The sequence below is a fragment of the Macaca fascicularis genome, chromosome 2 (genome assembly GCF_037993035.2).
Source record: "Macaca fascicularis isolate 582-1 chromosome 2, T2T-MFA8v1.1".
NCBI classification, from domain to species: Eukaryota; Metazoa; Chordata; class Mammalia; order Primates; family Cercopithecidae; genus Macaca; species Macaca fascicularis.
Window position 1 is genome coordinate 99,275,988 of NC_088376.1, and position 202,210 is coordinate 99,478,197.

Consider the following 202,210-nt stretch of genomic DNA (forward strand, 5'->3'; position numbering starts at 1 on the left):
AGTTAAGTACTCTTGAAAAACAAAACAAAACAGCCCAGAAAAAAAACTCAGTAATTATATAAGGCAGTGGTCCCCAATCTTTTGGGTACCAGGGACCTGTTTCATGGAAAACAATTTTTTCCTGGGGGTGGGGCTGGGGGATGGGGAAGGATGGTTTGGGACAATTCAAATGCATTATATTTATTGTGCACTTTATTTCTATTATTATTGCATTGTAATATATAATGAAATGATTATACAACTCACCATAATGCAGAATCGGTGGGAGCCCTGAGCTTGTTTTCCTGCAACTAGATGGTCCCATCTGGGGGTGATGGGAGACAGTGACAGATCATCAGGCATTAGATTCTCATAAGGAGCACACAACCTAGATCCCTCTCATGCCTAGTTCACAATAGTTCCAGCTCCTATGAGAATCTCACGCCACAGCTGATCTGACAGGAGGTGGAGCTCGGACGATAATATGAGCCTTGGGGAGCAGCTGTAAATACAGATTAAACTTCCCTGGCGTGCCAGAGATTCACTTCTTGCTGTGTAGCCCGGTTCCTAACAGGCCATGGGCTGGTACTCGTTTGTGGCCCAGGGGCTGGGGACCCCTTACATAAGGTGTTCACTATGAGATATAAGAGGACTTAGCCCAGGTGTTAAGGCAGTGTTCCAGGCCCCACTTTGGCTCTAATACATTTAGGGATCAGAATATGGACTCTCGAGAGCAGGTTCCCCCTATTATTGCTGGAAAACAAAATTTGCTAAAACGTGGAGATCAGCATATACTGTTAGATTCTGATGCCTCAATGTAAGCAGTTTCAGATGATACCAAAGGTACAGCATGCAAAAGTGGGTTGCTGAAATTGGACCTGAGGATTCGCAGGCAGCCAAACTTCGGGTTTTGGATAAATGAGGCACATAAACATTAAAATCTTGTAGGATGACTGCAGGTGTTAGGAGTAAATTTGGACTCATTAGGAATCTGTGTCTTCCACTAGGCTGTGAAATCTCCAAGGCCTGATAAAGGTTTCTGAATGAATTTGTGAAATATACGATTTCGGTGAAGAAAAGAATAAAGCAGGTGTCCAAACAGTTGAGGTTTTACGGTATTGGCATAAAACATTTGGACCCCTGGCGGCCGGTATCAGGGACTTCCCGACGCTGGAAGAGTTCCGGGAAGGGAAGCGGGCCCCTCTGGAACCGAAGACATAGAATCCTAGCTACAGCTACTAAAGAAAAGTACACTATCAATTAGGGCCCGCGTCAGGTTCTCTGGATCTCCCCTTCTCCCATCCTGGAAGCTCATCCCTGTGTTCTTTGCAGTGGGCCCGTCGGCCCTGCTGCCATCAATAGAAGCAGTACTCTCCCCGTCTGATTTCGCAGGGCCAAAGCCCAGGTGAGAGTCAGTGTGGTGTTCAGACTAGCCCTCGCTCCATTTCTGAGCCGCGAGGGCCGCACGCAACGAAATCAGGCAGCCCCGAACCTTGTGTCCTCCAGTGCAGTGAGTTCGGGAGCGACAGGCCGAGCGCGCATGTGCAGGCCCCGACATTGTGCTTGTTCCCTCCGGTGCTCCGTAGTTAGCCTCGGAGAGCTCCACGTAGGCGGCGCAGGCGCCCTTGGTGCACAGTTCACCTGCTGCCGTTGTCGTCGCCGCCGCGGCTCCCGGGGCTGGATGGGGGCCCGAGGCCAGCCAGTGGCACCCGGAAGAAAGAGACGCGGCGGCGGCGACGCCGACATCCTCAGGACGAGTGTCCGGACTTGCCCGCAGGCTCAAGGAGGAGGCGGCGAGGCCGGGTCCCCGCGGTCCCTGGTGTAGAGAAGTCGCCGTAGCCGCCGCGGCCGGGACTCCCCGGGCTCTCGCCCCTCAGGTCTCATTGACACTCAGGACCCTACGTACGCTGCGCCATGTTCAAGAAACTGAAGCAAAAGATCAGCGAGGAGCAGCAGCAGCTCCAGCAGGCGCTGGCTCCTGGTCAGGTACGATGGCCGCAGCTTTCCTCCCCTGGCTCCCGATACCCCTTGAACCAGCCCGCGGACGAAAAAGGCGGGGGGAGTGGGGCGTTCTTCCGTGACCTTTGACCCCTAACCCTGGACTCTTCCGAAACTCCGGATCCAGAAGGAGCTCCGGGCGGTGCAGGTCGCCCGTAACTCCTGACCTGGATTTTCCCATCGCAAAACTCCATCCAGTAATGAGTGGATGGGGGTGGCTGGATCCCTCGTGACGTCCCATCTCCGTTAAGAGTTTTTCCTTAAGGCCAGACTCCGAACTTACCTGATTTCTGATCCGTATTTGAGGTTCCCCCGTCCATCTGAGACCCCACGCTGGGAATGAGGGCGGGGTTGGAAAACCCGGGTCCCTTGTGATATCTAATCTCTGCTCGAGGTGTCCCCCTCTCTCATGCCCATCGTGAGATTTTGTGTGAAATGGCCAGGATCCCGCACAACTGACCCTTGACGGAAGTCTCTTAAATCCAAACCCAGGTCTAGGGATTGAAGGCTGGGGAATAGAGCCATCCTGGGTCAGGCTGCTGGTAGGAGCGGTGGGACATGAAAGAGGTGGCGGCGTGGCCGGCGTCCAGCGCCCGAGGCTGTCACGAGTTAGTCACTTCGCATAACTTGGTTGATCCGGGACTGGCGGGCGGAGGGGGAGACACTCTCCCTGTCCAGAACTCTGCTCTGCTTTTTGAGTCTTGTTGCTCTGCGGACAGGGTTATGTTTGTTTTTCAGGAATGCTGTTGCTTTAGGAAATGCGTTTCCAGGGGAAAGGAGGCGTGTTAGTAGTATTAAAGATACAGTTTCCTAAGCGTTAACTGGAGATGTTTCGATGCTGGCAGCACAGGGTCTTAACAGCGAAGATGATGGTTTCTGCTTAATTTCTTCCCAGCCTTTTTGAATTGCAACAGATTGAGCAGATCTGTCCCTTAATTTTCGGGTTTTTGGTCTTTGCTTGTGGTTGCAAGAAAAGCTGAGTTTTGACTAACTTGGAGGCATTTCCAAATTCTTAACATAGAACGATTGCATTAGGTTTATTCGGAAACTATAAATTGAAGTTATTATTTTTAAATTTAAAGCTCATGTGTAGTAAAACAGTGCTTGAGAAAAACATCAGAACACAGCACTGAAGGGTTGCTTCATTTCTCAAGTATAAATGGTGGTTAAAATTTAAGTAGTAAAGATTGTCCTTTTCATACCATTTACTGCAGTCTTTTAAAATTTTACAAAACACTGTTAATTAAGAAACAAAGATAAACTTTAAAAGTGAGGTGGAGATGAGGAATGTGAGGAAATGGGCATGTTAGTGAATGTAAGGCACTTCCATTTGGGAGTGTATAAAATGTAATTGAGCCAGGATTCCATTTCTAGAAATTTATTCTAAGAAAATTTAGGATGTATTAAAGATTTAGCTCTATGGATTTTCATGTCAATGTTGTTTTAATAGGTTAAAAACTAGCCAGAAATGTCCACCAATAGAGAATTGGTTAAATAAATTTTATCAGGTAGTTAGTTTTGCTTGATAGGTTACTATGCAGCCATAAAAAGTCAGCATTTACTGTGTCCTTAGTATGTACCAGACATTTTGCTTAGTATTTACGCAGATCATTTTATTTAATCTCACATAATCCTGTGAGGTAGAAAATACTATAATTCCTCCTCTATAGATGAAGGAGTGAGGCTCAAAGAGGTGAAGTAACTTGCCTGATGTTACGCAGCTAGTGTTAGAGACTTCAGAAAAGTATTAACACAGAAAGATATTTGTGTTAAAAGACAGAAGCAGCAGGTAAAATGTGATCCCAGTTTTGGGGAAAAGAATCTGTATGTAAGTGTATTTATATATACACATGGTAAAACTAGTTTAAGAGTAATATACTTTAAGGTGCTGGTGAATTACTGAGTGTGCTTTTTCTTATTTGTAGCGTTTAGCTTTTCATGAAAATGAGTTGTTTTTGTTCATTAACAAAGAGGTTGTTTTTAGTAATAAGCTAGTCACAAGCTAAGATGTAAGAGCTCTGTTTCTATAGCTTAATGCTTCTGGTGAAACAGGGCATCTGGATCAAATAAAATCACTTTGTGTACAAAAGGTTTAAAATAATCCTTTTGGATTATATGTATATTCACTGTGTTGGCCAGGCTGGTCTTGAACTCCTGACCTCTGGTGATTGGCCAGCCCCGGCCTCCCAAAATGCTGGGATTACAGGCGTGAGCCACTGCGCCTGGCCATTCGTGGTCTACTTTTGATAGTTATTTTGTAACCTTCCTTTCTGCCTGCCATATATCTTTCTCCCTGCTTGTGAATTGTTACGATCTTAGAAACAAAAAATGTGGCCTGGTATGGTGGCCTCACACCTGTAATCCCAGCACTTCGAATCACTTGAGCTCAGTAGTTCAAGACCAGCCTGGCCAAGATGGCAAAATCCCATTTCTGGCCAGGCACCGTGGCTCACGCCTGTAATCCCAGCACTTTGGGAGGCCAAGGCGGGTAGATCACCTGAGGTCTGCTAAAAGTACAAAAATTAGCGGGGCGTGGTGGCGCACACCTGTAATCCTGGCTACTCTGGAGGCTGAGGCAGCAGAATTGCTTGAACCTGGGAGGCAGAGGTTGCAATGAACTGAGATCGTGCCACTGCACTCCCGCCTGGGAGACAGAGTGAGACTCGGTCTCAAAAAAAAAAAAAAAAAATTACGTTTTAACAACAAATATCTATTTTGGATTTTTAAACTCCTTGCAGAACTAAGTCAATGAAAGAAACATTAAGAAGTAATACAGACATTGTAATTTCTTGGGATATATGAATACAATATTTTAAAACATTTTTAGCCTTTTCGAATACTGCTAAAACTTAAAAATTATAGAAGTACAGATACAAAAGGATGAATACATGACTCCACTTAATTGAGGTACCTAGAATAGTCAAATTCATAGGGACAGAAAATAAAATGGTTGTTGCCAAAGGCTGGAGAGAGGAGAGAATGGGGAGTTACTGTTTAGTGGGTACAGAGTTTTAGTATGGAAAGATGAAAATGTACTGGAGATGGACGGTGGTGATTCCACGACAGTGTGAATGTACTTCGTGCCACTGAACTGTATACCTACAAATGTTTAAACTGGTAAATTTTATGTTATGTATATTTTATCATGATAAAAAATTTAAGTTAAAAAAATCAACATATGGGCCCCTCCTTACGCCTGCAGAATCATCCCTTATTTTTTTCCCTCAGCTCAGAGATGGCTGCTGACCTCACTCTTTTAGAGTGAGACCGCAAAATAATAGTTTATGTGATACAAATTTAAAAAACAAAAACAAAACCAGCAAACAGTTCCACAGATAACAGGGAAAAGAGTCCTTTCTGAAAGGACATAGCCTTAATGTAAATCCAGGTTTACTAAATAGTTTCAGTCATGAAACTGGGGAAAGCATGAGTCCCAGAGAAAACATTTAGATCAGAAGGAGTTTATTAAGAACATGATGAAAGGCTTTAATAAGTTTGGTACCTAAAATATAAAGGTTTATTTGAAGAATTAACCTTGAGTTACTTTGACTGCTCTTTTAGAACTGGGATGTCAAATTGGTTTGGCAGTGACTTACAACAGTGCTGTGATGAGGATTCAACGGCTATGTCTCTGCCGTGACTAATCCATAGGTGTTGCAGGGAGAGTGAAATGAACCAGATATTAGTTATGAATGGTGAATGCCTAGGCCCTCTGCTGGATGTTGCATTTGCTTTGAAGGGTCTGTGTAGTCCCTACACAATGGAGTTGTGAGACAAGTACTTTCAGTGTAATGGTGGTATGTACAGGGTGTTGTGGTTGTGCAAAATAAGGCATTTCTGGAGAAGATCAGGGTGACATTTGAGTAGAGCCTTGATGGATAATGAAAAGTCATGGTATAGGGACAAGGGATTCAAGACTTCCTCCTAAGGATGACTGGATTAGTTTTCTAATGTTGCATAACAAGTTACCACAACCTTAGTGCCTAATAACCCAGTTATTATTTTATAGTTCTGTAGGTCAGAAATCTGGCGTGGCATAACTGGGTTCTCTGCTCAGGGTCTTTTTTTTTTTTTTTTTTGAGATGGAGTCTCTGCCACCCGGGCTGGAGTGCAGTGGCCGGATCTCAGCTCACTGCAAGCTCCGCCTCCCGGGTTCACGCCATTCTCCTGCCTCAGCCTCCCAAGTAGTTGGGACTACAGGCGCCCGCCACCTCGCCCGGCTAGTTTTTTGTATTTTTTAGTAGAGACGGGGTTTCACTGTGTTAGCCAGGATGGTCTCGATCTCCTGACCTCGTGATCCGCCCGTCTCGGCCTCCCAAAGTGCTGGGATTACAGGCTTGAGCCACCGCGCCCGGCCTGCTCAGGGTCTTGCAAGGCTAAAATCAATATGTTGTCCAAGCCGCGTTCTCATCGGGAGCTCAGGACCCTTTTGTATGCTCACATGGTTGTGGTAGAATTCAATCCTTTCTGGTTATAGGACTGGGGCCTTCATTTCTTGCTGACCACTTTCAGCTCCTAGAGGCTACCAGCAGCTCCTTGCCACGTGCCCGTGTAGGCATTTTGCTTTCTTCAGAACAGCAGAAGTACATCTCTCTGCCCTCTAGACCCATATTTGAAGGGCTTATGTAATTAGTTTAGACCTATCCAGGTAATCTTTTGATGAACTCATAGTCAACTGATTAGTAACCCAGTAACCTTAAATATGCCTTTAAAATCCCTTTGCCCTGTAATGTAACAATTATGAGAGTGATATCTCATTATATTCACAGGGCAGGGGTCATTTGGGGTCATCTTAGGATTTTGCCTGTTACAATGACTAAAATGGTTTTTCTTTTTTTAAGTTTTTGTAGTCAGGGCCTTACTGTGTTACTCAGGCTGTCTTGAACTCCTGGCCTCAAGTGATCCTTTTGCCTTGGCCTCTCAGAGTGTTGGAATTATAGGCATAAGCCACTGTGCATGGCCAAAATGGTTTTTCTTATACTGAAATTGAGTATAACTGTGGTCAGTTAATAATTAGGTAGTGAGCAATAAAATATTAATTGTGGGTCTGGATGTAGCTGTCAGGTTTTTTGGTTAGCAGCTTAGAAAGCTGACTCAGATTTCTTATGGCTATTGCAATTAATCAGCTCAAGTTTGGTTTGAAGGAACCTAAATCCCTTTATATCTTGAAGTGAGGATAGCCCATTAAGGAACCCGGCACCTGGGACAAATGCTCAAGTAGTTAGTTCTTTATGCACTGTTTTATACTTTATACTCACATCCATTTTCCCGTATAATCCTTACTCTTACAACTCTGGAGGAAGATCAACAAGCCATCAGGCCACGTTTTGCCACATAGTACTACTTTTCTGGGGAGAGTATGTTTTAGAACCTGTTAAACTTTGTAAACCCCGTTGTTTGATTTTTTGTCAGTTTCTCCAGAGCTGATGAGGCTCTCAGTTACTGATTAGAACATATGAGGCCAAGGTGTAAGACATAATGCCAGTTTTTAAGATTTGCAGTGAGGTATACTTTTAAAGCAGTTGGAAGGTCACTGTCTAAGGTAGCCCTTTCCTGGCATCTGGATATTTGGAAAGCTGAATTAATAAAAAAGCTGAATCTTAGACTTGATGGAATCACAACAGAGTTGATTAGTCAAGAGATATTTCCTGTAGTCTAGTAGTACTTTTCTAATTACTTTTCTAAGTTTTTATCACCCAGTGACCATTTTATTAAAGGAGTTCTTACATATAATCATTTATAAATACATAGATACAAAAGACTGCCCCCATAGTGGCAGCCTTTGAGGCACCTACAGCCTTTGAAGCTGGCGCTGGCAAGGTTTGCAAATTATGGCTCTAGGTGTGGGAAGGGTTTACTGAATTTATCTCAGCTTTAATGAAAGCTATTTCTGATGTTCTTTGAACATTTGTAATTTGAATGTGGTGTTCAAGGTAGGCTCAAATTATCTCCAAGACTGAGATTAACACTACACAGTGACTGTGCTTTCCCTCGCTGTTTTCTAAATGGAGTGTTGACTTTTAGTCACATATTTTCTAGACATTTAAACCATTGATAAGGCTTCAACTTTATTTCACATTCATTAATTTTCTTGTTTATATACTTTTTTTTTTGAGATAGAGTCTTGCTGGGTCACCCAGGCTGGAGCGTAGTAGCGCAATCTCAGCTCACTGCAACCTCTGCCTCCTGGGTTCGAGCAATTCTCCTGTCTCAGCCTCCTGAGTACCTGGGATTACAGGCATGCGCCACCACTCTTGTTTATATTTTTAAGTCCTTATTCTTCCTGCTTTGTCTTTGGTGGGAGAGGATATCTCATCCCTGAAAGTGACTTCTGCACATAGCTAATTTCATCTGTTGTATTGATTTTTCTGGTTCATCTTTTAGAAGGTGTTTGAGTTCTTACTTGTAAGCAACAAAAACGTAGTCAATCTAAGCAGAAAAAGAATTTATTGAAGACTCTTTTGCCTACAGAATTTCCTTGAGGTCCTAAAAGTCTGAGCTGATTGCTATGTTCAGTTATACTGGGGAGACTGCTCTGTGTTGCAGCTGCTTCATCTTGGCACCGGCATCGCGTCTTTCACTTCACAGCTTATATCTGCGTGGATGCATGAACTTCTGTCTCCATTGTCATCAGATGATGAACTTTATTCGCATGTCTGTTTTTTCACATCACTCACTTATGACTCGAAGTCTCATGTGTTTCATTGGTGGAGCTCAGGTTACCCTGTCTCAGATAAAAAGAAGATTGGGTTAGTAAGTTTTCTGAGTTCTAACTTATGGACTTATAAGAGCTATTTATAGAAAAAAGGTTATTAAACTTTTGTCATATTTGTAGATGCTTTTCCTCACCTCCCAATTAAACTGCTGCTTTGATTTGTTTTTCACGTAAAAATCTCTTTCCCATTCAGAGTTTGTAGAAATAGACTCTTGTATTTTTTGTATTTCAATTTAAAAAAACTTAAATCTTTAATATAGCTTAAATATGAAGAATCTGATATGTGTGTCTTGCCCCATATAGATGGCCAGTTGTCCCAACATTTATTGAATGTCTATCCTGATGCAAAATGTTACTTTTTTTTTTTTTTTTTTTTTTTGAGACGGAGTCTCGGTCTGTCGCCCAGGCTGGAGTGCAGTGGCCGGATCTCAGCTCACTGCAAGCTCCGCCTCCCGGGTTCACGCCATTCTCCTGCCTCAGCCTCCCGAGTAGCTGGGACTACAGGCGCCCGCCGCCTCGCCCGGCTAGTTTTTTGTATTTTTTAGTAGAGACGGGGTTTCACTGGGTTAGCCAGGATGGTCTCGATCTCCTGACCTCATGATCCGCCGGTCTCGGCCTCCCAAAGTGCTGGGATTACAGGCTTGTGCCACCGCGCCCGGCCGCAAAATGTTACTTTTATCATAAGCTAAATACGTATGTCTGTCTAGATGTATATATGTGTATATAGAGTATGTGTATATGTGTGTATATATGTGTATATAGAGTATGTGTATGTTTGTATACTATTCCTCACAACCTCTCAGTTCCACCCTAGCCACAGCAATTTGTGCACAGATACGACCGACCAGAGTTCCATTTGTTTATTCATTCATTCATTCATTTATTTGACAAATATTTATTAACTACCTTTTGTAAAGTGCAGACTACAAAAAGAGGTAAGGTATCATGACTCATTCATTTCTCAAAATAGAGCTGAGTTCAGATCTATTTTGCTGTGGGTGTAGGGGGATCTCGAAGTTTTGGTTTTATACTTCTAGGGTTGTTTTTAGGTCACCTTAGAGTAGACCCCAGACCCCTAGTTTAAATTTTGAGCCGTTTCTCCTGAGTTGTTTTGCATTGAGGATTATAGGAGTCAGGCTGTCAATTACAGAGCTAAATGGAATAGCATCTCAGTATTTAGCAGTGGTATTCAAGGTAGGCTCAAAGCAAGGCCATTAATTAGGTGGGCAAGTGCTGTTTATCTGCATTTCATACTATTGAATGTTAGAGCTAGAAGGTAGAAGGGATCTTAAAGATTGAATTGGCAGCCTTTTTTTGATGAACTTCTAATTTTGGAATAATTTTGGTTTACAAAAAAGTTATAAAGGTAGTGCAGAGAGTTTTTATGTACCCCTCACCTGGCTTCAGTTTTCTCTAATATTATCATCTTACATTAGTATCATGACTTTATTTTATATATATGGAGACACATAGTCCTCAAAAAGTTCATGTAGCTAAGATCATAGTTCTAGTTGGTGGCAGAGTTAGGCCAGGGATCTGGTAGGTAGCCTGGGTTTTCTAGTTGATTATTTGTTATCCTTTTCTGCTTTTCATGTTTTTGCTCTTTTCCTTTCTTTCACTGAATTCTTTGGGCATGGACTGAGAGAAGGACTACCTAGTACATAGTTCACTAGTCAATATAGTCTTGCTAATTTGTGCAATAATTTTTAAATCTAGGCTTCCTCCAATTCTTCAACACCAACAAGAACGAGGAGCAGGACATCTTCATTTACAGAGCAACTTGATGAAGGTACACCCAATAGAGAGGTAAGTTTGGAATTATTTTTCTAGTATACCTCTCACAATAAACTAATTAATCTAAAATGTAATGCTGTTGATAACAAAATGGGAAACTATTTTGACAAGTCAGCTATTTAATTCCTAGGTAGAGTTATTAGTAACACAATTAGTCTTTTTTTTCACAAATAGCAGTTATGATTTATGTATGTATGTATTTATATATGTATGTATGTATGTTTTTGAGACTGGATCTGGTTCAGTCACCCAGGCTAGAGTGCAGTGGCACCATCACTACTCATTGCAGCCTTGACCTTCTGGGTTCAAGTGATGCTCTAACTTCAGCCTCCTGGGTAGCTGGGACTATAGGCATATGCCACCATGCCTGGCTAATGTTTAAATTTTTTGTAGATGGGGTCCCACTGTGTTGCTCAGGCTGGTCTTGAACTCCTGGGCTCAAGTGATTCTTCCAGTTATGCTTTGTAAACTTGGTTTGTTGAGAACCTTAATTTGAGAGGATAATACATTCTGGATTTAATAGTTGAAGTTTTCAGAATAATTTGATAAATTTGTTCAACATAGCATCATTTTTTCAAGCTGGTGAGTGGAAACTGAGAAGTAACTTATTGAACTTATTCCGTGTAACCAGCAGCTGGCATTAAAACTCATTATTTCCAACTTTGTTTTTCTGTGAAGTGTAACACATGTACAAAAAGAAGGTAAAACATAAATGTACAGAGATCAGCAAATTAATCATGAAGTGAATCCTCCCAGGTCAAGCAAAGGAACACTGTCAGCACTGTAGTGCTCCCTCTTTCCCCCTGAAGGATTACCACCATCCTGAATTTTTGGTATTTGCTTGCTTCCTTTTTTTTTTTTTTTTTTTAAAATAGTTTTACCTCTTAAATATGCTTTCTAAATGTAGACATTGTAGTTAAACATTTGGGTTGTCCGCAGGTTTTGGCTACTATGAATTAGGTTGCCATCAACATTATTGTACATTTCTTTTGGTGTACATGTACCTGCATTTCTGTTGGTATGTACTTTGGAGTAGAATCACTGCTCTATTTTAACACTTAAGAAGATAATGCTGATGGTTTTCCAGAGTGGTTGTAGAAATTTAAATTCCCACCAGGAGCTTATGAAAGTTGCTTTTGCCCTATATTTTTGAGAGTCTTTATTTTTCTACTCTGTGTAAATATGCTGGAAAACAGTCTTTTTCATTTCAGCTGTTCTGGTGGTGGTCTTTCATTTTAGTTTTAATTTGCATTCTCTGATAACTAACAAGATTGAGCATTTTCATCTGTTTATTGGCCATTTGATGTCTTCTTTTGTGAGTGCTTAAGTCCCTTGCCCATTTTTCTGTTGGATTATCTTTTTTAAAAATTGATTTGTAGGAGTTTTTAAAAAATATAGAATACATAGGAGTTTTTTGTTGAATATATATCTTGCAGATATCTTCCCACTCTGGCTTGCCATTCATTTTCTTAACGATGTCCTTTGATGAACAGAAGTTCTTAGTTTTAGGCCAAGTGTGGTGGCTCATGCCTGTAATCCCAGCACTTTGGGAGACCAAGACAGGAGGATTGCTCGAGTCCAGGAATTTGAGACCAGCCTGGGCAACAGAGTGAGACCCTGTTTCTACAAAAAAAAATAAAATAAAATTAGCCAGTTATGGTGGCATGCACCTGTGTGGTCCCAGCTACTCAGGAGGCTAAGGCAGGAGGATCACTTGAGCCTTGGAAGTCAAAGCTGCAGTGAGCCATGATTGCGCTCGTCTGGGTGACACAGTAAGACCTAGGCTTACTTGAAAAAAGAAAAAAAAAAAACGCCTGGGTCCCATCTATGTCCCATCCCTGACAGTACCTTCTATCTTAGAAGTTTAACAAAATGAGAAACCAGATAGGGTGGAGGGAGATGATAAAAAATTAATGTCCTTTTAATAAAAAACTTTATATAATTGAAAAATCCTTTATTATAAAATAAGTTGAAGTAAGGTTTACATTGCACTCTGTGGTCCAAAGTACCTGTTAAAGTTGTCAAAAAAGCTTAAAAAGCAAGGAGATGAAGTGATGACAATGCTTTGTCATTCTATCCGAAACCATCTCTTAGCTAGGATTGTTAAAATTTAGAAAGAAAGAAATAACCTTTAGCTGACTTGATCGATTGTAAAAGAGTACTAAAACCAAATCTTTCAGAAATAATTATTTTGTAACAGTATATTCAATTAAATTGTTTTAAAGCATCCTAGATTTTTAAAAAGTATTTTTAAAAAGCAGTGGTAGCCGTCAGCCGGGTGCGGTGCACGTGCCTGTAATCCCAGCTATTTGGGAGGCTGAGGCAGGAGAATCGCTTGAACCTAGGAGGTGGAGGTTGCAGTGAACTGAGATTGTGCCACTGCTCTCTAGCCTGGGCGACAGAGCGAGACTCTGTCTCAAAAAAAAAAAAAAAGCAATGGTAGCAATCAGCATAATTCTGCACTATTTTCAGTGTTTCACTTTATTGTATGCAAACTAATATACTATAATGTCAATCAATATGCGGAGTATAGAAATGATGCCATTAATACTGATTGCAAAAACATTACAACTCAGTACTGCAGCTTTCATTCGAATTGGTTATATGTATAAACTGAGTTCAACAATATTGTATTTGAAATTGTAAATGCAATAACGTAAGTAATGCTTAAGAAAATAAGATCTCAGGAGACTGTGTATATACTCTGTACTTTTATGCAACTTTATCAGATCATTTCAGTATATGCACCAAGGATATAACGTATGTGACAAGAACTTTGAGTGTAAAAACTGTACTATGTACCTTTTGTTTATTTTGCTCTCAACATCTAAATAAAGGTGTTTTGTTTTGTTTTTTTAATTGTTTTAAAGTAATCCCCATCAGGACAATTTGTATGTATTTTTACAATTTTTTTTTTTTTGAGACGGAGTCTTGTTCTTTCGCCAGGCTGCAGTTCAGGGGTGCGGTCTTGGCTCACTGCAACCTCCGCCTCCCAGGTTCAAGTGGTTCTCCTGCCTCAGCCTCCTGAGTAGCTGAGACTACAGGTGGGCGCCACCACGCCCAGCTAATTTTTTGTATTTTTACTTGAGACGGAGTTTTACCATGTTGCTGAGGATGGTCTCAATCTCTTGGCCTTGTGATCTGCCCGCCTCAGCCTCCCAAAGTGCTGGGATTACGGGTGCGAGCCACTGTGCCGGGCCGTATTTTTACAATTTTTAAATTAGCTTATACCCTATTATCTAGAAATCCCATTTCTAGAAATCTGTCCTGTAGAACAATAGCATTTTAAATGTATATCCGCAAGGCTTATTGTAGTAAGCTATTTATAATACTAAAAAGATGATAAAGTTTGATTTGCAATGTTAAGTTTTTCTCCAAACTAATCTATAGACTCAGTGCAATCCCAGTCAAAATCCTTATAGGTTTGTTTTCTTGTCATCATCATCATTATTACTATTATTATTTTTTGAGATGAAGTCTCACTCTGTCACCCAGGCTGGAGTGCAGTGGTGCGATCTCAGCTCACTGCAGCCTCCGCCTCCCAGGTTCAAGCAATTCTCCCTGCCTCATTCTCCCGATTAACTGGGATTACAGGCACCCACCACCATGCCCAGCTAACTTTTTGTATTTTTAGTAGAGACAGAATTTCACCATGTTGGCCAGGCTGGTATTGAACTTCTGACCTCAGGTGATCCACCTGCCTCGGCCTCCCAAAGTGCTGGGATTACAGGTGTGAGCCACCACGCCCGGCCTTTGTGTCCCTTTTATAAAGAAGCCTAAGGCACTCCAAACAAAGACAGATTTATTTGGGTTTATATACAATATTTACCAACACAGGAAAGTAGACATGTTAGTATTTTCAGCAGTAGAGAAAAAGGCAAAACCTTTTTTTAATTGACAAGGAAATTAACTTAATGAAACCATTCTACTACCTAAGCATTCTAGATATGTAGACCTTACTGTGTCTACTGTTGCTATGGACAAATATTTATGTTTTGAGCTAAATTTCCACATTTTTCTTCCAAAAAAAAAAAAAAAAAAGCATTTTTTTGTCTTTTGAGACAGGGTCTCACTCTGTTGCCCAGATTGAAGCGTAGTGTCACAATCTCAGCACTCCACAGCTTCAACCGCCTGAGCTCAAGTGATCCATCCACCTCGGCCTTGTAAAGTGCTGGGATTACAGGCATGAATCATCACACAGGGCCAAAACAAACAAACAAACAGAAAAAAAAACACTTAACACTTAAAATAAATCCAAGCCAGGCACAGTGGTGTGCACCTGTAGTCCCAGCTACTCAGGAGGCTGAGGCAGGAGGATCCCTTGAGCCCGGGAAATGATTTTTCAATATGGTGTGAAGTAGGGATCAAGTTTCATCGCCTCCAATATGTTTATCCAGTTGTCTCATCTTTTTTACACTGCTTTACTGTTGTACATTTTTTCATTAATTGTGTCCATATGTCCATATTTGAGTGGCTTTGTTCCGGAGTTCTCTGTTCTGTTCCATTGTTCTCTTTGTCTTTGATACCACACTGTCTTAATGAGTATCGTTTTACATTCACGCTTTATATTCATGTCCATATTTGAGTGGCTTTTTTTCTGAGCTTTCTGTATTCTGTTCCACTGTTCTCTTTGTCTTTGATTCAATACCATACTCCCAGCTATTCGGGAGGCTAAGGCAGGAGAATCGCTTGAACTCAGGAGGCAGAGGTTGCAGTGTGAGCCGAGGTCGTGCCATTGCACTCCAGCCTGGGCAATAAAAGCAAAACTTCATCTCAAAAAAAAAGAGGGACATAAAAAATCTATTATTATAAACATTGAAGGCAGAGGAGAGTAGACTGAATTTGCATTGACTCTGAAGTCTACGTAAGTCTACTCTGGGTACTCTTCTATCCTGCGCAAATGACACATCTGTCTGTTTGATCATAGCACTCTCTACTGGTGATCCTAGGCATAGCCCCACTATCCTCAGAGTAGGGCTTCCTGTCCTTGTTGTTTGAGGTTAATCTTTTTTGCTTTCCTAGGTCTGGGTTGCTTTAGAGCAATATGTAATGTAGGATCCTGTAAGGGATTAACTAGAGCAAATGAAGCTAACATCCTCCTATCCTCTGCCCCACTCCAGATTGGACCTGGACTTTTTCAGAGATAGGGTCTCACACTATGTTGCTCTGGCTGGCCTCCAACTCTTAGGCTCAAGGGACCCTGATTTTTTTTTTAATTGAGTTTAAATTCATATAACATAAATTAACCATTTAAAGCAAACAGGTAGCATTTAGTACATTCCCAGTGTTGTACATTCAGCACGTCTATCTAGTTCCATAACATTTCCATCACCCCAAAATGAAACCCCACGCTGATTAAGCAGTCATTCCCATTCCTCCTTCCTCCAACCCCTGGCAACCATTAATTTGCTTTCTGTCTTAATGGATTTACCTTTTCTGGATATTTCATATAAATGGAATCATTTGATATGTTACCTTTTGTGTCTGACCACTTTTTTTTTTTTTTTTTTTTTTTTTTTTGAGACGGAGTCTCGCTCTGTCACCCAGGCTGGAGTGCAGTGGCCGGATCTCAGCTCACTGCAAGCTCCGCCTCCCGGGTTTACGCCATTCTCCTGCCTCAGCCTCCCGAGTAGCTGGGACTACAGGCGCCTGCCACCTCGCCCGGCTAAGTTTTTGTATTTTGAGTAGAGACGGGGTTTCACTGTGTTAGCCAGGATGGTCTCCATCTCCTGACCTCGTGATCCGCCCGTCTCGGCCTCCCAAAGTGCTGGGATTACAGGCTTGAGCCACCGCGCCCGGCCTGTGTCTGACCACTTTTACTTAGCTTAATGTTTTCAAGATTCTTTTGTGTTGTAGCATGTATCTACTTTCTTTTTATAACTGAGTCTAATGATTTTTTTTTAAGGGAGTAAAAATCTATATACTGTATTAGTTTAGAATAAGACCTGGAATAGACTGATGAGGAAAGGATGGTTTTTGGTGTTACCTGGATTCAGCCTAAGTTTACATCCTGGCTTTGTCATTTGCTGACCGAAAGATTTATTAAAGTTAACTTTTCAGTCTCAGGTTTTCTCATTTGTGTAATGAGAAATTTGTGAAGTTTTGGGGATTATCAGTAAGATGGCATGTAAATCTCTAGTGTGGTAATTTGCATATAGTGGGCGCTAAGTTATTAGGGACAGCCTCGGAAGAGGGGAGGGCCTGCTCTGCTTCCTCTTTTTAGGGGAGGGGAACAGGTGGACTTTATGTGGATTAAGGTCCTAGGCATGTTATCTCTGTGTCGCTTTGCCTATTGAATTTGTGAAGGAAGGATTGATAGCTTCACTTTGCCTCCTATCTTGCTCTCTCCGGTTTGCTGTCTTCCTGAGACACTTCCTCATTTATTAGGGGCCATAGTAAACGTGTCTATTGTTATCCTGGGGACTCATCCATGAACAACTTGCATATTGTTTTTAAATTAAATTCCAGAATTAGGTGTGTTTTCATATACATACATATATATCTCTATATAATTTTTATATGTGTATGTATGTATGTATGAGATGGAATCTTGCTCTGTCGCTCAGGGTGGAGTGCAGTGTCATGATCTTGGCTCACTGCAACCTGTGCCTCAGCCTCCTGAGTAGCTGGGATTACAGGCATGTGCCACCACGCCTGGCTGATATTTGTGTTTTTAGTAGAGATGAGGTTTCACCATGTTGGCCAGGCTGGAGTGGAACTCCTGGCGCTCAAGTGATCCACCCACCTTGAACTCCTAAAGTGCTGGGATTACAGGCATGAACCACCACACCTGGCCCCAGTTTTTGAGCATTCTTAAGCACATTTTAGAGATTTATTTTATGTTTCAAGGCTTATATGGCTTAAAGGCATCGTTTTAGAGATTACTGGGAAGTATCTTCGAAGTAGTACATGAGAAACATTCCTTCCTAAATCCTTTATTATATTGAATGTCGTGTTAATTGGTTTTCAGAGGTTAAATTAACCATGTATTCCTGCAATAAATGTCACGTGTTTCTGGTATATAATTTTTTTATATATTACTGGATTGATTCATTAGTATTTTGTTGAGGATTTTTTTGTCTATATTCATAAGAAATGCTGGTCTGCAGTTTTCTTTTTTTGCGATAACCTAGTTTTTGTATCAGTAATACAGGCCCCATGAAATGAGTTGGAAAGTGTTCACTTCTCTTGTATTTTTTCAAGAGTTTGTGAAGAATTGCTGTTAATTCTTCTTTAAATGTTTGGTAGAATCTACCATTGAAATCATGTGTCCTGGGCTTTTTTCCAAGGGAGGTGTTTTGATAACTAATTCAGTATCTACTTTTTATAGCTCTGTTCAGATTTTGCTTCTTCCTGAGTGAGTTTTGTAATTTGTGTATCTCTAGGAATTTGTCCATTTCATTTATCTCATTTGTTGGCATAAATTAAACTAAATTTGGCCCGAGGCTACCTGTATATCTTGAGTCCCTATGTAAGGAACTGTAGCCTAACTTAGTACATAAGCAAACTGACATCCTAAATTAGGAATGTAGTTTTTGTAACAGCTCCTGAGTCTCAGGCAGTCACAGTAGTCAAGTCTGCCAATTGCAGGCTGCTAACTAAGCAGCCCATTCTCAAATGAGGCAAAAACCTTTGCTTTTAACACATAGTATAGCTTTGTAATCCTTTTCTGCAAATTCAGGGGTAATTTCTTCTCCTTCATTCCTGATTTTCATGATATGAGTCTTCTTTTTTCCCCTCTGTCAGTGTAGCTAATGGTTTGTCAATTTTGTTGATCTTTTGAAGAACAAACCTTTGGTTCCACTTTCTTGTTGCATATGCTGAGTATTTTCGTAATTGGAGTGGAAAGCTGATCTTTCATAACTTATTTTACTTAAGCCTGAGGTGTCTTGGACTTAGCAAAACTTCCTTGAATCTAAATTACATCTTCTTTCCTGGTTTCTGGGCTGATACATGTTTTTTCCTATCTTATATACCCTTGGTCTTTTCATTGGCGATTAAGACTAGGGAAAGTTAGTTACCTTGTCCTTTTATGCTGTCATTTTGTTTAAAGGCTTTCTGTGTAGTAAAACTATCCATATAGACAAAATAGAGCCTTGAGTTGTGATCTTGAATTTGATCAATATGATTTACCCACAGTCTGTACTGGATATTTCTTCACCTGCTGCTACTGTAAACCATTTTATTCTTGTATCTTCTGTAGAGTATGTTATCACAGGTACTTTTTATAGGGATGTCCAATCTTTTGGCTTCCCTGGGCCACATTGAAAGAAGAATTGTCTTGGGCCACACATCAAATACGCTAACACTAATAATAGCTGATGAACTAAAAAAAAAAATAAATAAAGTCTCATAATGTTTTAAGAAAGTTTATGAAGTTGTATTGGGTCTCATTCGAAGCCATCCTGGGTCACAGATTGGATGAATTTAATTGACCCAAAATCATAAGGGTTCTACTAACAGTTGTACTTAACAGTATCTGAGAAGATAGAAACAGGACCATCTGCCAGGCGTGGCGGCTCATGCCTGTAATCCCAGCACCTTGGAAAGCCAAGGATGGTGGATTACCTGAGGTCAGGAGTTCGAGACCAGCCTGGCCAATACAAAAAATTAGCTGGGCGTGGTGGCGCGTGCCTGTAATCCCAGCTACTCAGTAGGCTGAGGTGGGAGAATCGCTTGAACCCGGGAGGTAGAGGTTCCAATGAGCCAAGATCATGCCACTGCACTCCAGCCTGGGCAGCAAGAGTGAAACTCCGTCTCAAAAAAAAAAAAAAAAAAGAAACAGGGCTATCTGTCTTTGAGGAAGAGGGATTTACACCCTTACTAAGACACTAAACTTTTTTGCTAAGTCACTAAACTTTTTAGGCCCTTCCCCCAGTATTATACATGAGAGATGATAATCAAGCCTTTGTTGCCTATGAGTAAAAAGGAATCTAAAAATCACTGAAATAAATAAGTTTTTCAAGGAATTTCAAAGAAGTTTTTTCACATGGGAAAGGACTTCTAGGCTGGATGTGGTGGCTCACACCTGTAATCCCAGCAATTTGAGAGGCTGCAGCAGGAGGAATGCTTGAACCCAGGAGTTGGAGACCAGTGTGGGCAACATAGTGAGATCCTGTCTCTACCAAAAAAAAAAAAAATCAAAAAAATTAGCCACATGTGCTGGTGTGCACCTGTGGTCCCAGCTACTTAAGAGGCTGAAGTAGGAAGATTTTTTGATCCCAGGAGGTCGAGGTTGCAGTGAGCCATGACTGTGCCATTGCACTCCACCCTTAGTGACAGAGCAAGACCCTGTCTCAAAAAAAAAAAAAAAAAAAAAAAAAAAAAAAAAGGCTGCTGGTTGTTGTTGGAAATAATCAGTCACAATGGCATGCTGCCTAACATGCTAAATCCTCCCCAGAAGACTTCAGGACTTTCGGTCAAATCGTGCTGTGATTTGACCCTTGAGGCATCCTTGCTGTTTTAGTCACAGAAGTAGTAGATAAAACTTAAAAAACATTGAGACATGTATCTGAGTTCACAAACAAGGTAAACATCTCCGTGGGCTGAGAGGGAGTGAATCCTTGGTCCTAGAGGGTTTGGGGTTGGGACAAAGGCAGCCATTTTCAACTAGGGTTTTGTGAGAGAATTAAGCTCTGTGGAAAATGATTTGAGTAACTGCATTTTTTATTCTTCCAAGTATTGTATGAAACTATTACCATGCTATATATACATAGTAGATACATTAATTCATTGTATGCAGGCATTTGGATTTAATTTTCTCTTTGAACTCTGGTTGAGAAGGACTGGAGATGTTCTATACAGAGGAGATTTTGTGTTACAAGCTGAGAGCTAATGTGGGGCTCCTACCACTGGTGAAAGGAAGTTGAAAAAAGCTGTTGCTAACTGCTGCCTAGTGCACTCAATTGTCCATTATGGGAAACTGCTCTCCTTAGGGAGGCCTCATGACCAAGAATTGAATCCAACCTCACATTAGCTTAGTGACTGAGTTTGTGATAACCCCTATATTGCCATAAGGTAAGAAACCCGAACCAAGGCCTTGGGTATCAGATTGGCTGGATAAGGAGGGATGAGCACAGGAGGAAGGACAAAGATAATACCTTTTTCAAGATGAGCCTGTAAATGAAAATTCTAAAATAAATGTTAAGAGGGCAACCAGTAAAAACAGAGATTAAGACATATTTACTCCAGATGAAATTAAAGTAATACAGCAGTCTGGAAATTACTTTAAAACAAATTTCTTCAGTAAGGAAAAGGAAGTAATAATTTTCTTAAAAAGAACAGAAAATTGTGGGAGAAAAACAGGCCAAAACAAAACTAGACTAGATGGATATGAAAAAGAACTAATTAGAAATTCTGGAAATTGGCCGGGCATGGTGGCTCATACCTGTAATCCCAGCACTTTGGGAGGCCAAGGCGGGCAGATCACTTGAGGCTAGGAGTTCGAGACCAGCCTGGCCAACATGGCAAAAACTCATTTCTACTAATATTACAAAAATTAGCTGGGCATGGTGGCGCATACCTGTTACCCCAGCTGCTCGGGAGGCTGAGTGAGGCAGGAGAATTGGTTGAACGCAGGAGGTGGAGGTTACAGTGAGCCGAGATGGCGCCAGTGCATGGGCGACACAGACTCCCATCAAAAAAAAAAAAAAAAAGAAAAAAGAAAAAAAAATCCTGGAAATGAAAAAAATTGATGTAAACATGTAAATCACAATAAAACTCAGACTGATGCCAGTTACAGAGAAAATTATAGAATTCAAAAAGAACACTGGCTAGGCGTGATGGCTCATGCCTGTAATCCCAGCAGTTTGGGAGGTCAAGGTAGGTGGATTGCTAGCACTCAGGAGTTCAAGATTAGCCTGGGCAACATGGCAAAACCCTGTCTCTTTATTTTCATTTAAAAAACAAAAACAAAAAGAATATTGAGTAATCCTACCAAAACCACCGAGATTAAGGAAAAATATATGATATGCCTCATAATGATGTTTCGTTCAGTGATGGACCGCATATATGACGATAAGATTATAAGATTATAATGTGTAGATTTGTGTAACCTCCCTCATCAAAAAATTGATAGATTTGTGTAACCTCCCTCATCAAAAAATTCGTTCTGATTATAATTTATTGCACATGTAATTCATGATTGTCAGTATTTTGGTGTGTAGCATACAGTTTCTGAAAGAAAACTAAAGCACAGAAGATAATATGTACCAAAAGCACTAGTGTAACAGAAAATGTCTTTAAACTTATTATAAAGTTTCAAATGTTTCTTCTGTACATATTTTAGAGAAAAATAATTATAATCTTTGTCTCATAAGATTATAATGGAGCTGAAAAAGTCCTATCGCCTAGTGACATTTAGTTATTGTAATGTGTTTGTGGTGATGCCGGTATAAACAAACCTATTGTGCTGCCAGTGGTATAAAAGCTCACAGTAATGTCCTAGGACTTCACCTTCACTCACCACTCACTCAGTGACTCACCCAGAGCAATTTCTAGTCCTGCAATCTTCATTCATGACAAGTGAGTGCCCTATAGAGTTGTGTCATTTTTTCTTTTTTACTGTAGTTTTACTATACTTTTTCTATGTTTACATAGATACTTACCATGGTAGTACAGCCGCCTGCAATATTCAGTACAGTAACATGATGGACTAGTTTGTAGTGTAGGAGCAATAGGCTCCACCATGTATCCTAGGTATGTAGTATGCTATGCCCTCTAGGTTTGTGTAAGTATGCTTGTCCAACCCAGCTTATTTTGCTGCTGTTCTTGTTGTGTTTTGTTTTAGTCTTTTAGCAGCCTAAAGGCATGGTTTTTAGTTTCTGTCTCTAGTGATAAGTGGAAAAGAGGGATGAGGAAAGGTCCTTACTGATTCAACTAGAAACAGAAACTAAGAACCCATGACTGTATTTTCTACCTTGGACACCCCTCCATGATGTTCACGTGACAAAATGGCCTAACAGTACATTTCTCAGCATGTATCCCCTCCCTGTTGTTAAGCAATGCATGACTGTATATCCTCCACGTCTCACACTCATGTATGTATGTGTGTTTATTTAGGAAGGAAATAACAAGGTCAACAAAGACTCCTTAGGGTTTAAGGTGGCTGTCAATGGACACTAATTTTGATATACTTTTATATATACATGCATACATATATGAGAATATGAGACATGGAGGATAGATTGAAAGCCTTCAATGCATATCTGCTGAGAGTTTCGGATAGTCTTCATGAATGTTCAGACACATATAACTTCAGTGTTGGTTCAACTGATGGCTTCAGTGGGGAACCACACAGAAGAGGTGGATTAAATCCTTAGCAGAATTGCATCTGAGTTGGTTTTCCATATGAAGAGTTTGAGAGATGGAGTTGAGACAGAATCTTAGTGAGAATATTTAGAGAACTATTGCTTATGAGACTTTTTCAGGCATAAGAAGGAGATAACAAGGACAACAAAGACTACTTAGGCTTTGAGGTGACTGTCAGAGGACACTAATTTTGATATACTTTGCTTTTGCTAGGGTTAGAGGTCATAGTGTACATTTTTGTTTGGCAGCATCTTTTGAAATGGTGGCCATTTTTCTATGCTGGACATTAGCTTTTTTGTTTTTCTCTTAAAATTTCAAATATACTCCTCTGAAGTTTTGAATTATTTTTTAATGTGGACAAGAGTGACTTCATTACAAAAATTAACTTTGGAAGTCTAAGAAGAGTGAATTTTTTATAGCCTTTAACTTAAATTTAACATCCATTCTAAGGATAATCTGAGTTCCTGGGAGAGTAAGATTTTCAGCAGGAGTAGAAACTTGGATATGATGATACCCTAGAGTCAAAGAGGCATTTAGCATATTTTAGTATACTACTAATACTAAAATTAAGAATTTAGTGTAAATTGCTGAATCCTGTCCAAGAAGTACTAGTTATTACGTAATATAAAAGACTTTGAAATGTTTTTCCTATTTATAATTATGATGGTCTCTAATGTAGGACCAAATGAACAGTTAGGTAAGGCTCTAGTTAGTATTCATAACTCTACAGTACTGAGATGAAAAGTTTATGTTCTTAAGCTTTTGCAGACTTTTTTCCAGATATTTATATATGATATAATATGTAATTTATCACCATATTAGATAATGTATTAACTGCCGAATTCATGTTTCAAAAAAAAATTTTTGAGGCAGGATCTCACTCTTTTCCTCAGGCTGGAGTGCAGTGGTGTGATCACAGCTCACTGCCGGGCTTAGGCGAGCCTCCTACCTCAGCCTCCCAGGTAGCTGGGACTACAGGTGTGTGCCACCATGCCTGGCAAATTTTTTGTATTTTTTGTAGAGACGGGGTTTCATTATGTTGTCCGGGCTGGTTTTAGTTTTTGTTTGGAAATAATTATAGATTCATAGGAGGTTCTGACATCTTTTGTGGGGGAGACCCTATATATGCATCACCTATTTCTCCCCAATAGTAACACCTTATATAACCATAGTACACTGTCCAGACAAGGAAACTGACATTGGTAAACTGTGACATCCATAGAACTTATTCAAATTTTACCAGTTTTACATGCTCACATCTTCTCTGTCTCTCTCTGTGTGTGTGTGTGTGTGTATAATTCTATACAATTTTATCACGTGTAGATTTGTGTAACCTCCCTCATCAAAAAATTCGTTCTGATTATAATTTATTGCACATGTAATTCATGATTGTCAGTATTTTGGTGTGTAGCATACAGTTTCTGAAAGAAAACTAAAGCACAGAAGATAGTATGTACCAAAAGCACTAGTGTAACAGAAAATGTCTTTAAACTTATTATAAAGTTTCAAATGTTTCTTCTGTACATATTTTAGAGAAAAATAATGTGGTCTGTAAGTACAAATAAATGATTAAAGTGTTTTATGTTTTATTCTCTCCATGTGTTTTCATGCTATTTTTTGAATATGTAAAAATGAATGGGTCAGTATTTATAAATGTTATTCTGAGATATTGTGTTCTTTACTATGCATTTTTAAGCCCACTTTATTGAAGTGTGATTGACATGTAAAAAACTGTGCATACTTAATGTATACAATTTGATGAATTTGGTGATAAGTATACACCTGTGAAACCATCACCACCATCAAGGCCATAGGCATATCTATTACCTCCCAAAGTTTTCTCCTACCTCCACTGTTACTATTTGTGGTAGGAAGTAACATAAGATCTACTTTTCGAGAAAATTTTAGGCCAGGTGTGCTGGCTCATGCCTGTAATCCCAGCACTTGGGAGGCCGAGACAGGTGAATCGCTTGAGCTCAGGAGTTGAGACCAGCTCGGGCAATGTGGTGAAACCCCGTCTCTACAAAAAATACAAAAATTAGCAGGCGTAGTGATGTGCGCCTGTAGGCCCAGTTACTCAGGAGGCTGAGGTGGAGGATGGCTTGAGCCCAGGAGGTTGGAGGTTACAGTAAGCTGAGATTGCAATACTGTGCTTCAGCCTGGGCGATGGAGCTAGACCTTGTCTCAAAAAAAAAATTTTTTTTTAAACATTATAATACAGTATTGTTAACTGTAGGCACTATGCTATAGAGAAGATCTCGATAACTTACTTAGCTCACGTGTCTGAAACTATGTCCCGTCATGTGTTTTTTTTGTTGTTTGTTTTGTTTTGTTTTTTGAGATAGAGTCTCACTCTGTCACCCAGGCTGGAGTGCAATGGCACGATCTCGGCTCACTACAACCTCTGCCTCCCGGGTTCAAGCCATTCTCCTGCCTCAGCCTCCTGAGTAGCTGGGACTACAGGTGCGCACCACCACGCCTGGCTAATTTTTGTATTTTTAGTAGATACGGGGTTTCACCATATTGGTCAGGCTGGTCTTGAATTCCTGACCTTGTGATCTGCCCACCTCAGCCTCCCAAAGTGCAGGGATTACAGGCCTGAGTAACCACACCCAGCCCTGTATTGTTGTTAATTGGTGTTGATTTTTATAACAGAGTACCAGGCACTCTGTGTGCAGTGGTTCCTGTTGCATATATCATTTGTATGCCAATAAGCAAGTTGTTCATAGGTTGGATTTTGAGATCCTAAACTGATCACTCAACTCCATTCCTGATCTTTTCTAGCAGCTTATTATTTCTGTGGGTGGGATGGTGGTGGGGTGGTGGTGGTGATGGTGGTACTGATGTCCATTATAGTGTTATGCATGCTGCGTGGTGAGAACACTTTGCAACATGCCATTATGATTTGTTTTTCATCATTTGTTTTATTTTTATACTTTTGCTTATTACACTGAATGAGACAGCTACTAGCCGGGATGATAGCAGAGCCTGCTTTTCTCTCTGAGTATACTATCTTTGCTTTGGATTCCTCCAAACATCCTAAAACACAGAGTGACAGTGTGGTGAGTCCTTCCACCGCTTTCTGCATTCCCTTTGTGGGGAAGCAAAGTAATTTGGCAATGTAGAAGCAAATCTCATGTTACTTGCCACTTACTATCTCTCAAAGTATCTTCAGTGTCCTGTTGCTAACCCTGCTTTAAAAAAATCAGAGAGTAAATTGCTGAATTCTGATGGCTGGTGTGCTTCCTGGTAGCTTTTTAACTGCAACAAAAATAACACTGTTTTTGCTAATGTAGCTACTTTAGTAATGAAGCTGCCTTCACTTATTCTAACCTCTTTTTTTCCTAGGGAATGTTTGTTCATTAACTAAAAAAAGGTATGCAGTGCTAGATATCTCTGTTCTACTATTGATGGGAGGTTAAGAATATTTTGAAATATGACTTACGTTTTTAGGGGAAAAATTCGTTGTTATGTAAATCCATAATTAAACAGCATTGAATAGGTGGGTAGATTCTACTGTAACAGATAATTGCATCTTATTTCGCAATTACCTGTTTTTTATATATTAAACATCTGAAAGAAGAGAATTGTCTCATTTGTTTTCATCTGACTGATGTCACACGGTTTTGAATCCTGTATGTAATTTCATCTTAGGAAAGTGGATATTTTCCTATTGAAAGTATCTGGTAAGCTCATAATTTAGCAAATTAGAATTTAGAGATGTTTGCCCAGTAAGGATAGCCTTTGGTGTTAAACACTGACTGAACTGGGATTGAGATTTTTCTTTCTTTTTTAAAAAAATTGTTCCACAAATCTATTAATTACAAAAACAGAAAGTTTACAATGGAGAAATGTGGCAAACACCATCAGATTGAGGTTTTTCTAAACAATAAGAATTGATTTAACTTATTAGGTAGCTGGTGATGGAAGTAGTACATTTCTGTACTTGAACCATGTAGCCAGTAAAGACTTGGTATGCATATGGCCAGCAGCAGTCTTAAATTACTTCGTAAACTCAGTTTTAGGAAAGAAAGCAGCTAGGGAGATAATGGGATTTCTAGTGATGCCTTAGCTTGGGTCTCAGGGAAAAGTGGTCTCTCCTTGGCTCTGGCTACAAGTAATATCTTATTGTTTTTAAAAACTGATTTGGGAGGGAGTCAGAAGTCCCAGTTAGAGAGACTTACTGTTTTGTTTATTTATGTATATATATTTGTTTGTGTGGGGTCTCATTCTGTTGCCCTGGCTGGAGTGCAGTGGTGCAGTCATAGCTCACTATACCCCTGGGCTCAAGCAGTCCTTCTTCCTCAGCCTCCCAAGTATGTGGGACCACAGACATACACCACCATGCCCAGCTAATCTTTTTTTAATCTTTTTAGAGAGACAGTGTCACAATATTGCTCAGGCTCATCTTGAATTCCTGGCCTCAGGTGATCCTCCTGCCTCAGCCTTACAAAGTGCTGGGATTACAGACATGAGCCACTGTGTCTGGCCCAATTTACGTTGAAAAGCATAAAATGATATTGCTGTATATTTTCATGTAGTAGTAATAGAAGCTATTAAAGAGAAAAAAAAAACAGAAAAGGTTCTCCTAGGGCTACTTCCATAAGTACATAAAAGTAATTTGTATTGAGTACTTATTCTGTTGTTGAAAATGCTATTAATGTTAAAGTGGAGGCTTTAGAACTTTTTTTTTTCTTTCGAGTGAGAGGGTCTCGCTCTGATACCCAGGCTGGAGTGCAGTGGCCCGATCTCGGCTCACTGCAACCTCTACCTCCTGAGCTTAGGTGATCTGCCCACCTCAGCCTCCCAAGTAGCCGGGACCACAGGTGCATGCCACCGTACCTTGCTAACTTTTCTCTTTTTAGTAGAGATGGAGTTTCGCCATCTTGGCCAGGCTGGTCTCGAACTCAGGCTCAAGCAATCCACCTGCCTTGGCCTCCCAAAGTGCTGGAATTACAAGCTTGAGCCACCACACCCAGCCTAGTCAGAAGCTTATTTCTCCCAATGGAACAAGGGAAACCATAGCATAGCCCATATTAGAATAAAAATTTAGTGAGGGTCTAATCCCTTATAGGCTCACTAGGCACTGACTTTTCCTTAGTTAAGTTTTTTGAAAAATGCAGCTGTTTACCCAAATTCTAAAATTACTGTAACCTTGGTGCTCAGCAGTCAATACAATGGTTGTTGAAAGATTGAAACAATATGTAATTGAGGACAAGCCTGGCAGGGAACCTGTGTGTGCTTTTAAGTTGAATATACTTTAAAAGAGTTTTTATCTGATTTTCCCCAGTAGAAAGTATTGGTGAGTTTTGAGTATTGACATGTATTGAGCTAGTTCTGCAGGCACCTCCCTAGGAGAAAGCCTTCAGAGGAAGCAATTGCATAAGGATTTAATATACATTTGTTGAGCCCTTACTACTAGTCAGGCAGAATATTAGGTCATGGGGACTAAGATGAAAATGGTCGCGTTCTCACCATGGGACACGTATACCTGTGTAACAGACTTGCACATCCTGAACATGTACCCCTGAACTTAAAAGTTGAAGGGAGAAAAAAAGAGAAGAAAATGTAGGGCTCTGTCCTCTGAGAGTTTATAGTTTACTTTGGAGAAAAACATGTCAACATACACTGAAAGTACAAAGGAATTAAGGCTTCATAGAAAAACACACACACACACACACACACACACACAGGGATAAGGAATGTGTTAACCTTCCAGGAACCATATAAAGCTTCACATACAGGGCTTCACAAAATTTGAAAGCTGAAAGATGAACAGAAGTTTGGCAGAAATGGAGAAGGCATTACAAGTAGTGACAGGTCTCTAATTTTACTTCTAGAGATTCCTAATGTAAATTTACAGGGCAACTTAGGCCAATACTTTTCATAAGCTATCCTGCATTTACTTAGATATGTGGTTTAATACAGAAATTGAAATACATATGTGGGGAGAAGTTTTTAAATGTTGTTCTCTGTGTGTTTAATAGGGTGATATTTCTGACAATTGTAGGGTAGCTGGTTTTTTGTTGTTGTTTTTTTTTTTGAGGCGGAGTCTCGCTCTGTCACCCAGGCTGGAGTACAGTGGTGTGATCTCGGCTCACTGCAGTCTCTGCCTCCCAGGTTCAGGTGATTCTCCTGCCTCACCCTCCCAAGCAGCTTGGATTACAGGCATTCGCCACCATGCCTGGCTAATTTTTGTATTTTTAGTAGAGACAGGGTTTTGCTATGTTGGCCAGGCTGCTCTTGAACTCCAGACCTCAGGTGGTCCACCTGCCTCGGTCTCCCAAAGTGCTGGGATTATAGGTGTGAGCCTCTGAACCCGGCCAGTGTAGCTTTTTTTTTTTTTTTTCGAGGTGGAGTCTCACTCTGTTGCCCAGGCTGGAGTGCAATGGCGTGATCTCGGCGCATTGCAGCCTCCGCCTCCAGGATTAAAGCGATTCTCCTGCCTCAGCCTCCCCAGTAGCTGGGACTACAGGTGCATGCCACCACGACGATTTTATAAAAAATATAATTTTTATATTTTTAGTAGAGACGGAGTTTCACGATATTGGCCAGGCTGGTCTTGAACTCCTTACCTCAGGTGATCTACCTGCCTCGGCCTCCCAAGGTGCTGGGATTACAGGCATGAGCCACCGTGCCAGCCCAATGTAGCTTTTTTGTATGGACCACAATCATGTGTCAAGTCATTTACTTCAAACAGAATATGGACTCTTGCCGTTCTTCCTCTTAAGCTAAATATTTTATGGAGCCCCTTCATTTCCTTTCTCCATAATTGGTCCATTAATTTTCTATATATTAACTGACCAAGAGAATTGATGATCTCTATAAAGTATGTTTTGTATTTTATGCAGTTGTCGCCAACCTTTTTGGGACCAGGGACTGGTTTCATGGAAGACAGTTTTTCCATGAACTGGCGGCACAGGGATGGTTTTGGGATGATTCGAGTGTATTACATTTACTGTGTACTTTATTTCTGTTATTATTACATTGTAATATGTAATGAAGTAATTATACAACTCACGACAATGTAGAATCAGTGGGAGCCCTTAGCTTGTTTTCCTGCAACTAGATGGTCCCTTCTGAGGGTGATGGGAGACAGTGACAGATCATCAGGCATTACATTCTCATTAAGACCACACAACCTAGATCCTTCGCATGCACAGTTCACAGCAGGGTTCACACTTCTATGAATATCTAATGTCATCACTGATCTGATAGTAGACAGAGCTCAGGTAGTAATGCGAGTGATAGGGAGCAGCTGTAAATGCAGATGAAGTTTCGCTTGCTCACTCACTGCTCTCCTCCTGCTGTGTGGCCCCGTTCCTAAAAGGCCATGAGTTGATACTGGACTGTGGTCCAGATATTTGTGACCCCTCTTTTATAATGTGTAGTATATTATATTTTTAGACCTAGAAGGCATTCATTGTGATGTTACATGGATAGATGCCGTGTATACAACTGGAAGATAAAAGTTAATTCCTATGTTCTCCCAACCTTTCTTCCCTATCTAACTTTAAGGAAATGTCTTAGACTGATAAAATTTGAAAGCTTTTTATTAGAGGGAAGAGGAGGTACTTAAAGTTTGTCTTTATTAGGGAAAAGTTGAAACATATTACAAAAGTGGGGATAGTGTTGGTACAAGAACCCCTCCCCATATCCATTACCGAATGCCAATAATTAATAACTCATGGCCATCTTGTTTTATCTATTACCCTAACCCCACACTTCCCTGACCACACCACTACCATCTTGCCTACTTGTGCAGCTCCCCCTGGCTTCCCCACTCCCACCCCATTGGGTATTTGAAGCAAATTTCAGAAGTTCTGTTCCATCAGTAAATATTTTGGTATATATCTCTAAAACAGTGCTTCCCAACCTCCAGGCACAGGTCCGTGGCCCGTTAGGAACTAGGCTGCACAGCAGGAGGTGAGAGGCAGGCAAGCAAGTGAAGCTTCATCTGCATTTACAGCTGTTCTCCATCACCCGCATTACCACCTGAGCTCTGCCTCCTGTTAGATCAGTGATGATATTAGATTCTCATAGGAGTGTGAACCCTGTTATGAACTGCGCATGCGAGGGATCGAGGTTGTGTGCTCCTTATGATAATCTAATGCCTGATGATCTGTCACTGTCTCCCATCACCCCCAGGTGGGATCGTCTAGTTGTAGGAAAACAAGCTCAGGGCTCCCACTGATTGTATATTATGGTGAGTTGTATAATTATTTATTATACATTACAGTGTAATAACAATAGAAATTAAGTGCATAATAAATGTAATGCACTTGAATCATCCCAAAACCATCCCTGCACCTCTGGTCTGTAGAAAAATTGTCTTTCATGAAACCCGTCCCTGATGCCAGAAAGGTTGGGGACCACTACTCTAAAAGATAAAGATGTCTGGGCATGGTGGCTCACGCTTGTAATCCCAGCATTTTGGGAGGCTGAGAAGGGCAGACCACCTGAGACCAGCCTGGACAACATGGGGAAACCCTGTTTCTACAAAAAGTACAAAAATTAGCTAAACATGGTAGTGCACACCTGTAGTCCCAGCTACTGAGGAGGCTGAGGTTAGAGGATCCTTTGAGGCTGGGAGGTTGAGGCTGTAGTCAGCTGTGAGCATGCCACTGCACTGCAGCTTGGGCAATAGAGCAAGACCCTGTCTCAGAAAAAAAGGATTAAAAAATTTTAGCCACAATATTATTTATCACACCTAAAAATTAGTAATTTCTTACCATCAAACTACCTAATCAGTGTTCAAAAAGTAGAAAACACCTTTGCAAAACTGCAAAATGCAAGATGTAACTACTGAAACATAGTGGCTGGCATTTGGTGGAATGGTTTTGTTTAAAACATGGAAGTTATTTTATCATGAGTTACTTCTATAGTTCTAACTAATTTTAGTTAGACAGTGAATTATAAATGCAATGTAGAATTTTGAACCTCAAAGAATCTCATCTAGTATCATGAAATCTATGCTAGTATGATGTAATCGGTAGAATGTTGCTTAACTGGGAGCCTTTGGCATACCAACAGAACAGAATAAAACAAAAATCTTTCACATCTGGAAGAAGAGGTTTTTAAGTTCTTCTGAAAATTATTATTTCATTTAGATTGCTAACTTCAAATGAATGAGTCATTACCATTTCTTGCTGTCAATATATTTTTCAGAGCTTAGCCCAAATAATTTTGAGTATTATTTTATTGTAGGAAAAAATTGACATTACTTACTTTTCTGGATAGTTTTCTGTTTGAGTGAGATTTGTTAATTGATTCCCTGATGTTGATTTTTGTTATGGGGGAAAAACTGGGGACATAATGAGAAGAGGTATGTGACTAGCTTGAAATAGGTTTTGCTACATACTAATCTTTGCTGTTGAGTTCTATGTATTACAGCAAAATGAATTTTCTAAAATACTTACCATACTACAATAGTTTTGCCTTGCATGAAAACATTCTAATAAATGAACAATTACTAATTTTGTTTAGTAGATAAATGTATCTAATAGATCTTGGTATATGGGCTTTATTCTTAACAGTTTTAAACCTTTAGTTTTTTGTTCTTTTGCTTTACAATGTTTCTTTCTTTTTCTTAGAATGCATCTACTCATGCCTCGAAATCTCCTGACAGTGTTAATGGAAGTGAACCAAGCATTCCTCAGGTCTGTTACTAATTGTTATTTTAGAAAATAACAAGTCATTTCAGAGTGTTGGTCAGTCTATATTAGTTATTAGCATTTGACTTCACATTGAAATGGCGATGTCCAAATATTCAATACAGTGTATATGGTAATACGGGTTTGCTCATGGTTTCTTGGAAAAAGTTTTAAATGAAAGCAGGATTGTATTATTTCTCATTTTAAAAATTAATGTGAAGCCAGGCACTGTGGCTCATGCCTGTCTGTAATCTCAGCACTTTGGGAGGCTGAGGTGGGCGGATCACTTGAGGCCAAGAGTTCAAGACTAACCTAGCCAACATGGTGAAACTCTGTCTCTACTAAAAATAGAAAAAGTCAGCTGGGAGTGGCACATGCCTGAAATCCCAGCTACTTAGGTGGCTGAAGCATGAGAATCACTTGAACCCAGGAGGCATACGTTGCCGTGAGCTGAGTTTGTGCCGCTGCACTCCAGCCTGGGCGACAGAGTGAGACTCCAAAAAAAAAAAAGGATAATAATAATTATGAGAAAGTAAAAACTTTTTGAAAAACTGTGATCTGAGTTTATAGTTACAAAAGATCATGGAGGTAGCCATATTGAGAGACATACTGAGTTATATAAGGTGGAAGGGGAATATAAAGGAATGAGATCTTTTAAAGTATTCTCTACTTTAAAGTGTATTTTACTACTAGAGTTTAGGTTGTCCTTGATTTTAAAAAGTTATTTATAGAGAGGGGCTCAAGTCTTTTTTTTTTTTTTGAACCCTTCCAAAAAAGAAAAAAAAAAATCATTGTGATAGCAGGCTGGGTGCGCTGGTTCATGCCTGTTATCCCAGTACTTTAGGAGGCCAAGGTGGATGGATCGAGACCGGCCCAGCCAACATAGCGGAACCCTGTCTCTACTGAAAAAATACAAAAATTAGCTGGGTGTGGTGGTATGCGCCTGTAATCCCAGCTATTCAGGGGACTGAAGCATGATAATTGCTTGAGCCTGGGAGTGGAGGCTGCAGTGAGCTGAGATTGTACCACTGTGCTCCAGCTTGGATGACAGAGTGAGACCCTGTCTCAAGGAAAAAAAAAAACCTTGTGATAGCAGTGTTGGAGATGAACATTTGTTTACTTTGGTTTTAGTGATGACTATTGTCATTATCCTGTCTGTTCTTAGTAGTCCCTAATGTAAAATAGTAGTATTTCTAATTCTGCGAACCCAGGGCATGAGTCTAGACAAGTTGATTTATGAGCTAAATGATTCGTGAACTAAATTACCTAGACAAAACATTCGGAAGTATTGTCTAACAAATGTTTAAATGAGCTTCCCAAACTCCGTGGATGGGTGTCATGTGAGCTTAGATCCTCATAACTGTCAGTGAGGCTGGTCAGGTTCTGGGGACAGCCCAAGTCCCTGGGTCTGTTAACTCTGGTCTTGAGCAGCCACTCCAGTTAATCCCAAATTCTTTACAAATACATAATTTTCTATAAGTTCCATGAAGTAGGGGTAAAATATTGGGAGGCATCAGTCTAAACAGCACTGTACTGAACATATCCAGTGATCTTTAAATGATACTATTACAGAGTATGATTTAAAATGTATATTTTCTTTTCTTTTCTTTTGAGACAGAGTTTCACTCTTTGCCCAGGCTGGAGCGTAATGGCATGATCTCGCCTCACTGCAATCTCTGCCTCCCGGGTTCAAGCGATTTTCATGCCTCAGCCTCCCAAGTAGCTGGGATTGCAGGCTCCTGCCACCACGGCAGGCTAATTTTTTGTATTTTTAGTACAAACAGGGTTTCACCATGTTGGCCAGTCTGCTCTTGAACTCCTGACCTCAGGTGATCCAGCCGCCTTGGCCTCCCAAAGAGCTGGGATTACAGGCATGAGCCATCGCACCCAGCCTGAAATGCGTATTTTCTTCTCTCATGGAGTAGTCCAAAAAGACTATAGTTATGAATGCAAAAACTTGAATGAGTTAACTTTATAACAAATTCAGAATTTTAATTAAGACAAAGAGTGAATGTAGGTGATATTCAGGAAATAAGCTCACTGAGGGCTTTGCGCTTTCTTAAATATTACAGATATTTTCTTAAAAAATAAAATGGTATTTATTGTGTACTGTGTATTAGACATATATGAAACATTTTACATATATGATCTCATTCATTCTCATAACAAAAAGATGCCTTCCCTCAGTTTTTTTTTTTTTTGAGACAGGGTCTCTCTCTGTCACCCAGGCTGTAGTGCAGTGGTGCAGTCATAGCTCACTGCAACCTCAAACTCCTGGGCTCAAGCAGTGCTCTCACCTCAGCCTCCCAGGTGACTGGGATTACAAATGTGAACCATCACATTTGGCTTGTTTACTTTTATTTTAAACAAATTTCTGAAAAGTTGATTTTGGGTTTAGCAAATTAAAAACTGTATATACACGAAGCGAGGGGGAAATGCTTACTGTATTTGAGCATATTGACAGCAGCAGGAAACCATAGTTCACAGCAAGGTTGAAGACATGGTAGAAAGCACACCCTAGAGTTCTTAAAACATAGCAGCCTGTGGACCCTCTTATGTGTGGGGCAAAGTATCCTACATAGATTGAACATTCCTAATCCAAAAATCTGAAATCCATAATGCTTCAAAATCTGAAACTTTTTGAGTACCCACATGATGCCACAAGTGGAAAACTTCACACCTCACCTCGTGATGAGTTGGAGTCAAAACACTGGCGTACAACATAGTTTATTCAGTGTTCCCAAGGGGAAAAAGACCCTCCCCACCCTCTAGCTATAAGATATTCTTTTCCAGGCATACCCAGATTCTCTCATATGAGTATGTCCACAAAGGGTTACACAGTGGCACATATGCAAGCCAGATGGCGCCAAGGGCAGGTTCCCCATGATGCTCCACATGGTTCCAAGACTTGCGTGCTTTACTTGCTGTTTTTTTTTTTCCTTCTTCTCTGCTCTGTTGTATGAAGATTTGTTGAAAATGTCAAAAAGGCCTGCAGAGGCCCAGCGTGTTGGCTCACGCCTGTAATACTGGCACTTTGGGAGGCTGAGGTGGGCAAATCACCTGAGGTCAAGAGTTAGAGACCAGGCCGGCCAACATGGTGAAACCTCCTCTCTACTGAAAATATAAAAATTAGTCTGGTGTGGTGGCACGTGCCTGTATTCCCAGCTACTTGGAAGGCTGAGGCACGAGAATCACTTGAACCTGAGAGGCGGAGGTTGCAGTGAGCTGAGATCACGCCACTGCACTGCAGCCTGGGCAACAGAGCAAGACCATGTCTCAAAAAAGAAAAAAAAAAAAAATTAAAAAGGCATCCAGCAGAATGCCTCCTCCTCCCTAGTGGACCCATTTCCTGGTCCCTCAGTTGCTTCTGGTGTTTCTTTTTACGTTAAAAAAAAAAGAAAGTACAGCGTAGAGTAACTTTTCAATCAAAACACAGCATCGTAGATAGAGACTGAAAGCTTACCATTGTTTGTTCTTGCTGTTGCTTAACAGCTATTACAGATATTCTGATGTTACTACTGTGCTGCTTAGTTACCCTGAACATGGTTTTTTTTTTTTTTTTACTGTGTTAATGGTATGTCATATATATATTTCTTTTACTGTGAAGTACTTATGGGTGAATAAGCGTAAGAAAAGTATTGCTTATCAGTAGCATGTAAGTTCAGAGTCAGGAGTGATGGTGGTGCCAGACAACCACAGATTGTATTTGTGGCTGAAATTGTGACACCTTTGCTTTCTAATGGTTCAGTGTGCACACTGTTTCATGTACAGAAATGATTAAAAATATGATAAAAGATTACCTTCAGGCTATGTGTATAAGGTGTATATGAAACATAAATGAATTTCATGTTTAGACTTGGGTTTCATCCCCATGACATCTCACTATGTATATGCAGATATTCCAAAATCTGGTTCCAAGGTTTTTGGATAAGGAGTACTTAGTCAAAATGAGTTCACAATATACATATTGTTTTATAATTTGACCTTTCCCATTTAATAGTATATCTTGAACTTGTTTCCATATATTATTGTTTATTTTTAACTTTTTTTTGAAAATACTTTATAGCCCAGGACATACTTTTCAAGTTGCCTTGGGGAGTGCTCTCCATATACTATAATTTATAAACTGTATCCTGTAATGATAAACGTTTGGGTTATTTCCAGTTTTTACTCTTTTAAACCACCTGTGATATATCTGGGTGTCTGAAGGGCATGGGGCATATTATCTGCTCTTACTCCTACCTTGCCTAGAGTATTATTAAATCTCTAGAATCTGTGAACAGAACATTTCTGTTTTGATTTTTTAAACTCTAGACTGAAGAGAATCTTTTTTTTTTTCCTGTGTTTTTTGCCTCCACATGATGTCAGATTCCCTGGAGTATTTCACTCCTGGCACCTTTGAGATCATACAGTGACCCTGTTGTTAGCTAATGAGAATGAGCTTCTAGGAGACATCGTTGAATATTGACTGCTGTGACCTGAACAAAATAATACTGCTTAGAACAGTTAGTTGAATTAGGTCATATTATTTTTCATTGTGACTAAATTAATTTGTTGTTATTCCACTTAATTAGGAGGACAGGTCTTGCTTATCACTGTCTAACATTGGAGTTACTGATCTGTGCAGAGGGACTCTAACTCAGACCTTTCAACTGTCCTCCATGATTTGTTAATGCCTATTTTTATTCCTAGTAGACAAATGGTAAGTAGAGCAGAGTTGGCTGTTACTAGTCAACTCTGCCTCACGTTCCCTTATTAAACAAAGTGGATTCATTACATATTACCCTCCCCCTGCCCCAGTTCGCCTCTTTTCTTGAGAATGATCAAGCATCACTACATCCATAAAGACCCTCCAGATAAAGCCCACTCGAGTTCAGTTACACACTTCACATTTCATGGTACATACCTACATTTTAGACACTGGATATGCAGATGGTCACTACCTTCAAGGATCTTACAGTTTAGTGGATGAATCCTCACAATACACTTGTGAAGTCAGCTTGGAAAGTACTGCTTTTTTCTTTCTTACAGATGTGCAAACTGAAGGAGAGTGACTTACTGAAGGGCATGCACCCCAGTCCTCTGACTCCAGGTCCAACAATTTTTCAGCGATAGCCAAGTGTCTTGTTTTTCAGAAAACAATGTATTATGTAAAATGTCAGGAATATAAATTCAACTTGTTAGAACTTTTATTAGATTATTGCTGGTGATAGGGGTAATAGAAGTCTAAATGTGTGTATTTTAATCCACCCATTCTGTTGGGTTTTGGTTGCAGTCAGGTGACACACAGTCTTTTGCACAGAAGCTCCAGCTCCGGGTGCCCTCCGTGGAGTCTTTGTTTCGAAGTCCAATAAAGGAATCTCTATTCCGGTCTTCTTCTAAAGAGTCTTTGGTACGAACATCTTCCAGAGAATCCCTGAATCGACTTGACCTGGACAGTTCTACTGCCAATTTTGATCCACCCTCCGATATGGATAGTGAGGCTGAAGACTTGGTAGGGAATTCAGACAGTCTCAACAAAGAACAGTTGATTCAGCGGTTGCGAAGAATGGAACGAAGCTTAAGTAGCTACAGAGGAAAATATTCTGAGGTAGGAGCATGATCTTTTTGCCTGTACAAAAATTTCTTCCGCTTGTTCTCTCATTCACATTACTGTATTGCTTTACTCCTGTGATTGGCTAAACTGTTAATTCCCTAGATATATCCTGGTTACTAATGGTATGTAGTTTGTGGCAATATTTAGTTAAAGACTTTCAATATCTAGTTAAGTAAAGACAGAGGCCCTTTGGCAAGACTCTTGGTAAAAGTTTGGAAAAGATTGTTGTCTGTAGCCTTCTGGTTCTTATATTCTGTTCCCCTCTCCTTTTGTAGTCCCTCTGTTCAAGGTCACTTGAACACCCAGTGTGGAGTTCATCTTCTGTTCTCATATCCTCTCCTTTATTCCTCTCTAACTGATGCGACTCCAAAATGACCTCATCCTGCCAATGAGGTTCCCATTATTACTGACTCTAAAATTGTTTTAGGTAGCCTGATTATCTGACAGATTTGGTTTGTTCTCATTGTACCTACATTTAAACCTTTGCCTTGGATCAATCTTTTCATTGCTAAACCCGTGAGAATGACACTCCTTGTTTGGTCTAAGGGAGGAAGGAAGTCAGTGCTAGTCCATTTCGCTTTTCAATCCTTTAGGAATGTAGCATCTTCCTTTCAGACTAAATTTTATTTGTTGCCCTCCCTCAATTCCCTGTGCATCCTATGCAGTTAAAACAGTTCTTTCTTAGGAAAGCCTTTTTGGAGTAAGTTGTCCATATCTTTTTGTTTGTTTGTCTTAAAATGTGTAATGTCTTATGGTTTGTAAATCACCATTGTAGTTAATTTTAATTAATGAATACTAAAGTTCAGAGTCAGTATGTTAAAGATGGCTGTAACTTCTGTTTCCAATTATGACTATGAGTAATTTTATCCTACAACCAAAAACAAAACAAAAACCCAAATGAAATATACAATATAAGATATCTTTTTAAACTATGAAGTGCTGACAAAATAGGAAGCAATTATCAGGCTTAAATATATAGGCTGGCTGGAACCCACCCAGAGATATAAAGAAGGCATTAAAGCCATGTATGTCATGAGGCACTTGTAGAATCAAGCATCTTTTTCCTTTACATTTTTTTAACTTTTATTTTTAAATTTCTACCAAAGTTAATAATGGTCATGAATGTTTAGTCTTGTTTCTTCACTAACTTAACCATGGCTTTTAGTTTGAAGCTGGGGTAGTAGTATTTAAATATGCTAGACACTGTGTATTTTATATTTATTTGTTGTTGTTGTTTTTGAGACAGGGTCTCACTTTGTTGCCCAGGCTGGAGTGCAGTGGCTCAAACACGGCTCATTGGAGCTTCAACTTCCCAGGCTCAAGCGATCCTTCAGCCTCAGCCCCAGCCCTGTCAAGTAGCTGGGACTACAGGCGCAGACCACCACACCCAGCTAATTTTTGTATTTTTTCATAGAGATGAGGTTTTGCTATGTTGCCCAGGCTGGTCTCGAACTCCTGAGGTCAAGCGATCCTCCCGCTTCAGCCTCCCAAGGGCTGTTCTTATAGGCATGAGCCACTACACCTGTCCTGTATATTTTATATTTATAATGTCATGTAATATTGTACCATTCCTATAGATGTTAATTAGCTCAATTTTGTAGAAAAAGAATTGGAGAGTCATAGTAACTTGCTGATGTTGCCTGGTAACTTGCTTATGGTCGGACAGGTTGTAGTTGCAGAGTCTGGATTTGATTTTAGGTCTTTCTGGTTGTTTCTAGTATTCTGTGCTGTCTCAGAGTCAGGCAGCTTATTGGGATCAAAAGAACTCATAGACTTTGTCTCTACCTCTCTTTGGCATTGTTAGTGCCTAGGATGAAATAATGTTGTAAATGACATCTGATTCTTGGGTTACTCTTCCACACACACCACCCCCCTCCACCCGTTTTTTGAGCACCATTTTTCTTTTTCTTTTATTTTTAGTTCAGGGATACATATTCAGAATGTGCAGGATTGTTACACTGGTAAATGTGAACACCATTTTTCTATTTTTTGTGAGATGGAGTCTCACCCTGTAGCCCAGGGTGGAGTTCAGTGGTGTGATCTCGGCTCACTGTAACCTCTGCCTCCTGGGTCCTGGGTCAAGCAGTTCTCCTGCCTCACCCTACAAGCATGCGCCACCATGCCCAGCTAATTTTTGTGTTTTTAGTAGAGAGAGGGTTTCACCATGTCAGCCAGCCTGGTTTCCAACTCCTGACCTTGTCATCTGCCCACTTCGGCCTCCAAGAGTGCTGGGATTACGGGCTTGAGCCACCACGCCCGGCTGTGACCACCGTTTTTCTGTGTGGTGTTATGATAATAGTAAGCGGAGAGTCCTGGTCTTAGGCAGAATTTTGTTTTTTATATTATTTGTTGCTAGACTCACCTTCCATTGCTGCTTTTTTTTTTTTTTTTTTTTGAGACAAGGTCTCACTCCTTCACCCAGGCTGGAGTGCAGTGGTGTGATCACAGCTCACCTTGCAGTCTTGAGTTCCCAGGGTTAGGTGATTCTCCCACCTCAGTCTCCTGAGTATCAGGGACCACAGGCACACACCACCACGCCTGGCTAATTATTTTGTATTTTTGGTAGAGATGGCATTTTGCCATTTTTGCCCAGGCTGGTCTCCAGCTCCTGGGCTCAAGCAGTCGTCCTGTCCTGGCCTCTCAAAGTGCTGGGATTACAGGTATGAGCCACCATGCCTGGCCCTATTGCTGCCTGTCTTTTGATTCAGGATATCACTAGTGGCATTTGGGGGACGCAACAGCCTTCCAAGGTAAATGGCAAAGCTCTAATAGGGGATGCTTCCTCTTAAATCTGCAGCTTATCTCTTTAGCACTTCCAAAGTAGGGTCGAAAGAATTCACTGGAGCCATGTACTTAGCCTTCAGATGAGTAACGCTTTTTTTTTTTTAAATTATAATAGAGACAAGGTCTCACTAAATTGCCCAGGCTGGTCTCGAACTCTTGGGCTCAAGTGATCCTTCTACCTTGGCCTCTCAAAACGTTGGGATTACAGGCATGAGCCACTGTACCCGGCCCTAGATGAGTAATGTTTTATAACTTATAGGCTGAAAAGATTTGTTAATCCATAATTTCATCAGGGTGTGCTAGAATGTTTAAATACCGTATTTAGGTTAAATGGTTAAATATCTCTTTAAGGACTTGAATTACCAGTTTTCATCTGTTGATTATGAGGTTCTTTGCTTAGATTTTTGCAGAGCTATAGTCACAGACCCTATAACCAGAAGGAACTTTTAGAAATCAATTACGTGATCTATTATAGTCCAAAGCAGAAAAATCGCCTGGTGAGCTCATTAAAACATAGTTTCCTGTCTCTCCACACCCTTCCCAAATCTTATTCAGTTAGATTGGGGTGGGGCCCAAGAATTTCTGTTTCAAGCAAACTTGCAGGTGATGCTATTGCTGATTTAGTCTGTGACTATAGTTTGAGTAGCCTCCTGCCTTTAGGCAAGCTGGCTTGAATCACCACCTGTGAATTAGGTACTAAAATTTAGAGGTATATCTCTAAGATGAAGTCATATGGAGATTTAATGTCTGTCAAATTTACATTTTGTTTTTTAGAAATGTATGTCCTATGTTAGTTTTGACTGTCATGCATTTAATTAGGTTATCTTACAAGAACTCTTATAATTTATTTTTTGACTTTCATAAAGAGAATTTTTTAGTGGACTTTAGAATAATTGCATTTATTTAAGAATGACTAATGTTGATGACTATATTTTAGCTTGTTACAGCTTATCAGATGCTTCAGAGAGAGAAGAAAAAGCTACAAGTAAGTCATTTGTCGACTGTATTATTAAGTCATAATTTTTAAATCAGAAAGATCTTACATAGTAAGGTATTTCTAACCCTTCCTTTTAAATAATTGTGCATATGAACAAAGTATTAAACTTGTTTTAACATTATTGGAGGTTTTGATAATGAGATCCCAGAGATTTTACCTCTGTTAAGGATGAGCTTCCTTGAGTTACAGATCTCTGTAATGTTTAAGAAGTTAGAATTTACAGCATGCCTCTCTCAAGCATGTTTTCTAGTGTCTCAGTCTATAGGTTGCTTCCTTGTTTTAGTAGTAAAGACATGTCTAACCTTCCATGCAGAGTGGTAACACCAGTTATTTATTGTTAATTCAATGTTCTAGTTGTCCGTAGAACATAGGAAATAAGATAATTGCAAGGAGTTTTTAATTTTTTTGATAATGTTTTCTTTCTTTTTTCTTTGAGATGGAGTCTCGCTCTGTCACCCAGGCTGGAGTGCAGTGGTGTGATCTCGGCCCACTGCAACCTCTGCCTCTCAGCTCAAGCGATTCTCCTGCCTCAGCCTCCCGAGTAGCTGGGATTACAGGCGTCCATCACCATACCTGGCTAATTTTTATGTTTTTAGTAGAGACGGTGTTTCACCATGTTGGCCAGGCTGGTCTTGAACTCCTGACTGCAAGTGATCCACCCTCTTCTGCCACCCAAAGTGCTGGTATTAAGGTGTGCACCACTGCGCCTGGCTTTGATAATGTTTTCTGAAACATGCAGCCCATTGAAGTGGGAGGTAATTTTGACTTAACCCATTGTGCTGTTAATATTCCATGAATTCATTCTCAAAAGGTTACCTTATTCTTAAGTTTGGTTGGTATCTTGTTTGTGTTTCTTCTGTGAATTGCCTATGGATTTTTATTTTTAGATGTAGGTAAGTAATTCTGACACTAAGTGACAGTAAAGAATTGTGGTTTCATAGTTCCAAATTTCAATAATGTTAAGAGATAAAATTTGGCTGGGTGTGGTGGCTCATGCCTGTATTCCCAGCACTTTGGGAGGCCAAGGTGGGTGGATCATCTGAGGTCAGGAGACCAGCCTGGCCAACATGGTGAAACTCCATCTCTAGTAAAAATACAAAAATTAGCCAGGTGTGGTGACGGGCATCTTTAATCCCAGCTACTCAGGAGGCTGAGGCAGGAGAATAGCTTGAGCCTGGGAGGCGGAGGTTGCAGTAAGCCGAGATCATGCCATTGCACTCCAGCCTAGGTGACAGAGCAAGACTCCGTCTCAAAAAAAAAAAAAAATAAAAAGATAAAATTGAATGCTTTGCTCTCTTTTCTACGTGTGTGCATGCCTAGAAACCTTTTAAAATAGGCAAATATCTTTTCAATAGAGCCAGTGAAATTAAAATTGTGGGTATTGCCAACACTCTTACCTATGCTGCTTGTACTAGCTAACATTTATTGAGCTCCTACTGTGTGCCACACATTTTGTTATATTTAGTTCTAGCCTCTTTCCTGTGAAGAAACTGAGGCAGAGTGACTCGTTCATTGTTGCACAGCTTGTAAGAGGTAGGGAGGAGAGCCAGGATCTTTTTCCTAGCAGTTAGACTGCAGAGCATGTGCTTGTAACTACTGCACTACAGTTTTTCATCATTCTCAGCATGGCATGTTCCTGCATTTAAAATTTTATATTTGAAACTGAACAAACAAAACCTGTGTTCATGGGTTTTTTTGGGAAAAAAACTTTGGTTTTGTTTTATTCACTTACAAGTCCCCACAATACAATCCAGTCATACTCCCTTGGTCATAAGTAAGCCATTTGCCTATCTCTATCCCCTTGTTTTGCTCGTTAGTCCACACAAACCAGTGAAGTTTCAGATTACTCTATTCATTTACCTCTGTATTTATGTTGTACAGGGATATATGGTTACTTTGTTTCCATAGGCCATAACTTTCCAAGTTTAATTTCCTTTACTAGAGAAAAGTACCTTCCTTACCCTACCCCAGGAAAGGGTGAGTCATTTCATCTCTCAATATTAGTCTTTTATTAGCTTCTCAATTTTTTTTTTTTTTTTTTTTGAGAAGTCTCGCTTTGTCGCCTAAGCTGGAGTGCAGTGGTGCGATCTTGGCTTACTGCAACCTCCGCCTCCTGGGTTCAAGGAATTCTCCTGCCTCAGCCTCCTGAGTAGCTGGGACTAGAGGCACGCACCACCATGCCCGGCTAATTTTTTTTCTTTTTTGAGTAGAGGCGGGGTTTCACTATGTTGGCCAGGCTGGTCTCAAACTCCTGACCTCGTGATCTGCCTGTCTCAGCCTCCCAAAGTGCTGGGATTGTAGGTGTGAGCCACCATGCCTGGCCAGCTTCTTGATTTTTTTTAATGTATGGTTACTAATTTAGCCATCTGATGTTCTTTGTGAAGTTTTCTGGATTTTTTTTTTTTTTTTAATGGAGTCTCACTCTTTCGTTCAGGCTGGAGTGCAGTGGCACGATCTTGGCTCACTGCAAGCTCCACCGCCCAGGTTCACACCATTCTCCTGCCTCAGCCTCCCGAGCAGCTGGGACTACAGGCACCTGCCACCATGCCCGGCTAATTTTTTTTGTATTTTTGGTAGAGAAGGGGTTTCACCGTGTTAGCCAGGATAGTCTTGATCTCCTGACCTTGTGGTCCACCTGCCTTGGCCTCCCAAAGTGCTGGGATTACAGGCGTGAGCCCCGTGCCCGGCTGGTTTTGTATTTTTAAATATAGACAATTATTTTGTTTCTAAGCCACAAAAACCTTTAGAACAGGCTGTTAATTGATGTGTTCCACACATTATAGGTTTCAGTGAAATAAATTGCAGTTGGAATTTGATTTAATTTTAAAAAATTTTATTTTTTAAATTGAACAAACAGTAAAATTGACTTTTTGTTTGGTTTACATGCCCATGCATTTTAACAAATGTATAGATTTTGAACCACTGCCACTGCCAGGATGCAGAACAGTTCTATAACATCATGATCTAAGTTTTAACAGATTTTTCAATATGGTCACATCTTTAACATTTTAATCTTGTCCTCTATCTTCAGGTTATTTTTGGATAAACGGTTGTAATATTTTAAAAATAATTATTTTTGACTTGCTTTGTATTTACTATGTCATACAGTTAGCTGTTTAACCAGTTTTTTTTTTCCCTCTCAATTAAAGGGTATATTAAGTCAGAGTCAGGATAAATCACTTCGGAGAATTGCAGAATTAAGAGAGGTAAGTTTCAGTGATGAGTACTTTGAAAATAGTAGTTAAATCTCATATTTATCAGAACTGTTGTATGTCCTAGGGTAGTTTCATATGCATCTCATTAGTTATACAAATAACTAACGAGTCCAGCCTCCAAGACCAGGGGGTCTGTTCTTAAAGTTTTTATTTGTATGATTTTTCTAAGATACGTTGTCAAAATTAATGAAATAAGGTCTTAGCAACAGAATATCATTTGTCTGCATGAACAGTCAGCGTCAACTTCCAAGGGTTAACTGGGTTCTTCTGTTAAGTATTTCAGGCTTCTTTTTGTTTTTCCTAACCATCAGTCTTTTTTATAAAATAAATTATGTTTATTGTAATTTTTAGGGGGTGAGTAATTTTTCATAGTAGACTGTTTGAATTCCTTAATGTCTTCCCGTGGGCCATGTGTACCCACTTGCCATCGGAGTAGGCAAGACCACTCCTGGTTTGACTTGCTGTCTCAAATTATTTTGTAATGAGTACCTGTTGACTTTTGGGGTTCTCCTGCTGTCAGGTCCATCTGATACCTTGTTGCTTCCCTCTGCTTTCTCCTATACAGATCCCAACAATTGCATATTTTACTGCTATTGGTGCTTTCTCTCCACTCACTTATATTGTTTGTTGAAGAATGTCTTGTTACCTATTTTTGTTATGAATGTTCTTCATGGGTTTTTGTTACTTTCTGTTAATTCGTTAATGAAACTAGTATTATTTTGAGAAGTTTGAAATAGGTAGCTTTAGGACAAATCCAAGTAAGTTTAATGTTTTAGGTATTGTAACTGTGTAATTTATCAGTCCAAGATACAGATTTAAAAAGTATAGATAGCCTTAAAAGGGTCAGGTAAATTAATAAATCTATAAATAGTAATTGAGAAAAGCTAGTATATTTGTGGGAGGAGACAAAGAAGAAAAACAAGGGAGTATAGATTAGGATGATATCATCAATATAGCCATATTGTCCCATAGAATATTCTTTGTTGTTATTGTCAATGACAGACTATTACGTGAATTAACAATCAGAATTAATCATATAGGAATTCCATGTATTATATCACTAAAGTTTTATTCTTATTGCTATCATGTTTGATTTCTAGTCTCTTGCAATATTTTTTATGTAGCCAAATCACTGAATTTTTGTGATATGAAAGAAAGATTATATAATTTACCACAATTCCCAAATAAATTCTTTAAAACATTCTAAACATGACTTTGAAAACCAGGCTAATTTACTTTTGTTATACTGACAAGACCAAGCATTGGCGTCAGTAATACAAATAATTACAGATGTCCTTTATTAATTAAAATTTGTATAACTTCTTTTGGATTAATAACTTAGAAAAATGTATACCCACTTTGGAAGTTATAGAGAAGGAACAAAACCTTAACTCCTGGTCTGCCCAAGATTCTGGTTTTCTAGTTGGACTGGGAATGTGTTAGTACTCAGAAGAGTATGCATGGGGGTTAGGCGTATGCAACAAAGGGGTTGTGGAAAGTGAGAGAATGATAGCTAGGGTATCCTCTTTTGTTTCTCCTGCTTTATATTAATAGAAAGTGCTTTTAGCAACTAAAAGCCCCTTTGCTTTTGCTAGAGGGGCAAATAATACGGCATTTCTACCCAAAAGATTTTTCTGTTAAGCTAATATCTTTTTGCTTAACATTTCTTTTTTACTTGTCTTGTATTTTGGGAATAAATGAAGGGTGTTAATGATAGGTATCTTGTATTTCTGGTGAGAAATTAAATGCCCATGTTTTATGCAGTTAATGATTAGATACACATAGTAATGGAGAGCAGGCATGTTTAAAATTCAGAGAGTGTACATTAGAGATTAGGCATCAGGTTTTGATGCCTAAAACCTGATAAATCCTCTTTAAAACATTTGCATTATTTAAATATGCATTGAATAAAGAGACAGGAATACCTCTTTATAATGTTATTACATCTGGAAATACAGGAATACCTGTTTTTTTTCCTTCCTATGCTCAGCCCTTCTCCACTAGGAGCCCTCGTCTGAGGGAGCTATACTCAAGAAAATACAGCTGAATGGGAAACACATCTACTTTATTCATAGATGAGGAAGCACCCATGTGATTGCTGGCTGTTAGTAAAGATAGGCCTCCTATCTATTCTCGAATTTAAATTATAGAACCAGCATTCCTTGGCAACATCAAATGGGGAAAGAAAAAGAATTGACTTTGCTAGCGGGCCCCAGCCTTACTCATCTACTCAGTTGCAGCTGTTGAGGGACTTAGAAAAACTGTGAGAGAGCTCACTGGCTAAAAAGCATGCCTTGTCATGCTTGTCTGTGGTAAAATGCATTTGTGTTTACCTTCCAAAGAGGGTGGAGCTCTGTGAGTACTCTGAATGCTGCCAGTTAGATTTGCAACTCTACCTAAATTTTTTAGGAGCTGGTGAAATATTGGGGGCAAAGACCAGAGGTAAGGGAATATGGAACTAAAGGGTCTATTTTAACTTTCCTGTCTAAATCCATAATTTTATGCAGTAACTTTATCTTCCTCTATTAGGAAATATTAATACTTATCAGAATCACAGATTGAAGAATTTGTTGTTATTGTTTTTTAATCCACCTACATGTGTTAGTTTTCTAATTACCACCAACTTAATGGCTTCACACAGCACAAATACATTATGTTGGAAGTTTGATCCAAGCCTCACTGGGCTAACATATTGACAAAATAGTGTATAGGTAGCCGGGAGAGGGAGAAGGGGACATGATTAAAAGATGCTCCCTTGTATCGGAGAACTTTCTGTCTAGATGAAGAAATGAAAACATGCAAAATCTGAAAACTATAGTATAAATCGAGGAGTGTTTTTTGGTTTGTTTTTTGTTTTGGTGGGCTATTAGGACCGCTCTGTAACAGAGCCGAGCATGGAAGGTTGTAGGTTGTAGGAAATTATTTGGAAGAAATGAATTTTACCTTCCAGTTCCTTCCAGAAGTGGGGGAGAAGGGATGTCATAGGGCCACTAACTGTTGTATTTCGGAATAAAGACATCAGGAATTTCTTCACCCAGAAGAAATTTCTTTCACCCATCAGGAATTTCTTTCACCCATCAGGAATTTCTTCACCCAGATTCTTTTATTGGCATTATTTCATTAAAGAAGTTGTGGCCGGGCACAGTGGCTCCTGGGCACAGTGGCTCACACCTATGTCTGTAATCCCAGCACTTTGGGAGGCTGAGGCGGGTGGATCACGAGGTCAAGAGATTGAGACCTTCATGGCCAACATAGTGAAACCCCGTCTCTACTAAAAATAACAAAAATTAGCTGGGTGTGGTGGCATGCACCTGTAGTCCCAGCTACTCAGGAGGCTGAGGCAGGAGAATCACTTGAACTTGGGAGGTGGAGTTTGGCAGTGAGCCTAGATCGCACCACTGCACTTCAGCCTGGTGACAGCGAGACTCCATCTCAAAAAAAAAAAAAAAAAGTTGTTTTAGTACCAAAGCAATTAGGAAGGACATGTTCCCAGGACAAAGTAGCAGCTACTTACATGAAAGGAATTTAGATCTAAGAAAATCTCTCCACATTGGCTTTTGTTTCTTATTTCACTATGGATGTCTGAAAACTTTATTTAGAACATGACCAGCATTTGGAGACTACTGCTGTGGGAATGTCAAGTCAGGAGACATTTGTGAGAGGAAAAGTAAAAAATATGCTCAGAGATGTTGGGGCAATGTGGGTGTTGGGCAGAATAGAGAACACTTATAAGTGTACCAGATAGTGCCTCAGTGTTTTGCTGGGGCAGTTCTCAGTGTTTTGAGAATTAATAAGTTAGAAACAATGTAAGAAGAGGGAGTTGCTTATAAGTCTTTGAAAATATTGTTTGAGGAAAAGTTTTCTAGCAAATGTGTGAGGGATGGATTAAATTAGAGGAGGACTTGAGGTAAGGAATCTGTCTAGAAGGCTAGTGAAGGAAATGAACTATCACAAGCTTGTCCAACCTGCAACCCATGGCCTGCATGCAGCCCAGGATGGCTTTGAATGCTGCCCAGCACAAATTTGTAAACTTCCTTAAAACATTGTGAGGTTTTTTTTTTGTGATTTTTTTTTTTTTTTAAATGCTCATCAGCTATAGTTGGTGTATTTTATGTGTGGCCCAAGACAATTCTTTTTCTTCCAGTGTGGCCTAGGTAAGCTAAAAGATTGGACATCCCTGATCTGAAGTTTTAGACACCTGAACTGTGGTTATAGTTATGGTAAAAGATAGGATCTAATTCTAGAAAAAGTAATAAAAAATATTGATTATATGCAGGGATTAACAAAGATAAGTAAAATGTGACTTTGAATATTTTGAGTTTAGGGAACTAGTGAAGTATAGGAATCCCAGAATGATAAAGGAGTGTTTGATATTTCCATATGCTAACCTCTAGCATTCTAAGGGAGAAACATAGAAGACACAAGATTGAATCCAGAGGGCTGGAAGGAATCAGTGAAGGACAAAGAGGAAACTGTAATTGACAGGAATGTAGCCAAGAGCCCTAAAGCCATGGTCAGCAGATATAGCCAAGAAAAGCTTCCATAGGTGATTTTGTCATTGTGCGAATACCACAGAGTGTTCTTTCAAAAACTTAGATGGTATAACCTACTATATACCTAGGCAATATTGTATTGTTTATTGTTCCTAAGCTATAAGCCTGTACAGCATGTTACTGTACTGAATTCTGTAGACAGTTGTAACATAATGGTATTTGTATATCCAAGTCTATCTAAACATAGAAAAAGCACAGTAAAAATACGTTATTATAATATTATGAAAGCACCGTCGTATATGTGGTCTGTCATTTTCCAGAATGTTGTTACGTGGTATGTGACTATACCTAAAATGAAAGGGTAATTACTGGTGGCTGGTATTGCAGAGAGATAAAAATAAGTGGATTTGGTTAGGAAGGCTTGTTAATGACCTAAAGAAAGCAGCATTTTAACTAATTGCAGGGACTAGAAATTTCATTTTACAGATGAGAAAGCATTTGGTTTCGACTATCAGATACTTTCATATATTGGAGGAGGAAGACTCTACTGGCTGTTTGGCATATAATAATTTGGTTTCAGATCAAATGCATATAATATAACACAAGTAGTAAGAGTCTCAAAGTTTTACTTTTATCTTCAGTAATTTTTTTTTTTTTTGGGAGACCGAGCCTTGTTCTGTCACCCAGGCTGGAGTGCAGTGGCAAGCCTCAATTCACTGCAACCTCTGCCCCCAAGTGATTCTCCTGCCTCAGCTTCCCGAGTAGCTGGGACCACAGATGCCTGCCACCACACCCAGCTCATTTTTGCATATTTAGTAGAGATGGGGTTTCACCATGTTGGCCAGGCTGGTCTCGAACTCCTGACCTCAAGTGATCCACCCTCCTCGGCCTCCCAAAGTGTGGGATTACAGGTATGAGCCACCGCACCTGGCCTATCTTAAGTGATTATTTATTTTCTCCACATTATTATCAATGCAGCCATCATTACAGCTCCAGAAAGTGTACATTTTTCTTCTTGGATCTTCACATTCTTTAAGGAACAAAATTATTTGTTGATGCAAATGTTTTAAATAATGTTAATGTTTTACATGCTGATTATTCTCTAATTATTGTCGCTGATGCCTTAAGGGAAATGTAAATCTGTATTCAACATGTTTTTAAATTTTGAAAACTTTAAGTTTATATTTTTTGTTTTATACTGAAAATTGCCTGTAAATCGTTTTGTTTTAGGAGCTCCAAATGGACCAGCAGGCAAAGAAACATCTCCAAGAGGAGTTTGATGCATCTTTAGAGGAGAAAGATCAATATATCAGTGTTCTCCAAACTCAGGTAAAAGAATGAAAGAAAAAGTATGGAATTTTTTGGATAAGGAAAAATAGAGGTGGTTTGATTTGGATATCTGCAAGGTTCCAAAAGTTTTTTCTTTTTTAAGACCTATTTTTAAAACTTTTTGCTTTCCTCAATTTTTTTATTTTTAATTTTTTTTTTTTGAGACAGGGTCTTGCTCTTTTACCCCGGCTGCAGTGCAGTGGCATGATCATAGCTTACTGCAATCTCAAATTCCTGGACTCAAGCAATCCTCCAACCTCTGCCTCCAGAGTAGCTGGGACTACAGGCATATGCCACCGTGCCCAGCTAATTTTTAAAATTTTTTGTAGAGATGGGGTCTCACTCTGTTGCCCAGGCTGGTCTCAAACTCCTGGGCTCAAGTGATCCTTCCGCCTTGGCTGCACAAAGTGTTGGGATTATAGGCATGAGCCACCACTCCTAGCTCCTCAGTTAATGTTAAGGATATTTTTTTATTTATTGTATCTTTTGACTAACTGCATAATAATAATAGCAAATACAAAAACCGACTGTATTGGGAGTAAACTTGTTTTATTTTCCCCCACTTTAGTAAGAAGAGTATCATTTAATCCATCCTCTCTCTGTTTTAAAGAAAGTACAATAAGCCATCTACATTGATGTGTTTTGTATGTGTGGATTCAACCAACTGGATAGAAATATTTAGGGGTAAAAAGCCATGTGTAGTGAACATGTAGACTTTTTTTCTTGTCATTATTTTCTAAAATATATATAGTATAACAACTATTTGCATAGCATTTTCATTATTTAGGTAGTTTATGTAATCTAGGGATGATTTAAAGTATACTGGAGGATGTGTGTAGGCTGTATGCAAATACTACACCATTTTATATAATGGACTTGAGCTCCTGCAAATTTTGGTATTGACAGGGAATCCTGGAACCAATCCCCCACAGATACCAAGGGACAATTGTACTACTCCCATAGTTTTTTTTTTTTGGCTTTTTTCTAATGAAGCACATTTATATTAGGTTTCTCTGCTGAAACAACGATTACGAAATGGCCCGATGAATGTTGATGTACTGAAACCACTTCCTCAGCTGGAACCACAGGCTGAATTCTTGACTAAAGAAGAGAATCCAGAGAGTGATGTAGAGCCAGTAGGTAAGCTTCATTTTGTCAAAAGGTTAATTTAAAAACTAGAGGAGGGCCGGGCTCCTTGGCTCACACCTGTATTCCCAACACTTTGGGAGGCTAGTGTGGGAGGATCGCTTGAGTTCAGGAGTTTGAGACCAGCCTGGGCAACATAGAGAAAACCCTTCTCCACAAGAAAAAAAAATGAAAACGAAACCCCAAGAAAACCTAGAGGAGGATTTTGAGAGATTCCAGGATGTGAACTGATAGATGTGGGCTGAGGTAGAAATGTCCGTGGTCCTAATAGTTTCAGGAAGATGCAAGGGTTTGTTTTTTGTTTTGTTTTTTTTTGGTTCTTTGTTATTTAGGAGAAAATAAGTGTTTTTTGTTTGTTTGTTTGTTTATTTGAGGTGGTGTCTCACTCTGTTGCCTAGGCTGGAGTGCAGTGGCATGATCTCGGCTCACTGCAACCTCTGTCTCCTGGGTTCAAGTGATTCTCCTGCGTCATCCTCCTGAGTAGCTGAGATTACAAGTGTGCACCACCACGCCTGGCTAATTTTTGTATTTTCAGTAGAGACGGGCTTTCACCATGTTGGCCAGGCTGGTCTCAAACTCCTAATCTCAAGTAATCTGCCTGCCTCCGCCTCCCAAAATATTGGGATTACAGGCGCGAGTCACTGTGCCCAACCAAAATAATTGTTTTAATATGCAAAAATGTCATAGTCTGTGAGTAACACCACATTTTCATTGTAACTGAAATTCATTTATTATGCTACACTGTTTTATTAATAGCAGTAGCTAGAGGTCATATGAACAGGTCAGTTCTGCTTACATGCTAATAAATGTGCTATGTGTAATTGTTTGGATATTTTCGTTTTTAAATAATATTGCTTAAATATTTCTATATTCTTAGATATTTGTATTTGTCGTATTTCCTATTAATTGCTTTTTAACTGGAAAAAGAAGAAATAGCTATATTTTGTCTTAAAATTCAGTTATAGCCTTCTTTGCTTTGAGGCTTGGAGGTATATACGCAATAAAATTCCCATCTTTTATTTCCTAGCTTTTTCTTTCAAAGGGACTTAGGCTAAACTTGGAGTAAGTAGTTGAGCAGTTAACTGTCTGAGCAGCCAGCCTGTGGTGGGGTGGTGGGGCGGGGGGTCGTTCCCGAAATTCCCCAAACATGTGGAAACTTCAGACTCATAAATGTAAAGTGATGGAGAAAGCTGCACTTACCAGAACTTCTCTCAGAAAGATATTAGAATGTGGTTGGAAAGAACACTGTACTTTATTAATCCTTTTGGGAGGTGAGCTAAGACACATAATTTTGAATAACAAAAGATGATTATCAAACTGCCATTTTAAGGAGGGTGGATTCAGTTAATGTTAGTTAACTACTGTGCCATTCTGAATGGGGTTGAACCACAAAGAGGTGAATTCACTACTAAGCTTCTTCAGATAAAGATTAAACAACTAATACTAAGTAGAGTTTTGGAAGGGTGCCAGTTTATTAGCTGACTAGGGTTGTCCCTTCTTCCTCTGACTAAGAGTATAGCAGAACGTTGGTGTAAGAATACACTCCTGGCTGGGCATGGTGGCTCTCGGCTGTAATCCCAGCACTTTGGAAGGCTGAGGCAGGCGGATTGCCTGAGGTCAGGAGTTCGAGACTAGTCTGGCCCACATGGTGAAACCCCATCTCTACTAAAAATAAAAAAAATTAGCCGGTCGTGGTGGCATGCACCTGTAATCCCAGCTACTTGGGAGGCTGAGGCAGGGGAATTGCTTGAACCAGGGAGATGGAGGTTGCAGTGAGCCGAGATCACGCCACCGCACTCCAGCCTGGGTGGCAGAGCAAGGCTCCGTCTCAAAAAAAAAAAAAAAAGGAATACACTCCTGTGTACTAACAGACTGTTACTGGAGCACCCTTATATTTGTAACTGCCCAATGGGTTCACCTTGCCCACTGCCTAGACAGAGCTGATTTATCAAGACAGGGGAATTGCAGTAGAGAAAGAGTAATTCACACAGAGCCGACTGCACGTGACCGGAGTTTTATTTTACTCAAATTAGTCTCGCCAAGCATTTGCGGATCCGAGTTTTTAAGGACAATTTAGTGGATGTGGGGAAGCCAGTGAGCCAGGAGTGCTGATTGGTCAGGTCAGAGATGATATCATAGGTAGTCAAAGCTGTCTTCTTATGCTGAGTCACTTCCTGGGTGAGAGCCACAAGATCAGATGAGCCAATTTATCGATCTGGGTGTTGCCAGCTGATCCATCAAGTGCAGGGTCTGCAAAATATCTCAAGCAGTGATATTAGGAGCCGTTTAGTGGTGGTCAGAATCTTGTGGCCTTCAGCTGCATGACTCCTAAACGATAATTTCTAATCTTTTGGCTAATTTGTTAGTCCTACAAAGGCAGTCTAGTCCCCAGGCAAGAAGGAGGTTTGTTTGGGAAATGGCTTTTATTGTCTTTGTTTTAAACTATAAGTTCTCCCAAAGTTAGTTCGGCCTACACCCAGGAACGAACGATGACAGCTTAAAGGTTAGAACCAAGATGGAGTCAGTTAGGTTAGATCTCTTTCACTGTCTCAGTCTTAATTTTCCAAAGGCGGTTTCATATTCCTTACTGATGGCCCCTCCTTATGCTGCTTTATTGTTAGTGGAAGATGGAACTTCTGCTAAAACACTGGAAACACTCCAGCAAAGAGTTAAGCGTCAAGAGAACCTACTTAAGCGTTGTAAGGAAACAATTCAGTCACATAAGGAACAATGTACACTATTAACTAGTGAAAAAGAAGCTCTGCAAGAACAACTGGATGAAAGACTTCAAGAACTAGAAAAGATAAAGGTAAAAGAGCAGATGAGTTTTGTTCTAATTTAATCCTGTAAAGTTAGATCCACAGGCTCCACAGCATGGCTTGTACCTCCGGGAAAGGAGAGTGGATGGAAAGGACATTCTTGTTTGCCCTGGCCTGCATAACACTTACTATACCTTGAGACTTCCTGTGTACTTTTCTCCTTCTACACTGTAACATGTATATAAATTTGATAAATGTTTAGAGTTCTCAAATGAGAAGAAGCTTTATTAGAGATGGAAATGAATTTCAAAATTTTTTTTAGGACCTTCATATGGCTGAGAAGACTAAACTTATCACTCAGTTACGTGATGCAAAGAACTTAATTGAACAGCTTGAACAAGATAAGGTAAAACAACAAAACCTATGATACTAAAATTTGTCAAGAGGTCCCAACATTTACTTTTGAAAACAGTTGGAAACATTCATGCTTGTTTCTGTTTTCCAAAATTATTGCAGCTTTTTCCATGAAAAATCTTTTTAATTCCTAGATTTATGTAACTACTAGCATTAGTTTTGTATCGTGTGAAACTGATTCTGATTTGTTGATTCCAGTCAGCATTTTGATTTGTAGACTAGAATAACTGTTGCTAAGTAAGTTTATATTTATAGTGCATAACTACTTTACAGAGAAAAGTTAAATTATTTATAGTTAAGGCATTCTAAATGTGAATAATATCAGTATGTTCTTTCAAATAATATGGAAACAGATTAATCTCTCAGATAAGTTGCCTAAAAAATAAATAAGGGGCTGGGCACAGTGTCTCATCCCTTTAATCTCAGTACTTTGGGAGACTGAGGCAGGAGGATTGCTTGAAACCAGAAGTTCAAGATCAACCTGGGCAGTAAAGCAAGACCCCCTCTCTACAAAAAGTAACAAATTAGCTGGGTATGTTGGTATATGCCTGTGGTCCCAGCTACTCGGGAGGCTGAGGCAGGAGGATTGCTTGAACCCAGGAGTAAGAGGCTGCAGTGAGCTATGATCACACTACTGTACTGCAGCCTGGGTGACAGAGTGAGACCCTGTCTCTTAAAAAAACAAAAAGTAAGTAAGTGATAATGTATATATTAGCATAAATAACAATTTCTACAAATAAATCTTAGAATGTGTAGGTGAGATTGGAGGATTGAGGAAGGAATGAGTCTTTTTTTTTTTTTTTTTTTTTTTTTTTTTGAGACGGAGTCTTGCTCTGTCGCCCAGCCCAGGCTGGAGTGCAGTGGCGCGATCTCGGCTCACTGCAAGCTCCGCCTCCCGGGTTCACGCCATTCTCCTGCCTCAGCCTCCCGAGTAGCTGGGACTACAGGCGCCCACAACCGCGCCCGGCTAGGAATGAGTCTGACCTTTGGTAGTTTGGAGTTGGAGCAGCAGCTATAGCTATGCAGCAAAGACAGCCAGAAAATTCATGGGTTAACAGTTTTGACCTAAGTCTTTCAATCCCAAGTTCTTGGGTCCTTTTTCTAAGCAGCTCCCAGTTTGTTCCATACCATCCACCAGTTTCTTTAATATTCCGGGTTATCACTACAGTATTTTAAGTGGTCATGTAATTAAGAACATGTCAGAACTGTCCTGCTGTTAAAATGTATTGGCAGTCTTTTTCATCCTTTTGATAATATTGCTTTGCTAGATTATAAACTTCTTGAGGGCCTATTTAAATTTTTTTTTTTTTATTACTAAGAACTTAAAACATTTACAAAAGAAAAGCTGCTAAAATGAATTTCTGTGAACCCACCACCCATCTTCAACAGTTAACATCTCATGACTAATCTTGTTTCATCTGTACCTTCTCAACTCTCATTGTCATACTCATCCCAGGATTGTTTTAGAGCAAATCCAAGAAATTTTATCATTTTTTTTCCAAAAGTATTTTAGTATATCTTTAAAATAAAAGATGTTATTTTTACAATAATACAACCACATTATCATGATCACATCTAAAAATTTAATAATTTTTTAATATGACCTGCTATCTAGTCAGTTTCAGATTTTCTCTAGTCTCTCATATATTTTTTGCTCTTTTATGAATCAGGGTCCTTATAAAGTTTTTTCATTGCAATTGGTTGGTATGACTCTCAAGATTTCTTTTAATTTAGAGGTTCGATTATTTTCTCTCCTTCTCTTTCCACTATATTTTGGTTTTTGAAGAAACTGAAGTCCCATGATTTTGTTTTGAGATTTCATATAACAGTGTCTTACTTACCTGGTTGTTATCTTTCTATCTCTCCATTAATATTAGCCATCTGGAAGAGTCATACTCTAAAGTAAGGGTTGGCAAACCCTGTGGAGAGGGTGCTAATCTTAAGACCATGAAATAGTTGTCACAAAGTCTGAACATTTTTTCAACAGACAAGTGAACCACCTCATTTTTTGTTAGTCCTGAATGACTTTTTTACTTCATACAATTTGGTTATCTTTTTCCGCTGCTGAGCTCCATTTCTAGTGTAGATTATCCAGAAAGAGGGAACAGAAGTAACTAGCAAGTTGGAGGAATGGGGATGCCTTACTGAGCAAAGTAAGGAGTAGTGGTGGTACCAGAGACAGTCACAGGAAGAAAGAGAAAAACCACGTAGATGTGCCCTGGGATTTTGCTTTATCCAGTGTGGCAGCAGGCACCTTCCATTCTCAGTCTCTGGGGTTATCCCCATGTTATAGCACAGATCAATACTTGTAGTTTATTGTAGCATCAAGCCAAGTTCAGAAGACTATATTTTGTTCATTATAAACTGTTTACAAAGACAGATAGCACATTTGTAGAAAGGTTATAAATTAAATATTTTAAGTAGTAATGGTTTAATGCATTAAGGGTTAAACTATTAAAATTTTTTAATGTAAAAAATACCCTGTTATGTTAGGTAATAGGATTAGAGCAGAAAACAGATCTCAGTTTGTGAAGTACTGAAATAATTGTTATGCTGTACTTAGCAAGAAATATCATTTTTTTCTGCCTTTTATTTTTAATTTTTTAATTTTTAATTTTTTTGAGATGGAGTCTCGCTCTGTCACCCAGGCTGGAGTGCAATGGCATGATCTCAGCTCTTCAGCCTCCGCCCCCTGGGTTCAAGCAATTCTCCTGCCTCAGCCTTCTGAGTAGCTGGAATTACAGGCATGTGCCACCACGCCTGGCTAATTTTTGTATTTTTAGTAGAGACAGGGTTTCGCCATGTTGGCCAGGCTGGTATCGAACTCCTGACCTCAGGCCATCCACCCTGCTTGGCCTCCCAAAGTGCTGGGATTACAGACATGAGGCACCATGCTCGGCCTTTTTCTGCCTTTTAAATTAAGTTTTATCTGTGCTGTTGATGCAGTTTTGTTATGCAAATGTTTTAGAGTCTTCACTTCTATTCAGGGAATGGTAATCGCAGAGACAAAACGCCAGATGCATGAAACCCTGGAAATGAAAGAAGAAGAAATTGCTCAACTCCGTAGTCGCATCAAACAGATGACTACCCAGGGAGAGGAATTACGGGAACAGAAAGAAAAGTCCGAAAGAGCTGGTAAGAACTTGAGGGTTACTTGTTTTATGTTGGAACTCTAAAGTTATTTAAAGTGCTTGACCAATATTTTTTAAAAAATGAGTTAAATATTGATAAAAATTCTTAACTGTAGAGGCTCCTAATAAGACACCCATCTGCTTATTAGGGGAGGCAGAGGTTGGCAAACTGTGGCCTGTGGGCCAGATCCAGCCCACTGCCTGTTTATGTACGGCCCTTAGGCTAAGGATGATTTTTAAATTTTTAAATAGTTGAAGAAAAGAAAAATATATGACAGAGATCAGATGTGATCTACAAAACCTAAAATATTTACCATCTGGCCCCGTACAGAAAATGTTTGCTGACAGAGTATCAAAATCCACATTTAAAATTTTAGAACTTCCCAGTAAGGTACAGCATGGTATTTATTAAATAATTGTTACCTTATAGTTGCTTTAGGGTAAACAAAAAGTATAAGTTATAGTCTGCTTTTAAAGAGAATAATGAGCACTTTAGTGTTAATAGCATGTTTTGACACAATAAATGCTGGGCTATAAAGTATAGAACCCAGCATAGTATTCAACAAGGTACAAAACTGACTAAAGCTAGGAAAGGAGGGATGTTTGAAAGGGGGAGGGCAGGATGAACTGTGCCTTCATATCAGGGAAGATGTGAATTTTGAATTGGACCTCAAATAATGAATAGAATGGGCCTAACAAGAGAGGTGTGGGCAGCACACATTTCAGATGCTACAATGCCATGAACAGGCACAGTGATCATAGTGGGTGTGTGAATCAGCTGAAAACCATTCTTGCTGAAGTGGGAAATGCAGTTGGATTGTAAAGGAACTGACTATTGAAATCTTAAAAGGTAGGTAGCTGAGTTTAGACTTTGATATACAAAGTAACAGGAAGCCAGTAATAGGAAGGCATAGTGTGATGGGAGCTAGGGTTTTACATAGAAAATAAATGAAATAGGAAGTCAAACTTAGAAGCAAAGACAGAAATCCAGATTTGAGGGACTGTGAGCTTTGGTCACCTTGCTAGGATGGTGGTTCTGGGAAGGAGAAGAAAGAATCTGTAGAATTTGGTATCTAATCAACTCAGGGAGGCAGAAGAAAAGTAAGGACTCTAAGTCGACTCCAAAGTTTTGAGGTTAGGACACTTAATGAATAGTAGTGTGGAATTAGAATAGGAAATCTAAATGGGGAAGTTGAGAATTGGAGTGAAATGATGGGTTTGTTTAGATACATTGAATTTGAGCCAGTCATGAACTTTTCAAATGGAATTGAGTTGCAGGAATTTGGAAATAAGAAACTGGAACATCTTTCAGGAGTCGTCAGCCTAGGATTGAAACCTGTGGTTAAATCTCTAGGAGAGGCTGATTTCTACAAAAGTTAAGTTTTACAGTAGTAGTAATAGTCGTGGTAGTAACAGCAGCAGCTGCTTCTACTGACACTTATTTAGCACTTGTTGCTGCTACTACTACTGCTGCTACTATTGTTAATACTGCTGCTAGCCATTACTTACTTTGTAATGCTCTGCTTTAAGGGCTTTGCTTGTATTTACTTGTGTTGCATCCTCACAAGTGTGTGAAATAATACTGTTATCTTCATTTTACAAATAAGCAAACCTAAGAATGTAGAAGTTAAGTAATTTACCCACATTTATGCACAGAGGGTAAGTATATACTCAAGATTTAATCCAGGCATTGTGACTCAGGTCTGTGCTCTTAACCATATAGAGGTCTTGAGTTTGGCAATGAGACATAAATGAGAAAAAAAAAAAGTTACCTCATGAAGTCATAGAAATTGTAGATAGTTAGGTTTTTGGGGGAATATAAGATGTGTTTCAAGAAGTGGAGAAGGTAAGATGAAGACTTTGAAAAGGTCTTTGAATTTGGTAAGGATATGATTTGGAGGATGCAGTTTTGAGAAATGATTTTACAAACCAGATTTTAAGGTGTTAAGAAGGGGACTGGGTCTCTACACAGAGAAATAGTTGACTATTTCATAAATATCTCCCCATCTTCTTGCAGTTATTTTATGGATAAAGTGACTGGGGAATTTAATGAATTTGTTCTCATCAAACCTGAGAAAACTTCCGTTTAGAGAGAGTAGATGGCATCTTTCAGAATATAATCTTTGAATACTTTCTAGAACCAGTTTGAGTGTTTTAAGACATTGGTTCAACAGCTTTGCTTTCAGTGAACAGAAAATCTAATGCATAGCCTCAGCTTCTCATATCAAGCCTTTCCATTTTTAGAACTGCTTTTTGTTGACTATTGTAGCCAGTAAAGAGAAAATGTTGGTAAGGGGATTAAATTTCTTTTGAAATTGGGTGTACTTAATGAGGAGATAGAAACTGATGAATAAATATCAGGTTGAAAGGGTAAATGGTGAAAAGGTAGACAAAATATATAGTTCGTTCACATGCAGGATAAAATTTTCCGTGTATATGTTCCAGTTAAACCTTTAGTTGTACAGCTTTCCTTCCCTTGCTTGCTTCTCCAAAACATATATATTTTGTCTTTAAGTGTGATTTTCATAAACCATATTTTTATAAATATTTGATAGCCTAAAGGTTTAAAATTTTTTCTATTAATACTGTCAAAAATAAAAAATTAATAAATACTAAAAGAATTAAGATTTAAATTACTATTATTATTACTTTTTTTGGGGCACAATTTTGACTCACTGCAATCTCCACCTCCTGGGTTCAAGTGATTCTCGTGCCTCAGTCTCCTGAGTAGCCGGGATTACAGATGTGTGCCACCACTGCTGGCTAATTTTTGTACTTTTAGCAGAGACGGGGTTTCACTATGTTGGCCAGGCTGGTCTCGAACTCCCAACCTCAGGTAATCTACCCTCCTTGGCCTTTCAAAGTGCTGGGATGACAGGCGTGAGCTACTGTGCCCTGCCAGATTTAAATTATTAATGGATATATTTATTTTGGAAAGTCTTTAGATAACAAAGTTGTAAGTGCTTTTATAGATTTCGTAAAAATTATATTTGTAGTCATAATAAATGAGGGCTATGATACAAAGTTGTAACAAACTGGCTCTACATTGAAGATAATGCCTTTTACATCTATAATGAAAGCTACTTTTAGGCACACAAACTGTATTTCATTTAATAGTCTTAATTGAGTCTAAACAGAACTGTTCAAGTAGGAAGTGGTTCTTAGTTCAAATGTAAAGTGTGTATGCCAATTGAAAGAAAACTTCCAATTAAGCACTAAGCATAAGAAAAGGTCAGTGCATTGGGAGTTATACCTGATGTAAATGACGAGTTGATGGGTGCTGACGAGTTGATGGGTGCAGCACACCAACATGGCACAAGTATACATACGTAACAAACCTGCACATTGTGCACATGTACCCTAGAACTTAAAAGTATAATAAAAAAATTCAGTGTAAAGGAAGTAGGATTTCTATAAATAGTCTGGCTATTGGAAAATTCAGTTGCTCTATTAAATATTTGTCTTCTTTGTTAGATTTAAAATTCAAAGGTTAAACACATAAGAACTGGTCATGTGAAGGAAACATTAATATCATTAGAGCTTACTGTTAGGATTTTAGAAGTAGATATAGCTACATAAAACTGTTATCTAGAAAATAAACTCTCCAAGTGCATTTTCAACTGTGAAGAAATTTAATTCTGATACTGCTAGTAATTCTTGATGTGGATATTAGTAAACAAATCACTGATTCCTTTGGCTCACTTATTCTGGATGTCAAAATCAGCTCAAGAACGTTCCCCACTACTTTTCTTGGGAAACAATCTCTTAAGCTGCTCCTCATATTTTTTTCTAGATGTATTGTGGTGCCTTTCATATGTTGGAGGACAGAGGAAATCTGAATGTCTTTGATTTTAAACAGAATGATTCTTTATTTTCTTTTTCTGTTTTTGCATGCTGGCATAAAAAGAATAATTCTATTATAAAATACTGAGACTGTGAATACGGTGGTATACTGATTTCAGGATGGTGTATCAACCTGCAGTTCTTAAATAGTCTCCTCTTTAGTGGAAATGTTAGGCATATTTTTTGAAGTATGATAGCATAGCATTTTTGTTTTGTTAAAGATATGTATTTTAGTGTATAAAGGAAACAGAAAATAAGTTTATTGGTTATAAGCGCTTCTACAATTGTTGATAGTGTTTCTTTCTTGTTGTTACTTACGAACAGATGGTCACATCTTCTATTAACCAGATTTTAAACTTGGAAAAGTTTGGTGATTTAGCTTAAGTGCCTGATGCTGTATTTTAACTCTCCAGGAAATTATATCCTCAGTGTAGCACCAGTGTAGAATGTTAATGCTACTAAAGTTCACACTAGTTCTTGGCTGTTCTGTGTGTGTGTGTGTGCATGTGTGTGTGTGCATGTGTGTGTGTATCAGGATAGGAGATAGGGGTAGCTAATTATTAATGCAGTATATTACCAAAAAATTGGAAAATAGAGAAAATGACATCACTGTTGTTTTAGTAAATTTCCATGTAGTGTTTTCTCTAATTTTTATTTTTATATTATTGTAATAATACTGTACATTCAATTTTGTATGTTCTTCTCCCCCATTTAGCATTGTTATTGACACTTTTACGTGTTGCTGAAGTACTAACATGTTTTAATGGCTGTGTCAAAGTGCATGTACATCATTTACTTGGTTATCATATCCTTACTGTTTATCATCTAGATTATTTTATAGTTTTGTTACAAATACTATTGTTACAATTTTGACATATAGCTTATTAGATCTTTGAATTTTATCTCCGGATAAATTCTTAACCACAGACTTTTAGTCTTTTTCGTTAGCCACTTTTAAGTGATTTAAATATATGTAGCCATTAAAAAAAAATTAACCCAGGCTATAACGTTAATCCTCCCCCCTGTTAAAATGTTTTTCCTACAATTATGCAAAATGAATAAAATATTTTGCTTAGATTAGGAAAGTTTCTAGAGTATAGTAACTTTTGTAAACCCCATTTCCTTTTCATGTACCTCGTCTTTGCTGAAGTTATGTGTTTTATATGATTAGTGGATTTAAAGACTTGGACTAACTCATAACATTCTTTGCTTTTTTATTGTCATGTTTTTGTGCAGGAAATATGTTTTTTTATTCATATATTCATTTTTATAGTAGAGGTCTGATATACCAAAAGCAATTCATTAGAACATATTTATTTGATGTTTGAAGGATCCTTTAACATAGTTTTATGTATTTATGTGTGTAAGATTTATGCATTTTTATATAACAAACCAAAATCACATATGTATTTAACCGCTTTGTTAGTTGCTGATAATTTATGTAACAAAGTTTTCTTGGAGTCTTAAGTCTCACAAAACATCTTATTTTTGTGCATCCACACATGCCAATAAGTGAATCATGGTGCCTTTCCCAAGCCTTGTATGAACAGGACTGGGGTAAGGGCTATTTTTTTTTCTTATCATGGGTACTTAGAATAAGCTTTACAAAGAAAATTCCATGTTTCTCAGGCAAAAAAAAAAAGTATGAATTAAAGTAGATTTTAAGTATGCCATGTTAGATAAGTAATATGTACGTATTTTGGCACTAAATGAATAACTGCTGGAAAAATTTATTTTAAATGGCTTTTAAAATGCAATTATTTATGTCTCCAACAATGTCACTATTACTTGAAACTATCAATAATTTAAAAACACATTTCTTTGGTGCAAGATTATATTTCTAATTTAATCAATGTACTTAGCTTTAGCCTAATATTTTTCAACATTTGCCTGATGTTTTCAAGGTATTTGATAGATAAATATGTATGTAAAATGTACATGAAAATCTGGGGCTGGGCGTGGTGCCTTACGCCTGAAATCCCTGCACTTTGGGACGCTGAGGCCAGGAGGTCAGGAGTTCACCAGCCTGGCCAACATGGTGAACCCCGTCTCTACTAAAAATATAAAAATTAGCCGGGTGTGGTGGCATGTACCTGTAATCCCAGCTTACTCTGGAGGCTGAGGCAGGAGAATCACTTGAACCTGGGAGGAAGAGGTTGCAGTGAGCCGAGATCCCACCGTTGCACTCCAGCCTGGGCGACAAGAACGAAACTGTCTCAAAAAAAAAAAAAAAAAAAAAAAAAACCGAAAAAGAAAATTTGGATAAATTGGTAAATTTTTTGAAGGTCAAAGCATAGTCAGTTTATAGAATGAATCTCATTACATATTTTGTAGTATGGCTTAAAATTTAGATTTCCCTTGCAAATGTAATATTTATTAAATCTCTGCAAAGGCCCTAATTTATAGATAAGCATTGCACTATCTAATTTATGCCACTGGGTGGTAGTATTTTATTTTCATTTATGTAAGCTCTAGACTAGTAGCTTGCAAACTTTTTGATCTCAGGGACCTCTTAACACTCTTAAAATTTATTGGGGATTCCAAAGAGCTTTATTTATTTGGGTTATATGTATTGACATTTACTGTATTAATAATTAAAAGTAAAAAAAATTTTTTTTTTTTTTTTTTTTTTTGGAGACAGAGTCTCACTCTGTCGCCGAGGCTGGAGTGCAGTGACGTGATCTCAGCTCACTGCAACCTCCGCCTCCCGGGTTCAAGCAATTCTCCTGCCTCAGCCTGCGGAGTAGCTGGGACTAAAGGCATGTACCACCATGCCCAGGTAATTTTTTTGTATTTTTAGTAGAGATAGGTTTCACTGTGTTAGCCAGGATGGTTTCGAACTCCTGGCCTCGTGATCTGCACACCTCGGCCTCCTAAAGTGCTGGGATCACAGGCATGAGGCACCGCGCCTGGCTAAAAGTAAAAATTTTAACAATATTTGTTTAATTCGTTTTTAAAATAACAATTATAGACTGGGTGCAGTGGCTCATGCCTGTAATCCCAGTACTTTGGGAGGCCAAGGCAGGTGGATCACTTGAGTGCCAAGGGTTTGAGAACAGCCTGGCCAACATGGCAAAACCCCATCTCTACTAAAAATACAAAAATTAGCTGGATATGGTGGCGTGTGCCTGTAGTCCCAGCTACTCAGGAAGCTGAGGCAGGAGAATCGCTTGAACCCCAGGAGGTGGGGGTTGCAGTGAGCCAAGATCACGCCACTACACTCCAGCCTGGGTGACAGAACGAGACTCTGTTTCAAAAATAATAATACTAATTATAGGCCGGGCATGGTGGCTCATGCCTGTAATCCCAGCACTTTGGGAGGCCGAGGCAGGCGGATTACCTGAGGTCAGGAGTTTGAGACCAGCCTGGCCAACATGGTGAACGCTGTCTCTACTAAAAATACAAAAATTAGCCAGGCATGGTGGCATACGCCTGTAATCCCAGCTATTCTGGAGGCTGAGGCAGGAGAATTGCTTGAACCTGGGAGGTGGAGGTTGAAGATGGTGCCATTGCACTCCAGCCTGGCCGACAGAGCAAGACTTTATCTCAGAACAAACAAAGAAACAACAAAAAACAAACCATTTATAAATCCATTACATGTTAGCACAAATACTTTTATGAAATCTACCTGTATTTTCCAAAATAAGGTTTAGTGTGAAGAATGGCCTTGTTTTACATTTTTGTTATCTCATTGCTTGGCTTAATACAATGCAGCTGGATTTTCATGCCTGTTTCTGCATTTAATCCGTTGTGATATATTATTTTGGTTGAAATATATGAAGAAAATCTAGTCTTATGTAGACACTTATTTGGAAAAGGGAGGATCTCACAGATCCTCTGAAAGGGTCTCAAGACCCCAGGATCTTTGGACCACATGTTGAGAACTGCTGCTGTAGACTTTGATTTTATTTGCCAAAGAGGCTTGATGATTCAGTGGGAATTCCGATAAAATTATTTTTGTTGCTTTTTCTGTTAATTTGTATTTCATTCATTTTGTAGTGCTTTTCATTCACTCATTTTGTTTGTTTGTTTTTGCTGGGATAGAGACAGGCATTGGCTTACTTATTCTTCATGTCATTAACCAGCTTGTTAGGATCATCAGTTAATCTAGAGTTTAACAGCCTTTTCACACTTCTGCATTTTTGTTTATTTCCTACACTGGGAGTAGAAGTGGGTCTTCTTAACCATGTAGTAAAGTGTTCTTTGGGACAGTGTAACAAAATAGTAATGCTACATGAAATCTCAGAATTCTGGCATTTCTTATTATAATTGATTAGGATACTCAGGATGAGGAGTATCCTCTAAGAGGTGCTGGAGTAGCAAAAACAATGCCACATTCTTCCTAGCTGTATCTAAGGATTAGTTATTTTATTCCCCTTTCTTACTACTTCAGCTATCTTTTTGTGAAATATTTTCTTTGTCACTTAATACCTAGCATATGCTTGGCAGTTGGTAAACAGCTGCTATGTATGTATTTGATGACTGAATGGTTGGATTATTGAGCTACAGATTGCCAACCTTTCTCATTTAACCCTTATAGAGAGCGTTTGCCCATTTTTATAATTCCCATGGATGTGAGTGAACCTCATCTGAAGTGGAAAGTGAGGAGCTAGCAATAAAGGGTCTGCCCTGCATTTTACTTAACTGACAGAGGATCATACTTACAGTTCATTGAAAATTGACCTAAAAGTATTTTTAAAGTGTGTGGGTTTTTTTTTTAAATAAAAATTGCCTGAGATACATTGAATTTTGCTTTGGAAGAACACAGTGTGTTCTTGCAAGATTCTGTGGCAGTTCATGCTTAGCCTTCCTATTGATGTGTGCCGTGACTGTGGTTTTCCCATGCACTCTTGCATGTTGGCAGAAGACTTGTCAGCTGTGGCTGATGCACGCTTTATTTCTCCTCACTCACTTATCTTTTGTTGGGAATTTGAAAGATAAATTGTCTAGACATTTTGAACATACTTTTTTAGTACTTACATTAAAATTCTATTTTCACTTTGGAAAGAGTAGGGAATTCACTTTTATAATATTATAGGCTGTGGACGCCATTTCTGGGAATTACAAGGTCAGGTGAGATGTTTCTGGGTAGTAAGTAAACTCTTGGTATATCCTCCTTAAACATTGTGATGAGAATCAGTGTTGGAGGCAGACTTCCTGTGAGGAAGTGGCTTCATTTGTGATACAGTGTAGAATCCATAATGGGTTTGAAATACGTTTTCTGTGTTTGGATATATATATATATATATAAAATCTTAATGCCTTTCCCCACCAGTTTTTTGGCTATTTAACATTTCCTTAAAGCAGGATGGGGAGGTAGAAAGCAGTGAGTTTTGTGTCAGAAAGAAGTATAACATATTGCATTTTGTTGAGAGTTAAAAGCCATTAGTAATTGATTGGTTCAGAAATTCTGCTTTAGTAAGAAATATTATTGCCCAACGGAGCTTGATCCATATCAGCATTCTTAGTTTTTAAAAATATTGCAAGGTAAGGATCGTTGCTTAAATCCAATTTTAAAGTTCTATCATCAGGCTTATATATTCAGGTTGATTTATCATCTGAAGGAAAAATTGGATGCTTCAGTTACCATATTTCAATGAAAGATTTCAATGGTTTCTTTCTAGGTGTGAAATTATTTGGTTCCCTGACATGGTACTGGAAAGTAGGAGAGAGGGTTAAATTAGGATGAAAAGAACTTTGAAACCAAATCCATCCTATTTTCATCATTGTATAATGGATAATAAGGTGACTTGGACAAACTGTTTTAGTGGATTAAACACTAATATTAGACTCTATATAGAATAGTATCCTGAAATTTATTGAATGTGATTAGAAAACTTAATTAGCAGAAAATTATATCTAAACAGGAACTTGTGGCATGGATTTTTTGTTGTTTGAAAAGGTGAGAACATTACATTTATTTTTTATACTGTGCTGGATTCTGGAATTTTAAAAATGAAAACAAAAAAATTCACTAGATTTGACTACATAGTTTTGTTTTATTTTACTTAATTGACAAAAGATTTTCATTTAAACTCTTATTTTGCTGAAAGGGTTTCAGAACTCTTCAGTTTCTCCAGAGCCTGATTGAAGATATTTTTGTGAATTACTCAGAAATGCTGAGATGCAGTTTTATATGCTGAATAATAATGAAAAGGTACTGATGACATCTAAGTATTAAAAGACATTGATCATACCTTTTTTCATTCCCCCAGCATTTAACCTTCAACACAAACTAATTAGGCAGTAAGCACTTTGTTTCAGAATCTTTCCCATAATTAGTCACTTTACTGGACTGATTTTTTTAAGTGAGGAAACTTAATTTCTTGTTAGTAGTAAGCATTCATTATTTCTTGACTGATTTTTTTAAGTGAGGAAACTAATTTCTTGTTAGTAGTAAGCGTTCATTATTTCTGTATTTTCTGTATGGTTGACATCAGAATTTATAGTAAAAGAATATGTAAACCAAAGACACCATTTTTGTTTCCAACATATTTATATCTGAGGATTATCATCTTGGGGTTTGCAGGCAAATGCCAGTAAAGTTAGAATAGGAATCTTTTCTTTTTTTTTTTTTTGAGAGGGTCTCTCTTTGTCACCTAAGCTAGAGTGCAGTGGTACAATCACTGCTCACTGCAGCCTTGACCTCTCAGACTTAAGTGATTCTCCCACCTCAGCTGCTCAGAGTAGCTGAGACTACAGGTACAAGCCAACCTGCCTGGCTAATTTTTAATTTTTTTGTAGAGATGGGGTTTCACTATGTTGCCTAGGCTGGTCTTGAACTCCTGGGCTCAGGCAATCCTCCCACCTTGGCCTCCCATAGTGATGGAATTATAGGCGTGAGCCCCACTGCACCTGGCAATAGGAATCTTTATAAATGATTTCAGCTAATTAATATTCCTTTGAAATTTAGACGTGTTTGAGTATCAGTTTTATACTTTGGGCATATAAAATAAATAAATTGGATAGATTTGCTTTTTATATAAAAGATATCACTTTGGGAGGCCAACGCGACGGATCACGAGGTCAGGAGTTTGAGACCAGCCTGGCCAATATGGTGAAACCCTGTCTTTACTAAAAATACAGAAATTAGCTGGGCGTGGTGGCGGGCACCTGTAGTGCCAGCTACTCTGGAGGCCAAGGCAGGAGAATCGCTTGAACCTGGGAGGCAGAGGTTGCGGGGAGCCGAGATCGTGCCCACTGCACTCTAGCCTGGGTGACAGAATGAGACTCCATCTCAAAAGAAAAAAAATGTATATGGTTGTCAGATAAATTACTTTTTAAATGATTGAGCAAACTAAGTTGCATTTCCCAGTTGTTACCAGAATTCACTCTTCTCTTGGCAATTTTGCCTTTGAGAAAATGCTTTAGAATAAATGTTTGTCTTCAGGTTTGCAATTCCTGTACCCAAACCACTGTGTTAAACCAAATTGTTAATGAAGGCCTTTTTTCCTGAGCTGCCATAGGTTGAAGTTCCCACATTTCTTATACCACTGGAAGTGAAAATGTTATATGTGCCAATAAACGACTGTCTCCCTGGGGCATATGTTTCTTGGTAGGATTACAAACCTATCTTGAAAACTGAGTTTTGTTTATAGTCCATCTCAATGGTAGAGGGAAGTCTGGAGACTTCTGTGAGGACTAAAGGAAATAATCTAGGATGGCAGTAGCAGTAGGACTTTCCTAGGGTATCATTATGCTAATAATGCGTGTGTGTGTGTGTGTGCATGCATACATACATATACAACCCACATATATGTACACATATATAAAGGCATATACAGATCCTCCTTGACTTATGATAGGGTTAGAATTTGATAAATTAATTGTAAGTTGAAAATATCAGTATCAACTTGTAAAGGTCTTATCCAGATATAACTTTATTATTAAGTGGAGGAGTGTACTGAATGTGTATTGCTTTTGCACCGTTGTGAAGTTGACAGATCCAAGAGCATCGTAAATCAGGGACCATCTGTGTACACAAATACACGTAAACACACACATATGTATTTTGTTTGTTTGTTTGGGGACAAAGTCTTGCTCTGTTAGGCAAGCTGGAGTGCAGTGGCACCATCTCAGCTCACTGCAGCCTCCATCTCCCAGACTCAAGTGATTCTACTGTCTCCAGCCTCCCGGGTAGCTGGGACTACAGGAGTGTGCTACTGCACACTCAGGCTAATTTTTGTATTTTTAGTAGAGATGGGGTTTCACCATGTTGGCCAGGCTGGTCTTGAACTCCTGACCTCAGGTAATTCACCTGCCTCAGCCTCCAAAAGTGCTGGGATTACAGGTGTGAGCCACTGTGCCCAGTCACATGTATGTATTTTTGGTGCCAAGTTACACACCTGTTGCACCCGTCCTATCTGATTTTGTTTGATAATGTTGAGCTGTTTGGCCTCTTTAAAGACCTGGCCAGATGCAGTGTCTCATGCCTGTAATCCCAGCACTTTGGGAGGATAAGGTGGGTGGATCACTTGAGGTCAAGAGTTTGAGACCATTTTGGACAATATGGTGAAACCGCATCTCTACTAAAAATACAAAAATTAGTCAAGCATGGTGGTGCATGCCTGTGGTCCCAGCTACTTGGGAGGCTGAGGCAGGAGTATTGCTTGAACCCAGGAGGCGGAGGTTGTAGTGGGCTGAGATTGCACCACTGCACTCCAGCCTGGGTGACAGAGCAAGATTCCGTCTCAAACACACACACACACACACACACACACACACACACACACACACACACACACTCTCTCTCTCTCTCTCTCTCTCTCTCTCTCACGAAAAAAAACCCTGCTACTCTAGCCAAGATGATTATTTTTGCAGAGTCTGAATTCTTCCTTACCTTACCCAAAAACCCCCTGCTGTGGTAGTGCCTTTCTATAATACTGTTGAATCAGGTAAAGATTTCTTTCCAGTCACCTGGAAACAGCTCTGGTTTGAAACTTATACAGATAGTAAGTTTCATTTCAAAATATTCAGCCAGTAAATGTTTAAAAAAGTAACAAAAATCTCTGCTCTTTTATTATATAGTTAAGAAGTTTTTAAAAATAAAATATGCCTAAGAATAGTTTTTCCGTTCTTAAAAGTGTCATAGTGAGTATATAATAGTATTACATAATTATTGATGATAAGAACTATAGAGCAAACAAAAAGCAATTGAAATTATACAGTACAGAAATAGGGACAAGTCTTCATTTCTTTAAATTTACTATCCATAAAGAAACTGGTAGAGAATGGAGAGCCTTCAGTCATTTATTTTTTCCAAACTTCTAAACTTAGACTCATATAAACAGTCTTAATATCCTAATCCAGAACTGAGTGATAAATTGGTTTTGGTGACTGAACATTTCTTGTGGCTTTGTTGAACTACTCCAATATCTCTTGGCTTAGAACAGTGATGAGTTTTTAAAGCTGTCCTGCTACTGCTGCTCTTAGTTCTCAAAAATTGAATGTAAAACACTTTAGCTCAGTGATATTTCTTGAGATACTTGATTTCTGCTGTTTTCATTATAGCTTTTGAGGAACTTGAAAAAGCTTTGAGTACAGCCCAAAAAACAGAGGAAGCACGGAGAAAACTGAAAGCAGAAATGGATGAACAAATAAAAACTATCGAAAAAACAAGTGAGGAGGAACGCATCAGTCTTCAACAGGAATTAAGTCGGGTGAAACAAGAGGTTGTTGATGTAATGAAAGTAAGAATAATTCTGTAATGAAATGGGCTACAACAAATTTGAAATTTAAGTGTATTTTTCCTTACACTCTTTGACTGTAAAGAAGAATTTGTTTGTATTTTAGACATTGACTGTTTCCTGATATTCAGGATATAGTACAAATTTTGATAGATAAATGCATTTAATACTTAGGTAATTCTTTGGAACCTTTTAAGCTTTGCTTTCTCTCCAGTGGACTATGTTATAAACTGAGATGTGCCTTAACTGTTCTGTGGCTCCCCGACGCTTAGGCACCTTGAAGATAGGCTACTTAGCTGCTTCAGTAGCATATCCTCCAAAGAACTTGGCCAAGAAGGTACTTGCCTAGTATGTGTTGAGGGAATGAGGGAGTAGTGACTGAGGGACTAGATTGTTTAAATGTTTTAAAGGATCATTATTACTTAATGTTCTGGTTACTCTTAATATAGATAGACCTTACTTTAAAAGTTAGCTTTTTGGAAAGATCTCTTAGAAATTAATGAATTTTTAAAATCCCATAGATTTTCAATTTTTCAGAAATATGAACATGACATCATCATGGCCCCTCCCTGCTCCCAGCTTCCTTCCTCACCCATTTTTTTCTGCTTTGTTTTTTTGCTTGTTTTTCCTCCTGTCATGTTTGCCTTTCTTGCCACGTTGCTTATTTTATCCTATTTCTTTACTGACTCCCCATTTATATTCTTGATATTTCATTATGGCCACTAAAATTGCTCAAGATAAATTATAGATCTGAATAGATGAGGCTTGGATTTCAGAGTTGCAGTATGCATTTCTATAACTCATGGTAAGGTTTCTGTGATTTTACTTATGAGTGCATAACAAGCATTGAGGGGGCAAATTATATTTCTTTTCATTTTCTTCTTCCTGCTGAACTGTAGGTAATTTTCAAAGTAGAAATTATTTGTGGCCAATTATTGGATATATAAGGCTTTAACTATAACTGCCTGACTGTATTTTAAGTTTTAAAGTAGTCATATGATGTGATAAGTAATGTTACCATGGACTCCAACAACTTAAAAATAATGTATTATTTTGAAAGGTAATAATATAGACATATGGTATAAAAATCAGAGGATATAAAGTATATAGTGAAAAGATTCCCCTGTTTTCCCACAGAAAAGTGCTGTTTTCCTTTTTGAGTATATTTCCCATAGATAGCCTGTGTATATAATTTCTCTTTTCTCCTCTAATTTTTTTTCTTTTCCTTATAGATGGGTTTATTAGGCTTCCTTTAAATGGTATCTGGATTTTTTTTTTAACTTAAAAACCACATGGTTAATCCTGACATCATTTTTAAAAATTCAGTTTTTTCTTTTTTTAAACACAAAAGATAGCATGTTATATAGAATGTTCTATATTTTGCTTTTCCACTTAATCTTTCTAGGAGATTGTTCCTTAGCCATTGGTAGTTGATAATTCATAGTGATACCCCATTTATTTTAAAGGCTGCTCAAGATTTCATTGTATGAATATCCTGTAATTTAATCAGTTTCCTATTGATAGATACTTAGATTGTTTTCTGGTTTTGCTATTGCAAATTATCACTTTTTTTTTTTTTCTGAGACGGAGTCTTGCTCTGTCACCCAGACTGGGGTGCAATGGTGCAATCTCGATTCACTGCATCCTCTGCCACCCAGGTTCAAGCGATTCTCCTGCCTCAGCCTCCTGAGTAGCTGGGATTACAGGCGTGTGCCATCATGCCTAGCTAATTTTTGTATTTTTAATAGAGATGGGGTTTCACCATGTTGGCCAGGCTGGTCTCAAACTCCTGACCTCAGGTGATCCACTTGCCTCGGCCTCCCAAATTGTTGGGATTACAGGCATGAGCCACTGTGCCTGGCCTGTGAATATTCTTATCCATACTTGTTCACATTTGTATTTCTTTAGGGTAGATGACTACAAGGGGACTATTACTCAAGCAAAGACTATACGTATTTTTAATTGTTGCCTAGTTGCTATGAAGTCTGTGGAGGACAATTTATACCCTCACAAGCAATGTGTTAGAATATGTTTCCCCCCTCATAAAGATGGCATTATCTAACTTTGTCTTTCCAACTTTATACGTTAAAAAATTATCATTCTAATATATATAATTCTTACCTGTATGATAAACATATTTTTCCTATTTAAGTTATTTGCCCAAATCCTTGACTCACTTTTCTATTGGGCTATTGGTCTTTTATTGATTTGTAGAAGCTCTTTGTTTATGAGAATTAGCCCTTTGGACATAGGTCCTTTTAGCCAAATAGTTTTCTCAGTTTGTTATTTGTTGACTTTACAACTTGTTTTTGTAGAAATTTTTTTTTCCTTGTAGTTGAATTTATAAGGCTTTTCTTTAAATGTTATCTGGATTTTTTTTTTTTTTTTAAACACATATTCAGTCCTGAGATCATTTTTAAAAATTTGATTTTTTCTTCTGGCACTTTCATGCTTTCATTTTTTTTTACTGTTAACATCTTTGATCCAACTGAAATTTATTTAGTGTAAGGAATGAGATAAGGATTCAACTTAAATTTTTCCCAGATGGCTACTAAATGGTCTCTAAATCATTTATTTAGTAATCCACATTTCTCCCTCCGATATGCCATATTATCTTCTTTTTTTGTTTGTTTGTTTTTGTAGAGACTGGATCTCCCTATTTTGTCCAGGCCAGTCTTGAACTCCTGGGCTCAAGCTGTCCTCCTGCCTTGGCCTCCCAAAGTGCTGGGATTACAGGCATAAGCCACCATGCCCTGCCTATGTTATCTTTAATACACACTAAATTATTAAAGTATTAAATGTGAGGTTTTTTTTCCTTCATTTTCTGTGCTGTTCTATTGCTTTGTCTGACCATGTGCAGCTGTTTACTCTAATTTTATAATATGCTATTTGGTAGCTGCTGCTTATTACTCTTATTTCTTGGAATAGTGTTTGTTATTCTTCCATGTTTATTTTGTCCAGTGGGCTCCCCCATTCTGGTTTTTTTTTTATATATTAACTTTTTAGATTTATATAAGGAGATTTGACATTTTTATGAGATTGAGGTTTCCTATCCAAAAAAAAGAACAAGGCCTGTACCTTTTAATAAATAGTACAAGCCTGGAAAGCTGGGCATAATTTGATTGGTGCAGCCAGGGCGCACCTTCACCAGTGTAGTGCCCTCTCTGAGAGCATCCTTATTCCTCAGCTGTGCTCCCCTATCCTGACTTGTAGGGAACATCCCTGCAAGATGTGGAAATGAAGTCTATTGCAGCAGCAGCAGCACTTGTCTTAAAATAAGAGGAAAACTACTGGTTATTCTTTTAACTATCATGGCTTTTATGACTTTGATCTGTGTAGGAAATGTGTTTTAGGAGGAATATGATTTTTTTCTTCTTAAAAAGTTATTAGTTTGAGTAAATTATAATAGTATTTAGTTGTGGAGTTACATATTTTATTCTGGGTGTCCTTATATTATCTATATGGCTCATTTTCAGAAATCCTCAGAAGAACAAATTGCTAAGCTACAGAAGCTTCATGAAAAGGAGCTGGCCAGAAAAGAGCAGGAACTGACCAAGAAGCTTCAGACCCGAGAAAGGGAATTTCAGGAGCAAATGAAAGTAGCTCTTGTAAGTGCCTATTTTTTTTTTTCTGCTCTAGATATACTTCTCAGAGTTACAAAGTTATCATCCTCTCACCGTTGCATTCCAGTTAGAGGTCAGACTACTGGCAGCCTTGACGTTTGGGTATAAAGAGAGGATAGGGAGTAGGCAAGCTGTCAGAGCTTATTAGCTTGGTATTATGTGAAAATTAAATTTACTGATCTAACACACTTTCTTTCTTTCTTTTTCTTTTTTTTTTGAGATAGAGTCTCGCTCCATCGCCTAGGCTGGAGTGCAGTGGTGAGATCTCGGCTCACTGCAGCCTGCATAATCTCCATCTCCCCAGTTCAAGTGATTCCCCTGCCTCAGCCTCACAAGTAGCTGGGACTGCAGGTGCACACCACCAAGCTCAGCTAATTTTTATTTTTTTATTTTTAGTAGAGATGGAGTTTCACCATGTTGGCTAGGCTGGTCTTGAACTCCTGACCTCAAGTGATCCACCCACATTGGCCTCCCAAATTGTTGGGATTACAGGCGTGAGCAACTGTGCTTGGCCACACTTTCTTTTTAAAACATTTAAAAATTTTTAACAATTTCTTTCAATATTTATAGTTCTCTTTAATTGTCAATATTCAGTATAATTAACACACTTTCATTAAGCAGTTTGTTTTTCCGTCCCTCCCACCTGGCAGTAGGCTATGATTAGGGACAAGAAAAGGAGAAGATAGATTAATTGAACTAGTGACTGCATAATTCAAGAAGAGAGTGCATAATTCAAGAACAGTGTCAAAAATCTCATCAGACTGAGTGTACCCAGAGCTCAAGTCTGAGAAAATTTTGGCTGAGTTGTATTTTACAGAATAAGAAATAAAAATGGCCAAGTAATTTTTATTTTAAGTGGAATAATTTCAGTACTAATTTTCAGTCCATATGATGGCTTAAAAAATAGAGTTAAATTTAAAAACTTCCTGAACTAACAAAAACCAGAAAAGCAGATTGAGATTTTTGTTGAAAGATTTTTTAAAATAGCGTAATTTGAAAGTTTAAAACAAAAAATATTTTTCTTCACTTATGAAAGCCTTTTACATAAGTTGCCATAAAAAAGTGTTAGTGACAAAAATGTAATACGTTTTTGTATGAAGTTATTATCCATAAGATAATATGTGTAACTCAAAAATGCTTTCAGTGTAAAAGGATAATAAATAGTATTTTAGATTTTAATCTTCTTTCTTACATATATTGTTGTCTTCACTCTTAGTTGCTTCTGGGGCCCCGAGAATTTCTAGCAGCAGTGATTCTTGAATTGAGTTAACAAGTTCTCTAACCTGCTTTGTGGGGGCACATGGATTTACAGTATGATTGGGTGTCTGTGGTCATGAAATTTACACATATATGGCCACATACTTGTTTTCTTTGTTGATCCAGAAAAGAATTAAAGCATTTTACAAGAATACTTAACTGTAACAGTACAACATAAATTAAAAATAGGGGCAAAAAATTAAGGAACAAAGTGGGAAATAAATAACACTAAAAATGCCTGTCACAAGGGCCTACTCTGAGTTTTCATGCTGGGGTAATTGACCTTTGGGGACACTGAGCCAGCCTTCATATACACATGTGTGGGTACCTGTGCCTGCCCTTTTCTTAATTCAGTGGACTATTAAAATTTCCTCCTTTATGGGCATATAGAGATATATTTAAAATATAGTTTACATTAAATAATATATTTAAATGGATATTTTAAAATCAATGCTATGGAAACTAATATTTTCTTATCAACCGACTCATAATATGGTACAAAATCTTTCCTTAATTAAAGTAGTGCACTTTACTTGAGTACAATGAACTGAAAGTATTGCCGTTGGCAATATCTGCTCTAAGCAATAGGTATAGATAAGTACACTTGTCTTAATTGGAGTTCAGTTAAGAAATTAACATTTAATATGTTAATCGACTGTTAAAAATACTCTCTAAAGCTTCTCTTCTCAAAACACTAAACACTTTAAATTGAATATTGATACATGGTAAGGACAATCAGAGAAGCTTTTAAGTATTAGTAGGGTGGTAGAACCAATGTAGCTTTGTTTTATAGATATTGTCTTGATCTTACCCATATATTGACAAGTAATCTTCTGATTTCAATTTGATTTTCCATGTGGGGTCCCTTTCTGAATGACGTATTTCTCACAAACTGTATAAACTTAAATCTGGTTTCTAGACCTAGAGTAGAAATACCGAACTCTGGTGACCTTTCACATTCAGCAGTGTTTTGTAAAACATTTAAGTAGTGGAAAAATAGCAGACATAGTGGGGTTATTGGAACATAATTTTTCATATCAGTAATAATTGTGGCAATTACCCCACTGGAAAAACCATAGTGCCTTGTTTGTATAGACTAGAGCATGGGAGGAGAGAGATGATGACATTACCTATCCAACAGGGCTGGGTGCAGATCAAAAGAAATGAATGATTCCTGGGGAAGTACTTTGTGAATGCTGAAGATTTATATGCATTTAAGGTGGTATTAATTATTTTTGGCACAGGAAAAGAGTCAATCAGAATATTTGAAGATCAGCCAAGAAAAAGAACAGCAAGAATCTTTGGCCCTAGAAGAGTTAGAGTTGCAGAAAAAAGCAATCCTCACAGAAAGTGAAAATAAACTTCGGGACCTTCAGCAAGAAGCAGAGACTTACAGAACTGTAAGTTTTAATGATACTCAGATTCTGGAGTTGTGAAACTATTTGCATATGAAAATTTGTTATCTCTCTAGTCAGTAAAAAGTTTCAAAGATTACTGGATTAGATTTATGTATACGTGCCCTTCATTTTTAGATAGTGTGAGCTATGCATGGGAGTGGATTTGGCTTTGGGCTCTGTTTATTACATGGTGCTCCTGGTTCTGCCTTTAGCTAGCTATATTTCTGTCAGCCACTGAGTCTGCCGCTTTTCACTGACCCTGCAGCATCTCCATTGCGTGCTCATCCTTGATGTCTAGGAAGTGGGCTCATTTTGTAGGCAGTACTTGTTCTGGCACCTTCCTGCTTGTCCAGGTTTATCTTATGCCATGTCCTGAACGTAATCCAGTCTCTGCTTATATCACAGTTTAATTACACTAGTGTGTTGTTTTGCATTTGGTTTCCCCAGTTTTTCCATACTAAACATAGTCCTGTAATGAACATATTTGTATATATGTCTCAGAGTGTACATTTTAAAGACCCTGTCTGACCCTTTCCTTAGCAGTATTTGAAATGTACAACCTGTTTTGAAAACTGACGATGTTTAGACTTGTTAGCTTTTTTCCTCTGGTTTAGATAGTAAAACAGCCATACTTCTTACTCATAGTTCTAAACCATCCTTAGTTTTTCCATTACGAACACTTACAAAAGGTTCCATGGTGGGTGAAATGGACACTTAGGAGGCCTAGATCTTCTACTTGTTAGCTTTTTAATTTAATTGTACTTTAATTTCATCACCTGTCTCATGAAGAGATTAGATTCAGTAATTCCTTAGGACCCTAGGACCTTTCCAGCTCTGACATTTTGTGGGTCTGCCTTACTTAACTCCTTCAGAGTCAAAATTACATTTTCATGAGATAATAATAATCTTTGTTAAAATTTGTGCAAGTTCCTTCTTTTTGAAAAAAGAAAGAACCTTCTAAATGATAATTTTGAAGGTGGAAAAATCATACGTTCTTTTTCTTCTAAAATTATGAGAATAATAAAATAGTATGTAGGCTGGAACTATGAGTTGGGTTAAGCATATAATCTTTTCTTTTCTTGTCTTTTTTTTGTTGTTTTTTTTGTTTGTTTTTCAAGATAGTCTTGCTTTGTTGCCCAGGCTGGAGTGTAGTGGCACGATCTCGGCTCACTGCAGCCTTCGCCTCCTGGGTTCAAGGGTCCCCAATCTTAGCCTCCCGAGTAGCTGGGACTACAGCCGCACGCTACCCCGCCTGGCTAATTTTTGTATTTTTTTGGTAGAGACGGGGCTTTACCATGTTGGCCAGGCTGGGTCTCAAACTCCCGGCTTCAAGTGATCTACTCTCCTTGGCCTCCCAGACTGCTGGGATTACAGGCGTGAGCCACCGTGCCTGGCCATAATCTTTTCTTTGTTATATGATTCCTTTAGTAATTGAGCACAGATTCTTTGTTCTTTCTAGTGTTTGGTATGATATGTTAAGCTATTTATGTAAATTTTGATCTTCAGGTAGGTGGTAGACATCATGTCTGTGTATCATTGCTAATAGGTAAGTACGTACTTTAATAAAAATGCATCTGTTTTTAATTAACAGAGAATTCTTGAATTGGAAAGTTCTTTGGAAAAAAGCTTACAAGAAAACAAAAATCAGTCAAAAGATTTGGCTGTTCATCTAGAAGCTGAAAAAAATAAGCACAATAAGGAGATTACAGTCATGGTTGAAAAACACAAGACAGAATTGGAAAGCCTTAAGCATCAGCAGGATGCCCTTTGGACTGAAAAACTCCAAGTCTTAAAGCAACAATATCAGACAGAAATGGAAAAACTTAGGGAAAGGTGTGAACAAGAAAAAGAAACATTGTTGAAAGACAAAGAGATTCTCTTCCAGGCCCACATAGAAGAAATGAATGAAAAGACTTTAGAAAAGCTTGACGTGAAACAAACAGAACTAGAATCATTATCTTCTGAACTGTCAGAGGTATTAAAAGCCCGTCACAAGCTAGAAGAGGAACTTTCTGTTCTGAAAGATCAAACAGATACAATGAAGCAGGAATTAGAGGCCAAGATGGATAAACAGAAAAATCATCACCAGCAGCAAGTTGACAGTATCATTAAAGAACACGAGGTATCTATCCAGAGGACTGAGAAGGCATTAAAAGATCAAATTAATCAACTTGAGCTTCTGTTGAAGGAAAAGGACAAGCATTTGAAAGAGCATCAGACTCATGTAGAAAATTTAGAGGCAGATATTAAAAGGTCTGAAGGGGAACTCCAGCAGGCATCTGCTAAGCTGGATGTTTTTCAGTCTTACCAGAGTGCCACACATGAGCAGACAAAAGCATATGAGGAACAGTTGGCCCAATTGCAGCAGAAGTTGTTGGATTTGGAAACAGAAAGAATTCTTCTTACCAAACAGGTAGCTGAAGTTGAAACACAAAAGAAAGATGTTTGTACTGAGTTAGATGCTCACAAAATCCAGGTGCAGGACTTAATGCAGCAACTTGAAAAACAGAATAGTGAAATGGAGCAAAAGGTAAAATCTTTAACCCAAGTCTATGAGTCCAAACTTGAAGATAGTAACAGAGAACAGGAACAGACAAAACAAATCTTGGTGGAAAAGGAAAATACGATTTTACAAATGAGAGAAGGACAGAAGAAAGAAATTGAGATACTCACACAGAAATTGTCAGCCAAGGAGGACAGTATTCATATTTTGAATGGGGAATATGAAACCAAATTTAAAAACCAAGAAAAAAAGATGGAAAAAATTAAGCAGAAAGCAAAGGAGATGCAAGAAACATTAAAGAAAAAATTACTGGATCAGGAAGCCAAACTTAAGAAAGAGCTTGAAAATACTGTTCTAGAACTTAGTCAGAAAGAAAAACAGTTTAATGCCAAAATGCTGGAAATGGCACAGGCTAACTCAGCTGGAATCAGTGATGCAGTGTCAAGACTGGAAACAAACCAAAAGGAACAAATAGAAAGTCTTATGGAGGTTCATCAACGAGAACTCAATGATGTCATATCAATCTGGGAAAAGAAACTTAATCAGCAAGCTGAAGAACTTCAAGAAATACATGAAATCCAATTACAGGAAAAAGAACAAGAGGTAGCAGAACTGAAACAGAAGATCCTCCTATTTGGGTGTGAAAAAGAAGAGATGAACAAGGAAATAACATGGCTGAAGGAAGAAGGTGTTAAGCAGGATACAACATTAAATGAATTACAGGAACAGTTAAAGCAGAAGTCTGCCCATGTGAATTCTCTTGCACAAGATGAAACTAAACTGAAAGCCGACCTTGAAAAGCTGGAGGTTGACTTGAATAATTCTCTGAAGGAAAATACTTTTCTTCAAGAGCAGCTAGTTGAACTGAAGATGCTGGCGGAAGAAGATAAGCGGAAAGTTTCTGAGTTGACTAGCAAGTTGAAAACCACAGATGAAGAATTCCAGAGTTTGAAATCTTCACATGAAAGCAGTAACAAAAGCCTAGAGGACAAGAGCTTGGAATTTAAAAAACTGTCTGAGGAACTAGCGATTCAGCTAGATATTTGCTGTAAGAAAACTGAAGCCTTATTAGAAGCTAAAACAAATGAGCTAATCAACATTAGTAGTAGTAAAACTAATGCCATTCTCTCTAGGATTTCTCATTGTCAGCACCATACAACTAAAGTTAAGGAGGCACTGTTAATTAAAACTTGCACAGTTTCTGAATTAGAAGCACAGCTTAGACAGTTGACAGAGGAACAGAATGCACTAAATACTTCTTTTCAACAGGCTACTCATCAGTTAGAAGAAAAAGAAAATCAAATTAAGAGCATGAAGGCTGATATTGAAAGTCTTGTAACAGAAAAGGAAGCCTTACAGAAGGAAGGAGGCAATCAGCAACAGGCTGCTTCTGAAAAGGAGTCTTGTATAACACAGTTGAAGAAAGAGTTGTCTGAAAACATCAATGCTGTCACATTGATGAAAGAAGAGCTTAAAGAAAAAAAAATTGAGATTAGCAGTCTTAGTAAACAACTAACTGATTTGAATGTTCAGCTTCAAAATAGTATCAGCCTATCCGAAAAAGAAGCAGCCATTTCATCACTAAGAAAGCAATATGATGAAGAAAAACATGAATTGCTGGATCAGGTGCAAGATTTATCTTTAAAAGTTGATACTCTGAGTAAAGAGAAAATTTCTGCTCTTGAGCAGGTAGATCACTGGTCCAGTAAATTCTCAGAATGGAAGAAGAAAGCACAGTCAAGATTTACACAGCATCAAAACACTATTAAAGATTTGCAGATTCAGCTTGAGTTAAAATCAAAGGAAGCTCATGAAAAGGATGAGAAGATAAATTTATTGAAGGAAGACCTTGATCAACAAAATAAAAGATTTGATTGTTTAAGGGGTGAAATGGAAGACAAGAAGAGCAAGATGGAGAAAAAGGAGTGTAATTTAGAAACAGAGTTAAAGACTCAAACAGCAAGAATTATGGAATTAGAGGACCATATTACCCAGAAAACGATTGAAATAGAGTCCTTAAATGAAGTTCTTAAAAATTACAATCAACAAAAGGATATTGAACACAAAGAATTGGTTCAGAAACTTCAACATTTTCAAGAGTTAGGAGAGGAAAAGGACAACAGGGTTAAAGAAGCTGAAGAAAAAATCTTAACCCTTGAAAACCAAGTTTATTCCATGAAAGCTGAACTTGAAACTAAGAAGAAAGAATTAGAACATGTGAATTTAAGTGTGAAAAGCAAAGAGGAGGAGTTAAAGGCATTGGAAGATAGGCTTGAGTCAGAAAGTGCTGCAAAATTAGCAGAGTTGAAGAAAAAAGCTGAACAAAAAATTGCTGCCATTAAGAAGCAGTTGTTATCTCAAATGGAAGAGAAAGAAGAGCAGTATAAAAAAGGTACAGAAAGCCATTTGAGTGAGTTAAATACAAAATTGCAGGAAAGAGAAAGGGAAGTTCACATCTTGGAAGAAAAACTTAAGTCAGTGGAAAGTTCACAATCAGAAACATTAATTGTACCCAGATCAGCAAAAAATGTGGCAGCTTGTACTGAACAAGAAGAAGCAGATTCCCAAGGCTGTATGCAGAAGACACATGAAGAAAAAATCAGTGTTTTACAAAGAAATTTAACTGAAAAAGAAAAGCTATTGCCCAGGGTAGGGCAGGAAAAAGAAGAGACCGTTTCTTCTCATTCTGAAATGCAGTGCAAATACCAGGAGCTCTTAATAAAGCTAGAACATGCTGAGGCAAAGCAACATGAAGATCAAGTTATGATAGGTCATCTTCAAGAAGAACTTGAAGAAAAAAACAAGAAATATTCCTTGATAGTATCCCAGCATGTGGAAGAAGAAGGTAAAAATAACATACAGGCAAAGCAAAACTTGGAAAATGTGTTTGACGACGTCCAGAAAATCCTCCAGGAGAAGGAACTAACCTGTCAAATCTTGGAGCAAAAGATAAAAGAGCTGGATTCCTGCTTAGTAAGACAGAAAGAAGTACATAGAGTTGAAATGGAAGCGTTGACCTCAAAATATGAAAAATTACAGGCTTTACAACAGATGGATGGAAAAAATAAACCCACAGAATTTTTGGAAGAAAACACTGACGAAAAGTCCAAATCACATTTGGTCCAACCCAAATTGCTTAGTAACATGGAAGCCCAGCACAATGACCTGGAGTTTAAATTAGCAGGGGCAGAACGGGAGAAACAGAAACTGGGCAAGGAGGTTGTTAGACTGCAGAAAGACCTTCGAATGTTGAGAAAGGAACATCAGCAAGAATTGGAAATACTAAAGAAAGAATATGAACAAGAAAGGGAAGAGAAAATCAAGTAAGTTTTATATCAGCTTGAATATTTTTATGGCAATCCTTAATGAAGTCTCCTTTTTTGTGTGTGTGTGCCTAATACAGTTATTTTAAATTATTTGGGTAAGTTTCACCAGCCCAAAGTATTAAACATAAATCCAGTATGTTAAATATGAGGAGAAGTAAAAACAATTTAGGGCAAGTGACAGTGTTATTCCATGTCCATTTAGGGGAGAAAAACCTTTTCTTGTGTACAAGATTCTGGTTATTAGGGACATATCCAAGTAATTATTTTCTTTTCGTTTCATTGTTTTTAGTCTTAGCAGTATTATTATATAACATAGATGTGTTTTGAAAAAAAATTAAAATGGAAAACAAAAAATTCTGTGGTCCCTAGGACCACTCCCTTAGAGGTAATCATAGTTGATGTGTCCTTCCAGAAGTGTTTTCTGTACCTGGACACACAACACACACACACACTCTCTCTCTCTCTCTCAAAAATGTTTTCATACAGTGAACTCAATGCACTGTTTTGAAGACCAGGTAGTTCCTTGCAGCTTGCAGCTTGTTCTTTGTGTGGCCACAGTTAACTGTAAAGTTTTGTTCCTCAGACAGGAGCAGGAAGATCTTGAACTGAAGCACAATTCCACATTAAAACAGCTGATGAGGGAGTTTAATACGCAGCTGGCACAAAAGGAGCAAGAGCTGGAAATGACCATAAAAGAAACTATCAGTAAGTAAAAGTTTAAGTTCCAGAAGGAACAATTATATCAGCAGAGGCTATAATTTAAGCTTATTGTTTTTGCACTTTGTGGTAAGTGCATTAAGTCATTAAACTGGAGAAGAAGAAATCTTTGCCCAATAACGTTCTCTATTGGGAACCTGCCCTGCCTGGCAATGACTTACCTTAAGGAGAGGGGGAGCAGGTAAAACTATCGGAAAATATTAGCTAAATAATTACCTTGTAAAGACACTTTTGCTCAGGGAAAGGAAACGTTTGATCACTGTTGAGTTAGATGTCTCATTAAACATCTTACAATGCTTATATAAAATTAAATATCAAAATTAATTGGAATGAGAATTGTTACTGAAACTGAGATGTAAATATTAACTCTTGACTAATGTGTTTTGTTGCCTGTGTCCATTTTTATTTATTAGATAAGGCCCAGGAGGTGGAGGCTGAACTTTTAGAAAGCCATCAAGAAGAGACAAATCAGTTACTTAAAAAAATTGCCGAGAAAGATGATGATCTAAAACGAACAGCCAAAAGATATGAAGAAATCCTTGATGTTTGTACCTTATTTCTTCTCTCTCACTTTTGAAATTTAGCTGTAATAGATTCGTGGTAGTGCCGAAGATTTCCTTTTCAAATGTGTTTTTTTGAACGAAAAGTGGTTTTTTTTTTTTTGACTCAGTATTATTCAAATTAGTACTGTTATATGCAGATTTATAAAGTTGAGTTGATTTCTGCCAGGATTGTAGTTTCCTGATGAGATTCTGCTAACCTGGCAGCACAGTCCCCTTGTTGCTAGTATTGAAGCAACAGTAGATACTAAAAGAAAGAATAGTTTCTTTCCCATCTGCCTCACAGAGTCTGACTGAACTGTGAGGGAACCAGACTAAAAATCAAGACCTTGTGCTTCAGTGAAGTCTAAGTAATGGGGTAGTGAGTGTATATTTAAATGTGGCTGCTTAACTTAGCTAGAATCTTTCTGGGAGGGCCAGTTAACTTTATCTCTACCCAGTATGTGGAGGTTGTATTGGTCTCAAGAGAAAAAAACTGGGAAAAAATGGAATTTGTAAGCCAAATCTTTTATATTTAATGGAAGGTTATTTCAAAGTACTTACTCTACTTATGCCATGTTGCAATTTGTAGAATATGCCACTAATGCATTGCCATTAGCAAAATAAGATAAGCCCTGAAGATATACCATGAAGATAAATCATAAATGCTAGTTAGTACTTTGGACTCTAAGAAAACATTTTCAAATGTAACACAATATAAATTGTTTTTGGTTGGCTTACAGATTCTGTAGTTACTCTAAGCCTTATTTCACTATATGCTGAGAATCTTTTGGTGATTAAGAATTTATAAATCAAAGAATCATGCCTTAACTGACTATGTCAGCAGAAGTCTGAGTCAGGAACAGATTCTAATAATTATTTTAAATGTAATTGAAATGGCTAAAATTCCAAGATATAACACATACCTATAAATGCCACCTTTTATAATTCTTGAGCTTTATATATCATTATGAAAAGATTTAAATAATTTCACGTTTTCTTATACTTCCATAGAGGATATATGTGCTAAGTTTAAAAAAACAGTATTATTTCTTGAATGCCTAGAGAATGTTGGAATTGGAAGATACAGTAAAGCTAGTTTAGTTCTACTTTTTTTTTTCTTCTGTTTTTGTTTTTCAGAAGGAAAAGCCAGCTCAGTATAGTTAAGTAATTTCGCTAAAACTACATAGTGAGTGGTAGAGCAGTGATTCTTCATTAGCTTTACACATTTTGTAAAAAAAAACTTCTTCCTAACAAAGGAACTTAGAGAATTCAGTTATATATCATGGATAATTAAGTCAGGGAGATTCATTTGCAGGGAGTAAATTGTGCCATAGCTCTAGAATTCCCTTTTGTGAGCTATTTCTCTGTCTTGGGATGTGTGGGGTAGCAGATGGTAGACTTTATTCTAGAGTCATGACAGACCTTTTAGGTAGAAGGTGAGGGAACAAAGAGACAGGTTACTGTATACCCTTTGACATGGTTCTTCCTTAAAAATCTGCTGTATTTTAGGGAAGTTAATGAAATTGTCCTTCAAACTTCAGGCTTAGAGTAGTAGAGCAAGTGGACAGGAAGTGGAGGGTGGGCAAGGGATTGGCGTGGACTCTTTTCCAAGTTCCTTCCTGTGCCTTGGACCAGCACTGCCTTTGGAAATATAATGCAAGCCAGCCAGGCACGGTGGCTCATGCCTGTAATTCCAGCACTTTGGGAGGCTGAGGTGGGTGGATCACCTGAAGTTAGGAGTTCAAGACCAGCCTGGCCAACATGGTGAAACCCCATCTCTACTAAAAATACAAAAAATTTGCCAGATGTGGTGTCATGTGCTTGTAATCCCAGCTGCTCAAGAGGGTGAGGCAGGAGAGTCGCTTGAACCTGGGAGGCGGAGGTTGCAGTGAGCCGAGATTGTGCCACAGCACTCCAGCCTGGGCGACAGAGACTCCATCTTAAAAAAAAAAAAAAAGCAAGCCACAGATGTGAGCCATATTGTAATTTGAAATTTTCTAGTAGACACATTTAAGAAAAAAAGGAAACAGGTAAACTTAATTTTAATAATATCTGCTACCAATGCAATATAACCAAAATAGTATCATTTCAACATGTAGTCAATATTAAAAATATATACATACATATAAATTCTTTGAAATTCACTGTGTTTTTACATTTCATCTCAATTTGGAATAGCAACATTTCAAGTTCTCACTGTCCACAGTTTTAGGGTAGCTAGTGGCTACCATATTGAACAGTATAGCCTTAGACTTTCAGCTGCCAGGACTTAGGACTGACTTTGTAATTAAATAGCCAGTCCCCATCCAGATATCCCCAGATATACCTTATCCTGAAGAAATTTTTTTAAAAATGCAAATACTACTAAAAAGGGCTATTAGCAGTTCTCAGCAAACACCATATTGCTTTGATTCAAAGACATAGTCTCTATGACTCTCTCATTTAGAAATTTCTGGGATTGGAATTTCGTATGGGATTTGTATGTATTATGTAGTAGTGTTTTTTACCCCTTAAAAGCTATTATCAGATTGGTGATTTGTCTCAGTGATGACATTGTAGAATGCTGCATTTTTGTCACCTATTAAAATAATTCTGTGATTTGTTAATAGCAAGTTCGAACACAGGCACATTTTCATTTTTCTACTTTGAATGACATTCTTACCATTCCTCCATTTGAAGAAGCTGGAAACTTTTGACATCTTTAGTTCCCACTTCCTATGTCTCTAAACACCATACACATATATATTCATGTACCTATTTGGTCATTAAATCTGCTTCTCTCCCCAGCATAATTATCTGACATATAATGGGCTCACAGGATATGGTTTGAAACATCCTGAGAGTCATGTTGCCTGTTGCTCTTCTCTGAACTCTGCTGCTGCCACCACAGTCTGTGCTGCCATTTTTTCATCTGGCCCGATCTGTTGTATTAATGTCCTACCTAGTTCCCTTACTGCAGTTTTTTTTTTCCCTAACATAGTCATCTCTGTCAGAGTTATTGTCTGTCTGGAAACAAAGGCGTGAATTTATTACTTCTCCTAAATATGTGCAGTGGTTTCCCATTGTCACAGTGATACCTCGTCCAGTTTGTTCTGTGTTCCAGCCAAACTCAACCATAGCTTGTTCTTCTCCAGATGTTTCCTTTGTACATGCTTTTCTGTGTGCCTAAAATCACATTCTCAGGCTTCATAAAATAATGCAGGCGTTACCATCTCTCTTTTGGCTAAAAAAAATGTTGGGGAGCAGGTGTGTGTGACTGGGCTCAGTGGCTTATACTTGTCATCCCAGCACTTTGGGAGACTGAGGCAGGAGGATTGCTTGAGCTTGGGAGGTCAAGGCTGCACTGAGCTGTGAACGTGCCTCTGCATTCCAGCCTGGGTGACAGAGTGAGACCCTGTCTCAAAAGAACAACAACAAAAAAAAATTAAAATTTTTAATTTTTATTTTTATTTAGAAAAAATTTTTGAATCAAATGTATTCACATGGCTTAAAGATTAAAATAATATTAAAAAGTATTCTTGGAGATGGCATATATGTATAATGAAAATTGTACCCATTCCTCCTCTCTGTGTTCTGTGTCCTCTCCCTCTTCTCCCTCCACTGGCAACCATTAGTTTCTTATACTCCAGTGTTTCATTATGTAAACAAGCAAAAATGAAATATATTCTTATTTTTTTCCCCTTTCCTACTCAAAAGGTAGCTTTTTGAATATGCTTTTCTATGTTGTTTTTTCACTTGTTCATTTTTTTTGAAACCTCTTAAATATAATTAATTGCATCTATGTTCCTTGGTGCTCATCTATATTTGTTACTTATGTGATTTTTGTCATATACACATATGTGTGTAGGAATGTATTAATAAATTTATCCTCTCCCTTAGATTATAAGCATCCCTCTAGAGAAGAGATTTTGTTCTTCTCTAGTCTTGAGAATCTGGCCTAGTGCCTGGCACATACTAGCACTTGATAAATTTGAAGGAGGTGACACATGGTGGAATTCATTTGGGAGGAGGGCATGGTGACTTACAAGTTGGAGACTCACAAGTAAGGGTGCCTAATCTCAATCTCAGAGCAGTCTCACTTGGAGACTATATTAGATACAAAAGGCTGCATTAGATACAAAAGGCTGCATTAGATACAAAATTGGTTTCTTTTTAACACTGACTGTATTTTAGTGATTTTGTTTTGGCATAATAACTAGTCTTCAAAGCATAACCTGTCATGTATATACATAAAGATTCAACATAGTTTTTCTTAGTGTTTTTACTTCAAAGCAATAATATACTTTTTTTTTTAATCTTAAAAGAAGACTAGAAGGCCTTTATAAAGGAAACTACATAACTGTTACTTCAATTAGAAATGACACATCAAAGATTCTTTTCTAATTATTGGGGGGATTGCTTTGAATTAGTATCCCACAGTTGTCAAAGGAAATGTCAGACATAGCTAATTGTCATATTAGAAACTGAGCGTGACTAAACAAGTAGCTCTAGAGGTTATTCTTTCAAACAAGGCTAAACCACATTGACACAACCATACAAGAAATGTCAACAAACCAAGACAGCAGTGACGTATTTACAACAATTATGGGTTGATGGTGTTTTAGAGGTGGAGGCCAAATTCATGTGTGCCTCAGTGGGAAGATATCTAAGATATCTGAGGATATCTAGTAGAGATCTCTGCTATACTTATGTTGAAAAAAGGGATTTGTTTTTGCAATTAAGTCTAAGAAAATTTCATGAAAAGTGGTATTTAAAATTAGATTTTCCAAATGTCCTATGATTCATTGCCTTATTTTGTGCCATAGGGCCTATGTTTGCATTTGTTTTTGAGAATGATGTTTCTGTTTTTGGCAAGTCAGGATCTGTTAAATCCGATACCTGTTTGTGATTGTTTTTCCTGTTAAGTCTCTTGCTCAGCAAACACTTGCCCTCATTACTCAAATAAGATCAATATTCCAATTCCAAATATTATTTTAGCACAAAGGTTATTGCAAGATTTATAAGAATAAAGAGAAGTCTGGGTTGCTCTGTACAATAAATCATGGCAATGACCAAGACAAATGAAGGAATGTAAGGATGGAAAACAGCCTTTTACCAGGGCAGTCAAAACAGAAGAGAGGACAGTTCGTATGCCAAATTTTATAAGTAGGAATATTGAATCAATAAGTCACGTATTGCTCTTTCTAATTCAGCCTTGTTTGTTTTTTGCAGTTTGGGGCAAAGGAAGTCATTACGTTGCTTACCAGCACATTGGACAGTAACTAATTTTTTTTTCAAAAATAGATTTTAGTAGAACATTTTACCTCAGAGAACCACTGGTAGGGGTGGATATATAGGAGATGTGCAGGCTTGTCAAATTAGAACAAAGGACTCTCTGTTGATTTATGCAGCCTAACTAAAGAGGGTGAGAAAACTGAAAACCCCGTAACTTCTGTGATCTGTAAATTGCCATCTGATTGGGTAGTGTTGTGTATAAAAATATCTACTACTTTATTTTAATGAATATTTTCTAGAAATCAAATTCCAATATAGAAAAGGCTGAAATCTTAAAACACAGGCTATGTATTGTAGTTCTGTCACAATTCTGTTATATACCTAATTGTTGCTTAAACCTGGGAACCCTAGTTTAAGGGGAAATAAACAGCTTGATGAGCTTTTTGGGATGAGAAGAGAGGGAGTGAGGGTGAGAAAAATGATATCCTATGAATAATGAGCATTGGAAAGGGCTTGGAGTTTAAAGTGAGGCATGAAGGAAGGTGTTTAGAGCACAATAATGAATTAAAATAAAAACAGTAGTGTGTGTCTCAAAAACTTAAATGTTTATTTCCTTACAGAGAGAGTTTTCTCTACACCATGTTGCCTCTCCAGAGTGCTTTTTTGATGTGTTCATTTATTAACGCTGCTTCTTTTTTTTTTTTTTTTAATCCTAAAGGCTCGTGAAGAAGAAATGACCACAAAAGTAATGGACCTGCAGACTCAACTTGAGGAGCTGCAGAAGAAATATCAGCAAAAGCTAGAGCAGGAGGAGAACCCTGGCAATGATAATGTGAGAGGAGTTTGAGTTTGCTGCACATGTTTCTTGAAAACATTGTCATTTCTGTGATTTGACTAGCCTACTAACATACATACATATTTATCTCATTTAATCCTAACAAAAACCCTTTGAGATTTTTACCTCTGTTTTATAGACAGATAAACTAATGTTCAAAGAGATTAAATAAAATGTTCAAGCTCACACAATAAATGTTGTGGTGAGGATTTAAACCAAATCTACCAGACGTCAAAGCCTAGGCATTTTGTTATACCAATGCTTCTCCATCTTTTCCATGGAAACAATAGCGGAGGAAAGTGAATCTTACAACTCTGGAGCATAGCTAAAAATAGTCCATCGTAAATGTAATACGTTTAGATTTTTGGGTTTTTGTGCTAAAAATTCACGTTAATTTTATATCCTACTCTGTAATATATCCTTAGTTGTAGTCACATAAAAATGGTGTTTTTAGTTGTATACTATTAAGAAAAACAATTTTTCTTTTTGGCCAATGGACCAGATGCAAATACAATGTGATGATTTGGGAAAATCGGACTGAATTCAAAGAGAACTGGCTTGCAAATCTAAGCTTTTTTTTTTTTTTAAGAGAGTCCTAATCCTTAAGTAAAATCGTCATTATGAAAGGTAGACCATGTTTACTCCGTGCTTTCTTGTCCTGCTGTGCACCTCAGCAGCACACACCCACAGTTGGAGCAGGCTGCCACTGTACTTTTCTACTGCCTAAAATGTTCTCACTCATCCAGGATGGTCTTTTCATAGCACAGTCTTGCGGGTAATGGGAAAGTGGGTGGTCACTATGACTTTATCCTGGAGAGGATTTGTTACAGAATGTCAGTTACCAGATAACAATTTTTTACACAACCAGTTACATGGATGACTTACCCACAGTGCAGAGAAAGGGCCTCTAAAAAGAGCTTTCCTTCTCTGTCACTTAGTAGGCATATGTCAGGTGTAAGCACTGAGCAAGCTGAGAGGACCATTTTCTGTTTCTTTAATAGCTAGGTTAGTTGTGTTTAAATTTTCTTTACTTTCTTTCTTTTTTTGCCGTTTAGTCATGTAGTCATGACTTGAGTATTCCAGGTGCTATTATATATTACTTCTTTTGAGAAAATACATGTTTTTAACTAACTTTTCCTTAGTATCAAAGTATTAATATTGGATATAGTAACATTTTAACTTGGGTCAGGATGCCATAGAGTATTGAAACATTATGAGATATTAAGAAGGACTTCTGAGTCCTTTATCTTGTGTCATAAGAAAGGTAAGAAAATAGCCTTAATTTGTCGGGGTGTGGTAGCTCATGCCTGTAATCCCAGCACTTTGGGAGTCCGAGGTGGGCGGATCACCTGAAGTTGGGAGTTCGAGACCAGCCTGACCAACATGGAGAAATCCCATCTCTACTAAAATTACCAAAAAAAAAAAAAAAAATCAACTGGCCATGGTGGCACATGCCGGTGGTCCCAGCTACTTGGGAGGCTGAGGCAGGAGAATCACTTGAACCAGGGAGGTGGAGGTTGCAGTGAGCTGAGATCGCGCCATAGCACTCCAGCCTGGGCAACAAGAGTGAAACTCTGTCAAGAAAGAAAGAGAGAGAGAGAGAGAGAGAGAGAAAGAGGGAGAGAAGGAGGGAGGGAGGAAGGAAGACTTAATTTTTATTTCTACTCTAAACATTTTTTTTTCTGTTTTATTCTTCATAAATTTGTTTCCTTCTGGAGCATCTTCTGGTGCTTCTAGATATCTTAAATTGCAATATGTATTTAGAGTATAATATTTTGTAAAACAAAACAGACCATTTGTTTAGAAGCACATATTTAAAGTTGCCTTACCTCAAGTCTGACCACTTCCTTGAGACTTAACCCTGACTTATTTCCTTATATCTTTATAGTGCTTTGTTTTACTGTTTCTTATAGCTATTATTGTATACACTCATGTTCTTTCTTTTCCATTTTTTCAGGTAACAATTACGGAGCTACAGGTAAGACTAGTTCTTTTTTTTTTTCTCTTTTTTCCTTTGAGCCAGAGTCTCGCTCTGTCACCCTGGCTGTTGCCCAGGCTGGAGTGCAGTGGTGCAGTCTCGGCTCACTGCAACCTCTGCCTCCTGGGTTCAAGTGATTCTCATGTCTTAGCCTCCCAAATAGCTGGGACTATAGGTGTGTGTCACCACGCCCGGCCAATTTTTTTTTAGTAGAGATGGGGTTTTGCCATGTTGGCCAGGCTGGTCTCGAACTCCTGAGCTCAGGCAATTACCCCCCTCGGCTTACCAAAGTGTTAGAATTACAGACGTGAGCCACCACACCCAACCAAGACTTATTCTTCTTTGAATTTGTCTGAAAGTTGTGCATTTTAGGAGTATTCAGTGTTACAAGTTAAAACATAAAGAGACTATTTTAACAAGGAAAAATTTCCAAGCAGTACAGAAATGTGTCTGGGCAATAATGAAACCTCTGTGCATTTCAGATCTGACTTTTTGTTCTTTCAGACACAGCTAGCACAGAAGACGACTTTAATCAGTGATTCGAAATTGAAAGAGCAAGAGTTCAGAGAACAGGTACAGGCCTAATTGGTATCTTTTATTTTGAACTAAAGTTACGTTAGTATGTCCTTGGATCTCAGCTAATTTTTAAATAGTTGGCTTTGAAATTTTTCAGTCTTACACACAGGAAATTTTATGTCCACATCCAGAGGTACTAGAGGTTTTCTTTATAAATTCATGATCATATATATTTAAGCAAGAACATTTGTATCATGTTGTTTTTTTTGTTTTTTTGTTTTTTTTTTTTGAGACGGAGTCTCGGTCTGTCGCCCAGGCTGGAGTGCAGTGGCCGGATCTCAGCTCACTGCAAGCTCCGCCTCCCGGGTTCACACCATTCTCCTGCCTCAGCCTCCCGAGTAGCTGGGACTACAGGCGCCCGCCGCCTCGCCCGGCTAGTTTTTTGTATTTTTTAGTAGAGACGGGGTTTCACCGTGTTAGCCAGGATGGTCTCGATCTCCTGACCTCATGATCCGCCGGTCTCGGCCTCCCAAAGTGCTGGGATTACAGGCTTGAGCCACCGCGCCCGGCCTGTATCATGTTATTTTTAATGCCTAACTTTTTTAATAACAATTTGTATAATGTATAGTAATTTATGTTCTACAAAGAAGTTATTTTTTGCTTTTATCAGAGAGAAAATAGTCATCTATCTTTGGTACTTTTTCCAAGTGATTTAATTGTCCTAATTTAATTCGCCCATATATTATTGATGGACAATATATGTAAGTCAATTTAAATAGGACCATGTGGTACACCTTCAAGGATGCACAGTACACACATACCAGGATATGTGGTATATGATCTTTAGTAAAGTCTTTTTCCAAACTCTAGGAGAAATAGTGCCTCAAATCAGCAGACTGAGTTTGAAGGCTAAATCTCCTGGGATTTTCCCAGTTCTTTTAAAATTCATACAGACAAAAATCTTGATAATTGTTAGAACTGAGTGATGGATAGGTATATGAGCATTAATTGTGCTATACTTCCTTGGAATATGTTTGAAATTTTTCATAATATTTCTAAAAATTTCATAAAGATAGGTCCCAATGTGACTTTATTTTTTGTTTCACCAGTGATTTAACTTTTCCCATCTATTCTCAAGATTACTGCTTTAAAATTCTTTTAACATCAAATCTTGAAAACTGCCCTAGCATAACAATTTTTATATTAGTTATTTTTATTGTGCAAATATACACATTAAAAGTTACCATTTTAATCATTGTAAAGTACACATTTCATTGACATTTAGTTTATTTACAATGTTGTGAAACCATCACTGTTACCCAGTTCCAGAATATTTCATCACCCCAAAGGGAAACTCCATACCCATTAAGCAGTCACTCCCCATTACCTCCTCCCCATAACACCTAGCAGCCACTAATCTGCTTTCTGTCTCTATGGATTTGCCTATTCTGGGTATTTCATATAAATGGAATAATACAATACCCGACCTTTTATGTTGGGCTTTTTTTTTTTTTATTTTTTGAGATATAGTCTCGCTCTGTCGCCTGGGCTGGAGTGCAGTGGCATGATCTCATACAGTTTCCCTGCGAATCTTACATGGTCTGATTTTTGTTATTTTTAGATTCATAATTTAGAAGACCGTTTGAAGAAATATGAAAAGAATGTATATGCAACAACTGTGGGGACACCTTACAAAGGTAAGGATGATCTCGTATCATGTTATTCACTGTTATCTTTTATTGGTGGATTTGTGCATGATTTTTATTTTTGTCTTTGCTAATTTATATTTTTTCTCATTAAAAAATTTTTAATTTTATTTTTTCTTAATTGACAAATGCATATATGTATTGTGTGCAACATGATATTTTGAGTTATGTATTCATTGTGGAATGGTTAAACTAAGTGCATTACCTAACATATTACCTTTTTTGTGTGTGTGTGATGACAACACTTTAAAATCTACTCTTTTCACAATTTTCAAGAATACGGTATATTGGATGGGGAATAATACAGTACATTAACTATAGTCAATTTTATTCTTATTTATTACATTAACTATAGTCAATTTTATTCTTATTTATTACATTAACTATAGTCAATTTTATTCTTATTCAAACTGTTATAATCATATTTTACAATAGATCTTTTGAACTTATTCTTCCTTATTGAACTGAAATTTTGTATCCTTTGGACAGCATCTCCCACCACCCACAGTCCCTGATAACCACCAGTTTACCCTGCTTAAGTTCAGCTTTTTAGATTCCACATATAAGTGAGATTATGTGGTATTTGCCTTTCTGCAGCTAGCTTATATCACTTAATATAATGTACTCCAGCTTCACCATGTTGTTCCAGTGACAGGGTTTTCTTCTATCTGGAGGCCGAATAGTATTCCCTGTGGTTAATCTGTTTTTAACAATGAATATATTTTACCTTTTTAAGGAAAGAAAGATAGTAAGCTGGCGGGCGCAGTGGCTCATGCCTGTAATGTAATCCCAGCACTTTGGGAGGCCGAGGCGGGTGGATCATGAGGTCAGGAGATCAAGACCATCCTGGCCAACATGGTGAAACCCCGTCTCTACTAAAAATAAAAAAAATTAGCTGGGCATGGTGTTGTGCATCTGTAGGCCCAGCTACACGGGAGCCTGAGGCAGGGGAATCACTTGAACCTGGGAGGTGGAGGTTGCAGTGAGCCAAGATCACACCACTGCACTAAAAAAAAAAAAAAAAAGGAAAGATCCACTCACTTCCCAAAGTGTTGGATTACAGGCGTGAGCTACCACACCTGGCCCAAAGGATTTTAAAGATGAGCTTGAGTCTTTATGTGGTAATTCCCTTGAGATAATCGAAATCATTGAATAATCTTATATAACACCCATTCTCTGAAGTTCAGTTTCGCTACCTCACTGTATTAAGAATAGTTTTGTTTTGCTACATGTTTTGTAAACCTTTCTGCCTTCTCATGGGAAGCATGAGGACATAAAAGCCATTTGGCATTCTTTTCTTTTATGGTTTTGAAAGCTCTCATTGCTATCAAATAATGTAAAATACTACACTACACAAATTTTAACTAAATTAAAAGGCTTGCTGTCGATCCTTTCCAAACTGGAGCTCCTCAAAAAGAAGTAAAAACCAGCCTGGAAGTTTCCTGTGCTCACTGCAGAGATGATTCTTGCTGCAAAGATTATTTACTATAGCTAAGTCACTGTATATGATTCTCAGCATAGAACTAGGCTGAATCAGCCTACAGCCATACCACCGTGAATGCTTCCAATCTCATCTGATCTCAAAAGCTAAGCAGGGTTGGGCCTGGTTAATATTTGTGTGGAAGAACTATACTGAATCAGTACTCAGCAGTGCATAGAGAATAGTGTCGATTCCTTTTATTTTCCATTTAAGAATTTCCTACATAATTTTCTTTTTTCTCAATTTTGTGAATACGTGTATACAATTTAATAGCTAACTGATAATACTAAGTGCTAAACACTTATAAACACATTTTTGTCTTTTTTAAAACATTATTTTTCTCAGATTTCTGAAGGATAATATAGCTTATCTGCTCATTTAATTCTCTTAAAAATCCAAGCAGTCTGGTGCAGTATGCACATTAATCTCTTCATCATGCTGCCTCTTTAAAGAGTAAAATGAGGCCAGGCAGGGTGTTTCACGCTTGTAATCCCAGCACTTTGGGAGGCCAAAGTGGGTGGATCACTTGAGGCCAGGAGTTTGAGACCAGCCTGGACAACAGGGTGAAACCCTGTCTCTATTAAAAATACAAAAAATTAGCCAGGTGTGGTGGTGCACACCTGTAATCTCAGCTACTTGGGAGGCTGAGGCAGGAGAATCACTTGAACCTGGGAGGCGGAGGTTGCAGTGAGCTGAGATCACGCCACTGGACTCCAGCCTGGGCAACAGAGCACAACTCTGTCTCAAAAACAAATAGAGAGTAAAATGAGCACCTATCTTGTAGTACAAAATAAAACATTCCTAGTTCTTTAGAAGTCCCTGTGTGTTTGCCTTTACAATATCTATCCCTCTCATCATTTTTACTGTTTCCCCTGACTTTTCTTAATCATTATCTTGTTCTTTATCATTTACACCTGTATTTATATTTTCAAGCAATATTTTGTTTAGATTTTGTTTGCTTTGTGAATTTATGTAATTCAGTCATACCATAAGCATTCTTGTATGACCTATTTCTTTGGCTTAATATAAGGTTTGAGAGTTACTCAGATTGTGTGTAGTTGTGATTCACTCATTTCCATTATATTAATTTTGTGCATTCTTTTTCATTTTTCCTAGTACACATGTGGAAATTTTTCTCTAGAATATATAATAAGAATGGAATTGCTAAGTCATAGGATATATTTTTGTGCATATTCCATATTAGGTTAAGCCAAACTGTTTGCTGTATCTTTTGTAGTAATTTCCACTTCCATCAGCAGTGGGTGAGATTTCTGACCACTCTAGCACCTCATCAGTGCTGGATATATATATATATATATATATATATATATTTTTTTTTTTTTTTTTTACATGGAATCTCGCTCTGTTGCCCAGGCTGAAGTGCAGTGGCGTGATCTCAGCTCACTGCATCCTCCACCTCCTGTGTTCAAGCAATTATTCTGCCTCAGCTTCCCAACTAGCTGGGAGTACAGGGGTCCACGCCCAGCAAATTTTTGTATTTTTGGGAGAGACGGAGTTTCACCATTTTGGCCAGGCTGGTTTTGAACTCCTGAACTCAGGTATCTGCCTGCCTTGGCCTCCCAAAGTGCTGGGATTATAGGTGTGAGCCACTGTGCCTGGCCTCATAAATGTTCTCTTTTGGTGGTGATAAATAGTTGGTTAATTTGAATCAAGAGCCAAACAGTGCTCATACATTACATTTGATTGATAAATTACTTAAGTCTGTTTTGAACTTTAGGTCCTTCTTCACCTTTGCTTTTATCATTTATTTGATGAGAAAACCAACTTACTTGTCATATAGAGTGAACCACATTCTTAATTTTCTGGATTCCATCTCCATGGAGTCCTCTGTCCCCTGGTAGGTAGAACTAGAGGCTTGATCAGATTTAGGTTTGATTAGCTTTAGGTTTGCATTGACAGTAGTGCTTCATGAAGGAAGTTGTGTAATTCTTGTTGTCTTATATCAAAACTTTCATGACATATTTACAATTTTAAGATCTGCCACCTAGTTCCAGGTGTGATCCATCACTTTTCACCAGATTTTAGCATCCATTGGTAACTTCCCTGATCTGTTACTTCAGTAGTGGTTGCATAATGGTGTTAGTAAAATTCAACCATTTCTTGTGCATATATTAATTGGAATTCTTCTATAAATAGGAACTTTTCCACATTATCTATATGGTTACCTTGAGGTACAACTCAAACAAGAAAAGCAGGATAAATTTCAGTTAGTCTGAAACTGGTAAACAGAGTTTATCCTGCTTTTCTTGTTTTTTTTTTTTTTTTCAGTCAGAGTCTCAATCTGTCATTCAGGCTGGAGTGCAGTGGTGTAGCCTTGGCTCAGTGGGACCTCTGCCTCCTGGGTTCAAGTGATTCTCATGTTTCAGCCTCCCAAGTAGCTGGGATTACAGGCGCACACCACCATGCCTGGCTAATTTTTGTATTTTTAGTAGAGACGGGGTTTCGCCATGTTGGCCAGGCTGGTCTCGAACTCCTGACCTCATGTGATCCACCCACCTTGGCCTCCCAAAGTGCTGGGACTATAGGCATGAGCCACTGTATCTGGCCAGTTAGTCTGTATTTTTGAAGATCTGTTTCTGGCACCTCTAGTGTGTTTCATTGATCAGTTTGTCTATGCCTGCTCTAATACCTCACTGTCTTTTTTTTTTTTTTTTTCTTCAGTAGAGATGAGGTCTCTCTCTATTGCTCAGTCTAGTCTCGAACTCCTGGCCTCAAGTGGTCCTCCTGCCTTGGCCTCCCAAAGTGCTGAAATTTCAGGAGTGAGCCACCATGCCCAACCTTCACTATCTTAATAACCGTCACTTCATAATAAGTCTTGATGTCTGGCTGGGGAAGTCCTCCCACTTTTTCTTTAAGAATTGTTTAACTATTCTTAGCTCTTTGAATGTCCATACAGATTTTAAAATCACCTCGTTGAGTTATATACATGCATACATATACATTCTTGGGAGGATTTTGATTAGGCTTACATTGAATTTATAGAAAAGTTAAAGAGAATTGGAATTTATATGGTATTGATTCTCCAATCCATAATCACAGTATACCTCAACATCTACGTAGGTCTTCAATGTCTGTCAATAATGTTTCTTGGCTGGGCACAGTGACTCATGCCAATAATCCGAACACTTTGGGAGGCTGAGGTGGGAGGATCACTTGAGCCCAGGAGTTCGAGACTAACCTGGACAGTGTAGTGGGACCCTGTCTCTAGAAAAAAAAAGTTAGCTAGGCATGGTGACATGTACCTGTAGTCCCAGCTACTTGGGAGGCTGAGGTGGGAAAATCACTTGAATCCAGGAGGTTGAGGCTGCAGTGAGCTGTGATCGCACCATTGCACTCTATCCTGGGTGACAGTGAGACCCTGTCTCAAAATAATAATGTTTGTTGTTCTCAGTAGTAATCTTGCACCTCTTTTATTACATTTATTCGTAGATGTGATTGTAAATGTAATATTTATTTTCTAACTAAATGCATATTTTAAAGGCATTACGGCATGATGCATTTTTTGAGGAAAATCCAAGCAAGCTTATGTTTTAAAATTATCTGTAACACACAGATAAAATTGTGTTAAATGTCAAGTGGATTTTTCAGTTATACACTTTGGAATTTGGCCCAGATAAAGTGTGGATTTTAAAATGCTGAGTGTTACGTAGATGAAGTTATTTGGGAAGACCCATTAGAGGCAATGAGTAGACAATTTGGAAAGCCTCTTTATTTGAATAGTAACTAATTTCCTCTAATAATTGCTTAAAACCAGAAATAAGAGCTATAAAGTCTTTTGTGCCACTGTTTGGGAGAAATCAAGAAGAGGCACAAGTATTGAAAAATAATATTAATTCCCTCTCCTGGAAAATAGCTATTCCAGCACTTTGGGAGGCCAAGGCAGGTGAATCGTGAGGTCAGGAGTTCAAGACCAGCCTGACCAACATGGTGAAACCCTGTCTCTACTAAAAATACAAAAATTAGCCAGGCATGGTGACGCACACCTGTAATCTCAGCTACTCAGGAGGCTGAGGCAGGAGAATCACTTTTACCCGGGAGGTGGGGGTTGCAGTGAGCCACGATCTCGCCACTGCACTCCAGCCTAGGCGACAGAGCAAGACTCTGTCTCAAAAAAAAAAAAAAAAAAGTACTCTGCCTATTTAATAAAATTACTTATCTTCTGAAAAGTGAAAAAAGATCTGCATTTTGTATAGATCTAGAGGAATAAAACAATTAAGTATAATATATAGAAGGATATATTACCCATAGGAAATAATGTATTTTCATTATTTAGTTCTTAGAACTCTATACTTGCAAAGTATAATTTGAGTGAGTTGAGTCTTCTAAAAGTATGCACTTAAAAAAAATTCCAAACATGTGAGTACATGTAACGTACATGTAATGTATGGAGGCTGTTTAACACCTCAGAATCCACCCTCCAGAACATTGCCATTTCTTTTGAGGCTTCTTGTGCTGCTCTGTAGTCTTTATATCTCTGTTGTTTCCCAAGAGTAACTGCTGTTATTATATTACAACATAACTAGTTCCTTAAAAAAATTGATTTTAATGTTTTATATGTTTTGGGCTGTATAGAAATGACATCGTACTGTATGTGTCCTATGTAAATTACTTATTTTAACCCAATATTGTTATTTTGAGATTCATTCTAATGTGTGAAGCTATAATTTGACCATTTTCAACGCTGAATTTAACAATAATACATTATATCTTTATGTCACAGTATATTCTCTTGGTGGACATTTGAGTTGTTTCAATTTTGCTTTTATAAACAGTGTAAATAAACATTGACTCCTACTGTACATGTGAAGTGTTTCTGTAGGTTATATTGCTAATAATTGAATTTCTGTGTCATATAATATGCTTATTATCTATGTTACACAGTTTTAAAAGCAATGCCAAATTGTCATCTGTAGTGCTTGTTACCAGTTTCCTCTCCTCGTAGTACACAAGAGTCTCCATTGTTTCACATCCTCACCAGTGCTTTGTATTATCTGATTTTTAAGATTTTGCTCATCAGACTCTGTAAATGACACATAACACAGTTTGTTTTCACTGAACAAATGGTTATTTAAATTCTAAACCCGAAGTAATGTATAATTACAATAAAAGGCCAGAAGAAAGAGGAGGAAGAGAAAAAGATGTGAGAAATAAAATTGTTATAGTGATTCTTGTTTTCTCTTCCAAGTATAAAATAGTAATTGGAATGTTTAGTGTGCATGTGTGTATACAATGCAATATGATACAATGTAAAAGCAATGCCTCTCTGTTCCATTGGTTATTTTTAAAATCTATTTTTATAAGTAATAAGTAATTTACCTGGTTTTGTCTTTACAGTTTGGTCTGCTTTTTATTTGACAGGTGGCAATTTGTACCATACTGATGTCTCACTCTTTGGAGAACCTACCGAATTTGAGTATTTGCGAAAAGTGCTTTTTGAGTATATGATGGGTCGTGAGACTAAGGTATAAATCATGTCTCGTGATTTGGTGTGTGGCTTAATTTTAAAAGAAATATATTCCACTTTTAATACACATATGAATGCCATATGTTTACTATTAGCACATCAGACATGCTAATAGTAGGTAATAGATAATTATTTTATTGCTGTTAGTTTACAAAGTGAATTGGTGGATCTTGCTTATATTTGTTAAATTTATAAAATATTAATTTGTAAAATACTGTGGGTAACACTGAACACTAAACATTAAAATTTCATTAACGTAAGAATAATTGGTGAACCATGTGGCTTTTTTTCTTCTTGATTTCGTATCTTTAAGTTAGAAGAATAAGTTTCATTTTCAAGGAGACTTTAGGATATTATGAATAATATTGGAAATAGTAATAATTAATAGCTACCTGGAGAGATTTAGAAACATTGTACTTTACTGTAAGAAAATCATTTCTGCACTTGTGGCATATTGATCATTTAAAAATTACCCCATGTAAGTAATAATGCTTGGCTAATTTGTTTTCTAGAATGTTGCATTTGTTGTAAGGTTCTTAAATGTAGAGTCTTGTCTTATTCTTATTTGTATCCCTTGCAGTGTTTTAAAAAGAGCCTTATTGGACATTTGGTAAATATATGTTGAATTGAGTTAAATGCTTCTAGGGAAATTGATGAGCCTTTCCTCAAACAAAATTTTTCATTTAAAGCAGTTTCTGTTTTTGACATTTTTTACCTTCAAGGAATTTTGATTGTCTGTGTGCCTTGGCTGAGAATGGGATAATGAATTTTCTATGCTCAGAGGCAATCAGTGTTTTAATGTGTAGGTGTGTGGGAGTTGCTGAGTCATAGGATACTAAGCAGGTTCAAGCACTGATTTGGCAAATATATTTAAAACCTAAAAAGCAAGTACCTTAAAATAGTATTATAAAAGGAAATATCTTAAAAGAATATTATAAATGTATAGATTGGAGATTCAACTAAATACCAGGAGTGGGTTAGAAGTCATTTGAATCCTTAATATCTGTAGAAATCACATTTCATTATATCAAATTAAAGTAATATCTAATTTTGTGAACATGTATCACAGAAGGGAGATATTAAATCACAGCACTTTAGTGTCTTTTTTTTTTTCTCAATGCCATTTTTCAAAAAGTTCAAGGATAGATAAAAACTAATTTTTCCTTATCTTTTAAAAACAAAGCTAACAAAATAACAGCTTTCTCTTATGTCCTTATGGGACATACACTATCTTACCTCAAATACAGGTTATATTACGTCCTGTGGGGGGATATTTGAGGTGGGATAGATTGTTTAAAGTTACCTTGTTATTGTTTTGGGGGTGGGGAGGAGAGGCATGTCTTTAAAAAACAAAAAGCTCCTCAGAACTTTAGCTACTTTGGCTCATCAGTGAATCTAAAGCTATGATGCAAAGGTTGTTGCTAAATACTTTATTTAGCTTTTTCTTGATCTGTAAAATGGAGAGACAGACTGCCTCAACCTGTTTCTTCTGAAGGTTATGAATGTATGTGAGATGAGATAGATAGCTACAGAGCTTAACTACCCTGAAGAAAGGCCTAGCATAAGTGGCTTATGGGGTAGTACCAATTCAGCCAAGTCTAAGCTTGTGCTTCAGGGCTCTGCAATTAATCTTAGAGTGTGACTTGGGAAGTAGCTGAAAGGGATGTCTCATGGCACAAGCAACCCCTTCTAATAAGCTGGCTGGGAATCTGTGTTGAGGAATAGTCCTCTGTCTCCTCTTATCTTCAGCATTGATTCTCCTTTTCTGGCTTTAAAAATGAAGGGTAGCCTGTCATTCTGCCATCACATTTTATAGACTAATAGAAAATTGGTACCAGGTATTTACTTTTAAGTTGCTGCACATTTATTGAGCATGACCTTTTATCACCATGGTGGATAGCAAGATCACATTTGATACCATCTCTAACTTTAAGGTGTTCACTGTGCAGTAAGGAAGGGAACCATTCTCACTTAACCATAATGTGATGATGAATGTAATAAGTGCTGTAAGAGAGAAACAGAGTCCTCATGTTTACTTGTGGGAAGATCAAGGAGAACATCACGGAGGAGGTGGTGTGTATACTAGGATTTAAGGGGGGATGTTAGATTTTTATATATGAGCCCAGATGGTGGAGGGGTAGCCCAGACAGAAGGTTTCAGGCAGGAAATAGAATGTGGGTTTTTGAAATCACAAGTAGCCTGGTCCAACTAAAACACTGGATTTATGAAGAGGAAGTGATTTCACTTAAGGCTACACTAGAGTGCAGGGCCTTGAATGTTTTCAGAGTTTTACCTGTAGGTATTGGGAGGGGGTAGCCCTGAAAATTTTCACGTAGGGATTGACAAGATCAGAGCTGTTTTTAGACACTTTTTTTTTGGGCTTGCCCAATTTCTATACATTAACAAAGAATTTGAAATGGAGACCAGGTTTCGGTTTTAGAATAAGTCAGATTATGTTGTGCCCTTTGTGATTTGATTACCATCTGCAGTTGTTTCTTGTCTAGCAGGATTCATATGTCTTCTCACCTGTGTTTCTTCATCTGCTTTTGTACACAGTGTTCTTTATTTTATGAGGCAGATGACTTTTAAAAGAAGACTGTATATAGTACATACGTTCTTGTAGTATGGAGTTAAGTAAGTTCCCTTCCTTCCTTCTGTCCGTATACTTCTTTTTCTTGGGTTTTGATCCTCCATGCTAATATTGAACCTGAAATTCAGCCTGTTCTCCTTTTCAACATAAAGTGTTTCTCATCCTAAGCTTTTCTGCAGATGCCTCTCCCTAAGGAATACCTGGCGGGAGAGGTCACCTCTAAATCAGGTGGCTCATTTGAACTTTTCCTTACTTCCCAGGGCCTGAGGATATTGTATGTAGAGTAGACAGTCTGATATCTTTTCCAAGGTGTGGCAAAGAGCCTGGGCTTCTCAAAGTGTTTTCTGGCAAGCCAGGGACGAGCTTTAACTCTTTACTGGGTAATGAGCTGCAGATTCTGGATCGCTGATGAATTTAGAGGTGGGTTTACCTTTTAATGTCGTCTAGAAATATGAAGAGACAACTAGCCACAGCTCTTTTTTTTTTTCCCCCAAACATGCTTGTGCATGCGTGTATATGTTGTTTCATAGTAAATATAAATGGACTTTTTGGTCCTTGGAGCTTTACGTGGTGTTGATATTAGAGAAATGCTTCCTATAATTGTGAATCCCTGAATTTTAGATTTTTTGGTACTTATAAAAAAACCTTTATAGATAGTATACTAGAAACTAAAATACGGAAGTGATTACTACTTCATATTTCTCTTGCCATTTCATGCCACATATTTACAGGCATACCTCGGAGGTATTGCAGGTTCAGTTCTAGACCACTGCAATAAACGAATATCACAATAAAGCAAATCATACAAATTATTTTGGTTTCCCAGTGCGTATAAAGTACATTTATACTATACTGTAGCCTATTAAGTGTTCAATAGGCATTTTGTCTCAAAAAAAGTGTATACCTTAATTTAAAAATACTTTGTTGCTAAAAAATGCTAACATTCATCTGAGCCTTTAGCAAGTCGTAATATTTTTGCTAGTGGAGGGTATTACCTCGATGTTGATGGCTCTTGACTAATCAGAGTGGTGGTTGCTGAAGGTTGGGGTATCTGTGGCATTTTCCTAAGACAACAGTGACATTTGCCACATCAGTTGACACTTCCTTTCATGAGCATGTTTGATAGCATTTTACCCACCATAGAACTTCTTTCAAAATTGCAGTCAGTTCTCTCAAACTCTGCCGTGGCTTTATCAACTAAGTTTATTTAATATTCTAAATTCTTTGATGTCATTTCAACAATGTTCACAGCATCTTCACCAGAAGTAGATTCCATCTCAAGAAACCACTTCTTTGTTCATCCAAAAGAAGCAGTTCCTCATCCTTAAAGTTTTATCATGAGATTGCAGCAATGCAGTCATGTCTTCAGGCTCTGGTTCTCTTGATAGCTCCACTATATCTGCAACTACTTCCTCCACTGAAGTCTTGAATCCCTCCAAGTCATCCATGAAAGTTGGAATCTTCTTCCAAACCCATTAATATTGACATTTTGATCTCTTACCATGAACCACCAATCTTCTTAATGGCATCTAGAACAGTGAATCCTTTCCAGAAGTTCTTCACTTTGCCCACTGTCATGAGAGGAATCATTACCTATGGCAACTATAGCCTTATGAAATATATTCCTTAAGTAAGAAAATTTGAAAGTTGGAATTACTTCTTGATCCATGGGCTGCAAAATGGATGTTGTGTTAGCAGGCATGAAACAATTTAATCTTGTATATCTCCATCAGAGCTTTTGGGTGACCAGGTGCGTTATCAATGAGCAGTAATATTTGAAGGGAATCTTTTTTCTGAGCAGTAGATCTGAACAGTGGGCTTCAAATATTCAGTAAACCATGCTGTAAACAGGTGTGCTGTCATCCAGGCCTTATTTCATTTCTAGAGCACAGGCAGAGTAGAGTTAGCATAATTCTGAAGGGCCGTAGGATCTTCGGAATGGTAAATGAGCATTGCCTTCAGCTGAGAGTCACAGGCTGCACTAGCCTCTAATGAGAGAGCCAGCCTATGTATTAAAGCTTTGAAGCTTTTGAACTTCTCCTCTCTAGCTATGTAAGTCCTAGATGGCATATTCTTCAAATAGACAGCAGTTTCATCTACACTGAAAATCTGTTGTTTAGTGTAGCCATCTTCATCAGTTAACTTAGCTAGATCTTCTGGATTATTTGCTGTACCTTCTCCATCAGCACTTACTGCTTATATTAGTCCCTTCTCACACTGCTAATAAAGACATACCTGAGAATGGGTAATTTATAAAGGAAAGAGGTTTAATTGACTCACTGTTCTGCAAGGCTGAACTAATGACATGAGGAAGGCCTCAGGAAACTTAGAATCATGGTGGAAGGGGATGTAAACACATTCTTCTTCTCATGATGGCAGAAAGGAGAAGTGCCCAGCAAAAGGGAGAAAAGCCCCTTATAAAACCATCAGATCTCGTGAGAATTCACTCACTATCACAAGAACAGCAGCATGGGGGTAACTGTGCCCATGATTCAGTTACCTCCCACTGGGTCCTTCCCACAACATGTGGGGATTATGGGAACTGCAAGATGAGATTTGAGGTGGGGACAGAGCCAAACCATGTCACTGCTTTACCTTGCAATTTTATGATATGGAGATGTCTTCTCTCCTTAAATCTCATGAACCAGTCTTTTAGCTTTAAACTTTTCTTCTACCTCTTTCTCACTTCCCTCAGCCTTCATAGAATTGAAGGGAGTTAGGGCCTTGCTCTGGATTAGGGTTTGGCAAAGGGAATGTTGTGACTGGTTTGCTCTTCAGACCACTAAGACTTTCTCCAAACTTCTATCCAGACCACTAAATGAAATAAGGCTATTTCATTCTGATTCGTGTGTTCACTGGAGTAGCACTTTTAATTTCCTTTCAAGAACTTTTCTTTAATGTTTACAACTTGGCTAACTGGCATACAAGGCCTAGCTTTCAGTCTCTCTTGGCTGTCAGAATGCCTTTCTCACTAAGCTTAATCATTTCTAGCTTTTAATTCAGAGTGAGAGGCATGCGACTCTTCCTTTTACTTGCATACTTACAGACCATTGTAGGGTTATTATTTGGCCTAATTTAATATTATTGTGACTCAGGGAATAGAGAAGCCCAAGGAAAGGGAAAGAGATGGGGGCTCAGCAGAACACAAACCACATTTTCGGATTAAGTCTACTGTCTTACATGGGCATGGTTTGTGGTGCCCCAACACAGTGACTAACAGATATTATAATAATGAAAAGATTTGAAATACTGCAAGTATTATCAAAATGTGACACAGAGATATAAAGTGATCACATGCTAGAAAAATGGCACCAATAGACTTGCTTGACAAAGGATTCCCACACACCTTCAATTTGTAAAATAAAAACAAAAACTAAAAAACAGTTTCCGTGAAGCTCAGTAAAGTGAAGCGCAATAGAATGAGGTATGCCTGTACTTCGTTTCTAGACTGCAGTTTAACACACAAGATTCTAGGCAGTACAATTTAAATGATGAGGGTTTTTGTAAAATGCCTTTGGAATTTTCCAAGAACTGAGTTGTCTTAAATATATATGTATTTGTTGTTGTTGTTGTTGTATTTTTTAAGACAGGGTCTTACTCTATCACCTGAATGACAGTGGTGCAATCATCGTTCACTGCAACCTCAAATTCCTGGGCTCAAGCCATTCTCCCACCTCTCCCAAGTAGCTAGTAATACAGACATGAGCCATAACACCTGACTAATTGTTAAAATTTTTTGTAGAGATAGCCATAAATAAAATAGCCATAATCCTGACTAATTTAAAAGATTTTTTTGTAGAGATGGGAGTCTCACTATGTTGCCCACGCTAATCACAAACTTCAGGCCTCAAGCGATCCTCCCACCTCAGTCTCCCAAAGTGTTGAGATTACATTTGTTAGCCACCATACCCGACTAAACTTTTTTTTATTACCAAAATGGGAGAAGACGAAAGACAAAAGGAAGAAGAGGTCTGAAACTAAAATCTTGCCATGTGTGGGATTTGTGAGTAAGGAATAGTATTAGTTGATCTGTTAGTAGAAGTAAATATTAGAAATATGTAAAATGTCTTGCCTAGACTTAGTATATAATAAGAACTTTAAAAAAATTAGTTCCTTTCCTTCCTGGAAATAATTATGATACTTTTTTTCCTAATGACATGAGTCTCCAAAATTTTTGGTTAACTATATTATCTTTTCCTTCATGACGTTCCCCTGATCACTTCCACCCTTCCCTCTTCCCCCATATGCAAAGTCTGTGTAACTATGATCAAGGAATGTTAGAGTCAGTTTTCTGGGCTACCCTTCCATCTGCTGTAGGAATCTTTAGGAGAATACTACCACCTGATTTTGTATGTAAGCACTGAAGTTGTTATCCTACTTATTTCATAAGTGGTATCTTCTTTCCTCTCTGTCTCCCTCAAAACATCTCATCTTGATACAAAATAGGGAGTTTCAACCTTTGAGGAGAATTTTCCAGGAGCTTATGGGTGACAGTCTGACTTACGGTATATTTATTTAGATCTGCACAATTTATAATCTTGTTTTGCAAGCCGCCATGTGTAATGTTTTGATTCATCATGTTTTCTACCAAATAAAACATCTTGTGTTTATTTAAAATGTAATTTGTATTTCTATTAGGTTGATGTGCTGCATGTCTTGAAAAATACCTACTGAGCATGTTCATGTTCATGCAGTAGCCGTGTTTATGAGATATATGATGTGATTTAGTTAAAGCTGAACATGGGGGTATTTAAAATCTGATTATTTAGAGCATATGTTTTGGCAATACATCACTTACCAGATAGATTTCTGCAAATAAGAAGCCTTTTAAAATGAATGTATAATAAAGTTTTATTTTAATAAAGGGGCCAAGAGCATTAGAATTTTATATAGCTTCATGCTATTATAAATGCATCTTGTTAAAATAATATAAATCTAGACATTGTAAGGAGTCCTTTTAAATTGAAATTCTAGTGTTGTTATTTCCTTGACTAATACCTTCACATCATACTTCTTTGTTCGTGGCTTTCATTGAGAGCACTAAAGAATCCCACCAGCAGAACATGTCAGAATGGGTTGAGACTTTATGTGCTTCACTGTCTGTTAGTGATCATCTCTTGCTTTTCTTATAGACCATGGCAAAAGTTATAACCACTGTACTGAAGTTCCCTGATGATCAGACCCAGAAAATTTTGGAAAGAGAAGATGCTCGGCTAATGGTAAGTTCTAGAAGTAGGCTCTAGATAGAAGAAGATGATATCCCATCTGTTTATATTCTGTCTCATTTATAAGGATTTTTGAGTTGGTAAAATAAATTTTAAGATTTCAAATCTTTATTATATCACAGCCTGAAAAATGAGAGGGAATTTACACTAAGACATTTAACCAAGGGTAAATGTGAATGGATGCCCTCAAGGGAAGGAACAGTCTAATTTAATACCATATAAGAGGTTGACACCCATATATGCTATATGGAATTTCCAGAACTTGGGCTTTTTTTGGAAAGGATGGAAAAGACATTTGTTCAGGTATATCCAGTAATAGTTTTTTAAACCAAATTATATCATGATGTTAGATGTTTTATATATTATAGTTCTTTATTTCATTCCAATTGATTTCCAAATACATTAATTCTGGGTGAAAGAATTTAAGCATTCTTGAGCTTTTGATACCTTACGGGGGAAATCAGACAAACAACTGAGTTATTTTTAAAAACATAGTGTGAAGTCAGCTGTAATTGAAAAATGAAAGAAATACACACTGTGTAAATTATACAAAATTCTCCATGTCACAGTTAGTTTTGCCCTGGACCAGTAATTTAATAAGGTCCATTCTAGGCAGAGTGTAAAACTTGAAAAATTTGGGTCCTGCATTCAGCTGTCTTTTTCTGCTTCCTTTCCTTGTCTTGATAGTAGCCTGCAGAGCCCTCCGTGAATACCCTCCTCCTCCCAATCTCTTAACCTATTTCATCATACCAGCGCTGGTTTTCTTCTCTCTCTCCCCTCACTAAAGCAAGCCAACATCTTTTCCTTAGTGGTGGGTTAGCGTGTGTCTGAGCATCTCCAATAAAGAGCATAAGTCAGTAAGTCCCAAAGCATCTCATCATATCCCAACAGATTGTTTTCTTACAAAAGTTCTTGATTCTCTTGAACCCAAATCTCCTTCTCTACATGATCACCTATTTATTCTGGTTCTAACTCATAGAACTCAACCAAAAATCTGGGGATGACCTAGATGGAGGGGTTTTCCCCCTCCCGGCTAAATAATACCTCTTACACTTACAGCCTTTTATGAAGTTCCTCTGACCCTCTGCACAAGGTCAGCCCTGAAGGGACCCCAATGTCTCAGGCACATTCTGACCACTTCTTGGTCTCCTCTAAGTTCATCCTAGCTTTCCCTGACCTTTGTCCCAATGCTTCATTGTATATTGTATTGTATTATATACTTCATTGCCTGTTTTCTGAGGTAATTGCTATTATTTTGGTTAGCATTTAATTGTTTTTTTGTAAAAATCCCTCCTCCGCCACTCCCTGGCATTTAGTAGCCTGAAAAGCATTGCTGTAGTTATTTCTGATTATAAATATTTTTGATAATGAAGTATGTCACTATAATGTATACCATTCATCAATAGAATGTTATTTTAAATTATAATGAACATCTAATTCTACAAGTGTGAAATTTTGTATCCATGAGTAGAAATTTTTCCTTTACTGGGTAAAATGCTATCTTTGTGAAGATAAAAATTTCTAATACAGTTTGAGCCTGTTGACATAATTTTGTCATTATGGTCCAGTTTAAGAAAATAATTTTAAATGATACAAAAGGGCTTTTATATAGTTACCTGTATTCATTCTCCCATAGCTGCTTTATCATCTTGATGTTGGAATATGGCAGACTTTATTTTTACTGCATTTTCTCAGGATTTGCTGTATAGTATAGGCTCATCTTAAGTCACTGCTGAAGTAAATGTGGTAGGAAACATTCCCCTTCATTCTGTATACACATGCAGTCTTTGGTTGATTTGCTTTGATGAAAAACAAATCAAATTGGTAAATGTAGGTAGTGAATCAATAAAACTCTTTTAAAGCAGACAAAAAAGCTTCTTTTTGTTAACTTTTAAAAAGTCTTTGAAAAACAGACTGTTTTCTTCCTGAATACAGTGGTATTCATTCTAGGTAGGGATGAAATGGTGGCTGACTTATCCTTCCTGAAAGAATCTTCCTTTATCCCAGAGGTTGACCTGCCCAGAAAGAGTGTTCTACTTTTCTACTACTCCTTTAAGCAAGTCTCATCCATCATTATCTCTTGCTTAATGAATAAGTTCAGTCAACAGTCGTCTACTCTTCTAGTTGTTACAGGAAATATAGGAAAATAGAAGATACAGAAGACATTGGTTGTTGACCTTGTGGAACTTTTCATTTTAGGGGGAAGGTGTAATATCCATTCATCCATTCATACATGAATAAAAATATATGCTTAAGTAATATTATTCAAATAATAAAGATGCTTAGGAAATAAGAAATTTTATGATGAACTTCATTGAAATGAGGAAGGCCCCAAAATATGAGATGACATGAATTAATCAATTTGAGTCAACTTTTGTCAGTTTAAGGAGATTCTTGATACTTGATAATGTGACTCATGATTGTTTCACGAGTATAAGAAAGTTGAAGCAAGAGTTACCTTTGTCAGAGATTGCCATCATTCATAAAATGAGCAATAAGAATCACTGTCTTTGAATAAGTCTCTTGAAGAAATTTCAGCTAATTTCATACCTCTCTGTCCATTGAGCTGTAGCTCATTAGAACAAAACACAGGTATGAAAATGACTTTTCTTTTTCCAACAGAAAGTGCACATGATGAAATGTATAGAAAACAAAACTGTAGGAGTTTATTAAATAATCATTTTTAAATGACTTAATCACATTAATTTTAAATGTATACATCAAAATGGATCTTTTCTGTAAGTTTTTGTAACTGTGCAGCTATGGTTTCACTTCTGTTAAAATCAGCAACCCTAAGTGTTTTGTTATTTTTGCCTAAGGGCTGAAAAGGTGGTATAAGAAAACCAAAACAAACGTAAAATATGTTGCCAAGCTACCCCCTCTGTCAGATTAATATTTGGGATGCTTACAAGAGTGTGGATCGTACTTCTTGTTGACAGTGTACAGCCCATGTTAGTTTTTACATTATTTATCAGCTATTATCAGAGGAATACATTCTAAAAACTTTGCTTTTTGACCATGATGATTATACATTTACTTTGTAGCACTAATCAAAAACTTTCTATGACTGCTGGTGAGGTACTTTTCAATATATCTTTACTATACTTTGTTCTCTTCAGTGAGTTTTATACTCTTTATGTAAAAAACCTCATTAGAGGATACAAGTTATTACTGTTTTCAGAGTTTAACCTAATCTCGAGTAGATTTTATAGATGAGAAATCACTATCTGTTAAGTAAGGTTAAATTATAGAGCATAATTACAGTCTGGTTTATTTGAGGGTCTTGGTGTATAGGGAAGGAATCTTAGTCCTTTGTTGAGTTGCTGTGGAAACTCAGGCAATTCTCAGAGCCTCTTTTCTTCACAAGACTAACATAATCTTGTTAGGTTTGTCGGGGAACCATAGTACAGTTGTCTGTGCTGCGTGATAATGTAGGGATGGTGATGATGATTATTTAGCCTCCTTATAGCAATGTGTAGAACTAGTCTTTTCTGGAAAAAGAGACTGGAAAGGTAAACAAATCATTTATGTGTATAATAAAAACCATTAAAGACCTCAGTAGGAGAGTCAAGTCACAGGATGACACCAGCCCACAAAATGCCCCCATCTCCAGCTTCAGTACCTTAGAGTGCCAGCCACATGCGATATTGCTGGAATGAAAGCCTAGATCTCAACAGCTTGATTGCTGTATGACTTAGAGCAAACCGTTTTCATATTTTTGACCCTCATTGGTAAAATGAGATTGTTGGATTATACTATCTCTAAGGTTTCTTTCCCCATAAAGTATAAAATTTTGTTTTAGATTTGTTTCAAGTAGGAAAAAGAATTGCCTCTAAACAGCAGGCAGAAGTTAAAACAAAATGCACATACCAAATGCACGTATCTCTGTTTTTCCTAGAACAGCCTTTTTTCCTTCCTCTCAATTTTTAGTTTACTATATCTTGCTGTTTCATTTTGTGATGGTTTAGGTAGCTTAGATGGCCAGAGTAGACTGGATATTTGAGTACCACAGTATGGGCAAGAGTGAATACATAAGTCCTTGGCTTGTCTAATTGTTTGTGTTTTTATTGAATAAAACTGCCCCAGAAGTACACCCTAATTTTTTTAAAGGAGAATATTGTTACATTCTTTAAGATAATTTCATTAGGAAAGTTTATTGTAATTGGGTAACAAGTCATCTCAGAATTGAGAGAGTCCTTTGTTATATGGAAACCCCTCTTTAAAAGTTTTCTTAGACATTTTTCTCTTTAGAGTGCTAGCAAAATGTAATGACATAAACTGACACCACTGTTTTCTTGATGACTCCATTAAAGAAAATTTCTCTTCTTTGATGGAGAAGGTTGGCTTGTTTGTGTTCTCTGTCCATTCTAGTCATGTATTTCAATTGCTCTTTTGTTGACTCTCCTTCAGCTTTGCTTTCACACTGATTCTTGGTGTTGTATATACTTCTTCATCATTCCTTGCCCTGGACCAGTCTTGTATTCTATTAACGTCTCATTTTCTTCCTTTGTTGGAATTTTCAAAATTTCCTCCGAATTAATAAAATCATCAGAACTTTTCAGCATTGCTAGGTACAGAAGTTTTCCATTCCTACACGAGGTTTACCCTTTCCCTTTGCATGGGCTCAGAAGATGCATGCAAGGTGGGTTCAGGAAACACAGATAAATAAAACTGACACATTGTAGAAAATATTGCACATGTCAAATACATATTTGTTTTCTTGAGAGTGATTTTTATTCTGGTATTGGTAGAATAGGGTAATATGTGATCATTGGAAAAAACAATGTAAGCCAGAAACATAGAAAGGGAGTCCCTCATGATCTTCAGCCTCCAAACTACTTCTGCTATGCCAGTGTCATCTCTGTGAACAGTTTGGGAAATATCTCCATGTTTTCTAAGCCATATAATTACATATTTATAGTTATTCCTTTATCACTTATTTTATAAAAATGAGAGTATGCAATGGCTTGCTTTTTTCACTTAATATATTTTTATATTATTCTACCTAATTACAAATTGTTCTCATTCTTTTCAATGGCTGATTGTATGATTATATGGATGTCCTACAGTTTAGTTCACCAGTTTCCTGCTCATTCCATTTACTTATGTTGTTTTCAAGATTTTCAGTACTTAACAAGCAGAGACATAGGGAATATCCATATACATGGGTTTTGTATACTTCTGCCAGATTGGATATATTAACCTCATTGTGTTGTGTGTGTTGTACATATTATTTTCTAGCTTGTCTTTTGGTTTTGCTGCTTTTTACTAACTTTAAATATGAAAAATAAATAAAATGAGGTTTCTGAGGTTGGCCACACTGTCCAAGAATAGACTCAGATTTTATAAACAATCTTTGTTTTTAATGCTGCCGTTTTAAATCACCGTGAAGATAATTAATGATTTTGGACTATGATCATCTTACAGTGGGGCATAGAATTTATTTAAGGTTTGTCACAGTAAAAACTGTATTTGAGATTGAGTTTCCTTAAATTGAAATTTCAGTTTGGGTAACCGTTCCTGAAACCATTTCTGATACATTGTTGAATTACAAGATAGTTATTCAGTGATAAAATTGACACATGTTAGGAATGAGAATTCAACATATAGACACATGTCTCTTCAAATTCATCATCATTTTCCCGAAAACTTTTTAGGGTAAATTGGGATTATGCAAATCAAATTTTAATGTGTACTTTCATGGAATTCTGAAAGATCCTTTTGTAAAGCAAATAATTGCCCCATAATTTAACTGGTAAATATGTACTTAAAATATGCAGTACACCTTTCATTATGTTAAGTCTTTAAATGAAAGTTGCAAGTAAAATCTCAGCGACATAATATTTTATTTACCTAGGATATGGGGGGAGGTATTACAGATTCCTTATTCCTTGCCTGTGCACCCTCGATTTGGGGAGATTTGAGAAAAATTTAAGTATAGTCTGTAATCCTATGAACTTCATATACACATATAATCTATGTGTTATATTAAGTCTTAAAACTAACCCAATAAGCTTTTTTTCTTCCTGGCTTTGTAGTTTACTTCACCTCGCAGTGGTATCTTCTGAGTAAACCATCAGTCTGTGCTTAGTTAGCATGTGGTGAGTGAAGAACAATGTCTTGTGTCTTTTGTGCAAAAATCAAATGTGTTGCATGATACTAACCATTTTGCTGAAATTCTTTTGCTCTTGTTTAATGAACATATGATTATGCTATGGGTTAATACAAGTATTTTCTGTTCATTATGTTATATGGATCAATAATAGTTAAAAATTATTACCACCAGTAAGAGTTATATAATTTTAGGAAATTTCATTTCTTTAAAGAGTAAATGAAAGTTTGAAAATTGCTCTTTGAAATTTTGTTAAATAATCCAAAAAAGTATTTATGTAACTTACTTTCCCTTTTGTTTTTAATTTTCCAAGAATGATCTTTGAAATTATGATTGTGAGAGAGAAGTGAAAATCATTTTCTAGATAAAAGTGAAGTGGTATATTTCGTGAGAATTAATCCTGCTAGCCTAAGTAGAGTCAAGGCTAGTCAGAAATAATGAAAACTAGTAAGATTGATTTTAAAGTATAGCTTTATTACTTCCTGGGATCAGACAGTTTAACACAAGACAACACATTTGTCCTGAGGAGAGACCCTTAGGCAGCCTACTTTAATTGTACGTGATTCTTTCTGATTAACATATTACAGTGAAATGGAGGCATACAAAACGTTTCAACCCAGTTGACTGTCTTCATCATTGAAACCCTCTCCCCTCATCTCTACATATTTTTCATGCTGTTAGGTTGATTTAGTACCCCCTAAAAATGTAGCATACATCTTTACCTCAGCCTTTGCTAGAATTTTCACAAAACCAAAACAGATCACAATTAATAGGGCTTCACTATAATTAAAATAAATACTCTCAGTGATTGTTAATATCCAGCTAATAATACTATCAAGGTTTAAAATGGCAAGATACAACATTTCTCCGTTCTTTTAAGCTTTTACCTTTTTTTTTTCTTTTTCTTTTTCTTTTTTTTTTTTTTTTTAAATAAGGAGAGCCTTTATTACCCTGGCTGGAGTGCAGTAGTGTGATCATAGTTTACTGCTGCCTCAGCTCCTGGACTCAAGGGATCCTGCCACCTCAGCCTCCCAAGTAATCGGGTCTACAAGGCGCCTGTCGATTTTTTTTTTTTTATTTTGTAGTGATGGGGTCTTACCATCTTGCCTAGGCTGGTCTCGAATTCCTGGGCTCAAGTGATCTTCCTACCTCGGGCTCAAGTGATCTTCCTACCTCAGCTTCTAAGCTTTTTTTTTTTTTTCTTTTTTGAGACAGAGTCTTGCTGTGTCACCCAGGCTGGAGTGCAGTGGCGCAATCTTGGCTCACTGCAAGCTCCGCCTCCTGGGTTCACACCATTCTCCTCCCTCAGCCTCCCGAGTAGCTGGGACTACAGGCACCCGCCACCACACCCGGCTAAGTTTTTGTATTTTAGTAGAGACGAGGTTTCACTGTCTTAGCCAGGATGGTCTTGATCTCCTGACCTCATGATCCGCCTGCCTTGGCCTCCCAAAGTGCTGGGATTACAGACATGAGCCATTGCGCCTGGCCCTCTAAGCGTTTATCTTTAAAAGTCTTCTATGCCTACATTTGAGCCTCCTTTTCATTTTAATATATATTATTTGGTTTGCCTTAGTGATTATCCAGAACTGTCTTATTTTTGTCATCCACATTACAATGGCTGGCAGTACAGTGCATGGTTTTGTTAGGTTACTTTGATAATAAATGTGAACATTGAAAAACTGTAAATTCTATAGCTAACCAATTAAGTCTTAATGTTTTCCTTTTAAAAACAATATTATAAATACTGCATTGCACTTGTTATATTATTGCAACTAAATATCGATTATCACAGGAAATATATATTGTGCAGCATTTCTATTAATTGACTGTCTCCTCAACTTTTAGTTTGAAACATTTCAGACATAAGATTTGCAAAAATAGTACAGTGAACACCCATATACCTCTCTTCTAGTAGTGTTTGCCCAGATTTTCTCACTTGTTCTCACTCTTGTTCTCTCTCCATATATATTATTCCCCATTTGTAACATTTGGCAATTATTTACCGACATGCTTGCAAGTATTTGACATTGTAAACATATACTAAGTACTTTAGCATGTATCTTTAAAAACAAGGACATTTTCCTACATACAGTACAGTTATTACACTTAGGAAGTTTAATATTGGCTAATACTAATATATAGTACATAATACTCAGTTTTTTCCAGTTTTCCAAATAATGTCTCCCATAATTTTTTAGAATCCAGGATCTACTCAAGAGATTTCACTTTACATTTAGTGGTCATATTTTCCTAGTCTTTTTTAAACGAGAAACTTCCCCTAGCTTTTTTGTCTTTCATGATGCAGCATTGTTGAACTGATGTTGAATTTTGTTTCTCACAACAGATCAAGCTAAGGTTTCCAAATAATAACTGACAAAGGAATTTACATATAACAGAAGATCTTGTTGATGTCTTCTTTAGGTTCCTAGGACCAACATGATTGTTGAACTAGTTTTATAAATAATATACTATTAGTAGTACATTATGAGTGGTGAATCATATTGTTCATTTACAAATTGAGAAGACTAAACCTTCCCCTATCCATTTAATATATATGGAAAGTTTGCCTCTATTAATCTTAATTGGTAATTTATTTTTATAGGATTTTAAACTCATACCTCGATGTGACTACTGGTTTTAGCATTTTCTTTTTCTTCCTTTTCTTTTCTTTTTTTTGAGACGAAGTTTCATTCTTGTTGCCCAGGCTAGCGTGCAGTGGCACAATCTCAGTTCACTGCAACCTCTGCCTCTTGGGTTCAAGTGATTCTCCTGCCTCAGCCTCCTGAGTAGCTGGGGTTACAGGCACCCGCCAACACGCCCAGCTTATTTTTTGTATTTTTAGTAGAGACAGGATTTCACCATGCTGGCCAGGCTGGTCTCAAAACTCCTGACCTCAGGTGATCCACCTGCCTCGGCCTCCCATAGTGCTGGAATTACAGGTGTAAGCCACTACTCCTGGCCAGCATTTTCATTTGAGAAACATTATGAGGAAGACTTTGGCTTTGTCATAGCTGTTTTTTTTCCCCCCCAGCATGGTCATACCAGGCTAGAGTGCAGTGGCGTGAACACAGTTCACTGCAGCCTTGACCTCCTGGGCTAAAGGAATCCTCCCGCCTCAGCCTTCTGAGTAGCTGGGACCACAGGCACATGCCACCACACCTAGCTATTTTTTTTAAAAAAATTTGTAGATAACAGGGTCGTGCCATGTTACTCAGGCTGGTCTTGAATTCCTGGGCTCAAGCAGTCCTCCGATCTTGATCTCCCAAAAGTGCTGGGATTATAGGCATAAGCCACCATGCCCAGCCAGCATTTCTAATTTATTTTTTGAGACAAGGTATCACTGTGTTGCCCAGCCTGGAGTGCAGTGGTACAGTCACAGCTCACTGCAGCCTTGACTTCCCAGGCTCAAGTGATCCTCCTGCCTCAGCCTCCTGAGAGTAGCTGGGACTATAGGCACACACCATCATACCTGCCTAACTTTTTCTTTTTTTTGTAGTGATGGGATCTCACTATGTTGCCCTGGCTATTTTTAATTTTTAAATTAAATTTCTTAATTCCAGATGAGACATAAATTTTCACACCAAAGTGCTGTTTGTCTTTTGCTATTATGTCATGCTGGGAGAATTGCAATATGTAGAATAATCAGCATACTGGATAAGAGGAAAGAGCTCTTTCTCATCTTTATTTTTAATTTTTTTTTTTGAGGCAGTCTCGCTCCGTTGCCCCGGGCTGGAGAGCAATGGTGTGATCTCGGCTTAATGCAGCCTCCACCTCCTGGGTTCTTGAACCCACCCTCCCAAGTAGGAGGCTACTGCCTCAGCCTCCCAAGTAGCTGAGAGTACAAGCACCACCACGCCTGGCTAATTTTTTTGTATTTTTAGTAGAGACAGGGTTTTGCCGTGTTGGCCAGGCTGGTCTCAAACTCCTGGCCTCAAGTGATCTGCCCGCCTTGGCCTCCCAAAGTGCTAGGATTTACAGGCATCAGCCACCATGTCCAGCCTGTCATCTTTAATTCCAGTCCAATATTTGTGAGATTCAGCCAAGTCAGCGTGTTTACTCCTGGGTTACTGTATAAACAGACTGGTAGCATTCAATATGTGGTGAATGGTTGCAGTTCCAGATTTCACTTAGAAATGCCATTTTCCAGGATTGCTGACTATAGGTTGGTTTACATAATTGCAAGAATGTTAATTTTTAGAAGAACCTTTAAGATTTAGTATTTAAACAATTTCTACTTTTTTTTTTTTTTTTTAAGAATGGGGTCTTGCTGTGTTGACCAGGCTGGTCTCGAACTCCTGGCGTCAAGTGATTCTCCCATCTCGGCCTCTCAAAGTGCTGGGATTACAGTCATGAGCCACCACACCTAGCCTTATTTCTCCTTCCTTACTGCAGTCTCTAGACCATGGAATATAATTTTATTTCAAACTTGAAAAAGCAAATCTCCCAAAAAGTCAACCTAAATGTTTTGGGGGTTTTCCCTCCTTTATTCTCTTTTCCTTTTTCTTTTCCAGTCATGGCTCCGATCTTCATCTTGAAGAAGAGTGACATTGGGCGACTGCTGCTTGGAAAACTGTCCACACTTGCTACTCTTTGAGAATGAAGTTGTCATTCAGGGCCCCTCATGTAGCCCAAAGACCAAGAAAAATCTGGCCCACAGATATGTTGCAGACTGCCTTTAAAATAGATTTTATCAGTGGAGAAATGGTGATAGTTTTTTCTTCAGTTTTCTCTTGGGAAGAGTTTTATGTTGTTTAAAAAATATTTTGAATGACTTAACCTGCTTTATGGGCTTACGTAATACTCCTTTCATCCATTCTTTTTAAAGAACGGCTTACCTTTCCTATTTATTTTTAGGGTGATTTTTTAAAAAGACTTGTGCAATACATTTTGAGGTGAAACTTAGTGGATTTTTTCTGATAAATTAGAGCATTTAATTGACTATTTTATTCAGGTTGATCTGTTGAATATTTGCTAAAGACCAGTTCTTTAAGCTAAGACATGTAATAAATCCCAAATGGCAGTACCTCATTGTTTACTTAGCTTTTGTACTTATATTTTTCAGAGGAAAAAAACACTACTGTAAATTGTGAATAGCCAATACATAACTGTATTGTATGCAGATCTGTGATTGTTGGCAGTGTCATCTCTGAGAAACAGATAAATAAAGTTTATTTACTATATAACATTTGTTTATTGTACTTCTTCCTCAGTTGAGATCTAGTTTTACAGTGGTTAGGAATGCGTATTCTATTTGGATGAATATAGTGAGGAATTATTTGTCAATATAACTAAATGCTGAGCATTTGAAAAGAATTTTCGTGTTCAAATTTGGTATGACCAAGTTAGAAGGAGCATGGAAATAATACCCCCATGATGTCTGTTTTAGGATTCTGACAACTTGGAAACGCCTCTTCTCTCTGGAATAGACCATACTTGAATTATTTTTTAACTTACTGAAAGAGAAATTTCTGTACACTGAGAGATGGGTACTGTTCACAGGGCTTCACACACCCTTCATATTCTGGGAAATACAATACTCAATATCTAGGTATTATCCAATCTCTGCCTCAAGGTAGAATCTCAGTTTTCCAGCCAATCTGGACCTTAGCTCTCCTGATATATCTTACATTGTGATAGAGTGGGGAGCTCTGGGGGACAGATAAGCAAGGGGTCGGCCCATAACCCATAGCTGACTCCTTTACTATTCCAGTAACAGAAGAGGGTCTTCTCAGCACGCAACCACCCCACTCTCCAAGCCTCGGTTTTAAAATCATGGTTTACTTAAATTGGCAACATTTTGTCCCACCAAAGGGTTTCTGACAACAGATATGACTTCTTATCTTTATCTTTTTCTAGGGTAGAAATGGTGGACTCTCAGTGAAATCCATATGCAACTTTCACTCTTTAACCCTTGTATAGAGACACACATGTCTAAAAGAGGAAGGATCAAACAGAGCAGCAAACTTTTTCTATAAAGGCCAGAAAGTACATATTATAGGCTATATAGTTCTGTTGCAACCTTTCAACTCTCAACTCTTCATTGTAGTGCAAAAGCAGCCATAGATAATGCATGAAAGCATAGCTTTGTTCCAACAAAACTTTATAAAAGCAGATCTCAGGCTGGATTTGACTTGCAGGCTGTAGTGTGCCAACCCCTTAGAAAGCAAACAAGCTGGACTTTAAATATTTATTTAGGGGGCAGGGGTGGTAATCATTTAATATATAGGAGTTGCTCATTTTTCTTCAGTACAGCTATGCAGCCCTTGTTTCAGAAAGGGGTGCAGTAAACTCACTTCACCTTGATTAAGAATAATGGGGACATTCTTTCGATGTTACTTGTTCCAGTGAGCACATAAATCCAGACACAGGTTCAGAAACTAAGGCTGTCTCCAGGACCTCATGACTGCAGCACACAAAAAGATTGATGCAGTAAATATATTGCCAAAAAATAAGCATTTCACTTTGAAAGGTTTTAGATGTTCAGATATTTAGCAAGAATTTTTGGCAAAAAATTCACTTGAAGTTACTAGAATTCATAGACACTTTGTTCAGGTCAGGTGCATGTACGACCTTAGTGTTGACAATTGTTGAAAATTGTTGAATTAGGTGTTCCTGATTAAAGGAGTGGAACGTTATTTCTAATTTTCTGACATATAAGTGTTGACTTTTTTTCTTTCAAAAATCCATTGACCACAAAACTCATTCTGTAGAGTAAGTAACACACATAGGCTATTAGAGTGCTCATTCATTTTACCTGCTGAATGCCCAGAAAATGGACGTGGCTCAGTTGGAGCTTCCTTATCCTCTGCAGCATACTGGGGCTACAAAGGAATAAGCTAAAATACTGTGCCCAGACTGAATCTTTTCCTCATGTCTGAAACAGCAAACAGGGAAGACTTACTGCCTTTTTTTTTTTTTTTTTTTTCCCTGATTCTGAAAGAAATTTAGTCTAATTTTAGACTAAATTTGGAGAGTTCACATGGAGCGTTTCGGCCACTTTACGTCCTAGTTCTTCCCATGAAGTCACCAGCAGTCGCCAGCTTGACCACCCAGTAGATAAGGCACCAAAGCAAGTGGCCCCCAAGATGCCCACTTCCCTGCATGCCATTCATGCCAAGCTCCCTTTCAAAAGTGCCCTCATTTCTGCTTCAAAAGTGAAGTGGTACCCTTAAGGGAGGAAGCCTATATTTTTTTCCCTAAGCTAACTTTGGAATAAAACGTCACTTTCTTACAGCAAGCGACTGAACCTGCATTTCGGTTCCAATTTTGGTGGCCCATGTGGGCTGCCCACCTGGGCTACTGAGGCTGTCCCTGAGGGAAGATAAACTAGAATGGCGGAGGTGGCTACTGTACCATGTGTAGTGGCTGGAAGGCTCCCACTTTATCTTTTTTTTTTTTCTCCTTTCTTTCTCACACCCTACTTGTAAAATCTGGCTCCTAGGCGGAGGCCTACCAGGCTATATCTTCCTTTCTCTTCTTTTCTGCCTGCTTTACATCTGCTGTTACTAAGTTGCTGGTGCTGAGATAGGATTCCTTATTTGTGGTCTAACTAGAATGTAAACATTGGAAACTCATTTGAAACTGAAGAAAAAAGTATAAGAGTTTTTTTTTTTTTTTTTTAAATTCATTCTGTGATTTAAAAAACCAAAACCATACCACAATAGAGACTGCTTTACCCAAATTTTAGTTCATAGCTTTTGTTGGATTATATATTGGAGCTAAGAAAGTTTAGCCATGTAAACAGGTTCCAGTTTCACCAAAGAATAGTGTGGATCCAGCCATCTTTTATAAAGTGGTGAGTGTATATATATAGAGAGAGAGCAAGACTCCATCTCAAAAAAAGTATATATATGTATATGAATGAGACTGATGTTATTAGTTCAATGAAAACAGCTAAATCTTCTGAGCTATCAACAAAATGCCATGTGTTTTCTTAAACACTTCATAAGAACAGGCTTTAACAATGGTTAGTAGGGAAGTAACTTTAAGTTGCATAATATCTCCGTTTTCAGAAGTAATCTAAATTGCTAAAAATGGGAAAACTGGATACATATAAATGAGATAATGCTTATAAGTAAACTTTTGTATAATTTAAAATGTTAAAATCATTTTGGTTCTTATTTGATGTGTGGATCATTTTCATGAAGAGAAAGGGTTATTATATGGGAAACATGTTCCAGAAATTGTAGAACAGTTCTCCTCTATAAAATGCTAATATCCGATAGGCAGTTCAGAATTTCTTGCTTCCTAGGTTTACATAAAATGTGCCAAAGAAGATGTGTTCTTATTGAGAAAAAGAATAATTTTGTCTAATTCTAAAGTTATTTAAAAGTTAATTCAAATTATGAACTTGAAAAGGCTATTGCATCCACATAACTTTCTGCATTGCTTTTAAAGTCCTTGTGCTGTTAAGTTACATGGCTTTGGGCCGGGTGTGGTGGCTCACGCCTGTAATCCCAGCACTTTGGGAGGCCAAGGTGGGCAGATCACTTGCGGTCAGGAGTTCGAGACCAGCCTGGTGAAACCCTGTTTCTATAAAAATACAAAAATTATCTGGGCTTGGTGGCACATGCTTGTAATCCCAGCCACTTGGGAGGCTAAGGCGAGAGGATTGCATGAACCTGGGAGGCGGCGGTTACAGTGAGCCGAGATGGTGCCATTGCACTCCAGCCTAAGTGACAGAGCGAGACTCCATCTAAAAAAAAAAAAAAAATACACGGCTTTGACTCTTGGGTCTAAAAAGGGCACGTGATAATGCAGTGTCTACCCTTAATTCTTGTGAGTGGTTAAAATTCTTTGTAAGTTCAACAGTGACTGCTCTAGGACCTTCTGGGAAGAGCAGTGGCACCTGTCCCATGTTGTAGCTCAGTAGCTGAGGCTTTGCTTTTTTTCTTTTCCCCCCGCCCTCAGACGGAGTCTCACTCTGTCTCCCAGGCTGGAGAGCAGTGGCGCAATCTCAGCTCACTGCAAGCTCCGCCTCCCTGGTTCATGCCATTCTCTTGTCTCAGCCTCCTGAGTAGCTGGGACTACAGGCGCCCGCCGCCATGTCCAACTAATTTTTGTATTTTTAGTAGAGGCGGGGTTTCCCCGTGTTAGCCAGTATGGTCTTGATCGCCTGACCTCGTGATCCGCCTGCCTTGGCCTCCCAAAGTGCTGGGATTACAGGCGTGAGCAACCGTGCCCAGCCAAAGCTTTGCTCTTTTACAGTGGAGGCTTGGGTTCAACTTCTGGCTTAGGGAATGAGTCTTTTCTGCTTTGTTATTTCTGTGACCGTTTGCCGTTTATTAATACTTTTTCCCTCCATGGACAGCTTCTGATTTCCTATCTTAAAATTTTCCATTCTCTGAGCTATATTTTGGGGCAATTCTAGGTAAAAACCATTTGCCATCCCTTTGAAACTACCTTGTGCACCTGTGGTTGCCATACCCTCAAGGCTTATTGATGTCACATAGGAGGTTACCTTTAATTTAAAAAAAATGCCAGTACATACATTTTCAAAAGCCAGAAATATCAGCTGTTTGTCCTGGCTAAAATCTGATAATAATAGATTTTTTTTTTTTTTTTTTTTTTTTGATACAGGGTCTCACTCTGTCACCCAGGCTGGACTGCAGTGGCATAATCATGGCACACCACAGCCTCAACCTCCTGGGCTCACATGATCCTCCCACCTCAGCCTCCTGAGTAGCCAGGACTACAGATGCCCACCACCATGCCTGGCTAATTTTTGTATTTTTTGTAGAGACGGAGATTTGCCATGTTGGCCAGGCTGGTCTCGAACTCCTGACCTCAGGTGATCTGCCCACCTCAGCCTCCCAAAGTGCTGGGATTACAGGTGTGAGCCAACACGCCCTGCCGAGGTTTTAAAAATATTTTTCTTTTGAGAGTTCCACAGTTAGAAATGAATTTAGACTGGTGTTTGCGTTTTATATGTATGGATAATGTCTTAAGGCCCCTGCTTTCCCTCTAAAAACTTCTTAGTCAACAGAATTCTGTCTGATTCTTCATTTACTCTTGTCTGGCCCTCATTCCTCTTGTATCTAACCTTTTATCACCCCCTACCAGATCTGCTTCTGTATGTCTGTGTATGTCTATTCATTATGTGTCATGTGCAATGTTTCACTACCAAAACTTATGAAAGGGTTCTAGTTAATGGGCTGAAAAATAATAAGTGCTTAACTCAAATATATTGTCAGAAAAATAGCAACTTTAATGCTCATGTGACTTTAATCTTTGGTAAATACAGTTTAAAGATTATCAATAAAGTCTTCAAAATGTAGACATTTGGTCTAAATTAGGCAGGTCAGATACTGTTTGCTAGATGCTTTACGGTCATAAATTGCTTCCATGACTTAATTATTTGACTTGTCTCTTATGGCCATGAGATTCTAAAAAAAGCCTAGGGACATACAGAGTTAGCCCCTCAGCCTAGGCTGGGAAGGTTCACACCTTGCCTGCAGCTCTGTCCTTGTCCTGGACTCTACAATCTGATGTATGGTTAAATTTGCTTACTTACCAGGTTTTTCACCAAAAATAAAAGTTGCTGAGAGTTGACATTGTAACATCTAATTGAGGCTACTGGAGAAACAGTTTTACATGCAAGGTGTATAAGGAAAGTCAAATGTGTTTTTGATAAAATGTTATAAGAAGGCATGGAAATATGGTTTTCGTTAAAGGGAATGTAGTTTTGTTTAGTTCAGAAGTTTTTAAGGATTGTCCTAACCTAGAAGAGTAATAGGACAAAACTGAAGGTTTAAACAAGTTTTAAAATATTTGTGAAAGATTGATCTTGTAAAAGAAGTTCTCTGAGTATGAGCCAGTTGGCTAAAATTTGAAGGGGATTATTCAGTTTTTCTGTAAATTAAACATTAAAATAAAAGCACAGTGATGTAGTGCCAGAATCTTGGCCCATCTGTCTGGATAGCAGGGTTTTCTTAGAGCATTGATCTGTTCTTTCACAGAAAATTGCAAAAGGGTTATAAAACATTTATGGAAATTTTACCTTATGGTCAAATTAAGTAAGATTGGATAGATTTATTTATGAGGTTTTATCAGGAATTGGATTTAACATTAGTAGTACACTAATGCAAAGGTGAACTTTGCTTTCTTTTTTCAACAAGATTTCTGTGAAAGATAATGAAAGATTTTTGTTTGCTTTTTAAATAAGTGACAGGGGAAAGAAAAGAGATTCAGTTGGTCTCACGCTGTATTTATTGGGTCTTGTTTAGAAGGCCGAATCTCTCCTTTATCAACAAGTAAAGATTTTTGCCTTTAAAAATTTTTTGAATTATCATTTTGGCTAAATAAATGACTTATAGTGGACCTGGGATTCTATTTTATAATATTAAATGTTTAAACCTCTGATATTTGGCAAGCATCTTAAAGTCAAATTCTAAATTAAACCCTTTAAAAAATCTAGTTAACTCTTTTAGATATTAGGTACCCTGTAGTCCAAAAGAGACATATTTGTCTTATTTGGTGTATTAAAACCATACAGGAAAAAATGTCAAATGTAAAATGGTGTTTGACTTTCTTCATGTTATATTCATATAAATATGTTAATAGCATGTATTCCAAAATTGTATAAGATTCCTATAATTCTGGTATGTCTCAGTATATGTTGTCAGTAAATATGATTATGTTAAATTATTTTTTAATACATAAAAGAAGTTTAATTGGCTGATGGTTTTGCAGGCTGTACAGGTATCAGCTTCTGGAGAGGCCTCAAGAAGCTTACAATCATGACAGAAAGTGAAGTGGGAGCAGGCACTTCACATGGCAAAAACAAAAGGAAGTGAGAGAGAGTGGAGGGGGAGGTGTCTCCCACTTTTAATTGACCAGATCTCACGAGAACTCACTCACTATCATGACAACAGCACCAAGGAGATGGTGTTAAACCATGCATGAGAAATCTGCCCACTCGACCCAGTCACCTCCCACCATGTCCCACCTCCAACACTGGAGATTACAATTCAACATAGGATTTGGGTGAGGACAAATATCCAAACTATATCATTCCACCCCTGTTCCCTCCCAAATCTCATGTCTTTTTCACATTTCAAAATTAAAAAATTATTCCTTCTCAATAGTCCCCCCAAAGTCTTAACTCATTCTAGCAGTAACTCAAAAGTCCCAAGTCCAATGCAGAGTCTCATCTGAGACTCATCTCCTTCCCACTATGAGCCTGTAAAATCAAAACAAGTTATTTACTTCCAAGATACAAGGTGGGGTAGAGGCATTGGGTAAACATTCCCATTCCCAAAGGGAGAAATCAGCCAATAGAAAGGGGCTCCAGACCCCATGCAGGTTAAAAACCCAGCAGGGAAATCATTGAGTCTTAAGGTGCCAAGATAATCTCCTTTGACTCCATGTCCCATATCCAGGGCACATTGGTGCAAGGGGTGGGCTCCCAAGGCTTTGGGCAGCTCCACCCTTATGGCTTTGCAGGGTTCAGCCCTGTTGCTGCTCTCACAGGTTGTTGAGTGCTTGCAGCTTTTCCAGGTGCAGAGTGTAAGCTACCAATGGATCTACTACTTTGGGACCTGGAGGATGGTGGCCCCCTTTCCCACAGATCCACTAGGCAGTGCCCCAGTGAGAACTCTGTGTGGGGCTTCCAACCCCACATTTGCCCTCTGCACTACCCTAGGTAGAGGTTTTCTGTGGGGGCCCCCTGCAGCAGGCTTCTGCCTGGGCACCCAAGCTTTCTCTTGCATTCATTGAAATCTAGGTGGAGGGTGCCAAGCCTCATTCACCTTGCACTGTGCACCTGCAGGCTTAATACACATGGAAGCCACCAAGGCTTACAGTGCGCTTGTGCTCTCTGAAGCAGTGGCATGAATAGTATCTGAAGCCCTTTAAGCCAAGGCTGGAACTGGAGCTTCCCGGATGCAAGGAGTAGTGTCCCAATGCTGCACAGGGTAATGGGGCTCTGGGCCTGACCCACAAGAAGCCATTCTTCTCTCCTAGGCTTCCAGGCCTCTGAAGAGAGGGGCTGCAGCAAAGTTTTCTGACGTGCCTTCAAGGCCGTTGACCCTTTGTCTTAGCTAGTGTCACTTGGCTCCCTTTTAGTTGTGCAAATTTCTCTAGCAAGTGGTTGCTTCATGGCCTGCTTGAATTATTCTCCCCCAAAAGGCTTTTTCTTTCTCTGCCACATGGCCAGGATACAAATTTTCCAAACTTTTACACTCTGCTTCCCTTTTAAATATAAATTCCAAGTTTAAGTCATACCTTTGCTCCTCTATCTGAGCATAGGCTGTTTGAAGCAGCCAGGCCATATCTTAAAGGCTTTGCTGCTTAGAAATTTCTCCTGCCAGATACCCTAGGTCTTCACTCTTTAGTTTAGACTTCCACAGATCCCTAGGCCATGAACAGAATGCAGCCAAGCTCTTCACTAAGGTTACAAGATGTATGACCTCTGCTCCAGTTCCCAATAAGTTCCTCATTTTCAGCTGAGACCTCAGTAGCCTGGATTTCACTGTCCATATCACTATCAGCATTTTGGTCACAGCCCTTTAACCAGTCTCTAAGAAGTTCCAAACTTTCCCTCATCTTTCTGTCTTCTGAGCACTCCAAACTCTTCCAACCTCTGCCCATTACCCAGTCCCAAAGCTGTTTCCCCATCTTTGGTATCTTTATAACAATGTCCCACCCCTCAGTACCAATTTTCTGTTTTAGGCCACCCTTGCACTGCTGTAAAGAGATACCTGAAGCTGGGTGATTTATAAAGAAAAAAGATTTAGTTGGCTCATAATTCTGTAGGTTTTACAGGAAGCATAAGTCCAGCATCAGCTTCTGAGGAGGAAACTTACAATCATGGCAGAAGGTGAAGTGGAAGAAGGCGCTTCACATGGCGAAAGCAGGATCGAGCAAGAGAGAGCTATTCTGTCAAATTATTGTGTCCCGCAGAGATGACCAGACTTTAACTGTGACTGTTTTGAGACTTGTCTTCCATAATTGTTATTTTACTTTAATGTTTTTCACAGGCGGTGTTATAATCAGCTCTAGCACTCTGACAGATGCTCTTGAATGCAGGTTTCTGGTAACTTTGGAGATTTTGACATTAGAATAGAGGGGAAAACTTTCAGCGTTCCCATAGAGAGCTAATGTGTTCATGAATATTGAGCAGAACATAAGTTAATTACATAGACTGAACTGATGGAAGACTGAAATAATATTTTTAAGACTTATTTAAAACATTGCTAATTCGTTTGTTTTTCAGAGTCTGGAAAATCTTTTTTCTTTCTGCAGTTTGGACTAGATGATCAATTCTTTCCAGGCTACAGATCCCCAAGCTAATGTTTTCAAATTTTTCTTCCATTTTTAAAATCTGGGCTCAATGAATTACTACTATGTTATTCCTTGTGACATAGGCAAGAAAAACATGTCAGACAGCTAACCACCTTCCTCCTCTGTAACTAAAGGTGCTTTGAGTCCAACATCTGGATAAAATGTGCCCAAAGTTAACCTTTGTTTTTCTTCTGTTTTCATAGAAATGGCTCTTACTGAAAATCTGCCTTCATCACATACAGAGGCCTAGCCCATCTGCAGTGCCACCTCCTGGATGGGACACAGCTAATTAAACCGATCTATTCTCAAGAACTAGACAGGGCTTATGACCACTATCATGAGTAGTCATAGCTCTTCCTGTAACTTGGTAAATATATATTTAGCCAACCTGTCATCATATCCATTACAGTTGGCTTAATTATTAAGACTAAATGCTGCATATTCATCCCAAATAATTCAGGAGATGTCTTGATAACCGTGTGTATTAGTCAGTTCTCACACTGCTATAAAAACATACCTGAGACTGGGTAATTTATAAAGAAAAGGGGTTTAATCAGCTCATGGTTCTGTGGGCTGCTTTTGGGGAAGCCTCAGAAAACTTACAGTCATAGGAGAAGGCGAAGGGAAAGTAGGCACATCTTCATATGGGCTGCAGGGGAGAGGGAGAGAGAGAAGGGAGAAGTTCTACACACTTTCAAAGAACCAGATCTCACGAAAACTCACTGTCATGAGAACAGCAAGGGGAGAAGTCCACCCTCATGATCCAGCCCCTCCTCCAACATTGAGGATTACAATTCAACATGAGATTTGGGTTGGGACACAGAGCCAAAGTATATCACCGTCCAAGACATGAACCAACAAATCAAAGCTATGTCTGATCCAACATTGTTGCTAGATCATCCTGATTCAGGTCAGGACTATTTTGGTGGCAGAAGCTACTTTATGACTTTGGTCCTTGTGCAGAAATAAGCAGACTTCCACGTTGTGGATTTTACTGTTGTTGCACCCTCTCTGAAAGAAAGCAAGGCGGGCTTTCCCAGAAACTTTCTAGATCTTGCACTATAATGCTCCAACAAATATCATCATCATGAGTAAGTCCAGGTACTCATGAATATTTCCAACCCCAAGTAGATTAGTTCCATTCTGGTGCTCAGTGGCTGTGTCTCCATTTGCAGTAAGTACTTAGCTAGAATGAATACAGTGCCCGAATCCCATAGAAATGGAATGGAAGTTGGCAGCGAGGAGTTGTAACAGAGTACATCCATTTTTCTAAGAGATAAAATGAATAATTAAAATTTTTTTTTCTATTCTCTTTCCCCCTTTTCCCCACTTTCTACTTAGCTCTTTGGAAATGCAATTATAACCTTTTACCTCCCTTTCACCAGACACTCCCTACAGGGCAAGTGCATCTAACTTTGTCCTAAGAAACTCTGCTGTGAAGCTCTCTCCAGCCAGGAGGTTGTCTTAAGAGACAACAGTTAATTTACATCCCAAAATATGCCCACTACAAAACTCTGTCCCACCTGGAGCATTTTGGCCACCTTTACAATATAGTTCTGCCCACAAAGGCACCAGTGGTCACCAGCTCGGCTACCCACTAGATAAGGCACCAAAGCAAGTTATGTGGAACCCCAGCTGCTCACTTCCTCTCCTGTGTGCCATTCATGCAAAGCCCCCTTTTAAAAGCACACACTTTCTGCTCCAAAAGTGAAGTGGTACCCCTAAGGCAGGAAGTCTGCATGTGTTCTCCTAAGTTAGCATTGGAATAAAAGTCACTTTCTTTATACCAGACCTCACTCTTGTTAGTTGGACTCTGCAAGCAGCTGCATTTTGGTTACACTTTGGTACATTCAGTAATAGCGTTTTGTTTCTTTTCTTTTCTTTATTGACATGGTTTCACTGTCCTCCAGGCTAGAGTGCAGTGATGCAATCATGGCCCACGGTAGCCTCAATCTTCTGGATTCATGTGATCCTCCCACTTCAGCCTCCTGAGTAGCTGAAACTACAGGTATGTACCACCCACCTGGCTAACTTTTTAAATGTTTTTGAAGAAACAGGGTCTATGTTGCCCAGGCTGGTCTTGAACTCCTGAGCTCAAGCAATCCTCCCACCTCAGCCTCCCAAACTATTGGGATTACAGGCATGAGCCTGGCCCATAGAGTATTTTTCTAATATGTGAGTGGATGATGGAACAACAGGCTGTGTGCATGTACACAAATGTATATGTCTATTTATACTGGGTCATTAAAATTTCTTTGAAACCATCTTTAATTGCATAATATTTTATTCTATGAATATACCGTTGTTTAACTCATTTCTCTGCTGTTGAACATCTTGGTTACGTGCAGTCACTTTCATTCAGTACTCCATGATGTTCTTACTTTTCTGTAGTGTAGAAGCACTTGAAAAAACAATCAGGACCAACCTGTCTTTCCATAAGTAGCCTTTGGTGCCAAACGAGTGGATACATTACAGATTATCATGTGCCAGGTTTGGTGCCATATCCCCTAACATTCTAAATCACAATGCATGGGTCAACATTCTGAGTTGGTATGCTCTTAGAACATCACCTTTCAAAACTGGGCTCTGCTCAACTTGATGCGTCAAAGATGACTGGAAATAGCAATGACTAAAGCATACTTTCTGTGGCCGGAGTAGGTGGGTGATAGGTGAGGGTATGGGAAAGGCAGCAGCAGCATGCCTTCCATCCTTGAGCCGCTTGTTTCTGTTATAACAATCAATTTTCTCTCACCTTAATTTGGAATCCTCTTTGGTTAGGTGGTTGTTGTTGTTATGTTCTTTAGATATGTTCAAACTCCAAGCATGTGAACATTGTCTTAATGACACTTTGTAAACAATGCCACCATTAAAAAATTTAAAGATTTTCCTCCAGATTAGCCTAAAATGCAGATATGGTTTTATTCCTTATAATTTTACAGTGGCTTACTCCCCTGCTTCTGGAAGACTTCTTGGTTGCCCCACAACCAGATCAGGCACTCTTTCCCCTTTAAACAGGAGTATTCAGTGTGTTTCCTATCTCTGTTCCTGTTTCTCTTCCACTACTGTTATGTTGGGAGTGGGTGGGACAGATAATTTGTCTTTCAAATTCACAGGTCTCCAAGAGAAGTTGAATCAAGATCTGGCATTGATCATGAGATCCTGGACATAATGTCAATTCAATCATTGGACAAGTCTTTTGGGGTGTCTTGGGGAAGAGGATGAGTATATTTTTCCCAGCAGCCAGGAAGGAAATGAATATTTATGATCCAGTGTGCAGATCATGGTAGACTGGATTCTTGTTTTCAATTCTTCACTCTCTTCCTGTGTTTGGATTTTGCAGCCACATACTTTGTTATATGACTTTGCAGTATCTCCTGTTAGAATAAATGGAGTCCATTTCTCTCCTGGCATTGGGTTTGGCTGTGTGAGTTTTGGGTGGATAGAACGTATGCCATATCTGAGTAGATGTTTTGAGAGTCCTTGCATAGTTCAGCCATTGCTTTTTTTTTTTTTTTTTTTTTTTTTTTTTTTTTTTTTTTTGAGATGGAGTCTTGCCCTGTCACCCAGGCTGGAGTGCAGTGGTGTGATCTCGGCTCACTGCAAGCTCCGCCTCGCAGTTTCACACCATTCTCCTGCCTCAGCCTCCCGAGTAGCTGGGACTACAGGCGCCTGCCACCCCGCCCGGCTAATTTTTTGTATTTTTAGTGGAGACGGGGTTTCATCATGTTAGCCACGATGGTCTCAATCTCCTGACCTCGTGATCCACCCTCCTCAGCCTCACAAAGTGCTGGGATTATGGGCTTGAGCCACAACGCCCGGCCTGCCTTTGCTCTTTTATCTCCGCCATGAGACTGAGGTATAAGTTGCTCCTTCAGCCTGTGCCCTGGAAGAATGAAGACACATGGAGCAGACATGTAACATGAGTGAGAAATGGACACTTACTATTGTAAGCCACTGAGATTTGGGTGTAATTCCTTACTGTAGAATAATAACACTGTAGAATAATAACCTTGTGAAGGATGGCTACTATGTTGTATAAATAAACACACAAACCAAAACAACAACAACAACAGCAAAAACAAATTTCAGGATAATGTCTTGAGTTTTTAAAAGTGTGACAATAATATGTCTTGCTATGAATTTCTTTAGGTTTATCCTGTTAAGAGTTTGCTCAGCCTTTTTAACCTGTAGGTTTTAATCTTTTGCCAGATTTGGGTTATTTTCAGTCATTATTTCTTTAGGTGTTTTTTCAGCCCTACCCTGCTTCTGCGATTCCAATGACACAGTGTTAGAACCTTTTTTTTTTGTAGTCCCACAAGTCTCTGAGGCACCGATCATTTATTTTTTCAGCCTATTTTCTCTGTGTTGTTCAGGTTGTGTAATTTATTGTTCTGTCTTCCAGTTCACTGATTCTTTCCTTTGGAACCCTCCATTCTGCTATTGAACCCATCAATTGAGGGTTTTTTTTTTTTTTTTTTGGTCTGGTATTGTATATTTTAGTTCTAAAATTCCCACTTGGCTCTCTATATCTTCCATTTCTTTGATGAGAATTGTTTGTTTCAAGCATGTTTGTAAATGCTCATTGAAGTGTCGGTAGGATAGCTGTTTTTAAAATCTTTGCCAGATGTTTTTAACATCTCTGTCATCTTGGTGTTGGCATCTACTGATTGTCTGTTTCCACTCAAGTAGAGATTTTCCTGGTTCTTGGTGTGTCTAGTGACTTTCAACTGAAACATGAACCTTTTGGATATTATGAGACTCTGGATATTCTGTTTTAGCTGGCCCTTTTTGACACACTTTGGCTGGGGAAGGACACCTAGTTGGGGGCACACTATTACTGCCAGGTGAGGGCAGAAGTCTAGGTTCTCCACTTGGCCCTCATTAACATCCAGAGTCGGGGAGGGTCTCCTTATTACTGTTGGGTGGAGATGTAGAGTTAGGGTTCCCCAGCAGGCCTCCACTGATACCCAGTAGGCCTCCACTGATGCCCAGTAGGCCTCCACTGATTACATATATGTATACACACATACACACACACATGCACACACACACACACAGACACACACACACCTCTTTTCTTAATCCCAAATATGGTAGTACAGGATAACATTAAAGTTGTTTGACCTAAGGGCAGGATTTAGTAAGTGTGTGAAAGAAATCTCAGAAGCATCCCCACAACTGGGGTTAGCATCCAGGATAAAGTTGTTTTACCCTTCACAGGGGTGGAAGTCCAGACTTTCTATGTGGTCTCCACTGATGTGGGGACATGATATGGTGGGAAGGTCTCACTGCCACCCACCAGGGATGCTCCCTACTTGGCCTTCTCTGACATCACCCTGGATAGAGTGTGCTTCCTTTACAGCTTGGCAGATGTTAGAGGTCTAGGCTCCCCACTCTGTATTTGCTGGCATGAGTCGGGGTGAGCCTGCGGTATTTTCTGTGGTGTTTGGCTGGAGTAGACAGTTGTCTGAAAGCTTCCTGTCTTGCTAGGCTGCCTCTTTCCTGGTTTCTTGGCTAGAGAGAGGAGTCTTTTTTTGGAGATTTTTTTTTTTTTTTTTAGTCTGAATTCAGCATTTCCAGGTAGCTGGCTTCTTCAGCTCCAAGTCTGGGATCTATGAAGCGAAGAGAAAACCCAGGGAACTCACTACTGTGGCATTCCTTAGGTCCCACGGTCTCTAGCCGGTCTGCCTTTGCTTCATCTTTTACAGTGTTATATTTGTTTTATATATAATGTCCAGTGTTTCTAGTTGCATTCTGTGGGAGGAACAGGGAGAAGTATGTCTATCTTCCCAGAAGCAGAAGTTTCCTCCAATACAATGTGATTTTATTTATGTAAATTTGAAAAGTTATATGTATTGTCACAGGTATACATACTTTTAATAAATGTATGTATATATAACCTGGAAGAATATATAGTTAATTCACCACAGTGTTTATAACTGATCTTCCCTGATCACTACCACCCAGTCTCTGTTTCTTCACACTTCTTTAGTTTTTCTTATGGCCTCTAGTATTGCCTGCCCTCATGTTGTATGTTTATTTGTTTATTGTCTTTTTCCTCATACTAGAATGAAAACTCCAAGAGGCAGGAACATTATCCATCCTGCTCACTGTTGCATCCTTAACACCTAGAATATGTAGTAAGCACTCAATAAGCGTGTACTGAGTGAATAAATTAATGAAAAAGTGAATAAGAAAGGGGATAAAATGTGTCAGTACTTTCTCTGTAATTAAAAACAAAACATTTTGAAAAGACTGAGACTATCACCTCTTTCTCCAATGAGAAGGCACATGGAAATGCGAGGGAGTATGAGAAACACAGTTATGGGCAGAATATGGACTCTTATTTTATAAGCCAATTAATCACAAAGATTGCTATTTTAAAGAACCAATTACTTGTAACACAACTCACAACTGATCAAGACACACCAGTGGGAATGAGTAGAGCTGGAAAGAAGCTCTCTATTGTTTTCATTCCTACTTTATTATTATTGTTTTTATAAATTTTTTTGAAAACTTTTATCTTAGGTTCAGAGGTACAGCTTTGTTATATAGATAAACTCATGTCACAGGGGTTTGTTGTAGAGATTATTTTATCACCCAGGTACTAAGCCTAGTACTCGATAGTTATTTTTTCTGATCCTCTCCAGATGCTGGCAAGGTTGTGGAGCAAAGGGAACACTTATACACTGTTGACAGGAGTGTAAATGAGTTCTACCATTGTGGAAGGCAGTGTGGTGATTCCTCAAAGAGCTAAAAACAGAACTACTGTTTGACCCAGCAATCCCATTACCGGGTATATACCCAAAGGAATATAAATCATTCTACCATAAAGACATATGCACACAAATGTTTACTGAAGCACTATTCGCAATACCAAAGACATGGAATCAACCTAAATGCTCATCAATGACAGATTGCATAAAGAAAATGTGGTACAGATACACCATGGAATACTATGCAGCTGTAAAAAAGAATGAGATCATGTCTTTTGCAGAAAAATGGATGGAACTGGAGGCCATTTTCCTTAGCGAACAACTACAGGAACAGAAAACCAAATATGACACGTTCTCACATACAAGTGGCAGCTACATGATGAGAACTCATGAACACAAAAAGGGGAACAACAGACCCTGGGGCATTCCTTCTTTTCTAGATAAGTTTTTCTTTTGGGATTTGAGCCTCTTTGATTTGAAATTTAGCATAGGCCCAGAAGAAGACTCTGCCCTCTGAGTTTAATTTTTCCTAATCTCCTGGGGAGGCAGCATTGGCTACTAGTTAAGAGTGCAGCCCCTGGGGCCAGTGCTGTGGAGCAAATGTGTCTCCCAAAATTTATGTGTTGGAAACTTAATCCCCAGCGCAACAGTGGTGGGTAGTGAGGCCTTTGGGGAGGTGTTTAGATCCTAAGGGCTCCGCCCTCATAAATGGATTAATGCCACTATAAAAAGGGCTTGTGGGAATGGATTTTCTCTCTCTTGCCCTTCTGCCTTCCACCATGTGAGGACACAATAAGAAGTTCCACCCCAGATGCTGGCATCTTGATCTTGGACTCCCCAGGCTTCAGAACTGTGCGAAATAAATTTCTGTTCTTTATTTATTACTCAGTCTCTGATATTCTGTCATAGCAGCACAAAACAGACTAAGAAAGCCAGTCTGCCAGTGCTCCAGTTCTGGCTTGACTGTTTACTCACTAGGCAAGGGACCTAATCTGTAAGCCTCATTTTTCCCATCTATAAAATGGGAATAATAATAGCATCTACCTCTAAGGGTGGCTGTAGATTGAATTAGTACTTATAAGGTACTCAGATTGGTGTCTGAAACACAGTAAGAGCTCAGTTAAAATTGGCTATTGCCAGCCTGTTAATAGCTTGTAAGATTGAAATTATTAATTATTAACTATTAACATGCAAGAGTGCCAGGTAAAATGCAAGTTGAACAAAACTAAAGCCAGGCACTTTTGTGGTTGGCCACAATAGGCAAGATGCTGATGACTGTGGTCACCAACTGCCCAGAACAAACCCCTGCCAATGCCAGGAAGACCTTACAGAGAAGAGCCTAAGCCAAAAGAGGTGCCCACATTCTGCCTGGACGTTGGCAAAGGGATGACTCATTAACAAAGACAAGCAAAGACCGCAGGGAGGGGCTTCACCAATCTGGCTGTCCTTTCCAGCCCTTGTTCTTTTCTCACACGCTGTCCTGCCTTGAGAGCAAGATTTCCTTCCTTTCCCTCTCTGACCTCGGAGGCACCCCACTCTGAGTGGTCTATTTCATCTCTCTGTGCCCTCACCCTGCAGGGATCCTTGAGGAGCTGTGTCAGGCTGAACTCTGGTGTTTGCAAAGCTAATGGTCACTTGGAGCAGCCAGGGCTTCTCTGGGGCAGGCCCGAAGGAAAGCTCAGGAGGGGGCCCCTGCTTTAACCTTGGCTCTCAGTCTGTTGGAGAAGACTCAGGATTTCCTGAACCTGAAGCCAGAATTGCCATCAGGTGCTCTATTAGTTCTATTTGTGCTCTATTAGTCTATTAATGACCACCTTACTCCATTACCCTGGGATAATCCAGGCTTGTTTTTGCTCTACCCTAGGTCTGTGAGGTGAACAGCTGTCCAGCAATCCTACTGCCAGTATTCAATGAGAATACACATGCTCACTTTATTCCTACCTATGTCAACCGTAGCAAGCTTTGCAGTCTTAACCATTGGGTCTAACCTTCTTGGCCTTTTCCTTTGACCTCAACTCTGCTTAGTCTCGAACTTGCCCTTCATTCCTGACCTTTGATTATATTCTCTCAGAGTTAACCCTAATTCTGGCCTCCAGGCCTCCCTAACTATTACTCACAACCAACCCTTGGACAAAGCCTGATCCCAGCTGTCCCAAGGAATCATCCTGTTTGGTCCAGACCTGATCCCTGGATCCTGCCCCATCACAGGCTCTTGAGGCTGGTTGGGGAGGGAATGGAGCTGGTTCTTGGGGCCTGGTTATATGCTTGAGGCTGACACTGTCATATATAATGAACCTAAGCCCACATGGCACTGTCCACCCCAGCTATGGCTGAATCAGAGGTGAGGCCAAGAGTTTGTAAGTGGAGCACCAGATGAGTCTGCTAGAAACTTTCAGACCCCTGTAGGTGGGAAGTTAGACTTGAGCTTCTTATATAAACCCAGGAGGCACTGAAGACTGTCTGTCCATTAAACCAGAAGTAAAAAAACCAAAAACCAAAACCCCAAACCCTCTGTTATCCGGTCTGGGAAAGCAGAAGCTGCACTTTGCCCAGGTCAGTGGAAAGAAGAAGAGTTGCCTGTGAGCAGTTCGAGGCTGAGCCCGTACTATGTGAGTGTGTGAAGTCATGCAGGAACTCCAAGCAAGGAATGGAACGTAAACACTGCCCTGAAGCCCACAGGATCCCAGCAAAAGCCGATGGGAAGCTAAAAGATGCCTGCATATCCCAGGGTGCTGAAACTCCCATGGAGAATCACCCTGCTGAAGACCAGCTAGTGGGAAAGATTCCAAGCCATGAGAGGAAACGAATTCGTGAGAGGGAGCAGCCACGGACACACAAACGGGATTGCACCCCCAAGAAGGAGAGATGATAAAACAATCTGAAAGAAACCTTAACATAGGTGCACAGAAGAAAGTGCAGGTGTCATGAGAGCCAAGAGGAGGAGCACCTAACTGATCACCGAGAGAGTGACACCTGGTCTTAGGCTTAGGGGAGGAGTAGAAGAGAGCCAGTGAAGTCCGGAAAGGCTTCCAAGGCAAAAGGACCAGCAAAAGGCAAGAAATAGTCCAGTTTGTGTGAACATGAGTCCACAGCAAGTGACAGCCACTGACAAAGAAAGTGTGAGGCAAGTGCAGGAGATGAGGCTAGAGGCAGATAGGGGCCAGAAGTTGAAAGCCATGTACATCTTGCTAATTTCTTTCCTTCTTTCCTTCCTTCCTTCCTTCCTTCCTTCCTTCCTTCCTTCCTTCCTTCCTTCCTTCCTTCTTCCTCCTTTCCTTTCCTTTCTTTTTTTGGTAAGACATGGAGTCTTGCTATGTTGCCCAGGCTGGCCTTGAACTCCTGAGCTCAAGTGATCCTCCTGCCTCAGCCTTGATCTTTCTGCCCCAGCCAGCTGAGTAGCTGGGATCACAGGTGCAGACCCCTGTGTCTGGCTTAATTTCTTAGACCTCATCCTAAACTGTAACAAGAAACAACTCCAAAAGAGTCTTCGATGTTTTTCAGCTGAAAGCCGTTTATCTCCTTCCTTGAAAGTTTAGGGCCGGTTTTGCAACCAGACTCTTGCAACAGCAGCTTTTGCCAGTATGGACTCTGAAAAATGAAATGTATGTGGGGTGTTCCATTGCTTAAGGTGAATGCAATGCACAAAGTAATCTGGGTCTCTCAGAGGAAGGGAAAAGAAGCTGCTGTCTGAAGTCAAGTTTGTTTATTAGAGCTGTGTGCACCCTGCTGCTCGCTCTTTGGGCCCAGGAGAATGACGTTACAGCCAGCTGGCCTTTGCCACCAAGCCCGACAGTCTAAACAGCTTCACAGGCAAGGACTTGGACCAGCCCCCAGGCCCCTTGGCCCACTGCTCAGTTCTTACTTAGCAGATCCACACATGGATCCCAGGCACAAGTTGGGAAGTCTGTTCCACGTCCAGCTGAAGGTGTGAATGACTGCAGTCAAGCCAACTAAATGATTGGAGATTGATCTTAAGGGAGGGAGAGTATTATCTCTGCCTTTCAAGGATGTGTCGGCTCCCCCTTTCTCCCTCTGCCCGGTTTTGGATTGTGGAATGATGGCTAAGTAGCAGGTGCCAAACCCAGCCTCACTTCCGCCCGCTGACTTTCCAAGCATTTCTTAGGAGGTTCATGACTGGACCCACCCCTGGGCGCTACCACAGGGAGGGGGATCTTGGGCGAATCTCTGAAACGGGACTTTTGCCCGTGGTGTGTAATATGTGAAAAAACCAGAGATGGAAGGATATGGAGAATGCTTTGAAGCCCAGGCAGTCCGTCAGTTCTCCCAGAATGCCTGGCAGGGATGCAGCTGGCTGCCTTCCTGTGCCCGTGGCAGACATAACTATCAACACATGTCTCAGTGATCTATTGCCACAATCAACGCATAACAAGCCACCCAGAATTCAGTGGCTTATAACAAGTGTCTGTTTAGCCCAAGAGAGTCTTTGGGTCAGTGATTCAGGCTGGATGACTGGTCTTGGCTAGGCTTCCTCATGTGACCTGCAGGGTGGTGTGGGCTGTCAGTTGGGGGTCACCTGTCTGGGGCTTAGCTGGGGAGCCTTGGCCGTGCAGGGAAAACTTTCTGGAAAACTCTGGATCCTTCCAGAGGCTGGCTGGGCATGTTCTCATGGCAAAGGTGGACGTGCAAGAGCAGAAGTGGCAACCTGCTGGCATTTTTGAAGCTTCTACCATGTCACAACATTGGCCAAACTCAGAATGAAGGGGGAGATTCACACCATCTCTGGATCGGAGGAGCCCAAAAGTCACATTATAAGGGTGTGAATACAGTGAGGGGTGAAGATTTGGGGCACTTAAAGCAATCAGTTTACCAAAACACTTTTCAACACAGTCCTCCACGGCTGCTGCCCATCGATTGAGTTCAGACACCACATAAAAGCTGTTCGCCATTACAACTCTAAATATGCAATTTTCAAGCTAGGTTTTGTGTAGCCCTTCAGTTCCAAAGGAGTGCTTCAGGGAACTCTGCAGGGACTGGGGTGATGGAAGGAGGGGGAGGATGAAAGGCACAGTGCTGGGTTCTCCTGCTCACTTAGAGCTAATCCACTCTTTCTTGTTTTATTTATTTATATATCTCAAAGCCTCAGTCTTTTAGACCCTGGAACCAGAAACTGGCTCACTGTCACTCTGCCACATTCTATTGGTCAAAGTAATCAATTACTCACCTAAATTCAAATGTGGCTGGCTAGTTTTTGTATTTTTTGTAGAGACAGGTTTTCACCTTGTTGGCAAGGCTGGTCTCAAACTCTACCTCCTTTTCCTGGAAGGTTCACTTTGAGAGGAGTTAACCATCGTATAAGCAGTCTGACTGCTCGCAGACTGCCATACTTGTAAGAAAACTCAAGCTAGCCATGTGGAGAGAGATGCCTGGTCAGTCCTGAGAGGTTGTAGCTCTCTCAGCCTAGGAAGTATAAAGCCTTCCCAAGACCCAGTCCCAGCCACCATCTGACCAAACTATATGAGAAATCCCAAGTGACAATCACTCAGCTGAGCCCAGTCAATCCACAGGGGCATGACAGATATTAATAAGGTATTATAAAAATTTTTATTGAGATGTAATTCACATACCATACAGTTTCCCAATTTAAAGTATACAATTCAATTGTTTTTAGTATAATCATAGTTTTACAATCATCACTACAATCAAATTTTAGAAAACTGTCATCACCACCAAAGAAATCCTGCAACCTCTAGCAGTCACTTCTCATTTCCCTCCTTCCCTAACCCCTTCACCCTGGCGCAACCATTAATCTACTTTCTATCTATGTAGATTTGCCTATTCTGGACAATAGGGAGTGTTTTCCCCATTGCTTTCCTAGAAATGGAATCAATCATATGTGACCTTTTGTGACTGACTTTTTAAAGTAACGCCATGTTTTCAAGGGTCATCCATGTTGTAGCATGTATAAGAACTTCATTTCCTTTTACTGTCAGTAATATCCCTTTGCACGGACAGACCACATTTTATCCATCCATTCTTCAATTGATGGACATATGATTGCTTCCACTTTTTGGCTATTTGTGAATAATGCTCCTGTGAACATTGCTATACAAGCTTTTATGTGAACATATGTTTTCAGTTCTCTTGGGCATATATCTAGGCTATCAACTTCTTTTTTAAACTTTTATTTTAGGTTCAGAGGTACATGTGCAGGTTTGTTACATAGGTGAACTCATGTCACAGGGGTTTGTTGTACAGATTATTTCATCACCCAGGTATTAAGCCCAGTACCCAATAGTCAACCATGTCTTTGCGATTGCGAATAGCATACAATAAACATTCGTGTGCATGTGTCTTTATGGTAGAATGATTTATATTCCTCTGGGTATATACCTAATAATGGGATTGCTGGGTTGGATGGAAGTTCTGCCTTTAGCTCTTGGAGGAATTGCCACACTGCTGTCCACAATGGTTGAGCTAATTTGCACTCCTACCAACAGTGTATAAGTGTTCCCTTTTCTCTGCAACTGCACCAGCATCTGTTATTTTTTAACTTTTTAATAATAGCCATTTTGGTTGGTAAGTGATAGTACCTCATTGTGGTTTTGATTTGCATTTCTCTAATGATCAGTGATAGTGAGCTTTTTTTTTTATGCTTGTTTTGTTGGCCACATGTATGTCTTCTTTTGAAAAGTGTCTGTTTATGTCCTTTGCCCATCCTTTAATGGGGTTGTTTGTTTTTCTCTTGTATATTTGTTTAAGTTCCTTATAGATGCTGGATATTAGACCTTTGTCCAATGCATAGTTTGCAAATATTTTCTCCCATTCTGTAGGTTGTCTGTTTATTCTGTTGATAGTTTCTTTTGCTGTGCAGAAGTTCTTTACTTTAATTAGATCCCATTTGTCAATTTTTGTTTTTGTAGAGATTGCTTTTTGGTATCTTGTCATGAAATCTTTGCCTGTGCCTATGTCCAGGATGGTATTGACCAGGTTGTCTTCTGGGTTTTTATAGTTTTGAGTTTTACATTTAAGTCTTTAATCCATCTTGAGTTGGTTGTTGTATATGATGTAAGGAAGGAATCCAGCTTCAGTCTTCTGCATATGACCAGCCCGTTATCCAAGTACCATTGATTGAACAGGGAGTCTTTTCCCCATTGCTTGTTTTTGTTAGCTTTGTCAAAGATCAGAAGGTTATAGGTGTGCAGCCTTATTTCTGGGCTCTCTATTCTGTTCCATTGGTTTATGTGTCCATATTTGTACCAGTACTATGGTTTTTGTCGTTGTCGTTGTTGTTACTGTAGCCCTGTAGCATAGTTTGAAAGCGGGTAACATGATGCTTCCAGCTTTGTTCTTTTTGCTTAGGATTGCCTGGCCTATTTGGGCTCTTTTTGGGTTCCCTGTGAAATTTAAAATAGTTTTTTCTAGTTCTCATTGGTAGTTTGATAAAAATAGTAGCATTCAATCTGTAAATAAATTCTTTGGGCAGTGTGGTCATTTTAATGATATTGAATCTTTCTATCTATGAGCATGGGCTCTTTTTCCATTTGTTTGTGTCTTCTCTGATTTCTTTGAGCAGTGTTTTGAAATTTTCACTGTAGAGATCTTTCATCTCCCTGGTTAGCTGTATTCATAGGTATTTTATTCTTTTTGTGGCAGTTGTGAATGGGATTGCCTTCCTGATTTGACTCTTGGCTTGGCTGTTGTTGATGTGTAGGAAAGCTAGTGATTTTTGTACATTGATTTTGTATCCTGAAACTTTGCTGAAGTTGTTTATCAGTTGAAGGAGCTTTGGGGCTGAGACTGTAGGGTTTTCTAGACATAGAATCATGTCCTCTGCAAACAGGGAGGGTTTGACTACTTCCTCTTTTCCTGTTTGGACGCCCTTCATTTCTTTCTCTTGCCTGATTACTCTGGCTAGGACTTCCAATACCATGTTGAATAGGAGTGGTGAGAGAGAAGATTTGCTCTACAAATTTCAGCTGGAAGTTAAACTCTTGAAGTGATGTCAGGGTCAAGACATAGATGGCGAGGTCACGAACGAGGTGTCAAGGCAGCCCTAGGCACTCCCTACAGAGCCAGTAATGGACAGACAGCCAGGGAGCAGGGACACAGGGAGGAGACATCAGATGCACTTTGAGGATGAAATAGCTATTGCCTTTTCCCAATTCCCATTACAGGGGCAACCTGAAACATATCAGAGACACAGCCTCCTTGTGCACCCTGGGCATCTCTTTTAAGAAGAAAGGAGGAGGAGAAAGGAGCATTTATGGAGCATCTGCTCCTTTTGGGCTCAGCATAAATAACTCTTCTTATACAGGCTAATTTAAGCCCTCCCAGGATGGAGGTATTGTCATCGTCATTTTACTAATTAGGATTCACCTTTAACCACATTCAATAGCTGTTTTAAAAGTTGAGGCAGGGAGTCGTGGCTCACACCTGTAATGTCTGCACTTTGGGAGGCCAAGGTGGGAGGATGGCTTGAATCCAGGAGTTCAAGACCAGCCTGGGCAACATGATGAGACCCCATCTCCACCGCCACCAAAAACAAACAAACAAACAAACAAACAAAACCACCCAAAAAACAACAACAAAAAGAAAGAAAGAAAGAAATTAGCCAGGCATGGTGGCATGAGCCTGTAGTTCCTGCTACTCTGGAGGCTGAGGTGGGAGGATCACTTGAGCCTGAGAGGTCAAGGTTGCAGTGAGCCATGATCCCACCACTGCACTCCAGCCTGGGTAACAGAGCAAGACCCTGTCTCCAAAAAAAAAAAAAAAAAGTTGAAACTGAGTTTTGTTGAGCCATAGTAAGTATAGATGCTTCAAGAAAATGCCTAAAGATCAGAAAACATCAGGTGCATTGTGATCTTGTGATAATATACAACTGGATTCTTTCCTTGGGAGAATGGGATATGTTAGAGTTGCTTAACTATGGTTGGGGTGTGGAGAAGAGGAGGAGGTAGTTGGGAGAGAGAGGGCAAAAGAGTGCAAGCATGAGCAGCCAGGAGGAAGAAAGAGCTTTTGCTTTGAAGACAACTGATAAGATGGTCATTGAAACATGTTTGAGCATCAGAAGTGTGGCCCTGGCTGACTGCCACTTTATACCAGGCACTCTGCATGCCTTATTTTCTTGATCTTTCACAAGAGCCATAGGCAAGGAACCTGGGTCATCCCAGAGGTCAATAAGTGTGCCAAAAGCTACATGGCCAATAACTGGAAAGGTAGGATTTGAGTCCTAGACTTAGTGATTCCAAAAGTTTCCACTGCGCCCTCTCAAATTCATGCCAAATCACAAGCAAAATCTCTCCAGTTCTCTACCCCTAAACTTTCTTTTTCTTTCTTGATTTAAGGGAAAATCTTATGCCTCTGAGACTCCAATTCCCCTGCAGCTCTTTCCAGGTGGTGTGTCAGGGAGAGGAAAAGGGGTTGCGTTTTTATTCCCATCCCTCTTGGATCAAAGCAACTCTTTCATGGCGCCAATGTCCACCTTGCAGTTTCCAGGCTGCTGTTTCCTCCTTTCCTAAAATCTCTGAGCTCTGCAACTCTTGGCATCTGCATTCCTACACAGTGTACAGACACCTCTTGGTTTATTGCATTTTGCTTTACTGCATTTTGCAGATACTGTGTTTTTTACAAATTGAAAGTTTGTGGGAACCTTGCATTGAGCAAGTCTATTGGTGTCATATTTCCAACATCATGTGCTCTGTCACATTTTGGTATGTCTCACAATATTTCAAACTTTTCATTATTACTATTATATCTGTTATCATCATCTATAATCAGTGATTCTTGATGTTACTATTGTAATTATTTTAGGCTTCCACGAACTGCACCCATATAAGAAAGCAAACTGAATTGATAAATGTTGTGTGTGTGCTAACAGCTCCACGGACCTGTGGTTCCCCAGTCTCTCTCCCTCTCCTCAGGCCTCCCTATTCCTTGACATGCAAGCAGTGTTGAAATTAGGCCAATTAATAACCCCACAGTGGCCTGCAAGTGAAAGGAAGAATTGCATGCCTCTCACTTTGAATCAAAAGCTAGAAATGATTAAGCTTAGTGAGGAGGGCATGTAAAAAAACTGAGATAGGCTGAAAGCGAGGCCTCTTGTGCCAAATAGCCAAGTAGTAAATGCAAAGGAAAAGTTCTTGAAGGAAATTAAAAGTGCTACTCCAGTGAACACATGAATGATAAGAAAGTAGAACAGCTTTATTGCTGAAATGGAGGAAGTTTTAGTGGTCTGGATGAAAGATCAAACCAGCCACAACATTCCCTTAAACCAAAGCCTAATCCAGAGCAAGGCTCTAACTTGCCTCAATTCTATGAAGGCTGAGAGGAGTAAGGAAGCCGCAAGAGAAAAGCTGGAATCTAGCACTGGTTGGTTTATGAGGTTTAAGGACAGAATCCATCTCTATAACATAAAAGTGCAAGGTGAAGCAGAAAGTAGGAGCAGAATGTAGGAGCTGCAGCAAGTTATCCAGAAGAGCTAGCTAAGATCATTGATGAAGGTGGCTGCACTAAACAACAGATTTTCAATGTAGATGAAATAGCCTTCTATTTGAAGAAGATGCCATCTAGGACTTTCATAGCTAGAGAGGAGAAATCAACGCAGAGCTTCGAAGCTTTAAAACACAGGCTGACTCTCTCGTTAGGGGCTGGTGCAGCCTGTGACTCTCAGTTGAAACCAATGCTCATTTACCATTCCAAAAATCCTAGGGCCCTTCAGAATTACCCTAACTCTATTCTGTGCTCTAGAAATGAAACAAGGCCTGGATGGCAGCACATCTGTTTACAGCATGGTTTACTGAATATGTGAAACCCATTGTTGAGACCTACTGCTCAGAAAAAAAAGATTCCTTTCAAATACTGACAATGTACCTGGTCACTCAAGAGCTCTGATAGAGATGTACAAAGTCATTAAGTTGTTTTATGCCTGCTAACACAACATCCATTTTGCAACCCCTGAATCAAGGAGTAATGTTGACTTTCAAGTCTCAATAGTTAAGGAATATATTTCATAAGGCTATAGTGGCCATAGATAGTAATTCCCCTGAATGATCTGGGCAAAGTAAATTGAAAACCTTTTGGACAGTATTCACCATTCTAGATACCATTAAGAACATTTGTGGTTCATGGGAAGAGGTCAAAATATCAACATTAACAGGAGTTTGGAAGAAGTTGATTCTAGCCCTCACGAATTACTTGGAAGGGTTTAAGACTTCAGTGGAGGAAGTAGCTGCAGATGTAGTAGAAATAGCAAGAGAACTAGAATTAGAAGTGGGGCCTGAAGACATGACTGGATTTCTGGAATCTCATGACAAATTTTAAATGGATAGGGAGTTGCTTCTTATGGATGAACAAAGAAGTGGTTTCTTGAGCTAGAATTTCCTTCTGGTAAAGATGCTGTGAGCATTGTTGAAATAACAACAGTTTAGAATGTTACATAAACTTAGTTGGGAAAGCAGCAGCAGGGTTGGAGAAGATTGACTCCAATTTTGAAAGAAGTTCTATGGTGAGTAAAAGGCCGTCAGAGAGCATTACATGCTGCTGAGAAATCTTTTGTGAAAGGAAGAGTCAATCGATGTGGCAAACTTCACTGGTGTCTTATTTTAAGAAATTGCCACAGCCACCCCAGCCTTCACAGCCACCACCATGATCAGTCAGCAGCCATCAACATCAAGGCAAGACCCCTCACCAGCAAAAACACTGACTAGCTGAAGGTGCAGATAACTGTTAGTGTTTCTTAGCAATAGAGTATTTTTAAATTAAGGTATGCACATTGCTGTTTTTAGACATAGTGCTACTGCACACTTAATAGTCTATAGTAAAGTATGAACACAACTTTTATATGCACTGGGAAACTAAAACATTTGTGTGACTCACTTTATTGTGATATTCACCTTAATGGAGTGGTCTGGAATAGAACCAGCAATGTCTCCAAGGTATGTCTGTAATTTTTGTGCCTCCTGTTCTCCAACTGACTACTTCCCTCTTTTGGCATGACTCAACATTTTTCAACACCGAAGGACAAATTTAAGATATATCGTTCCTACTCCTGTCCTTCCACCAGCCTCGTCCCTATTGCTTGTTTCCTCACACTTCTCCTTGGCCATCCCAGATTCCATAGCCCAGCATTACTGTCACACATCTTCAGCTGCCATGCCTGTCTCCCTCCATTGAACTCGTCTGGCAAAACCCTTACCCCGGTTCCATCCAACCTCCACTCACTCCTTGCCTGGCGGCTGGAGGAGACTGGAGAATCTGCTGGATTGTGCTCACTTGCCCACTTGAGATTCACAACCACTAACTTCAAATGGGGCCCTTCATGTGGCCCTGAAACTTCCCATGTTCCCTTGTCCCTGCACTCTCACAGCACATACACGATGCGTGTCTTTCCTCACACCTCCGGTACCTCCTCCTCATTCCTTACTCCTCTGAAGTCCAAGGTTCCTACTGCACTGAGAAGATAGAGGCAATTGGAGAAGAGGAAGGTTATTTCCCCACCACTTCTTCAAACTTATTTTTATTTTATTTATTTATTTTTTTTGAGATGGAGTCTTGCTCTGTCACCAGGCTGGAGTGCAGTGGCACCATCTTGGCTCACTGCAAGCTCCGCCTCCCGGGTTCACGCCATTCTCCTGCCTCAGCCTCCCGGGTAGCTGGGACTATAGGCGTGTGCCACCACACCCAGCTAATTTTTTATATTTTAGTAGAGACAGGGTTTCACCATGTTGGCCAGGATGGTCTCGATCTCCTAACCTTGTGATCCGCCCGCCTCGGCCTCCCAAAGTGCTGGGATTACGGCGTGAGCCACCGCGCCCGGCCTTCAAACTTATTTTCATTGGTTCCATAAACTGTACCATCCCTTCTCTTTCTGTAGTTGAATCCAATGCTCTTATCTGAAGCCAACGCCTCACTTTTCTAGGGAGCCTGCATCCTCTCACCTATAAACATGCTATAATTGCTCCCACTCAAACACGAAACAAAATGAACAATAACACATTTCTGTCTTGTCCCCGCATACCTTTCAACACCCGCTTCATCGATTTACTTTGTATTAGGCCTTTCTTGAAAGAGTTGCCTGCACTGTCTGTCCCCAGACTCTTTCTTGCCACCTTTTTTTCTGAACCACTTAGGTCAGGGATTCACTCCACAATTACACTAAGATGACTCTTTTCCAGGTCACCAGCGACCTCCGTCTTGCCATATCCAATGATTGGTTTTCAGTGTTCATCTTGCTCAAACTCTCATCAGCATGTGACAATTTGCCACTCCCTCCTCTTGGCTTCTGGGTGTTCTTTCTCACCTCTCCCCACTGGCCGCTACTTTCGCAGTCTCCTTTGCTGCCACCTCTCATTCCCCAACCTGTGTAAAGTGCCCCGAGGATCACTGCTGAAGCCTCTCCCTGGACTCACTCCCTAGGTGAACTCATTCAGTCTCACGGCTTCAGAGACCATCGAAGGGCTGACAACCCCCAGCTATGCATCTCCAGCTCAGAGTTCGCCACCAAACTCCAGCCGTGTCTAGGTAACTGCTGACTTCACATCTCCACTTGAATGTTTTATCAGTCAGCTCAAGTTGCCATAACAAAAAACCGTGATGAACAACAGAAACTTATTTTCTCACAGTTCTGGAGGCTAGAAGTCCATGATCTGGTTTTAGGCAGTCTTGCTTTCTTCTGAGGCCTCTTTTTCTGACTTGCTCATGGCCACTTCCATGTGTCTGTGAGGCCTTTTCTTTCATATTGGATTAGGACCCCACCCTCATGACCTTTTTTTTTTTTTTTTTTTTTGAGACAGGGTTTAGCTCTGTCACCCTGGCTGGACTGCAGTGGCATGATATAATCACAGCTTACTGCAACCTTGAACTCCTGGGTTCAAGTGATCCTCCTGCCTTAGTCTTCTGAGTAGTGAGGACTACAGGTGCATACCACCACACCCAGTTACATTTTAAATTTTTTTGTAGAAATGGAGTCTCTTTATGTTGCCCAGGCTGGTCTTAAACTCCTGGCATCAAGCAATCCTCCTGCCTTGGTCTCCCAAAGTGCTGAGATTATAGGCATGAGCCACTGTACTTGGCCCTAATTTAATCTTAATTACCTTGATAAGGCCCTGTCTCCAAATACAGTCACATTGGGAGCTAGGACCTCAACATAAAACTTTGGTGAGGGTACAATTCAGTCTGTAACAGATGTCCAGTGGGCACCTCGTCTTCTTGGTGAATGGCAGTTCCATCCTTCCAGGTGCTCAGGCTGAAACCCTATACTCCCCTCTTTCTCGCTCGCTGCACATTTCAGTCCACCAGCAAATCCTGCTGTCTCTGCTTTAAAAATGCACGTGGATTCTAACTGCTTCTTTCTGCTTTCACTGCCATCACCCTGATCCAAACCATCATCATTTTAAAACTATATTAAGAAAATGGCCTATTGTGGCCGGGTGCGGTGGCTCACACCTGTAATCCCAGCACTTTGGGAGGCCAAGGCAGGCAGATCATGAGGTCAGGAGATCGAGACCATCCTGGCTAATGCGGAACGAGGTCAGGAGATCGAGACCATCCTGGCTAATGCAGTGAAACCCTGTCTCTACTAAAAATACAAAAAAATTAGCCAGGCGTGGTGGCAGGTGCCTGTAGTCCCAGCTACTCGGGAGGCTGAGGCAGGAGAATGGTGTGAACCCAGGAGGCGGAGCTTGCAGTGAGCTGAGATTGCTCCACTGCACTCCAGCCTGGGCAACAGAGCGAGACTCCATCTCAAATAATAATAATAATAATAATAATAATAATAATAATAATATAAAAAAAAGAAAATGGCCTATTGCACTGTCTCCTGTTTCTGCCTTTGGCCTTTAAAATCTTTTATCAATGTGCCGGTAAGAGTAATCTTTCTAAAACTGAAGTCAGGCCATGTCACTTTCTGTTCAACCCCCTGCCACAGGAGACCCCGTCTCATTCTTTTAGTGGCCAGAAAAGCCCTGTGGGACACTTCTCTGATTGCTGGTATTCTGCTTCTTGCTCCCACTACTCAGCCACACTATTCTCCTTGCAGTACCTTGAGGCACGTTCTTACCTCAGGGCCTTTGCATTTGCTGTTCCCTCCAGCTGAAATGCTCTTGCACTGGATATTATGTGTTGTGCTTCTAACATCTTTGTCAGATGTCTGCTCAAATATGACATTTTCATCCGGGCATGGTGGCTCATGCCTGTAATCCCAGCACTTTGGGAGGCCAAGGTGGGTGGATCACCTGAGATCAGAAGTTTGAGACCAGCCTGGCAAATGTCTCTACTAGCCCATCTCTACTAAAAATACAAAAATTAGCCAGGCATGGTGGCGGGTACCTGTGATCCAAGCTACTCGGGAGGCTAAGGCAGAAGAATCATTTGAACCTGGGAGGCAGAGGTTGCAGTGAGCTGAGATCATGCCACTGCACTCCAGCCTGGGCAACAGAGTGAGACTCCATCTCAAAAAAAAAAAAAAAAAAAAAAAAAAAAAAAAAAAAAAAAAAAAAAAAAAGACATTTTCAGAGAGGTCCTCTTTGACTATCTTACAAAAAATAGTGCTCTCACTCTTGCTGTGCAAACTCGATTTCCTGTACCCTACTCTATGTATTTTTGAAGCAGTCATCACCATGTGATATACTCTTTCTACATTATTTTCTTGGGCATTTGCCTATTGTCACCCTTTCTCCCTACTACCATGTGACTCCATGAGGACAAACACTTAATCTGTTATGTTCACTGGGGCATCTCCAGAACTTGCCTGAAACCCAGTAGGTATTCAATAAGTTCTAAAGGGATGAATGAATGACTCCTCTCACTGTAAGGGAGTTTGGGATATGTAGTCTTTATCTGGGCACATTTCTACCTGTTCTCTTTGTAGGGGAGAAAGGGATGAGGATGTTGGATAAGCAGCTCAGTATGTTCCCCAACATGTAAGGGAGTCATGTGGAGTTCTGCACTCTCCTTCTTGGTACGCATCCTCAGAATGCATCCTTTGCAGAAGCAGGAAGTGCTTGTGCTTGCTGTGAGTCTTTGTGGACAGAGGCAGGATCATGCTGGCTAGAATCTAGTGGACAAGGTAAGCAAATGTAAGCATTGAGGAGGGGTACGCATTTGTTGTATGAGGTTCGAGGAGGTCCTGCCTCAACGAAGAGGGTCACACAGACTCCTAGGAAGACTGGACTCTGTGCACTGGAGCTAGTGGGTCTCTGGAGATATGAGGATCACAGGCCTGATTTCCAGAGTGTGGCATGGAACGGTGCTGGGTGTGTATCTTAGTCTATTTTGTGCTGCTATAACATAATAACTGAGATTAGGTAATTTATAATAAACAGAAGTTTATTTTTTATGGTCCTGGAGTCTAAGTCCAGAATCAAGGGATTGGCATCTCATGAGGGCTTCTTGCTGCATCATTACATGGCAGAAGGTGACAGGGCAAAGAGATAAAATGCACACAAGAGAGGGAAGAACAAATGTGTTCCTCTACAGTGAACTCATTCCCATGATAATTAACGTACTTCCACAATCATGGCATTAATTCATTCATGAAGTCAGAGTCATCATGGCCTAATTACGTCTCCACAGACCCATCTCTTAGTACTGTTACAATGGCAATTAAATTTCAACATGAGTTTTGGAGGGAACATTCAAATATAGCAGCATGCCATTCTTCATGTTCACCTCTGAGCATACTCCCACCCTTGCTGTTTCCATCCTTGAGGCTTTGCCTTTCGTCCCCAAGACTGGCCTCAGGCCATACTCTATTGTACCAATGCCAAAAATTGAGGTTTAAAGTCTCATTGAGTAATTCTTAACCAAAGATATATTGTAAACCAATAGTCACTGAATTCTACTTGCTCACCTGTGGATATTAGTTGGGTATGTAAGTTAGTGTTTGCTGCTTAAAATAGCAGCTGTTTATGAGCTCACAATTCTGTGGGTTTGCAATTTGGACTGGGATCAGTGGGGTGGTTCTTCTGCTCTCAGTTGGGCTCACACATTCAACTGCAGCCAACTTCTGTGTTGGCTGAGGCTGGCTGGTCTAGGTCCAGGATGGCTTATCTCTACTTTGTGTGGTCCCTCATAGTTGGCAGGCTAGCACAGGCTTGTTTTCATGGCAGCCCCACAGGGCTCTGAGGGAGCAAATAAGAGCATGCATGGCTTATTGAGGCCTAAGCTCAGATCCCAAACTCCATCACATCTATTACATTCTGTTGGTCAAAGCAAGTTGTCACGAGGGCTAGTGTATGAACCACACAACTATGAGTGAGAAAGGAGAGAGATATTTCTTCATCCAGGGGCCTGTTTTTTGTAGGCCCTCGGTCTGCTCCTCTCTTTCCCAGCAGTAGTGGGTTCTGTGGAGAACTCTGATTTCTGCCTTTGGACTAGACAGCTGTGTCTGTGAGTTCTGTGACCGTTTTTTTCAGACAGGCTTCATAGAAGCTCTCAGAGACATGTTTTTGCTTAAAAGCCTTTTGATTTTCCTGGTCAGTTGTCATAGTTGGAGCTTTTTGGCAAGGCTTCAGCCATTCATATCTAATCCTGTACACTGATTAATGGAGGTGGTTTCACTTTTATTGTCCCTCTGTGGCAGCCTGTCTCCCCAGTGGCGGGGACAGAAGCTGCTCACAGGTTTGTGGCTATTGATGGGCAGGGCCAGAGACATGCTGTGCTCATTCTAGGACGTGGTGGGGATGGACGTCCTATTGGCCAACAGTTTTAACTTTTCCTAACTGCCTCCCAAAGTATCATTTCCCTCATATTTATAAATTATATGATAAGACTCACTTTTGCTATCATCAGTTTGTCCCGCTACTGGACCATCAGCATACAAACATGCTATCATTTCTCCTATCTTAAAATGTTGATCTTCTCTTGACTCCATGTCTCTTTTCCCACTACTCTTCAGCGATGAACTCTTAAAAAATATAACTATACTCACTATCCCAATATGTGGGCTTCCATTTCCCCTTAAAGCCTCTCTGATCAGGACTCCTCCTCACCTCCTCTGAAACTGCTCTTGGCAAGGTCAGTTGCTAAGGCCAATGGTCATTCTCTGTCCCTATCTGATTCTGCACAGGTAGTCATTTTCTCCTTGAGAAACTTTCCACTCACTTGGCCCTCTCCTTTCTTCTTGCTGGCTGGTTCATCCTAATTTCCCTGACCACTGAATATTGGAGGGCCCTAAGGTTCAGGCTCCAGGGCTTTCCTCTTTCTTATGTATGTCTCCTTAGTGATCTCATCCTGCCTCATGGGTTTAAACACCAGCTGTATGCCAGTGACTCTAATAATTACGTCTCCAATTCAGACCCTTTCTGGCCCTCAGACTCATAAATCCAACTGATTGTTCAACATCTCTGATTGGATGGATGCGTAACTGGCATCCTGAGTTTAGCATGTTCAAGTCTGAATCCTGGTGTGCCCCCAACCTCCTCCTCTCACTGTTGCCCCCATGTCAGTTAAAGGCAAGGTCATCTTGTAGGTTCTTGCCTGCAGTCCTCTCTCTCTCTCTCTCTCTCTGTGTGTGTGTGTGTGTGTGTGCGTGCACACACACACGTATATATATATAACTTTTTTCTTACACAAAAGTTGGCATACTATGTGCATTGTTCTGCATCTTGCTTGTCTCACTTAACAATATATTCTGGCGGTCACTTCAGTTCAGAGAGATCTTCCTCATTCTTTTTACAGCTGCATCAGTATTTCATTGTATAAATGTACTATAATGTATTCAACCAACTAGAATAATACTTTAATACTTGATGAACATTTGAATTGTTTCCAGTCTTTTGATATTACAAATAAGGCTGCAATTAATGTCCTTGTATATATGTTGTTTTGTCCTTTGAAAGGATGCCTTCAAGGCAGGTTTCTGGAATTGTGGTTGGAGGAAGCTGTCAAAGGAATCTGAGCAGTTGCACAAGTTTTGTGTCCCAATGCAGCTGCAAGGGAGGGCATATTCGCCAATGCTCAATTTAGATATGGTGAAAAGGAAAAGGAGAAGGAAGAATCTTCCAGAGCATAGGGCCAAGGGCCTAAAAACAATAATCAGGGAGCACCCCCCCGCCGCTCCCCCGCAGCCCACCACCCAGGGAGCAGACCTGGACCTAATCATGAAAAAGTTCCCATCTCTAGGGTGGGAAATCCTTGCAATAGCTGCTCATCAGGATTTCCAAATTGCTAGAGTACTGCCTGTTCTGTTTTTATTATTCCCTTTTGGAACTGGCCTCTTGGCTTTGTTGAGTTCAACTATATCTTTATTGATTTTTCTATCTGCTGTGTGTAATAGAGGGGTATTGAAATCTCCAACTATAATAGTGGATTCATCTATTTTTCCTTGCAGTTCTATCAGTTTCTGCCGTATGTATTTTGATGCTCTGTTGTTAGTTGCATACACATTAAGAATTGTTATGGCTGCTTGGAGGATTGACCGTCTTATTATTATGTAACGGTCCTCTTTATTCTTGATAATTTTCATTGCTTTGAAGTCTGCTATGTCTGAAATTAATATAACTACTCCAGCTGTTTTTTAAAATTTTCCATTTTGTGGGTACATAGTAGGTGTATATATTTATAGGGTACATGAGATATTTTGATACAGGCATACCATGTATAATAATCACATAAGGGTAAATATATCCATCACCTCAAGCATTTATTCTGTCTTTGTGTTACAAACAATCCAATTATATTCTTTTAGTTATTTAAAATAAAAATATACAGTACATTATTGTTGACTGTAGTCACCCTGTTGTGCTATCAGATAGTAGCTTATTCTTTCTATCTAATTGTATTTTGTACCCATTAACCATCCCCTCTCCTATCTCTCCCACTATCCTTCCCAGCCTCTAGTAACCGTCATTCTACTTTCTATCTCTATGAATTGGATTGTTTTAATTTTTAGCTCCTACAAATAAGTCAGAACATGTGAAGTTTGTCTTCTGTGCCTGGCCTACTTAACATAATGACCTCCAGTTCTATCCATGTTGCTACAAATGACAGGGTCCCCTTCTTTTATTATGGCCGAATAGTACTCCATTATGTATAAGTACCACATCTTCCTTATCCATTTGTCTGCTGATGAACACTTAGGTTGCTTCCAAATCTCAGCTATTGTGAATAGTGCTGCAATAAATGGGAATGCAAATATCTCTTTGATACACTGATTTCCTCATATTTTGGGTGTATACCTAGCAGGGGGATTGCTGGATTATATGATAGTTCTACTTTTAGTATTTTGGGGAACCTCCAAAGAGTTGTCCATAGTGGTTGTACTAGTTTACATTCCCGTCATCAGTGTGTGGTGGTTCCCTTTTCTTTACATGCTCACCAGCATTCATGATTGCCTAGCTTTTGCATAAAAGCCATTTTAGCTGGAATGAGATGATATCTTGTCATAATTTTGATTTGCATTTCTCTGATGATCAATGATACTGAGCACCTTTTCATATGCCTATTTGCCATTTGTATGTCTTCCTTTGAGAAATGCCTGTTCAGATCTTTTGGCCATTTTTAATTGGATTATTAGATTTTTTTTCTATAGAGTTGTTTGAGCTCCTCATATATTCTGGTTATTAATCCCTTGTCAAATGGATAGTTTGTATATATTTTGTCCTATTCTGTGGGCTGTCTTTTCACTTTGTGGACTGTTTGCTTCATTCTGCAGACGCTTTTTAACTTGATGTGATCCCATTTGTCCATGTTTTACTTTGCTTGCCTGTGCTTGTGGAGTATTACCTAAGAAATCTTTGTCCAGCCCAATGTCTTGGGGAGTTTCCTCAATGTTTCCTTTCTACACTTTCATAGTTTGAGGTTTTTTATATATACACATGCGTGCACGTATTGTATATATAATACACAATACACATACACACACACACACACACACACACACACATACTGTTTTATTTTATTTTTGAGACGGACTCTCATTCTGTCACCCAGGCTGGAGTGCAGTGGCATGATCTTGGTTCATTGTAACCTCTGCCTCCCAGGTTCAAGCGATTCTGCTGCCTCAACTTTCCAAGTAGCTGGGATTACAGATGCGTGCCACCACGCCCAGCTAGTTTTTGTATTTTTAGTAGAGACAGCGTTTCACCATGTTTCCCAGGCTGCTCTCAAACTCCTGGCCTCAAATGATCTGCCTGCCTTGGCCTCCCAAAGTACTGGAATTACAGGCATGAGACATCATGCCCAGCCTGAGGTCTTAGATTTAAGTCTTCACTCTATTTTAATTTTATTTTTGTATATGGTGAGAGATAGGGGTCTAGTTTTCTTCTTCTGCATATGGATATCCAGTTTTCCCAGCACCATTTATTGAAGAGACTGTGTTTTCCCCAATGTAAGTTCTTGGCACTTTTGTAAAAAATGAGTTCACTGCAGATGTAGATTTGTTGCTGGCTGGTTCATCCTCATTTCCCTGACCACTGAACATTGGAGGGCCCTAAGGTTCAGGCTCCAGGCCTTTCCTCTTTCTTATGTATGTCTCCTTGGTGATCTCATCCTGCCTGTTGGTTCCATTGGTCTATGTGTCTGTTTTTATGCCAGTACTATGCTGTGCTATATACTCTGTACTATAATTTGAAGTCAGGTAATGTGATTCCTCCAGTTTTGTTCTTTTTGCTCAATATAGCTTGGCTATTCTGGATCTTTTGTGGTTCCATATAATTTTAGCATTTTTTTCTCCTAATTTTAATTTTTTAAAAAAATTTTGTATAGATGGGGTCTCACTATCTTGCCCAGGCTGGTCTCAAACTCTTGACCTCAGGCGATCCTCCTACGTTGGCTTCCTAAAGTACTGGGATTATAGGCGTGTCCAGCCTGTTTTTTCTATTTCTGTGAAAAATGTCATTGGCATTTTGATAGGGATTACATTGAATTTACAGACTGCTTTGGGCAATATGAACATTTTCACAATATTGATTCTTTTAGTTCATGAACATGAAATATCTTTCCATTTTTTGGTGTCTTCCTCAATTTCTTTCATCAGTGTTTCATAGTTTTCATTGTAGAGGTCATTCACTTCTTTGGTTAAGTTAATTCCTAGGTATTTAATTTTATTTGTAGCTATTATAAGTGGGATTACTTTCTTGATTTCTTTTTCAGATTATCTGCTGTTGGCATATAGAAATGCTACTGATTTTTGTATGTTGATTTTGTATCCTGCAACTTTACTGAATTTGTTTATCAGTTCTAATAGTTTTTTGGTGGATTCTTTATGTTTTTCCAAATATAAGATCATATCATCTATGAACAATGATAACTTGACTTCTTCCTTTCCTTTTTTTTTTTTTTTTTTTTTTGAGACAGAATCTTGCTCTGTCACCTAGGCTGGAGTGCAGTGGCATGATCTCGGCTCACTGCAATTTCTGCCTCTCTGCTTCAAGCGATTCTCCCGCCTCAGCCACCCGAGTAGCTGGTATTTCAGGCTTCCACCACCACGCCCAGCTAATTTTTGTATTTTTAGTAGAGACAGGTTTTCACCATGTTGGCCAGGCTGGTCTCAAACTCCTGACATCAAGTGATCTGCCTGCCTCAGCCTCCCAAAGTGCTGGGATTGCAGGTGTGAGCCACCATGCCTGGCCTTCCTTTCCAATTTGGATGCCCTTTCTTTCTCTTTTCTGATTGCTCTAGCTAGGATTTCCAGAACTATGTTGAATAACAGTGGTGAAAGTGGGCATTCTTGTGTTGTGTTCCAGATCTTAGAAGAAAGGCTTTCCATTTTTCCCCATTCTGTGTGATACCAGCTGTGGATCTGTCATATATAGCTTTTATTGTGTTGAGGTACGTTCCTTCTGTGCCTAGTTTTTTGAGGGATTTTGTCATGAAGGAATATTGAATTTTATAAAGTGCTTTTTCAGCATCAGTTGAAACAATCATATGGGTTTTTTCCTTCTTTTTTTGATATAATGTATTTCATTAATTTATTTGCATATCTTGTAGCATCCTTGCCCATTTGGTCATGATGAATGATCAATGAAGAATTTAATATGTTGTTGAATTCAGTTTGTTGATATTTTGTTGAAGAGTTTTCCATCATTGTTCATCGGGGATATTAGCTTGTCATTTTCTTTTTTTGATGTGTCTTTGTCTGGTTTTGGTATCAGGGTAATACTGGCTTCATAGAATGAGTTCGTAAGTATTCCCTCCTCTATTTTTCAGAATAGTTTGAGTCGAATTGGTATTAGTTTTCTTTAAATATTTGATAAACTTCAGTAGGGAAGCCATCGGGTCCCTGGCTGGACGACTTTTAAATTTTCTTCTTAATTTCTTCATTGACCCACTGGTCATTCAAGAGCATATTGTTTAATTTTCATGTGTTTGTATAGTTTCCAAAATAACTCTTGTTATCATTTCTAGTTTTATTACATTGTGGTCTGGGAAGATTCTTTTTTTTTTAATTTTAAAGACGTGTTTTGTGGTCCAGTATATGGTCTATCCTTGAGAATAATTGATGTACTGAGGAGAAGAATGAGCATTCTGCACCCATTGGAGGAAATGTTTTGTAAATATGCATTAGGTCCATTTGGTCTATAGTGCAGATGAAGTCCAATATTTCCTTGGTGATTTTCTGTCTGATGATCTGTACAGTGCTGAAAGTGGGGTGTTGAAGTCTCCAGCTATTATTGTAGTAAGGTGTATTTCTCTCTTTAGCTTTAATATTTGCTGTATATACCTGGACGCTCCAGTGTTGGGTGCATACATGCTTGCAATTGTTATATCCTCTTGCTGAATTGACTCCTTTATTATTATATAATGACCTTCCTTGTCTCTTTTTATAGTTTTTGTGTTGACATCTTTTTTTTTTTTTTTTTTTTTTTTTTAGATTAGGTCTCACTCTGTCACCTAGGGTGGAGTGCAGTGGTACTGTCTTGGCTCACTGCAACCTCTGCCTCCTGGGTTCAAGCAATTCTCCTGTCTCAGCCTCCCAAGTAGCTGGGACTACAGGAATGTGCCACCATGCCTGGCCAATTTTTGTATTTTTAATAGAGACGAGGTTTTGTCATGTTGTCCAGGCTGGTCTCAAACTCCTGACCTTGGGTGATCCACCCACTTTGGCTACCCAAAATGCTTGGGATCACAGTCATGATCCACTGTGCCTGGCCAGTGTTTGTCTTGAAATCTATGTTGTCTGATATAAGTGTAGCTACTCCTGCTGTCTTTTTGTTTCCATTGGTGTGGAGTATCTTTTTCCATCCTTTTATTTTCAGTCTATGTGAGTCTTTATAGGTGAAATGTGTTTCTTGTAAGCAATAGATTTTTTTTTTTTTTAATTCATTCAGTTACTCTCTCTTTTGATTGGAGAGTTTAGTCCATTTATATTCAATGTGATTATTGACAGGTGAGGGCTTACTCCTGCCATTTTGTTATTTGTTTTCTGGTTGTTTTGTGGTCTTCTCCTCCTTCTTTCCTTGATTTTGTCTTCCTTTAAGTGAAGGTGACTTTCTCTGGTGATATGTTTAATTTCTTGCTTTTGTATCTGTGGTATGTTTTTTGAGTTGATACCAAGAGGTTTGCAAATAATATCTTATAACCTATTATTTTAAACTGATGACAACTTAACACTGATTGTATAAACAAGGAAACAAACTAACAAACAAGCAAAGAGAAAACTAATGAAAACTCAGCAGTTTATCTTCATCCCTCTACTTCAACCCTCTACTTGTTGTTTCTATTTATATCTTATTGTGCTGTCTAGGTCTTGAAAAGTTATTGTAGTTATTACTTTTGATTGGCTCATTGTTTAGTCTTTCTACTCAGGATATAAGTAGTTTACCCATCACAATTACAGTGTTATAATATTCTTTTCTTTTCTTTTTTTTTTTTTTTTTTGTTTTTTGAGATGGAGTCTTGCTCTGTTGCCCAGGCTGGAATGTAATGGATGATCTTGGTTCACTGCAACTTCCATCTCCCAGATTCAAGCAATTCTCCTGCCTCAGCCTCCCAAGTAGCTAAGACTACAGGCATGTGCCACCACATCTGGCCAATTTTTGTAATTTTAGTAGAGTCAGTATTTCGCCATGTTGGCCAGGTTGGTCTCAAACTCCTGACCTCAAGTGATTCACCTGCCTTGGCCTCCCAAAGTGCTAGGATTACAGGTGTGAGCCACCACACCCGGCCTATTCTGTGCTTTTCTATGTAGTTACTATTCCCAGTGAGTTTTGTACCTTCAGATGATTTCTTATTGCTTATTAACATTCTTTTCTTTCAGATTGAAGAACTCCCTTTAGCATTTCTTATAGAACAGCTCTGGTGTTGATGAAATCCCTCAGTTTTTGTTTGTCTGGGATATTATTTCTCCTTTATGTTTGAGGGATACTTTCGCTGGATACACTATTTTGGGAGAAAAGTTTTTTCCATCAGCACTTTAAATATGTCATGTCACTCTCTTCTGGCCTGTAAGATTTCCACTGAGAAGTCCGCTGCCAGACATATTGGAGCTCCATTGTATGTTTTTTTTTTTTTTTTTTTTTTTTTTTTGAGACAGAGTCTTGCTCTGTCGCCCCGGCTGGAGTGCAGTGGCACAATCTTGGCTCACTGCAAGCTCCGCCTCCCAGGTTCATGCCATTCTCCTGCCTCAGCCTCCCGAGTAGCTGGGACTACAGGCGCCTGCCACCACGCCTGATTAATTTTTTGTATTTTTAGTAGAGACGGTTAGTGTTAGCCAGGATGATCTTGATCTCCTGACCTCGTGATCTGCCCACCTCAGCCTCCCAAAGTGCTGGGATTACAAGTGTGAGCCACTGCACCCGGCCTTGTTTTTTTGAGATGGAGTTTCACTCTGTCACCCAGGCCAGAGTGAGGTGGCATCATCTCAGCTCATAGCAACCTCTGCCCCCAGGGTTCAAATGATTCTCCTGTCTCAGGCTCCTGAGTAGCTGGAATTACAGGCGCCCACCACCACTGCCAGCTAATTTTTGTGTTTTTAGTGGAGACAGGGTTTCACCATGTTGGCCAGGCTGGTCTAGAACTCCTGACCTCAAGTGATCCACCTGCCTCAGCCTCCCAAAATTCTGGGATTACAGGCATGAGCCACAGTGCCCAGCCTCCATTGTATGTTATTTCTTTTTTATTTATTGCTACTTTTAAGATCCTTTCTTTCTCCTTGACCTTTTGGAGTTTGATTATTAAATGTCTTGAGGTAGCCTTATTTGGATTAAATCTGCCTGGTGTTGTGTAACGTTCTCATACTTGAATATTGGTATCTTTCTCTAGGTTTGGGAAGTTCTCTGTTATTATCCCTTTGAATAAACTTTCTATTCTTATCTCTCCCTCTCTACTGCCTCTTTAAGGCCAATAAATCTTAGATTTGCCTTTTGGAGGCTCTTTTCTAGATCTTCTAAGCATGCTTCATTCTTTTTTATTATTTTTTACTTTGTCTCCTATGACCGTGCATTTTTAAATAGCCTGTCTTCAAGCTCATTAATTCTTTCTTCTGCTTGATCAATTCTGCTGTTAAGAGACTCTGATAGACTGGTTACTGTGGCTCATATCTGTAATCCTGGCATTTTGGGAAGCTGAGGCAGGTAGATCACTTGAGTTTACAAGTTCAAGATCAGCCTGGGCAACATGGTGAAACCCTGTCTCCACCAAAAATACAAAAAGTTAACCAAGCATAGTGGTGTGTGCCTCTGGTCCAACTACTCAGGAGGCTGAAGTGGGAGGGTCACTTGATCCCAGGAGGTAAAGGTTGCAGTGAGCCAAGATTGCACCACTGCACTCCAACCTGGGTGACAGAATGAGACCCCATCTCAAAACAAAACAAAACAAAAGAAGAGAGAGAGACTCTGCTATATTATTCTTCAGCATGTTCCTTGCACTTTTCAACTCTAGAATTTCTGCTTGATTCTTTTTAATTACTTCAATTTCTTTGTTAACTTTATCTGATAGGATTTTGAATTCCTTTCCTGTGTTATTTTGAATTTCATTGAGTTTCCTCAAAACAGCAATTTTGAATGCTCTGTCTGAAAGGTCACATATTTCTGTCTCTTCTTGATTGGTCACTGGTGACTTATTTAGCTCAATTGGTGAAGTAATGTTTTCTTGGATGGTCTTGATGCTATGGAGTTTGTTGGTATCTGGGCATTGAAGAGTTGGGTATTTATCGTAGTCTTCGAAGTCGAGGCTTGTTTGTACTAATCCTTCTTCAGAAGACTTTCCAGGCATTCAGAGGGACTTGGGTGTTGTGATCTAAATTTTTGATCACAGCAGCCATATCTGCATGAGGGGACACCCCAAGCCCAGTAATGCTGTGAATTTGCAGACTTGTGGAGGTACTGCCTTAGTGTTCTTAGACAGGATCTTGAAAAATTCACTGGATTACCAGGCAGAGACTCTTGTTCTCTTCCATTACTTTCTCCCAAACAAATGGAGTCTCTCTCTGCTGAGCTGCCTGGAGCTGGGGGTGGGGTGACATACGTACCCCTATGGTTACAAACACTGGGACTATGCTGGTCAGGCCTGAAGCCAGCATGGCAATGGGTCTCAACCAAGGCCCTCAGTAACCTCTGCCTGGCTACCACCTATGTTTGTGCAAGGCCCTAAGGGATCTACCATTAGCAGGTGGCAAAGCCAGCCAGGCTTGTGTTCTTCTCTGCAGGGTAGCACATTCCTCCTGTTTCCAGGTGGGTCCAGAGATGTCTCCTGGGAGCCGGGGCCTGGAGTTCTATTCTACTGTGACTGAGCTTGTACCCAGGCTACAAGATGATATCCCACTCTTCCCTCCCCTTTCTACAAGTAGAGGAGTCTCTTCTCATAGCCACCATTGTCCCAGGTGAGTACTGCCTGGCTACTGCTGTTCACTCAAGACCCAAAGGCTCTTCAGTCAGCTTGCAGTGAATGCTTCTGGACATAGCACTCTCCTTTCAGGGCAGTGGGCTCCCCTTTGGTCCAGAGCAGGTCTAGAAATATCGTCCAAGAGCCAAGGCCTGGAATCAGGAAACCTACAAGCCTACCTGGTGCTCTACCAAACTGTGACCAATCTGGTACCTAAGCCACAAACGAGGTCCCTTTTATTCTTTTTTTTTTTTTTTTTTTTTTTTTTGAGACGGAGTCTTGCTCTGTCACCCAGGCTGGAGTGCAGTGGCCGGCTCTCAGGTCCCTTTTATTCTTACCTCTCCTTTTCTCAAGCAGAAGGAACCTCTCCCCATAGCCGCTATAGTTTCAAATGTGCTGGGTTACACCTGAAGCCAGCACATCCCTGAGTCTCACCTAAGTCCCATGGTGAGTACTGCCTGGCTACCACTGCTGATTTTTCAGAGCCCAAGGGCTTTTTATTCAGCGGGTGATGAGAGTTGCCAGGACTGGGTCCTTCCCTTCAAGGCAGTGGGTTTCCTTTTGGTCCAGGGAGTATCTAGGAATATCATCCAGGAGCTAGGGCCTGGAATGGGAGCCTCAGAACTCTGCCTGTGCCCTGTCCTACTGTGGCTACACTGGCATCCACACTGCAAGGCAAAGTCGTCTTTATTCTTCTCTCTTTGCTCCTAAAGTAGAAGGAAGGAGTCTTTTCCCGGGCTGCCAGCTATGCTACTTGTGGTTGAGGGAGGGTTGGCATAAGCACTCCCTTGGACACCCTTAGCTAGTGTTTCACTAGGTCATATGGCCCCCATGTGCTCTGGCTCCAAGCCCAAGACAGCACCAGGATGTGCCTAGAAATTGCAGTGCTTGTGGTGTAGACTGCCTCTCCAGTTTATTTAGAACCACAGAGCACTTTAGCCCATGGTGGCAAGACTTGCTAGAACCCAAGTTCTGAGTGCTGGGATGGGTGATTCCCCTCTGGCTGGGGCTGGTCTAAACGCTTCCTCTGTGGTCGCCGCCTGAGTTCTGCCTGCTGTTGTTTTCTGTTGTGACAGGCAAGCACTGATTTCCACTGCAAAGTCCCACAATCACTGTGCTGTTCCTGCCTCAAGTGCACAGATTATCTCTCCATGCCTCATGGCTGGAGCTGGAGAATGGGAGATGAATGGCATAGCCAACACAAGACTGTCTTTTCAACTGTCTTCAGTGTCTCTTTCAGTGATATGAAGTTAAAATCAGGTATTGTAATCACTCACCTGATTTTTGGTTCTTACGGAGGTGCATTGTATGTGGATAGTTGTTCAATTTGATATTCTTGTGTTGAGGATAATTGGTGGAGGCGTCTATTTGGCCATCTTGCCCCACCTCCTTGCTATTATTATTTTGAACAAACTGTTATCTGTCAGATCAATTCAGAATAAGAAAAACAGGTCGAGCGCAGTGGCTCAGGCCTGTAATCCCAGCACTTTGGGAGGCTGAGGTGGGTGGATCACGAGGTCAGGAGTTCGAGACCAGCCTGGCCAATATGGTGAAACCTTGTCTCTACTAAAAATACAAAAATTAGCCAGGCGTGGTGGCATGCACCTGTAGTCCCAGCTACCTGGGAGGCTGCGGCAGAAGAATTGCTTGAACCTGGGAGGCGGAGGTTGCAGTGAGCCGAGATTGCACCATTGCACTGCAGCCTGGGCAACAGAGCAAGACTCTGTCTCAAAAAAAAAAAAAAGAGAAAAGAGAAAGAAAAAGAAAACTTTATATTTTACCTTCACTTGTTCCTTCTCTAATGCCCTTCCTTTCTTTATGTAGATCTGAATTTCTGACCTATATAATTTTCTTCTGTCAGAAGAGCTTCTTTTAAAATTTCTTGCAAGGTAAGTCTACTGGTAACAAATTCTCTCAATTTTTGTTTGGGAATGTCTTTGAGTCTGTATTTGTCTTTCTTTTTTCTTTTTTTGGACTTAAAATCCAAGTATAAATGTTCTTCAGTCATTTAGTAAATTTCAAAGCCAAGTCACTAAGGACAGAGGCTAGCAATTTTCTTTCATCATTCACCAATAACAGACTATGTGTGGGGACAGTGGCCTTCATCAGCAGGTACCCTTTTTTGGTGAATGAATCTGATCATTCAGATGTGGAGAGAATGAAGTGTCTTCTTCAGTTTCAGACCCGGAATGCTCTTGATCTCCCTTTTGGGGTTCTGTGTCTCCCATCAGTTCTTGCAGAAACTTGAATTTAGATTTTAAAAAGATGCCATACAAAATACAGTGGATGCCCCCCTCATCACACACCATCAGCAGCAGGACAATCAACAGTGTGGCCATGAACATAGCAGATTAGCCCAATATTGTGCTATCTTGAGGGGAGGAGGGTAGTTGACTTAGGGCACCTGGCATGTACTGTGGAGGGAATGGGTGAGTAGGCAGATGGTATGTCCCAGGCTTCAGTGGTGGGTGCCTGGCATGGCAGGGCACCTCTTGTCCTTCACTTTTTAAAAAAAAGATTAAAAAATATATACATAGATGTACATATTTTGGGGATATATGTGATAATTTAATACATTCATACAATTTGTAATGATCAAATAAGTCTAATTAAGACATTTGTAATCCTAAATATTTGTATTTTCTTATGCTAGAAACATTTATTCTCTTCTAGCAATTTTTTAAAAACATTAAACATTTTTTTATAGATGGTGTCTCACTCTGTCACCCAGGTTAGAGTGCAATGGTGTAACACATCTCACTGCAGTCTCAAACTCCCAGGTTCAAGTGATCCTCCCATCTAGCCTCCTGAGTAGCTGAGACTACAGGTGCATACCACCATGCCGGGCTACTTTTTACAATTTTTTTTTTTTGTAGACACCGAGTTTCACTATGTTTCCCAGGCTGGTCTCAAACTCCCAGGCTCAAGCAATCCTTCTGCCTTGGCCTCCCAAAATGTTGGGATTACAGATGTGAGCCACCACACCTGGCCTTTTCTAGCTATTTTGAAATATACAATAGATTATTGTAAACTATAGTCACCATAATTATCTATTAAACATTGGGTCTTATTTCTCCTATCAAAGTGTGTATTTGTACCTATTGATCAACCTCTCTCTGTGCCCCCTCTCTCCTTCCCAGGCTCTGGTAACTACCAATCTATTCTCTATCTTCATGAAATACACTTTTTAAGCTCCCACATATGAGTGAGGGCATGTGATGTTTGTCTGGTTCTGATGCTTATTCTATTTCCTCAAACTGTATTTTTGCCTTTTAGTATGGCTTGTCATGTTTGTTTGTTTGTTTGTTTGTTTTTTGAAACCCAGATCTCATGTCTTGCATGTTGGGTTCAGGCAACTTGTCTTTTTAGTTTGTAGGTCTCTGGATCAAGTAAATCATAACCAAACCTGATGTGGAGACAAATTATCCTTCATGGACTTTGAGTTGGATATGGTTGTTTTTCTCCACTTAGGAGATGGTGTGCATATTTTGTCAGAATATTTGGTGATCCAGAAGGGTGGACTGTGGTGTTAGTAGGTCTGTCCACAGATTATTTTTATCTCTCTGTCAACCAGACACTTGGTAAGTTGTACCTCCTTCATCACTTGTGATTGGTGGGGCCACATTACCAGTTTTATTTTATTTTTTACTTTTTTTTTTTTTTTGACAGAGTCTCACTTTGTCGCCCAGGCTGGAGTGCAGTGACACGATCTCAGTTCACTGCAACATCTGCCTCCCAGGTTCAAGCAATTCTTGTGCCTCAGCCTCCCAAGTAGCTAGGATTACAGATGTACACCAGCACACCTGGCTAATTTTTGTATTTTTAATAGAGATCAGGTTTTACCATGTTGGCTGGGCTTGCCTCGAACTCCTTACCTTAGGTGATCTGCCCGCCTCGGCCTCCCAAAGTGCTGAAATTACAGCAGTGAGCCACTGTGCCTGGCCACATGACCAGTTTTAGACAATGAGTTTTGAGAACTTACAATATGTATAACTTTAGGGCTGAACTTTTGCTTGATGAGATGAGACCTTCTAGAATTCTTTTTTTCTGTCTCCCATGATAACTAGCTATGTTTCTTCAGCTGATTGCTAAATGAATGCATGTGGAGCAATGTCCCAGCTGACCTGAAATGAACATGTGGTTTCAGTGAGAAATACACCTCTGTCATGTAAGCCATCATTGTCTGTGAGTTACTTGTTATCTTAGCATAATACAGCCTAACCTGACTGTTAACACAGCTTAACCTTACATCTTCTTTAGGTCTTAACTTACCTGTAGTGTTTTCCTCAAGGCCTTAAGATTGCACCCATACCCACCCCATCACTCTATCCCTTTCTCTACTTTATATTCCTCTACAACACCTATCTTAATATAACATCACGTAGTTTGCTCATTTATTTTATTATTCATCTCCTCCTGCCACCAGAATGTAAGCCCATGAAGGCAGCGATGGTCTGAGTTTGAGTTCCACTGAAAGTTGATCCTTGAGACAGGGGATATGGGGTTGGCTGTTCATTTGGGAGATGATCCTGAAGGGTATAAGAAAGGGAACTGGGGGAAAAAACCATAGAAAGTAAAATCAATAAAGGAGGCATTAGTAAACTTATTAGTGCTGTGGACAATTCTTTGGAGATCCTCTGAGAAGCCCTGTTGAGCTGAAATTCTCATACATTTCCTACCTAGAGATAGAAAAACTGGAGTATTGTCCCCAACTCCTGCCCATTGTTGAATGTAGGGAGGCTTAAATCTCTGGTACATTCAGACTGACTTGTGCATGGGCTGAGCAAGCTTGCCCCGTGCAGAGAAAGCCTTCTGGCCAAGAAGCAGAGGTAGACATAGTTCCTGTGCATAGAAACTGTCCAACACAGTTGCAGGTGTGTCAAGGGGACATGCAGTGGGGGCATCAACAGAATCTACCATAGAGATTTTCGCTTTTTATTTCCTGATGTGGCCCCAGCTCCTAAATACTGTTTGACAATTTCTAAATAGTGAACGAATGAATGAATGAGTACCCTATAGTGGGCGTTCACTGGATGTGTCCCCAGCATCCATTTCCCTTTTGGAATTAGCCCTTTCCCTTTTTTCCCTTGGGATGCCACCTCTCCCCATTTCTCAGCCTGCAGCTTTGGTTGGGATTGAACCGACATCTAGTTACTGGGTGTGGACTACCTCCCCATCCCCTACTCCAAAGACTTGATATAATCAACCTTTCTTACTCACCTCCCCCTCCCCACCACAGTGATCTGTTTAGGAATGGACACATGACCCATTTGCGACCAATGAGAGTGAATTTCAGGGTTTATTCTCTCTTTCTCTGTAAGGATGTGAGGTCTAGAAAAGCTGCAGCCATTTTGCCACCATGGGAAACCTGGGACATCTGAACTGACTCCATGAAGCCCAAAGACAAAGCTAATAAGAAGGTAGAGAGAAGAGGAAAAGAGTCTTGGTCTTTGAAAATATCTTTTGGAGCTGCTGGATCAAGTCTCACCTGAAGGTAGAACTAAATCTGCACTTTAAACTTACATATCCAATAAAAAGTTCTTTATGTGGTAAGCCAGTTTGAGGTGGACTTCCTGTCACTTATGGCTAAAAGAACCCTTGCTTATTCTATACCTAACTCAAGGTGTGTTGTGAGGTTTCAATAAAATAGCACTTAGTGAAGCAAGGTACACAAATAATACTCAATGAATGGTAAGCAATATTGTTAGGATGCATTTATTTTTACAGAGTTTTGTGACCCTTTTATTCTCTGCTCCAACATTGGCATGTTTCTGTTATTCTTTTCAGTATTATTTAATTTATTCCCCAAAGGAGAGCGGCTAAGAGTATTGCCCAGCCACAGGCTCTCAACCACCATCCCGAGCCTCAGATTCTCCTCACACAGCCACAGCTGTACCACATGGCCCACGTGGTATAGTTTTAATTCCTCTGACATCTAATTCTCACTTTTGGGCAATGTTTGTCTCATCAAGCTTTACACCCAAATATTTTCAGCAAAGTGCTCCAAATGCCTTTTTCAGAAATCTGAATCCACATGAAAACAATGGGAACAAGAAAAAGGTGTAAACTTTCCAGAACAGGCCCAGAATTTGAAAATGTGATAAAGAGGTTATTGTGCGCCCGAACTTTTCACACAAGAATTGGAGGAGAGGCCGGGTGCGGTGGCTCAAGCCTGTAATCCCAGCACTTTGGGAGGCCGAGATGGGCGGATCACAAGGTCAGGAGATCGAGACCATCCTCGCTAACACAGTGAAACCCCGTCTCTACTAAAAAATGCAAAAAAACTAGCCGGGCGGGTTGGCGGGCGCCTGTAGTCCCAGCTACTCGGGAGGCTGAGGTAGGAGAATGGCGTAAACCTGGGAGGCGGAGCTTGCAGTGAGCTGAGATCCGGCCACTGCACCCCAGCCTGGGCGACAGAGCAAGACTCCGTCTCAAAAAAAAAAAAAAAAAAAAAAAAAAAAAAAAAGAATTGGAGGAGATTTAACACATGGAATAATAAACAGAGGAAGGCTGACTAATGCAGAGCAGATGGGCCTGCAGGGCAGTGCTCAGCATTTCAACATCTTTCCCCCTGGACCTTTGGACTCAAGGCGATTGCATGCTGGTGTCTTTAGCTAAAAATAAAGTTAATGCCTTAGGGGCAATCATAAATATGGCTGGTTCAGTTTCTGGGGTGATTGGTGGTCTAAAGTTTTCAAGAACCTACTATGTGAAAGGTGTTTGACATTCACTAATATAATCCCAAGCACTACTCCATTTTGAAGGAAAAAAATGAAGGCTCTGAAAGTGTAAATCATTTACTGAAGGGCACACAGCCAGAATGACAGTGGAGCCAGGATCACGCCTAGGTCTGTCTCATTGCATATGTCATGGCTCTGCAAACTGGGGCAACAGGTGAGCAGGGAAAAGAGTCATGGCCATATAAAATTGAGACATACACACACACACACACACAGTAATAGCCTTATTAAGGTATAACTGATATACAGTAAACTGTACATATTTAAAAGATGCTATTTGATAAGTTTTGACATATGTCTGTACCTGGGAAACCATCATTGCAATCATGATGGTGAGCATATCTAATACTCTCAAAAGTTTCTTCTTGCCTTTTGTAATTCCTCTCTGCCATCCCACCTGTCCCTCCCACTGCTGATCCCAGACAACCACTGATCTGCTTTCTGTCACTGTAGATTAGTTATATTTCCTAGAATTTTATATAAATAAAATAATAAAATATGGACTATTTTTCTGTCTTCTTTCACTCAGCAAAATTATTTTGAGATTCATTCATGTTATTGCTTGTTTATTCCTTTATATTGTTGAGTAGTTATTCCATTATATGAATATGCCACAATTTATTTATCTATTCATCTATGTATGGACATCTATAGATGTTTGCACTTTTTGGCTATTAAAAATCAAGTTGATGTGAATGTTTGTAGACAAGTCTCTGTATGACGTGTATTTTCTTTTCTTTTGGATAAAAACCTAAGAATGAGATGACTAAATTATATTGTAGGTACATGTTTAAATTTTAAAGAAACCGTTACGCTGTTTTCCAAAGTGGTTGCACCATTTTACCTTCCTACCAGTAGTGTATGAGAGTGCCAGTTCACCAGCATCTTCACCAGTACTTGGTGTGGTCAGTCTGTTTAATTTTTGTCATACTAATAGGCATGTAGTGGTATTAAGTCTCTTATGGTTTTAATTTGTTTTTCCAATAACTAATAATATTGAGCATATTTTCATGTTTTTGTTTGCCATCTATATATCTTCATTAGTTAAGTGTTTATTCATATCTTTTGCATATTTTTTATTGAGTTGTTTCTTTTTCTTATCATTGAGTTTTGAGAGTTCTTTACATATTCTGGATACAAGTCTTTTAATAGATACATGTTTTGCAAACATTTTTTCCAAGTCTAGGCTTGTATTTTTATTTTCTTAACAGTGTCTTTTGAAAAGCAGAAGATTTAAATTCTAGCTAAGTCCAATTTATATTATATATCACTTTAACTTCTGTTTTACATTTTAAAAATCTGGCCAGGCGTTGTAGGTCACACCTGTAATCCCAGCACTTTGGGAGGCTGAGGCAAGCGGATGACTTGAGGTTAGGAGTTCGAGACCAGCCTGGCCAACATGGTGAAACCCCATCTCTACTAAAAATATAAAAATTAGTTGGGCATGGTAGCGGGCACCTGTAATCCCAGGTACTCGGGAGGCTGAGGCATGAGACTCACTTGAACCCTGGAGGCAGAGGTTGCAGTCAAGATCATGCCACTGTACTCCAGCCTGGGCGACACAGTGAGACTTCATCTCTAAATAAATAAATAAAATATGAAAAAATAGAAATCTTAGTTACATTCTGGAAGTTTTCTTGGCTTGATTTTATAACTCACACATTTTCTCTTTGGCAGTTCATTCTATTACTACTCAGCTTATATATTGAATATTTTAAATTATCAAATTTTAAGTTAACTTCCCAAATAGAAATCATTCATGGCTGGCTGCAGCAGCTCACTCTTGTAGTCCCAGCACTTTGGGAGGCTGAAGCAGGCAGATTGCTTGAGCCCAGGAATTCATGATCAGCCTGGGCAGCGTGGCAAAGCCCTTTCTCTGCAAAAAATACAAAAATTATCTGGGTGTGATGGTATATACCTGTAGTGCCAGCTACTTGGGAGACTGAAGCAGGATTGTTGCTTGAGCCATGGAGGTTGAGGCTGCAGTGAGCTGTGATCACATCTATGTACTCTAGCCCAGGTGGCAGAGTGAGACCCTGTTTAAAATAAATAAATAAATAAATAAATAAATAAACAAATAATCATTCACAGTGTTTGCATATGGTAATCTTACATCTCCCCGATAATTTAATTATTCAGCCCAGCTCAGCTATCAGCTCTATTTCCTCAGGTGCAAGTTCTGTATTTGGTAAGAGGATGATGTCTATTGCACAGAGATAGATTTCCACAATTGCTTAGTAAGTCTTAACTGAAGAATCATCTTTGTTTTGGGGGATCCCTGTTAGCCTGTCTTTGATTGTTTATTGCAGTTTACCTACAGGAGACAGGGTGTGAGTCAGACATAGAGCGGCCAGGGAAGCATTTCATGGGGAGGGAGCTCCTCATTCTTTCTTTATGTCACCAGTCCCCTGGAACACTATTTTAGCTCTGGGTCCTAAAGGCTCATACTCCTGGCTCCTCCATGGGGACAGACACCTCTATTGCTCTGTTGCTGCTTAGTCCAAAGGGCAATGTTGACCTCACAGTTGCTACTTTGGTGCCCCAGCTCATTTCCCTTTAGGTATGCAGAGCTACTACTGCTCCCAGGCTCTTCTACCTCAAGGATTTTTGAGGTTTTTGGAGACAGAGTCTCACTCTGTTGCTATTGGAATACAGTGGAGTGATTTCAGCTCACTGCAACCTCTGCCTCCCAAGTTCAAGTGATTCTCCTGCCTCAGCCTCCCAAATAGCTGTGATTACAGGCACCCATCACCGTGCCCAGCTAATTTTTGTATTGTTAGTAGAGACAGGGTTTCACCATGTTGGCCAGGCTGGTCTTGAACTCCTGGCCTCAGGTGATCTGACCACCTTAGCCTCCCAAAGTGCTGGGGTTACAGGGGTGAGCCACTGCGCCTGGTCACATGACCAGTTTTAGACCATGAGTTTTGAGAACTTATGATGTGTATAGTTTTAGGACTGAACTTTTACTTGATGATGTGAGACTTTCAGTGTGAGACCTTCAATGGGTCAATGAAATAATTCAAAGGTAAACTAAAAAATTTCTTAAGGCAAATGGAAATGGAAACATAGCATACCAAAACTTAAAATGGTAGGATTTTGAGTAAGTAGAAGAGTATAAAGAAGAAAAGAATGTTGATCCTAGGAATGTTCTATCTGCAGTAGAAGTTGCATATTCCTGGGCTTTAACTTTGCAACTATAGAGGAGGATATATAATCATGACACTTGTTTTGGCTCAACTGTGAGCAATAATCATGAAGCCACAATCAAATTAGCACTATTTATTGGTTTTCAGTATTTACGGTCAAGCCAAAATCAGAACTATGGTGATAACATAAAATGCAAATGTCATTAAATTTGATTAAATGAAAGTAAAAGTAGAATAACAGAAGTTTTCTTAGTATCTTAATCTTTTAAATTGGTAGGTCAAGAGATTGCAAACCTTGATGAAACAAGAAATAGCTGTTTAGTACTTAAAATTGCAGATGTCATCAGTAGAGCCATGCTTCTAAAAGTGTGATCCCTGAGCCAGCAGCATCAACCCCTCTTGGGATCTTGTGAGAAATGAAAACCCAGACCAAATGAATCTGAAGCTCATGGGGTGGGCCCCAGCAATCCCTGTTTTTTGTTTTTGCTTTTGTTTTTTTTCTTTGAGATGGAGTCTCACTCTGTTGCCCAGGTTGGAGTACAGTGGTGTGATCTTGGCTCACTGCAGCCTCCACCCCCCTGGGTTTAAGTGATTCTCCTGCCTCAGCCTCCTGAGTAGCTGGGATTATAGGCGTGTCCCACCACGCCCAGCTAATTTTTGTATTTTCAGTAGAGATGGGGTTTTCACCATGTTGGCTAGGCTGGTTTTGAACTTCTGACCTCGAGTGATCCACCCGCGTTGGCCTCCCAAAGTACTGGGATTACAGGTGTGAGCCACCATGCCTGGCCTACCTCAAGGCTTTGAGTATTCTTGGAGCTACCTCCCATCTCTCATTTTTATGCAAAAGTGTTTGCCCACATGAGCTTCAGTATAGGGATCCTTTTAAACTCTGATTTGACTGGCTTCCATATTTCAGGGAATTTTCAAGATTTCTTATTCTTAAGGAAACTCCTTCCAGCTTCCTAACATTGTCATGGATCAAAACCACATTTATCTCATTTCTAGAGACCTGTGTTGGGAGGGGCTTCGGGCTCAGGTCCTCCAATCTGAACAGAATCTGTAGGCAATATTTGCATCTGTAGAAGAATCTCTTGGTATTTGAAGGCCCCATGTGTGCAGACCATATATGCTATATGTTGCCACAAAAGTTTGGTTTGCCACTTTGATGCTTGCATTTTCTTTGGAAAAGCAGCAGGGAGTCCACCTGCTGAGGGGACATTATAACCATTTTTAGAAATGAAAATCTGAACATTCTCTCCCCTATTAAAAACCTTTCAGGGGCTCCTGTTGCCCTTCAGATGAAGCTTCAACTTGCTTTACAGGCCCCCCCCAAGTTCCATTTCCCATCATTTGTTCACCTCCTCTCTTGCTGTCTCTATTGCAGCCTCAGGTAATTTTTTCCCCTAGTTCTACAAAAGGGCCCTGCTCTCCTACCCTTGAACTTCCTGTTTTTTCTGAACAGAATGTTCGCCTTTCTCTCCCTGCTTCCTTTCCTCTGATTCTGATTCATCCTTCTGGTCTCGGATTAAAGGTTCCTTTCTCAGGAGGCTCAGACACCTCTGGGGTCCTGACTCACATCCACAGAACCTCACCTCTGATTCCAGTTGCAGCCGTGGCTGCTGCACTTGAGTGGACCACTCTGAGTCATGCTATCCGCTCTGCAGAAGGTTCTGATGGGATCTGCCCCCACATCCGCACTTGTGACCTTGTCGATGGGTCCTTATTTGCCTGTTCCTCCTTCTCTCGCCCTCCTGAGTGTCTTGCTTCCTGGGATCAGATCCCAGATAAAGCATCTATACCTGATTCCTTGTCTTAGGCTCTACTTTCAGGGAGTGGGAGGAACTCAAGCTAAGCCATTTATAATCTCGATTAGAGCCCTATGATTTTCCAGGGGGCAAAATTCCTCATTTTAGATCTGGAAAGAAGATCTCAGTGAACCCTACCCCAGGTAGCAACTATCTGGTAGGAGGTGTGCAATTTCATTTGGATCCTAGGAAAAATCCAAGCTTTCATCCTCATTTCTGGACATCCTAGGGCCTCTTCTAATCTGTTATGTTGAGGCAGCTCAGAGTAGTGGGAAGATGATGGAATTTGGAATGGGTCTTCAGATTCTGGCTTAGTTATACTCCTGCTATGTAGTCTAGCAGAAGTCATTTAAAATTTCTGAGGCCATTTCTTTGTTTGCCAAAAGGAGATAAGCCAACAGATGCTCTTGTGACTCAGAGGATCTCCACCAGGACAGGATGCTGCACAGAAGAGTGGTTACTTAGGCAGCCTGGGCATGCATTTCTTCATCATGTAAATGAAGGGCTTGCCTTAGGAGACTGCTAGGGTACCTCCTGCTGTAACATTCTAAAGAGACAGTTCTTTTCAAACTTGATGGTGGGATACAGGCAGTATCTGTCTTGCTTGCCATAGAATACTGGTACGTAACATGTCCAGGAGCCAGGCTGCTTGGGTTGAATCCAGTTCTCATAGCTGCATGAGCTTAGACAGGTTTCCAAAACTCACTGTATCTTAATTCCCTCATCTCTTAAATGGAGGTGATAAGAGAGCTTACCATAGGACTGTTGAGAGGATTATGCAAGGTCACACATGCACAGCACTTATTTGATGTGGTGGATTCAAGATGGTGCAAATTCTTTGCTACTCCTCCCCTTGAGAGTTAGAGTCTAGCTGCCCTCTCCTTGAGTTGGACCAACCTGGGTGGCTTGACTGGTGAGTAGGGTAAAGCAGAAATGACATTCTGGGACTTCTGAAGCTGAGTCCTAAGAAACCACACAGCTTTCACCCAGGTGTCTTGGCACATGGTCTCTGGGAGCCCTACCCCACCACATAAGAAGTCTGACTCACCTAAGAGCACCATGTGGGAAAGGCCCCGTGTAGGTGCCATGATCAGCAGTCCCAGCTGAACCCAGTCATTTAGCCATTCCCTCCAACGTACCGGACATGTGAATGAGGCTGGCTTAGGCCCTCCAAAAAAGCCCAGCCACCAGCTGGCTACCACTAAGTAACCTCAGCTGATGCCACATGAAACAGAACTGAATTGCCCAGCCAAGCCCTGTCCACATTACTGCCCACGGAAGTGTAAGATATCATAAAGTAGGACTGAGGTGGGAGGATTGCTTGAGCCCAGAAGTTCTAGTCTAGCCTGAGCAATGCAGCAAGAATTTCTCTCTAAAAATAAATAAATAAATAAATAATAAATAAAATTGAAGTAGTTGTAAACCACTAAGTTCTGGGGCAGTTTGTTATGCGGCAATAGATAACTGAAACACTTGGCATATAATAAATGCTTAATAGATACAGGTCAGAGAATTTTGATGTCAAATTTTGTTACCCAGGATCAATACGTAAAAGTATACAAGTTTGAGAGATTACTCTCCTGATCCCACCTTCTATGACCTCCTCTGTCTCTACCCCTGAGATTCTCCTAGCAATGCTGGGACTTATTTTTCCATCTGGTGCACAATATGCCTTCATCTGCTAAAAACTTCATAAGTCCTTATTAACCATCTGCCTTCTGCATAAAGGACACCACACCAAACAGCCCCTGGACTACTTTTTTTTTTTTTTTTTTTTTTTGAGACAGGGTCTTGCTTTGTCACCCAGGCTGGAGTGCAGTGGTGTGATCACAGCTCACTGCAGTCTTGACCTCCTGGGCTCAAGTAATCCTCCCACCTCAGCCTCCTGTGTAGCTGGAACCATAGGCATGTGCCACCATGCCTAGCTAATTGTTTAATTTTTTGTAGAGGTTAGGTCTCACTGTGTTGCCCAAGCTGGTCTTGAATTCATGGGCTCAAGCAATCTTCTTGCCTTGGCCTCCCAAAGTGCTGGAATTATAGGTGTGAGCCGCCACACCTGGCCCAAACATTTTTAATTCTACCTCTGTCATCATCTCCATGTATAACCTTGGACCTACCTTCTGGCCCCATTTCTCCATTTTTACTTTTATTTTATTTATTTAGTTTTTCAAAATGGGGTCTCAACCTGTTGCCCAGGCTGGAGGGCGGTGGCATGATCTCAGCTCACTGCAACCCCCGCCTCCCAGGTTTAAGCGATTCTCCTGCCTTAGCCTCCTGAGTAGCTGGGATTACAGGCATGCACCACCACACCTGGCTAATTTTTGTATTTTTGGTAGAGATGGGGTTTCGCTATGTTGGCCAGGCTGGTCTTGAACTCCTGGCCTCAAGTGATCTGCCCGCCTTGGCCTCCCAAAGTGTTGGGATCACAGATGTGAGCCACCGTGCCCAGCCTCCATTTTAAAATAAAGGTAGAAGTGGACACTTTCCAGGGGCACATCCTGTTTCTGGTGTAGGTACATAGCATGTTTCCCCTACTTCACCCTCTGCTCCTTTGCAACCTTCAACTTTTTGATATTTCTTTTCTTTCTTCATACATTGTTTTTATCTCTTTTCCCCCATTGTGTAAACTTTTTCCCCATTGGTAAGCCCAATGTCACTTGCATGAAGAAAAACCCTTCCTTGACCTCATATAATCCTCCAATGACCGTCTGATTTATCCTCATTTCTTACTTCCACCATGCTGCTCTTTAACTGGCAAACTCTTTTTTATTTTTTTTGAATTATACTTTAAGTTCTAGGATACATGTGCACAATGTGCAGGTTTGTTACATACGTATACATGTGCTATGTTGGTTTACAGCACACATCAACTTGTCATTTACATTAGGTATTTCTCCTAATGCTATCCCTCCCCCAGCCCCTCACCCCCCACAGGCCCCAGTGTGTAATGTTCCCCGCCCTGTGTCCATGTGTTGTTATTGTTCAATTCCCACTTATGAGTGAGAACAGGTAGTGTTTGGTTTTCTGTCCTTGTGATAGTTTGCTGAGAATGATAGTTTCCAGCTTCATCCATGTCCCTGCAAAAGACATGAACTCATCCTTTTTTATGGCTGCATAGTATTCCATGGTGTATATATGCCACATTTTCTTCATCTGGTCTATCATTGATGGGCATTTGGGTTGGTTCCAAGTCTTTGCTATTGTGAATAGTGCCACAATAAACATACCTGTCCTTGTGTCTTTATAGCAGCATGATTTATAATCCTTTGGGTATATACCCAGTAATGGGATTGCTGAGTCAAATGGTATTTCTAGTTCTAGATCCTTGAGGAATCACCACACTGTCTTCCACAATAATTGAACTAATTTACACTCCCACCAACAGTATAAAAGCATTCCCATTTCTCCAGATCCTCTCCAGCATCTGTTGTTTCCTGACTTTTTAATGATCGCCATTCTAACTGGCATGAGATGGTATCTCATTGTGGTTTTGATTTGCATTTCTCTGATGACCAGTGATGATGAGCATTTTTCATGTCTGTTGGCTGCATCAATGTCTTGTTTGAGAAGTGTCTGTTCATATCCTTTGCCCACTTTTGGATGGGGTTGTTTGTTTTTTTCTTGTACATTTGTTTAAGTTCTTAAGATTCTGGATATTAGCCCTTTGTCAGATGGGTAGATTGCAAAAATTTTCTCCCATTCTGTAGATTGTCTATTCACTCTGATGATAGTTTCTTCTGCTGTGCAGAAGTTCTTTAGTTTAATTAGATCCCATTTGTCAGTTTTGGCTTTTGTTGCCATTGCTTTTGGTGTTTTAGTCATGAAGTCTTTGCCCATGGCTATCTCCTGAATGGTATTTCCTAGGTTTTCTTCTAGGGTTTTTATGGTTTTAGGTCTTACATTTAAGTCTTTAATCCCTCTTGAGTTAATTTTTGTATAATGTGTAAGGAAAGGATCCAGTTTCAGCTTTCTACATATGACTAGCCAAGTTTCCCAACACCATTGGTTAAATAGGGAATCCTTTCCCCATTGCTTGTTTTTGTCAGGTTTGTCAAAGATCAGATGATTGTAGATGTGTGGTGTTATTTCTGAGGTCTCTGTTCTGTTCAGTTGGTCTATATATCTGTTTTGGTACCAGTACCATGCTGTTTTGGTTACTGTAGCCTTGTAGTGCAGTTTGAAGTCAGGTAGCATGATGCCTCCAGCTTTATTCTTTTTGCTTAGGATTGTCTTGGCTATGCGGGCTCTTTTTTGATTCCATATGAACTTTAAAGTAGTTTTTTCCAGTTCTGTGAAGAAAGTCAATGATAGCTTGATGGGGATGGCATTGAATCTGTAAATTACCTTGGGAAGTATGGCCATTTTCACAATATTGATTCTTCCTATCCATGAGCATGGAATGTTCTTCCATTTGTTTGGGTCCTCTTTTATTTCACTGAGCAGTGATTTGTAGTTCTCCTTGAAGAGACCCTCCACATCCCTTGTGAGTTGAATTCCTAGGTATTTTATTCTCTTTGTAGCAATTGTGAATGGAAGTTCACTCATGATTTGGCTCTCTGTTTGTCTGTTACTGGTATATAGGAATGCTTGTGATTTTTGAACATTGATTTTGTATCCTGAGACTTTGCTGAAGTTGCTTATCAGCTTAAGGAGATTTGGGGCTGAGACGAAGGGGTTTTCTAAATATACAATCATTTCATCTGCAAACAGAGACAATTTGACTTCCTCTTTTTCTAATTTAATACCCTTTATTTCTTTCTCCTGCTTGATTGCCCTGGCCATGACTTCCAACACTACGTTGAATAGGAATGGTGAGAGAGGACATCCTTGTCTTGTGCCGGTTTTCACAGGGAATGCTTCCAGTTTTTGCCCACTCAGTATGATATTGGCTGTGGGTTTGTCATAAATAGCTCTTACTATTTTGAGATATGTTCCATCAATACCTAGTTTTTTGAGTTTTTAGCAGGAAGGGCTGCTGAATTTTATCAAAGGTCTTTTCTGCATCTATTGAGATAATCATGTGATTTTTGTCGTTGGTTTTGTTTATGTGATGGATTACGTTTACTGATTTGCATATGTTGAACCAGGCTTGCATCCAAGGGATGAAGCGGACTTGATTGTGGTGGATAAGCCTTTCGAGTGCGTCTGGATTCGGTTTGCCAGTATTTTATTGAGGATTTTCACATCAATGTTCATCAGGGATGTTAGCATAAAATTCTCTTTTTTTTTGTTGTGTCTCTGCTAGGCTTTGGTATCAGGATGATGCTGGCCTTACAAAATGAGTTAGGGAGAATTCCCTCTTTTTCTATTTATTGGAATAGCTGCGGAAGGAATGTACCAGCTCCTTGTTGTACCTCTGGTAGAATTCGACTGTGAATCTGTCTGGTCCTGGACGTTTTTTGGTTGGTAGGCTGTTAATTATTGCCTCAATTTCAGAACCTGTTATTGGTCTATTCAGAGATTCAACTTCTTCCTGGTTTAGTCTTGGGAGGGTGTATGTGTCCAAGAATTTGTCCATGTCTTCTAGATTTTCTAGTTTATTTGCATAGAGGTGTTTGTAGTTTTCTCTGATGATAGTTTGTATTTCTGTGGGGTCAGTGGTGATATCCCCTTTATTATTTTTTATTGTGTCTATTTGATTTTTCTCTTTTTTCTTCTTCATTGGTCTTGCTAGTGGTCTATTTTGTTTATCTTTTCAAAGAACCAGCTCCTGGATTCATTGATTTTTTTGAAGGGTTTTTTGTGTCTCTATCTCCTACAGTTCTGCTCTGATCTTAGTTATTTCTTGCCTTCTGCTAGCTTTTGAATTTGTTTGCTCTTGCTTCTCTAGTTCTTTTAATTGTGATGTTAGGGTGTCGATTTTAGATCTTTCCTGCTTTCTCTTGTGGGCATTTAGTGCTATAAATTTCCCTCTACACACTGCTTTAAATGTGTCCCAGAGATTCTGGTACACTTCGTTATTTACCCAGTAGTCATTCAAGAGCGTAGTTGTGAGGTTTTGAGTGAGTTTCTTATTCCTGAGTTCTAATTTGATTGCACTGTGGTCTGAGAGACAGTTTGTTGCGATTTCTGTTTTTCTGCGTTTACTGAGGAGTGTTTTACTTCCAATTATGTGGTCAAATTTAGAATAAATGTGATGTGGTTCTGAGAAGAACGTATATTCTGTTGATTTGGGGTGGAGAGTTCTGTAGATGTCTATTAGGTCCACTTGGTGCAGGGTTGAGTTCAAGTCCTGGATATCCTTGTTAACCTTCTGTCTCATTGATCTGTCTAGTATTGACAGCGGGGTGTTAAAATCTCCCATTATTATTGTGCGGGAATCTAAGTCTCTTTGTAGGTCCCTGAAGACTTGCTTTACGAATCCAGGTGCCCCTGTATTGGGTGCATTTTTATTTAGGATAGTCAGCTCTTCTTGTTGAATTGATCCTTTTACCATTATGTAATGGTCTTCTTTGTCTCTTTTGATCTTTGTTGGTTTAAAGTCTGTTTTATTAGAGACTAGGATTGCAACCCCTGCTTTTTTGTTTTGTTTTGTTTTCCATTTGCGTGGTAGATCTTCCTCCATACGTTTATTGTGAGCCTATGTGTGTCTTTGCATGTGAAATGGGTCTTCTGAATACAGCACACTAATTGGTCTTGACTTTTTATTCAATTTGCCAGTCTTTGTCTTTTAATTGGGGCACTTAGCCCATTTACATTTAAGGTTAATATTGTTATGTGTGAATGTGTGAACTTGATCCTGTCATTATGATGTTAGCTGGTTATTTTGCCCATTAATTGATGCAGTTTCCTCATAGCATCAATGGTCTTTATGATTTGGCATGTTTTTGCAGTGGCTAGTACCCGGTTGCCCCTTTCCATGTTTAGTTCTTCCTTCAGTAGCTCTTGTGAGGCAGGCCTGGTGGTGACAAAATCTCTCATCTTGTCTGTATAGGATTTTATTTCTCCTTCACTTATGAAGCTTAGTGTGGCTGGATATGAAATTCTGGGTTGAAAATTCTTTTCTTTAAGAATGTTGAATATTGGCCTCCACTCTTTTCTGGCTTGTAGGGTTTCTGCCGAGAGATCTGCTGTTAGTCTGATGGGCTTCCCTTTGTGGGTAACCCGACCTTTCTCTCTGGCTGCGCTTAACATTTTTTCCTTCATTTCAACCTTGGTGAATCTGACAATTATGTGTCTTCAGGTTGCTCTTCTTGAGGAGTATCTATGGGTGTTCTCTGTATTTCCTGAATTTGAATGTTGGCCTGCCTTGCTAGGCTGGGGAAGTTCTCCTGGATAATATCCTGAAGAGTGTTTTCCAATTTGGTTTCATTCTCCCTGTCACTTTCAGGAACACTGATTAAATGTAGATTTGGTATTTTCACATAGTCCTATATTTCTTGGAGGCTTTGTTCATTTCTTTTCACTCTTTTTTCTCTAATCTTGTCTTCTTGCTTTATTTCATCAGTTTGATCTTCAATCACTGATATCCTTTCTTCCACTTGATTGAATCAGCTGTTGAAGCTTGTGCATGCATCACGAAGTTCTCATGCTGTGATTTTCAGCTCCATCAAGTCATTTAAGGTCTTCTTTACACTGTTTCTTCTAGTTAGCCATTTGTCTAACCTTTTTTCAAGGGTTTTAGCTTCCTTGCAATGGGTTAGAACATGCTCCTTTAGCTTGGAGAAGTTTGTTACTACTGACTTTCTGAAGCCTACTTCTGTCAACCTGTCAAACTCGTTCTCTGTCCAGTTTTGTTCCGTTGCTGCTGAGGAGCTGTGATCCTTTGGAGGAGAAGAGGTGCTTTGGTTTTTGGAATTTTCAGCTTTTCTGTCTCGTTTCTCTCCATCTTTGTGGTTTTATCTACCTTTGGTCTTTGATGTTGGTGACCTACAGATGGGGTTTTGGTGTGGATGTGCTTTTTGTTGATGTTGATGCTATTTCTTTCCATTTGTTAGTTTTCCTTCTAAGAGTTAGGCCCCTTAGCTGCAGGTCTGTTGGAGTTTGCTGGAGGTCTACTCCACACCCTGTTTGCCTGGGTATCACCAACGGAGGCTGTAGAACAGCACATATTGCTGATCTTGCTGCCTGATCCTTCCTTTGGAAGCTTCATCCCAGAGGGGCCCCCTGCCTGTATGAGGTGTCTGTCAGCCCCTACTGGGAGATGTCTCCCAGTCAGGCTATACAGGGGTCAGGGACCCACTTGAGGAAGCAGTCTGTCTGTTCTTACAGCTCGAATGCCATGCTGGGAGAACTACTGCTCTCTTCAGAGCTGTCAGACAGGGATATCTAGGTCTGCCGAAGCTGTCTGCTGCCTTTTGTTCTGATATGCCCTGCCCACAGAGGTGGAATCTAGAGAGGCAGTAGGCCTTGCTGAGATGTGGTGGGCTCTGCCCCGTTCGAGCTTCCTGTCCTCTTTGATTACACTGTGAGCACAAAACCACCTACTTAAGCCTCGGCAATGGCGACACCCCTCCCCCTGCCGAGCTGCAGCATTGCAGGTGGATCTCATACTGCTGCACTAGCAGTGAGCAAGGCTCCGTGGGTGTGGGACCTGCCAAGCCAGGCATGGGAGGGAATTTCCTGGTTCTGCCAGTTGTGAAGACCATGGGAAAAGCGCAGTATTTGAGCAGAAGTGTACTGTTCCTCCAGGTACAGACTGTCACAACTTCCCTTGGCTAGGAAAGGGAAATCCCCCAACCCTTTGCGGTTCCCGGGTGAGGTGATGCCCCACCCTGCTTCGGCTTGCCCTCTGTAGGCTGCACCCACTGTCCAACCAGTCCCAATGAGATGAACCAGGTACCTCAGTTGGAAATGCAGAAATCAACCGTCTTCTGCCTCAGTCTTGCTGGGAGCTGCAGACCAGACCTGTTCCTATTCCGCCATCTTGGAAGCCTCCCTAACTGGCAAACTCTTAACCCTTCAGGGCTCAGCTGAGATGTTGCCACTTCAAAGAAGTCTTTTTTTTTTTTTTTGGAGACAGGGTCTCACTCTGTCGCCCGCACTTGAGTGCAGTGGCCCAATCTCAGCTCACTGAAACCTCCGCCTCCCTCCCAAGCTCAAGCGATTCTCCTGCCTCAGTCTCCCGAGTAGCTGGGATTACAGCCGTGCACCACCACGCCCTGCTAATTTTTGTATTTTTAGTAAAGACGGGGGTTCACCATGTTGGCCAGGGTGGTCTCAAACTCCTGACCTCAAATGATCCACCTGCCTCGGCTTCCCAAAATACTGGCATTACAGATGTGAGCCATCGCGCCCAGCCCAAGGAAGTCTTTAGAGACCTCCTCCCACCCTACACAGCACCCTTCCTCTGTAGTCTTACAGCACTCTTACTGACCCTCTCCCCCATTTCAACCCCTTTCATACTGTGATTAACTGGTTAATCATCAGCTTCCCTTGCTAGACTGCCCTCTGCAAGGGCATGCCACATTCATTACAATAGATCAAGCAGTTAGCCCTCTTGGGTACTGGCACATCGATCTCTGCAGCTCTCCTTCCTCATTGGCTGACAACAACAAAAACAACAACAACAACATCTTCTGATACTAACACCACACCATTGGTTAAAGCTTTCTATATGCTAGGAATTGTTCTATTCACATTACTTGAATCTTGCCGATAACTCTATGAGTAGGTATCCTTATCCCCATCCTATGGTTGAGGAAACAATCTTGGAGAGGTTAAGCAAGTTGTTTTGTTTTGTTTTGTTTTGTTTTACTACTGGTCAATATTGGAGCTGAGGTTCAAACCCAGGAAGCTGACTCCTGGGTCAATGAAGCCCTTTTGGGAAGCACTTCACCTCTGGTATTGGCTTTGGGCTTTGATATACATTGTGCTTTATTGTTTTTTTTTTTTTAACAATCAATGAGCTTTGCGTAGGCAATTTGCCCTGATTCCCTATGCTCTCCTTCCTAAATGTGACTGTTGGTGTCTTGGTGGCCTAGAAGTGCCTCCAGCTCCCCACATGGATGTCCTGGGTTCAAAATGCATCTTCTTTGTTATACCAAACACACTCTCTCTCCTTATCACCTTTGCTCACGAAAGACACCCACAGCACCCTACAGTGAAAAATCAGCACTGTAGGGGAGAGGTATGTTCCGAGCAGTCGTTATGACATCATAGCAGATCATGCATTCCTGAAGTTTCGGCTCTCATGGCTTCATAGATTGAGAGCTGAGGCTCCTGATGGGATTCACCCCATCTGAATTAGAGAGCTGTGATGGAATAGGGCAAAAGGAGACATTCCATTACAAAGTCAAACCATGGTAAACAACCACAGCCAAAGGAGATAGAAGAAAGAAAGAAAGGAAAGGAAAGACAAAAAACAATTATATACAGAAGGAGGATGGCAAGTTGCTGGAAGACAAACAGTTCTCCTACATCTTAAAATTCTAGAACAAAGATGTGACTAAGTTTCTTGAGTCTTTTATAGGAACTTTAGACTAGTATTTCCTGAGTTCAGCGTCCATAGGCAACTGAATGGCTGTTAGGCGGGCAAGCACACCGCCAATTTTAGGTACATGTTTCAAAAGACTCATCAAATTTTTAGAAATAAAGAAAGCATAATATCTTAAACTTATTAATCATTTTCATATCAGTAATGGGGAATATTATTTGAAGTTAATCCTTTACAGTTCTATATCTGGGTCTATTGGATATATCTGTTTCACAACAAGTCATTCTGAAGTGGTTTGCATACTTTTAATTTGTGTAGATCCTAATTCATAATTACAGGTGGTTACAAATGACAGCAAGTGTTTGGTGGCTATCTAAAATTATTCTGAGTATTTAGATAGAAGAGGACCCTAACATTATGTTGTGATTTCGTACAAAACACTTAGCTAGATGCTAAGTTGACAAACATACTTTATTCAGAGTATTGGATGTTTCAGCTCTGGAGATAGCAGCAAATGGATTCTGTTGTGGTTTGAACTACATCAACTTGCTTAGGCTGGAGTTATGTTTCCCAGAATCCCCTTCTCTGAGTGGTCTCAAGTTAGAATTGGTCCAGAGAATAATTTGCACAACATTTGCAAGGTAGAAGTGAAGCAGCCACCATTACTCTCTGAAGATTGTCAGGGTTGGATGTGACAGACAGATGCAGAGGGTGCTAGTGGGTTCCATTTATTCTTGCTGTCCTCCACTCTGTGGCCTGGTATTCCTCCCAGCTGATGACTTTGTTGACCTGCAGTGGTCTTGGCCCATCACAAGATGCATGGGGACTGTAATTAATTTATCATTGCATCTCCAGTGTATGGTGCAGATCCTGTCTTATCAGTATCTTAATTGTTCATTGAGTAAACACATGTACGTGGTTTTATATGCATTGATTTTTGGCTACTCAGCATTGGGAAATAATAATACAATTTTCTGGAGAATCATCCCTGTCCCACATTTAGTCAATGTATGTTGGGTAAGGTTTATTTCACGCCTAGCTCCACTGACCACATGAGTTCAGCCAGGCCAATCAAGTTATTACATTCCCTTGGCTACAGTGATTGGCTTGGGGATGGAACACTACTCAGCCTAAGCCAATAAGATGTGTTGAGTCTTTTGCTGTGACTGTCACAACAGAGGCACATGATCTTTTCTGCTGGACCTGAACCTGGGAGGATATAGGCCTGACTCTGTTGGCAGTCATTCTGGTGCCACACTGAGCCTGAGAATGAAGCCAACATTGTGAACAGCAAAGTAATGAGAAGAAACAAGACTGGGTTCTGATAATATTTGAGCCCCTGGATTGAGCAGTGCCTGAAGTCAATATCCCCTGGATTTCAATTATATGAACCAATAACCACCCTCCCCCTTATTTCTTCCCCTCAAACCACTATGGAGGGGGATTTCTGTGCTGTGGAGCATAAAATCTCCACTCACACTGCATAGTTTTCAATTTCCCTTTAGGAGCAAAACGCCTTTTTCAAATGAATGTTCACACAGCACCCCATTACACAGCAAGGTTAATAGCAGAGCTCATGAGGACCAGGCCCTGCTGTCCTGCCCTCATCCCCCAAGTTCTGAAGCCGTTCCTGATGCCTCTGTGGAACGCTGGTCTTGGCAGAACACAGTTAGAAAACCATTAATTTAACCCATGTCTCTTATTTTAAAGGTAAGAAAACTGGAGTTCAGAAAAGGGAGGGGACTGACTCAATCCCAGCTGCTGGCAGATCGGGGACTGCAAACCAGCCTTCCATTGCTCCACGCAGGTGTCTCTTCTCACGTGGAATCACAGCATCGGATGGACTGAAAAGAGGAAGAGGCTGCAATGGAGCAGCACACCTGGTGTGCGGGGATGCCTGGAAAACAGAATTAGGAGAGCCCTGGGTCAGCATTGCTCTGGCACTGGCTGGGCTGGGGGCTATCCTGATTCTAGAATTATCTTGGTTCTTGGGATAGAAATGTCCCCAAAGTGGAGAAGTTCAGTTCAATCCAACATCCTTATATTGCAATGAGGATAAAGACCACAGACCCTATGGCCTGTATGACCCAGCTGCCCATTTCTAGGAACCTGTTCCTACAAAAATGACAACATGCGTGTGCAAACAGCAGCAATGACAAACATACCCTGGGATGCTTTCCCTGTGTGGTTTGTAGTAGTAAGATAGTGGCCACAGCTTATATATCATCAACACAGGACTGGCTAAATGATGGCACTTGATTCTGCAGAATCTTTTGCTGTAGTCCAAAAGAACAAGTTAGATCTGTACGTATGAACATGGAAAGGTATCCATGACTTATATTAAGTAGAAAAATTGCAGAATATTTATAGTATAACTTCATTCTTACAAAAACCGTTTTCCAAAACTGTGCGTGTAAAAGGGCTGGAAGGACACATCCACCGTCTTCATAGTGGTTACATCTGGGGAGGAGAGTTGGGGCTTGAGGCAGACTTTGGCCATTCAATTTGGATGGGGGCCAGAGACCCCCTCTCAGATCTGAGAATGCTGTACTTACTTTCCAGCCTCCTTTGTGGCACAGGCCATGACGAAGACTCTGTTAGATCACCTTGGGTGGGAGGGGACAGGGTGTTTCCTCTCTCTGGCAGGGGGGCTGCAAGGTCAAATTCCTGACCGAAGCGGTGCTGTTTCCCGCTGTGGCGTGCAGTGGTTATGTACTGTAGTGCTTAACGGCGGCAGAGGTACCTTCAAACACGCCAGCACAGTGGTCAACTTTGGGGTCTTACTCTTAGAAGCCGGGCCTGGAGCTTCCCTCTCACATTCTGTGAACCACCCCATATCCTTCTAGTAAACTCTTCCGCTTCATGGTTTAGAGTCAGCCGAGTTAGAGGGACTTCTGATTATTTTATACATGTCATCTGATACACAAATATATGCACACATTTTTTAACCAAACATATTTAAGAGAATACAGATGATCTAGCCCAAAGGAGCATGTAGTGCATAGAGGTGTGTGCCCCTGCCCTGCTTGGTATTTTATTTTATATTTTGAGGTGGAGTCTTGCTTTGTTGCCCAGGCTGGAGTGCAGTGGTGGGCTCTCGGCTCACTGCAACTGCCTCCTGGGTTCAAGTGATTCTTCTGTCTCAGTCTCCCAAGTAGCTGGGATTATAGGTGCATGCCACCATGCCCGGCTAATTTTTGTATTTTTAGTAGAGACGGGATTTCGCCATGTTGGCTAGGCTGGTCTCGAACTCCTGACCTCAGGTGATCCACCCACCTCGGCCTCCCAAAGTGCTAGGATTACAAGTGTGAGCTGCCATGCCTGGCTCCCTGCCCTGTTTTGAACCAGGGTTTTATTAAAGAGGTGGAGGTGCTGATCATTAAACAGCAACTACAGTGAACTTGGTTTGCAGTGAGACGTTTGCTCAGAAATGTTCTTTTTAAATAAGCAACTTCCTGACCTGCAAGTTAGTCTTAGGCATGGCTCCCTCACCGGGAAAGTTGTGTCCTGTGCAGGCTGCTTTTCCCACTGTCCCTGTACATCCGCCTGGGCCTTCTTCCTCTTGGTTCTTGGGTAGACTGACTCTGTCCTCTGAAAGCCTGGTCCTCTGAGGAGACTGAAGTTTGCATGTCACACAGAGCCAAGAGATCTGGCCCTGGATGAAACTAGGGGACAGCTCCCAACAGCTGCTCAATTAGTGAGTTTCCTTTGTACTTCAACTTGGGTAAGCTGGGCTAATTAATAAATGGACTTGAGAATGACAAACCTTCATGGCCAAGGTCCAGAATGTCATGTTGGTGGAAGATGGCAAAAGGCTGGTGAGAGGGATGTCAGAAGTAAAAGGACTAGGTACCAGGAAATGAGGTATCAGAATAGCATTGTCCACAACTACTGGAGGTCCTTGTTGATTTATTTCTTTGCTTTTCCAATGACCTTTTGATATTTGAATTTCACACATCCCTGTCTTAGTTTGCATCCTCCAGAAGCAGTGGCTGAGACAAGGATTCAAGTGCAAGTGGCTTGATTGAGAAACAGTCATTCAGGGATCACCATTCAGGGACTGGAGAAGTAAGACAGGGAAGGAGGGAAGCCAATGGAGAGTGTATTATTGAACAAGTTACCACTGTGGGCAATTGGAGCTCAATGCCTCTGGGGAACTCTGGGAGCCAGTGTAGAATATACAGCTCAGAGTTTTTTCACTGGAGCAAAGGGAGTCACTGGTTGAGGGTTGCTGCAGGGAAGTGTTCATTCTCTAGCATTTCTGGCCTGCCATGTGTGTGGGCAGAGAGGGTCCAGTGATCAGGAAGCCTTCCGACAAAGAGTCATGGATGCTGGCTGTTGGAAGTCAGGTCACATGCACAGAAATATCACATGCTGGTGGCATCTGCGTGGGGCATCCACAGCATCCGCTACAAGTTTCTTTCCTTCTTTGCACAGCTCATGAAATTTGCCTGCCTTCTAATCAGTGCACAGAGACTGCAAGGTAAGCAAAGAGTTTCACTTGATCTTAGGTGATCATAGATGACCGATCTCATTTACATTCTGTTTAAGTATCCATGTTTATAGTCAAAATATATCAAATTGCATAATATCCATACCACACACAGAATAAGATAACATACCTGGTTTTTTAAAAATAACTTCAGCGGCAAAATACATACTATTTTAACAGCATCCGAATTTGAGGGAGGTAAAAATATATTCCCTCTTATATAGTGAGATGGATGGAAACCAGAACAGAAAGCCCTGAACCCTTGGGGCTGCCCATGTAAACATTGTGAGGGCCTACGCTGCACTGAGGGAGTAGCTACTTGGTGTTGCCTATGGTCATTTGCCACCTTTTGTGATGAGCCTCCAATTGGGACACCTGGCCATTAGGTCCTAGTTATCAGGAAGCTAACCTGTTAGTCACTAAATTCATTTTCCTAGGGAAAAATGAGTGTTGATGCATGATGTATTGCAGTTATTTGAAAACATGCCTTAAGTTTTACATCATCTGTATCTTAATCCCCTTGGGCTCCCACAACAAATTGCTATAGACTAGGTAGCTTAGAAACAGCGGAAATTTATAACTCACAGTTCTGGAGGCTGGGAAGTCCAAGATCAAGGTGCTGACAGATTCAGTGTCTGGTGAGGGCTCACTTTCTTGTTCGTAAATGGTGCCTTCACGCTGTATCTTCACGTGGTGGAAGGGGCAAATAATCCCTTGAACTTCTTTCATCAGGGCACTAATCCCATTTACGAGTGGGTGGACTTAAGTGAGGAATGATTCAGGCAGCCAACAAGACTATCAAATACCCACCACAATAGGTTGTTTTAAAGATGAGGAAACAGCTTTGAAGAGGTAGAGAAAAGCCCCATGTTCCATGACTGGTCAAGAGCAGAGCTAGGATTTGAACACAAATCTTCTGATGGCCCAGCTCCTGCTGTGTTCTTTCCTTCTGCTCTGTCACCTCTGGTATGGGTCATGTCTGCTTTTGCTCACATACTTTGTAGAGGACAGAGCTATTAGAGAATAGGAGGTTTGGGGGAAGAGGGGAAGGAAAGGAGAGCCAGTGGGGGCTGTTGGAACAGGGACCCAACCCAGGGAGCCAGACTTGGTGGAGGCTGCCTCAGGACAACCAAGGACACTGAATCCACTCACTCTCCACTCTCCCTCCTCTCTGTTTATTGGTTTGAGGAGAGGTCTACATTAAAGAGCTGGAGGTTGATGAATTGTTGTCATGATTGTGGGAAGGAATGGATGCTCACAGGCGCAGACGGAAAAACAAAATGAATTGGCCTATCTAGATACTTCCCACGAAATGCTTTCAGTTCTACGTTAATTCTAAGTTTATCTCTTAAGCATATTTGGAATATGGAGATAATCTTAGAATGGCACAATCTAGAATGTAATTTAGATAAGCTAAGAACCAAAAGAGAGGACCACATTGCCTTGTCTCTCAGGCCTGTGTGGGTCCGATTTAATGACTCCTGATGATATGAAGTTGAATTGGGCAGCAGATTGGACACATAGCTATAGTGCCAGCTATTCATGTTTAAAATGTCTTTTTAGACCAGGTGCGGTGGCTCACGCCTGTAGTCCCAGCACTTTAAGATGCTGAAGTGGGTGGATTGCTTGAGCCTAGGACTTCGGGACCAGCCTGGGCAACATGGCGAAACCCTGTCTCTACAAACAAACAAACAAACAAAAAACAACAACAACAAACAAACGAAAAGCAAAAAACAAAACAAAACAAAACAAAAACAAAAACACCAAACCAAAAACCAAAAAAACAAGCTGGGTGTGGTGGCACACATCTGTAGTCCCAATTACTCTGGAGACTGAGTTTGGAGGTTCTCTTGAGCCCTGGAAATGGAGGTTGCAGTGAGCCGAGATCATGTCACTGCAGTTCAGCCTGGGCAACAGAGTGATACCCTATCTCAAAAAACACAAGTAAAAATAAAATGTCTTTAAATACAGTCATGCACCACATAATAACATTTTGGTCAGTGATGGATCATAAGATGCTGGTCCCATAGATCATAACGGAGCTGAAAATTCCTATTGCCTAGTGATGTAGCTGTCATAATGTTGTAGCATAACGTATTACTAAAGTGTTTGTGGTGATGCTGGTGTATGAGGCTGGGCAAGGTGGCTCTGTCTGTAATTCCAGCACTTTGGGAGGCTGAGGAGGGAAGGTTGCTTGAGGCCAGGAGTTGGAGACCAGCCTGGGCAACACAATGAGACCCTGTCTCTACAAAATAACAAAAAAATCCAACTTACTATGTTGCCACATATAAAAGCATAGTATATACAATTATGTGCTGAACATAATACTTGATAATGATAATAAATGACTATGTTATTGGCTTATGTGTTTACTATACTATACTTTTTATTGATATTTTAGAGTATACTTCTACTTATTAAAAAAAGTTAGCTGTAGAACAGCCTCGGGCAGGTCCTCCAGGAGGTGTTCTAGAAGAAGACACTGTTATCATCAGAGATGACAACTCCATGTGTGTTACTGCTCTGAAGACTGTCCGTGGGACAAGATGGGGAGGTGGAAGACTGATATTGATGGCCCTGAGCCTATGTTGGCCTACGCTAATGTGTGTGTTTATGTCTTCATTTTTAACAAAAAGTTTAAAAGGTCAAAATAAATTTTAATAGAAAAAAACTTGCAGAATAAGTCTATAAAGAAAGAAAATATTTTTACAGCTATACAACATGTTTGTGTTTTAAGCTGTTATTATGAAAGAGCCAAAAAGTTAGAAAAATTTAAACATTTGAAAAATAAAAAAGTTGTAGTAAGCTTAGTTTATTGCTGAAGAAAGAAAATTAAAAAAAAAATAAATTTAGTGTAGCCTAAGTTTGCAGTGTTTATAAAGTCTACATTAGTGTACACAAACATCCTAGGCCTTCATGTTCACGTACTCACTCACTGAGTGAAGAGCAATCTTCCAGGCCCACAAGCTCCATTCATGGTAAGTGCCCCACACTGGTGTACCATTTTTAATCTTTTATAGTATATATTTTACTGTGCCTTTTCTTTGTTTAGGTACACAAGTGCTTACCTTTGTGTTACAGTTGCCTACAGTATTGAGTACAGTAATGTGCTGTGCAGGTTTGTAGCTTAGGAGCAACAGGCTACACCATGTAGCCTGGGTGTGTAGTAGTCTACACCATCGAGGTTTGTGTAAGTATGTTCCATGAGGTTTGCACAACAATATTGCCTAATAACACATTTCTTTTTTTTTTTTTTTTTTTTTCCTTTAGAGACGGAATCTTACTCTGTCACCCAGGCTGGAGTGCAGTGGCGTGATCTCAGCTCACTGCAACCTCTGCCTCCCAGGTTCAGGTGATTCTCCTGCCTCAGCCTCTCAACCAGCTGGGATTACAGGTGCCTGCCACCATGCCCGGTGAATTTTTGTATTTTTAGTAGAGGTGGGGTTTTGCCATATTGGCCAGGCTGTTCTCAAACTCCTGACCTCAGGTGATCCACCTGCCTCAGCTTCCCAAAGTGCTGAGATTACAGGCCTGAGCCACTGCGCCTGGCCCTAACAATACATTTCTCAGAATGTATTCCCATCACTACATGACACGTGACTGTATAACTTCTATTGGATTCAACTGACCTCCCATCTGGCTGTTACTTTGGTGTACTTATTTCCATTTAATCTGTCCTCCTGACTATGAGGCGGATACTATTATTAGATGAGATATGGAGCCCGTGTAGGGTGTAGCAACTAACCCTATGTCTGGCAGCTGGTAAGTGGCAGATCAAGGTTTGGACTCAGGTCTTAAGTCTGAGACCATACCTAGGTCAATTTTTCCACACAGAGCCATCCCACAGTAGGCAGGGTTTCCTTGTGTCCTGACTTAGAAAGGCAGCTGTGGCAATGCAGATCTGTTATGTGGCTCTACCTACCATCCCCATCAGCTCACCACCAAGGCGAAGAGGTATGTATTTGTTATCTATTACTGGGTCATAAATTACCCCCAAATTTGTACTGGTTTTCTATTGCTATGTAACAAATTACCTCAAAGCATAATGGCTTAAAACAATATCAATTATACCACAGTCTTTGTTAGTCAGGAATTCAGAAGTGGCTCCTCTGGGTGCTTCTGGCTCAGGGTCTCTCATAAATGGCATTTAAGCTATTGGCTGAGGCTGAAGATTTGACTGGACCTGTAGGGTCTGCCTCTGAGGTGGCTCCTGACATGGCTCGCAAATTGGTGCTTGTGGTTAGCAGGAGGCTTTACTTCCTCTCCACATGGGCCTCTCCACAGGCTGCTTGAGTGTCCTCACGACATGGTAGCTGGTGTGGCTTTCCCGGGATTGAGCAACCTGAGACAGTAAAGTGGAAGGGGAAGGGGCAATGCCTTTCGTGGCCTATCACAGCAGTCCCACAATATCCTATTTGTTAGAAGGGAGACACTAAGATCAGCTCCTGTTTGAGGGAAGGGGAATTAGTCTCCGCCTCTTGGAGGAAGGAGTGTCAAGAGAACGTGTGGATATATTTTAAAACCACCACAGGGTGACATTTCCTGCCACTTGCGTACACATCCCAGCATAGTGGTGGGGCTCCCCTTACCCCTTCTTGCCCCACCAGGGCTGTGAATATTCTGTGTGGTTTCCCTTGTGTGAGACCCTGTGTGTGGATCCCACAGGCAGATGAGGTCAGAAGAGGATTCTGGGAAAAGAAAAGTCAACCTATGATTAGAGATCATGGACAGTGGGCTGAGTCCGTCAGGGGACTCTGAGAGGGAGGCGGGGCAGGAAGGCAGTCCATTCTCAACATACTAATGTAGCCACTTTGCTGTTTTGAGGCACAAAATAAAATAAGGTCACAGCTTTTAATGTCTCAGTAAAAATTCAAGCCCTCCCCTTATCACCTTGAGAAATGCCTCAGGCTTTCCTCCAAGGAAAGACCCCAAGATGCTTAGTCATATCTGAAATGTCAGTCCCTGTCCTTTCCACCTTGCCTTTGAAGTCAGAACTTCCATCCAAGGCCAGAGGATGCCCCAATGTCATGTGCACTCTATCTACCCCACTGGCATCCCAGGCAGTGTGATCAGGGCTTAGTGTCCTGCTTCTGCCACCTCCACAACTGCTGGCACAGACCTTTTCACAGTTGCAGCAGACCCTGGGACATGTCAAGGAAGGACCCATCTTCGACTCCCCGTTGCCCTCAGGAGATGTGGCCAGCTTCCAGCATCACTACTCAGACACATGCACCCAGCCCTTGCCCAGGGTGCAAGCCTGCCTTCAGGGAGGATGGCTGCACCCAGCCTGGCTCTCTCAGCTCCTGTGCTCAGAATCACTCTTGCCTCCTCAACCCCAACTTCCTGTAGGAGCTAGTTCACCTGTTTTTTATGTCAGGGACCTTGGGGCCTTCCCTGTCACTGAATTTGATTCGGAGTCATCCCAATCTCACAACGTATTATTTATTCCCGTCATTTCTTTGAATAAAATTGATGCACCCAGAAGGTATAACATGTGTATCTTGCAGCTTCAAGTACAAGAGGTCCTAGGCTTCAACTTAAAAACTTTCTAGGGGAAGGCATAAGAAGGCTCTTCTTGTGTGAGTGTGTTAAGCAGCAGAAAGGGTCCCAAAATGTGTTTAGCGTTTACCCTTCCCTAAAGACATTTGCTTAGAGTTTGGGGTACACTGAGGCTGCCTAAAAGAAGACAGGGAAGAAGCTAGAACTGCCCTTCCATTTCCTACAAAGCTTCATCTCTTGCTCCACTCCTCCACTCATAACTCTCCTTACATAGTTTTTAGTCACACTCCACTATGGCAGACAACTTCTGATACATTCAGTTCCAGGTACTCATTTTTTTGTGAATGTTCCATTACATCTGAATGATATTGAAGTGAACCTCTCTTGCCTGCATGTGTGTGCATGCACACACACACACACATGCACACACGCACACGTGCACACACGCACACGTGCACATGCACACACACATGCACACAAGGTCAACACCTTAAAATCCCACTGCATTTAAACCATGAGTGGGTGGAACCTTGAGGAAATCACCAAAGAAGATGTTTCAGGGTCTCCATCTGATGGCCCACATCTGGGAAGCCCTGGAGAGACGTGGATTTGACTATTTACAAAAGCTAAGGTAGAGAGGGCGCTGAAAAAGGAGCTGGCCAGCCGGCTGCTGATGTGACAGTGAGGTCACGGGTGCTTGGGTCGTGACTCATCTCTCCAGCCCTTCACAGGGCACCTGAAGCACCTGGAGGTTTGAAGGCTTGAACTCTTAGACAAAGGAAGGCTCTACAATGGCCCACTGAAACATGCAGTCGCCTTGAGAAAAGTGTTTTGAGTTTTTCTTTTACTCCAAATAAAAATAGCCATTTAAAAAGAGTGGAATAAATGACATAATAATAATGGCAGTAAATTGCTAACATTTACCAGTTGCTTCCCTCATGCTGCGATGTGCAGAGTGGCTCATTACATTTAATCCTCATAACAAACCTTTGGGTATGATTCTCTGTAACAAATGGGGAAACAGAGGCTTAGAGAGCTTAAATAACTTCTCAGGGCCACATATCTGATGCTGTGGACTGAATGCATGTATCCTCCAAAATTCTTATGTTGAAGCCCTAACCCACAATTTTCCTGTATTTGGAATAAGAAAGTAATTGAGGTCATAAGGGTGGTGTTCTGATCTGATAAAATTAGCATCCTCTCTCTTGCTCTCGCTCTCCCCTACCTCCCCCTCTCTGCAAGCACAAAGAGGTCATGTGAGTCCATAGAAAGAAGGTGACCATCTGCAACCCAAAGGAAGAGCCCTCACCAGACACCAACCCTGCTGCACTTGATCTTGGACTTTCAGTCTCCAGAGCTGTGAGAAAATAAATTTATGTTATTTAAGCCACCCAGTCTGAGGTATTTTTTTATGGCAGCCCTAGTAGACTAATATATCTGACAAGCCACTACATTGGGATTACGAGCACCAGAGCCCTCACTGTTACTCATCACCCTAAACTGCCTCCAACAAATATCATCATTTTCATATTTTTATGTTTTGATAAGCAATAGGCTAGTTTTAATATTTCAATTGAAGTGAGAAGTATTTTTAAAACTTGGCATTATGTTGTACAGCTCTATTCTAACATTGATGGTTGTTGCTTCAAGCCGTTTCACTAAATTTAGATCTCTGGAAAAAAGTGTGTTTGAGCATGGAAACAGGTTGGAAATATTGCACCCAATAATAACAGTTTAACTTTTGGCTTGTGAAATACTTCAGTGGGAAAGTATTTGCTCAAATCTCTGCCTGCTATTATAGTTGAAGGCTTGGCGATAGTATTTGCCCTTCCTCTGAACTTTCTGGATTTCAAAACCATGTGGAAGTATAGCTTGTCTTATGTATGAAAAACAGGGCAAGGCAACTTTTGAAGAATTGCCATTAAGAGGTGCATTTAGCTATGTCAATCATTTAGAGAACGATTATCTGGTATGTGAATGATCCAAACCCTTTTTATTTTTTTCTCCCTCCTTTGAAAATACTGTGAGGAGCCATCTGGCTATTGACCACTTCTTCCTTCCACATGGTGGCTGGTCTACCTACCTCAGTTGGCAAAGTCCCCTCAACAAAGGCCAGGGTCAGAGGGCAGGGCTTGTGGATAGATGGGAATGAGGGCTGCCCTTGGCTTCTCTTTCTTTCTCTGTTGTGTGAAGGTCAAGTTGTCTCCTTATTTGGAGATCAGATAGCTTTGTGTGCACAGCTCTTGATCCACTTCCCCATTTCTAACTTTGATTAGTGACTTTGGCTTTACGGAGGTAGCATCGTCTGCATCCACTGCTGGATGTAGACATCCACTGTCTCTCTGTAGACAATTCAAGCAGTACTAAAGGAGCGATAGATAGATAATAGATAGATAGATAGGCAAGAATAGCCCATAATCTCAACCATAATCATTATTAACATTTAGGGTAAACTTCCAAATCTCTTTCTTTGTGCATATGTACATACAGATGCATAGAAATTTACATATACCAGATTATAGTAGGCATGTCCTTAAGGAACTTGAGTTATTACCCTTCATATGCTGCAGGGATTGTTCCTTGTCAGTGTATAAAGTTGCATGCCAACCTTTTGTAACAGGCTGTGTAAGGTGCTGATTCAACCAAATAGTGGATTGTATAGGCTGGATTGTGCATTGTTAAGAACCAAGCAGCTAAGTTCTTTAGGGCTAACTCCAAAGGAAACCTGACAGTTGGCATTAGATGCCACGTGCCCCAAGAGTGAGAGAGGATCAACTGACTTTATGGGCCTTGCTTTTTTGGAGGGATTAGAACTACAGAGATCACTTTTGGGGGGAATGCAGTGTTCATGGCCTGGTTATGTAATATATGGTATATTGTCTTGTAATATATGGTGTGTGATGCTGTCTTCTCTACTAAACTGAAAAAACGTGACTGCAGAAACACCTTTGGCCCTAAGAGTTTTGGACAAGGATTGTGAACCCATCATATGGTCCGTCCTCATTTCACATGGTTCTATGGTAACTGAGATAAAATCTCAGCCTGCATCCTCCCAACTGGATCACTGTGAGGTTTATATAAGATAAAGTGATCTAGAACATGCTCAGTGCAACGCAAGACACATAGTGAGTGAGCCTTCCTTGCTGCTAGCAGTTCTGTCACCTTACAGCAGCATCTGCTCTGCTCGCGTGTCTGTACCCATCAGGTCTCTACAAACCGGGCTCTCATAATCACTGGGGAGTGTCTAAACCTCCATTTAGGGTCCTCCTAGGGTACACTCACACAGACCCCAGAAATGCAAGCAGTCCCTTGGGGGAGACAAGGAAGATGTTAGAGATTTATGGCTGGGAAGATTTGTCAGGGAGAAATTAGTATTTCTCATCGGAGACCATGGGAAGGGCACTCCAGAAAAAAGAGCACAGGAAAAAGTATTGCTCAAGACAGGGTCCGGAAATACTCACCTGGAGGAACTATGTGTATTTGTAATGAAAAATTATATTCTAAACCTAAAGATTGCTAAGCCAATTAGCTTGTATTAAGAGCCTTAGAAATCTACCTAGCTTTTGACCTAGTAGTTAAGCATTTGGGAAATAATGAGAGGCAGATAAAAATCTACAAATGTATAAGCAAAAAGAACAAAAAAGGTATTAGAGAAAGGAAGGATTAAAAAGATCAATTAATCTTAAGAGTTTTTCCTTTTTCTTTTCTTTCTAGAGACAAGGTCTCTCTCTGTCACCCAGGCTACAGCATAGTGGTGGAACCATAGCTCACTGCAGCCTCCATCTCCTGGGCTCAAGTGATCCTCCCATCTCAGCCTCCCAAGTAGTTAGGACTACAGGTGATACCACCATGTCTGGTCATTTTTTCCCCCCTAGAGATGAGGTCTCATTATGTTGCCCAGGATGGTCTCAAACTCTGGCCTCAAGCAATCTTCCCATCTTGGCTTCCCAAAGGTTGAGATTACAGGCATGAGCAACTGTGTCTGGCCTCCAAGACTTTTTTGAGGCTTCTGAAAAACTAGTGTTGTTTTCACCCTGACATTTAATCATTCCAATATTCCTCTCTGCAGTGGGGCAGGAGGGAGTAGAGCAGTATAACCATCACTTCTTTTGCATTGTTACAGTAGCTGTAACAATTTAACAAAGTATGTATGTAACTGTTTAACTGTTTAACAAAGTAACTGTGGAGAGCAATTTTGCACAGACTATAGAAAAGGCCAATGATAGGTGAGCTGATAGAGCATGCTGTTCAGTCTGCAGCCACTAAGGCTAGTGGAAAATCTTCAGATTTCTTCTTGAAGTGAGAGCATAAAGGAATGGAGGGCATTTGGTTGCCATTTCAGTTGGGAAAGTGGACAAGGGGTTCAGTTTTTCAAAAGGCTCCATCCCATAAAGCAAATCTGCATTTTGTATGTCCAGGTTTGAAATATTATGCCTCTCCCCTCCAGCTAGTGACCCTGGAGACACGCACTTCAGGTCAAGTCTCTGTAAAACAGCTTATTCTGGCAACTAGGAAATTGAGCTCACTCTTGAGGTCAGATTACACAAATAACTAATACATGTTTAGAGTTTTATGATTAGGAAATGCTGTCCTGAGAAGCTCATCAATAGGTTTATTAGTTATTAGTATCCTTGTTTTATTGATTTACTAAAGTTACACAGCTGTTGAGGCCTGGGAGTTAAATTCTCTTCACCAGATGCCAAATCCTACGTTTTCCTTACCACATCATGGCGCCACAGGCTAAGGAATATAGTGCAGGGCTCTGAATCTCTCTCCTGTAGAACGGTGCTTCCCAAATCTGGCTACTCGACAAATCTCCCAAGAGGCGTTTGAAATGCAGATTCCTGGGCCTTGCCCCTAGATTCTGACCCAAAGTGTTGTTGGTAAATCTGTATTTTTAAATAGTTGCCTGGGAATCTAATATACAGTCAAGATTGAGAGCTACTGTTTAATTAAATAAAAGACCAATGCCTAGGGTTTGGTTTATAAAGTTGGAAATCAGTGTGTTTTAGATCAGTGGTTTCCTACCTTCTAAAACCTACCTTACCTTTAAAGGATCTGTTGAAATCTAGAGATCCTTCCCTAAG

At 39.8% G+C, this 202,210-nt stretch overlaps 2 protein-coding genes across 16 annotated transcripts; both read left to right on the plus strand.

Moving 5' to 3' along the window:
- Nucleotides 1–1,611: 1,611 nt before the first annotated feature.
- On the plus strand, nucleotides 1,612–121,530 carry GOLGA4 (golgin A4). Of its 15 annotated transcripts, none has more exons than XM_005546640.4 (26): nucleotides 1,612–1,965; nucleotides 10,409–10,498; nucleotides 25,759–25,857; nucleotides 32,389–32,454; nucleotides 37,724–38,038; nucleotides 41,766–41,813; nucleotides 44,975–45,031; nucleotides 50,764–50,862; nucleotides 51,870–52,002; nucleotides 54,630–54,817; nucleotides 55,090–55,173; nucleotides 58,169–58,316; nucleotides 71,666–71,844; nucleotides 75,318–75,449; nucleotides 77,966–78,121; nucleotides 79,710–83,944; nucleotides 84,531–84,652; nucleotides 85,078–85,208; nucleotides 91,139–91,252; nucleotides 93,213–93,233; nucleotides 93,738–93,806; nucleotides 95,371–95,446; nucleotides 102,315–102,418; nucleotides 110,143–110,229; nucleotides 116,274–116,336; nucleotides 120,859–121,530. In XM_005546640.4, exons 1-25 carry the CDS (start codon nucleotides 1,894–1,896, stop codon nucleotides 116,301–116,303), a joined length of 6,855 nt encoding a protein of 2,284 aa, XP_005546697.3. In that variant the 5' UTR covers nucleotides 1,612–1,893; the 3' UTR covers nucleotides 116,304–116,336; nucleotides 120,859–121,530. The 15 variants fall into 15 exon arrangements, with proteins under 15 accessions (XP_005546697.3, XP_045242415.2, XP_045242416.2 ...); XM_045386480.2 differs by having other exon boundaries at nucleotides 71,666–71,826; XM_045386481.2 differs by having other exon boundaries at nucleotides 37,751–38,038.
- Nucleotides 121,531–170,666: 49,136 nt separating this feature from the next.
- On the plus strand, nucleotides 170,667–172,496 carry APRG1 (APRG1 tumor suppressor candidate). The gene is given in 3 exon segments (XM_045386479.2): nucleotides 170,667–171,227; nucleotides 171,545–171,630; nucleotides 171,632–172,496. Coding segments are annotated over 3 exon segments (372 nt in total). The 5' UTR covers nucleotides 170,667–171,100; the 3' UTR covers nucleotides 171,791–172,496.
- The last annotated feature ends 29,714 nt before the right edge of the window (nucleotides 172,497–202,210 follow it).

Bases quoted from the DNA above. Each gene is read 5' to 3' on its own strand.
- GOLGA4 (XM_005546640.4), top strand. From the start codon at position 1,894: ATGTTCAAGAAACTGAAGCAAAAGATCAGCGAGGAGCAGCAGCAGCTC. The intron at 41,814-44,974 runs GTAAGTCATTTG...TCTCAATTAAAG, and splicing joins GAGAGAAGAAAAAGCTACAA to GGTATATTAAGTCAGAGTCA. The intron at 71,845-75,317 runs GTAAGAATAATT...GCTCATTTTCAG, and splicing joins AGGTTGTTGATGTAATGAAA to AAATCCTCAGAAGAACAAAT.